At 40.3% G+C, this 271,792-nt stretch overlaps 1 protein-coding gene and 1 non-coding gene across 4 annotated transcripts; both read left to right on the plus strand.

The window, feature by feature from the left end:
* The first annotated feature begins 10,548 nt into the window (after positions 1-10,548).
* Positions 10,549-10,673, plus strand: LOC118552289 (U6atac minor spliceosomal RNA). Its single transcript, XR_004925456.1, has one exon. It is a non-coding gene; the product is annotated as a U6atac minor spliceosomal RNA (small nuclear RNA).
* A 30,502-nt stretch (positions 10,674-41,175) lies between these two features.
* Positions 41,176-237,438, plus strand: GAREM1 (GRB2 associated regulator of MAPK1 subtype 1). Of its 3 annotated transcripts, none has more exons than XM_078060462.1 (6): positions 41,180-41,872; positions 114,171-114,311; positions 194,898-195,028; positions 214,379-215,551; positions 230,314-230,480; positions 232,168-237,438. In XM_078060462.1, the coding sequence occupies exons 1-6, from the start codon at positions 41,752-41,754 to the stop codon at positions 233,063-233,065; spliced, it is 2,631 nt and encodes an 876-aa protein (XP_077916588.1). In that variant the 5' UTR covers positions 41,180-41,751; the 3' UTR covers positions 233,066-237,438. The 3 variants fall into 3 exon arrangements, with proteins under 3 accessions (XP_077916590.1, XP_077916588.1, XP_077916589.1); XM_078060463.1 differs by having other exon boundaries at positions 232,171-237,438; XM_078060464.1 differs by lacking the exon at positions 114,171-114,311 and having other exon boundaries at positions 41,176-41,872.
* The last annotated feature ends 34,354 nt before the right edge of the window (positions 237,439-271,792 follow it).

Consider the following 271,792-nt stretch of genomic DNA (forward strand, 5'->3'; position numbering starts at 1 on the left):
GGGCCGAACACATAGATGGGTGGGTGAGATGGTGCTAGTTCAGCCTACAAGTTGATGTTTAAATAATTGAGTTTAGGGGTGCCTTGGTGGCTCAGATGTTTGAGCGTCTGCCTTTGGTTCTGGTCGTGATCTTCAGTTCCTGGGATCGAGCCCCATGTAGGGCTCCCTGCTCAGTGGGGAGTCTGCTTCTTCCTCTCCCTCTGCCTCTACCCCTGCTCATGCTCTCTCTCTCTGTATCTCTCTATCTCAAATGAAAAAAATAAAAACTAAAAAGATAAAAAAAAAACTAAATAAATAATTGAGTTTATTGGTCATGTCTCTGAAAAAAAGTCATTAGTTCTAGCAGTTGCCAATGACAGTATTTTTACTGTCATAGTTAAGTTTTTAAATACATCAAGATTTTCAAAATCAAGATGGTTTTATGGTTGAACTGTGTCACCCCAAAAAGATATATTGAAGTACTAACCCCTAGTACCTCAGAATGTGACCTTACTTAGAAATAGAGTCATTGCAGATATAATTAGTTAAGATGAGGTCATTAAGGTGAGCACAAATTCAATATGACCAATATCCTTATAAAAATGGGAAATTTAGGGGCACCTATGTGGCTCAGTCAGTTAAGTGGCTAATTCTTGATTTTGGCTCAGGTCATGATCTCAGGATCCTGGGATCAAGCCCTGCATTGGGCTCCTCGTTCAGTGGGGAGTCTGCTTGAGGAGTCTCTCTCCCTCTCCCTCTGTCCCTCTGCCTGCTCCCACATGCTCTCTCTCTCTCTCTAAAGTAAATAAATAAACCTTTAAAAAAGAAAAGGGACGGGGACATTTGGACACACACACACCTAGAATGCCATGTGAAGAGCCAGGAAGAGATCAGAGTGATGTTTCTACAAGTCAAGGAAACCAAAGATTGCCAGTAAACCCCTAGAAGTTAGAGATCCTTCTTCACAGCCCTCAGAAGGAACCACCCTATTTACATATTGATCTTGGACTGCTAGCCTCCAGAACAGTTTCTTGGTTTAAGCCACTCAGTTTGTGGCACTTTGTGATGGTAGGGCTAGCAAACTAATATACCCAGGACATAGTATAGTATCATTAGACAAAGTAACTGAGCAAACAAATGTATACTAGCTTCTTTCAGATATTCTTCCACATTCGTGCAATAAGAAAATCTTCTTCTTCTTCTAAAGTTCACACTTTCCATTTCACTGTTCTCTAACATTTCTTTTATATAACATTTTATTTATATATTTGAGAGAGAGAGCACAAGCAGGGAGAGGGGCTGAGGGAGAGGGAGAAGCAGACTCTCCGCTGAGCAGGGAACCCAATGCTGGACTCAATCCCAGGATCCCGGGATCATGACCTGAGCCAAAGGCAGATGCTTAACTGAGCCACCCAGGCACCCCTCTAACATTTCTTAGCATTCTTACCAGATTATTCTAACAAATCTATTGAGGACTCTGATAATTAGAATTTAGATTTCATCTCCACCCTAGCTCCAACATAGGTGAAATCCATTCAGCATCCTGATGTGATAGAGCTTCTTGACCTTCTCAGCTCTACCACCTTTACTTCTCCTTCACTTCAATCACATAATCACATGTCCACACCATAGACCTTGTCATAGACTATGCAAACAGCAAGACCTCTTTCTGGCTCCCCAAATGAACAAAGACCTGGATAATCCTCCTATGGGTAAAGGAGGGAAAATTTGCTTTGTTCCTTTCAAGAGTGTCTGGAACATAGGGTGGGAAATAAGACCCTGTTATACATTCATTATTACTAAGGAGATCCCAACACTCTCTTATGTGCTGATATTGGCCAAACCATATTGGAGAATCAGTTTGTCCATCTATATTTAGGCCTAGATTAAAAGCAAGTTTTTTTTTTAAGATTTTTATTTTTAGTAATCTACACCCAATGTGGGCCTCAAACTTACAACTCCAAGACAAAGGGTTGCATGCTCCACCAACTGAGCCAGCCAGGGGCCCTTAAAAAGAAGTTTAAACAGATTACAAATTACTTCACCCCTTTTTCCCTAAACCCCACACAAGTTGCTACATTTGGGGGAGATGTTTTACCTGAGTGCTCCTTACTGTACCCAGAAGCATGAGAGAATTACCAGGATGATGGCAGGCAACAGCAGAAAGCAACCATCAGAAGAAGACAATCCAAAAGGAAAGCAGTCCAGAAAAGGAGCTGTCCCCACGTAAGAGGAGCATTGTAGTGGGATCTTTGATCTTGATGTAACTATTCTACATGGGGTAGGGTACATAGCCGCATGCCCCAAGGGGTTCAGGTATATCACTAACACTTCCCTTTGAATACTGTTCCTTTTTCCATGTCCCCAGTGGATTAACAGCAAGCCCTAAGGTCAGCTGCAGGTGTTGAGGTCCCTCTCCAGGGTGAAGAATAGCAGAGAAGAAAGTAAGTCCTGTCTATCCCTTTCTTGTCATTACCCTTACATTTCCATCCTGGACCAATGAAATGGACTTTCAGCCCCCTCAAGGATCCTCACTGGCCCTCTCATCTCTAGGTGGTCCCTCCCCACCTTTTTTTCTTCTTTTTAAGATTTTACTTATTTGACAGAGAGAGACACAGCGAGAGAGGCAGAGAGAGACACAGCGAGAGAGGGAACACAAGCAGGGGGAGTAGGAGAGGGAGAAGCAGGCCTCCTGGCTGAGCAAGGAGCCCGACACAGGGCTCAATCCCAGGACCCCGGGATCATGACCCAAGCCGAAGGCAGACGCCCAATGACTGAGCCACCCAGGCACCCCTAATTCATTTTTGAAGCCATCCTTGACCCCCTGAATTTGGGTTAGATAGCCCCCAATTTTTGTTCCCATGCCACTCTCATTCTTACCATCATAGTATATTGAAAATATCTGCTTAGAAGAAGTGGGTCTCCTCTTCTGGACTCTGGGGTATTTGAAGGCAAACACATCCTACTAATTTTTTAATCCCTTACACTGTTCCTGGCACAAAGAATGTACACAATACACAATACATGTATAATTGAATGAATTGACAATGGTATCATAAGAGAACTTCAATGTATGTTTCCATTCCAATCACTAGACATATATTTATCAAGTCTCTACCAAGTGCTAGGTATATGAAAAGCTACTCAACATACCCTTCATTCTCTGTGGAAGTGCCTTTTCCATGTAAAAATTTTGACCTTTGCAAATATTTAGCACAAGACTATTGTATTGCAGTTAAAATAAAACTTCAAATATTCCCCTGCAATCAGCTGTGCATTAGCATGCACTAGCCTAATTAAAAAGCAAGAACTGTAACAGGAGAAAGGAGATGGGCCATACATGGATTGCAAAGAAATAAAAAGAAGTAAGTCATACAATAAAGAAGAAACATTCTACATTATAGAGGTCAAGTGAAGATTGTCAGACTAGTTTTTCCACATGGGCCCCTAGTTGCAGAATTGGAAACATAGCATTTTAAAAATCATACATAAATGTATTATACTCTTTGTAAAAAAAAATCCTTTTAGGGGTGCCTGGGTGGCTCAGTTGGTTAAGTGCCTGCCTTCAGCTCAGGTCACGATCTCAGGGTCCTGGGATCAAGCCCCACATGGGGCTCCCTACTCAGTGGGGAGTCTGCTTCTTTCTCTCTCCCTCTGTGCTCTCTCTCTCAAATAAATGAATAAAATCTTTATAAAAAATCCTTTTTAATAATGAAAAACAGAGTGCTTTGTCAAATTGTAGCTTTTAAACAGGCCAAGACCACAAATGTCTTACCACTTCATCTATCTTTGGTTAGTATAAACATTATCTCAGTACCTAGAATAAGCTTGTCCAAATGCTCTTATTTAGAATTGTTCTGCCATTTTGTTATTTACAAAAGATTGTTTGAGAGGATAAGAGGACTGGAGCCTACTTTTTAGTCATATTAGGAAAAAAGTGAGTGTCCCGGGGCAAACACCTTCCTTTGAGGGTAGAACCAGAGCATATGAAGGGGCCTAAAGCTACATTTTGGGTTTCAAAAATTAAATCAGTATTAAACTGTGAATCTATTTATGATAAGAATCATGGCTTTCAGGTACCTGGGTGGCTCAGTCATTTAAGTGTCTGCCTTTGGCTCAGGTCATGATCCCGGGGTTCTGGGATGGAGTCCCACATCGGGCTCTGGGATCAGTGGGGAGTCTGCTTCTTCCTCTACCCTTCACCCCTGCTTGTGATCTCTCTCTCTCTCACTCATTCAAATAAATGGGAAAAAAAAAAAAAGAATCATGGCTTTCATCTTCATATTTTTTTAAAAAATACAGTACCTGGTGCAAAATAAGAGCTAAATTACTATATGTTTAATTATGTCTTTCTTCTTTTTAAATTTTAATTCCAGTATAGTTAACTTACAGTGTTATATTAGTTTCAGGTGTACAATATAGTGATTCTAACTGTGTCTTTTCATATTAAAAGGACAATCTTTGGGAATCTTGAGAAGGAAAAGGTTGTTATTTTACCCCTGGAAAGCACAGTGAAAACCTTTAATCTACTATTTTTATGAAAAAAAAAATGGCTTCTTTCTGGTGTATGGTATGTGGTAGGGATAGCTGGGTAGGCAACTATTCAAAGTTACACTATTATTATTCCTCCACAGAGGGTGATATTTTAGCAAATGATAAACCACCTCCATTCTCTCCCACCACCGGAATAAATCTACTTGTGATCCATCTCAGAGGTGGGCCAAGGCCCTCTTTCAAATAGAATCATAAAGTCTCTCCCTGAAAACTACGGATGAAAGTTGTCTCCTGGCTTAAGTAGGCACTTCTTTCTGAAATTATATCTCGTAACTGTGTCCCAGAAAAGCAATATTATTGCATCACATCTCCATTTTTTCATCCATTTATCACCACTTACTGTGTTCCCATATCACTGTCTTAGGCGCTACTGACAGTTATAAAGAATTGTAAAAATATACCTTCTGCCATTGAAGAGCTTATGGTCTAATAAGGTATGCAGAACAACCAGGGATGTTAACACAAACAACGGAAACTAATGAGTCTCAAACCGTTTGGTCTCAGAACAACTTTACACCATTAACATTATTAAGGATCACCAAAAGTTTTTGTTTGTGTAGGTTTTATCTATATCTGTATCATCTATCAATCTAGTAGAAGAACTAGAACAGAAAATTTTAATACACAAGCACACATCCCATTAGTAATAATGTCATCACACATCATGTAGCCTCTGGAAAGAATGAGAATGAAAAGACCAATAACATCTTCAAATTATTATAAAAATTGTTTGATCCCACAGACTCCCTGAAAGGATCGTTGAGACTCTTAAGGGTCCCCAGACTCCACCCTGAGAATGTCTGCACACAAGCATATTCATCATCAGACATAGCTTTGAAAGAGTGATGGAAAACAATGATGTGAATTTCACAAGAAGAAAAAATAAAGAGATCTTATGGGGTAGAACCAAATATCAGAAGCGTACAGAGTAAATGCCATTTGGAGTAATTAGTAGGCTCATGAATATGGCAATTACTCTATTGGTTGCACTGTTACGTGATATAGATTCTCTCCATGCCTTATTTTTGAAATAATATCACATTCCTTGGAAATTATTCCAGAGAAATGAAATTTTATGTCCACACAAAATCCTGTACACTAATGTTCATAGCCATTTTATTTGTAATTTTTCAAAACTGGAAACAACCAAAATGTCCTTCAATCCTGAATGGTTAAACAAATCGTGGCCCATCCACAACATGGAATATTACATAGGAATAAAAAAGGATGAACAACTTGGATGGATCTCCGAGTGAAAAAAATCAAGTTTCAAAAAGTCTAGTAATGTATAATTCCATTCATATAACATTCCCCAAACAACATAATTATAAAGATGGAAAAGCAATTAGTGGTTGCCAGTGATAGGGGATCATGTGAGGAAGGGGGCAGGGTGAGGAGTGTGACTATAAAGGGTAGCAGGAGGGAGAGCTTTGTGTTGTTGGAATGGTTCTGTGTCTTGACTGGGGGGTGGTTACATGAATCAACACATGTGGTAAAATGGTGTCCAGCTACAACACCCATTTTACCAATGTCGATTTTTGAATTTTGATATTATACTATACTATAGTTATCTAAAATATAACCATCAGGAGAAACTGGATGAAATCAGAAACTAGACCTCTCTGTACTATTTCTTCAATTACCTGTGAATTTATAATTATTTTAATATTGAAAGTTTTCTTTAAAAGTTCCTTGAGCTAGAGACATCAGTATGAACTCATGCTTTTTTGTGTTTTTTTTTTTTAACAGTTTAAGATAGAGATGGCTACATAAAAAGTATTTGTAGATATGTGTTTGGTTATGGGCTGATTTATATTCTTCCACAATTCATGTGTTGAAATCCTAATCTACAACACCTCAGAATGTTACTGTATTTGGGGACAGGGTCTTTAAAGAGATAAGGTAAAATGAGGTCATTATGGGTGGGACCTAAACCAAGACTGGTGTCCTTATAAGAAGAGGAGATTAGGACATAGACACACAAAGAGGGACACCATGTGAAGACACAATATTAGAAGGCATTTCCTGAAAAACTTCACATCCTCTAAAACTGTTAGGTAGAAGCTAGGCCTGAGCAGGGGAAGGAATGCCCAGGGACAGAGTCCCAAGTCCCTGAAGGGGAAAAATAGAGACAAGAGCTAGAGGCAAGGATGATGATAAATAAGCTACACATTAAAAGCCCCGGGTGTGTGTGGGGGGCAGGGTGGAGAACAGCATCCTGGCCTTGTGGCTTCCAAGAGCCGGAGTTGACCTATCAAGGGCCACAGGTGCAGGGCATGCATTCTCCTCTTCCACCTGTGCCCCAGGGTAACCCCTAGACTCCTTGTACTACATTTGCATTGCGATATAGCCCCTGCCTCCCCATGCCACTGAGAAAGGCTGACCTGATGGTTCCACTATAAAGCTTGTAGAGTCAAAAACTCCCCCTCCCAACCTGTGGGAGGAGTTTCCCCAAATGATTGGAAGCAGCCTCCATTAGAGACCACCCCACTCTACGTGGTAGCTACGCCCAGCCCAGAGAGACCCAGCAATATCCAATCCCCAAACCACCTAGGGCCCAGTTCCACTTTGTAGAAGCTGCCTGATCTCCCACCTTGAGAGTGTACTTTCTCTTTAATAAACTGCTTTTTGCTTGCTACTTTCCTTCTGCTGTCTTCATTCAAGCATGGGTCCCCCACGTAAATCTTCTCATGGGGACTCCAAGGACTGAGACTTCCATTCACATAATGCAGAGGTGGTAACAAAATAGCATTCCACATGTAACAAGATATATGGGGGAAATGGCATTAGGAGCAGAAAACTTAAAACTGGATAGTCTGGAAACCAAAGGTATCAATAACAATCTTTAAAAAACATTGCACAATTGAAAAGACATGCCAAATCTTTAATAAACAAAATAATGCTACAGAATATATAGGACGTTACCTTAAGAAAAAGTGATAGTAGCTTGATGGACATGGGTATGAGAAAGGGTTGAGGCTGATATAAATCGTAGAGACAAGGTAAATTGCACGAACACTGGAAAGACTCACTCTTATTAAGCACTTGTAAGACAGAGCATACAGTCATATGAGCAAGAGGAAAACTTGGTATGAAATTGCAAAACTGGGCTCACCCATGGCTTGCTGCTTTCAACCCTCTTACTTCATGTTAAACTGCTGTTAATTGGGGGTACAAAGCATTAATATGCTTGGAAAAGCCATAAACCGTGGAGACCTCAGCACTTTGCTGACACCATTCCCCTATTTATGCATCCCATATGAGCTAATTTTGTTATTTCTCATTTCAGAGACACACATTGTAGCAAAACAAACCAGACCTGAAGAGATTTCTCTTTGTTCCCTTATTCATCTCTCTTTGTTCCCTTGTGAATAAATCATCTAGTATAGTAACTATTTATTAAATTTTAATCATTTTCAGGGGCGCCTGGGTGGCTCAGTTGGTTAAGCGACTGCCTTCGGCTCAGGTCATGAACCTGGAGTCCCGGAATCAAGTCCCGCATCGGGCTCCCTGCTCAGCAGGGAGTCTGCTTCTCTCTCTGACCCTCCTCCCTCTCAAGCTCTCTGTCTCTCATTCTTTCTCTCTCAAATAAATAAAATCTTAAAAAAATAATAAATTTTAATAATTTTCAATATCTAACCAAAGTTTCACACCTTATTATATAGGGCCCTAGTTCATTTCAGACACAACATATTTTTTAGGGTTAAGTTTAGAAGAACAAGATGGCCATTAGATTGTCCCATCTTCTCCTTGGGGTTTCTTGGGCTATTGAGGTGTTTTGTTTTGTTTTTAATATTTGAAAAATATTTAGACACACAGATATGCCCCATTCTCACCCATAATTTCAGGTTTATCCAAGTAACTTTCAAGCCCTTACTAAAGTGAGTTTGAAACAAAAGGCTTTAACATTTCATTAGTCTTATTATGTGCTACAAAAGATAACAACTTTTGTTCTACCTAAATTAAAATTTTACATAAAAAATAAAATTGCTATACAGTTATTTTTAACTTGTTAATGTGTTTTTATACCTATTATTTAATCAGAAGTAACTACTCTTTAGAGGGTCTGAAATACGAACCAAATCTGGTTCTGCCACAACTTCCCTAATAATTACTCCTTGGCTCCTCAATGTGAAAATTACTTTTTCAAAGAAAATGATTTCTTATGGCAGCATTTTATTTCAATAAGTCCATTCTCAGCTAACTGTTGTCATCTTCAGTTACTTTGGAAGTCCAAATGTTACCTTTATGAGTTTCCTTTCTAAATTCCTTGGCCTTTTAAAGTTGTTTGTTTTTTAATCCCCAGACAGGTATACTTCTTTTCCAGACTTTAATCTCTCCTTCTCCAGAAATCCACTTCTCTGCTTCATTAAGCCTCTCTGTAATATCCAGAATTAAATCACATACCTCATTTATTGTTGTGCTTGCAGATTGCTTTTTTTCCCCCTTTTTAACGCAGCACTGGAAATGACTTTGAAAGAAATGACCTAAAGTTTTCTTCATTCAATTTATTTTTTTTTTAAGATTATTTATTTATTTATTTATTTGACAGAGAGAGACAGCAAGAGAGAGAACACAAGCAGGGGGAGTGGGAGAGGGAGAAGCAGGCTTCCTGCTGAGCAGGGAGCCCGATGCAGGGCTCGATCCCAGGACCCTGGGATCATGACCCGAGCCGAAGGCAGACGCTTAACGACTGAGCCACCCAGGCACCCCCATCATTCATTTTAATTTTTACTTGTAGATAATTGTGGAATAAGAAGTTGTTTAACCTAAAAAAAGGAGGAAGTTGTCAAAAGCGCTGGGGTTGGGGAAGGGCATGGGCAAATATTGTCACCTGCCAATAATTGAAGGGCTTTGTCACGTGAGGGAGGAATGATATTATTCTATAGAGTTTTCAAGATAGAACGAGGGGGGGCACCCGGGTGGCTCAGTCGTTAAGCATCTGCCTTCGGCTCGGGTCATGATCCCAGGGTTCTGGGATCGAGCCCCGCATGGGGCTCCCTGCTTGGCGGGGAGCCTGCTTCTCCCTCTCCCACTCCCCCTGCTTGTGTTCCCTCTCTTGCTGTGTCTCTCTCTGTCAAATAAATAAAATCTTTAAAAAAAAAAGATCGAACCAGGGCCTGACAAAATAAGCTACCAGAAACATATTTCTACTCAGGCTGTTTTAGAAGCAATAAGTTATTCCCTTCTGAACGTACTTATTTGGGGGATTCCTGAAATGAAGGAGATATTTTACTGAATGAGTTTATAAACCTGTATCCTCATTAAAACTTCTGGGAGGCTTTGGCTGAAGGTCTATCCCAGCAAAACAGAATCATGTGGTGGGTTAGAACAAAGACCAGGAGGATAAAGGACCTGGCTTTAAGTCCCAGCTGCGCTAGAGGCAAAGTTGTTTGATGTTAGCAAGGTTTTTTTTACCCTCTCCCTGCCTCATTTCTTCATCTATAAAATGAGAATGAAAGTCTTGTCATAGAGCTTTTGTGAAGGTTAAATTAGTTAATATGTGTAAAGTATGCTGACAACTCACATGCATTATGTGTCACTTATTTTATATGGATTCCTTCTGTGTTCTTTTAAAATTTTTTAGAAATAAGGAATAATATTTGGGTAGGTTATGATTCTGAAAACTGCACTCTTCAGTTGTCCACATGTACAGAACACATTCCATGAAAATGCACAAGATCCACAAGGGTAAGGACATTTTATTTGTTCATCGATGATTCCCAAGCATTAGAAACAGCTAGCCTATAGTAGATGCTCCATAAATAGGTATTGAATTAAAAAATTAAAATGCCCAATTGTCCCACACTTTGAAGAACAAATAGCTGTATTTAGAATGATTCTTGTTTGTAATTATATCATTAATGATTACTGATTATGGGATCATGATAATTCCATACAGTCTTAAATAAAGGCTTTCTTTGTCATAACCAGGACATTTAAAATTCAAGTCCTGGAAGTCAGGAACTATGCCCAATTTTTCCCTTTCTTGCTTTTAAAAAAATCTGTACTAGAGTGTTGTATGAAAGGAGACAAGGTTAGCACTCCCCTGACAAGGAAGGAAGAAGACCTCAGGCCTGACAACACACATACTGTTAAGGCATGGCCACCTACTTTGTGGCATCTAACTATCGTTTGTTTTTGTTTTTTTTCTATCGTTTTTTTAAGAAACAAAACAAATGAGGGGCCCCTGGATGGCGCAGTAGGTTAAGCATTAAGAGAGAGTGGGAGAGAGTACAAGCAGGGGGAGCAGCAGAGGGAGAGCGAGAAGTAGGCTCCCCCTTGAGCAAGGAGCCCAGTGTGGGTCTTGATCCCAGGACCCGGATCACGACCGGAGCAGAAGGTAAACATCTAACCGACTGAGTCACCCAGGCACCCTGTTCTTGCCATTTTAAACACTGGGCTGATTCATTTGGTAGAGACTGTAAACATTATGGGACACAAACCAGATATAGAGCTGGCTTATAGTAAAAAGGCTTAAGAATTTTTATTTAAATAGTAACAAAAGAAATTAGTATATAATCTCAACACTATAAACCATATATCAGTTATCAAATGGTCAAGGAATAACCTTGCATTGATGTCTTGGTAAATCCTGGCATAGATCTAAAATGTGTGGTTTTCTACTATGATTCCATGACTGAAATCTATCCCAACTGGATTACGACTGTTCCCCCATCCCTCCTACTTCTTGATGGATCCTATTTCATTCCACCCCCGGTGCCAAGGGAATTATGCGTTTCCAAGTAAAATTAAATAATAAGTTTGAAAAATCAGAAGTCAAATGTATAAATTGTATGGAACTTTTTCCATTGAGCCTTTGAAAATTCACATATGATACCACAAATTAACATTTCACAGTTGCCTGAACAATCATTTTAATGTAGTTAACACAGAGATGTTTGTCCCTGAGCAAGGGTCAAGATGCAGATTGGGACATCTTAGAAAATATCAGGAAGCCACTCAAAAATATTTCTAAGGCTTTGGCTAAACTCTGTGGGTTTCTGTAGGAACCCCTCATTATTCAGGCTTTGTAGCATAATGGTTACAAGAACAAGATTTAGAATAAAAAAAAGACCTGGGTTTACTTTTTCATTTACTGTTACTTGAATCAATTATTTATACTCTCTTGGTTCAGTCTACTCATCAGTAAAAGGAAGATGTTAATCCCACTCTGTAGAGTTACTGTAATGGTTAAATGAGATAATGTATGTTCAAAAAACATATTATTAATAATCACACCAACCACTCATAATATTTATCAATTTATTCAAAAAATATTTAAGAAGCACCAAATATGTGCAAGGCACTGAGTTCTACCCTAGTGATGCCGACAGGGATTCCTCTAACTGTAGAAGGAAATAAACTTTTAAGGAAATGGTGCGATCAAGTATGTCAGATTGTATGATATAAGTCTGCCATGGATTCAGTGAGAGCACAAAACTTCAAGTCTATCCCAGGAGGTGGAGTCATAAAGAGGCTAACTGTATTAATGTCCCAGCAAGGGAGAGATGGCATACTCCAAGGTGTCAATGAGAAGAGTTTACCGTAAAGACTATTTACAGAGGTATGGGCAGGGTTAAGAGAACTAACAAGGATGATGAAGGCCCCTAGGATGAACAAGAGTGGGAAGAAGTATTAAACCCATAGACCGGTTTTGTTTCCAGTATCAAGGGAGAGCTGTGGCTGTGGGAGCTACGGCACTGGAGAGAAGAGCAAAGCACTACCAAACCACAGACCAGCAAGGATGAAAGCATGCAGAAACGGAGGGAATACCCAGACCTCTCTCTCCTCCTGCCCTCTAATCTTCCAGTCAATGGGGCCTCCCATTGGCCAACTTCAATTGCAAGCTAGAGCTCAGAGTTGCACAGTGATGGAGGAGATGTCCCACATCAGCCCCTGGGACACAAAGCTGGGTGAGAAGCAGAACTGGAGGGGCAGATAGAAAATAACCAGCACACTCACTGTTGATAGGAGCCTGGAAATGTGAGTAGGTGTGGCTCAGTTAGGAGGGCACTTTAGCAGATAGCACAACAAAAACAAAAACACGGAAGTGTGAGAAAACAAAACATGTCATATTAGTGGAATCAGAGTGTGGGAGGCAAGGCCAGAGATGAAGTAGAAGTCAAATCTTGGAGGGCCTGGTATGTCATGCCAAGGCACTTAGACCATACTCCACATAACGAATAACAGCCTGTGTCTCCCAAATGACAAAAGGAATCTATTGCTAATTAAGTCCATGTATGTGTGTGCATGTATGTTTTTTGTGTATGGCTGAGAACAGATCATATTGAGAAAAGAGATTCTTTGTCTATTTCCCTACTTGAGACTCTTGGGAACCAAGGCTGCTAATACAAACCACATATGTTATGGAGGACACCGTACCATTCCTAATTATTTTAGGGTCATATATTTAGTTACACACTAAATTAACACTAATTGAAGTTGGAAGAGATTCAGGAAGCAATTAAATATTATTTGGAATTGAATGGTAGGGTAGGATATGTTGTTCTCTCAATACAGAACTCTGTTGAATGATTGCACTGAGTTAAATTGACATTTTTCCCCCTGAATTCCAGCAAGCAATTCAGTCTCCTTCACTTTTTCCAAATCACATGGAAAGAAAAGGAAAGATGCTAATGTAAGTATATTTCCTTATTTAGATTTGCCCTTGCATTAGCTATTTAGACTAAAAGCCAAATTAATCTTATGGTGAAGCCTACAAACTCCAAAACACATATAATGAATCATCTGTTTTGCTTCTTTCCTAATCTTGTCCGTGGAAATACAAAAGACCTACTCAGAAGCTTGTTTGAAGAGCAAATTGAAAAAATAATTTTTCAAATGAGCTCTTATACACTGTACATATTGTTTTTTTTTTGATCCTGTTTATGTCTTTTGTGTAAAAAGAGAGATAGAAAAATACGCTAATCCAAATACACGTATTATAATTCGCAGCAGATACTTTTGAAATTTTTGTTTACAGTTGGGACTCACAGTCTGGGGCCACACAGCAACATTTAACCCTTACCTCTAGCTCCACTGTCTACTAAAACCTGAATTAAAATCAAACTATTTCTGGCTGTTTCTGTAAGTATGTTGTATGTTATAATTTAAGAGATTACCAAATTAAAACCAACCACCTGACTTTATTTTGGCCTAAGTCAATTATTATTTTTTAAGGTTTTAGAGGCAGCAGACTAGCTTAATTCCTAGGAAATATGTGACAGTATGCAAAATTCTATTTACCTTATGTAGATGCTGGAATTGAATACAATTAGGTTTTAATTAATTTTTTTGCATATTAAAATAAGTGTGTGGCTTAAAACTCCAACCTGGTAATTTATCTTCTCAAAGATTTCTTGAGGGTTTGGCAGGAATCAGAGAAATAATTAAGTTACTACAGGTCTCTAGTGTACAATGACAATTTCAGAGGAAGATTTGCTCCGTCTCATGAGGGAGATTTTCTGTAGGGAATAGAACTAAGAATTACAACTCAGAGGACATAACTGCGTCAGAGGGGAAAAGGGAAGATTTTACTTCAAAAGGAAGATGATTAAGAAAAAGACCAGCTTCTCTGAAGCCCAAGGAAGAAGGAGACCACAGACATTGAACTCATAGCTCATTTATTTTTTTTAAAGATTTGTTTATTTATTTGAGAGAGAGAGAGAGAGAGCACATGCACAAGTGGGGGAGAGGGAGAAGCAGACTCCCTGCTGAGCAGGGAGCCCCATACCGGGCTCAATCCTAGGACCCAGGATCGTGACCTGGGCCAAAGGCAGCCATTTAACCGCTTAACTGACTGAGCCACCCAGGCGCCCCATATACCTCATTTTTTAAATATTAAAGGATTGAATCCAATAGTTACAAAATACTTAATTACATTTTAGACAGAAGGATATTTCTATCCCTTGAAAACTATTAAGTCTATTGAGAGAAGTCAAATAGTTTTAAAAAGGAGTGTAAAATTTTAAAATAAAATTTTACTCACACTGTGGGAACAAAGAGGAGTGTGCTAGAGTGCTGGAAGGAAGTTTGCAGGGAGAGATGATTCTTGAGCTGAGTCTTGAAAGAGAGGAAATGGCTTGCAAAGCAGAGAGGAGTCAGTTACTTGTGCTGAGAATTTCCAATGGGGGAAATGTGATTTCAGTGTGACTGGAAGGTAGAGTGGGTAGGGGAAAACCATGTCAGGATGGGCTGGAGAAGGGTCCTGATGCAGCCTGCCAAGGAATGTCAACATCATTTCATATGTGAAGGTGGGCCACTAGGGATTTTAGGGAGAGTAGGGATTTGCTACAATTTGCCTTTCAGAAATATCCTCTGGAGCCATATGGTCATTTACTAAGATATTTCCTGGCACTCTCCCTTTAAAGAGGAGAAATATCTTAGTAAATGATGCACAGTAGTCATAAATGATATCAACTTGGAATATTGACAATTAATTGACCATTATTAAGTAATAACTCCAAAGTTTTTGACTTGAGAACACCAGGTTCAGAATAATTTTTAAAAGGAGAGTTAGGGGTGGATTTTATAAATTTGAGCTGCAACACAAAAGAGAAGGCACACACTACTTAGGATAATTCAAGGAAGGTTTAACAGAAAGACTATTTACAAAGTCATGGACAGGGTATTGGAGAATATAACAGGTAGCTCAGAACCCAGGGGCGAGTAACAGTGTAGCTGTTACCCCTGGTATGGCTGAAGGATGAGGGGAGAGAGCAGCCACCGGAAAGCCAAAGGGGAGTGGGAAAGTGACCACCTTGGGAGGAGCCATGACCTTGAGGGGAGCAATGACTTTGGGTCAAGGGTCACCACCAACCTAAGCAAACCTGCAGGAAAAAAGCTGGAAGAATATATACCTTCACCTCACTCTCCTCTCCCCTTATCCCATCTCCTGCCTGGATTCCTCAATGGCCAAACCCAATCAGAAGCCAGAAGGCAAGAGGAATTTTGTTATGTAGACCATATAGAACTGCCTCCAGGAGCAAAGAGTAGGGTAGAAAGATGTGGAAGGTGGATATAGAGGAACAAATGGAAGATAGCCAGCAAAAAAAGATATACCTTTTTTGCCCCTCAGTATTGCCTCTTCCCCCTCATCCCTTTGAAAAATTCCTGTCCTTAAACAACAGGATACACGGGGTACCATCAGCTACTAACTGATAGCAGAATGCAGTCAATTCTCTCAGACTGCCATCTAAACTTAAAATGTTGGCCTCTACTGGTGGTTTTTAAGTAAAGTAGCAGGGAGAAGGCCAATTATAGAGCATGAGTATAATTGCTGCTAGTGTGTGTGTGTGTGTGTGTGTGTGTGTGTGTGTGTACAAGATCTAAGCTGGTAACACTAACTGCCTTCTTCCACTACCCATTCCATGTTCTCCTTACTCTCTGCCAGCACCTCAGTCTGATGGGCATCTTAACCTGGTAGGGTGACCCAGACCTTCATTTCTGTAGGATACAAGCCTTTGGTGGCCTTGCCCTTATTCAATTATCTCAGTTTTCCATTGTAAGGCTATTGGAAAATGGAATATTAAGCAAAAGGGAGTGCACACCCCCTAAAAGTAAATGCTCTGGATTCCAGACATAGTCCTGTTCCATGGTGCAGGAGCAACCAATTTTCTCCAGTAATCAGTTCCCCAGAGAGTACAAGGTCAAAATCCTATGTGTCATCTCTCAGACCGGACAATAGACAATTACCAAGATGTTCTCTGGCAGGCCTGTGGGTGGAGGAACTACTCTAATCCCCCACCAGAGGTGGTGCACAGCCTCTGGAGGGAGCTGCAGTCAGGATTCAGAGCCCCCCCTCCATACCCACCCCTCGGTGGGTCAGCCGTGCTCTTCCACATATCTGTACTCCTAGCCTAGGAGCCTCAGCTGGAAGCCTCTTGTGAGGTCTCAGCTGAGAAATTGTTCAGGTGCCTCTGCCAAGACCTCTTTATTAGGGGGCCCTAAACACTTTTCTCCCCTCTGACCCAGTATTCAACGTGGAAAACGATTTTCCACGATGAGACTTTCCCCCTCTCCTTCCCACCGTAACCCCCCTCCCCACCTGTAAGAGTTTTTGGCTCCAGCTCCCTCAGGAATGACACAGTGTCCTTCCCCCCGCCCCCCAACTTCTGCACTGATACATCTGACCCTTGCCCAGTGCCCATCCATGGGGAACATGGAACACTGGAGAATTGTTACCCATTTCCTGTTTAGATTCTTGCTTATACTATCACAATAAGTGAATAGAGTCTTAATTATTTTCAATTTGGCTCATTGTCTTTCTCGACCACCTTGACATCTGGCAGCCCTCTCTCTCTGCCAATAATAACCTCCTCCCCTATCAATTCTGTGCCATGAGTAGGCTAAAAAGATCAGGGGAAAGTCTCTGTGTCCAGTTTATTTCCTAGCTTCTGCCAACACAGTAACCTAAAAATCATGACACATCCTGGGGAGGATGGAGAGATTAGTCCACCTATTATACTCCCATTTATTTTCCCAGTTTGGCTCTGGGAAAAATGGATAGATCATAGTAAATAATAATGGACTACCACAAACTTAACCAAGGGGGAACTCCAGTGTCAGCTTCTGGTATTGAATACACCAGTGAATGCATCTCTTTTAATATCCATAAGAGGAGAATCAGAAGCGGTTGAAATTTAACTGAGATGGATAACCAGTTATATTCATGGTCTTGTCCTAGAGCTCTCCTGCCCTTTTATCATAATATGATCTAAGGGGACCTGGCCCACTTGAACATTCCAGAGAATGTCACGTTGGTCCCCTACATTGGTGATATCATGTTAATCAGACCTGATGAGCAAGAAGCTATAAGGACTCTGGAAGCTCTTGTGTAATAGGTAATTTTACGTGTCCGCTTAACTGGACCAAAGGATGCCCAGGTAGCCAGTAAAACCTTATTTCTGGGTGTGTCTGTGAGGGAGTTTCTGTAAGAGATTAGCATTTAAATTGGTGAACTAAGTAAAGCAGGTGGCTGTCCCCAATGTTCGTGGGCCATCATACAATCCATTAAGGGCAAAAAGAACAAAAAGGTGGAGGACGGGCAAATTTGCTCTCTCTGCTGAGAGCTGAGATATCCATCTCCTCCTGTCCTGTTCTGTTTGATTACTCAGTATCAAGGGGCACTTTTTGGCAAAGGAGATAGGTCAGTGAGCACACGGCCATGGACTCCATTGCTCTTATCACCTACATCATTATCCAGAGCCTGACAGCCTGATAAAACATTAGAGTGGTCTCTCAAAGGTGAAGCTAAGGTACCAGCTTTGAGATGACATTCTTTCAGGATACAATGTTCTTCAGGATACACTATGTACCTTAAACCAATGCCATTATATTATTCTGTCTCCAGTAAAATATATGGGTCAGAGAATCAGGGAGAAAAAACAGGAGTGGCCCTGTCCACCATCACTCCTAATGATTCATTTGGAGAATGCATGCTTTCCCAAATCTGCAGTGTTAGGCCCTGCTATGGTCTGAATGTCTGTGTCCCCCTCCCTGCCGCAATTCATATGTTCAAATCCTAATACCCTATGTAATAGGCCTTTGGGAGATGATTAAATCACGAGAGAACCCTTATGAATGAGATTAATGCTTTTACAAAAGAGACTCCAGAGAGCTTCCTTGCCTGTTTTCTGCCACGCGAGGATACAAAAAGCCTCCAACCTGGAATGGGTTCTCACCCAAATATGGCACCATGATCTTGGCTTCCAGCTTCTAGAACTGTGAAAAATACTCTGTATTTTTCAAATACAAAAAAACTCTGTTGTTTATAAGTCAGTCTGTGGCATTTTGTTATAGCAGCACATACAGATTAAGAAAGACCTGTGTGTCTACACATCTGATTGTCAAAGGGAGTGTGATTTCACACATTAACAGTCCCATTAAACTTAAAGCTACCACTGGCACGTGGTCACTTTGGGATCTTTGTGCCAGTAGATTAGTAGGCACAAAACCAGTTAACATACTGGAAGAGATACTTGACTCTAATCATTAATAAGGACATAGGGTTGCTACTATATAATTGGGCATGTTAGAATATATTTGTCATTCAAGTGATCCACTGTGGCATCTCCTGCTATTCCCTCGTCCATTTTTAACTATTAATAGACAAATAACCCCGATCTGATAAACTCTGCACTGGTCGGCAAATAGCGCTAGTCAGATCAATGTTAATAAGGGTTAGACCAAGTTGGTGAGCCGGTAGCTACTGTCCCTGCTGCTACTGCCCATTAAGCACACACTGGGCTGTCTGGAGAAAGACACTAACTGACATTGACAGAATGAGTCATCTTGTCTACCTGATTATTATGAGCCTCTTTCACTACAAATGGCCTCTGGTGAACATTTATATGGGACACAAATATTTTCATGCTCTTTCCATTCCAAGAAATTCATCAACATACTTCTCCCCACTTTCACATTAGGATCAATATCCCAATAGGGTTCTTTCCAAGTTCCTGAGTGTAAAAACCTATTTTCAACTGCTCTTGAATTAATATAGAACTACTTCTCAGGCCATTTTTCCTTCTACATGAAGTAGGCAATATAGGTACTGATCAGGGTTGAGCTGATTGGCAGTGGGATTGTGATGCAGGAGCCATCCATGTCTTCCTGTTGCAGGATACCATGCAGACTCATTCATATGCTGAGCCCACATCTTCTTTCCTGGTAATGCATTATAGAAAGGATTAAAGGAGAAAAGGAAAACCAGTAAGCAGGCAGGCACCAAGGGAGCCTGGGCCACTGGCTCTGCTTGGGCAGTTTGTTGTACCTTCTGGACCTACTTGGGTCTAGTTTCATATATACCAGGCGTTGGCAAACCACTGCCCATGGCCCAAATCCAGCCTACCGTTTGTTTTGTAGTGTGCAATTTTGCAAGCTGAGAATGGTTTTTACATTTTTGAATGGTTGGGGAAAAAAAATCACAGTAAGAATAATATATCATGACACTTAAAATGATATGAAATTCAAATTCCAGTGTCAATAAATAAAGTTTTATTGGAACACAGCCATAGCCATGCATTTATGTATTGCTTATGGCCACTTTTGAGCTACAGCAGCAGAATCGAACAGTCGCAACAGAAACCGTATGGCCTGCAAAGCCTAAAATATTTACTATCTGGCCCTTTATAGATAAAATTTGCTGACCCCTGATATATGCTACTTCTATTTTATAATAGAATGCACTGTGCACATCCAATTTTATGGTTCAGTGAATCAGAAAGCACAAGTTTGGCAATTTGGATATCCTATGGTCAAGCATTCAATCTGTTCCAAGACCAGCAGCCAGTCAAGGATCTTCTTTTCTAATGAATAGTTGTTGGCAGAACAGAATACAGCCTTATTCCAAAGCTCTAGGGTATCTGTTGTGATTCTGCTGGTGGGGCTTGCCAGATGCCATATAGCATCTCTATCTGCCACCAGCAGATGGAGCAGACCATCGGTTTTGCTTGGCCACAGGGTCCACACGGAAAGACTGCCTGAACTGCAGCCTGAACCTATTTCAGAGCTCTTTCCTATTTCAGGTCCCACTAAAAACCCAGCTTATGGGGTTACCCAATAAATGGTCTGGTACAGCATGCCTAATTGTAGTTTATGTTGCCTCAAAACCCAAAGAGGACCACAAAGCATGAGTGATACAAGGTACAACAGCCTCTCTGCAAAGCAAATTCATCATTTGAGGACTCCCTGTAATTTTTCTTTTCTTAATACCTATTATTGATAAAACAAATCAGTCTATAATGTTTACTTCAAAAATATTAACACTGGTATGATATATCCTCTGCGGTCCTAATTGTATAATTCTACACCCAAAGTTAAATTATTGGTAGAATGGCAATACCATTGTACTGGGTGACGGGGGGGGGGGGGGGGGGGGATGGTTGACTCTGCTCCAGGAAGAGAACTAAGTGGTCTCTTTGGAATTTACCCCAAACTTCCTCGGTGACTATGATGTCCGAGTGGATGACCAAGAGAAAAGGCAAGAACACTGCCCAAGCAGTTCCTGTCTGACAGGGTACCTGCAAAAGACAGGGTTCCTCTCTACTGAAGGGATTTTTCTTTGACAGTGAACAGGGAGGGTGCTAATTCAGAGTTTACTCTTATTTTTATCCTAAGACTTAGAGGAGTTGTTCCACCATTTTACCAACTGATATCCGGTACGTATAACTTACAAATTTCTATTTCTGTCATTTAAGCAACTAGCCCATTCCATTTCTTTTAGTAGTTTTTTCTACAGGACTAAAGGTTCAGAAGTAATTTATAAAGGAAATTTGCAAAGGAAAATGTTCCCTGCCATGTGACTTAAAGGTTACCTTGAAAATATTTGTCTTCATTTGTCTTCTTGAAAGACCATGTTTCCTTAACTTTCTATCATGCTCTTTCCCCCACTCACTAAATTTGGTCTGAGTCTGTATTAAGGGCTACATTATTGTCTGCTGACTTCCAGAGAAACTGCTAAGCACCAAGAAAGAAAGCACTTAGCTGCTTTTAGTCATGATCAACAGTTTGCTCATAAGAGCCTAAAAGGATCAGAAGGGGGCGGAGGAAGGATATGGAAAACCTCTAATAGATCACCACAGGACTTTTGAGCTTGTTTATAGAGAGAACACCAGTAATAGTGACTGACAAGTAATGCTCATAATTGATGTTGCTGTAATTCTAGATGGGGTGTAATAGTATGTATATTTAATGTACAATATCTTTATAAAATTTATGTCACATCCCACTCCAATGCCCCTATAAACTGCTGTACAGGAATAGAAGGAAATGATACTTGTGTTCCCTTCAATCTCTGTCTGGGGCATTAACCTGTGTCTGGGGAACTTCTCTACTCATTTGTCTCTGCATTGGTTTGGGAGTAGCCCTGAGACCACTAGGTGGTATTAAGTAAATAGTATTAGCTAGACATTTAACCCATATAGACAAATCTAACTTGTTCATTGTTTTTGGATAACATGCTTTTCTGAGGGGGATGGGAGTTAATAATAACAACAATGGCTACCACCATTTATAGGATGGGCATGATCTTATTTAACCCTTGAGGCAGGTATGTTTATTCTTGTTTTACAGTTGAGGAAATTATGGCCTGGATAGCTAAAGTAACTTGCTCAAGAGCATTCAGCTAGGAGGGAATTAGAACAAAGGTTCAAGCACAGGCATATCTGACCACAAAGCCAAAAAATGTGGAGGAAATTCTTTATCATAATCATCAAGTACATTAATGTTCACTATCAGGCTTGGAATTCCCCTCAATTCTCTTAGATTGTAAGCAACTAGAGGACAGATCTGTGGCCCGAGTATCACACCATGGAATGCTCTGGACAACTGACTGGGTGATCATTTAGTATAACAAGGCATAATCCCTCCTTTCCAGGTGTTTGGATCCTAGGAGGAATATTTATTTTTAGAGGTGATCATGTCTCAACTAAAAACAATAGTGTACATTCTGAGGTAAATAGTATGATCCAAAAAAGACTCCAAGGACGAAGTCTCCAGGTGTAGGCTTCATTATGAGCTCAGTTTTGTTCTGGGAGTAAGCTGGGGGTAGCATGGTCAGGTAAAAAGAGCATGTGAGTTAGTCCCACCTTCCTCACTTACTGAATGCCTGGCCTAGGATTAAGGCCTAGGCCTTAATTCAGTGGCTGTCTTAACCACTTTGTCCTTACTTTTCTCATACACTGAAAGGGATTAATAATTCATACTTCATAGGATTATTATGAGAACCAAAGGAAAAATTTCTTTAAATTTTCTTGCCCAGGGTCTAAAATTTAGTAGGTGTTCAACAAATATTTACACTTAATTTTTACTCTTTTAAAATCTAATTCAAGAAAGATTTGCTGACACTTCTATTATATATCGTGCAACAAATATACAGCAGATTTTTAAAGTGATTAAGAAACAATTCTCCATAAACTAGAATGGGGACAGATGTGTAAATAGCTACCTGCAATGTGATTTTAAAAAAAAAAAAGTGCTGTCTCAACGTAACGGACAAAGTGGGAACACAAAGAAGAACAGTTAATTCTTCCTTTGGGATGCCAGAAATCTTGTGCAGAAATGAAAGAATTTCAACCTGCATTCGAAGGTAAAGAAAGAAATGACATGAATTTACAAATTTTTCAGTACAGCTAAGGTTATGTAATGTTGATTTGCATGACCTCCATCCATCTAGTCATTCAAACAATTATTGAAAGCCTACTATGTGCCAGGCACCGTCACAATATACTAGGGTCACAAAAATGAGAAGACATGGTACTTCTTTCGAGGAGCTAACAGTGTGATTGATACAGGGGGATACTTTATATATTCTGAAATTTCCTGTCACTTATTCTTTTGTAAAGTATTAATAATATACTTGGACATATTTGTAAAAATGGTCACTGAGGCCATAACTCAGATCAGTAAAAAAGTACAATAAAAATTCTAGCAATGTTCCCATTCCTTCACAATAATTGATGTCTTAAAGAAAAAAATACCTTGCACATTTCCATTGTTTTTCTTTTTCCTTCTTCCCTCCATAAATTAATAGTTCAGTTCAGGTCGACTCTTAGGCTTCCACTGTATGCACTAGATAGACAAACATGTATAAAATGTGTCTGCCTTTGAAAAGTTTACAATTTAGTGAGGGTATGAAATCATCTATCTGTGTAGGTTATGGCAAAATTCCTTCCCAAGATTTATCGTCTATGAAAACTAAAGGGGAAAATAATAGAAAGCGAAGTAGAATTTATTAAATTGTTCTTTTAGTGTACCTGCAGAATCATTTCTCCCCTAATTTCTGCAGGCACACAAGAAAACCAAATTAAGCGTTGGATTTATTGCCTGCTTTGGGCATCTTGACATATCACTGTATAAACTTAAGTCTCTGTTTCCTTGGAACTGTTAGACAGAGCATCTTGTATTTCTCACTAAGAAATTTTATACCGAAGAGACAATGGAGATTAAGGCTATAAACGAATCGGAATGGCTTAAGTAAACCTAGCACTTTTCCACAATAAGACAGCTCTCTCCTGCTTCTCAGATCAGATTGTATTTTTTGAAAATCCAGCTATACATTCTTTTTAAGATATACCCCTAAAACATGACAGCACAGAAATATATAAAGAAAAATGGTAGAAAAGATATGTTAGCCAAATACTGCCTGAAAGAAATCTGATGAAGGATATATATATCAGAGAAAATAGAATAAGACAGAGGGATAAAGATGCGCAACAGGATAATCAAGCCACCAAAATGATATGACAATTATAAACTTTCATGAGCCTAACAACAAAACAAAAACTGCAAAATGCAAAAAAACAAAAACAAAAACGCAATTGCAAGTAGGAATTGATAAATCCAAAATCATAGTATGCAATTTTAACAAATCTCTATCAGAAAGTCTTATTGAACAGATTCAAGTCTTATTGAACAGAAAAAAAGTGAGTAGGATAGAAAATATTTCAACAATGAATTAATAAGCTTGCACAAATGAATAGTACTCTGCACTGAACAAGCAGAATATACACATTTTCAAGTACATTTTCAAGTATACATGAAACATTCATATGAATTGATCACAAGTAGGTCACAAAAGAAGTCCAATAAATGTTTTTAAGACGCTTTTTTTTTGTTGTTTTTAAGAGAGGGAGAAGGGGTGGAGGTGGAGAGGGTGGGGGTAGCAGTGGATGGGGGAGGGGCAGAGGGAGAGGGAAAGAATCTTAAGCAGGCTCTGCACCCAGCCCGGAACCTGACATGGGGAGATCGTCGGGTTTGATCTCATAACCCTGAGTTCACAACCTGAGCTGAAATCAAGAGTCAGACTCTCCTTGGGGCACCTGACTGGCTTAGTTTGTACAGCATGCAACTCTTGATCTTGAGGTCATCAGTTTGAGCTCCACGTTGGGGATAGAAATTACTTTAACAGACTAAAAAATAATAAAATCTTTAAAAAATAAAAAAAACAAACTCCAGATATTTAGAAAGCTTTAAATATATTCTTAATAAGTCAATGGTTAAAAAGAAAAGCCATCAGTTAGAGACTCACAATAGAATTTACAAAACATTTAGAACTAAATGATAATTAATATGTTAAAATGTGTGGGATGAAGCCAAAGTGGGTCTTCTTGTGAAATTTCGAGGCTATAAACATATTCATTAAAAAAAAAAAGAGGATTGAAAACAAATAGGTTAAGAAATCAACTCAAGAGATTAGAAAAAGAACAGTAAACCTGAGGAGAGTAAAAGGTAAAGCAAATATCAGAAATTTATAAAATAGGAAATTAAAAAAAATTAGTTCAACCAAACCAAAGAAACTGGTTCTCTCAAACAACATCAGCAACTCACAAATTCATAACTCTTTAGCAAGATTTACCAAGAACAAAAGAGAAAAAGATGACTGACCTATGTTTATGTTAGCAAACGAAAAGAGGACAAAAGTCTAGATAGAATATAGATTTAATATAAGGAGACAATAACAGTCACCACAAAATGTGAAACAACCTAAAATGTCTATCAATGGAGAATTCTGGACTCTTCATGCAATGAAATATATAAAAGAAAGAAGATTAGAGATTAATGATCAGCATGGGTAAATATTAAAAATATGGTTAGCCAAAAGAGCAAGCTGCAATATATGTATAAATGTATCATTTATATAAATGTTAAAGATATGCAAGGCAGGGTTATATTATTTATGGGCATAGACACATCTAGTAAAAATACGGAAACATTCATAGGGATAACAGAAACCAAAAACCGGGTAAAGATTACCACAAGGAAAAGAGGGAACAAGGAATAGTAGATGGAAACAGGGAGGGAGTCTTTGTAACAGTAATATTTTTTCTTTAAACACCTCTGAAGTAAATAAAGCAAAAAGTTAATATTTGTTTACACTGGGTTGTGGGTATATGGATAGTCATATTATTCTCCATACCCTTTTATTATTTGAAACATTTCATAATAAAATTTTAAAAATAAAAAATCAGTTTACTTATTTAATCTTTTGTTCCTTTTATATTCCCTCTCCTATCTTTCTCCTCTCCTACTCCATAGCTGTAACACAGAGGTCCCAGGTTCTACCAGCTTATGTACCTATGAAGTTGTATCAATATTAATATATTTCACCTCCACCTGAATATCTGAAAAACTTCAAATCTTCTTCAGGCTTCTCAGGAAATTCCCAGGGATATTTTGCTTCCTTTATTCGAGTCACTTAAGCCTTTTGAGGGAGGCTTAGCCAGAATACCCAGTTCTATAAGGTAACAGAGGTTGACCAGAAAGCCCCAAAGCCACCTTAGGTGGGAAGTAATTTCAGATTATGACGAGTAAATGATGATCACAGGTATCTTTCATTCAATTACCAACACACCGTCCGATGGATAAACTCCTATTTCTCTTAACCCACCCTACTCGAGGCATAACACAAGCAAATTCCCCTGGGATCATTGCCATTGATTCTGTTCCCATTCGGCCTGCTCTCTGACCCACACCAACCCACAGCCTGCAGCTCCCCAACCCAACCCACACCCGACTCAGCCTTGCAGATAAGTGAGAAAGGTGGATGATGCTCTTTCCCCCATAGCCCATGTGAAACAAGTTTCTCTTCTGAAATAAATGTGGATTTGTCTTCAATCCAACTGGAGCAAGTCATCTAAAATATGACAAAATCTAGTATTAAATAATTCTTTGCAAGTACTTCAAATAAAATCCTCAGACCTCTTAAAATTGTCATAAATTGTTCATGGTGAGAATTAAAGTTACTTCACACTGCCTTTATACTAAGGTACTTAACAGCTATATAAATACACTTAATGACAAAAACTTTACTATATTAATCGCTGACTACCTTTCATTCCTTTCTTGAGTCTATGCTAAAACATAAAACAAAGCAAAAGATGAAAGTGAGGGCTCTATCCTTAAGCTATTATAAAAAGCTTGCTTTTTATAACTATTTTAAGGTAATAGCATGATGTCTCTTTAGGGCACCATGGAGATCCAAAGGTACATGTAGATCGATGGGTAGGAATATTACATGGATAGAAAAGGACTATATTCGGCTAAAGAGGACCAAAATGGTGGCTGTTTAGCATGTTACTTTATCAAATCCTAAATAAATTGTATTTCTGAAATTTCACATGTTAAAAAAAAGAGGTAGAAAAACAATTAATTTTAACATGACTTTTATAGCAATCCCGGAAAATCTCAATAATATTTCATAATGAAATACTAACCCAATCTTTCTCAGTCTTGTCAGGTGGTGTATAATATAGCCCATGTTGTTGGACCAGTAAACGTTTCCATTTGATATCAAAGGGAAAATGTGAAATATTTGTATGTGAGTAATTAACATGGAATATTTGTTGGCTTAAATTAGCTTCTCTATATGTTTGAAGCAATATTCCTACTGGTATATATTACGGGTGATTAAAATAAATTTAGCAGGGGGTCTCAGAAACCAATAATAGATTTCTCAGGACATAGGAAAATTTTGCATTCCTGTACCCACTTCCATGCCAGGAAAAGAAAAGAAAACTTATTAGCGCAAATTTGATTTTATCTTATGATTTCTCTTCCCTCTTTCTTCCCCCCCTCGCTCCCTCTCACAAACCCCCCTTCCTCATCATCTCCCTCAAGGGTTTCTACTTATTCTTCACTGTTGCCATAACCCCCAGTGACACAGTTCTTTCCCAGTCATAGCTCAGTCAACTCTAGTCGGCTTTTTCCTCAGGCATCCCACAGTCCTCTATCTCTTTTGTTTCACCTTGACCTTCCCTCTCCATGTTCCCATTTTCAGGTTTTCTCTCAACTCCTACCCTATCTTTTACCTTCTCTATCACTTTTGTCAGAAAAGTAATAGGACATTCTCCTCTTTCCTTCCTGGAGAGCCTGAGATGGATTCATCCCAGAAGATAGTAATCCTATCATTTTCATTTTATACATTGACCACAGAAATGTAAAGAGAGTAGAAAAACCCATATTGCCCAACTGCACTCGTGTTTTCTTTAATCCTGAGAAAGGTGGTGTAGAGGCTCCTGGCTGGCTCAGTTGGTGGAGCATGCGACTCTTGAGCTTGGGGTTGTGAGGTCGATCCTCACGTTGGGTGTAGAGATTACTTAAAAATAAAAATCATATTGAAAAATCCTGAGAAAGGTGGTATAAACTGCTCACTGAGTGTGTGTGTGTAGCGGGGGGGGGGGGTTCCCTGAAAATCAAAGACACCAAATATCATATTTATATCAATGAGACCCAAGAATGCATACTTCAAATAAAAGCAAGTTAAATACACCAATGAATATCTTGGCATCAATGAGATTTACTAATAAAAAGAACTCTACTAACTCTTTTTCTGGATAGAATTATGACTAATATGAAAAGGTCAAATGCTTTATTAAATTACTTCCCTCCAGATGTGGGATTTGCTTTTTGGCATTGCACAAATCTAGTAGCAACACTTAATTTAATGAAATCCTGAAAGTACTAAATAGACTTCATCAGGATTTTATATTTTTACATGAAATAACCCTTATAAGTAAGTATTCTTGTCCTCTGCCTACTGCTTCCTGATTTGATATGAACTGGTGACACTTTTGCGGGCAGAATAATAGGACATAAATTGATAAGATCCCATTTGATTTCCTCAATGTCTGAGTAAATACAAATAATATTGGATGAGTCTATATTTTTTAACTAAAATCTACCCCCCGACATCCGGCTTAAACTCACGACCCCGAGATCAAGTGTTATACTCTCCTGGCTGAGCCCTCCAGGCACCCCAGGATGATTCTATATTACAACAAAGTTTAAAAAGCAACTTTCTAGACTGAAACGATTTTGAAGTCAATACCTTCCCCCACTATTAGAAATGTAAAATGTTTAATATTGAATATGGATCCCCAGAGAGTTCAATTCCTTCCTTCTAGCTGAGTATCACTGTATTAAAAAATCAACCCCCAAATAGAAGGAATTGAAAACCACATTACTTGTCCTTACAGAGAAGTATAGATCATAAAACCCAGACCAAATGAAATGGAAAAGACCTTGGGAAAGACACATGGCACCAATATTTAAATTGTCTAGGAATGGTGATAATTTATTCTTCTTAAAGATCTCCAAGGAGGAAAACTTGGCAGTGTCTTTTCATGGTCTATACAGAGATTCACCACTTCAGGGTAGAACTCCTTCTTAAGCTGAATAAAAATTTCCAAATTTTATGCTATCACAAATAAAGTGTTGGGTTTGATATATTTATACATAAAAGTTCTTTTCTGTAGTTAAGTTAATTTAATTAGGGCAGTTTTCTGAAAATTAAATTGCTGGGTAGGCATTGAAAGCCTCATTGAAAATAGCCAAATATGTAAATAAAGACCAATTTACATTTCCACCAACAAGATACGAGAAAGTCCATTTCATCCTATCCTGGTCATCCAGACTGCTCCTGAGGTTAAAAAAAAAAAAAGCTTTGTGTATAAGTAATCTACCAAGTCACTAGCATTTATCAGGAATTGGTGTTTTCATCTTCCTTTCTTCAGATGGTTTGGAGAGTATAAAAACTGGGAGTGTTGTTACCGAGGAGTAGCAGAAGAGCTAAAGAAGGGCAAACAGCTTACTTTGAATTCTGCATCATTTGCACCTGTGTGATGGTCCACATATTTCAGTTTATTTAACAAATCTTTGTTTCTCTATTACTATGTTCTAAGCTCTGTTTTAGACTCTAGGAAGCAAAAAACAATACGCGTTGTTGTTCTCAAGAAGGTTACAGTTATAAATGAACTGTTTATCTAAATAGTATATGGCAGAAGTTAAAAATAACCTTTGTACTGATCTATGGTAAATAATTCTGGGGAAACATCTTTTAAACTCTTTCTATCGTTGATGTGATTTCAAAATCACTATTTCAACAAATATTTATTAGCACCTGTCATATGCAAGGCTCTAACTTGGAACATGAAAGGGGTATAGGAAAATATACAAGACATTAAGTGTGCCTACAGTAGGGAGACAAATCTCCTTGGGTCTCCAATGCTTCTGCATGTCTTGTGAGCAGAGGCATTGACAGATTTTGTTTTGGATCATCTTTTCAAGGATGTTTATACAGTGAACAGGCTTGGAAGATAAAGATAATGTCTCTTTTTAGAGCAGAAGGCAGTTTCTGTAATGTCTAGTATAATAAAAAAGAACATCTCCCTCTGGAGAAAAGGAAGGCCAGGTTTGCTTGTCAAAGATTTGCTTCCCTCATCTCAGGGGTTTTTTGCTATAACATAAACCTACTGTGTATGTAGCATCCACCTGAGCCACTCTGAGTCCCCGCATGGGACTTAGGACAAAGAGAACTAAAGTTCATGCTACCTGATATACTAAGAATAATTCTTTGTCTCTGACCCAGGAGTCTCCTGTCTACGCCAACATCCATGAAGCTGTGGCAGCCTAACTTGTTAGCCTTCAAGTAGGTAAATTCTTAAACCTTCACGGTTCTTGACAGTGCCATCAAAAAATGTACTATTTAATAAAAATGTAAGAAAAGCACACAGATAACCATACTGTGTTATCATTATAATAACAGTTATCCAAAATACTATAGAAAAGAACAAAATTGATTTTGTCCAAGAGACAGTTTCATGTAGGAAGTTAAGAAAAGGAACTCATATAGTAAAAGGAAAGCATAAATTATCCTTCTATTCCTATTTCTCTGACCATTCTTTCTCAGTATCTTCTACTGGTTCCTCCTTTGTTGGGGTCACCCAAGATTCTGTCACTGTCCCACTTCTCTTTGCAATGTATGTTCTTTCTTGGGAAATTCTATCCATTCATATGAGTTAGCTACCAAATATGCACGTCTGTCTCTAATTTCTTTCCAAGCTCCAGCTCCCTGTTTCCAATTGCCTACTTCACATCTGGATATTTTACAGGTGACTCAAACTTAACGTGTCCAAAATTGAACCCTTTCTCTCTTTCCCTGATGTACTCAATTGTCTCTTCCTCCCCATAACTGTTAATGGAATAATCATTTCCAGCCTCAGGCAAGAAATCCACAAAAAATTCTCATTGGTAGGTAGGCATGTCATCAGAGCAAAGAAAAGCCAATTTAATAGTATCAGCCTGAAATAAACTATGCTACTGAAGCCTGTTATGTGTTGATACTGTCAATAAAGACTTTCGACCTGGGAGTTGTCCTGTCCCTTCAAAGTGACTGCTTTATCTCTATTCCAATCTATTATTGGTTGACTTGATAGTTCAATATTATTATTCTTTTTTTTTTTTAAGATTTTATTTATTTATTTGACAGAGAGATAGAGAGAGCCAGAGAGTACAAATTGGGGGAAGGGCAGAGGGAGAGGGAGAAGCAGGCTCCTCATTGAGCCGGGAGCCGAACGAGGGGCTCGATCCCAGGACCCTAGGATCATGACCTGAGCCGAAGGCAGACGCTTAACTGACTGAGCTACCCAGGCACCCCCAGTATTATTATTCTTATTTCAAAGTTCTTGTTGGCTCTTCATATTTGTCCCTGTGCACTAACTATATGCCTAGTCAAACTGAATTGTACACAGATCACCTTGGTGTCCAATGGAATCATCATCACTTCTGGAGAGTTGCTTCACCCCATGAAGTTAATTAATAAACAAGTTCTGAGAATTTTACCTCCTTAACAAATATCTTCTATCTGTTTCCTTTTTTCTATCTCTGGGAATACTTTATCCTGGTTTAACCCTTTATCACCTACAACCAGCTTCTACTGCCTCCTACTTGTCCTGTCTCTTCAGTCTTAATCTCTTCAAATCTAGCTTGTATACTCTTTCTATTCAAATTTTCTTTTCAAAATTCATACCTGACTACAAATCCTCTGCTTAAGACCCACCCCCCAATATCAGTAGCTCCAATCACTAACACCACAGATCATTTATTATAGGTCCTTCAAGATACAGTTCAAGTTTCTTCATAGGACAGACAAACCTCTCCATGATCTGAATCCTGTCTAACTCTCCAGCCTCATCTTAGCCACTTCCTACTTTAAATCTCAAGATACAGCAAAACCAAAATGATTAAGTTCTTCCCATATAGTATGCTTCTTCTCGCCTCCACACCATTTCTCATACTGTTCCTTTTCCCTAGTATTCACTTCCTAGTCCTCCCCCCATGCTCTGTCTTGACTTGGAGACAGTCTATTGCATGTTTCTCTAGTTGGTCATCTCTTCAAAGAAGTCCATGGTGTTCTCATCCAATTCTTTCCTATGTAAGAGGATCCTGCCTGCACTCTCAAAATACCACTATCTATCTCTAACCCTTAACACACTGGATTGTAATTACATGTATTTATTGTGTTTCTGGCTCCTCCACTAGAGTAAGATACTTGAGAGCAAGAACTCATCTTTCCATTCCTATTGGCTTGAACAGTATCGGGCACATAAATATTCAATAAATATTTATTGAATGAATGGGTAGATGAGTGGATAGATGAATGAAGAGTGGGAGATGAGCTATGAATATTTATATAGAAATTTAATCAAAGTACATTTAAAATTTTAATGAATGGAAAAATGGACAGACTACAGTACGGTGCTCTACTGAAAGGGCGTTAGTGTGATAAACATACCAACAATAGGATAAGATCTGGCTGCTGTTCCAATAAATATTTTCTTTTTCTCCTGCTAATCTCTCTCTTTATTATTTTTTTTTTTTAAGTAAACTCTACCTCCAATGTGGGGCTCGAACTCAGGACCAGGAGATCAAGAGTTGCATGCTCTACCAACTGAGCCAGCCAGAGACTCTAAGCTCCTGATAAATTAGACATATATAATGGATAAAGTAGAACATAGTGATTATTTTCAAATTGGTATCTTTAGCCTCTTTTTAATTGGTAAATGTAAAGCATTTATAACACTGAAGTATATAATGAACAGAGTTTATATTAATATTGTATACTTTGCTCTCCTTCTCCTCTTTCTTCTCTTTCTCCTTAGTGAATTCATTCCCATTTATATCAATTCAAAGAAAATGTCATAAATGATTTGTGTCCTTGGAAAAGACTGATGGTACTAAGTTCAGGTGTGACTATGAAGTATGTGATAGGGAAGGGAAAAGAAAGTACAGAGCATAGATGATACATAGTGATAAAATATTTGGAAAAGAGTATATAGGACTTCCAATTGTTGCTACAGAAGAAGTAGTGAACACAATGAAGATATTTTAATCATCTGAGATAAATAATAGTACAAGATAAATGTATCTCAAAATAGAATGTGAAGGGGAGCTTGGGAAGGAAAGCAGAGATATTTTTCACAAGTACTGAATCAGAACCTTTGATGACACCTACAGTTTCCACAATCTTTCTAAAGGTACCTTCTTCCACCACATTAGCTTGAATAGTTTAGAGCAAAGTGGAACTTGGTTTTTCCCTTCGCTATGACTCCCTAGCACTTATTTAAATATCATGTGATTTTGAGGGTAGATCAACTTAAGCTAGATATGTTTTATCTTTTTATATTGTTAATCTACAAATGTAGATCTGAAACAGAAGCACAGTCTTTATATAGCATTTTAATCAAAGTACATATAAATTTTTAATGGATAGTTAGACACATAAATACTCTCCTCCTGCTTTTCTTTCTTTCTTTTTTTTTTTTAAGATTTTACTTATTTATTTGAGAGAGAGCACGAGAGGGGGGAGGGTCAGAGGGAGAAGCAGACTCCCCGCTGAGCAGGGACTGGATCCTGGGACTCTGGGATCATAACTTGAGCCAAAGGCAGTCACCCAACTGACTGAGCCACTCAGGTGCCCCTCTCCTCCTGTTTCTTATCTTGACATTCAGTGGCCTCCTATGGTACTCCTATACTTTGAGAATTTTCTCTTTAAATTTGGCCTCCCCAAATATTTCCAAAGTTTTTCTTATTCTTCTGTTAATAACCATTCTTACTGAATTTAGGAAGAATATGTTATCCAGGTTCATGCATCTCTTATTAAATATTCTTCTCCATGCATAGACTCGTATGGACTAAACACTCAATTTTTGTCACTTCGTATTACTTCTTTAAGTATTTTTAGTTTTTGCCTAATTATGTAAAAGGACAAGATAACATAGTAGCTTTAGTTTTAAAGCAATGGAAGTGAAAATTTATACATTTCTGGAAAGTAAATTGGAAGTATGTAAAAAAAAAAAACTTTAAAAAAGTTCATACCTTTTAATACAGCAATTCCCCATATGGGAATTATATTAAGAAAGAAAGTCACAGATATGCCCAAAGATTTATTTACAAGGATAGTCATGAAGGCATTATTAATAAATGAAAAAATATAAACAATAAACATGGCAAATCATGAAGAGTTGGATAAATTATGGTATGTCCATATGATGGGAAACTATCCAGTCATTTATTATTTTTTTTTTTTTAAGGTTTTATTTATTTATTTGACAGAGAGAGACACAGCGAGAGAGGGAACACAAGCAGGGGGAGTGGGAGAGGGAGAAGCAGGCCTTCCACTGAGCAGGGAGCCTGATGCGGGGCTCGATCCCAGGACCCTGGGATCATGACCTGAGCCGAAGGCAGACGCTTAATGACTGAGCCACCCAGGTGCCCCACTAACCAGTCATTTAAAAGTCACATTTTGGAATACTTACTGACATGGGAAAACATTCACAATATATTGTTAAGTGAGAAAGGTAGACTACAAAATGATAGGTTGATCCCAGTTAAAAAGACACACACACATACATGTATACTATAAGTAGAAGAATATACACCAAATATGAAGAGTGATAAATAGGTAACTCAGGGTGGTGGGATTATAGGTCATATTTTTTTCTTCATTGGATTTTTCTATATTTAAAACATTTTATAAAAAAGACATTTTTTAAACACCATTTGGGGGAATTTTTAAATTTGTTTCTGAGGTGGGTGAAAGACAAATTCTTTAAGAAGTAGGTTTGAGAGTAAATAGAAAATAGTTAAATGTGATCTTAAGCAATTCTAAATAAATTATGGTGGCACACTCTAGCCTTCACAGACCAGGAACCTGAATAATGGGAACAGTTAGTGGGGAAAAGCACATCCAGCTTGGATCAGGGAAGTCAAGTTATAGGAGAGGTGCAGCATAATCACAATCTTCCTGTCTTTCTTTTTTCACTGCTTACTACAAAAGAGGGGTAAAAACCTATACGATGGTCTTTCTTTAGAAGACTTGTCAGCAGGGATGTAAAATCTCATTGTCTTTCTAGAGAGAGGCTTAAAAACGGAAGCTATCCATAACTGCCTCTGACATTGAAACTCATTTGAAGCTTCAAATCACCAGAATGCCAACCACAAACTTATACATATCCTGCAAAGATTTTGGCACTAGGAAATATTTGATAATATTAATTAATTTTGGCACTAATAAAATGAAAGTTTTTCTACCTGTGCTTTACCACATTAAATAAATTTATTAAGAAAAATCTAAATTATGTCATGAACTATAGACTCTACTAGGTACAAAGAACCTTAGCTTGTCTACTTCATAAGTGATAAGAGCCAATTAAGCTATCTATTTCTTTAACCAATTTTTTAAATGTATCATTAAAAACAATTTATTAATATATGTAAAATGAATAGTGATTAGTTAGTAATTGTGCTTTATTTTAGTAAAGGATTTCTTGAAACTGCAGAGCTGTATAACTAACCTATGAATCACTTAAGCACTCCTTTGGAAAGCCTTGCTCAAAATTTACAAAACCACACTAGACCCAGGACCACTACTCATTATCAGCAGCTCCTCAAAATGAGGTCTTGTGCTTGGTTGGGAGGAAAAACATCACTTACAAAGAGCTAGCTGCTTCCATAAACCCAAACTTATAACCAGTAAAACTATACACATACACACATACCCCCACGATGATTTTGGTAAATTCAATAATTAAATTATCATTTGCCTTTTCATTTCTAATTATCCTAGAATTTTAGAAGTTCCTGCTACTTCAATCATAATGTTCCCTCTTTTGATGAACTGTAAACACCTAAAGCACAAGAAGAACTACTATTTAAAACAGTGGTTTTAACACTATAGGTTGCATATAGACTATAAAATTAGTGGGTCATGACTAATATTAAAAAAATTAAACATAAAAGAATAGATTACAAGATCAGGATGGAGTACACATTAGAAATACCAAAAAAAGTATTATTTCGTAAAACTAATTTCAGTTATATATGAATGTGTGTACTGGCTTACGATGTGATATGTATGCTTTTTAAAGATTTTATTTATTTATTTGTCAGAGAAAGAGAGAGGGAGAGAGAGGGAGAGAGTACGCATGCACAAGCAGGGGAAGTGGCAGGCAGAGGGAGAAGCAGGCTCCCCGTTGAGCAAGGAGCCCATGTGGGACTTGATCCCAGGACCCTGGGATCATGACCTGAGCTGAAAGTAGACTCTTAACCAACTGAACCACCCAGGCATCCTGAGTGTATATTTAAATGGGGATACAATATGTTGTGTATTGTTTTGAAAAGCAAACATGCCCCACGATACCCAATTTGTAACTAGGGATATTTTTGAAAGAGTTTTCCTTAACATTCCTATATTGGCACTGTAATATCTGTTATTATTTGATTATCTATTTAAGAAAGGCATATCCTACATCAAAAGCAAGAAAGGAAGAGATGAAAAGTAAATTTCTGAATATGCTTTCAAATCCTTCCTGAAAGTACCCATGTGGGATATGTTTCTTTATGGGACTTCATTTATCCATTTTCTCAATAAGCTAGATTAGATAGATAGATGAAAGAAAGATCAATTTATCTATCTATCTATCTATCTATCTATCTATCTATCTATCTATCATCTATTGAGAGAGTGTGCCCACTAAATGCCAGGTGCTAGGGATGCAAAGTTAATAAAGCAAGCCCCTCTGAGGGTAAAGTCTTAGTAAGGGAGACTACAAATTAACACACCATAAGCTAACAATATGCTAACAGTTTTAGTAAATGTTGTAACTGATAGTCTAGAGGTACATCTCCAGTTCAGTGGCAAAAGTGCAGATCTTGATCTCAACGAAATTCAAATTTTCAGGTGAATGAACAAAATCGGGAGCCAATTTGAGAGTAAACATTGTTGTTTTCTGGACTTGATGAATGAATAATAATTGTTTATAATCCAAAGATGCAGTGACCTATGGAGTAATCCAGAGCGAGAGGATGACTCAGCTTGTTACTCAGTTTGACAAACATTAGTTGAGTACTTTCCACGTGCCAGCCAGGGTGGTAGGAGCCAGAGAAACAAAGGTGAATAAAATACACTTTCAGTGGCCACGGTTAATTGCTATTTAGCAGCGAAAGGTAACATAAAAACAGATCACAAACCATAATGCAATTAGCACAATTAGAAAGGGGTATTGCCAGGTACAATGGTGATACAGGAAAAGAAGTGGTCAGCGTCTTGGAGGAGGAGACCAGCATTTCCTGAAATGCAAGTACAGTAGTAGTCCCTGCTTCACAGAGGATACTTATAAGACCCCAGTGGGTGGTCTGAAAACCAGGGGCCATGCCGGACCCTCCAGCACTACGAAATAATGTTTTTTCCTATACGTACACACCTATAATAAGGTCTAATTTATAAATTAGGCACCGTAAGAGAGTAACAACAATAACTATAATAAAATAGAACAATTATAAAAACGTACTGTAATAAGCTATGTCAATGCAGTCTCTCTCAAAGTATTGTACTCACCTTGTCCTGTACTCACCTTGCTTCTTGTGAAGATGTGAGACGGTAAAATGCCTGCATAAAGAGATGAAGGGAGGTGAGCGACGCGGGCTTGAGACACAGCGACAGGCTGCGACTGACTTTCCAGCCACGGGTCGGAAGGAGGATCATCTGCTTCCGGACTGCGGTTAACCGGGATACTGAAACCAGGGTAAGCAAAACCGCGGATAAGGGGGAACTACTTGTAGACGGAGTTGGAATAGATGTTTCACAGGAAGAGAAAGGGAGAAAGGCATTCCATGCTGACAGGACGACGTCTTCAAGGGTGTGCATTAGCATGGCACCTTTGGGGAACTACAGGAAGATAGTGCTGCTAGATCCTAGGGTGTCAGAAGGTGGTCAACCGAAATGAGGCTGGGGAGGCAGACTCAGTCACATACGGGAAGAACTTCTTATATCATGCAGAAGGCTTTATATTATATTCCACAGACAAGGAGGATACAGACACCGTACAAGGTTTTAGTCAGGGAGTAACTTTTAAGTCAACTCTGGCAATGGTGTGGAAATTAATTGAAAGGGAAAAGAGTTTAGAGACCTAGAAAACCACTGGGGCTGTGAACTTTGGTATCACACTTGACTGCTAGCCTATTATGTGACCCAGGACGCGCTGATATGAGGAAAACCAACATGTAATATTTTTATCTTTCAAAGCTGATAATACAGGCAGTTAACAAGTTACGTGTGTATAAACAATAGTTTCACAGTTGGGAAGCTGTGAAGCATCCCTCATATGAGTCCTATAGTATCATATGCCTGATTCACCCTTGGGTTTATCAACATCCTTAGATCAGCATCTGAAGAGCCATCAGGGTCACTGTCTGGATCTGCTATGTAGCAGGGCTGGCTCACTGTGGAAGAAGTTAACTCCACAGACTCTAGATCTGGGGAGTGAGGTCTCACAGCTGGGAGCAGGTGCCCGGGTTTCCCATTTGAGGAATGTTCCTCTACTCCTTGTTAATACAAACTGTTCTTCCAAAATCTAATCATTACTTCACAGCTCCATTGGTCTCTTCATCTTTTCTCTAAAATTTGCCCCATTCAAAGCCAATACTTCTTTTATTAATAACAGTAGGTACTTCCATAGCAGTTCCTATGTGTCAGGTACTATTCTAAATGCTCCACATACATTAAATGATTAAATTTTCATATCAACCCGATAAGACAACAACTATTATTATTGTCTTATCCTATTCAAGCTGCTATAACAGAATACCACAGACTGGGTGGCTTAAAAGCAATAAAAATTTATTTCTCGCGGTTCTGGAGGCTGCAAAGTCTTAAGATCAAGGTGCTGGCAGATGCCACGTCTAAAGAGAGCCGCTTCCTGGTTCATGCCCCTAGTCCCCTCCCAAAGGCCCCGCCTCCAAATACCATCACTTTGGGGATTAGGTTTTAACATAAGAATTTGGGGGATGGGGACACAAACATTCAAATCTGTAGCAATTACCCTCATTTTTCAGAGGAGGAAGTAGCAAGTTGCCCAAGATCCCACATAAGAACAGAAGCACTAATCATATTCATGCCATCAGGCTCTGGAGTTGATATTTTTAATCACCATGTGTTGCCTCTCACAAATCTCAATTTTACAAGGTATCTAGTAGGAAACAAGGGACTGATACATGGAATTTTGTTTTATAGAAAACTTTTCTTGGATTCTCCCTTTTTAATAAACTACAGAATCCTAGAAGTTTTGTCCCTGTACCCAGTTGTTATGCCTTTATCTACATGGTTTGCATTGGTCCAACAATCTTAAGAAACATAATTCCTCGTACCATGTTTGGAAGTGCAGTTCAGCTAGACAGAAAAATTACCTTTCTTAAATGATTTTCCTTACAGCTTAACCCAAACTCTCTCCATATCACAAATAAGATCTTTCTGTAAGCATTCTCCTAGGACATGAAGACTCACATAAGAATTTGTAGCTCATTAAAGTGTCTTCCCTTTAATACTCAAGATTAAAATGAAACCTTTTCTGCAAGGTCAGCAATAAGAGCAAATCTAATGTAAGTTCTTTATTGATTAAAAAAAAGTTGACTGCATTAATCTTTTTACTTTTTATCTTGTCCTTAGGTCATAAGTCACCAATCCTTGCATGCGAGGGAATTATAGGAATTTTGTTTCCTGAAGCTTTTAAAGAGGATATCATAACAGCAGAAAATTATTTTTTTTTAAGAAATCATTCTATCATATAAGGTTTCAGGATCTACTTAGTTGAAGGACCTCCACCCTGCCCATTCTTAGATGCTTCCTATGTCATTTTTGGAGTCTGAACTTTATTTCCAAAAATAATTATTTAGATCATGATGAGCACCGGGTGATGTATGGAATTGCTGAATCACTGTATTTTACACCTGAAACTAATATTGCACTGTATGTTAACCAACTGGGATTAAAATAAAAACTTAAAAAATAATTTTTAAAACAATAATTTAGATAGAAAAAAATTAGCTGGCACTTAGCTCCTTAGGTTTTTTTGTTGTTATTATTAAGTAAATTCTCCGCCCAATGTGGGGCTGAACTCATGAACACCTAGATCAAGAATGGCAAGCTCTACCCTCTGAGTCAGCCAGGCACCCCTAGCTACTTACGGTTTTTCAAAATTCTTCTTTATGTGAGCAAAATCTTAGAACTTTAATGGGCCTGTGATTCTGAGTAAAATAATATATTAAAATATTTCTCACTTTTCCCCAAGACTTTTTCAAAAAATTGATGTGCATGATATAGAGGTCAAACCCTTCAGGCAAAAAATTTTGTGAAAATTGTGGCCAATGCTTCAAAGTGAGAAGACAAGGAAGGTGGGTGTAGAAGAATCTCCGTATTTTTCTTCAGTTGCTAATGGAGTGGTTTGTTCATTGGCACAGACCTAAGTCAGCCCACTGAAAGGCAGCAGGGTGCTTTCAAGTCCCCTTGGTTGGGCGAAGCAGGTGCTTGTTCTCCCTTATGCACTAAACACTGAATACGTGTTGAAAAACAAAGAGTTAATACACAACCCTTTCACCTGGCACCCACTCACCTCTACTAGTGTAAAATAATGCTAAAAAAAAAAGATTAGTACACAAAGGTCAGGATCTGCTTAGATAAAGAGGAACTCTACAGCCACCTTTACCTTCTGAGCACTGTCAGCAGTGAGCAGGCTACGCGCAATACTGGGGGAAACAACGATTTATCATGGAAAGTAAACTGTGGATTTGAATCCTAGCACTGCTGTGTACAAGCTGTGTAATCTGGCCAAACTACCTAATGTCTTGGTATGCGTATCTAGAAAAAGGGAATTATCCCAACCTTAAAGACTGGAAGAGAATTGAGAAAAGCATGTGAAAACAGCTGGCCCCAGGAGGCTCCAGGTAACCTAGTCTGCTCTTTCCCTTGGCGTGTTTATGGGGGTTGGTGACCTCACACCCCACGGTCTCCAGCATCTCGTTCGTACAACGAAGGTACTGAACCGAATGGTCACCTTCCCTTCTGTGGGCGCTGATCACTCATCATCACCTCTCTCCATCTCGGTGCTTCGGCATTTTCCGGGCTGCCTAGCAAAGTGTAGACTGGTAGGAAGAACTTCCAGTTCCATTGGTAGAGTTGTGGGGTTGGGGGAGAAACGCTAAGCAGTGCTCCACGCCTGCCTTTTCCCTCCTGGTCTGTCTGTGACACTCTCAAGAGGTGAACACCTTTTGTGGCCCGTATCAGCAACTCCAGCGGCAGGGCGGGGAGTAGCAAGGGACAGTGCCCGACGCCACGACTAGGAGAAAGATTCCCGAGCTCGCTCCGCTCCTGCTGGGCTCCGGGATGGGCCCTGGGCTGGGAAGGAGTCTGGGCGCGCAGTGACGCCCGGGAGGCTGCAGGGCGCCGGAGCGGTCGGACGGGGGAGCGAGAGCTAAAGCTTGCAGAGCACGCCGAGCCACAGGCGTCGGCGGCCGCGGCCGGGCGGCTGACGCCCAGCCGAGGCCGCCGGGCCGCGGGAGGAGGAGGCCGAGCGGGAGGAGGAGCGGGCGGCGCCGGGGAGGCGGAGGCGGAGGCGGTGTCTCCCCGAGCTGCGCAGGCGTTGCTCGCACCTTGTTGGTCAGTGCTGGGAGCGCTGCTATGGCGTTTCTCAGACCCGCGGCTCCTCCTCACACGCTCGAGGCGGAGGGAAGGAGGGGTAAGAGGAGGAGGAGGCGAGCGGGCGGCCGCCGCAGCTGCAGACCCGGGGCCAGAGAAGGAGGCGGAGCGGGAGCCGCTGCAGCCACCCCGGCCGCCGCCGCCCGCAGCCGCGGGGCTGCTGCGAGTCCTCTCCGGGCTTGAGGGCACGCGGGGCTCCCTGGCCATGCCCCGCATTGGTAGCTGAGCCGGGCGCGGGCCCCCTCCTTCCCGGCCGCCTCAGCCGCCGTGCCCCCGGGCTGCCCGCGGCCGGAGTGCCCGGCGCCTCCCGCGCGCCCCAGACCGCGAGCGCGAGCAGTCGCGACCGCCGAGGCGCGGGTGGTGCCGGCGGCGGCGGCGGCGGGAGCGCGGGGCAGGAGGAGGCGGGGAAGATGGACCCGGCGCCCTCGCTGGGCTGCAGCCTCAAGGATGTGAAGTGGAGCTCGGTGGCCGTTCCGCTCGACCTGCTGGTCAGCACTTACCGGCTGCCCCAGATCGCGCGGCTGGACAGCGGTGAGTCCCGGCCCGGCCGCCAGCTCAGGGCAGACCGGCGCGGACCGCAGTCTCGGCGCGGATGTGCGCGCGTGTGCTGGGGAGGGTGGGACCGGGTGGGGAGTGGGCTGCCCGCCCCGGCGCTGGAGTTGGCCGGAGCGGCTGCCGCAGCCCTGCCGCGTTGCTCTCAGCATCAGCTAGAGATGTGAAAATCAGAGCCCTTGCAGTGTAATTAAAAAGGACGCCTTAAAAAAAAAAATCAACATTAGGGAAACCTCTGCAGATAGTAATTTTGGAGGCGAGCTGTCCCTCCCCACCCGCCTGCAAGAATTACTCAACCTGGGAAACCCTGAAGAGTTATCTTAGGCAACTTTCTTACAAAATCATTGTGCTTTGGGTGGCATCTGTATTTTGGATGCTCTCCTTCCCCTCCCCCCCCCCCCAAGAAGCAGCAGATTTAAGAGGAAAAGCTCCTGGGTGACCAATGAAAGGGATCACATTTCTCAGAGACCTTTTATTACAGCTTGTCTGTTTTGTTTAACTGAACTGAAAGTAATTTGGGGCTGAGTGTAGAAAATGTTTTCAGCAGAAGTGATGGTATGCTTAAGGTTAATTATTAGCTTAGCACATTTCGAGCCTGGAAAAAATTTAAGTCTCCAAAACCTATATTGATTGAGAACCTGAGCTCGAAACTAAGAAATGCTTGTATTTTCTGAAACTGACCACCAGAAATCAACCAACATCCCCCAGCTGTTCCCTCTGCAGTGTGACATCTGCAAACAAGTGCATACTGTCAAGCAAGTAGACCCCTTTCAGTTTGCATTGTCACATGTAAGGTGGCAATTTAGGTGTGTCTTGTCTTGTGTTTTCACAATAACTTCAGTTGATTTGGGCTTCATGTAATTTTAGACTGTTTTCAGAAGCATGCTCTGCCGTGGGGCTGCTGGAAAGCACTTGGGCCCAGGTTGGCAGGCGAGCAGATAGAACTGTGGTCACACAGGCCAAGTTAAAAGGAGAGCACTGAGCAGAAAGATGTCATTTCAAGTCACATGGATTTGGGTTACTCCTTTTCTGGAGTACAAGAGTGTGTAACATGAGATGTGTAAATGTCCAAAGGCATTTTTATTCTGTTTCTTATCTGTGGGGTTAGATGAGACATTTGAAGTACTGATGTGAGAAATAAATGCAAGAAAGTTCATGAAAGCAATCTTGGCCATGCTTTCTAGCCTTGTTTGGTTGGACTTGGTAGTGGTGGGAATAAACTAGGAGTTTTCAAACTAGTAATGAAGTGCAGATGAACCCAGGAAGGACAGGTGGTGTGTCGTGGCATTTCTGCTTGCAGTGGGGTGGGAAAGTGTTCCTTGCTTTAACTATGTATATGCAGGTCTGAATCTGTGTGTGTATGTGTATGTGTGTGTGTGTTCATATTCACAGTGTTTCATTTCCTCTTCTGCTGTGCAAAATTGTGTGTGTTGGAAGGTTTTGAATCCTCACCTTTTCCGACCTTCTCTCATCACTGCACATTGCCAAAACTTCTTACCTAGGCAGAGAACATTGATGCATGTGGTATAAAAGTCACCCAAAAGCTTCATTAAGTTGAAAGTTTAAAGAGGCCGAATGTCAGTTGCGGATAGAACTTTTAGCTTTGTTATCTGCTTTCCTATCCCTGTCATTCATAAGAAGGATCTGAATCAGCAGTGTACTCATCCCACACTTCTTTTTAAAATTAGGACGTGGGTTGCAACTCCTAACACTGTATCCTTTCAAGCTGTGGAATGGATTTTGATCACTGTGTAATTCCAATTCTTGATTGTAAATTTTCTCTTCTTACCCCTTGAGAATCAACAGTGGCACATACAAATTTGGAATCATAGCCAAATACTGCTTTATACCTTGTTTCTTTCACTTAACAATCCCATCTTATTTAAATTTTTTGTCTTTAATAGCTGCATACCATTCCAGGGAATGGCTATACTATATAATCTAGTTCCCTATGGTGGACATCAGCTGCTCCGTTTTTTTACTATTACAAGTTGTGATGTATGAAGACCCTTACCCATAAATCTGTTTGTTTGGGCTGGTATATAGTCCTGCCTTTCTAAATAAACATGTGAATCCTTTTTGAGTCCTTCATATACATTGTCAAATTGCTTTTCAGAGTCTAAAGGTGATACTCATTTTGACTACCATGAGAATTATGGGAGTGCCACTCTCCCCACAGCCTTACAATATTAAGTAACCTTAAAAAAACAAACGAACAAACAAACAAAAAAAAACTTTGCTAATCCGATGAGGGGAAAGTGTTAGCTTTCCAATTAAATTTGGATAACCTTTCAAAGAGTCGATCATTGATGCCATGCTTATTTTTAATCACGTTTCACAGCATGCTTAGAACGTATTCAGGACATGTTGCCATATTTATAAAAGCTGTAGGTGAAATCTCAAGTTTTGTGCAGTCCTCATTCTGTGTCCTTTTGCCAGTTTTAGTACTGCAGGTACATTTTACACACACACACACACTCACACACACTCCATACTTGACATGAAAGGTAGTCATTTTCCAAATCACTTATTTTAAAAGAGACTAGAAAGAAACGGAAAAACATGCCACAGCTGACATGATGCCAAGAGAGAACTGTTGGCTAATTTTAAACAGTCATTAAAGAACATTAAACATCTAACTTCATAACTGTTGACTATTGAATGCCTACTACGTGCTGTACGTTTCTAGGTGCTTGTTGCATATTGTCTCAAATTCTCAGCACCCCATTTTAAGGACTTTGGGAACCTGAGATTCAGAGAAATTGAGTGACATACTTGGTAAATGTGTGGAGTGGGATTTTCAGCCAACTTTCTGACTCTAAAGAAAGACCTTTTATCTCAAACTTTACCTCCTCGTACTAAATGGGAGTAGGTTTAAAGTAGGTCTAATGTCTACTCTAAATAGCCCCACTGTCTCTCTGAGAGCTTGAGGACCGGAAAGTCAATATTTTTCAAACAGTGTAGACACCGAATTAAGTGCTGGCCTCATCCATCATATTTAGACTACTTTCTGCTTCCCAAAGGAGCGGCTGACAAGACGTAAGGGGCAGTAGGGAAGAAGAGAGTACGAAATCAGAAAAAGAAGGAAAAACATGGTATCTGAGGGCTTATGTACATAGATGGGCCTGTTGAGATTACTCCTCAGTACATTTGCCATACTTAAAATATTAACTACACAGTAAGGAACTCTCCAATTCTTTGCATAATGCATGTTACGCCTGAAATGCCAGTCAGATAGACGCATTCAATATTGCATCCCCAGTGGTGATATTTGTCATCGAATGATAAGAGAAATACAAAATAGTGAGCCTTTTTGGTATTGCCTCATGAATTTTTCTGGAAAACACAAAGAAAAGTACTCAAGAAGTAGCAATTCTCCTTAGGGAGTAAGAAACAGGCTCATCAGCCAAAGGCTAACCCCATCAGCAATGCAGTTGGGATTAGATATTTAACCTGGTCATCAGTCTGAGAAACTGTTGGCTGTAGAACCAGGTTCAACAGATGTGTTTATGACCAAGAAGAGGGTGGAGCAAATGCTAATCCCCACCCCATCTCCAGCCCATCCTAGCTCACAACTAGGTAGGTGGGAAATTGTTCCTTCTTTGTCTCTTCAGTTATTTTGCCTTGGAAAGGCTCCAGTGGTTGGTCTATAGCAGTGTTCTTCCACGTTTTTTGTTCCTGTAGCTCCTAAAAAATCCTGTAGACGTCTGTACCCTAGGCACATTTTTAAGCTGATTGCTAAAACTTTTCATCTTAAGTTTAAACAGTTGCAAAGGATGTCATTTTTCAGCATATTATAAACGACCTTTTAAATTCTTACATCATTAAAAATACTTTAGTAGGTCTATAGTTGATTCCCAGTATCATTCATTTTTAAGAAATGCATGAATAAGTTCTTAAACAGTTAAAATCTTTACACCTTTTTTTCTCCTTAAATTCATTATTTTCGTTTTCCTTCCCCTACAGAATTCTATCCCAATCCAATATATTTTTATGCTTGAAAGTGTCTTATTGATCACTCTGTCATACTTTCTTTCTGTAACAAAAATATATATGAATTGAAACCCAATATTTTATATTTCTTTTGACCTTAGGGCTCTTCATATTTGAATGTTTCAGGTTGTTTGAAATGAAGAATTGGAAATTACCTGATTTAGAAAAGGCCTTGCAACCCAGATGCTAAAGCCTCACTCCTTTACATGCATTAGCGTTTTTATTTGTTTCTTTGTTGGTCACCCTGAGGTCTTTACACCCTGGGGTCATGCGGTTTAGAAAGATCTAAAGATGCATTGTTTCTGTAAAGTGGGTGAAGGGTCTTTGTGATGGGGAGGTGGTGGAGGACAGCTTCCATTCATCCTGGGGTGGTGTCCGTCCATCATAGCCATGATCCCAGGCAAATCAATTTTTAGATAAGAGAATATTGGGAAGTTGGGGCTCTGGTTAATTGACTCCCCTACAGCTATGATGGTAAGTATTGGCTTTGCATCAAGTATGTACCCTGTTCGAAGAATGCTGGCCTCCATCAGTGAAAGATGAGTTCATGGCCCTGTTTGGTGAAAGGAAAAGGAAGACCAAGCCTGTATGGAGTGACTGGGAGGGAGAAAAAGATGATAGAGTTGGAGGCAGCTGCAGTGATGGATCAGCAGCAACCTCTCCTTTCCAGCCGTGCAGAGGACTCAGAGCCGTTGCTTATCCCCAGGTGTGTTGGCACTGTGGGAGCTTGGTTCTTGCTTTGTGCTGAAGTGCTCCTCTAACTAGCATGTAAGTGCCCGGAAGGCTGAAGGAACGGAGACGTGAACACTCTGAACACGGCGAGGCTCCATTTGGCCGTTTGCAAATGTCAGAGGTGTTTCTAGATCTGTGTTTTATTTTTGAAAATAAGTTCTCAAAATCTCCATGATTGATGTGTGTGTGTGGGTAATTTTTTTCTAAATTAACTTAGTGTCAATCTTGTTCCCAGAAGATGTGCCTCTCCGTGGCTTCATTTCCCCTGACATTCTATATTGTAAGAGGGTACATATGCCCCAGGCAGGAGAGATAGTAGTTGAAAGGATGCTGGATTTGGAGCCTAGAAACCTCTCTGTTCAGGTTCAGGGGCTGCCACTTCATAGTTATGTGCCTTCGTGGCACCCCTTTGATTTGTAGAAATCTCATGCCGAAGAAGATGTACATTATCCTGGTCCATGTATCTCATAGTTACTGGTTAATTTGTTTATTCAGTCAGCTAATATTTAGTAAGCCCCTGCTATGTGTCAAGCCCTGTTATAAGTATGGGGACAATAAAACTGAACAAATCAGGAATCTCTGTCCTTATGCAGCCTGCATTCTTGTGTATCTGCTTACTATAAGAGTTAAATGCAAATATGGGAAATAAATATGTATTGCAAAACAGCACGCATACATAAGATTGGAGTAGTGGGGGTGTAGACCAGTTGAGAGGGAGGCTTCAGAGTGCATCAGAAGTGTACTGAATAATACTTTATTATTTTTGTACAGCTAAAGATACTGAGGGAAGCACTCTGGGTGACTTTAGTGTATTTCCTTCTGAGTATTTGAGATCTGGTAATCCCCAGGTTATAAAAAGGTGGCATTAAGATCTTTATCAGAGAGAAAGTGTTATGAACTAACTAACCCAAGATTGTATTTGGGAGCGACCAGAGCAGGAAGTTAGGAAAGAAACTTTTAACTTAATCCAGCATTACATGTAAGTCTGAACAAATGCTACCAAGACCCTTGAATCTTTTTCTAGTAGATACTCATCGCTACTTTTACTGGGTTGATTATGATTTTCTGAGCACTTACATAACTGTTAGCAGGAAAGGAGTGCCTTGTATAATGTTATGTACAAGGTGGGTGATAAAGAAAGCCTCTTGAATATTCTTTCATATACCATATTCTTTCACTTTCCTCTAGTTACCACCTATTCTAATTTTCCATGCCTACAAATTAATGAAAAAAGAATAGGAAGGGACGTTCTGGGCAGTGATAAGCATTCAGACCCACAAGACAAGATTTGGACATAGCTCCTTCAGTGCTCTTGCTTTTCAAGTAAGATGGCTGTTTTGAAAGCCTTAAGTCACTCGGTCATCTGTAAAAGGAAAACTGGTTTGACCGTTGTGATCGACTGTATCATAGTTTAAAGAGTGTATTTGAGTCTCTTTTGCTCCTTTTGGCTGCCTTATTGAAATAGCAAGTCCTAGTAGGCCAGCTTGTAAACTCGTTTATTTTTGAGATTCCTGAGGTATCTGTCTTTTTACTTACTGAGCTGCAGTTCTAGGAAGACTGATAAACTCCCTCTGGTCTTCAGCAGGACTATCAATCTTAAGAACACCAGCTATTATATGTAACTTGAAAAATAACTTTTATTGCTGCTTTATGTATTATTTTGTCATATTTGACAAAAGAGAAAATACCTGCTAAAATATTTTAAGTCTCATGGGATTTAAACCGTTTAGAAGACATTTCCACGAGAAGATGCTCCCCCACATCTTAGCCCCCGTTCCTACTCCTTAGTGGCACAAAAATGTTTACTTGAATTTCAGGTTAAAGGTATCTACAATTATTTTTGCTATTTCCCAGCTCCTAGCACAATGCCTGGTGTATAAAAGATATTTTATAAGCAGTTAATACATGAATGAGCAAATCTCAGAATTAACAATTTTCAGGTCCAAAATGTCTGCATTACTAAAGCATCTATGACTCTGCACGTTTGAAATAAAATTTCACGTTTGTTTCAACTGTGATAGGCATATTCGTAAATACATAAATTGGAACTAAGATGGTAGGTCTTAAAATTAGCAGTAGGGAAAATAAAGACTTAGTGGACCAACATGATGAAATAATGATTCTTAGGATCATTAGTTATTAATATTTTAAATAAATTACTTCTAGAAATTACAACTCCTTTTTAGATTCTTTGCTCTCTTGCTAGTTCTTTGGTTCCAAAATTAAGATGCCTCCTTTACATATTACATGTAGCTATGTCATTGAATTTTTAATTTTGTATGGACTAGAATACCATCAGTCTTCAGAATTAGTCAACTCTTACAGTATAATAAAGAATAGGACTGATTGGATAGTCAGCTAACCATTTAACTCTCCAATGTATCATCTTCTCAGTGTACCAGGGATTTTACTTCTAAGCAAAGTAAGCCACTTGGTTTAAATAGTGTTACAAAACGACAACCGCTAAGTTGTTGTCTTCCTAGAATAGCCCCAAGATTGTCTTGAAACCTTAGTGTCTTAATCCCATACAATGAGTTTCCTTTTATGCCCTTGTGGGAATATTACATGGTGGTAAAAGAAGGAAAAAACAATGTTCCCAAGCCTTTTTCCAGTTTTGTGGATGAATTACTTTGTAATTAAAGGGCAAGTCATTTTAATTGATTCTGCTAATTCTTAAACCTAGTTTGAAGTATTTAAATACCACTTGGGCTTTGATGGCTTAATGGTTGTTTAATAAATACCAAGTTATTGAATTTAAAATGCAATGTGAAGTCTTATAGTTATGAAGATATTTGTTATTTAGGTTAATATTTAACATCTTCAGTAAGTTGTTATGATTAGGCCTGGTTACAGCTTAGAAGGGAATATGAACAGTGCTTAAAGATATACCCCTGTGAAGATTTGAAGTAAGTTATGTTCTGTTTTTCTCCACTCAGTAGAGGAAAACTTCCTTGGTCAAACATTTTCTTTTTCAAATATGACAGTTTCCTCAATACCAGAGTTTATGATGTTGGAAATGAAGATCTGCTCTTGATAATTATTTTGGATAATTAGTTTACATTGACTGTGTTTTCCTCGTGGCAGGAAACTAGATGCAAATATCTAAAAGTAACCAAAAAGGGGTAAATGTTTACTTTTCTATTTTAATATTCTGTTACCTTGTAGGTAATTAGGAAGCACTGGTTGTAACAGTCTGTCATGCATTCAAAATCAGGTTAATGAAATGCCTCAGGAAACATATCCATGGATTGATACTCACTTTTAATTGCCTCTCTTTTCCTTTATCAGCAACAGATGAGCAAAGGATGGTTGGAATCAAAGAACTAGCATCTATTCCATTGTCATTGCTGGTCCTCAGAAAGGTTATGCTTGAGATCTTCAATTTTAGTCTGTTTCGGTTACAGTTGGAATAATGCAAGATCCATTTTTTACCTTGACCCACAGTGACCCACGAAATCAACCAAGCACCAGACCCAAGTTAAAAACAGTTTAATTTGTTGTGTCTAAAGAGAGAGAGCTCTAGAAGATACAGATTACCTACTTAAACATAAGTAAGTAACATGAGGCTTTATACAGATATTCTGCTGCCCCCCCCCCCTGTTATTTTGGTCCCATCTTTTGGGAGAAACAGAGAGCCACTGAGAATAGACAGGATCAGAAGAAATTTTCACAAGGTCATCATGGCCAGGTACATCAGTTAAAGTTAATTTTAGTAGTGCATAACAGGAAAAAAAAAAGTAATTTATGCAACATGGAGATTTCTTTCTTTTCATATAAAAGGAGTCTGAAGGCATCTATTCCAGGATAGATACGGCAGATCCAGAGTGAAGGACCCAGGCTCTTCGTGTCTTTCTGCTCTTCATCCTTAGGAGATGGTTTTCACTTCATGGTCCTTAATGGCTGCTGGAACTCTAGCCATCATGTCTGCATCTCATACAGCAGGAGGGTAAAAGGGTATGCCTTACCACCAGTCCTAACACAGCACTTCACATATCTCATTGGTCAGGACTTCTCTATAGGCAGGAAAGTAAGGAACTGAAGTCTTAACTGGACACAATACCCATGAGTTCTTACTACAGGAGAGGGGAGCATTGGATATTGGGAGCTGTTTAGCAGTCTCTGCCATTTAGATTTGTGCTTACATGTTTTTTCTTCACCTTTTTTCCTACACAAAACCTTAGCAAAATAACTATGCATTTGGCCTGAATTCCTTAACATATTGTATAGGTTTTTCTTTAGCTCAGATAGTTTGAACCTCTTGCTCCAGCTTTTCTCTTTTCATCCTTGAGGATGAGCTAAAACCTTAAAGCAGTTCCACTGAAATACCCTCTATTAGATGTGAAAGTACTTTATAAGTAAGCCATGAAAAGTTGTGTACTTGTAAAAAATTATTGTTATAGGACACTCCTCACATTCTTACTTGGCTTGCTACTTTTCAGATTTTCTCTCTGATCTGATGCACAAAATGGGAATAGTTGTCCAATTGTTTAAGGGTGCTTTTTTCTCCCTGCTTTATTTCTTTTGCCAGAGAGGCTTGGTGGTTATGTTTTAAAAAAGTATTTACTGTTTTCCTCCAGATATCGTTATTATTGAGAATTTGGAAAATATAGACCAAAAAATGACGAAAATGAGTATCAGTTTTAATTCCAGAAGTTACATAACTTGTTATGTAACCATTATTAACATTTTCCTGTTACGCAGGCATGGCATGTAAATGGAGACTATAAAAGTGGAAAAAGACCAAACCATATAAAATTGCATTTTTGATTTCACGTTAGATCATGAGCATTTTCCTTCATTATTAGTATCCCTTGAAAATAAAATTATTATGACTTAATTGGATTCTGTTATTAGCAATAAACCATTATTTACCTGACTTTTTTAGTTGTTAGACATTTAGTTGTTTTGAGTATTGTGTTTTCGAGGATATCTTTGTAAGTGAATTGGCCAGTTTTATATCATTTCATTATTTGGGTTTCCTGGAAATGGGATTATTATTCAGAATTTATTATTTTTAGATTGTTGATATGTGTTGCTAAATTGTATCCAGGAAAGTTTGTACCATTAGCAGTGAATGGGTAAGCTTATCACTTTATACATCATTGACTATCATAGTTATTTCTTAGTCTTTGCCAATTTAGATAATTTAAAAATTGGCACTTTTTCTAATTTGTGTTTCTTTGATTACTAGTAGAATATCACCAATAATTTTATCATATTTCTTTTGTGAATTTTATGAGCCCTTTGTTCCATTTTTTGGTAGAGTTTTTCAAAGCTGTACTTTTCTTTATCAACCTGGATATTGGTTTTAAGTGTTATGTTCATTGTTGCATTGTGAAGAAGGAATCTTCTTCCATTGTATAAAATAAAATAACCTTATGAAAGTCTTGGTAAAACCGTGCTGTGTATTCATAACATGAATTCAAGTCATGGAGAGGACCCCACAGATACTTTGTTGTTGATAAATTCCTGTGCATTGCATGAAACTAAGCTGAGCAGTAAGGTTCATCACTATCTGGTTTCCAGGGCCAAGAATAAGGTGACAAGTTTACCACATTTGGGGCAGTTGGAGTTTTCTATTCTCTCTTTTACAAAAGGTGGACTCCAGCAATGTGAGAGCCTGTTGAAGCTTGGAACCTGAGTGCTGATGTGAGAGAATAAATAATAGAGATTCACAGACAGCTTCCAGACATCAGGGAAAAAAGCAAACATGATGGCTTGAATGTCATTTCATTTCTTCTGTTGAATATCTGTGTCAATGTCAGCTTCAGTGTAATGTCTAAGAAGAAGGGAACCACAGAGAAGGGGGAAAAGCCCAGTTTAATTCTCTATGTATAGGCAGTGATTGATGGGGAATAAAATGCGTATCCCTTTACCAACTTGGCACAGAGGACTCTGAATAGTTCTATTTATCAGTGGATTGAGGTGACATTTGCTAAAAGTGAAGTACAAGATGACTTTAAGATTATTTTTTTCTGCCAAAGAGGAAGCTTCAAATTAACTTTATAGTAGATCAGGTAGTTTATGAATTGTTTTATCCCTCCCCCTAGTCTTCTCTCTCTCTCTCTCCCCTTCCCTCTTTTTCTCTTTCTCCCTCCTCTCCCCCTTACTCTCACTCACTATTTTTTTTTTTTTAAGATTTATTTATTGGAGAGAGAGAGAGAACGTGGGGCGGGGGGGCAGAGGGAAAGGGAGAGAGGGAATCCCTAGCAGACTGCCCACTGAGTGCGGAGCCCCACAGGGGGCTTGATCCCATGACCCCAAGATCATGACCTGGGTGGAAACCAAGGAGTCAGAGATGCTTAACCTCTAAGCCACCCAGATACCCTGCTCACTCTCCTTTTCTTGAGTCAGTTGGGAAGATACAAGTCTGAGTAGACTCTGCAGTTGACTACTGTGCGATATGGACACCTGGGTGGCTCAGTCGGTTAAGCGTCTGCCTTCAGCTCAGGTCATGATCCCAGCGTCCTGGGATCGAGTCCCACATCGGGCTCCCTGTTCAGCAGGGAGTCCTGCTTCCCCACACCCGCTTCTCCCCTGTTTGTGCTCTCTTTCTCTCAAATAAATAAATAAAATCTTAAAAAAAAAAAAAATACTGTGCAATAGATACTACAGGAGTTTTATGCTAATAAGTGGAGACCAGAGAGAAGGGAAGGAGGAAAATATATGAACTATGTATAAATATCTAGTTTCAAAATTGTCACAATGAAACAAAACTTCATTTCCCTTGATGATTAACATAATACATTCATTATGAAGAATTTGAATACATAGAAATATTTAAAAACTAAAGATAATCTGAGCTCCTACCACCTTGAGATACCCACCATCAACATTTTGGTGACTGTCCTTCTCATATATCCTCTATTCACACACACAGACACACACACACCCTTAAAATTTTACATGAACTAAAAATTTTAGGTTTTTTTTTTTTTTGCTTTCTCCTTTCACGTCAACCCCTATTCCTCCAACCCAACCCTGCCTACCCCCCAACCCACTTTTTTAATCCAGTACATATCCTTCTTTTCTCCATTCTCACATAATCCCACATCGACATTAGATACACATACAAAGGCACATACTGGAAGAGAAATGTGTCATTGCTTTATAAAAATGGGATTATATTCATATTTTTTTGTCTTTTGGTTGTATCACTCATGGGAATTTTTATGAAATATTGGGTGTAAAACATTCATTCTTTTTTCATAGCTGCATAATATTCCACAGAGTGGAAATACTCCTTCTATTGATTGGTGTTCAGTTTGTTTCTAATTATTAGCCTCTGAATTATACTTCACTAAACCTCAATATACCTAAGTCATTAATTTGCTCATTGTTTCTATAGAAGTCTGTGATTTCTATCTCATGTCTTTTACTTCTTCTCCCAAAACATCTTTGATAGCACTGTCTTACTGATTCTCTTAATCACACATGCAAAGATCAAAATTAAATCTTTTTAGGAAAAATATAGGGGAGAGTGTGTCTTCCTTCCCAGTATCGCAGTTCACAGAAGTGGAATTGATTTAATAGATGTTGCCAAAATGCTGTCCAAAAAGTCCATAACAATTCTCATTTCCATCATTGATGCATGAGAATGCTAGTTCTCCAAGTCCATGTCAACATTAGCTATTATAAAGTTTTTAAAAAATATTTGCCAGCCTAATGGATACAAAACGAGATCTTGTTGCTATGTTAATTTGCATTTCCCTGATTATTAGTGATTTTGTGCCCTTTTTTATATGATTGTTTACCACTTAGATTGCTCTTCTGCAAAATGAAATCATACTTTTTGTTGGTTTTTCTGTTGTTGACTCATTCTTGCCAATTTCTAGATGCTATTTGTATATTATAGAGAGATTTTTCCTTATTTACATTTATCTATTGCCTTTATGTTACATTTATCCATTTCAAAATTTTTAAGTTTTATATGGACAGACAAGTCTCTTGTGTTTTCACTTTTGGCTAAGAAATATCTTCCTGACCCCTAGAATATATGTGTAGTCTCTTAGATGTTCTAGTAAGATTTAAAAGTTTTTTATTTAAGTCTTTAATCTGTCTGGAATTCATTTTTACATATGATGTAAGATTTTTATTTTCTTCTGGACTATTGTTATGCCAGCCAATTTACTCAAAAGTTTGCTTAACTACTGAATTGAACTATCTTTGTCAAATTTATTTTGCTCTTTAAAAGTAGAAAAAATACATTTCAACTGCACCTGTCTTTCAGGGAATGCATTGGGCTGTGATCTAAGAATACTTGCAGTTAATGAAATTTGAAAAAAATCCTTTATTCCTCAAAGAAGAGAAGTGGCTAGGGCCACCCCAGTCTTGACTTACTCCTCTTTTCCAGTGGCTGTGGGAGGCCTGAGATTTGTTTTTCTAAAGAAAATTTTAATTCATTTTAAAGCCAGCGCTACCCTGGTGAGTCTGGGAAATGATAGTAACTTGTTAAATGCCTTCTGGAATATAGTCCAGATGCTTTGGCAATAAGTTTTCTCCAGGGAAGAATCTGTTTTAAAATGATACTTTACTAAGCTGCTGTTCGTGTGTGTGTGTGTGTGTGTGTGTGTGTGTGTGTGTGTGTGTGTGAGTGTGAGAGAGAGAGGGGGGGCAGAGAATGTGCCTTTCAGAATTTAAGAAGCATTTGCAAGTTGCCCTCAACTTAGACTACTTAATTGAAACTGTATTTCCTCCATTATTTTTTGGATGAGGGGCACACTTTCACACACCATTCTTCTATTTTTATTTTATTTTATATTTAAGTAATCTCTACACCCAGCATGGGGCTTGAACCCACAACCCTGAGATCAAGAGTGGCATGCTCCATTGACTGAGTCAGCAAGGTGCCCTTTTCACACACCATTCTTTTTTTTTTTTTTTTAAGATTTTATTTATTTACTTGACAGAGAGAGACCACAAGCAGGGGGAGCATGGAGTGGGAGAAGGAGAAGCAGACTCCCCACCGAGCAGGGAGCCCATTAACGGGGCTGGATCCCAGGACCCTGGGATCATGACCTCAGCTAAAGGTAGACACTTAACCAAGTGAGCCATCCAGGCACCCCTCACACACCATTCATAATATATATGTGTGTGTGAAAAAATTTCATAATGGCCTACATCTGTTTGTTTTTAAAGACTTAAAGTAAATTTCTCTTACATATTCCTTACCTCCCACAAAATCTTTGATGGCATTGTCTTCCTGAGTCCTCTTAACTTCACATGCAAGGACCAACATTAAATCTTTTTAGGAAAAACATAGGGCAACATGGGCCTTATATCTCAATGTCAAAACCCAGACTGCATAAATAAAGGAGAAAATAAATAGGGCAAGAAGAGACTCAGAACAGATTATTCTCTGAAACTTTTTCTCTTGCATGACCTCTGCATCAGACTACAACAAAATCTCAATCCTGCATCCCATGAGGAACTTTAATAGGTTGGAGGCAGGTATGTGTAGAAGTTTTATCACGTCTCTTTTTAGATATGTCCTTCTAAGCCATCTGAGAGCAGACGTCCGGGCTTCTCTTCCCCTTGTAGATTTCACAGGGTGTAGCAGGACTCTGGCATAGGGTCTTGGGGATACTCCAGCTTACCCCTAAAGTATTTGCAAGCCCTGCCTGACTACCCACACGGGTACCTGCACTCTGTTCTTCACCTTGTGACCTGTTAGCAAGTTCTGGGCAAGGAAGGAATGATAATTCCAGTAGCCACTCCTTCCTGCTTTTCAGTTCAAGGGTTTTTTTAGAGTTCTTTCCCAATCTCTGACTTCTGAAATTATCTCAAGCTTAGAAGAGACTCAATGTATGAGGGTATGTCTTATTTTAGGACTTACTGAATTATATTTACATATATTAACCTCATGGAAAGAAGGTGAAAAATATTCTGAGTCTGGGTGAAGTCAACTCAGCATTAAAATTTTGCTGGAAGAACCTTGAGATTTGGTAATACTATTTAATCAAAAGCTGTTTAATTTGTTCTGATGCATTGTGAGAATGTATTTGAAAATGGAAATGGACATATTTCACTAATTCCAAAGTGTGCATTTTAATAGTCCTGAAATTGGGATGCATCTTATAATTAATGGCATGTCATAGTTTAATCAGCCATGTTTATTCTTTCTTGATTGTTGTGAAGTAATGACTGTATTACAAGGGATGGCGTCCTTAATTATGCAAACTATGATGGTTCCAGGGAGTATCTTTGAGTCAGATAATTTAAAGTATGAAGCACACATGTGAAACAAGGACTTTTCGTGGATGGTCCAACACAGGGTAGGAGATATTCTAACCTGAAAATCAAGGAATGTTCTCTGAACTATCCACCTCTCACTGAGAAAATATCAGGGTTACATTTAACATTTAACAACAGGTAAGGCGAGGTTCCCTGTTCTATACAACCATGGTATAATTTTCCCTCATACTACATTTCTCAACTTTAAGAAATAACTTGATTTCTTTATTTTATTTTATTTATTTATTTGTGAGAGAGAGAAAACGAGAGAGAAAGCATGAGCAGAGAGAGGGAGAGGGAGAAACCGACTTCCCATGGAGCAAGGTGCCCAACGCAAGGCTTGATCCCAGGACCTGAGATCATGACCTGAGCCAAAGGCAGACGCTTAACTGACTCAGCCACCCAGGCGCCCCAAAATAACTTGATTTCTATATCCCCCACCATACTCTCTCCTCCGTGAGGGCAGGCACTGTCTTTCATGTTCATCATGGTGTTCCCAGCACCCAGCAGTTTCCAAACTGTCACCTGGGCAACGTGTACGTGTTCAGTCGAGCCTGGTTTGAGGACTGTTCTTTGGAGCAGTCTACAACACACACACATACACATTCACAGTGTAGTGGGTTGAATGGTGGCTTCAAAAAAGATGGGTCCACGTCCAAATAGCTGTAAGTTATTTGTTGCCTTATTTGGAAAACGAGTCTTTGCAGATGTAATTAAAGTTAAGAGTCTTGAGATGAGATCATCCCGGATTACCTGAGTGGGCTCTAAATCCAAGGACAAGTGCCATTCCAAGGGGAGAAAGGCAGAGGGAGACTTGAGACAGAAGAGGAGGCGGCAGAGACTGGAGTGATAGAGCCACAAACAAGATTGCCTGAACCCACAAGAAGGTGAAAGAGGCAGGGAACAGAATCTCCCCCAGGGCCTTTCAAGGAAGTGCAGCCCTGCCCACAGCTTGATTTTGTACTTTAGGCGTCCAGAACTGTGAGCGTATGAATTTCTGTTGTTTTAAACCACTCAGTTTGTGAAAATTTATTATGGTAGCCAAAGGAAACTACCACACATACGTAAATACACGCATGCACGGAAGCGCAAACATCCGTAAGTACATCATTTTTGCTAGCCTATAGTTTTAAAAAATGACAGATAAGCTTTTAAAGTTAGAAGTTACAAGTATATAACCTTCTTTTCTAGATTTTCAAAATAATAGTTGACCCTAGCACCCGTCAGTAGGCTGATGCATATGTGGGATTATGGAATGTGGTTTTCATAATGGTATTCATTTAGCAACTGTGGGTCCCATGCCTGCTGTCTTATAAGCGTAGTAAAGTGCTGGGAACACGAAGGTGAATAAATGTAGTCCTGATACTGGAGTTCAGAGGCCCGCTGGGAGCATCTTTATTGACTCTTCTTTGACTTAGCATCTTGTCTATTCTTAGACAACTATTAACATGTAATAAGCATCGAAATGCTTCATTCTGAAGGTCAGCTTAATATTGCCAAGAGCTCTTGAGGAAAGTTTCACAGAAAATGTTAATTGACTACTGAGCCAGTCCCGGAAGAGCGGGTAGAGTTTTGGTGGGTTTGGAAGAAGGGGAATGCTATTTCTAACAGAGGTTAGGAACGTCCTGAACAGAGGCAGCTGATGGAGGGTGATAGGAGACAAGGCCCCAAAGGCAAATTGGAAGCAGAGTTTGAAGAGCTGTAACATGTTGAAGTTTGACCTTTATCTTGTGGCTAAACTGGTGGCTCTTAGCCTTTTGCCCCCCCCCTTCCAGGACACAGATAATAGAGGGTGTTAGAACAGAATACAGGCATGGCTTGGAGATACTGCAGGTTTGGTTCCAGACCACCAAAGTAAAGCGAGTATCACCATCAAGCAAGTCAAATGAATTTTTTGGTTTCCCAGTGTGTGTATATATATGTTGTTCTTTATGCGGTACTGTAGTCTGTTAAGTGTGTAATAGCATTATGTCTAAACAAACAATGTACATACCTTAATTACAAAGTGCTTTATTCCAAAAAAATGCGAACCATCATTGGAGCTTTCTGAGAGTCGTAATCACTGGTCACAGATCACCATAACAAATATAATAATGAAGTTTGACATTGTGAAAATCATCATAAGGTGATACAGAGACATGAAGTGAGCATATGCTGTTGGAAACATGGTGTGTTCAATGCAGACTTGCCACAGACCTTCAATTTGTAAAAAAATGCATCGTCTTCAAAGCACAATAAAGCAAAGCGCAATAAAACCAGCTTTGCCTGTAGACTGCCACAGAATCCACTCGGGTCTGAAATTTTGGTGAACTCCAACATAAAAATTAGTAAATAATGAACTACAATGATCTGTATTCTAGTAGCAGGTAAGCTACTAATGGCAGTAGCAGTCTCCAGAGAGGCCAGTGGAGAATCTTGGACCTTGTGCACCTCCTTGCCTGGCTAAACTCCATCCCCTTTTCTTTCTCGCAAGAAAACTTTTTAGAATTTGAGTGAGTCAGGGCACCTGGGTGGCTCAGGCAGTTGGGTGTCCAACTCCTGATTTCAGCTCAGATCATTATCTCAGGGTTATGAGATCGAGCCCTGCATTGGGCTCCACGCTGGGTATGGAGCCTGCTTGGGATTCTCTCTCCCTCTGCGTGCCCCGCCCCCCACATGCTCTCTTGTCTTTAAAAAAAAAAAAAAAGAATTTGAGTCAAGTTTTCAATTTGAGTGCACTCTAGTTTTTTTTTTTTTTTTTTTAAAGATTTTATTTATTTATTTGACAGAGAGAGAGAGAGCGAGAGCAGGAACACAAGCAGGAGGAGCGGGAGAGGGAGAAGCAGGCCCCCTGCTGAGCAGGGAGCCCGATGTGGGACCCGATCCCAGGACCCTGGGATCATGACCTGAGCCGAAGGCAGACGCTTAACGACTGAGCCACCCAGGCGCCCCCACTCTAGTTTTTATTTTAAGAATAAATTAGGGGCGCCTGGGTGGCTCAGTCAGTTAAGCGTCCAACTCTTGGTTTCAGCTCAGGTCATGATCTCAGGGTCATGGGATTGAACCACCCCTGCCCCACGCACTCAGTTAGCTAAGTCTGCCTTTCTTCTCCCGCCCCCCACTCACGTGCACACACACACTCTCTCTCAAATAAATAAATAAATCTTTTTTAAAAAGAATAAATTATCTAAGAAACTTTAATACTTTACTAAATACTGGTATTGAGCAACACATTCTACAACTAGCTATGTCACCATATCTCAGTGTGAAGATCAGTGTTAAGCAAATGACTCATCGTTGTTCCCAGAGTACCAAGCACAGTGCTTGTTTACAAAAGTGCTCCTCAAGTGTTTGTTAATATGAGCAGTGGGAAAATGTTGAAGGGCTTTCAGTATGGGAAGCACCCCATCATATTTAATTTCTAGAATGGTCGTGGTGGTGTCATTTTGGAAGATCATTTAGAGCAGGAAAATTTGGGATACTGGAATGACAATATTTGGAAGCTGTAGGGTTAGAATCAAGAAGAAAGATGGCCTCTAGCCAGAACTAGTTCAGTGGGAATATAGAGGAGGGGGTGAATTGGAAATATTTCAAAGGTGAGATTTCCAGGACTTATGTTTGGATATTGGGGGCTATGAGGAAGAGGGAAGCATTCAGTAGTCCTGAGTTTACTGGCTTGGGTGCTGATGCCCTTATCGGAGATGAGAAGGGCAGGCTGCAGGTGGCCGCATTGGTCAGGCTGGGCCAGGGTAGGCCATGGTACCAACGCTGAGATAGCAGTAAAACAGCAGAGACTTGTGCCACGTGTTTATGACGATTTGGCTGGGGCTCTGCTCTGTCCTCACCCTCACTGCAGGACCCAGCCCTTGTGTATGCTTCCACGCTTGTTGAGGCACTAGAGAGAATATGGCAGATCATGTGTTGGCCCCTTAGGGCTTCTACCTAGAAGTGATGTCCCTTGTGTCCCTCTCACACTCCGTTGTTAGTGGCAAATCTCACGGCCACACCTAACTTTCAAGAGGGTAGAGATGTGCAGTCTTTCCCTATACTGGGAATTGACTCCAGCGATCATTGTGGGGGCAGGTGTGGAAAGGCAGCATGCTAATTTGTGGAAATGTTAAACTTGAGGTATTTATTTCAGGGAAATTTAGCTCAGAAGGAACTGGAAATCTGGGCTTGCATCTTGAAAGAGTTCAGGGCTAGAGAAAGAGTGTTGGAAGATTTCAATGTAAAGGTTGTAGAACAAGCCACAGGAGTGAATGACATTGATCAGGAGGGAATAGAAGCTGAGCTAATGATGGTAAAAGATCAAGGTTAATAAGCTTGTGGTTACGAATGTTGCAACCCTAAGTGGTATTTTTTTTTAGCAGTTTGTTATAACTTTTAAATAATTTTAAGTAAATGTTGGCATAGGAATTGAATTAATCACTTAAGCGGAATTTAGCTTTCTCAGACTCCAAAATTGCTGACTTGCATTTAGTAATTTAAAAGGTGCCTTTAGATTTTGCAGTAGGATTTCAGCCAATTTTCTGACCCAGCAGGGAAGAAAAAGTATTGCAAAGGATAGTTACTGTAGTTTGATCTGAAGAACAGTTAGTTACAAGTTGATTGATACTAAGATTGCTGAGTACTCAGAAAATGAGAATCCTTATAAAATTTCTGACTGCTCGTGCCTCAGACAGAAAGATACGGGCTTAACCCTTGCTGTAATGATACTCTTTTTATAGCTCCAATTACTGGCAAAGGGAGGTAGTTAAATAGCACTTTCCCTTATTGGCCAATGTATCTACATAAGGAGACATGCTTTTTCTGTCTCCATTCTCTTAAAAGGTTCTTGTGCTTTTGCCTGCCCAACCGCCATTGGGGTCTACACCTAAATACTCATTCTTTAAACTTTTCATGTAGACATATGTGATTACCCCCAATAAACTTCCCTCCTTCAAGATTATGCACTTCTCAGGAAAATGAAAAAAACAAACCTGGTTTAATGCATGTCACCGTTATTTCTTTGAAGGAAATTTTGCAGAATTGTGATAGTAGTGATGGTAAAATGGTAATTCTGGTCTTTACACTCGAGGTGAACAAGTATTCATAGAACTTCTACTTTTTGATAGCACTAAACTGTGAAGGCTTAAAAAGAAAAGAACAACAAAGCTATAGCTTTTACCTTCTTGACAACAGACACATAAAACTATTAAAAGTAACTGTTCTGTATTCCCCAAGCAAGCAACGTCATTGGTATTTACTCCTGGATGATGATTATAATTAACATTTATTGAGGACTAATTATAGTGCTAGCTGTTGTACAACACATTATGTACATTATCTCATTTAATTTTCACAGGTACTCTTTGACATAAGGCGACCTACAAGGAACAGAGGTTGAGAGAAAGGCAATAATTAAGCTCAAGCTGGAAAGTGAAGCCAGCAGCCAGTCCTAACTTTTAACGGTTCTTCTAGCTTGCCTCTCCCAATTCTCAGGCCAACAGGAGTCTTTTCCCACTCATATTGCACATTATAGAATGAGAAACCCTTTTGTCAATCATCTTTATTAGAACTGAACCACTAATAGGCAAGGTACCCAGGATGGGCCTGGTTGCACTGATTGAAGTCACGAGAATCACAACAGCCCCACAGAACTGTTAATAGACGATGGGAACTAAACTGGACACTGGGAATTACTGAGGTGGGTTTTCTATTTTATCTATTTTTTAAAAAACATTTTATTTATTATTTGAGAGAGAGAGATTGAGAGACCAAATGGGAGGAGGGGCAGAGGGAGAAGCAGAATCTCTGGAGCAGGGAGCTGGATGCGGGACCCCATCCCAGGACCCTGGGATCATGACCTGAGCCAAAGGCAGACGCCCAACTGACTGAGCCACCCAGGCGCCCAGGTTTTCAATTTTAAATATTTGTTGTCTTCCTCTCCCACCCTCCCCAACAAGAAAGACTTGGGGTGGAATGTGACAGGTAAAACACATTACTTCCATTTGCACATTCATCTATGTGATACTTCTATACATAAACCCATAAATATAGTAATATCCTTCACTTACCTTGGGGTGAGACTTGGCAAAACTCCAGCCTTCTTCCCTGAGAGGCTCTGCTTTTGATGTGCATCAGTCGCAGAGCCCACACCTATAGTCAAGTCCTTATCCTGAAACTGAAGAGCAGTGTATTTTACAGTTACAGAGTGAAATAAATAGCAAATGCTGTGGGATCCAAGCAAATATTGTGGAAACTAAGATAGGCTGGTGCCGTCAGAAGTAACGAGAACACAAGAAATGTGATCGGGGCGTGTGCTCACACTTAGGCTCCAACCCCAGCAGCCGATCCCCTTCTCCCCCAGTACTCATCTCTACTGGACGGTATTTTTACATTGTGTATTGATTAGCACAACTTGAGCAGTGATTCTTGCATAACTTTTTGGAGATCTGATGAAAGCTGCAAATAGACATGGGTATAAACAGAGTTTTTCACATAACTTCAAAGTGTTTCTTGCTCGCCCCACCTGTTTCCCGAAGCCCAGGACCCAGAACCCCGAGCTCGTGTGCTTCATCGCCGCCCAGTACGTGGTGGCCAGCTCGCCGTGGGGCACATGGGCGTGTAGCACAGTACGGCCACTGATGCCATTAGGAATGGAAAGACACACCTCATCATAGTATTTTATTATTTTATTGTCAAATCTTCAGTTTACTGGATAGCTTTCAGGATGGGATTTTAGCCCGGTGGGAGGGGGGAGGTGCCCCGGAGTGGAAAGTAGTAGGGAAGGCTTCTCAAAAAACGGAAACGTGCACTATGCACACAGTTCTGATTTTGCTCTACTTGAGCCTCCCATCCACTCCGCTGCCACCAAATATCACTTTACCTAAGGCACGGCCAAATCTGGCCTGCTGCCTGTTTAAGTAAATGGAGTTTTACTAGAAGACAGACACACCCTTGTCATCAGATGCTGTCTATGGTTGCTTCTGCAGAGTTGAGTAGTTATGACAGATTGTATAGCTCACAAAGGCTAAAATGTTTACTCTCTGGCAGTTGACAGAAAAAAGTTTGCCAACCCTTATCCTAAGCCATCTGCTCTTACTCAGTTTTCTTTGAGATTAGTATTATTTATTTACATAGGTGAAAGTAGAGATGTATGTACGTTTGGAGAAACTAATGTGGGCATAGGCCCGGTCTCTTGTACGCTCATTTAACAGTGGGTTTAATAAATGGTAGATAGTTCTTTGAAAATGGGGCAAGAGAAAACAGAGAAAGACATGTATCATATGACCTCACTGATATGAGGAATTCTTAATCTCAGGAAACAAACTGAGGGTTGCTGGAGTGGGGGATGGGGTGGGAGGAATGGGGTGACTGGGTGATGGACACTGGGGAGGGTATGTGCTCTGGTAAGCGCTGTAAATTGTGCAAGACTGTTGAATCTCAGATCTGTACCTCTGAAACAAATAATGCAATATATGTTAAGAAAAAAAAAAAAAGAAGAAGATAGCAGGAGGGGAAGAATGAAGGGGGGGAAATCGGAGGGGTAGACGAACCATGAGAGACGATGGACTCTGGGAAACAAACTGAGGGTTCTAGAGGGGAGGGGGGTGGGAGGATGGGTTAGCCTGGTGATGGGTATTGAGGAGGGCACGTTCTGCATGGAGCACTGGGTGTTATGCACAAACAATGAATCATGGAACACTATATCTAAAACTAATGATGTGATGTATGGGGATTAACATAACAATAAAAAAAAGAAAATGGGGCAAGAGAGATCCCAAAATAAACCCCTTTAACAACACAATATACAATTCTTCATTGGTTGTATCCTGACCTGTTTGTGAAACCGCATAATTTTCATCCTAGGCCAGGTTCTCCAGTGCCCTCTCAGAGTCCACTTTGTCAATATAAACTTAATTATTTAGTATAACACTACATAGCATAGAATCAGGAAAGCAAAACCACCTCAGTAATTACACATAATGAATTTCAGCAACATAAATTCTAAATTACATGGTTTCCTGGATTATCCAGAGTACCTCTTTTCATTAATGTCACTAAGAACTGTCTAGAAATAGAAATGGCAGTCTTGGGAACATGCCTGTGATGTGTAATTCAGATGGGAGGCACAACCAAGTCTAAGTTCGTGTCTCCCCCCCCGCCCCCGCCTCAAGAAATTTAAAATTTAGTACTTTATCTTTTAGTGCTAGCATTCTATCACCTTTTTACAACTAGTCCAGTAGATTTGGAAGATTTAAGAAAGAGAACTGAATCTTTACCAATCCTGAGAGGTAATTAAAGCATTCATTGATTCCTGTAAAACAGATAGAGTTACCTGGACTTCACCACTACATTGATAGGATAAAAAAGGAAAAGTTGCATTAGTGTGTGTATATTTCCTTTTTTAAAAAGTTTACTTTTCAGGGCACCTGGGTGGCACAGTTGGTTAAGTGTCTGACTTGGGCTCAGGTTGTGATCTCAGGGTCCTGGGACAGAGCCCCTGGCTGCACCTCGCTCAGTGGGGAGTCTGCTGTCCCTCTCTCCCTCTGTCCCCCGCCCCCGCTTGCGCATGCACACGCACTCTTTTCCTCTCTCCCTCTCTCTCAAATAAATAAAATCTTTAAAATATGTTCTAAAAAGTTTACTTTTCTGTAAAGCCAAGAAACGATTTTTGTAATATAGAGAGGAGTATATGTCATCATAACAGTAGGACTATGACTTAGAAATTTATATGATGAACAGTTTCATTTAATAACCTTTAAATATGCAAAACTAAAATTTGAAAATAGAGAATTTACTTGAATGTTTTGATACAGCTAAATTAACCCAATTTCTTTTTTTTTTTTTTGAGATTTTATTTATTTATTTGACAGAGAGACAGCGAGAGAGGGAACACAAGCAGGGGGAGTGGGAGAGGGAGAAGCAGGCTTCCCGCCTAGCAGGTTGCCCGATGCGGGGCTTGATCCCAGGACCCTGGGATCATGACCTGAGCCGAAGGCAGACGCTTAACGACTGAGCCACCCAGGGGCCCCTAACCTGATTTCTTATTAGAGCTATATGTACCAATTTCCAACCAGAAAAACAGTTGTCTTAAATTTGGTAATACATATTCAGGGGTTCTTTGGCTTAAAACATGGAAGAATAATTTGTGTAGCAGATGTAAATGAATTACAGGAAACCCACTCACAGCTTTCTACTGAATGTAAATGAGATGGTAACAGATACTGTTAATCTGTGTGAACAGTTGTGAGTGCTGTTTGTTCACGCTGGTGGTTGGAACAGCCTATATATAGTTGTAAAGGCAGCAGGGTTGCAAGTACTTAGTGCTGTCTGTGTATACAGTACAATTAGAGCCATTGATGCCTTGGGGTAGTCGAGCCTCCTGGGATGATGTATACAGTAAACGTCCCTTAATAAGATACTGCTGCCCTGTAACTGTTGGAAGATTGTGCTTGGTAACACTCACCAGGGTGAGGTTTTTCTGTTTCCATTCTGCACTTTGTAGTGTTTCTTCCTCCTGGTGTCTTGAAAATTTAACTCCCATGTGTACTTACTTAGCATAATTATAGGAATTGCAAGGGGATTGGAGCGAGTGTGAGTGGAAGCAAGAATAACTCAAGAAGCCTGGGTAAGTCATATTGCAGGGCTCACGATTCTAGCAATACATGGAATGCAGGCGCTGGTACTACGTGAGTTGACTTCCTCCTGGTTTTTGTTTTGTTTTGGAAATGGTTATTGTTTTAGACCCCAGTCAGAACTGGGTTTCAACCTCAATTCCCTCTGGACCCTGTGTGTAAATTTGGGGAATTAAAGAACTTTTCTGAATTTGTTTCCTTGTATGGACGATCTTGGTTGTCTAAGATAGTCCTAGTTTGTACCTCCTGCCCCAGAATAACTTAATTTTTTTTTTTATAAATGTGTTGTTTTTTTAAAGAGATTTTTTATTTATTTATTTGAGACAGAGAGAGAGCGTGCATGAGTGCAGGGAGAGGGACAGAGAGAGAGGGAGAAGCAGACTCCCCAGTGAGCAGGGAGCCCGATGCGGGGCTCAATCCCAGGACCCCGGGATCCTGATCTGAGCCGAAGGCAGATGCTTAACTGACTGAGCCACCCAGGCGCCCCCCAGCATAACTCTTGATAGTGCTTCTTTCACTCTTTGAAATGTCTTGTTTGGACAGTACATTGTATGGACAACCAGTCCATAGGTGAAGTGATGTAATACCTCCCTCCTAGTCTTGTTGTGATGTGTGTTGATTATATGAAATGAAGCGAAAATGAAGAGGATGGTTCTTTTGATTCATAAAAATAAAACTTTTGTTACAGTAGATAACCATGAATTCTGTAATAAAGGTGATTGATTTCATTTTACAAGTCTATGTTTTACATACATCCTATGGGGAAGTTGCTATCTGAGAAATGGAGAGAATATTTGGGTAATCATTTACCGTGTTTGGGTAATCATTCAGTATTTTGAAAGGAATAATTACTACTGTATTTAAAAAAAATAGAAATTTCTACTGCACAGCTCTGTGTATCATTTCAGTACCCATCCCCGTCTGTTATAGAATTAACTTGAAGGCTGTGGTAACTTTGTGACAAAGTGTCATTTAGAACTTAGAGCAATTCTTTCGATGAGCACCATAAACTCTACCTCAACAATACCTTTCCTGGGATAACATGGTTTTGCTACTGAAAGGATAATTTGTGAGAATAATTTCTGTCATGCAACCGTGGTCTTATTTTTTTGCTAGAAAAATGAATCTAGTTCAATCTATATGATTTAACTCTGGGATTATTATATATGCTAATTAAATGTTTGAGATTTACTGTAGAGATTTTGAACTGTTTAGGAGGTGGAAATCATTTGTTATGCTATAGTAAGATGACTGTGCATTAAATCCTACAAAATAAACTAAATTATATTTACACACAGAACTTCAGTGTTTTTAACTAGGAGTCTTTAGCTTCAGCCATTCATCTTGACTTAGTCATATGTCATCGGAAGATCTCTGGTTTATATTCAGAGGCAAGAAATTATTGATTCATGAATTCTAAATATTACCATATGCAATAATTTTGACAGAACTCTTTATTTCTGCCATTCTTTTTTCTTCTCTTTCTTGTTTTTCAAGTAACAATGTGAATGGTGTACTAGGGGAATATATGCCCTGGAACAACATAGGTTTGAACTGCTTGGGCCCACTTATATGTGGATTTTTTTCTTTTTTTTTTTACAAATACAATACAGTACTATAAATGTATTTTGTCTTAAGATTTTCTAGTAACATTTTCTTTTCTGTAGCTTACTTTATTATAAAAATACAGTAAGACATACACAAAGTAAGTGTTAACTGATTATTTATGTTATCAATAAGGCTCTTGGTCAGTAGTAGGCTATTAGTAGTTAAGCGTTTGAGGAGTCAGAAATTATATGCAGATTTTCTATTTATAGGGGGGTCAGTGCCCCTAACCCCTGTGTTGTTCCAGGACCAACTGTAAGTCCTTTTGGGGAGCAGACTGCTGATAAGTATTTCTGATGAACTATTTTACACATAAATAATACACATAATAATAGTACACATGCTACTTTTTAATATATTCTCTTTTGTGCCTGAAAGATGCTCAGGAAAATCTGTAATAGTTCTTTGGCCTTTTCGTGTGTGTGATCCTGAATGAAAGCTATATTACCTTTTCAAAAAACTCTATAATACATGCTTTTTACTAATGTGTGTAGAGTTTTCCACCTGCATCCATTAGTCTGTATAGATGGTGATGCCATTCTCCAAAATGAAAAATAAGAAAACAGGCTTAGGGTAGGTGGTGGAGAGACCAGATGATGAGGTCAGGGGTTGGACATGCTAAGCCTGAGTTGGTGGTGGGAAGTCCAGGTGGAGATGTCCTCCAAACTGTTGCTTGTTCCCATCTGTGGTGTTCTGGGTTGCCATAAAGGTGGGAATTGGGAAAGGGGTTTGGGGTATGCTTCCAGAGGACTTGTTGCCTGTGCTGAGTCTTGAAAGACAGATAGGAATTAGCCAGCTGAAGAGGGCTGGTTTGTGTTCTTCTGTGTCTCGAACACCTTTTACCTGGATGTGATCTTGTACTAACCTTTGAAAGTTACACCCTTTGGAATGCTTGTGCCATAAGAACTTAAACATTCAGTATAGATATTTTTGAACCAGTCCATCTAGGAAAAGGGATACAGAGAATTTTTCCCTTGCCAGTGCTGGGTTAATTTATCAGGGCAGTTTGGAAAGAAGTGGGGTGTTATCTGGCGCTGTGGGGTGGTTGGGCTTTCCAGGGGTGGCTTGGTTCACCTGGTTTTACTGTTTCCTTTTTGATCTTTTTCATTTTTGGAAGTATTAATTCTCTTTACAATTATGCCTCATGTGATGACTATACCTTCGTTAGGGTAGAATGTGAAATCTCTAGTGACTCCCAAATAGGAAGTGGGATTGTTGCTGCATTTTGAGATCTGGCATGATCAGAGAATCACCTCATCGAAGCTGGGGAGGGCCTTCCAACCCAGAGCATGAGTCATGCAGTTGACACATACAGAAACTAAGGCTCAAAGAGCCACTAGCATTTAGCAAGCCTGGGGACATAAACGGAACAGGACTTGAGATCCCTACCTCTGAGCCCCATGCTATTTGCAGAGTAAATGATTTTTTTTAAAAAATTTACTAACAGCTTTATTGAGGAATAATTCACAAACCATAAAACTCATTCCTTTAAAGTGTACAATTCAGTGGTTTTTAGTATGCTCGTGGAGTTACATAATCATCACCACTGTCTAATTCCAGAATATTTTTATTGCTACGAGAAGAAACATTGTACCCATTAGCAGTCACTTCTCACCTTCCTCTCCCTAGCCCTTGGGAACTACCCATCTGTCTGTATGGATTTCTGTCTGTATGGATTTGCCTGTCCTAGACTTTTTGTATAAATGGACTCGTACAATAAGCGGTCTTTTGTGACTGGCTTCTTTTACGTAGCATCATGTTTTCAAGGTTCATTCTTACTGTAGCATGTGTTAGTACTTCGTTCCTTTTTGTGCCTGAATAATCATCCACTGTATGGATCTATCTCATGGTATGTATCCATTCATCAATTGACAGACATTTGTGTTGTTTCTACTTTTGGCTCTTAATGAATACTGCTGGATATGAACATTCGTGTACAACTTTTCATGTTCCTGTTTTCATTTCTCTTAGATATATGCCTAGGAGTAGATTGCTGGGTCATGCGGTAACTCTGTTCAATTACGTAAGGAACTGCTAGACTCTTCCCCAAAATGTCTGTACCATTTTACATCCCTGCCAACAATGTATGAAGGTTCTAATTTCTGCACATTCTTACTGTCTGTCTTTTTGATGATAGCCATAGTCTAGAGTGTGAAATGATATCTCATTGTGGTTTTGATTTGCATTTCCCTCATAACTAATGATGTTGAGCATCTTTTATATGTGCTCATTGGCCATTTGTGTATATTCTTTGGAGAAATGTGTATTCAAATTATTTGCCCATTTTTAATTGGGTTATATTTGCCTTTTTATTGTTCAGTTGTGAAAATTCCTTGTGTATTGTGGATACGTGCCCTTTTCAGGTATGTTTTGAAAGTATTTTCTCCCATATGTGAGTTTTCTTTTCACTTTCTTGATGCATCCTTTGAAACATAAAATTTTAAGTTTTGGTGATTTCTAGTTTATCTGTTTTTTATTTTGTCACTACGCTTTTAGTGTCACACAAAAACAAAAAGAAAAACAAAACCTATTGCTTACTCCAGGGTCACAACACTACTTCTACGTGTTGTTCTAAGAGTTTTATAGTGTTAACTCTTATATTCATGTCTTTCCAATTTGCGTTGATTTTTGTATGGATTACTTTTAAATGATGGCTTACCCATCTTTTTCCGGCTGTTTTATCTTTAAAGTATTTCTGGTGTTTCAGTCCACATGAAATTACATGAGAAGTTTTAAGAAAAACTCCATTTTCCACTCTTCTTTGTCTTCCGTTGGTCATTTGGGGGAATCAACTTACTGACATACAGTGATTAATTTCCATTTTTTTAAGCCTAATGCTATTGTGAGCTGAAGAATACACATGTTCTCTTTTACAGTAGCCAATACAAGACAGTGTAGTACTGAAGACTCTCGCTCTGTTAACCTGAACAGTTGGTCTCTGTTCTAGAACAATATCTTCATTTTCTGGGAACATTTGTTTGGGATCTTTTAATGAAAGCATCTCTCTTCCCATCAGCCTCTTATCTGCACAATGAACAAAGCTACTGAGTAGAGGGCAAAAGCTTAGGACATGCAGGTGACTTGGAAACTGCCACATCCCATATGCTCTGAGTGTGGAAAATTTACATCCATACCAAAGTTGAGTTTGGGAAACTTCACTGTCTGTTCTGCTCCTCAAATAATATGCTACAAAATTTTCTTATAAAGTCCTCTGCTATTTTTATTTTTCATTACATCAGGATGTTTTTTAGTTCTTTGATATACTTAGTTCGGCGTTCAGTGATACTGCTCTTCTTGTAAAGAACGTGTTTTAAATTTCAGGGTGTCAGTATCTCTTAAAATGTACTTTATATTTCAAAGAGCTTCAGCTTTCCTGAAATGCCACACATTGAATAAAAAGCTGAGACAGAATCTTTGCACTGAATTCACATTAATTGGTTTGTATTCTTTCGTTATTATTTTGGTATGCTTAGCTTTTCAGGTTGTTAAAAAAAATTGTGTTGTACATAGCTTAGTTTCACACTTGATGGCCATGAATATAAAAATTGAAAGTTATCTGATACTGTCATACTTGTGATATCAAGGGTAACTGGCACTATACAAAACCATAAAATGGTTTACTTAGCAGTATGACATAGAACAACAGATTTTCAATACTGATTTTTATTTTTAAATGATAGATCAATAATGATTTTCATGTAGCAGTTCAGTAATTCAGTTTACTATTTGGCAGAGCTGCTAGAGCCACTTCAGAGGGATCTCTTCTGGAGAGAGAAATTGCAGTTTGCACCTGCCTAGAAAATGGGTGGAAGCAGCGTTCAGCCGCAGAGGTTGTGCTCCTGGGCTTGTTGTGAGTTGCTTCCAGTGCTATTACAGTGACCTTTCCAAGGAACTTGGTAGGCTGCACCAGGGACAGGAAGTTTGCTGTATTTTGGAATGCAAGCAAAAATATTGGCACATTGTCTCTCCAGATGACTCTAAGAGCACTTTTCTTTCTGTATGGGGTTGGGAGGGTGGGCTGTGCATGGAGAGATTTGCCCTGTGGGTTGGCTTGTGTCCGAAGAAGGAACCCTTTCAGATCTGGATGTGATTACAGAAACAGAGAAATAAAACTGCAGTGGGGGCTGCTTTTGTTCAGGATATAAGGGAAAGCTCTGTCTGTTGAAGAATTGCTTGTGTCTGGGTGAGCAGTCATTAAATAAAGAACATGATCACAGAAGAAGTCGAAGTCATGTGCTTGGGGATAACAGGTAGCAGCTTTCCTTATCTGCTCCTTCCTCTTTTTTTTTTTTTTTTAAAGCTGCATTTTCTTGATTGGTGATGAGTAGGAGTAGCTAACATTGATCAAGTGTTTAATCTGTACCGAGTGGTGTGCTTTCCTTGGGTGGCTTATTTGATCCCCACAGCAGCACCAAGTGAAGGACTGTCATCCCCATCTTCCAGAGGAGAATGGGGAAGGAAGGGTGTCTGTGGAGTTGGGCTGCCAGAGCCCAAATTGTTTGGTGAACTTTGGGGAAAATTTTTCAGTATTCCTAGTTACAATAGATACTGCTTTCCATATGTTGACTCCTGTTACCTGAGAACTTGCACCTGCACCTCTGGGCTTCCTCAGAGGATCTTTTTCCCTCTCAAAGTGTAGGAGCTGGCATCCTGATGTTCCGTACGTCTCTGAGACACATTCTGCTAGTTGTGATTACAGTTTCTGTAGTTTATTAAATCTTACAAAAGTGTCAGTTGTAAGAGGCACTAATATTTTACATATAACTAAGAAAGAAGTTTCTAACAGTGCTTTTTATCACCTAAAATTTTGTTTTATACTTATTAAATAAGCTCTTTGAGGCTTTGCTCAGATGTAGATGAAAACAAGATGAAACAAGAAACAAGAAAACGCATGTGAAATAAATTACAGTGTTCTTTACCTTCCACGTTGATCTCTTCTGCATTATTTTTTCACTTAGCCATAGATGTCCATGTTGTTCCACATAATATGGCCCTATGTGACAGCAAGAGCATTGTTGAGGATTGAGATAGCATTTCTTAGGAATGCTCTACTGTTGTCTCCAGGCCTTTCTTCCAAACTACAAGTTCTAGTAGGTAGGCTGGCCAGCAGTGGTTGTGAGATGTAGCCCAACTTTGGAGATTCATTGTAAAATCAAAATGTAGTATTGCAGTATTAGAGGAAGATGCAAAATCAAAAGCTCAGATTTCTTTTTTTTTTTTTTAAGATTTTATTTATTTATTTGACAGAGAGAGACATAGCGAGAGAGGGAACACAAGCAGGGAGACTGGTAGAGGGAGAAGCAGGCTTCCCACGGAGCAGGGAGCCCGATGCGGGACTCGATCCCAGGACCCTGGGATCATGACCTGAGCCGAAGGCAGACGCTTAACGACTGAGCCACCCAGGCGCCCCCAAAAGCTCAGATTTCTTAACTTCATCACATCTAATGGGGCTCATTTTAGCTCTTGAATGTACTTGTGCTAATTATTAGTGATGATTACAAGAATAGAGGCAATGTACTAACTATTAAGTAAGTATACCTGTTAAGTATTAAGGCAAGTATTAAGCGTGGTGGCTGGGAATTTGAATTGGGATCTGAAACTAAAATACCATGATGCAGAGAGGTGCCAGAAGGCCAATATAGCCAAGCGAAGCTGTGTGATCTTAATGAAGTTACTTAACTTAAAATATTGCTTTATATATTGATAAGTGCTATTTGTGTTAAATAAATTAGTGAACAAACAAATAAATGACTGATATCATCAGGAAGCAGAGACCAGGTATAAACAGAGGCCAGCCAACAGAGAGGAGAATGGAGCAGATGTGCAGAAACTGTAGGAGAGGGCCCGTGGTGGCCATGAGGGCCTCCTTCCCTCCTGGAGGACCCTAACAATGGGAATCCCATGGTGGGCTTGGGGGCTAGGGAGTGGGAGGCAGGGCTTACAGCTTAGTCTACACAGCACTTTCCCTGAGTGTAGATAAAGGTCATGTGTGTGTCAGAAATAGAGGTTGGTGACTGGTGGAGACTGTAGGGAGCAAAGGAAACCCCCAGCGTTGCTCTCTCTCAACTGTCTCAACCACTGACTGGGAATATTCTTACCTAAAATTACCCCACCCAGTAAAGTTCTGTTTTGCTTTTTAATTAGAGATAGCTTGGTCATTCTGTGACTTTGCAACCAAAGCATTTTAACTGCTTCTTCAATATCTTTTGGTCCAGAAATGACCCAGGATAAGGGCCAACCCACAGGTCTGTAAATCTATGGAGTCCTCTTCAGTTGGAGAGGTTTTAGAGGACTGGAGAAACCCGAAGCATCACCTTATCAGAAGTCAGTTTACCTGAGCAGTCATGGAATTTCTCCTTTCACAAACAGTTATCCTACTTTGGGTTCTTGATCTGTGAGCCAATTCCATGTTTATCGGACCTCAGCCTAGGGCAGAACCACGGCTCTTATTTCATATAATTCTACTTTCTTCTGTGTTCTTTTGGGGGAAGTACTCAACTTTCACTTCTCTGCAACTCCTCCTGTTAGTAACAGAGTAAATGGACTTTAGAATTCTACCAACCTGCCTTTCGGTGCCTGGCAATCTTCCAGAGTCTCTCAAGAAGGAATACTGGCATTTACTTCAGAGAGCTATTGGAGGATCCTCTGCAATCTTGTAGCTTAAGCTCTTAGTCTTGCAAATATTAGTGCCTGTTCCATTAAGTTGCTCAAACTAGGTCACGCTTAGATATCCCACCTCTGTCTAAAGCAGAGGTAAGGGTGGGACTAGGGATGAGCTGAGGGCCTTTCCCAAACAATATATATTCACCACCCCCACCCCATCAAGAGTCCTCACTGTAACGAGCCACTGCTACCCATGGGAGTATGGGGGGTGGGGGACAAAAGTCAAATCTGTGCTCCTTCTCTTTTCCATCCTCCAACCCTGAAGCTCCAGATTGGTCACTTTGAGAAACTTAACACTTACTTTAGTGATAATTACTTTAGAATTCTTATTGGTAGCCATATAGATCTTGAAAGCAACCTTGGAAGGTGGTACTGTTAATGTTTTTCATTTTACAGATAAGAAAACTGAGATTCAGCACTTAGGTAATTGCCCAAAGATAAAAGATAAGTTCCATTATAAACTTACAAATCCTTCAAAGTCAGTTCCTTGTTGTCACGTTTCAGTGTCATTTATCAGGGTGAGGATTTGACATGCCTTTGTTCTTGACCCTCTTTTGTTCCAGGGTCAGTGAAGAATGGAGGGCTGTCCTTTTTTCTGACCGTCTTTCTCAGCTAAAGGTCAGGTTGGTTGTGTGATTCACAGCTCCCTGAGGGGAAGAGTCTGTTAAGGGGTTCAGCTGCCCCTAGGGCAAACGGGGCTACATGGTACAGCACTAACCAGGCAGGGGGTCAACGTGCGGGAAGTGTGCGGGCTTAGCTAGACCCGTGGAAGGAAGTTCACGGATTAGGGCTTTAAATCCACAGGGCTGGTGGCCATCCTGAGACTGCTAGCTTGCATGCGAGCCTGGGTTTAGACCAGAGCAAACAGACTTTTCTCTGCCAGATAAAGCGTGTTTATTTTTGTCTCTTATTTAGTTGTGTATTACGGGCCTTCTCCCTTATTTTTTCCGAGAGTAGAGATGGCAGCTGAAGTTCATTCCTTTCCAAGTAAGAAAGAAAGAATATAGAAATGGGGGAGGGGAGGAGTCTGTACATGTTTAGGTCCTCACATTTTTGGTAGGAGCAGTAGTCTGTTCAATAAACGGTTTTTATTCTAGGCTTAAAGAATGCTGGATTTTGGTGGTTTTGATCTCTTGGACCTTAGTTTACTATTTTATTTTATTTATTTTTTTAAAGATTTATTTATTTATTAGAGAGAGAGAGGGAGTACGAGGGAGAGGGGCAGAGGCAGAGGGAGAGAGAATCTGAAGCAGACTCCACGCTGAGGTGCGGAGCCCAACAGGGGGCTCGATCTCATGAGCCTGCGATCACGACCTCAGCCGAAACCAAGAGTTGGATGCTCAACTGACTGCCCACCCAGGCACCCCTAGTTTACTATTTTAAAGAGATCAATCCAGTTGTTTTTAGATGGAATGTGGTGGTAATAAACACTGCATAAAAGTAAGCTCAGTTTGCTTAGTTGAAGTATGTGAAGAGCATTGGAACTGAATAAAACCTTCCAAATTTAAAACTGAAACATTCTTTAAGACGTCTGATTATTTGTATTGAAGTTTTTTTTTTTTTTTTTTTTTTTTAAAGATTTTATTTATTTATTTGAGAGAGAGAATGAGAGACAGAGAGCATGAGAGGGAGGAGGGTCAGGAGGAGAAGCAGACTCCCTGCCGAGCAGGGAGCCCGATGCGGGACTCGATCCCGGGACTCCAGGATCATGACCTGAGCCGAAGGCAGTCGCTTAACCAACTGAGCCACCCAGGCGCCCTTGTATTGAAGTTTTAAGATGGAAGCAGATACAGCAACTAAAGTATCATTCTTTTTCCCTTTTTCCTTATGTAAACCACCCCCTCATAGTTTGAGGTCTGTCTGTAGGTAAATCTGTCCTCAGCAGAGGTGGGATGGCCTTGACTTTTCAGGAACATTCTGCCCGGCAGCCTGTTTCAGGGTGTGATCCACCTCCTTGACGTTCATCATCCTTGATGCTCGCTCTCTCCTTGGCCTCTATGTAACCCCTGGAAACTGTTTCCACCAGCATCTCTGACTGTAGAGTTTGAGACCCAAAGAGCTTGGGATCACCTGTGGGATGCTTGCAGACCGGCAAGGTGCTTCCTCCTTCTTCCTTTCCTTGTAGAACTCCTGTCTGTCAGTTTTTATCCCTTTACAGTTTTTCTCACTCCACACTTTCCCAAGCCCCCAGTACAGTATATAGCATGGTGGGCTGTCAGACTTTGGTTCTGGAGGGAAGCACCAGGACAGGCCCACCCTGTCCCCTTCATATGATGGAGGAGGCAAGTGCAAGAGATGGTGTACTCGTCTCAAGGTCACCGGCTGAGCCGCAGTCGAAATATAACTAAAGCCCATGTCTCCGGGCTCTGTCTGGTGCTATTTTAACCAGAACAGATTGCTTTGGTCGCTTGGACTTGTTTGTTGTCCAGCTGTCACTTTTCTTGTTTGAATGATTCCATATCATTATAATGGTTTAAGGCCCATGTGTGAAGAACCATGTGATATGGTTACTTTGTTTCAACTCCTCTATTAAAGGCTTGCTGCCTGCAGATGCAGGGTTGAGAGAGACACACGGTATTTCTCGGTTAATTCCATGATAACCTTTAAAGTAGGTTTTCACCTCTGGGCTCAAAAGAAGTCTTGCTTAAAGGCCCACAGCTGGGCAGTGAGGGAGCTAAGATTTGAAACTGTTTCCCTGGTCTTCAAAATCTCTGCCCTCTCCGTACCCCTAGTTACATATTCAGAATGGTAAGAACCCCCGCACTTGAGATTTTTATCCATTTTAAATCTGAAAAGGTCTAACCAGAATAATGGGGTTTTCCTTAAACTGTTATATTCCTGCTTTGCTTTAATTTAAAAATAAAATTCAAAGGAGACTGTTGGAATGAGTAAGGTGATGCATTTAAACAGTCCTAAGAATGAAGCTCTTTGAAGTTACAGAAATGACATCTGACTTTAGCTGCTTCATTGGGTTAATTAGTTGGATAAGAAATGACATCAGTATTTGGCTTAAAAAAGAGAGACCTTGTTTTAATTTTGTAAACCTTTACTCAGAATTGATGTTCCAGCTGTTAATTTGAAGTGTTAGGTTAGAAAGATGTAAATAAATATACGTCCTCTTCTAATTGTGATTTAAAACATTTTTAGACACACACACACACACACACACACACACACACACACACACCCAATTGAATAGTCAAGCAGAGCAACAGGCATTGCTAGAGTGTAGCGCTGTACCAGCTCTATGTTCTATGTTGCTCTCCTTCCTTGACCTTCCAGGGTTCTCTAGAGAACAGCTCTCCTGCAGGCTTGTTCTGGGCTGCATCTGTAACATCCCTTCGCATCCCCCCAACCCTGCCGCCTTTGTGTGCCTAACACTAACCTAAAACCTCTTCTACCAGCATGTTTCTTTTACCTTTTAACACTTAATTAGTTCTGTCTTCTTGATTCTCTTATGATCCTCAGCCCCTTCGGTGCCTTTCCTTCTCAGCCTCTGACAATGTGCCCTTTATCTCAGGAGGCTTACGCTCAGTTTTCATTCAATGCAGTACATACAGAGAATGAGGCATTGAAATGAGTCAGACCTGGGACTGAAACTTGGTTCTCCCGTTTCATTAGCCATGAGACCTCAGTGACATTTTTTTTTAATGTGTGAAACAGGGCTAACAATCCCTCCCTCACAAGGTAATAAGAAAGATTAGCTAAGATCATGCATGAAAAGCACCTAAAACTGCTTGGCACACTAGGAATTCAGGCATGAGCACTCCTCACCTTTGTCCTTCACTGCCTTCTGGGTTCCATTGTGAAGTTGGGCACATTAAAATCTTCAGCGATTTCATGAAATTTTACATCTATTAGCAACATCTGTCTCCTTAAATGTACTTTATGTAGCAACATGTTAAACAGTTTTTTATTCTGCGTCACCATTATCTTCAATTACTAGCATTATAACTACATTGATTTCTCCTAGTGTATTAAAAAAATTCCATTATTGGTTAAATAGACTTCGTGGGATATCCTGTAAACTGACCACCAAATATAATGTTTCTTTTTTTTTTAAGATTTTATTTATTTATTTGAGAAAGAGAATGAGTGGTGGGGAGGGGCAGAGGGGGAGAGAGAGAGAGAGAGAGAGAGAAGCGGACTCCCCGCTGAGCAAGGAGCCCGATGCGGGGCTTGATGCGGGGCTCGTTCCCAGGACCCAGAGATCATGACCCGAGCTGAAGGCAGACACTTAACTAACTGAGCCACCCAGGGGCCCCCAAGTATAATGTTTCTACAGACAAAAATGATCCAGTATTCAGACAGCCAGTTTAATAATAAATGTTAGAAAGAGAACTTTTGCTTTGTTTTTTTTAACTTTGTATTTTGAAATAATTTTAGATTTACATGAATTACAAAAATAGTATAGCAGGTTCCCAGATACCCTTAACCTATCTTCCTCTGATAATCATAGTACAATGATCAAAACTGCCAAATTAACATTGGTCTGATACTATTAATTAAACAATAGGCTTCATTTGGATTGTTGTCCTTTTTCTATTCCAAGATTTAATCTAGGATCCCCATTACATTCAGTCGTTCTGTCCCCTTACGCTTCTCTAATTTGTGACAGTTTCTTGGTCTCTCCTTGTCTTTCATGATCTTAACACTTTTTTGATCCTAACACTTTTGAAGACTACTGGTCATTTATTTTGTAGAAACTCCTGAATTTGAGGGACGCCTGGGTGGCTCAGTCGTTAAGCATCTGCCTTTGGCCCAGGTCATGATCTCAGGGTCCTGGGATCGAGCCCCGCATTGGGCTCCCTGCTCTGCGGGAAGCCTGCTTCTCCCTCTCCCACTCCCCCTGCTTGTGTCCCCTCTCTCGCTGTGTCTCTCTCTGTCAAATAAATAAATAAAATCTTTAAAAAAAAAAAAAAGAAACTCCTGAATTTGAGTTTGTCTGATGTTTTCTCTAGATTGAGGTTGTGAGTACTGCAGAGGTGGTGTTCTCTTCTCAACTTGCTATGTCAAGGTACATGATGTCAGTATAGCTTATTAGAAGTGATGCCAACCTTGATCACTTGGGTAGGGTGGTCTCCCCCAGATTTCTCCATTGTAAAGTTACTATTATTCCCTTGATAATGAATAAATATTTGGGGGGAGACACTCTGAGACTGCATATATCTTCTTTCTCTTTTTGCCCATTCATGTTTTTTAATTGAAGTATAGTTCACAGACGGTGTTATTAGTTAGTTTCAGGCATACAACATAGTGATTCAACAATTCTGCATTTCTCAGTGCTCACCATGGTAAGTATACTTACCATCTGTCACCATATAACACTATTAAAATATTATTGATTATATTCCCTATGTTGTACTTTCATCTCTGTGACTTATTTTTTAACTGGAAGTTTGTACCACTTAATCCCCTTCACCTATTTTGCCCATGCCCCCACCCACCTCCCCTTTAGGAACCACAGTTTGGTTCTCTGTATTTAAGAGTCTGTTGGTTCATTTGTTTTGTTTTTTTAGATTCCAAATGTAAGGGAAATCATATAGTATTTCTTTTCTGTCTGACATTTCACTTAGCATAATACCCTTTAGGTCCATCCATGTTGTTGCAAATGGCAAGCTTTCATTCTGTTTTATGGCTGAGTAATAGTCCATGGTGTGTGTGTGTGTGTGTGTGTGTGTGTATACACATACCACACCTTCTTTATCCATTCATCTGTCGATGGATACTTGGATTGCTTCCATATGATGGCTACTGTAAATAATGCTGCAATGAACATAGGGTTGCATATATCTTTCGAATTAGTGTTTTAATTTTGTTTGGGTAAATATCCATTAATGGAATTACTGGGTTATAGGACATTTTTATTTTTAATTTTTTGAGGAATCTCCCTATTGTTTTCCACAGTGGTTGTACCAATTTACATTTCCACCAACGGTGCACATTTTCTGCACATTGCCCACTCATTTTCTTTTCTTTTCTTTTTCTTTTTATAAAGATTTTATTTATTTGAGAGAGAGCAGGGGGAGGGGCAGAGGCGGAGGGAGAATCAAACTCCATGTTGAGCCGGGAGCTCCACATGGGGCTCAGTCTCAAGACCCCGGGATCATGACCTGAGCCAAAGGCAGACGCTTAACCGATTGAGCCACCCAGGCGCCCCTGCCCACTCATTTTGAATATGCAGATCTAGCCTGCAGCAATGTTACAGTGGTGGTTTAATGGTGGTTTCCTTTTCCCATTGTCACTTCTACATTTATGAATTGGAATTCTTTTGTGAGGAAGATTTGTCTTCTCTCATATTTATTAATTTATATGTTATTAATTTATTTCAGCATGGATTCATGGATATGTATTTTGTCCTTTGTGTTATAACCCGGTATTATTGCTCTGTACTTTGTTGCCCAAATTGTTCCAGCTTTGGCTACAGGGAGTTCTCATGTTGGCTTCTGTGTCCTTCAGTGTGCCTCCCATTTTTTTTTTTGTTAAAGCACTTTCTTACTTTCTGATCCTACAAGATGTTCCAGGCTCATTTTCTCTTTTCTCTGCCTCAGCCTTGGAATCAGCCACTTCACCAAGGAGCCTTAGTTCCTTTTAATGAAGGTATGTTCATTGCTACTAGAAGTGTCAGTGCTTCACGCCTCTCAGCAGATAGAGTTAGGAAGTGTTCGTATGGAAGCTAACAAATGTGCACACACATGCATCTCTCCATGTTTCCGTATCTATCTGTATATGACTTGGGGGGTCCGTATGTATAACCTCCGGTTGATATCTAGCACAGGGTCGTTTTAACTGTCTTCTTTTGCTTATTTGTGACTTCTTTTTCCAACAATCAGAAACTGGCTCTCATTATCAAAAACCAATTGACCGTATCTGTTTGGATCTGTTTTTGGATTCTCTGTTCTATACCACTCATCTTTGTATCTGTCCATTCACCAATACCACAGTCTTGCTTTATAGTGAGTCTGTTGTCAGGTAGTATGACTCCTAATGTATTTTTTTAATCAAAATTGTTTTGTCTGTTCTAGTTCCTTTGCCTTTCCCTATAAATATTAGAATCAGTTTGTCTATATTTACCAAAAACAAAATAAAACAAAACCCAAACAAACTCTTGCCAGAACTTTGATTGTAATTTCATTAAATCTATCAATCATTTTGGAGAGAATTGATATTCTTAACTATAATGAGTCTTCCAGTCCATGAACCCTGCTGTGTGTGTCCATTTATTTACATCGTCTTATTTCCTTCAGAGGTTTTGTAGTTTCCAACATAGAGATTCTGTACATGTTTTGTTAGATTTATACTTAAGTGTTTTTTGGGGGGGCAGCTATTGTAAGTGATAGAATTTAAAATTTCTGTTTCTGGTATGTTCATTGCTATAATACAGAAATGTAATTGACCTAATATTCTTACAGAAATGTAAGTTAACTTAATATTCTTCAACATTTCTTATTCTAAGAATTTTATGGATTCTTTGTGTAAAAACTCACTTTCTTTGCAAATAAGAGCAATTTTATTTCTTCCTTTCCAATCATATGCTTCTTTATTTTTTTCCTTGAATTGTGGTGGCTAGGACTTCCAATATTATGTTGAATAAAGTAGGGAGAATGAATGTCCTCACCTTGTTCTCAGTGGATCTTAAGGGGGAAACACTCATTCTTTTACCATGATGTGTGATGTTAGCTCTGGATTTTCTTTATAGATGCCCTTTATCAGGTTAGTTTGCTGTTAAGTTTTTATCATGAATGAGTGTTGAATTTTGTGAAATGCTTTTTCAAAATCAATTGAAATGATCCTGTGTGAGTTGTTTTCTTACAGTCTATCCATGTGCTGAATACTTAGTTGTCTTCAAATATTAATGTAGCCATGAATTCCCAGCATAAACTCCAGTTGGAAGTAGTGTATTTCTATTACTGTTAATATTTTATTGAGGATTTTTAATTGTAGGTTGATGAAGGATATTGGTGTAATTCTTTTTTCCTGTACTGTCTTTGGTTCTGGTATCATGGTAATTTTGGCCCCATAGAATGAGTTAGGAAGTATGCTTTCTCTTAGGTTTTCTTGAAGGGATTATAGAATTGGTGTTATGTCTTCATTAAATGTTTGGTAGAATTTGCCAATGAAACTATCCAGGCTTTGGGATTTATTTTTTGGAAAGGTTTTTCTAAATACAAATTTAATTTCTTTAATAGAATATTAATCAGGTTATCTTTTTTTTTCCCTTCAGTGAGTTTTGGTACTTTGTGATTTTTGAGAAATTAGTCCATTTTATCTTAATTGTTGAATTTACATGTGTAGACTTTTTCTTAAGTGTTACTTTTTCCTTTTTATGCCTGCTATATCTTACTGATATCCCCCTCTTTCTCCTTCTGATAATTTTTGTCTCTTCTAGTCAGTCTGGCTAGAGATTTATCAATTTTATTGACCTTTTCAGAGAACTAGGTTTAAGTTTGATTGATTCCCCCCCACCCGTTTTTCTGTTTTTAATTCCATTGATTTCTGCTTTCATTTCCTTCCTCTCTTGAACATTTAAAAAATTTGTTATTTCCTTCCTTCTGATTGCTTTGGGTTTATCTAACACTGCTTTTTTTTTGTTTGAGGGAGAAAATGAGAGAGAGAAAGAGCATGTGTGCGCATGGGGCGAGGGGCAGAGAGAGAGAGAATCTTACGCATGTTCCACACTCAGTGTGGAGCCCAATGCGGGGCGATCTCACGACCCTGAGATCATGACCTGAGCTGAAATCAAGAGTTATATGCTTAATCAACTGAGCCACGCAGGCACCCCTATCTCACTCTGCTTTTTATTTTTTTAAAAGATTTTGTTTGTTTTATTTGACAGAGAGAGAGAGAGAGCACAAGCAGGGGGAGCGACAGGCAGAGGGAGAGGAAGAAGCTGGCTCCCCGCTGAGCAGAGAGCTAGACATGGGGCTGGATCCCAGGACTCTGGGATCATGACCTGAGCTGAAGGCAGATGCTTAACCAACTGAGCCACCGAGGCTCCCCTCACTCTACTTTTTTTTTTTTTTTTACTCTGCCTTTTAATTACCTTTCCAATCATTGCTATAGTAGCAGCCCATGTACACTGAAAATTTCAAAATATTGTTATAATTTTTGCTTATTTAGCCATCATACATATCTTACAGAAATTAAGAGTAGAACAATAGTATAATTACCCAGATATTTACTATTTTTGTTGCTCTCCTTCATTCCCGATGTTGCATATTTCCTTCTGGTACCATTTCCCTTCTGTTCAAAGGACTTTCTTTACCATTTTTTGTAGAGTAAATCTGCTGGCAACAAATTTTCTCTTAGTTTTTCTTTCTCTGAGAATGGCTTTATTTCATCTTTATTTGTCAAGAGTATTTTCACTGGATATAGAATTCACTGGATGACAATTCTTTTCTTTCAGGACTTGAAAAATGTTGCTCTACTTCTTTCTGGTCTCCATGATTTCTGACGAAAAGTCAGTAATCATTTCAGCCATTGTTTTTTTAGGTAGTGTGTCATTATAAGTGGTCTGCTTTCAGGGTGTCTGCCTTTGTCTTCAGTGATCAGCAGTTTGTGTGTGTTGGGGCATGGATTTCTTTGAGCTCATTCTGTGTTTTGCTGAGATTTTGGAATCTGTAAATTTATATCTTTTTTTTAAAGTTTTCAGCCATTATTGGGACATTTTTTCAGCACCATGCTCTTCTCTCTTCTGAGACTCTGATGACACAAACTATGAGACATTTTGGTATTGTCCCACAAATTATTAGACACTTGGGTATGAGGAAGGTGTTTGCTTTTTTTCTCAGTCTTTTTTTCCTTTTCTGTTGGATAATTTCTATTGATTTATCTACAAACTCACTGGATTTTTCCTTTGTTATCTCCATTCTGCTATAGAATCTATCAGTTAATATTTTATTTTAGTACTGTGTTTTTCAGTTCCAAGGTTTCCATTTGCTCCTTTATATTTTTTTAGGGGAAGGGCAGAGACTTTTTATCTATTTCATGAGCGTTCACAGTTACTTCTTAAACTGTAGTTTTAACAGCTGCTTTAAAGTCTTTCTCTCATAATTCCAATATTTAGGTCACTGTCTCTTCTCCCTTGCAAGTTGAAATTTTCCTGTTTTTTTTGTATGCCAAATAATTTTGGTTTTAATCTAGACATGTTGAATTTCTATTATGAAATTCAGGGTCTTGTTTAAATTTTAAGTAGAAAACTGATTTTTATTTTGCTCTGTGTTAGCAGGCATTCAACAGGTTAGGTTCAGGTTACAGGTTTCAACCTGCTTTTATGGGCTGTGGTTCCAATGTCAGTTCAGTTTTCACTGCCTTTACTGTGATCATTGGACCTGACCTCTTAGGCCCCACCCTTAGCCAGTGTGTAGTTCATTTCTCAAGGCGTTGGTAGTTTGTTGAAACTCAGATCACATGCAGCTTTGAGGTGAGCCCACAAGTTCTTTATGACTTTATGGGATTGCTCCCTTGAGCTCCCTTCTCTCTGTCATGCCACTGCCACGTTCTGGCTCCTTGGCATCCTCTTCCCAGTCCTCCAGCCAAAAAGTCCAAGCTCTCTGGTTTTTCCTGTTTGCCCTGCACTTCTCAGGATTGCATGTGTGTCCAGGGCCATGTTGCAAGAGGATGGAGAAACGAAAAAGCAACAGTGATTATTTGCCCATCATCTTGGGACCACTACTAATTTGGTCAGTGAGGATTCCCCTCCTCCAAGTTTCAGGGAAACTTGGAAACCGGAAACACAGCTGCCCTGCTCTTGCCACCATGGCCTCTACCATTGATCTGCTTTAAGCCTCTGGTGTTTTACTATGCCACATTCTTGTCCCCTTCTCCAATTGGCTTGTTGATCACTTATTTTTCAAAGCCCTCAGAATCCTGATCTATGCATTCTGTCCATAGTTTGTAATTGCATTCAGTGGAGAGACAGAGTGGCAGTTTCTTGCTCTATCTTATCTAGAATCTTGAAAGAATCTAGGAAGGCTGTGGCTCTTCTGAGAGTCCCAGCCAGGCTGTCTGTCCCCCTTGCTTTCAATATATTTCCTTTCTTGTTCAACCCGTGAGTGTGTGTGTGTGTGTGTGTGTGTGTGTGTGTGTGTGTGTGTGTAGAGAGAGAGTGAGAGATAAAGAGGAGTTTCTGAACCCACACTCCTATGAGAAACAAATTTTCCAGTTACAGTATTTGTGTATAGGTTTTTTTAATTTAACATTATAATACCAACTCAAAAACACTGCCTCCAAAGCTACTAGGGTCAGCTCCCTCCATCCCTTCAGTGTATTTATGTACACCATTCATTTGTGATATAGTCAGATTCATTTGGTAACGCATTTTAAAGGTTGGATTTCATGTTTTTAAGACACCCCGAAACACCAGCACTCTCTAACATGAGCTGTTTGCCTGGTGCAAGGGCGTGCAAAGTTGTACTTCTCTCTGAATTGTTTATAACAGTTACCACCCTCCTCTGACTTTTGACCTCCCTCAGCAACAACTGTTGTCCATTCTGATGGCAGTACTATAGTACTGGTATGTAAATAGTATTCTAGAACTTGATTGGTGATTATGCCACGACATTTGACCTATAATGTTTTTGCCAACAGAAGAGGACCGGGCTTTTTAAAAATTCATAGGACATCCATTGTGTTTCTGAGTTCAAATGAAGATATACTGTGACATGGTGTCTGAAACGAAATTCATGCTATATTGTGTTCCTCAGTTTGTTACTGGATTGTCCATGACAGACCGTGAATCTGGGTCTTTTTTGAGTATGTTAACCAATCCTTGTATGCAGAAAGTGGCCCAAGTATTTATGGGTTTTTTTCATGCTTTTTTACATGCATACTCTAGGCCAACAGCAATAAAAATTAAAGAACGTCCTTCTTCCCCTGCACCAGGAAAGGATGAATTGGAAAGGCTGTTCGTTTAGAATTAGAGTTGACCTCTGGTTGGATCAGTGCTTTTCATTAAAGATGTAATGTGTCCTTTATCAGCATAGATTGAAATGTTATCAAGAACCCGCACCGGAAACACAGTTGGAGCACTGGAGCGCTCTCTGGCTTCTCTCAACATCCTATCTTTACAGCTTGAATTCACTTTCAGAATTTGAAAGTACTGTGTTGTGAGGTTCAAATATATCACGGCAGCACCAGAATTCAGAATGGCAAGCCGCGTCTCCCTTTGAGGTCACTATAGCTACCTTGGATGAAAGGATTTGTTTGTTGGGAAGAAAGGCTTAGACCTAGTTATTGAGTGCTGATAACAGTGATTCTGGGGGGTAAACATTATTAACCAGAATGCTGAAGTCCTTATTTATATGATGATTCTCATGATAGAAACAATCCTAGGTGTTAGATCATTGGTGTCAAAGTCACTAAATGATTTAGAATATCACTGGGGAGGTTCAAGAGGAATACATTTCTAATAGCTAGTGTAGAATGATATATAGTTTTAATTAACTTGATTGTTACCAATGTACATAAAGCTTAATGGTGAATACAAATTTGAACTGGGATATTTCTCTTTATTCTTTCATGGAGATCGTAAATGGTAATATGGGCCCTGGATTCAAGATCCCCAAACTTGACCTTGCCCTGTTTTTCCCCACTAATAAAAGGAAGTGATCATTGCAGTCTTCATTTTTTGAGAGTTATTTTTTCAGGGGAGGGGGCAAGGGAAGGGCAGTAGACAAAGAGACCAAATTAATTGTATTAAAAAAAATGCTATTGAATATGGAAACTTTTGCCACGGCTTTGCAAATGATAAAAACAAATTCAAGCTGCTTGATCAGAAAAGAATACAAGAGTCTCATGGGATCCAAGGGCAAGAATGGAGCAAAGGACTGAACTGAAAAGATGGAAAATGGTCTAATCAGCTCATTTTGGGTGATGGGTCTACCCTTGAGCCAATCAGCTATATCTGGGAAGTTGGGCATGGAGTCCAAATGTTGCCATGTGGGCTTCTTCCTCTGTGTAGGAAGAGTGACATTTAATGGTAAAGGGTTAAACTAGACAACCCCCCAACATGATCTCTTACAAAACCATGTTTAAACTTGCCAGCGTATTATAATTAAAGCCTCTAATGGTGTGTGGCTTTTAGGAATGTTACAAAATTTATCAAACTTGCAAATATAATAAGTTTTTCAACCATTTTCATTCATAAACTGTCATACTGTTCAAACAGTTTTCTTCCTGGTGACTGCTCTATATCTCAAAGATCACTGCATTTCTAATGGTATAATACTTTTTATTACTTATTTATTTATTTACTTGAGAGAGAGAGAGCGCGTGCGCATGTGCACAGAGGCTAGGGGCAGAGGGAGAGGGAGAGTCCTAGGCCGACTCTGTGCTGAGCACAAAGCTCAACGTGGTCCTTGATCCCATGAGCCTGAGATCACGACCTGACCCGAAACCAAGAGTCGGGCACTCAACCGCCTGCGCCATCCAGGTGCCCCAAGTGGTAGTATATGTTTTAAAGGGATGATTTCCCTTTCCTCTTACAGAATCCCATCACCATTTTGGAACTCTTTATAATATACTTTCCCTCCATATATAGTCCTATTCTTTCATGTAATTTCACTTAAATTGTACTGGACTCCTTTCCTTCTCTTTCCCCATGATGCTGTGTGTTGGAATTTTTTTTTAAGACCTGAGAAATTTAACTTTCAAATTTAGAAAATATAGCTTTAATATATCAGTAAATGATGTGGCATTTTTGAAAGGTCACATTTTTTATGGTTGGAAGGAAAATCAGAAATATTTGTGAGTCATTATAGTTGTCTGAGTTTAATGCCAGTTTTTCTGTAAGGTTAGATGCTTAATTTAAATGCAGAGTATCACTTGACTCCAAATGCCTGACTTTGATTTTTGCAACATGACAGAAAATAATAATACAGTCCTTTGGAGTAGAAATTTTCATGTGCGGTTATGGGTGGTAAGCATGTTGCTTCTATCAGCTTTTCTGTGTATTCTTCTGATGGTAGTGGTGTTACACCTAGATCACAGCTACCTCACATATAACACCATTGTCACCAATTGATACTGAGCTCTTGATTTCCATATCCAGCTGTGGAAGGCATACACTATTGGTTCTCTCTCCAGCTCTGTCATTTATGAACAAGGTGACCCTCGGCTAATTATTTCACCTGTATATGAGCTGTAGTTTTATCATCTGCATATTCAGAGAAAAGAGCTTATAGAGCTACTGGTCTTTAAAAACAATACTTAACGCAGTTCCTAGAAAATAATCATTGCTCACAACATGGTAATTACTATTCATTTTTAGTAAATGATGGGTTTCTTGCAAAATGTAACTTCACCAATGAAAAGCTCCCATCCTACTTTATTTGATATCTCCTTTGTTGCTTTGCAGAAGCAGTTGTATATGGCTCTCTAAAACTTGGAGCTCCCAAGAGCTGTCATGGGAAATTGGGGCAGTGAGGGTCATACAGACTTAGGAGTGAACTGATGGAGTAAGTGGCAAGATCCATAGCTATTCAGGTAATATGAAGCCAACTGAATTGATTAAACTGTGAAACCTCCAAGAATTAAAAGATAAATGCCTATAAAATAAAGAAAATGGTGGTAATGCATTTAGACTCAAACTCACATACGTGAAGTGGAAGAAGGAAGCTGAGAGAACAAAGTATAGGTTGAAGTGAGAATTGCTGTTGTGTGTGTATTTTACCTTAGATCCTGGGACTCACATTTTAATATCAATAAAAGAATACAATTTTTTTTTTTACAATTTTTAAGAAGAATAAAATAATCCTGCTTTGCCCCTTGTTGGCCAGGCCATTAGTAGAACAATTTATATATTCTCTTTTGGACTCTAGAATTAAAGAAAGCTGGAAAGGATCCAGAGAAGAGCAATGGAAGGAACCAAAGGATTATTAAAAAAAAATAAGGCCCATGAGGAAAGGGTAAAGGAGTTGTGAATCTTTAGTTTGAAGAGAAGTTCAAGAGGCCACTTAATAATGGTCTTCAAATATGTGAAGGGTTGTCATGAGGAGGGTGCTGAGTGGTTGTTTCCTTTCTCACTAAGAACTGAAGGGAAATGGTTCACAGAGACTTCAGTTAGATAAAAAGAAGGACTTCTTGGAAAGGGGAGAGCGAGGCGTGAAATCTGTGGTCATACTACCTGTTCTACACATCTTGGGCGGGACTAGACAGCCCTGGGTCCTTGGCTGGCTGTACTGTGTCCCTGTGAGGTCAGCGACATGCATTCACCCAACATCTATAGAGACTTAAAATCTCAGCCCTAAAAGTAGCACTTTATGTGGTACTCTCTTGTATTTCTTGGTTCTTTCATGGATGTTAGTCTCTTTTGCTTCCTCAGCTCCCTTCTTTCTTCAAATTATAAGGTGGTACAGAACACAAAATGAATTCTTGTCCCCACTGAAAGACACTCTTAGCTCTGAGCAACTAGCAGACAGCAGAGGCAGATTTTCCCCCACAATGTTTAATCAGCATACTTGGAATCACCATCACCTCCAACAGAAGACAATTCGATTTAAAAGTAAAAACTCTTTTCTTAGGGAGATTTTCACCAGTTGTTAATGGGAAAAGTCTCCACATAAAATTTTGTGGCGCAATAGAGTAAATTGGTTAAGTAACTATGTTTCCTATCACGAAACGTGGGAAAGGTTCTTTTTTCAGAAGGTAGGAGCTGCTGAGTTGATAGAGTTTAAAAGCGAAATAATTTGAAATTCCCTAAGCACGTTTATAGTGGAACATATAAGTGAGTGGTAACTAATTAACGTATGCTAACCCAGTGGGGTAAAAATAGTGGAAGGGAGGAGCCAAGTGATCATTTGGTTGACACTTCACTCAATCACAAACACTAAATTGGGACTGGTACAGAATTTTAAGTGCCTTTTTCTTGGGCCTTACTGTTGTGATCTTTCTTTAGAACAGTTCTGATATCCCCTTTGGAAGGCTGGCCTGTGTGGACGTTGTCTGTGCCAGATTACAACACAGAACAAGGGACTGTTCTGTTTCATTTACTGAGAATAGTGCTTAATAAGTACTATTTGACAACATGCTGAATTAAGGGAATGTTATAAGGATGTTTCACAAAGGAAAGTGGGTAAAACATCTGATGTTTACAAGTTCTATTTATATGTAACGAAAGCAGTATAAAGCCATGCTTAAAACTTTATTTTTAAAATTTTATTCCATACATATGAATATGTATGCTGAGAGAAAATGATGTTATCTGGTTCCAAATATATACCACATCTTGATACAGTTGATGCTATTTCAGGATCCAATTTTTTGCCTTGTTGGTTTGAAATTATCAGGCCCTGGATATTTGATTTATATTAACCAAATTCATGCAATACTGATTTGTAACATGGGACCCATTGACGATTATTTCCTTTTCTCAAATTTGACTTTGATCTTATCCTAGTATCTTATCTTAGTTTGTAATCTTCAGTAATTATGGTTTTTTTCCTAAAAATGGAATCCCAAGTGGAAATTACACTGTTGATAGGTTTACATATCTACGCATAGATGAATATAATAAAGGTCAGTGAGATTTAATGTCGGAAGGGAAAAATAACTGTCAAAATTTTTATAGTACTTCTATTTGTATTTCAACGTCACAAGCTAAGTATTTATCTCAAGTTTAATTTATTATAGATTTTAGCATATGAGAGTACTACTGTGGGACATTCAAATGTTGTTCTACTTATTTATAAATAGACATCTATAGTCAGGTACAACCTATGAAATCATTAATGTGTTGAAATGTAAAATAGTATAATTTGTGTTTTTTTTTTTTCCTAGTTAGGCTTTTCACTTAAATATGCTTTAAAGAAAAGATTGGGTTTAGGAGCACCTGGGTGGCTCAGTCGGTTAAGTGTCTGCCTTCGGCTCAGGTCATGATCTTGGGGTTCTGGGATCGAGCCTGGGAGTCTGCTTGTCCCACTCTCCCTTCCCTCTGCTCATGCTCTCTCTCTCTCTCTCTCTGTCTGTCTCAAATAAATAAAGTCTTAAAAAAATTCTGTCAAAAAAAAAAGAGATGGGATTAGATGATTCCTTAATGCCTCTTGCATTGAAGCCTTGAAGATTGTAGTCTTCACTGACGTCAAGCTTGTGTGAGACCTATAGTCTATATGACTATATGGGTGAGTAGCAATTTGTGTTACACAGTTTTGGCTGATTATATACTTGTGACCTTATTTTGTTTTATTTATTATTATTTTTAAAGATTTTATTTATTTATTAGAGAGAGAGAGAGCAAGAGGGCTCGCGCTTAAGCAGGGGGAGGGGCAGAGAGACAAGCGGAATCCCCGCTGAGCATGGAGCCTGTCTCAGGGCTCAATCCCAGGACCCCGAGATCATGACCTGAGCCAAAGTTAGATGCTCAACCTACTGAGCCACCCAAGCGCCCCACTTGTGACCTTGTTTTAAAGAGATATTTATATTTTATCACTGGCAGTAGAGCCTAGGGAAAAACCTGAAGTTTTGCATATTCAAGTAATACCTGCCTTTCCTTTCTTTTCCTTACTTAGGAGCTAGTGCAGTTCTAATGAGCAGAGCAAGTGCCAGAGTAAAAAAAAAAGAGAGAGAGAGAGAGAGAGAGAGGGATCTAAAGCATTAGGATAACTAGGATGAGTTCACAATGCTAAAAAAAAGATGCAGTGTAAACTAATACCTTACCTTTCATTTTATTCATATACGGCAATCATGTGGCATTTATGATTCACATAATGCATTCATCCATGTTCTGATTTCATCCTCACAACAATTTATGAAACAGGCAGCATTCTTTGCATTTCAGTATGAAAACCACCTTCAAGGTTATTGTGAATTGACTAGGATCATGCAGCTAGGGTGCCAGGATTCAGACTCCGTTTTCAGACTTCAAGACCAGTTGTCTGTCTTTCTGTTGTTTCACAGGGTACATCTCAGCTGGATTTGCTTTAAAACTACACTGAGATACACAGTGTAGGTGAACTACATACGTGATTGCGTGAAATCTGAGCATCACATTTGTGAAATAGGCAACGTAGTTTTCCTTTACATCGGGCATACTGGGATAGGGTGGTTGAAGACAAAAGCAGGAAGCGGGCTGCTAGTCTTCTGTTGCCACCAGCTGATTGGGGACCTTGTGTACATTTCCTCAATTAGAAAGTGAAGGCAATTGGCCATTAGGTTCTCCAGACTCCATTCTAGTTCTAAAATTTTCTGATTCCAAATTTAATTATTACTCTTCCATTCAGAATTTTAAAAATTTTAAAAAATTACTTGCCTCACATGATGAGCCCATGTTTTTGCATTAAGTCTCTCCTAACAGTCTATGCCAGGAATTGATAAACTTTGAATTTTGGAGAGTGTAGCAACAGAATCCCTTTGTCGTGACTCGGAGAAGATTTTTCGTATATCAAATTCTGTTCTGTAAGAAATAGTGTCACATGGTGAGAGCACTCATCGTGAATTTGAAGAGTGGAAAATGACAACAAATGCCAGTTACACAGGAGTTCATTCAGCAAATGTAAATCGAGCAGCAGTATTAAGTACTTGGGTTGCCAAGACCTTGAGCTCCCAGCTTAGCAGGAAGGCAGACACACAAATATGAAATGTATGAAATTTGAGTGTAATTAGAAGGACCCTGGGACACCTGGGTGGCTCAGTTGGCTAAGCATCTGCCTTCAGCTCAGGTCAAGATCCCAGGGTCCTGGGATCAAGCCCCACATCAGACTCCCTGCTCAGTGGGGAGCCTGCTTCTTCCTCTCTGTCTCTCCCTCCCCCCTGTTTGTGCTCTCTCTCTCTCTCTCAAAGTAAATTAATAAAATATTTTTTTAAAAAAAGAAGGACCCTGGGAAAGATGTGTACAGAGTGCCAAGAGAGTAAAAGAAACAGTGGCATCTGTGGAGTGGAAAACAGAAGAGATGCACCAGCCAAGACTTCACCTAGAAAGGGGTTTTACCAGAAAGGATCGTAGACCCATTTTAGGTAAAAGGAGGCATGTACTGAGGAGAAGAAGCTGTAAGGAGACGGCTGCAGAGAATTTCTGGTAGTTCTGTTTGTGTCATACGTTAGAGGAGGATGACATGCTGGAGAGGTAATCTTAGCAAGCTTGGGAAAGTCTTGTATGGACTTGAGACTATCCTAGGCATTAAGGAGACATTTTAAGAAAGTAAGGAAAAGTGGATCTCTTACAAAGATGGCAGAAGAGGCAATGTTAGACCCTGAAATTTCTGGTTTGCACGTTGTGGCGGAAGGTTATTCTAGGCAACAAGATAAGCCTGAGGAAAAAAACCATGGAGACCCAAGATAGATAGCACAGGGGATCGTGCTATTCATCTGTAGGCCCTTCTGCGGCCCTTCCAGACCTCAGACTTTCCCAGTGTAATTGCTGTGGAAGCTCAGGAAGGGTTTCATACTATATCCCATGGAGTTTGGGTTTTTTTTCCTCTGAGCAGTGAAGAACCACTGAAGCAGAGTAATAATGACAGCAGATTTGCTTTTGGAAGACTCTAATGGCAGCAAAACAGAAGCTAGATGAGAGGGCTCAGAATCTTGACAGAGACCCTCACAATATTCCAACTGAGGGCCGTGGGAGTGTATGTTAAGCCAAGAGCAGAAGGGTAGTAGATAGAGAAGGGGATGGAGCTGAGAGAGACTGAGTTCCAGTAATGACGACAATAGCATTAGCTGAGATTTACTGAGTATACCAGATGTCTGGTGTAAGTTCTTGATAGTTTACTAACTCATTTAATCCTCACAACAGCCCTATGAAGTAGGCACTAGTACTATTATTACCTGCATTTTACAGATGAAGCACAGAGACATTAAATAACTTGATGGGTTACACAGCCAGTAAGTGGCAGTTTGGGAATGTGAGCTAAGGCTCTCTGTGTCTAGAGTCCACACTTTGAGTAAGTACATTCTGTTGCCTCTGAATCAATAAGCATCTCTAAGATGTGGGGAGGAGTTAGATGTAGGTGACGAGGGGAGAAGAGTCATTGATGATGGATGCTTGGTTGACAAAGAGGGTAGAGATACCACTTACAGAGATAGGAGGAGCAGGGAGATGCTTTTGGAGGAATTATAATAATTTGGGGATAATACTGAGTTTCCAGGTTCTTGTGGGGTATTCAGCTGGTGATATGCAGAAGGCAATTGGATATACCACTAACCCTTAAACAGTGTGGGGCTTAGGGGTACCAATCCCCTGTGCAGTCAAAACACCTCATATAGCATTTGACTCCTCAAAAAATTAACTACTAATAACCCACTATTGACTGGAAGCCTTACCAATAACATAAACAGTTGACTAACACATATTTTGTATGTGTATTATTTACTGTATTTTTATAATAAAGTAACCTAAAGAAAAGCAAATGTTATTAAGAAAATCCTAAGGAAAATACATTCACAGTTCTGTAAGAAATCCCCATACATGTGGACCTGCACAGTTCATACCCATGTTGTTCAGTGGTCAACATCTGGACTTGGAGTTCAGGATGGGTCTGTGCTTGACGGTGATGTGTAACTCTAAGTACAGTTGGTATCAGGACAAACTAGTCATACTTGCCCCCTCTCTGAAGGACTGGGTAGAACTTTATGCCCTTCCTCTGCATAGGTACATGCAGCACACATAGTGGAGAGGGAACTCTTGCGTCAGCATGAGTGGGAAGAGTCTGAGGAGCCCCAGGGCTGCCAGAGTTTCTGTAATGAAGACAGCTCCACAGCACATAACATGCATGTTTATGAAAGCAGGATGATTAAAAAGTAGCAGCTCTCTTGCATCCAGCTTTGGATTCCATCTTTACAATTAAAATAGAAATGTTCTTTACAAGCCTTTTTTCAAGAGTGTGTGGCTTCCTGGTGGTCCTTTGAATGGATGAGCAAGTTGGTGGGTTTAACCCCAGCCGGGGTGACGGGATCAGGAACGTGGAATCCAAAGAGCAGAGGAATCTGCAGGAGCCAGTGCCCACCGGGAGTAGGATGCATCATCCCAGGAGGCAGAGATGCCCAGGAGTTTAAACGGAAGTACATGTTTCCTCTCATGTCAGTGGCAAGCAAAGAAGAACTCCCTCTTTTCTTTTCCCCTCTAATCTAAGGTTTAAAAATACAATCAAAAGAACATAGCAAAGAAGTATGGAGACCTAAGCATCGTATATAGAGTAATAATTTTGAAATGATCTAAAGCTTTGACAGTTATATTCAGTTAACTTTAAAAAACCTAGTGAAATCTTTGGAAATTACTTAAAATTCTCTTAAGTATGGACTAATACGTTTTTGCTACATTCATTTTTCATTGAAATTTATCTGATTGTAAGATTCTACTTACCTCGAGTCTAAGTGAACTATATTCCTTCGGCCTCCTTGAGATGTTAAAAATAAAGCAGAATTGCACTCTCATTTGGCCCTTCCACTCACCTTGGTCAAGGTAACAACTGTTTTCATATCCTAATATCTCGAAGTATAAGTTGATTTTGATTGCTTTTAGCCATAAAATCACTTTGGAAGTTACTGTTTAAACACAAAGTCTACCCGTGATACTCTTGACTCAAATTCTGTATCTGCTCTCAACTGGAGTAAGTAGCTTCTTTTCTGTCTTACCTTCTGTGGTAGACAGGATTCTGAGATGGCCGCTTGATCTCCATGCCCTGGTGTTACACCAGATTATGTCATGTTATATGGCACTGGGCATTTTGCAGACGTATTTAAGGTCCCCAATCAGTTAACTTTAAGATAGAGAGATTACCCTTGGAGAACCCAACCTAATCAGACAAGCCCTTCAAAACTGAGAGTTTTCTCTGGACAGTTATAGGAGCGAGGTCAGAGATACTCAGAGCCGGAGAGGGATTCAAGGTGAGACAAGTTTTCCATTGCTCAGAAAAAGAGGGGGCCACCAGGCAAGGACCTGTGTGCGCCCTTTAGGAACTGAGGTCAGTCTCCAGTCAATAGCCAGCAAGAAAAGGACTTCAGTTTTACAACTGCAGCTGAATTCTACCAACAACACGAGAGCTTTGATGAGGACCCCGAGCTCCAGATGAGAACCTGGACAGCCAACAGCTTGGTTTCAACCTGAACAGAGAACCCAGCCATGCATGCCAGATTTCTGTGCTATTTTTAAGCTGCTAAGTTTGTGGTAATTTGTTATATAGCAAGAGAAAACTAATACACTGTCCCTTGCTCCATTTCTCTCTACTAATGCTGATCATTGGTCTTCAGATTTGGGCAGTGTTAGCATCTCTCAAGCTTGCAGTGGTATGTTTTCCATTTGTTGCCTTAATAGCCACTATTGTGTTGTACTAAGGAGACTCCCAATTTCTTTCCTCCTCTTCTAACACCTTGAGTCCAGGGGCACCTGGGTGGCACAGTTGGTTAAGCATCTGATTCTTGGTTTCGGCTCGGTCATGATCTCAGGGTTGTGGGAAACTCCCCCATCAGGCTCCACATTCAGTGGGGAGTCTACTTCTCTCCCTCTGCCTCCCCCGCCAACCCCTGCTCATGTGAGTGTGCACTCTCTCTCTCTCTCTCTCACTCTCAAATAAGTAAATAAATCTTAAATAAAATAAAACCCTGAGCCCAATCTTACTGGTTCTGTCTTACTATGATTCTCAGTATAGTTTTCATCCTGTGGGGGGGAGGTAGGGAAGGCCTTAATCTCTCCATGTTTATACTGTTAAAGTGTCATGCTTAAAGTTCCCGTTCCTTTTCACTTTTGTGATTTAATTCTTGGTGATGTTATATCATACTGTAGCTGTTTCTCACATTATCCATTGGACTGTGTCTGCTGTTCCCATTTCATGGTTTGAAAACAAGCAAAAGAGTGGTATGTGGTTATCCCATAGCAGAGGTAGGATGGGGACTGAGAACAGACAGAGATGTATGAGATGTGCTGGTGGGTGTTCAGAGTACCCAGTGACAAGAAACAGTTGAGGGATCGTGGACATTGAAGTCCCGCTAGTGAAATCTGTAAGCATGCCAAGAAGAGAGTGTCTCAATATGACTGTCTCACTTCAGGGGAAAAGAACACATTCTGTATGCGTGATTGTTCTATTTTAGTCTCCTTGGTTTATTTGGACCCTCTACCTAGTATTTCTCTTGGATCTAGAAAAAAGTATGTTGAAATGGAAGGAAATAGTCTCTCTTTTTATTAAGTAATGAAATAACATCCTGGACACTGGATGGTCCACTGAATAATTTGTGAAATGATTTCCTTATTTCTTAGATCTTGAAGGGAAAAGGGGATGGCATAGCAAGCTTTTTATATTCGTTTTTAATGTATGCACATTATTCAGGTAAACTTCTTTAATTAGGTTTGCCCTTGTCTGAGAAAAATCTAGTATCTTTATAGATGCTTAAATAGATTCTAATTATCAGTCTATCTGGGCAAGCTTAGAATTCTTTGAGTTCATTTGGTCACATTTACATAGTGACTCACTATCAGACCCTGGTTGGGGACCCACATTTATTGAGTCAGGCTGTGCTATCCCTTATTTGTCAATGTCTGTGAAAACTTCTAAAATGTCATTTAAATTTAACCTAATTTAAACTTTGCAAATACAGAGCTTTTATCTATAATTGCTAATGTAATTTTGGTCCACTAAAATAGATTTTTTACTTTAAAAAGTATATATACACATAATACCCTTGAGAACTCTTGTGACTACATCTTGCCTCTGCTCAAGCCAGTTAATATTCCATGTCTCAGATTTTGCATTTAGGAGATGGCCCTGTATACAGAGGATTCACGTCAAGGTGGTTTTCTTTGTTACATTTTGCCTTGGAAAATTGTATTAATAATTTATCTTTAAGCAGTATAGTTGGTTAGGGGATGTAAGTAACCACAGTACCAATTTAATTAATGATGTCTTCCGGTCGGTAGCTGTAAACTACTGGTGTTTGGGGTTTTGGGTTTTTTTAGATTTTTGGAAAGAACAGATGGTTTTTTATTTTGTTTTCCAGTTCTATTTCAAGAAGTTGCACCTTCCTTTTCACACATGCTTCGCATTTCCTTTAGGCCTAGTATATCTCTATAGACCTTTCTATAAAATTTGGTGATCTGATTTTTCTTAAGTCTTTATTTCTAGTATTTTAGTATGATGTTCCTTCATACTGAAGTTTTTTATTGTATTTATTTTGAAGTTATAGAGGCAAAGTGTTGTCTGGCTTTTTTGCTTTCAGGGCAGCCTACCTGGAAAAATTAAAAACTCAGGTGTTATTTGGTGTTTGCATTTTTCTTGTTAACCCTCTTTTATGTGTACAGAGAATACTAAAACTCACTGTTTTTGTGTGTTGGTAATAGAAACGTGAGATTTTCAACAGTGGCGTATGTGTGAGTCTTTGTTTCTTTTTTTCAAAATCTTGTTTGGTTTTGTTTTTAAGGCTATGCAGGATTTTTAGAAATCTGCTTAATATGAGAAAATTATAAAAATTGTCAAATACGTTAATTCAAATATTTTTCTTAAGGATATATCTTCTGGGTTGTGGTTTCGATGGCAGTGAATCATTTTTAAATTTTTTTTTTAAGATTTTATTTATTTATTTATTTGTCAGAGAGATAGAGAGCACAAGCAGGGGGAGCGGCAGGCAGAGGGAGAAGCAGGCTCCCTGCTGAGCAAGGAGCCCAGTACGGGGCTCGGTCCCAGGACCCTGGGATCATGACCTGAGCCGAAGGCAGATGCTTAACCGACTGACCCACCCAGGCATCCCGAATCATTTTTAAATGTGATTCTTTAGTATTTTATGTTTGTTTTATTTGTCACATAATAAAGTTCAAGGGGATCTAGATCGAATTTGAAACTAAAAATAACAATGAAAACCCCATAAGTTGACCTGTGGCTCAGTTTATCCTCTTGACATAAAATTGTTGGCTTTAACATAACATTTACACCTGGTGAATATCACCCCTTTATTTTATTGAAGTAGACGTGAAGCGTAAAGTGCAAATCATTGCACATTATATTTTCTTATTGGACAAAAAAACCTGTAGTATGTACCTGAGTCAGGCTAATAAGGTAGAGGACACTTATTGAAGAAGAGAATAAAACCGAAGTCCTATTTTTCATGAGCCTTTTATCTACAGGGTACTACTATCCTGAGTTCTTTATATTTATTCTCATTCAATCATTTCAACTTACTTACAGTATTATTACTATCATTGTTAATGTGAGAACACCCCGGCTCAAAGATTAAGTAATTTGCTCGTGGTCATATAGTTAATAAATACTAGAACCACAGTTACCTAAATTTGGCTCCAAACTATAGGTTATTTCTGAGATTTCACACTGCCTCCCACCTAACTTTCGGAGTCATTATATATTCATTTGAAGAAGTGGAAACAGAGAACCTGGGGGCAGGAATGGGAGAGCCTAGAAATGTGCCTGGTGATTTGACCTTTGCCCTCTGTCAGGTAGCTTGATGTCTGGGAAGAGCCTGAAACAAGGCCTGCCTGCTCTCTGGTTCTCTCAGTCCTCCTGGTCTCTGAGGGCCTTATTTGGTGGGCACACCTCCTCCTCACACAGTGTGAGAAGTACATACCTCACACCAACCAAATGCATCATCTTGCGCACTGCCCAATACTGGAGGGCATACTGGAGGGCACGCTGGATGTGTCAGATTCATTGAGAGAGGAATGTCTATTACCATCCTTTATGGATGGCCAAAGAGTAATTTTCTTGTGTCAGCTTTCCGATGTAAATCTGAGTCCCTTTCCTCACCTGCCAGAAATGTGATTCCATGGTATTTGCCAGGCACCGTGCTAGGCTTTGTATATTTTAAATGTTTGTAGAAATACCGATAGTACAATTGCTCACCTGTTTTTCCAGAAACCACTTGGCAAAGAATTCTTATCTTTTAAATATTAGGTTCAGTTCACTATTTCAGAGCATAACATTTCAGATTTGACTTAAGTAGGCATACTTCTGTTTCATACAGCAGGGATCTATTATTATTCCTGGTCAGTCTGCTGACAAAGGAGTCTTTTGTCCAAGGGTTCATTTGAAAAGAGGTAATAATATATCCCTGATCTCTCTCTCTCATTTTAAACATCTTTCTCTTTTGTTCCATGCATTCCTTTTTGCTTAGATTTCACTGTGAAGTTCTTTGATGACATTACCACTTAGTACTGTGTCTAAATTAATCTCTAGTTCCTTTTCTTCTTGTTGGGATTTCACAGTAAACCATAAAATGTAAAAATACAACAATCCTTTCACATGCTTAGAACCCAAGACTACAGTCTTTGGGCCTTTGAATAGAATATTCATCTAAAGGGGGGATCTTAGGCAATGTCGATTTCTGGGTGTTTGTTTAGGGTAGGAAGAGATCAATAGGAGATACTGAAAAAATAGCCTTTTCTAAATACTCTTTCCTTGAAGTGTTTACGTGTTAACTAAGATCTGAGTGCTTGATTTATACTTAGATGTATTTGATGTGAATGCTCACCAATTTCTACCCAAGATTGTTCATTCATAAAGCATTTATTATACACCTGGTCTATGCCCAGCAGTCCTCTGGAATGCAAACATGATCTAGTTGGGGAGACAAGAAGGTTCCTTAGTCGTTCCATGCATAGCATTCAGGTGAAGATAGGTGCTATGGGGATTTATTTATTTTTTAAAAAAAAACAAACTCTGGCCAGTTTTATTAAAGAAAAATTTTGTGTGATTTACTTCTCACCAGTCTGTTCTGGCAGGCTTCTCATGATAACAGAATCACATGCTGTGCCCAATTCAGTATTATTGCCACTGTAGTGATCCCCATCAGTTTTGGCCAACATGGCGTAGTATTCTATTTCAGATGTCCTAAAGGCTGCGCAGTTGTTCGCGAGGATGACCAGTTGCACTTTGCCGCATCTGATCATTTTCACAGTCTGCTTGTATCCCAGCATGTACTTTCCACTGTTCGTGACATGCTGGAGCCTAGAGTTGATCCACTCCAGCGACTTTTTCGTCATCTTTGTGGCCACCACCATCTTCCTGCCTTAGGTTCAGATGGCGCCCACTGAGAGCAGCCACCAAGATGGCCGGGAGCGAGAGAGGAAAGAGCTGCTGTGGGGATTTAAGGACTTCCTTAGCATCTGTTTTATCTTTCTAAACTTTTGATACTTTTAGTCAGTAAAGGAACTGGAAACCACTTTTAGATTAGGCAACCTGCTATGACAGCACATATTTGTTTTAACTTAATCAGAATATTTTCCAAAAATAAAAATATCCCGGAGGCTTCAAAGGGAAGAAAACCTCCCTGATTGAGTTGGCATATTATTATAGATTCTGCTTCAAAGAATTAAGTTGCTTTCTTTTACATTCTTACACATTTTCAGAATACAGGCAGCTACTAAGCATGGATACTAGAGTTGCTGTGCTGCCGGCTCATAGCCAAAGTGAGATACAAGAGGGAGGAATGGAGAGTTAGTTCCTGGATCTTTATTCTTAGTAATGGTCAAATGGATGCATAACTGGAAGGCTGTGGAGTGACTTCCTTTCTTTGGTACCCTGCCCGTGATACCGCTGAGGTGCTTCCTGCTGACATTACTTCTCCTATTGATGGTAAATTCTAGGAAAGTTGTTTCATCTGTATTCCTCATAACGTTTTTTGGCCATTAATCTAAATACATTGTTTTTCTGTCTGCATTAGGGATACTTGATATCACCCCATCTAGAGCCATGAGCCTGATTTGGTTTCATAAATAATTTAGAGCCAAAGCTCATCGTATATGTTAATTTAACCATACAAATGTGAGCTAACATATAACTCCTACCTGTAATTAGATACAAATGAAGAGTTCTATTAAATGCGTGATAATATTTTTAGTGACTTTTTGAGTAATATTCTGGTCTTTATGAAGTAGACTTGGGTTGGTTATATAGCTACATCACAGACTATTTGGGAAGCTTGAAATAAATTACCAGAAGCATAATATTGAGGAATGCTATTCCTCTAAATTTTGTGGCATTATTTTGAAGTAAAAAAAAAAAAAAAAAAATAGATACCAGACATTGCTCAGATTTTAAAACCAGGAGCCAGGCTTAGACAGTACTTCCTTACATAGGCACCTTTAATACTATTGGTTTTTTAAAAAAAATAAAAAATTCTTTTCCTTTTTGAACCTAGTTCATATATTTTGATTGAATAATGCAGGCACCACAATTCTTACTTTATTCTAATATTCCTGTATCATGTTAGCCTTGAGTTTGGTTTGAAGTTACGGAGACCTAAAGGCAAAGACCACAGGTTGGCATGTTCCCCAAGATGGCAAAGACCAGGTTTCTTTTCAGTTGTTGCTATGTCTTGGACTGTTCTGGTCCTAAGTTCCCCTCAAAGTCCAGGATGGTCACTACCATTCCACCTCCAATAATCACATCCACATTCCGTCTATCAGGAAGAATAAAGATGGAAAAGAAGGGCACATCCTCTCCCAAACGTAATCTTGGTTGCCACTTATGTTCAGTGTTGTGCTGGAGACTCTAGCGAGGGGCATTAAGGCAAGAAAAACAAAAAAAAATATGTAATCCAGACTGGAGAGGAAGAAGTAAACTATTTCTATTTGCAGATGACATGAACTTGTATATAGAAAATCCTAAGGAAGCTACAAAAAACAAGCCAAAACTGTTAAACTAATGAACAAATTCAGTAAGATTTCAGGTTATGAAAGATCAATATATAGAAATCAGTTGTGCTTCTCTACACTAGCAATGAACACTCCAAAAATGAAATTTAAAAACAGTTCTATTTGTAATGCCATCAAAAGGAATAAAATGCTTAGGAATAAATTTAACAAAAGAAGTACAAGCCTTGCACACTGAAAACTACAAAACCTCATTGAAATAAAGATCTAAATAAATGCAAAGACATTCCATGTTCATGAATCAGAAGAGTTAATATTGTTAAGATGACAGGCCTCCCCAAATTGATATGTAGGTTGATCACAGTCACTGTCATCGAAATATCCTAGCTTGCTCTTTGTGGGGCAAAAATTGACAAGCTGATCCATAAAACTCATATGGAAATGCAGGAGGCCCAGAAAAACCACAACAATCTTGAAGAACAAAGTTGGAAGACTCACATTCCCAATTTCAAAACTTACTACAAAGCTACAGTAATTAAGACATTGTGGTACTGGCATAAGGATAGAAATAGCCATACACTTAAGGTGAAATAAACCCTTACATTTGAAATAAATCCTTACACTTACTGTCAGTTGGTTTTCAACAAAGAGGCAAGACAATTCACCTGGTGCTCAGAGAATTGGATATCCACATTCAAAGGAATGAATCTGGACCCCTACTCACAGCATGCACAAAAATTAACTGAAAATGGGTCACAAACCGAAATGTAAGAACTGGAAACTATAAAATGTAGACACAAATCTTCGTGATGCTGGGTTAGGCAACGGTTTTTCACATATGACACCAAAAACACAAATGACAAAAGAAAAAATAAATTTGGCTTCAAAATTTAAAAATTTTGTGGTTCAAAGGACACTATCAAGAAAGTGGAAAGACAGTCCCTGTAATGAGAGAAAATGTTTACAAATCATATATCTGATAAGAAACTTGCGTTCAGAATATACAGAAAACTGTTACAACTCAACAATAAAGACAAATAACCAAATTTAACTGGGCAAAGGATCTGAATAAACATTTCTCCAAAAAAGATAATAGGAATGGCCAATAAGCACATGGAAAGAGGCTCAACATCACTCATCATTTGGTAACTACAAATCAGAACCACAGTGAGGCATCACACCCATTACTTTAACTATAACTAAAAAGATGGATATTAACAAGTGGTGGAGAGGATGTGGAAAAATTGGAACCCTCGTTCATTGCTGGTGGGAATGTAAAATGGTGGCAGCCAATTTGAAAACAATCTGGGAGTTCTCAGAAAGTTAAATGTAGAGTTACCATGTGACCTAGCAGTTCCACTCCTAGGTATTTTTCCAAGAGAAATGAAAACAAATGTCCCCAGAAAAACTTGTACACACATGTCCATATCAGCAGCACGCTATAGCTATCAAAACTGTAAACAGTCCAAATGTCCATCCTCTGATGAATGGGTAAATAAAACATGGTATAATATCCATACACTCAAATATTATTTGGCCAAAAGGGAATGAAGTGCTGATCCACACTACAACATAGATGAATCTTGAAAACATTACGCTAAGAAGCTGGACACAAAAGGTCACATATTTTATAATTCCATTTATATGAAATGTCCAGAATGGGCAAATTTATAGACACAGGGATTAGATTAGTGGTTGCCTCAGGCTGGGGTGAGAAGTAGGGTGAGGACTGTTAATGGGTATGAGGTTTCTTTGGGATGATAGAAATGTTCTATAATTAGACTGTAGTGTTTGCACAGGTCTGTGACTATACTAACTATTGAGTTGTAAATTTCAATCAGGAATTTTCCGGTATATGAAAGATATTTTTAAAAAAGTAAATCTTGGAGGTGGCGCATACTACTATACCTGTTGGCTATAACTTAGTTACACTGTTACACCTTCTTGGGGGTAGGAATAGTGAAGTTGGGAACAGTGTTCTGTATTCTGGGCAGCCATGTGCTCAGCTAACATAAGGGGACTATGACTGAGGCCAAGGAGTGAGTGAGATATTGGTGTACATCTAGTAATTTCTGCCACCTTCTAGTTAAAGGTGAATCATAACAAAACTGCTGCAGGTTACTGTCATTAAGTCAACAGTCATTCTTGATGAAGAGCTTCCTATTAGTTTGAAATAATAACCTGGTTTTTAAAAAAGGTTTAAATACAAAGAGAGGTTTGAGAAAATAGAGTAGCCCTCATTCTTTATTGCAAAATAGAAGACAAAAAAAGAGGAACAAAACCTTTAATTTCATCTGATGGCTCAGTGTGTCAATTTGTGGGATCTCAACAGTGAAAAATGACCATGTCAGATAATCATGAGTGACGCTTTATTGATACCAGCTGGGTGTGTGAGCCTGGTCTGGTAAGAAGACGAGAAAAGTCCCTGGCACCCAAGAATGTCACAGTCTGATTGGAGAAATATAATGTATATGCATAAAATGTTAAATAACACAGGATAATTTATAGTTACTACAAAATGTAAAAAAGCAGACAGTAAATGCTATGCAAGTTTATTAGCCTGAGAAAATCCTGTAATCTGAGGTATCCGAGGACAATAAGAGTAATAATACTTTTGGAGAGCTTACTATGTGTCAGATGCTTTGGAAGCACCTGCTAAATGTGATCTTGCACCCTTCTCACACTAAGTGCAGGAACGGAGTCTCCTGGTGGATGGTGTCTCTCCAGGACCCGTGCTCTTAATTGCCTCAGTTGTGCTCCGAACCCAGGCTGCACAATAGGACGCCCGAGGAGATTTCAGGACACTGCAGGTTTCTGGATCCCATTCTCAGAGATTGTGATTTCAGTGGTCTCGTGTGTGCCCTTACCCTCCCCACCACTGGAGGTTTGTTTTCTTTTTTTTTTTTTACAAGTCCCCAGAGGATTACAGTGACTGTTCAGCCCAGGGTCGGAACCACTGTGTTCCTTGCGGCTGTAGGTTCCTCCCCTAACACATGAGGGATGATCCACCCCCTGAAGAAGGTAGGGCAGGACTGGAGACAGTAGATAACAGTCTCATTTTAGAAGTGGTTAGAACTGGACAGCAGCTAAGCTCAGGTAATGCTGTTTTCTACTGTTCCCACGCCCTTCCACCCACCGAGGCTTTTCTCTGTTCCACAAGATATGGCATAGTGATCACAGGATGCCATCACCTAGAAATGGACTGTCCTGTTGAAGTGGGTGAAAGTAGAGATGCAGGTGCGCATATCACTGGAGGATCACGCTAGTGCTCGATATCTGGAGCAGCGGAATGTTATAGGTGACTCTTAGGTTGCTAAAATTATTCATTGTGTCTGCCCAGAAGTAGGACATTCATTTTCCTTTGCATTCATGGTGTCTGTGCCAGAAGCTCTATTTTTTGTTTACTCTACTATACTTTCTGGGAAGCTCTTATCAAATGGTTTTAAGATGCCTTTATTTGATTGAAAGCCTATGTCTGATCCTTCCTCTCCTGTCCTTCCCTTTCTTCTAATACTTCTACCATTAGACTAAAGGCAGTTTATTCTCTTCTTCCTAGAGCTTTCTTTTCCACTGGCAAAATTTTGGTTTGTTTTCAGTTTCCATTGATTTCAAAATTATGACCTGTGCTTTCGTGGTTTCCTATAACCACATCCTCCCTGACCACTTTATAATTTCTGTATCTTAATTAGTTGCTAATTAGTTCATTCTTTTAGGATTGTCCTCACCTTCTATTATTTCCTTTTTAGAACGCCTTACTGCAGACAACATTTTAATTTCATGGTTTCATGATCACTCTTCAACGGCCTTAGAGCAATTTGCTATGACATCATTTCTTGCCCTCTTTTAGCTCCCCACTCCCCATATCCTTTCTTTCTTTACCATGTCATTGGGATTGTAGTTCTTTGGGATAAAGAAATAGTATGGTAGTGCCATGTTCTCTTCTCACAGTAAATACACTGACACTGAGGATGCTAACTAAGTAGCATTTAATTATATCCCTCAGCTTATGGGATAAAATGTAACTAAAAGAATGAGGAAAGGAATTTTAAGTGGAAGCTACCTTGGCAAATACAAGCTTGTATTTATGAAGAGTACTTAGAAGGAATAGCCTCTGTAACAAAACCTTTGTGATCACTATAATCAGGAGGCTTTGCTGGTGTTGAAGATCATGCATATAGATATTTTAGTTAAGGGAGTCTACTGAAGCAAAAAAGGAGAACTACAACACATCACTGGCATAATATCACATCGAAGCCTATTTCTCCCATCCCAGCTCAGTGGGTCGTGAGGGCACCGACAGGCGGTTGGTGCCGCTGTGTATTGATCAAGGGATCCAGACTGTTGACAGCTGTGCTCTCTTCCTGGGAATCAATATTCAGCCCTTGCCTGAGAACAGAGCAGAGAGGATGGTTTGTGGGCATTTTTCATGGGTAAGGGCAGGAAGTGGGAAATGGCATTTCTGCTCACTGAAGGTATTTTTTTAAAAATGGAATGGGGAGAGGGGATTGGAAGAAGGTGGTCAGAAGGTACAAACTTCGAGTTAGAAGATAAATAAGTGCCAGGGATGTAATGTATGACATGATGACTACAGTTAACACTTGCTGTGTGATGTATAGGGAGGTTGTTGAGACAGCAGATCCTAAGAGTTCTCATCACAGGAAGAAATGGTTTTTTTCCTTTTATTGTATCTAAACCCAGTATGTGGTTGTTTCATGATATATGTAAGTCAAACCATCATGCTGGACACCTTAAATTTATACAGTGATATATGTCAGTTATTTTTCAATAAAACTGAAAAAAAAGTCTAAGTTATAAGAGAAATGCAGTGGTTTGCTTATGTAACTGACTCAGTAGGGTTCCTGTGTACATGAAAAGGATTGTAGGATCAAGTAAACACATAATTAAAATTAAACAACTCTATTAACAGTGAGGAAGTAAAATACAGTGTTGTCACTTGACCAGCTTTCCTTTTAACATTGGTAAAATAAAACAATGCACAACTGTTAAATTAGATTTGTAGTAAGTAGTAACAGATACCATAAAACTTATTCATTACTCATTGTTGATAGATTTAGTTACAACATTAGGAGCAGTTTATATCCATAATAGATAAAAACAACGCCAAGGTTAGTAAATCTGATTCTCATTACACATGTATTAACAAATCAGATTATTTCAATTGGGCCTCATTAATCAGTCAACAAATACATGAAACAAATACATGGGTATCCACCATGGACACGGTTCTCCTAGTGGGCTGAGAAGAAACCAAACTAAATGGGGATACTTTAAAAAGAAAGATAATCAGCAATATGAGTTTATATATTTGCTATGCAAATTGGAAGACCAGGTATTCTGGAAGTTGAAGAGATTAAAAGTGCATGCCCTCTGTAGAGATATAGCCCAAATTGTTGACTGAACCCGTTACTCTGGTGTGAAATGCCAACGGGAAAAACAAAGAGACACAAAAGTGGAAAATCAAAAACACTTTAATATTTAATTGCCAAAATCACAACACAACTTGGAGAATCATGCATCTGTTCTTTGTGACATGAGGATAGCAAAAAGAAAAACAAAAACCAACTTGCGTATGTGTCTGTGTTATTTGGATTCAGCCCAACCTTAATAGAAAACTCATCAGCAGTAAGCTTGCAGGTTTAATATCAAAACGTTATAAATTGTCATCCAAGTACATCATACTTTATATTTAAAAATAAAAAAGCATTTAATAGAGATTTGGAGTCTACTGTGACAGACATACAACTATTTGAACTGATTGAGACACATCCTAAGCAACCCATATAAAAGGCAGTACAGTTATGCACTAATTCAGTATATCCAAATGTAATAAATTTAATTACAACTTAAACAAAGCTAAAATAGTTACAAGCAGCATAAAAACATAAGATTCGATGGGGGAAACTATTCTAAATAAATGCAAACATTATTATGTTTGAATATTAACAAAACAAAACCATGAGGCGGTGAGTCTGGGCAACTCCATTGCATTGCTGTGGATGCTAGTAAGACAAGGTAATTTAGAGAGGATCTTTTTTTTTTTTTTCCTCCTAAGAGTTCATTTATTTGAGAGAGAGAGAATACACTCGAGAGAGTGTGTGCATCGGGGGGGGGGGGCAGGCAGAAGGAGAAGCAGGCTCCCCACTCAGCAGAGAGCCCAACATGGGGCTCCATCCCAGGACTCCAGGATCATGACCTGAGCCACCCAGGTGCCCCAGTTTAGAGAGGATCTTATCTAACAGCATTTTTGGTCCTGAAGTATCTTTGTTTCTTAACCCTTATTACCATGATTCTCAAAATTGACGCATGTATAGACCAATTTCAAAAGGAAAAAAAAAATGCCTGTAATCCCCACATTATAAATTAGTTTTATTGTGTCATTTAAATATACATAAACATGGGCGCCTGGGTGGCTCAGTCGTTAAGCGTCTGCCTTCGGCTCAGGTCATGGTCCCAGGGTCCTGGGATCGAGCCCCACATCGGGCTCCCTGCACCGCAAGAGGCCTGCTTCTCCCTCTCCCACTCCCCCTGCTTGTGTTCCCTCTCTCGCTGTGTCTCTCTCTGTCAAATAAATAAAATCTTAAAAAAATATATATATATACATAAACATTAAAATATCAGTCTAAGCTCCTCCTGCTCTGAGCTCTTAAAGAAATTTATAAATTCAGCATAGAATATTAGCAAAACTACAAAATTGCTATAGTTCAAATGAAAACTATTAGGATTCATATGAGGAAGACGTTCATGAAGGTGGCATTTGAGCTGGTCTTTCAAGAATGAGTATAATGAGTAGTGAGTAAATAAGGATTGGGAGATAAGGCTCAGGCAAAGGAAAGAAAGTGAGGAGGCCCAGAGGAGTGACGCCGCTCCGTGTGTGTGGCACCGGAAACAGGTCCTTTGGGCTCTAGCGTATGGTGTGGGGGATATAGGTCTTATATTCTGTGGATAGATCATGAGGGCCTTGAGTATTGAGCCAAAGACTTAAGGCCTCATTCTATATGAATGAGAACCACTGAAGGCAGATGTGAGTAAAAGAATAAGATGAGCCACGTTGTATTCTTGAGTTTTTATCCGCAGCAATATTTAAGTAAGTTGACAGTGAAGAATGGGGGATTGAAAACCCAGCCAAGAAGTCAGCTCCGTGAGAGCAGGGACTATATCGCCAGGTTCTAGAACATAGCTGGTCCTCCTTACATGTTTGTTGGATGAATGTAGGATGCCTGAGTGAATGGTAGGGGGACATCCAGGTCGAAAAGGGTAGAAGATAAAGTCTGGATGAGGAGCTCAGAATACAAGTTGGTAGCTGAGAGAATGGATGTGCAAGTTGTCCATAACTAAGTGAATCCCTGAGGGGTGTGTAAGATGGTAAAGGAGAGAGAAACGGTGAACAGGTTAAGGGCGGAACCTTGATTAACTCCTACAGTTACAGCTAATGTGGGAAAGGGGGAAAACCGTGAAGGTAACAAGGAGAGATCAGAAAGGTGCATCAGGAGATGACAGTAGCCCAGCAGCCAAACCAGCAGGATTTGTGTGTGTCCGGCTTATAAATTTTTATTTTAAATTTCGAATTTGATTTTTTTTTAAGCAGACTTACTTTGAAGGATTCGTGGTTCTAATTTTCCTAGCGTTAAAAATGATTTTAACAAGTGTGTAAGACTTAATATTGAGGGGATCAAGGTCAAACCAGGCAAGGAAAGTATATCCCAGAAGCATGCTGGATCTGGGGAAATTTCAGGATGATATTAACACATTTTGGAATTTAGCACACATTTCTTTTAGACTTCTTGTTACTACATCTTTGAGCTAAATATATAAGTTTTAGCATGTTATATATAGTAGTTAAGCAACAGGATAATTATATCACAAAAATGTTTACTTTAGGGATTCATTTAATGTAGTGTCTCTATTAGTGGCCTACCCTAGGACATTTTAAGTGATTATATTAAGTTTTATTTCTAGACAATTTTTGTGAAACTTCTTTTGCCTAAAGCAGGCACATGGTTCAGTTGTTTAAAAAAAATAAAAAAAAGATAAGCTCAAAAACAGGCACTGATTTCTTACTCCTTTATAGCTTTGAAAATCATTCTGAATCCTCTTGACAAGAGTGTTTACTACATCAGCTAGCAGTAGGACTTAACATTAAATTTTCATTTTGATTAACTTGACTGCAGTTGTTTCTTGGCTGCCTCTTTAGAGCCCACTGCGGAATAAAATTAAAACAGTTTTATGATATAGCAGTTCAGTTGCAGAAAACAACATTTTTCTTTTTCCCTGAATGGTGGTGTGTTTTCTCTCTGAGTTTCCTCACATACACCCCGTGGCTCTGGTTTCTTCCTCTCTAACCCAGCTTTTATAGTATTGACAGATTAATTTTCCTAAAGCAGAGCTTCGGCCAGTCTCTCATCTCAAACCTTTCTCTGGCCTCCATTGCCCAAGAATTAGGACCAGCCCAAAAGCTATATATTCCTCTTGGCATTTTCTTGATCTTCTCTGCCAAAGTCGCCATCTCCAGTCCAGATTCTTTATTCCTCTTGCCTAGCACTAGTCATGTCCTACCTTACATAAAATTACATGTGAACACATCTCACCAAGAGGATGTCAGCTTCTTGAATGCATGGGCCAAGCTCTCTTTTCATTTTCGCCCACTCCTCCATTGCTTGGTGCATGAAAGATCCTCCATAAATGTTTGCCAGTCTTCAGCATGGACACATTAAATATGTGCAGTTCTTCGTAGATCACTTATTCCTCAATAAAGCTGTTTTTAGAAAAAGCTAAACAAATAAGGAGATAAATGTTTGTTGGATAAATGAATGAAATATATCTTAAAATGACAACCTTGCAAATTTCTCTTCTTTCTCATATATGGTCCTCCTGATCTTCTTACCCTTTACTTTTTCTTTTTTCCCATAGCACCTTTCACTTTCTAATGAATTCATATTTTAATTCCTCATTTTTGTTGCTGATACTCTCTCCCTCCTTCCTTGAGTGAGACTTGGAGCTGAGGGTCAGTTTCTCTCTGTTTTTTGGATTATGGTTGGCAGTTTTCAAGGCAAAAGTCAGTGTGGTGTTGAAGAACAGGGGGAGACGTAGAGGGACCCCAAAGTCAGTTTCTGCTATGCAGCTTTAGGCACGTTTCCTAACTGCCCTGAAGTCATTTCCTCACCTGTAAGAGGAAAATATAAACTAAATTACAATGTTTATAGAAGGATGGAATTCTAGGGACACAAAGCGTGCAGTAAATAAAATTAATCGCTGACGTTTCCTGATCCCTCCTAACATCATATGACAGAAACATCCGCACTTCCCATCATTGTCACTGTGTATCTTCACAGCCGCTCTGGGAAGCGAGTACTGTTGTTGCCCCATCTCACGGGGAGAAAGGAAGGTTTCTGCCCAAGACCACACAGTGATGGGGGGCAGAGCTTTGACTAGACCAAATCTCTTGGACTTCATGGCCCGTGCTTGTAACCCCTGCTTGCTTGTCTCTGTGCCCTTCCCACCCTCCTACCTCCTGGTGGGGAGCCTCAGGGGAGGCCAGATGATTTCTCCTTTGGAGCAGCCCTTCCAGATCTTTCTTTCTGCTCCAACATGCTTGAGGGGGGTGCAGAGCACTCGTAAGTACCAGCAGCCTCCTCGGGAGGACTTTATGAACCTGGTCTCCCAAAGCGTGAGGGCAGGGGAGTCTGGTTTTGGAAGTTCCCCCTGGGGAGTTGGACCTCTCATTCCTGCTAGGATACCTCTGCTTCCAGATCTGCTGCTTTTTCTCCCATCCCCCTCATCCCCACTCCCCGTCTGTGTCTCCTGCGACCAAGATGAAGTATTCTTGCATTAAGACTGTTTTCAAGATTGGGGCCTTACTGGATTGGAAATGGATTTGATGGCTTATGAATGTGATAACCAAATTGATCATTACAGCCTCCTCGACTTCTTTTGTATTGTGAAAGTACTGCAACTTTTTTAAGTGAACTGTGAATAAAACACCCAGTTAAATCACTGACTCGTTTGGTTATTGCAGTATAATCAACATCAGAAATAAGAAAGGCTGTTTTCTGTATAAAGAAATTAGCCTTTTCAGGTATTATCTGAGCATTGAAAACGACTAAACCAGGATTAATGAGATGGGTCGTTTCAGCATCTAAAAAAATGTCTTTTTAAGTTTCAGGGGATGGATTTCTTTTTTGAAATAATTTACTTGTCATTGGTTCCGATGTTAAAAATGTACCTCAGAAAATATCAAAATGAAAAAAATAATTTCATTTGCATGCTCTAAAGCTTCATTATTTTTAATTGGGAAATTTGGTAGGGGGCCAGAAAGAACTGGCAAAACATACAAAATTTAAAAGGAGATACTGGCATTCAATTTCAAGTACTGTTTCAACAGAGAGGTTTATCATATATTTTTGGTAGTTGTATTTTAGTGATTAAGAGCGTAAGCCTTGGAATCAGTCTGACTTGGGCCTGAATCCTCACTTTCCTGCTTATTAAATCTGTGAGCTCAGACATACACTTAACATTCTGAACTTTGATTCTTCCCACCTGTAACAAAGGAACAATACCTACCTCGCAATATTATTGCATCATATGAAATAATACATGCAGAGCATCTAGGTAGTACTAACATATTGTTGGCACTTAATAAATGTTTTATTATCCTTGAGTACAATCATTTAGATAAAATGAGGTTTTGAGAATGTCTTCGCAGATAAGTGGGAAACATTTTTAGGGAATGCTGTGTGCAGTTGTCAGCTTATTGTAGAATGCCTTTTTAGTGCTAATTCGGAAGCAAGCTTATGTCATCTTGGGATGAACTATCAATTTCTGCATTAGTGAAGTCTTAACTATTGAAATCTTATTGCAGAGTATGGAGCAAACAGATGTTAATTCTAAGTTTCTTACACTAAATTATCTTTTCCAGGAGAATGCATAGAAGGGCTGCGGGAAAACGAATACCTTCTGATTCATTCATGCCGTCAGTGGACCACCATCACTGCCCACAGCCTGGAGGAGGGACATTACGTCATTGGGCCAAAGATAGAGATTCCAGTACATTATGCAGGTACGACTCCCCTCAAGGGGCAAGAAAGGCAGAGGAAGGGACTTGAATGTGCAAATTTTTTCCTCCTGAATGAGAAAATAAGACTTGTCTATAAACTTGAGTATGATGACTTAGAAAAAAAAGAATCAAACACGTTTTTGTGGTTATTCTATCTGCCAGTGAAAGCTCAGTGTCATTTTGTCATAGGTAATTTCTAATTAATGCATGTAGTTACATGTGGATTCTTATCAGATATTTATAAAATGAACACTTTACAAACACAGAGAGTGTCTCTGTTGTCTTGGGATGGCAATCAGTATCTGAGCTGCAGTGTCTGAATAACCCTGGGCACCACATGGATGTTGCTTTTGGGAATGGCTTTACAAGATGCCATTTTGCATATGAGCATTGTGGTCTGGCTTTAAAAATAACGGATTGGAAGCTCAGATACCTGGCCGTGGCCCTCTTTGCAGCAAGGCACTTGGAATACAGGTAACTGTGATGCCCTCACTGCTTTCGTTATTAAATCAGGGTGAGAGCGGCCATTTCGCCTCACTTTGAACGCCGTTCAGTTCAACAGTGCCACTGAGCCAACTTTTACTGAGTACGTCCTCTGTGTCAGCACTGTCGAGGAGTTCAGGATAACATCTAGTGGCTTGAATACAGTTTCAGTAGTGCTGGCTTATAAATGCAGTATAAAAAAAACCAAACATGTTATCCTATATTTGTATCTGTGGCTTATAGATCATTATGTAAAGGATCTTGATTTTTTTTTTCTCTGTAATTATTCTTATTAAAAAAAATTATAAGAAAGAATTTCTCTAGCCTGAAACTTTGTCCCCTAGAATTATATATGCTGACCATAGGAGTCACGTTCATGGAAAAAGGAGGAACATATAGCTGCAGAAAGTATTAAAACTGACGACTGTTGGATTGGGAATCAGGCCAAAGGGACCAGAGAACAAGACAAACCTTCTGGCCTGCCCAGTCTCTCCTGTCAGGGGGTCCCATGACAGGTGAGATCTATGCTATTTTTACGAGGCCCAAACTCCCAGCGCCTGTCTTTTGTGGAAAACTGTAAAGGAAGGTATAAGATTGTGCTTCATCATATACGCAGTTTTACTGGACGTACCGTGTTCTTCTCGTAGTAGATTGAGTTTTTGGTCTTTCCCCTGACCCCACTATGAATAGCTTATCAATGCGGTCTTTGGTCCTTAGCTTAAATCTCCTTAGAGACTCCAAACTGCCACCAGACTCACTGGCTTATTTCTCAAAACCCCTGGGGCTGGTTCTAGTCTGCTTCTCTACACTTCCCTTTTCTACTCTGGAGAGCGAACCTTCCATCTAGCTAGATGGTTGCCTCGCTGTTGGCTGGACATACTGGCTACTTTTCCGTTTACGCCATTCCCAGGCCGGAGTGGCCTTCCTCAGCCTTGCTCTTATCAGGGCCTGTCCTTGCATCAGGATGGTGCGGGCATCCCTGCTATGCCCGTGGAGTCTCCACGGGTATTTATGGTGTCTCACATTCATTTGGCACAGGCCCCAGTCTTCATTCAGTTACCTTTTCCCAGATAGACACATAACTTCACTTGTTATGTACATTCCTCAACAAGTGAGTCCAATTCTTTTTTATTTTAACTTTAAAAAAAATTTTAATTCTCGCATGGTTAATATACAGTGTTATGTGAGTTTCAGGTGTACAATATAGTGACTCAACAATTCCATGTATTACTCAGTGCTCATCATGATAAGTGTACTCTTCATCCCCTTCACCTGTTTCACCCATCCTCCCACCCACCTCTCCTCTGGTAACTACCCATCTGCTTGTTCTCTATAGTTAAGACAGTGAGACCAATTCTCAAAAACCTTTGTGAATCCTCTGGGTCTATACACAAAAGATAGAATTCTTTATTGCTATAGATTCTTGATCTAGGGAACTCAAACTTGGCTACACATTGGAATGTCCTAGAGAGCTTTAAAAATGACCAGTGCCCAGATTCCATCTCTAGAGGTTCTGCTGTACCTAGTCTTGAGTGTGGGCTGGGCATCAGGATTTTAAATTATATAGTTAAATTATGCAGCCAGGGCTGGGACCCACTGTTCTGGGATGCATATTCACAGTGTCAGAAGAAAATATTTCCTGAAGAATTTGTGTTTTATTGTCTTGAACATTTTTTTTTTTATTAGCAGCCATTCAGCTTCCACTAGGAAGAAAGATACGGTATGTTCAACAGCTTACTCTTTATCTATAACGAAGGTAATGGTACACTTAACTGGGAAACCAGGCCCCAGAGGGGAGGTGGGTGGGGGGATGGGTTAAACAAGTGATGAGGATTAAGGAGTACACTTGTCATGATGAGCACTGGGTGATGTATGGAAGTGTTGAATCACTAGATTGTATATCTGAAACTAATATAATGCTGTATGTTAACTATACTGGAATTAAAATAAAAAAAGGAAAAGAAAGTGATACTTTTTTTAAATGAAAATTTGAGGTGCCAAGACTAAAAGGAAACATGGACTCTAAGATCATACCGCCTCACATGAAAGGAAAGAAAATAAAGGGAAAAAAACCTTGAAATAGGACTGTCTTAGTTTAGGCTGCTATAACAAATACCGTAGATGGGGGAGATTATAAACAGTTCATCTCACAGAGTTCTGGAGGCAGGAAGGATCCAGGGTCTGGTGAGGCTGGCTGCCTGGTTTGCAGGTGGTGGTCTTCTCACTCCATGCTCACTTTGTGGAGCGAGAATTCCACCTTCTCTCTCCTGCCTCTTCTGATAAGGGCACTAATCCCATTCCTGAGGATAACTTTGTGATGACTAGGACATTGAAAGGAGGAGTGGTCCTTCTCTAAACTTCCCCATCCCCATCCTTGTTGCAGCTATTGATTTTTGTCTGATTCAGTGTTTACCATGAAGGTGGCAGAACAGCCCATTTCTAACCAGACTCCGCTGTTAGTTCCTTCCCTTGTCTTTGTACGGCATGGAGAGCTTTTCCTTCTCTCCCATTTATTTATTTACTTACCTATTATGGAATTATGGATTGTTACGTCATTCTATTCCTGTCCTTATTTATTTGGATGTTCAGATTGTCCCAGACTTAGCCATTTGGGTCCGGCTGGCCCATGTATCTCTGTGACATGCCCCCCTTCATTTTTCCAAGCAACTCCTTCTTTTCTGGCAGAGGTAGCAACCATTCTTTCCTTCAGGGCCCCTGCATTGTCCTGCTCCAGGCAACGCTCCTCACTCTGTGTAAATAGTGTCCCTTGGAGTTGTGGAGTACACAGCCTGGGCAGCAGTATGCCGCTCTATTCATGTGTATTCCGGCATATAAGAAAACTCAGCATTTTTAGGAAATTACAATTCAGAGCACCTTTCCCATATTCTTCACCAGAAATTTTCATGAAATTCCTCATGTGAAAAGAAATAATTTCATAAAACTTTGAGAAAAGGTAAATATGACTTGAACTTCTTCTGAGAGCCATGCTCTGATATGGTGGTAATAAGAGTTGCCTTATTCTGAATTCTGAAATTATTATATGTGCTTTGGGAAAAAAAGAAAGATCTTCTCTCATTCTGGCAAAATAAGTTTTTCATTTTGGATAAGAAAGAGTTTTCTTGGTATAACAAACAATTGATTCCGAGAGAGAGAATGTGTTCAGTCAGCATCACATATTTTGCTAACAGTGGAGAAACCGCTCAAGAAAAATTGGCATAGTGTTGAGAAAAGCGATGGCTGCTTTCACACAAGTTTTACTCAGAAGGCATCACAAATAAATTGTATCTAAACTTTCTAACTTTTCACTGCACCAAAAGGGCAAAGATTTCCTAAGGAACATACAATGAAGAACTCAGAATGTTTCTACATTCTGCATACTCAGACCATGTAAATTACTGCTTGGCACTTCATCAGAGACTGTTGCTCATTCACCCGGCATGCATTCCTCCCACTACACCCCCCACCCCCCTCCCCATCTTTCCTGCTGACATACTAAACCAAAAACCAAATCTATTTAAAAAAAAATTTTTTTTAAAGCCGAGTGCTGCGACTTCATTATAGCCAAGATTTTCTAAAGATGAATGATTTTCACTTTACAATTCACGTTTCTGCTCATCAGATTCCTTTGTCTCTGCCCCTCCAAGGGGTCCATCAGGCAGACATAAGGTGGTTACTGTGGAAGCTTCTACCTCGGGATTCCTTATTTATGCTGACCCCTTCTAGGGCATTCAACCAAATTCAGTACTCACAATTTGACTTTTTTTTTTTCCTTTAAAACTAATATAAACTTCAGGCTTCCCAAAAACCTGGATATGCATGCCATTGCCTCTGGAATTTCATTTACCTTCCTACGCTCTGCGTTCCCAATCTATGGAAAGGAGATTTACTTAGGCGATGTCATGAAGATACTTTGTGATCTAACTTACGTCAGTGACTCAACGCCATGCCCAGCACGTAACTGAGCACTAATCAGTGTTACCTCCTCGTTATCACCTCTCATGAGAGCCATCCCCAAATAGCTGTCTATAAAGACAAAGCTTAGAGAAACCAAATGGATCAGAATGGGATGTATCTGTGTGTCTCGGGCCCCCCCCCCATTTGAGATGTAGTGGGATTCTGACTGGGTTTATGAAAATCTAAATCATCTGATGGAACGCTTGCTGTCATCATGGGTGAACAGATTGCTACTGGAACATAAGCATCGAAGAGAAACGTCAGCCACGTTTGGCTTCTATTTTTAAATTCTCATCCTGCAAATCCGGTGAATCTATAACAAGCAAAAATGATCTCAGTACTTCCTTACTAGCTACAGTATGTACGGAAATAAGTTACACTGGAGCACAAGGTTAGTAGAAGATTTGCTTATTAAGTCTGCAGGGCTCTTACTCAGCGAGCACCTGGATTTCTGTTGGCAGTCGCCTGTTTTTAAAAATGTGGGTGTGCAGTCTGTCTCTCAGGCAAAATTATAGTAATGTGGTATCTACATAACCTTGAAGTGTAATTACTGAACAAAAGGAAATGTTGAAACAAGCTAATTTTATTCTCCTGGGTTGCAAGTTTAATTAGCATGAATCATCCGTTTACAAAAGTAACTACTAGCATTGAACAACACTTTGTGTACTTTCTGTATTACATGAGATAAAGCCTATGTGTTAAAATGGAAATAGTCAAACTTTCTTTCAAAAAGGCCTACGGACTAACAGAGTATGCCAAGGAACATTATCCCAGCCAGTTTTGCCAGTGATAAATATTAGATACTTAAGAAATAACCACTTTTCATAATTGAATCTTTAGGTCACAGTTAGCATAAACCACTAAAATTTATTTAGTGCTCACTATTATCTAGACACTTTGTTAACTCAGCATTTTACTTTCATTTCTTCATGTAACTTTCACAACAAACCCAGGAAGTGGGTTCTATTATTACCTGCATTTTTCATAGGTACAAATTGAAGTTCAAAGATGTTAAGGGTCTTGTAATATTACACAGCTAAGAAGTGTGATTTGAACCCAGGGTATATGGTTCCAGAGCCTGCTTCCCTCACTGCTATTGCCTGGAAAGTGCTAGAAGGCACTGTCCACACGTAAGACGTTCTAACCATTGTACAGGAGAGAGCGCTATTAGAATTAGCCAGTAAGGTGAAGAACGCTCTTTCACTTTCCTCTCCTTTCACACAGAGCTCACTGCTTGTATTCTGACTCTAGGGGAAAATTAAGTAAATATATATTTATCTTGACCTTTTCCAGATTTGTAAGTCATCTGCAGACAGGTAACATTCCCATCTCTGAATAAATTACCAGGAAGAAGCAAAGGCAGAAGAGCTTCCCGGGGAGCTCCTTGGACTTGGAGAGGGCAATGCACGGGAGCCTGCTGGGAGCGGGGAGGTTGAGGCCTGGAGAAAGCATGTTGTGTGGAGAAGGAAACTGTCCATCTCTAGAGGGGTGCTGTCAGTGAATAAAAGCAAGGCAATTAGGTAACAAAAGGCGGTAAAAATGAGTGGAAGAGCAAGCAAGGAGCAACTACTCTTATCAAGAGGTATTAACAAGAAGCCAAGAGAGAGGGCATAAGAGCCAAAAGTTTCTAATACTCACTTTTAAGAATAATGAATTCTGAAGAATCTAGGCTAGGAGGAATGATTCAGAAGAGAAGAGAGGGGGAGACTATTTAAGTCATATAATAGCCCAGTGTCTGGGAGATTGTCCTTGTCATTTTTTTCTTCCTTGAAAGGTATTTGTTCTCTCTTTCGCTCCTCTCTTTCCCTCCACTTCTTTACTTCATGAAGTCATTGTTGTAGCTGTTACTAACCTAGATTTATCGTCAGAGCTTAGGTGGATGTTCTCTTTGGGCAATTACCCTGACACTTGAACTCAAAGCAAGGATAAAGAAATCATGTAAGCATCTACCTTTGAGAGAAAGGATGACTCAAGGACTGTCACCAACCTCTGGAGTAGCTTTCTAGTCTCACTTCTCAATGCTTAAGAACAATAACCCCAGGAAATGTGAGTATGAATGATACTCGTGAGGAGATGATTTTAGGGAATTATTTTGATTTTGTTAGGGGTGATACCAGTTTTATAGTTATGAGGAAGATATCATTGTTTTTTAGAGGTACATACTGAATTACTTAGGGGGAAATGTGATTATAATTTACAAAATACTTCAGCTAAAACAAACATAAAAATAAATGAATATAAGACAAGCTGTTAAAATTGTTCAGTTTTGGTGAAGAGTAAATACGGTATTCATTACCCCAATTTTCTATGTTTGAAAATGTTTGTAATAAAAAGCACTGTGACTTGCCAACCATTAGCAAAGTTAATTGTAATATAAAACTCTTAAGTGGTTTTCCCACCAAAACACTCTGCCTCAATCCTTGAGTCTTATTTGTAGTCTTCGGTAATTTCTACAGGGGTGAAAGTTCAGCTTTCACAGGGTGGTTTTGTTCTGGTGTTGAGTGCTTGTGGAAGCAGCCCAGTTAAAGGTGAACTTGGGAAGAAATGATTCCATTTTCACAGTATGGTAGCACCATCCAACTCATGGCTTCCCAAGGAGACTTTATTGCTCTCAGCAGGGACCAGTTTCCAGGGAGTGCCCAAGTTGGTGGTGGTGATTTAAGTAAAAGGGTTAACAGGGTGTGTGTAAGATTTGGGGAAGAAAAGGAAACATTTTTTTATGAGTTTCTTCTTAAAATAAGAGCCTTACAGGAGATAGGGAAAGGGGAAATGTGTGAGCAAATTCAGTGGAGAGCTATTTGGTGTCATACCGTGTGGCTTCTCTTGATCTATAAAGCTAGTAAAAGGACTTTAATAAAACCTTGAGAATCCCTTGATTGCTATTTTCACATTTCAGCCTGTCTACGCTCCTTGTAAATCATACACTGACTCTGCAAGTAGAAAATCTAGGATCAAAAAACAAACAAAAAAAAACCCAGGCAAAAAAATGGGATGGTGTTTGGGGTTTAAAACTCCTGGGCTGCTCTTTTCTGGACCTTTTCTTATTGTATGTTGGTATTGCACGGAAAGTTGGTACTTGAATGGGATACCTCCAGTTCAAGTATAATTTAACCTATGAGATAATGCGATTAACATCAGGTGGAAAGTTTGAACAAGCTGCCCGAAACCACACTGTTAATGGAGTGTTTATAGCATGGGCGGGGATGGGCTTGTCTCACTTCATAATTTGATTTCCATGTTGGATTTGTACCTCTAAATGAGTGCAAATCTTTTTTTAAAAGGTGCCCTTTTGAAAGGTTCCTTTTCAGCTTTGAGGAAATGCTTTTGAGTTTGTTTTTTTTTTTTCTTTGAGGAAAACAGACTACAATCATGATTGTAGTGCTGGGCAGATTTCCTGAAGTCACTCCACTCTGTTGCTTAGAACTGGAATCACTTACCTTTATGACTCATCCTCCGTAAGGTTGTGTGCTGGCCTTCTGTTAAACTGCTTCCCCATTTGGGAAGTTGTCAGGTGTATTCTACACAGAAAAACAACGAACCACATGGACCAGGCCGACTTTTCTGACATTTAGGGCAAGAGGAGAGATGATTCAGACACATCCATGTGTGTTTTTAGTAAAGTATACATTACCGGGTCCTCCAACTTGCTAGGACTGGTTTATAGAACATCCTGGGGTTTGTCCCCAGGAGTGAATCAGGCCAATGAGAGAGCGTGAGACAAGCAAAATAAACACAGAGCTTTCATTTCCTAGACGTTAGAAATCATTGTAGGTAAACGAAATGCTATGAGCACATAGGCTTTTGAAATACTCCATTTCTCCCCTCCTGTCTTGGCATTCTGTGAGTTTAATACTCAGTGGCAATTATGTTCTTCCTTACAGCTCTTCATTCCGTTTCATCATCTTGGCTTTCTTACTTCTAGCAATAAAGCTAGTCACCTTGGGTGGGAATTTTAGCTCTCATCCACCTCTTTACCCCTAAAGTAATTGTGTGCCCTGTCTTGCTGATGCTGTCTCCACAGTCCCTGTCAAAGCTGCTCCCCTTTCCCAGCTACCCTCACTGGGTCTCACCTGCTCCGCAGACCCAAGAGTCTCCTCTTCTCCTCCAGTCAATCTTCGGTGCTGTTGTCAGGTTATTTTTCCCCCATTATGGCTCTGTTACTTGACCACTGGCCAGGACTTTTCAGAGGCATCCCCACATGAGTGCAGACTCTTGTCCAACACAGAGCCTTTCCGAGGCCTGGCGTCCATTGGACTAAGGGCTCCACTGTCCAGTACTCGCCCCCCCGCCCTGACTGGGTGCCAGCTCCCCTGGGCTGTTGGTTGTTCCTCAGGCCCCACCTGCCTGGCCTTACCCCTTGCTATTTCTGGTGGTTGGAGGTCTCATACATCAGAGTCACCGCGCAACTGTGAAATCCTACCTCAAACACCACCTTCCTCAAGAAGCTTTTCCTAATTTTCCACACCATATATAGAGACAAGGGCCTTCCTCTTCCTTCCATTTGGGAATCCCTATAACAGATTGTGCCCAAGAGTGTTTTCATCTTGCTCTTCTCTCTGCTAAAGGCTCCTTGTGGGCAGTCCTGTTATATCACAAGCCTGACAATTTCAAGGGCTCAACTAAATTATTTGTGACCTAGCTGAAATTGATTCATCTTTAAAGGACAGACTTTTTGAGCAGGTTGACAGAAGATGCCTGAGAACTGCCTGGAGAACTGGTCTGGTCTCATACTCCCTTGGAGTAGGCAGACAGAGCTCTTAAGCCCCTCCATGGCTATAAGAAGCCAGGAAGCAATTGCCCTAATAGAGGTGCAAACAAATGGCTTTGAGCTGTTGAATAAGGGGAGATCCCTGCTGTCTGGGAGTGGCAGGTGAGGGCCTTCAAGTGAACATGGGAGGAAAGAGCATTCTAGACAGTACCAGCTTGAATAAAGGTTTGGATTGTAGGCAAAAGTGAAAGTAATATCAATGCTTTGTGGGAAGAGGGGAAGGGAGTATTTAGGAAATAAGGTTAGAACAAGTGGTGAAGGGATATGAGTTCTAGGATAAATATTGGGAGCTGTCATCTCTGTGCCTGGCGAGCACTCGCATAATCTGTGTTTCTAGACAATTACATGAGGCTGCCTCCCCCCACACTCTGTCACCTTCCCCACTGATTCAGAGAGAAGGATGGGAAGAAGGTGAGAGAAACCAGATAAGGAAGTTGTTGAAACAGACCTGATGAAAGATAATACGCCCTGAGCTAGGCTGGGGGAAATGCTGATGAGCAAAAAGTTGATACCTAGATGGAGGGAACAAGATACAAGGAAAAGCATAATTCTGAGATTTTTTTTTGGTCCCATTTCTAAGGAAACAGACTTTTTTTTTTAACCTCCCGGTTTAAAGTGGTCATGCACACTTTTTCCTAATGGTTTTAATTTATTTCCGTCGTTTTCTTTTTTGCTAAAAACACTCCTTTCCCTTAAAATAAATGTTGGCAACAACAACAAAAACATCTTTGAAGTTCCTCCTAAAACTAAATAGAGTAGGAAAGTAAAGATTCAGGGCCTTCTAATAGAAGTTTCTCATTATCTCAGGTGCTGGGCTTCCAGATCGGGAAGAATGCTCTTATCCTTAGAGTTTTCAGTTTAATTCTTTTTTTTTTTTCCTTTTTAAAGATTTTATTTGAGAGAGTGTGCACCAGCTGGGGGGAGGGGCAGAGGGAGAAGGAGAAGAACCCTCCCCACCTAACAGGGAGCCCAGTGTGGGGCTTGATCCCAGGACCCCGAGATCACGACCCAAGCTGAAGGCAGATGCTTACCTGACTGAGCCACCCAGGCGCCCCCAGTTTAATTCTGATGCCAGGTACATCAGAGATAATTCCACAGAAAAGTATGTTCGGAGTAAGAGATCAGATGATGGGGGTGAAAAAAAGGATGTACAAAAACCTCAGCCTCAAAAGATTGATGTGTAAAGATTTAATAGTTTTGCCTATATTTGGCAATTACTTCCTTCCTTCATCCAACCAGAGTTGTCTGTTCTATGCATCAAAATCTAGGAAATATTGATGAATTGAATGAAATAGTCTGTCACATATTTTGAATACTGTAATAAATTCATCTGTGGTGGAGAATATGTGTATTGTAGGTGGACTTGTTAAGATCAAAACATCTGTTGATGGAATTTATCACAATTTTTTTTAAAGATTTATTTTATTCATTTGAGAGAGAGAGAAAGCATGAGCGGGAGGGGCAGTGGGAGAGAGAACCTGAAGCCTACTCCACACTAAGCTTGGAGCCTGACACAGAGCTTGATCTCACAACCCTGAGGTCAGGACCTGAGCGGAAACCAAGAGTCAGGTGCTCCGCCGACTGCACCACCCAGGCGCCTGGGAATTTATCACAGTTCTTAATAACTCTGTTACTTCTTTAAGAAAACAATGATTGTTTTCTTTCTTTAACACAGACCAGTGGTTCTTAACCAAGTTTGAGCAAGCAAGTTGCTCAACCAGGTTGGGAGTTTGCACCTACCTCTCCATCCTGGGACATTCAGCAAGGTCTAGAAACGTGTGTGGTTGTCACAATGAGAGCAGGGGAGCTACTCTGATCTGTGGGCAGAAACTGAGGATGCTGCCGAACCTCCTGCAAGGCACACGACGGCTGCCACAGCAAAGCTCTCCAGCCCGCAGTGGCAGGGGGGTCGAGATGGAGAAACCAGAAATTAGTAGTATTATTGGTCATCAGTTTTATGCTGCATTACCAAAATTTCTCACTTTTTATATAGAGGCTGCCAGACGGACGTCGTCTAGAAAGCCAGTGCCAGAGTTAATCTCTAGAACATAACAAACCGTTGCCCAGGCTTTTAAAAAAAAAAAAACCCACTTAACACAGTTTGTGAAGAGATATGACTTTCTGCACACAGTGCATGAGACCAGCGGCAACCATGGGTGTCATGGCAGAAAAATTCAGGGGGCAGCAAAGGAGCAGCCCCTTGAGTTGCAAAGCTTTGTTTATCCTCCAGGACTACCCTGGCTCTTGCCTTCTTCCTTTATATTAACAAAGGGTATATGTGTAAATGCCTAGCATGCACAGATTCTAGAAGAATTAAAACAACATTGTAAAACCTGGTCTCCCTGCTTTGGATTGCGTTATATACACCCACAGAACATATGGTACTTAAAATGCTGCTGAAATTAAGAATTTAACAAGGTGAGGCTGTGTGGGGTCAAGATCTGGGGGCCCTCCTCCCAGACCCCCTAAATGGAAGTGTATCACCATTTTTCTTTTATTGCTCTATCTCCTCCCTTCCCAACATTTTAACAAAAGCATTTTTTTTTTTAAAGTTCGAGTGACACAGAGGGAGTTCAAATCTAGGGAGGAGACCTGCAAGCAGACCTGCTGGTCTGTGGAGATTTTCAGATATTGACTGAGAAACTGAATGCCTACGAGACGCTGGGCGATGGGGCAGAGAATGGAGAGATAGCTGGAAAGAAGGGAGTCTTACCTCTTGTGGCACTGACGGCCCACCACAGTGAGCTCTCGGGCCAGCGCATCTCGTATTTAATCACAGAAACTGTCCCTTTCTAGATGAGGAGACCAAGGCTGTGGGATCTTAGCCAAGGTCCTACAGGCAATAGATGAAGTCGAGATTCAAACCCAAAGCCATCTAACTGTGAAGCCTGAGCACTCAGCCTGCATCCCGCCAGCCACAGCAGCCGGACCACAAAGTTCTTAGGAACCTTCTGGGTTTGGATTGTGTCTTGTCAGCAGTGAGCTCACTCCCATGATATTACATTTGTGTTTTAGAGATAACTCTTTGGCAGCAAGTGGGGGTGGCCTTTTGTGACTCGCAAATTGCATAAGGAAGGTGGAAATAGCAAATAATACATTGCATTGTTCTTTGGGCCTGCTCTGAAGTCTCTCAGGGCAGGCTGGGTGAATCATGGAGAGGATATAATCTCAGGTATGAGAAAGCATTTTGATTGAGGCCGTAATTGTTCTTTTGGTGTTTTTTATCTTTCCTTTACATTGAACAAAGCTGCTTGTCAGCCGTAAGACCTACATACTGTTCTTCTATTTATCTAGTCTCATTCTTCTGCTTGGCTAGCAGGAAAAGCTCACAAATCCGAGGGCTTTTTGTTCTCCCTCTCTCCCTTTGGAGCACCATGTGGAAGGGTCTGTGTGTTACTAAGGTATAAACTGGTGAGGGAAAGAGCAGTCCTTTTATTTGAGCAAAACCTCACATCTGGATTAGGAGGGCAGACCACTGGAAACTTAAAGAATAAAGACATTTAAACTGAACCACAGAATTCCTAGCATATATAACTTCGCTTCACCTTAGTCCTGCTCTCTCCCTGAATTCACACACATACGCATGTTACATAGTGAGCGAGCAGTTTTTTTGTGAAATGATAGAGGGAAAGTCAGATGATGCATTTTACCTGTTGCTGGAACTATTAAGAAATTACCTTCTCTTTGATACTGTGTTCCCAGTGAGTTTCATCATCCCCACTGAGCGTGGTTCTGTGGCAGAACGATACCCACTATTGCTACTGGTGTCCAGTCATCCCTGGACGACTGTCTTCATGCTTGACCAGCCAGACAGTGCCACACTTTGGCTCAGCAGTAACACTAGACCTTGAATGACATGGGCTCCAAGATGATGAGGTAGCAGGAACCACCCTTGAATCAGCTCCGTGATTCCTGGCAGACTGAAGTTTATCGCGTCCTTCCTTGTGGCAAACAACGACAACTGGAATCAGGAACAAGATGAGGTTCCCACTTTCACTCTTTTGTGGCTTAGTCTTACTGGGCTGCTATAAGAAAATACTACACACTGTGTGACTTACAGACAACAGAAATTTATTTCTTACAGTTCCGGAGGCTGAGAAGTCCAAGATCATTGTGCCATCATGGTGGAAGGGACAAGGGAGCTCTGTGGGCTTCCTTATAAAACCACAAATGACATTCATGAGGGCCCACCCTCATGACCTAAGCACCTCCCAAAGGCCCTGCTTTCTAATACCATCACATTGGGCTTTAGGATTTTGATGTATGAATTTGGCGGGGGCAGGGAGACACATTCAGTTCATACTAGTGGCCTGACAACTTGAACTTGCCCCCCAACTAGAGTGTATACTATACCAAAATGACAGTGTAGAGAGGTGGTTCATTGACCTGGCTCAACTGCTTAGAGGCTTTGTGATCTTTTGTCTTTTAATGATGCCTCAATATCATCATTTATAAAATAGGGATAATAATACCTATTTCATTTAAGTACCATGAGGCTGAAATGAGCACATATGTAACTAACAAGTTTAGAAGAGCATCTGGCCTATTCTGAGTGTTGTCTCTCCATAAGTAGTCTCTGCTGCTGTTGCTGTTACTTTGTAGTTGATATAGACAAAAAAGGAAACAAGATTCCAAATTTTGGAAAGGAAGAGGAAAATACCTTAGAAAGAAAATATCTCCCTAGAAAATCCAAGTAAATCCCAGAGATTATAATTAATATCAGAATTTAGTGGTCAAGTATAAGATTAGGTTATAAAAATCCATAATGTTTCTAATATTCTAGAAATAACCAAGTGGAGAATGTAATTTTTGCAAAGTAGTACGGAGAGCATCCAGAACACATTGTTGTTTCCATTGTACAAGATCTTTGCTTGATCTAAATGAAGATGGTTAAGCCTTGAAATGTCAACACATCCATTATTCAGTAAGACAATGATTCTTTGTTGGCATGTGAAAACATGTGAAATGTTATGTATAGATTCGTTTTAATATTTAAAATGTCCCTCCTACTTTTACATGAAGGATCTTATTTATAGATTTCCTCCAAATACCTGTTTCGAGAGAGCCTGATTATTTTCTACCATACTTTTAATTCAGCCGTTTGTCTGAACATGGTGAGATACAATGAGACAGTTTCTTAAGATCATTTTCCAGATATTTTTTTTTTTTAATTCCTTTAAGTACACATTGACCCCTGTTAGAAGTTAAGGTTCCTGGCAGTCCGTGTATAGGCTACACAGTGGTGGCAGTTTTTACTCTGGGATGGCCCTGTTTGGTCATTTCCTGAACAAAGTACATGAAAATTGGATTGAAGAGCCAGGCATGTACCATTATCTTTTTAAAATCTATTCGATGTTGGAATCAATTCCAAATCGCTGGATCTAACTGTTGTCTTGAATGAAATGATTTCTGGTTTGACTGCCTCTAAGGATAGGCAGGGTATTTAGCACAATGATGCCATACCTACATGAAACCTAATTCAAGGAAAAGCCTACTCCACTTGGCAGCTTTTGAATGGATTGGGTTTCTCAAGTGATTCCTGACTCAGTTTAACTGGTCTGAACGAGTAAGATTAGGGAGGTTCCCCAAGCTCAGACAAACCTGTGAAAAAACCCATATAGTTTAGGATTTGCAGTCCCACCAGCCTTAAGAATTGATCTTTCAAGTATGCAGACTCTTGGGTGCCTGTGTGGGGTGCAATGGGTTTTAGAGTTGGAGTCAGAAGTTATAGATTCTAGTGCTTGCCTCTGCAATTTACATTACTGTTTCTGTAACTTCAAAAGGTATCTTTATCCTTAGGTCCCAAATTTTAAAGAGTGATAGTAATATTTATGATATTAAATATATTATATATAGAAGCTTTGCAAACTATAATGAACTATCCTTTTGCAAAGCATTACTTTTAGTAGATCGAGATTTTCCCAGTTTTTCATATACTTAGCACCTTCTTTAGGAAAGTGGTGTCTTTTGTGCTTAGAATAAATGTTACCTGATCTTAAAGCCATTCTAAATGCCCTTACCTCAAATGCCATTTGTTGGAAGGGCTTTTCCTTCTTGTAAGTCTCATAGCACTTTATTGAAACCATTTCTGGGACTTCAGGACATAGAATGCCTTTTACATGTATCTGCTACTTTATTATAAGCTCTTGGGTATAGTAGTTCATTTATCTTTGCATTCTTCATAGTCCCTTGCCACATGCCAGGTACATAGTAGATGTTTAAATGGTTGAATAAATGAGTGCATGAACAAGTATTAGATTGCTACATGTCTTATTTACCATCTTATTTATTATTTAGGCTCATATTTTACAAACATTTTTATTTTTAGAATCATTCAGGCATTTTCCTTTCGCCTTTCATCCTTTACTTTTCTGTCTTCCCTTATCATCATGATATACAAGTTATATATATATATATATAAATTAGAGGTACTGCTTAAAACTAATGCTTGTTTTGCTTGAATGTAAGAAAGGGTCTAGCATAAGGTATGATTATCAGTTTGGTTTAAGCTGGAGGTAGAACATTATCATAAGGGCATAGGCAAACAAGGAAAATACCACTGGCAGGGGAGGTGGAGAGTTACACCGTTGATCCAAGAACATACACATTTATATTTAGAAAACCAAGCTGCAAATTAAAGGAAGCACTCTAATGATCGTACGGAGCAAGGAGTGGAGAGGTATGTAATAACTGAACACATTGTACAAAATTGGCCAACTGCCTAGAAAAGAAATTGATGACCACGTGACCTCGCTTTACCTTCTAACATCTACTTGAATGTTTCTCACGCCTTTTAAGACCACGTTTGAAACATTTGCTAGGAAATATGTAGTGTGAACGCTGGGTTCATACTCTTCAGCTGAAGCTGAAGCAGTTCACATATGAGAACTCAGCTTGGTCTTACCTCTGTTATCGATGAAAGCGGCGGACATCCCGTGCTCGGTGTAAGCAAATCGGTGTATTGGCAAAAGGGAATCTGTGAGCACGTTCTTCATCAATCAGTCGTGAACACTACGTGTTCATAGTTTATCAGGGTGAATCCTAGTGGTTTCATTTTAGGGTTCATTTTCTAGAAATTCTCATCTGAGGTTTATAAGGCCTTGAAGACTGATTTAGGAAAGTAATTATGAGAGACTTGCCATAAATGGACACCACTGACAGCAAATCTGATCCACTTTAAAGCAGATGATGGAAAATGACCAGGTTCCTCTATGTGTGAAGGTTGAAAACTAGGACAGCACGTCGTGACCAACCTTAGTGATCTGGAAATACTGGAGTCTGTTGTGTGATCGCTGTTCCATGTTGGCGTCGTCTTCTGGAGGTCTTATTCTCAGGTGGTTTACTTGTAGAGGTATATACCCTGAAGACCTGAAAATTCATGTTTTCACAGTTTCTTGTCAGAGTCTTCTTGGGAAAATGGCAGGAAGAGAAAAATACAGGTTTTTTTTTCTTTTCTTTTTATAATTGGACCAAACCAGAAGATGATATCAAGCAGTTGTTCCTCAAGGAGAGAAAGCTTACTTTATGTTTTACACCATTTCCCACTTCGTCTGTGAGTGAAGGTAGGTGAGGGACATGAGCACCTGTAGGTTCTGTTCTGTTCCCTGGAGAGCTCAGCCAGGGAGAACAGGAAGTGATGTGTCCCCCAGGAAGTGTCCGTCATCCATTGTCCCCTTCGGCTCGTCGCCCCCCTACCCCCCGAAGAACACGTTGCTTTGGGCTTTGAGTTCCACCCAGTCTTGTCTCCTGTATCCCCAGGGTGCCATTGACTTTATTTATACCTATGTCTGTTCCATGGCAGTAGAAAGAAAGAAATCCCTGCTCCCCACAAATGGAACCTAGTTTTTACCTAAGTAGATAAAATTTCCTTTTATTAAAACATGTCCAGAAGGAGTTGCGTTTTGACATTATAAATAAGAAACAGTATTATCTTCCAAGTTGGTAACAGCAGTTTTGCGTGTCTCCTCCAGCTAGGCTGTTTGACTGTTTCGTTTTTCATTCTCTAATTAAAAATAAAAATTCGGGGTATTTATCTACTCTTAACGGAGATCTGCGATTAGTGCTTTTAAATCTTTCTGCTGTATACAGACTAGGGAGAGTGGTTAATGCAGAAAGCTTTATCAGACACGGTCCTTCTGGTAAGTGCCAGGAGAACTTCTAGGGGAGGGAAGCTGGCACAGCAACAGGGAGCGGAGGAGTTCGAGGGAGAGCGGAGAGAGCTGGAACCAGAATGAAGCTGCTTTGAGGCTGGGGCTAAAAAAGCCCCCCTGCACTCAGCTTTCTCCAGTAACGACCCTTGTCCTGCTTTCTTCTCTGGAAGTCCTTGGGGTTACCTTTATTATGTTACAATTCTGACCTCTTCCCCCGTTTCCTGGTAGAGGGAACCTACGCCAAATTCGGTGGCTGTTCAGCTGACGCGGCCTGTTTGACCAGTATTCCCAGCTTTGTTGACATTGCAACACCACAGTAGAGAGCTTTGTGTGTTGGGTTCTTTTTTGTCATGGTGAGACAGACAGGTGTGGAGCCTTCACAGGGTGGAACTTGCCCCTCTCTGATGACTCACTGGGTGTCACTCTGGGTGTATATGATCTGTACCCCGTTTGCCCACAGAGGTATCGTTCCTAGGGCTCTACTCCTCAGATTGTATCTTTAAACCGTTGGAAACACTCCAAGTGGGTAATGGCTCTCTATCTCTAAAGAATCAATAGAATTGGGTGTGTCCCGTTTCCTATGTTTCTCAGAAGTGAGAAACATTTGTTTTGTCAAAGGGTACAGTGCGTCACATAGAGGTCTTGGGTTTTGATTTAGAAGAGAGAGAAACTATACTTCCTTTTTGTGTGTATGTTTGTGATTCTTATAACTTAAAAGAGTGGTTTAAGTGTAAAGAAATAATTTGCTTTATTAGTATCTAATGATCTTATCAACAATAAATGTTCTTTGTGTCTGCATTATTGTGTGTTTATCTGTGTATGTATGTATTTTTATAGATATTTTACATACACATATATACACACACATAGAATCACATAGAGGAATGTATGAAAGGATGGCCACCAGGATGTCAACATTGACCATCTCTAGGTGGTGAGATAGCAACTGATGTAAAAAAAACAAACAAACCCAAATCCTGCTTTTAACCCTATTTCTCTATCAACATCTCCACTCCTCACCTCTCATTTACCTCATAACTTGCTCTGACTTTTGTTCTTGTAATTTTACTGAAATGCTTTTACTAAGATCCTTAGTGTATCCTACTTTCTACTTGCTGGACACTTTCTAGTTCTTTCCTTGCCAGACCTTTCTACCACATTCAAGACAAGTGTTTGTTTTGCTCCTTGGAATTCCGGACCTCCAGGCCACCAGGACATCACCACCCGCTCGCGGCTCCTCTCTGAGCTCGCTCTCAGTGCCACCCACACCAGGTCTTGGTGTCGCCCAGAGTGCCATCCCCGGCCCACTCTTCTCCCTCCCTGACATTTGTCCTTAGGAGCATCTTGGTCAACTTGCCCTTCAACTTGCTCTTCTTCCTGTATCCTGTTTGGTGGCATCACCACCCAAGCCAGAAATTTGGTAGTCTGCCCACGACTTCATCCCCCACATCCTGTGATTAAAAGTCTACTGATTCTATCTACTCTGCATATCAAGTGTGTCCTTTTTTAAAAAAACCATATTCCTGCTGCCCTAATTCAAACTCTCTTCCTTTTTCATTTACAGTAGCCTTTGAACTGCATCCAGTTTTGTTCCCCCCAAATTTGCTATCCACACAATAGCCAGAAAGGTCCATGGTATTTAAAACACACAAGGTGCCCCATGATGTGGTTTAGTTAATCAGGAAGAAATTAAGTAAGAAGTCATTATTTTGAATGATACCTGACCCAACTTCCATCCCCCATTTTTTTTTTTTTTTTTTTAGTTTTCAACTGAAAGTTTTGTTTATTAATAACCATACACGTAACCATTCTCTCATTTTAAAAGACTATGTGGGCTTCAACTATATATATACTTTTAAGTATATATTTATTATATATATTATGCTAAATATATATTATTAAGCTTAACATATGTTATATATTAAGGTAAATATATATGTTAAATATATATTTATATGTATTATATATATTAAGGCTATATGTATATATAGCCTGCAACAAGTAACACTGTCAACAAAGTATCTTGCTCTTTCTTAGTGCTGAAAGTAGAAGGAAAGAGTTTGAGATCTGTAAGCTTTAAAAAACTCTCTACAAGGCCAATTGCTATCTTTTCTCTGAAATATAAAAATATTTTAAAAATCTCTCTATATAAAGCATACATATATATATGCTTAACATATGCATACTCCAAGTAATTTGGGTCCAAATTCATGATCTGAAAGCCATTCTACATCTTGTAAAGAAGCATATGGGCCCTGAAATGTGAATATACTTTGGGAATTAGTTATGCCTTTCACTCACTCATTCTCAGGAGGTCTGATAACTTGCAGCTTTGCTGGAATATAGTCATCCTTAAAGCTTGTTTGTTGGAAGGGCAAGACAATAAAATATTATTAGGATGCCTGTGCTGATCTGTCTTCACGGAGAACAGTGGTGTAGGTGTACCATTCAGATCAAATGCAGACTATTTGTCCACCTTCTGTGAGGACAGTTACTACATTTTACATTGAAGGCCCAAGCCTATTTTTCTTGGTTAGCTGTATTTAAATGAAAGTGCTGAGCAATGCCTTTTGTTTGTTTAGTTTCACTGTTATTTATTATTGCCAGGGAACTATGTTGCTCAGATTCCTGATCAAAATGCAGAGCCTATTTTTGAAAAGCCACATTCATATTGTGTGTGCATATGTGGGAGAGAGGGAGGGAAGGGGAAGGAAAGGGAGAGAGAAGGGGAGGAAGAGAGGAGTGTGTGAAAGAATGAGAAAGAGTGGCAAGGAATGAGCTAGAAAAGTAACTGGGGCTGGGTTGGGAAGGATCTTTATGGATCCACTTCCATTCATTAAAATGAATAATCACTCTGTACTTAGCATCAGGGTCTATAGAGACTTTATGGCCTTAATATAAAAAAGATAGAATTCCTGTGATCTAGAGGTTATCAGTGAGGCAGTGGGAACAATGACTCAGAGTGTAAAAGGAGAATGGTGTTTTTACTAACAGAAGAAATATTGAAACCTCTCTTTCAGTTCTACTATGTAGGTTTTTTGCCTGACAGTCCATGAAAATTACTTGGCCAGCTATGACACACTGCCAACAGATACGAAGATCCACAGGTTCACAGAAGTTTGGTCAAGTTTTCAAATAGTAAATAGCTCCGTTTTGATCAGTGGTTCTCATCTGCTGCAGACATTTGTTTTTTTTTTTTTAAAGATGTTATTTATTTATTTTAGAGAGAGAGAGCAAGAGCAGGACCAGGGTAAGGGGCAGAGGGGCAGGGGGAGAATCCCAAGCAGACTCTGCGCTGAGCACAGAGCGCAATGTGGAGCTCAGTCCCACTGTGGAGCTCAGTCCCACTGTGGAGCTCAATCCCACAACCCTGAGACCATGACCTGAGCTGAAATCAAGAGTCTGACACCTAACTGACTGAGCCACCTAGACACCCCGGCTGCAGACATACATGTATTTATTTATTTTCAGTCTTATCTCAGAAATGATTTTCTGTTTTCTTTGCTTTTTTTTTTTAACATTTTTTAACTTTAATTAATTAATATATAATGTATTATTGATTTCAGAGGTACAGGTCTGTGATTCATCTCTCTTATATAACACCCAGTGCTCATCACATTCCCTCCTTAATGTCCATCCCACAGTTATCCCATCCCTCCACCCCCCCCTTCCCACCAGCAACCTTCAGTTTGTTTCTTATGATCAAGAGTCTCTTAATGGTTTGCCTCCCTCTCTGGTTTCGTCTTGTGTTTTTTTTTTTTTTCTTTCTCTCTTCCCCTATGATCCTCTGTTTTGTTTCTTAAATTCCACATATCAGTGAGATCATATGATAATTGTCTTTCTCTGATTGACTTATTTCACTTAGCATAATACCTTCTAGTTCCATCCACATCATTGCAAACTATAAGATTTCATTTTTTGATGGCTGAATAATATTCCCTTGTATGTATATACCACATCTTCTTTATCCATTCGTCTGTCAATGGACATCTGGGCTCTTCCCATAGTTTGACTATTGTGGACATTGCTGCTATAAACATTGGGGAGGCTGTAGACATTTATTAAGCAGTGTTTTCCTGTGGAAGGCCAAGCAGTGGTGATATGAGGAAGAGGATGACAGGCATGAAACTACTCTATATGATAATACAGTGGTACATACATGTCATCCTTCATTTGTCCAAACTCATAGAATGTACAACACCACGAGTGAACCTTAATGTAAACTATGGACTTTGGGTGATGATGATGTGTCATTGTAGGTTCATTGATGATAACAAATGTCCCATTCCGGTGGCGGATGATGATAATGGGGGAGGCTGTGCTTCTGTGGGGGCAGGAGATATATGGGAACTGTCTGTACTTCTCAATTTTGCTATGAACTTAACACTGCTCTAAAAAAATAAAGTCTTAAAAAAAAAAGAAAAAGGTAAGTAGATGCGATTTGCCTGGAATAGAAGATTAGTGTAGAAGTGAACCCCTCAAACATGTCATAGTCTTTGTGACTCTGAGAGGAATGCCCTTCTGGCTGTGCATCCTCAAGCCCCAATTAATGTTACTGCCCATTGCAGAATGTTGTCTGGCTTCCCTAAGCAGTCAGTCATCCCTCCTGTAAGTGAATTCACTCTTCTTACTGCCACATAGCCTTTCACTTCATACGGTTATTACGTTCCGTGTGTGTCTCCCTGGCTGGCTCAGGATTGGACTGGACCCTGTACATCATCCTTGTATGCCTGAAACCTAGGAGAGTGCTGAGCTCGCAAATGCTTGAGAAATAAAACAAAATTTGGACTTCGACAGTGAGGACCTTATTGATAGATTATTCTTCCTGTGTTTTGTCTTGTCAGGGAGGTAATCTCAAAACTAGGTGAAGTATAAGAACTATACAGAGGAGTATATTTTCTGTAAATCAATGGAATTTGGGTTAATTCTAGATATTGTAAAACTGTCAGGAGAAGAAAAAGGCGTAGTCTAAGTCTTAGACACAAAGTTATAGTCTTAGTCTTAGACAACCACTTGATTGCCTCTGAATTTATAGTAAGAAAAAGCATGCTTTTACCCATATCAACTGGTATTAAGTGCATATACATATCTACTAAGCAGTGTTTTTCTACCAGTCAGAAATCAGTATCTGATGTTTAGTTGATCAGTTTTGTTTAAATAGAAACTACCTTCTACTTTCCGCTTTGCAGAAAATGAAGGGATTTACATCGATACATTATAAAAGAAAGTGAAGTGTTTACTGCTTTTTATTTTGTTTCAGCTTTTTTTGTTGTTACTGGTTTTGTTTGACATGAATCCATTTGAAAAATCAGAAATGCAAGTCTATAAATTAAGAACATTAGCACTGATAGGGGCACCTGGGTGGCTCAGTCGGTTAAGCGTCTGCCTTTGGCTCAGGTTGTGATCCCAGGGTCCTGGGATCTACCCTCTTGTCAGGCTCCCTGCTCAGTGAGGAGCCTGCTTCTCCCTCTCCTTCTGCCCCTCTCCAATAAATAAAATCTTTTTTTAAAAAGATTTTATTTATTTATTTATTTATTTGCTAGAGCTAGAGAGAGCGCGTGCACGAGAGAGAGAGTGAGCGAGAGCACAAGCAGGAGGAGCTGCAGGCAGAGGGAGAAGCAGGCTCCCTGCCGAGCAAGGAGCCCGATGCGATGCGGGACTCAATCCCAGGACCCTGGGATCACGACCTGAGCCGAAGGCAGCCGATTAACCGACTGAGCCACCCAGGCGTCCCTAAATATATAAAATCTTTAAAAAAAAAAAAAAAGAGCATTGGCACTGCTGGATGCTTAGGGGAGATTAAGATGTTTTAAGTAGATTCCCAACCTTGCCCTTTCCATGTAGCCTAGATAACATTGGTAACTTCTCCATTTTTCTTTTTTAAAAATTTAAATAGAGCTATTAGCATTCAGTGTTTTTTTTTTTTTAAATTCGGGGTGTTGAGTGTGAAGCACATGACCCTAACATGATGATACTTGCTTTGTCCACTTTGCATTTCACCTGTTGACAGTAAAAGCTGTATTACTGAGGACCTAAATTCCACCCACTGGTTTTTCCAGAATATTTGTAGGACTTTCTCAACAGCGAAAAGCTGCCAACCCAGTTTTGGTATGTAGACCTCCCAGCCAGACGGAAGCAAAATATAATTTAAATCACTCTTCTTTGTTGCATAACTGCCGGTTGACTGTGGTACTTAGTTTTAGTTAATAGTTTAACCAAAATTTATCTCTCATATTTATGATATGGTGTTTAGACTTTCTTGTAAAAACAGATCAGGAAGATGATTAAAAGCTGCAGTGTCACAGCTTTCTAGTCTACCAACCCTTTATGTTTTTGAATGGATGGGTCTCAGTGAACAAGAATGTTTCTCTTTTATATACAGGCCTCTTCCTATAAATATATAAAACTGTGGTCTAAAGACATTTCTCTTTCTTGTCTTCTCCTGGAGTGGCCCTTACCTAACTTTATTTCTAAGTTCATCCATGCAGCCACTATTTGTTGAGGACTTTTTTATGCCAGACACTGTGCTAGTTACTGAAGTACAAGGAAATCCTAAGCCTGCCTGAAATACTATTACAGTGTAAGGTAGTAAGATGCACTAGAGGGGCAAACACAAGGCGCTAGGACGGTCTAGAAAAGGCTCCTAACTAAACTAGAGTAGAATTGATAGAATTACAGGGTGGTACACCTGCTGGGTCACAGGGTGGGGAGACGAGAGGATTGTTACAGACAGGGAGAGAGAGCAGTATATTTCAATGAAATAAAATTATATATTTGAAACTACTGAAGCCAACAATTTGAAGAAGGGAAAATGGGGAGCTGGAGTAGAATTGGTAAACAGGATTCTGGTCTGGAGGACCATATGTGATTTATTAAGACTTTCAGCGACATCTAAGGAATATTATTTGAAGGGGTTCCGAAAATCTTCAGCCACCTCCATAAATCCTCCCCTGCCTTACACTGAAATTTCTCTTTTAATTTCTACTTATTAAATGCATTATATCCATAGGTTTAACTCATCCTGGAAAAAAAATATCCCTTGTCTTTTGCATTATTTTAATGGTGTTGCTTTCCTTCCAAAATGAGCCTGAGGGAGTTAGGATTAGTGTTGAGAGGAAGGCCTCTCAACACTAACAATGAGGGGCTTGTGGCACGGGTGGTACATACTAAAAGGCAATTGGAGTGTGAAGCAGGGGGAGTCCTGAGATGAGACATGGGCCGGTTTTGGTCAACGCTACCTCCTCATTTCCACTTCCCATTTCCCCATCATAATATATAAAGGACATTTACCTATATAGCATTCATGTATGGTGTCTATATTTTTTGAACTAAAAATTGAAACCATGATCTTATAAAAGATTTTTGTGCCACTTCCTGTAAGATATTTGGACTCTTAACTACTGGATTTACAAGAAATCTCCCTGATACATTTGTACAGCAACCAGAATACTTGAAATCAAAATAGGTTCTGTTGCTTTAGTGTAACTATGGGTGTGGAATGACAGTATTTCATGATGATGTGAATGGCTAGTACTTTTTCTCCAGTTGAATAAACCAAATTATCTATCACTGCCAGAATAGTAGAACATCAAAGTTAAAGCCAACTGAAATGATGTTTATTGTTTCCCAATAAAAATAAAATTAATTTTGTATATATAAAGGTTCTGTTTCTATTTGAAATTACTGTGTTGAACCAACATTCTTCCTGAAGGCTGGGACATAAAAACAATTCCATCTCACTGCCCTTTGCCTATTTTTAAAAATTCCTATAAATGACTAAGAACACAGGTTTGAAGTAGTCTTGGGTTTGAGTTTTTGTTTTACCATTCACTATTCTGTGATTTCATTAAGTTAATGCTCTGGAAATCAGTTTCCTCTTTAATTTACTTTAAAAATAATGTATGTAAAGGGCTTGATGTTTTCTTGTGCTCATATGTGTCGCACATGGTATATTCTCTTATTTTCAAATTTTGATCTGATTATCTTCATCTCCTCGTGTACTTTTCTTATGTTTTCCTGCTCCTGTTAATATTTGCTTTATGTTTATAGTTTTCTGTACATCAGTCCCATGAGCTAAATTAGGCAATTTTATAAATTTATTTACTAGCATTAATGTATTCATGAGATAGAATCTTTGGTAACACTAGCATATCACATTTCTTAAAAATCCATAAATATACTTCTTGCTTTTTTAGATTTTTTCTGTCACTTGTACTGTTTCTGTGTTGCATGGTCTGTGTTGGGAAGGGGAGGCCTGGGATAAGTTGTTTATGGAAATGAAACCCTGAAATTACTCTTTTCATGGTACCAGAATGATAACCTTGACCAGAGTACACCTTAAAGTCAGATCTGGCAAGGGCTTCTCCTTTGGTTATTTCAGAAAGTTCCAGGAAGAATACCTGAGCCTCTTCAAAACAACACTCCCTTCTTCATATTGATGACTGGAGATCTGCTAATTGTAAGGCTTTGTCTGTTTTGAAAGTTCAGGAGGGGGGCGCCTCAGTTGGTTGAGCATCTGCCTTCAGCTCAGGTCATGATCTCAGGGTCCTGGGATTGAGCCCTGTGTCAGACTCCATGCTCAGCGGGGAGTCTGCTTCTCCCTCTCCCTCTGCCCCTGACTCTTGCTTATGCTCTCTCTCTCTTCTCTCTCTCTCTCAAATAAACAAATAAAATCTTTCAAAAAAAAAAAAGTTCAGGATGTTTCAGTATTCCTAGAGTGGGTATAGGGGCAGTGAGTTAGCTCATTAAGCTTTTTCTTACACTTACATTTGAAAATCTTATGAATTTTCACATCTTTTATTGAAGCCTGTTGTATTAGGAATGAAGACTGAGACCTAGGTTTTCAGTGGTTGGATCAAAAGGGATCTCCCACCAAGAATTGAAAATCTTATTAAATCAAGGAAATTCTTTAAAAAATTTTATTTATTTCACTTTTACCTGTCACAAGTAATATATAAATGATCATTGATAATTCTCATGAAGATGGATATTAACTATACAATTATGACACCATTTCATTTTATAAAGAAACAATGGCAAGGTAATGTCCAAAAAAAAAAAAAGGGAGTGGAGCCATGGATTAAAGTTAGTGGCGAGGCAGTTGTTTTTAATAACCTTAAAATAATTGCTGTTTTAAAGGTTTACTGTGGGGGCACCTGGGTGGCTCAGTCGTTAAGTGTCTGCCTTCGGCTCAGGTCATGATCCCAGGGTCCTGGGATCGAGCCCCGCATCGGGCTCCCTGCTTGGTGGGAAGCCTGCTTCTCCCTCTCCTACTCCCCCTGCTTGTGTTCCCTCTCTCGCTGTGTCTCTCTCTGTCAAATAAATAAATTAAAAATCTTTTAAAAAAATAAAGGTGCACTGTGTCCTCAAGTAAGATTGTTTTGCCTAGACACAGGAAAATATTTTTTTCCTTAAGAAGCATGGGTATACTTTTGTAATAATCATGAGGGAAATTGTGATATATCCCATTTTTCAGGATTATTTCTATTTTGTTAAGATAGGCCCATCAATTTTGATTCAAAACCAAACCCCTCATATACTTTATTGACAAAGCTGAATACTTACAAGCTACAATTCCAGTTTACCTCCACAATTTAAGCAGATTTGATGTATAAAGCCAGATATAGAGATATTTAAATGAGTGTATAGGGACACCTGGGTGGTTCAGTCGGTTAAGCGTCTGGCTCTTGATTTAGGCTCAGCTCGTGATCTCAGGGTTGTGAGATCGAGCTCTAGTTCCACGCTCAGTGGGGAGTCTGCTTAAGATTTTCTCTCTCTCTCCCTCTGCCCCTCCCCCTCTCTAAAAATTAATTAATTAGTTAATTAATTAAATGATTATATACTTGACATATTTGCCATAGGGTTCTTTGGAAGAGCAACCTTGGCTTGTCAATATAAAAGGGATTCAATATAGATACAAATTTACAGTTTTAAGGAGAGGTGCACAAATGGGCAACTATATAATTAGTGAGATATTACTGTTTTAAAAATGCAATCTGCTGATAAAGATCTCATTAGAATACACTCTTGTTTTGATAGTTAAAATGTCTTGAATTTTGCTCTTTTGAAGTTGAAAGTGGAAGGGCAGGTTGAAGTATAAATAGATGGTTAGGTTGTCTCTTTGATGTCTTGCACCGTGTGTTCTATTCCCGTAAACAGTAGTTTGGTCATCATTTGGTCAAACCATGTAAATTGGTCTCTTTCAGCTGTTTTATATTTGAGTGTTTCATGTTCCCCAGTAATTTTTCTATTCTGTAATTGGCCTTTACAACCAGTGATGAAAAACTGAGAACAACACACATTTAGTTTTTCCATCATCGATTAGCTGCATATATTGATATTACAGATTTGTATTACAACTGAAAGAATATTATAATTTCAAATATTATTTGTAATTTAAAGTACATGACAGTGGATGTTAGATCATTAACCCATTAAAATTATCTAAAAGAGAATTTAATTTCATCATCAGTTGCAAAGGGCATGAAAATGTCTTAACTTAGAAAGTGACAGGTTCCAGGGCGCCTGGGTGGCTCAGTTGGTTAAGCGACTGCCTTCGGCTCAGGTCATGATCCTGGAGTCCCGGGATCGAGTCCCGCATCGGGCTCCCTGCTCGGCAGGGGGTCTGCTTCTCCCTCTGCCCTTCCCCCCTCTCATGTGCTCTCTCTCTCTCATTCTCTCTGTCTCAAATAAATAAATAAAATCTTTAAAAAATAAAAAAAATAAAAAAAAAAAGAAAGTGACAGGTTCCAGAGAGATCTTTTGAGTACCCTAAGGGTAAATGTACCAGAATGGAAAGGAAGTGTGAATAGAGAATACTGATGCCAAGATGAATGAATGAGAGACTGTGTCCTGGGAGAGGAATTCTTGGAACCACAACATCTGGTGTGGGAGATACTGAAGATCACAGCTACTTAGTCCAAATACTGAGGATGTGCATGGTTATTGTACCTCTGTTCCTTTGCCTTTTCCCCCCACCCTTGCCAGACCAACTGTGGTCATTTCTAGTAGCTGTTGAAGGTAGCAGAAATGGCTTATAAACTTTTATTTTTGTACCATTGCTTGAAAGTAGTCACTGTTAAGCAGTGCATATGGATGATCACACTTAAAATGGAGATATTTTGTACTGTACTCAACATCTTAGTTATTAACCTGGCACATATGCCTTCAAAAGACAATTGAATGAATGGATTCAAAAGAGAGATTCCATTCCATTTTCTACCTATAGATTTAACTTCTTGATGTTGATTTTCTATGAGGTAAACATAGTACCTTTTATAAATTCTACTGGAAAATAAAAATAGTTTATGAATTTTTCTAAATTAATTGGCTTAAACAGGGTATTAGAAATGATAAAATATGGATGTAAAGTCTTTCATAGAATGTCTTGATTCCATTTCCCAATTGTTGGGGTTGGGGGAGAGTCCAATTTTCAAACACTTTTGCTTGAAAATAATTTTCTATCTAAAATCAGAACTTAAAAGAGAGTTGGCCTATATACCCAAATGAATTTGTGGTTAATCATACTATTAAAGTTTGTAAGATCCAGTTTGTTCAGAGGTAATATTTTAGTTGATTCTTCTTTCTTAATTTTATTGAAGGGAAGCAAATATCCAGAAATATTTTAATTTAATTTTGGAATAGTATTATATTTTTGATTGATTTTTTATAACAGATTTGCCTCTCTCACCATGATTGGATGGTTCTAACATGAAAAATAGCCGGAGTCAAGAAAAAGTAAATGCGGAAGTGGGCCAGGTGTGGGCGCCTGGGTGGCTCAGTCAGTTAAGCATCTACCTTTGGCTCAGGTCATGATCCCATGGTTCTGGGATGGAGCCCCGTGTTGCACTCCCTGCTCCTTGGGGAGTCTGCTTCTCCCTCTCCCTCTCTCTGCTTATGCTTTCTCTCTCATCCTCTCTCTGTCAAATAAATAAATAAAATGAAAAGAAAAAGAAAAGAGCAAGTAGGCCGGGTGTATGTGGTTATGGAGGGATGTGGGAAGTAAGGAGCCAATCTGAGATTTGGGGATTATCTATAGGTGATCCTCAAAGTAGATCATCTGTGTATGAACACGTTACTGTGTGGGGAAATGAAGCTGGTGGTAGTTGATGACAGGGAGGAAAGAAAGACTCCTCTGCCCAAGAGGACCTCCCAGGGCTGTGCTTATTTTTTTTCTTATGGTTGCATGGCAGGATTGAACAATTGGATTTAAAAAAATCAGAAGCCTGTCATTTGTGAGCGTTGTTGTATTTTAAAAAGACTATTAAGTAGAAATATAGTTCCCCCTAACTAGAAATGCTGCCATAATAACATTATTTCTGAAGCAAACAGTAAAGTCTATTTAAAGGTGCAGAGTCGGCCTGGGTATTTAGCATTTGCTCTCTCCCCAAGCACAGGAAAATGAAGTAAAGGAACACATATAGACCCTTAGGAACAAACAGAAGAGGAGAGGAAGTAACAGAATGAAAGATATTAACAAATCTCTAGAATAAATTATGAAAACTTCACCCATAATATACCAAATTTCCAGCAGAGTGGAGCCATAGTGAAGATAGATACCTGTACTAAAAACAGTTCTGTGGAAGTCAGAACATCCACTGTGACTCCCAGACCCTTCTGCCACTGGGCTTTGGAGTTTGCTGGTCAGGTGTAATTCCTCCAGGCAGGAGGTGTTGTTTTTTTCTTTGTTTGTTTTTGAAAAGTGATCCTCAAAAAAGGGTCTATGGATATTAACATTCAGAGGTCCCTTAATAAAATGTAGGCTCCTCAGCTGATCACCAGTCAGCAAGCCCTTTCCTGCACACAAAACTTCCCATTTGAGTTTCAGTGTTCCCTCTTAAATCGAAACTGGCAAACAGGAGCATCAGGCCTGTGAGGAATGTCTACAACAAGATGGTCACAAGAAAAAAGAATCGTGGAAGAAATCCTTTCTAGGAATAAAGAAAAATTCCTTAACTGCCTGAAAAAGATGGGCATGTAGAGGATGTTTATTAAGCAAAAACAGGAGATGTGTGTGTATATCTATATATATATATAGATATACATATACACACACATATACATATACATATATATATTTATATATAAGATTTTATTTATTTGAGAGAGAGAACACACATGAGCTGGGGGGTGGGGGGCAGAGGGAGAGGGAGAAATAGACTCCCTGCTAAGCAGGGAGCCAACAAAAGACTTAATTCCAGGACCCTGAGATCATGACCTGAGCCGAAGACAGATGCTTAACCGACTGAGCCAGTCAGGTGCCCCCAGAATATATTTTTTTAAGAAGTAGTCCTGGGACTCCTGGGTGGCTCAGTTGGTTAAGAGTCTGCCTTCGGCTCAGGTCATTATCCCAGGGTCCTGGGATCGAGTCTCACATCAGGCTCCTTGCTCAGCCGGGGGCCTGCTTCTCCCTCTGCCTGCCACTCCCCCTGCTTGTGCTCTCTCTTTCTTTCTCTCTCTGCCAACTAAACAAATAAATAAATAAAATCGTTAAAAAAAAAAAAAAGCAGTCAGAATGGGGGTGACTTGGGATCCTGGGATTGAGCCCCACATTGGTTCCCTGCTCAGCAGGGGGTTTGCTTCTCCCTCTCCCTCTGCCCGCCCCCCCCCCCCGCCTGCTCATGTGTTCTTGCACTCTCTTTCTCAAATTAATAAATAAAATCTTAAAAAAAAAAAAAAAGCAGTCATCATAAGCAAGTTCTTTTGGAAATTAAAAATATTCCCAAAATAGTGGCATCTGGCTGGCTCAGTAGGTAGACCATGCAACTCTTGATCTCAGGGTCATGAGTTCAGGCCCCATGTTGGGCATAGAGCTTACTTAAAAAAAAATAAAGTAAAAATATTCCCCAAATAAAGAAATGTAGTGGAATGATTGGATAGCTAAATATGAGGAATTTTCCTAGAAAGTAAAATTTTCTACAGGAGAGAAGAGTAAGATAATGCAGAAAAGAAATTAGAGAATGTCTCCAGGAGGCTCAACCTTTGGACCCTAGGTGTTCCAGGAAGGGAATGGGTGGAAATGATCTTCAGTATTCTTTTTTGTTTTTGAAGAGGGAACCGATTGATTACCTGGTGTGTTTGACCGTATAGAGAGAGTGTTTATTATTTGGCCTTAAAAAACAAAGCAAATGTAGAAATGAGACAGTTATCTCCCTGGGGGGAAAATACGAAATGTGGCACAGGAAAAGATATGTAATGCATTTGGTTCCACCATGAACTGAATCATATAAACATTGGATATTGATGAGAATCCCCACACTGACGTGGAACCGATTGGGGAGGGAGAGTGTAGTATGAGTAGAGGTGGTGTAATAAGCCTCCTACATAACAGGAAATCAGTAAGTGATACATACAAGTCATACATATGCAGAATCATAAAGACAAACGTCAGGAGAAACTGCTCAGTTAAAAATGTACACCTCTGCTGGGGAGCAGGAATCCGGTTGGGAGAGGTGGGGCACAGACTGATGTTTTTCTTTTTCCATTATACGACACTCAGTACCATCTGGTATTACAACTATGGGCATGTCTTACTTTGCTTAAAAAATTAAAGCAAGGGCGCCTGGGTGGCTCAGTCGGTTAAGCGACTGCCTTCGGCTCAGGTCATGATCCCGGAGTCCTGGGATCGAGTCCCGCATCGGGCTCCCTGCTCGGCAGGGAGTCTGCTTCTCCCTCTAACCCTACCCCCTCTTGCGCTCTCTCTCTCACTCTCTCTCTCAAATAAAATAAAATCTTTAAAAAAAAAAAAAAAAAAAAAAATTAAAGCAAGAGGCAAAGGGGTGTTCGTTTGTTTTATTGTTTTTGCAAAGCCTACCACATACAGTTTTGAAACAGCACATGAATGTCTCAGCAGGAGGGATGCTAACTGCACAGCGGGAAGTTTGGGGAGGGTTATCTGGTTCTTCTCAGGTCTGGCTTCATGGGCTTGCGTCCTGTATAGTCACAGAGGCCCCACACTTGGTTTAATGGTCTGCCCTCACTGTCTTGAAAATCTAAGCAATTTAGGGACTAAGGCCCCACATTTTCGTTTTGCACTGTGCCTTGCAAATTGTGTAGCCAGACCTGCTTCTAATAGATACATTGTTTGAATTCTGGCCTGACTGAGGTTGCTACTACTTCCTTTGACCCTGACCTTCTAGTGGCCTGTTGTTTTCACCACCCAGAAATTACTGTGGCCACAGGGAATGGAGTCAATGGACGTTCCTCACAAGGGAATTTGGAAGTCATGTATTATACGACACGCCAGAAAACTGTACTGTCATCTTTTATTAGTCAATAGTTTGTTCTGTTAAAGAAGACATTCGACACACAGGGTTTTTCTTTTTTTAGAATGTTTACAGGTTTATAGCAAAATTGAGAGGAATGTATAGAGATTTCCCATATACTCCCTGCCCCAGCAGATGCATAGCCTCCCCAACTATCCCCATCCCCCCACCAGAGTGGTACATTTGATGAACCTACATTGATGCGTCATTATTACCTGGAGTCCATAGAACAAATAATAGGGCATTCTTTTGGTTTTTGTATTAGTCAGTTCTGGCTGCTGTAACAGAATACCATAGACTGAATGGCTTATAAACAACAGAAATTTATTTCTCATAGTTCTAGTGGATGGGAAGTCCCAAGATCAAGGCATTGGCCTGTGTCCTCACATGTCTGAAGGAGTAAGGGGGCTCTTTTTATATGGGCATTAATCCCATTCATGAGGGATTATGACTTAATCACTTCCCAAAGTTCCCACCTCCAAATACCATCACACTGGAGATTCAGTCTCAACATAGGGGAGCGCCTGGGTGGCTCAGTTGGTTAAGCGTCCAACTCTTACTTTTGGCTCAGGTCATGATCTTGTGGTTGTGGGATCAAGCCCCACATCGCTGAGTGCAGAGGCTGCTTCAGATTCCCTTTCTCTCAAATAAATAAATAAAATCTTTATATAAAAATCTCAACATAGGAATTTGGGGGGAACACAAACATTCAGTCTATAGCTGTTTGTACATTTCATGGGTTTAGACAACTTTATAATGACATATATCCATCATTATAAATCATACAGAGTAGTTTCATTGCCCTAAGAATCCTCTATGCTCCTCCTATTCATCCCTCCCTGCCCCCAGCCCCAGTTGTTTTTAAAATCAGCGTTGCACCACAGAGGAGTGGAAAGCTTTGTTTGCACCACGGTGGGAGAAAGTTTATGGGGACTCCGAGGTGTGAAAGGACCCCCACTGGAATCTGGCCCCTTTTGGCCAACACACAGACCTCACTTGGCTTCCTGGAATGAGCAACGCCCTCTGCAGGCTGTTCTCCTTTCCTGGCTGCTCATTTCATGGCCGTCTGCCTGTCCCACCTGTGTTAACGAGAATGCCATTTTGGGGAAGCACACAAGTCTGGTGCTGTCTCTGAAAGCATCTCCTCTGTCCCCTTCCTCCATGGGCTGACTGAACATCTTTACTACTCTTCTGGCCAAAGGCCCATGCATGGGGGCGGGGGGGGTACTCATTCAAGCTCAGTGGTGGGAACTGAGCTGAGTGTGTCTCCTGTGCATGGAAGGAGGGGGCAGACAGTGCCAACGAAGGAATAATGGCTTGTCACCATACAGTGAGGAGGCAGGTTTTCGTGTTTGTTTAGCAAACTGATTTTAAAGACAGTTACCAAAGAGAAGCTTTAGAAATGTCTAGAACAATAATGGTGTCATGGCGGTCATTGCACCATCCCCAGATGATGCATTTCAAAGACAGCTAATTTGGATATATGTGTTCTGCTGTATTTCTTCAAAGAATTTATTTGTAGTTACGTCTTATTTGTTGTTAAAATTATTTAAAATTGTAATATTCTAGAGATAGCTCTATTTAGTATGAGGAAATGTTTGTGACTTGTGGCTTAGATGAAATGATCTCTCTCTCTCTTTACAAAATATTTTGGATAAAACAGTTTTGTAAGGGGTGACAGCTCCCACGCAAGTTACATTAACTCAGGCATGCCTTAGAATACTAGGTAAAGCTAACAGAACAATCGGAGGCCTTCCATTTTCTCAGTCGACAGTGGCTTTTCTGGGCATCCGTTTAGGTCCCATGCCTGACACTGTGCTAGACGCTGGAGATGCAAATTGGACAGGATAAAGTCAGTCTCTGTCATGGGGGATTTCACAGTGCAAGGAGGGAAAGATGCTAATCATTACACATTGAGATAAAGTCTGTAAATGAAAAGTTGAAGATGTCTTGAGAGCTGAAAAAGAAGGACTAATTTAGGTTGAGTTCAGGAAATGACTTGTAAGCTGATAGCTAAAGGATGAGTTGGGAGAAAGAGTATTGCCAGCACAGGGAACAGAATGTGCAAAGGACTTGAAGCAGGAACAAGCCCTTTGTATGAAAGGAATTCAAAGAAGGTCAGTGTTCCTAGAGCTCAGAAGGAAGGATTAGAGGAGCACAGGATTAAACTGCAAAGTCAGGGAGGGGCCACGCAGCCAGGACCCAAAGCCCATTAAGGTTGTCATTTTAAAATTATAGATAACAACAGAAGCCATTAATACATGGGGAATAGGCAAAACTGGATCGTCACATATCCAAGGGGTAGAGAGGGGGTAGTTTTCACACCTTACTGGAGATTTTAGCGTTTGTCAGATAAACCTGGGTTCAAATCCTGGTTTTGCTCATTGCTAGCTATGTGGCCTCAGTTTCTTGTAAAATTGGTGTGTTAATACCAAGTACCATAGTAGAGATTGAAAGACGTATATAAGGGGCATGTACGGTATGTGACATCTAATAAGCCCTCAGTATGAAGTGCTAATGGGAATAAGAGTAGTCTTCTTTGTTGGTGTTGTTATGTATTTAAGGAACTGAAACAAGTGTAAGTGGGCAGAGGAATAATTAAACTATCCAGCCATTAAGTAGGAAAGAGATAAATAGAAGAGTCTGTACTGAGAATCAAAAGAGAGGTACCCAAAAAATTACACTTAAAGTTAATTGTCTTTGTGTTGGGAAAACTCGGAAAACCTAGTAGTAAAACTGGAATAATTTCACTCCTTTTCCTCCTGGCATCTTTACTTTGAGGAATCACAGTCCAACAGCTTGTATGTGAGAGTTTAGAGAGCAAACACGAGAGATTAGCGTGAATGGTCATGAGACATATTTGAAAATCCCTAATCTATAATTACTAGTGCATTTTGAATTTACTCATTTTCTCAAGGAAAAACTGTTGGAGACTATATCTCTTTTTTTTTAAATAGGAAAAAATTGCTAACCTGACCTGCTTCGTGGTGATTCATTCTTTTCCCATTTTGCTCCTTAAAACAAACCAAGAAGCCAGATGTTTAGTTGCCTCAGATGAAAGCCATTTCCTTAGAAATCCTGAATGAAAGAAAAAGTGCTTCTCAAGAATGGCAGGGTCTGTTTAAAGGTAGTCATGACCTGATTCAGGCAATAGGATGTGGTTGTAAGAAGGTTGCTCCTAGCAACAAAGAGCACTTATAGATATTTTCATTTTCAAAAATAAGCCTCCTCTAATAATAAGTGTGTGTGGAATTTTCCTGTTCACTGTACTGAGTGTTCTTTTTTTCAACAATTGTGTGGACCGAAGTCATACTCAGTTTGGTAGGCTTATCACCTTTCAAATGCTTTGGTTTGCTTCAAAATCCTCCATTTCTTTTCTGGAATAGTTTTTACCTGTTAACACCCTCTTTTTTCTTTCTGTGAATTTAAATTGAACTTAAGGGTGACAAGATACTAGGAAAAAAGTCCTTAGGTCCCCCATATTTATAAATAGCAGGATGAAATCAGAGATTTTTAGTTGGTCATTATTTGAAAAGGTAAAAATGAAATAAGAAATTTCTAATATGTTTGTGTGTTGGTTGAATTTATTCCCTCTATTGTTAGTGACGGAAACATTGAGTGTAAAGCTTTGAAACATGAGGGGAAAGCTAGTAATTTTGACCACTTTTTCTCTCTGTTCTTGAATTCTTAAAGTAAAATTTACGAATAGTTATTATAAACAGAAATTCAGATAAAACAGCCATACCTAAAATTTATCTTTTCCAAAGATGCAAAGTAAGAAATTTTGATTTATTTATTTATCCAAAGATACAATTCTATGTTGCACTGTTTTTTCCTTCATCATGGGCTTCTTGTTTCGAGATTTTTTAAAAAGGAATTAGATGTAGATCTGTAAAATTGTGTAACAGATAAATAGTTTTGGGAAACACTTGGAATACCCTAATTAGATATGAGCCCTTCAATATAGTTAAAGATCCTAAGACTGTCTTCTCTTAAAAATTTTTTCTTCCATCTCTAATTCCAAATTTTCATTCTTTTAAAGGCCTATAAAGACAATTTTGTTTGTGGAGTTTCCTGGAACAGAGTCTGTTGAAACAGTGATCTCTGTGGTAAATTTATCATCAGGCAAATACAGTAGATTCTGTTACTCCCTCTTATCTTGCCTGTGACTTCTGGTTTCTCACAAAACATTTATTTAAATACAGTAAAGAGCAAAAAACTGGAGGGAGGTCATAAGGAATAGAATTCTAATTACTGCTATGCTGTGTGTCCTCAAGCAAATCATTAAACCTCTCTGGGCCAAGTTTGAGCGATGAATTCAGAGAATTAGACTTTGCTGTCTCTGAGATCTCTTCAGAGCCCATTCTGGGGTGATTAGAATGTCAATCCTGATTTTGTGGAGGTTTAGAGAGAATTATAGCTTGTTTCTCTCTTAGCTACAATGTGTTATTAAAGTCTTAAATTTGCCTTGTAAGTAGAAAAAGAAACAAGTTTTCATGTGGAGGTAGTGCTGGTGGCAATTTGAGTTAATTTTGGACTCTCAGATGAAAACTGCAATGTTTCTAGCCATAGTGATCTTGCCTTTGTCTTACCATTCATTGTCATGTAATAAATATTTATTGACCTAATGTGCTACGCACTCTTTTAGGCACTGAAATAGAAAGTATTGTGTAATACAGTGGTTTTAAACTTGGCAGATCTATGTATTTTAATGATTTTTTTTCATACTAAGCTATTCATATTTAGAGGTGCACACAGAGTCTGTGGAAACTCATAATCCTTTGCTAATTTTGTTTTGCTTATATTGTTAAATAATATTTTCATCACTGATAGGAATTTCAATATAGGGAACATAAAATATAAATGTGGAGGGGAAAAGGCACAACCTCTGGCACTAAATGATTCTTTCATTTTTATTGCAACCTTAAAATGCTAATGAATTTGTCAGTTTAGATTGTAAGAGGGTTTACACCTCATGTATGTTATCTGTGGTTCCTTTGGCTTCACCAGTATTCACCAGTTTCTTGACATAGACCCATATAGGACATCTTTTATTTGTAATCCTTCATTTGTGACTAGGCATTTTATTAGTAAAAATTGTATAGGGGCGCCTGGGTGGCTCAGTTGGTGAAGCGTCCGACTCTTGATTTTGGCCCAGGTCATGGTCTCGGGGTTGTGGAGGTAGAACCTGCTTAGGATTCTCTCTCTCCCTCCCCCCGCCCCTCCCCTGCCAAACAAACAAACAAATAAATAAATAAAATTTTAAAAATAAAAATAATTTAAAAAATGAAAATTGTATAATCATTCTAAGGACAAAACTTTGTTTTCTTGACTTCGGAGAGTTTTAGTTCTCCCTTCCCCTCTCCTCGCCTCTCCCCTCCCTTCCCCAAGTTCCATGACTTCCCCTTCATCCCTCTGGTAGGCTCTCCCTAGCCTAAAGTTCTAATCCTAAATTAATATTTAGTTCCAAATCCTAAAGGTCCAGGTTCCACTGGCCAGTATTTTCACACACCCCTAGAACAGCGTAGAAGTGATTCATCAGAAAGCACTTCACAATCCACTTGCCAACCGCGGTGTGATTTCAGCGTACGGTAATCAGATATCTGTTGGTAGACTTTGTGTTCTGTCCAATGTGCTTTTACCTAACGTAACTCAAAAGTTAAAGCCTCGAGTTAAATAAGATCCTGATGTAATCAAAGCAAGAAATTCAATTAACTATACCAGTGACTTGAGAACTTAACAAAGTGTGACAAATTCTTTCAACCCTTATGGTTGGGCCAAGGTCAAAAAAGTTGGCGATACACGAATGAAACAGCTATTGTGTAGAGAAATAGTGGTTCACAAAGACCAGTTACAAGTTGAGATACCTCCTTTCTGGTGGTATCGTCGCTAAGAAATGAAAGGAGCACTTAGAACTTCCCTGACCCAACACTGCGGTATCCCCTACCCTGAGAAAATACGTGGCACACAGTAGGCCCTCAAAAAGTATTTGTTGAAAAAAATGAATCTTCTGACTTGATCAGCATCTGATTAGAACTTTTTTTGTCCATTTCTCTATGTGAGGACATTTAAAAATATTAATTCAGCATAAGTGGGATAAAAGGCCGTGGAGAAAGATATACAGACAGGTTCTCATCCTAAATAGAAAAGGAACGTAACTTTTATTTCCATGTTAACATCTGCCTCTTCTAAGAACTCAGTGCTCTATCAAAAACAACAGCTGATCTAGTTGGCGTGTGGAAATGTATGGTTGAAAGATTTAGTGTGAGTTGGTCTGTTATTAATAAAAAATTCATCGAACTGCTTTGTTTTGTTATTTATATTCTAATTCCCTTTGTGTTCTCAGTTTATACCAGTTTATATTAGTAGCAGCTCCAGAAGGGAGGTAATTGGGAACTCCTCTATCCCACAGCCACTACTGGGCAGTTTTGTCTTCTACAGACCCCAGATCAGCCTGGATTTCTCGCTCATCCCATCCTTCCAAACCCTTCTTCCATGGAGATTCTTGCCTTCTCTTATAATCACAGATGTTCACAGGTCTGGTCTTTTAAATCTGATCCTGGGGAAAGAGAAAGTAGATCCACAGAAAGAAGGAGGGGGGTAACTTTTGGCTCATATCAGTCCTCACTGTCCTACCCCGAGACCCAGTCCCACTCCTCTTTCTATTCCACCTTCCACCCCTCCCCTCCTTACCCCTCTCTACATCCCTCCATGTTCCCATTCAGCTTGTCATCCCATACCCCCAGTTCTGCCCCTCATCCCCTGAAACTGTGGCCCTCTTAAAGGCCACTCCCAGGCCTGCCTTGGGGAGCCTACACCCCTGTTTCCTCCAACAGTGACTGGCAGTGAGGAGGACCGGATTCCCAGTGACAGACCAGTGTGGCCGCGCAAGAAGATGGGTTCCTCCCACCCCTTGTGGGATTGGCCTGGGATGCATTTTCCCAGTCTCCCGTAGCACTCTTGGCCCTGCCTTTAGTACTATCATAGCTCAAATCAGGTTTTGTGTGCTGATCTGGCGACTTAATCCCCAATTGTAATCTTGTTTCCCTGGGAAAATGATAAAGTTTTGAAGAACTGACTAATAAGTGAACTTTTGCGACACCAAAAGTTTGTAAATTGGTGCCTGCCTGTTTTCTGATAAGATGTATCCTGCAGCTGCTGGAAAGGGCTTCGTTTGAGGTGGGGGTTGAGAGGGAAAAGGGTGTTTGTTGTTGGTTTTATTTTAACACTGAGAATCCTTAGCTCTAAAAGCACTTTTGAATCATCTTCATTTATATTATTTCTCTATTTAACTTCGGGCGTTTTAGACAATACTGCATTTGCACCGAAAAACATGTATTTCAGATACAGATAATTCCATAAATCTACACATCAACAGCTGTGTACCTCCACTGAGGAAAAGATGCCTTTTCACAGGCATTTCTTTATGGCATGGAAACTAATATTTTAATCCATCTTTTCAAAGAATGTACTGAGAGTTTTAACATGGGGTAGCTGGTCAGATTTAAACTGTGGGATCTATTAAGTCATGCTGAGCAAAATTTGGGGTTTTTGTGTTAGTGATGTTTTCTGTTTAAGTAAGAGGCCTGATAAGAAAGGGAAGCATAGCATTAGAAATACTCACATTTTCATTTTTCAACTATGAGTTAGAATGTTTATTACCCCAGGTTTCTAGGACAATGAATGGTTAAGGTCATCCTTGAACTACTGATCTCCACACTTTTCTTGGTTAAACTTAGCTAAATGAAGTGTGCCTCATAAACTTGGTTGAGTTACGACTCAGCATGAAACTTGTGTCATATGGGCCCTTTCATCCACACTGTACAGCTTTTCCTGGGAAATATCTGAACCTTTATTATTGTATTATTTATATCTGCGTTAAATTAGGGCCAAGAACTGTAATTGTTGTTCTCCTGCTTGCATCAATAGTTTTACTTAGGTCTTCTCTACTGATAAATTTGAGTCAGATTAATGAGTAATAAATCTAAAGATAACCTTTTAAAACCACTGGAGATCTAAGAAAGTGAATATGTAACAGTGATTAAAAAGAATGTGTGACTAAGGCACTCAAATGGTGCTTGGGTGCTTCTTTCCAGTTTAACGCAATTGAATGAAAATTACTTCCTAGTTACATTAAAATAGCATCGTTGATGATTTTCAACATTTTTTAATGAGGTAAGGAAATAAAACTGCACCATAAAAATTAAAAGTTGAAATGACAGGGGCGTGTGGGTGGCTCAGTCGTTAAGCTTCTGCCTTCAGCTCAGGTCATGACCCTAAGGTCCTGGGATGGAGCCCCGCATCGGGCTCCCTGCTCCGCGGGAAGCCTGCTTCTCCCTCTCCCACTCCCCCTGCTTCTCCCTCTCCCACTCCCCCTGCTTGTGTTCCCTCTCTCGCTGTGTCTCTCTCTGTCAAATAAATAAATAAAATCTTTAAAAAAAAAAGTTGAAATGACAAAAGTGCCAGACATTTAGCCAAAAGACTAAGAACTTAATTTAAGATACAGATACCTAGGTAAATGTTTATGTCAACTTCCTCACACACTGTTTTGCTAATGTTTGCTCTCTTTCCAGTGAAAAATAGGCATACCGTTCGAAAACAGAGTACATTTATTAAAAAATAGGAACTTACCTAATAAGTTGTAATTTTATTAAAACATCATGCTTTACATTCCTGACGTGTGCCATAAAACTTAATGTGGAACAGAAGTGTCAAACCTTGACCAGTTGGATGTCATGTGTATTTTGAAACCAGTAGGCCATTGCTTGGTTTGTTTCTACAGTATAAATTTTGATGTTTTTATAACTCATGTTATCTTTTTATTGCATAAAATAGAAATGAAAACTCTTCCGTTTATGGTTTGCTAAATAATGAAGGACAGACGGCCAAATAAGACCTTTAAAAAGTGATCCACAACCTACAAGAGTTAACATGTAAAGCTATTTTTAAAACTGCATTTAAATGCTGTTTTTAAATTTCCTAGAGCAAAGGGGTTTTGTGTTTAGTTTGAAGCAGTATCAGCTAGGACACATCTTTAGTCAGAAATATTGACATCCACAAGTTTGAGTAGAAATGTTTAGTCTTCCTTAAACCTAATTTAAATGTCTTTGGGTCCATTTTTTAATATCTTTAAAGACCCTGGCTCTATTTTTAAAGGACTTGGGGGCAAGAATGTTCTAATATTAGCCAAAAATCCTCATCAGTATAGTATAATAGTAGTTCTATTGAGGTTGAACTGTTATGGGTTGTTTTATTTCTTACTTTCCAAACTGTAAAGTGGTTATATTACTTTCATAAATAGACTTTTTTATGTCTCCATGTGTATATATATATTTAGGGAGGAGAGAGACTCTGAATGACTCATTCTGAAAAAAGGGGGGGCTGCTTTTTAACTTTTCAGATAGCTTTCTTCTCTTTTCATTTCTTCACTGCGTGTTGCCAGATACCGTACATAAAAAGTGTTCCCTTTCTTTGAACTATCTCTCCTTGTTGCCAAGGTGTAAATCAGAAAGTCCGAGTTTCTTTCTCCCACTTCATAAACAAGACTTGGTCGGTTCTGCTTCAGACGCTTGGAGCCCTGCCAAAGTTGTCATGATGATGTCAGCTTACCAAGAATGTTCACATTTCTCATGCTGTGTTCACATTCCCTGGACTCGAGCAAATGTCCTTTTTGAGCTCATTGAAGTTTTAGGGTTGGATTTAAAAAGCATGCATTGTTTTCAGTACTTTATGCTACCTTTTCAAAATCAAGGATCCATTTTTAACCGCATGACAGTTTGTAGGCCCACACGATAACCAATGTTGCTTAAGGAAATAACAGAGTGACCAAACGTTTATCAGGTAGTAAAACCAGTAAGATTTGCTAATCTAATAAATGGAAATTTGATGAATTTAGTATTCCCTCATTCAGCAAATATTTTAGATCTATATTTATAATATATTTTATAATATTATTTATTGATTTTTAAATTTTTACAAATAACAATGGCTTCTACCTATTTTTGGAAAGAGATCCTTAAATGAAGACGTTTCTCAGTATACACAATTTTCAGGTATCTTGTGATACTTCTTGGTTATTGGTTAGCTGATTGGAAACCATTGTACTATAGATAATTATTTCTAATTGCTTAATAAAAAATTTCAGCCTGTAAGCCAAAACATTAGAAAACCCTGACAGCTTTTGACGATTATTTAGAGAAATGGCTACAGTTGAAGGGAGTAGTTTGACTTTGTATATACTGGTCCTAGTAAACTTAATGGACTTTTCATTTATAGGGAAATTATGAGGACCATGAAGAGTTCAATCCCTCCAACTTTTAAAATGTGTGTAAATTCAAGTTTATGGACTTTCAGAGAACCAAGGTTTAAAATAAAACCTGTTTTATTTTATATCTACTACATTTGATCTAGTTATCTCATATAACCCAAAGCAATGTGTAGAATTTTTGTTCTGAAATGATCCTTGAAGAACATATAGTCTGACTAAAATTTTACAGGTAAGGCCTGGATAACTGAATAATTCTGGACAGTTTAACTACGTGTTAGGACGATTGGAATAAATATGATAAATTCTGTGAAATTTTTTTGTCCTCAGACATGATTCTTTGTAATTACCAAACAGATCATGTCTACATGGCTTTCTTAGAGTGAATGTACGATAATGACTTAATTAACCTAAAAAATAAAATACCAGTTAGTCGTTACTGATATCATAAATATATTTGATTCTCGTATATCCTCTCATTTGAGTTGGTGAATTACATATTTATGAGGTGGGAAAGAGAGGTGTCCTTTAATATTAATGTTTAAAGTTTTTTTTTTTTTTTTGACAGAGAGAGAGAGAGACAGCAAGAGAGGGAACACAAGCAGGGGGAGTGGGAGAGGGAGAAGCAAGCTTCCTGCGGAGCAGGGAGCCTGCCATGGGGCTCGATCCCAGGGCCTGGGATCATGACCTGAGCCGAAGGCAGACTCTTAACGACTGAGCCACCCAGGCGCCCCAATATTAATGTTTAAATTGAATTTTGGTTGACTTTCTAGGCTGATATTGGATATTAACTACTCTTCATTTCTCTTATGGTAATGTGAGGTATAAATAGTTTTCTTGCAAACACCAAAGTTTAATTCATTCAAAATAATGGAACTTCTTGAGACAGATTTACTAGCCAAAACTAGGACAAGTGTTGTTAATCATGGTTACAACCCTGGCTCTCTGCCCTTTGTTCTCATTGAGCAACATAATATATCCTTTTGATAATTTGTACAGCATTCCCTTGTGGCATTTTACAAAAGTTTTAAAGCAGGTTTAAACTAGATAAATTAAAATCTAGTTTGAATTCAGCAATTTTTAAATCTCTATTTTAAGAAATAATTGCAGATTCCAAAAGTAGTTTTCAAATTAGCAAGGAGGCCTCGACCAACATTTCATTCCTGTCTTAGAATCATGGTCTTTGGAATTTCAAGAGTGAATTTGCAGAGCTAGAAAGGGACCTGAAGCCCAGCCACGTCAGACATCCAGATCTTACCTTCCCTGAAATTAACTCATGGCAGTGACAGCTCAAAATTAGTGAGTGCTTAAGGTCTGTTTGTATAATGGAATACCATAGAGGTCTTTAAGCAAATGAGATAGTTACACGGCATGAAATGTTAGGCAAGATAATTCTCTACTAAGCTGCACGGTTTGTTGTTTGTTAGATAGTTGTCTGTGGACAAGAACTGTCTTATAAACCCCTATTATGTTCCTTTTTCCCACTTTGATATATTGTACAACATACATAACATTCTTTTAATTGACCTTGATTTAGTTTGTCTGTGATTTTGAGTTCAAGTTGTTTATTTTTTGCATCTCATGGCCCTTCCTAAAGAAGAGAGATTCCTTTTCTTCCTCAAGACGTCTTCCCAAATTGACACAAACTCATTCTCCATTATCCAGTTAGTGCATTTCCCTCAGTTCACCTTTGGAAAGATTGTTTTTCTGAATTTGGTTCCATTTCATAGTTCTCATTTCCTTATTTCCAGTAGGTGCTCCTTCTTGTCCCTGTTGTGCACAAGCAGCTGATGGGAGGATGGGAGGTTCTCCTTGTTCAGCAAGGAGAGGAGGCTTCCCTTGGTTGCAGAGTGGTACTTCAGCGGACCAGAGCTGTAGCCATGTGTGTTTGTTATAATGTTCTTGTTACTAACCTTGAATCTTACATTCTCTCAACTATCCTAGTCTTCTTATCCTTAACCGTCTGAAAATCACTTCTTTTTTTTTTTTTTAATTGTTGTATGTACCCTGCTAGCAGCTGGGGACACAATGGATGCATAGTTCCTTAAATTAAAGGCTTCAGACCTGGCTCTCTCAGGGTGGGTTTATATTCAGACTTCTCCAAATTCTGTTTCCAAACAGCAATGTAGCGTAAACAAAGTGGAGACTGAGATCCAATTGAACCGAGGTGCTGCCCACACGACGTCTCCTCCCTTCTCTTTAACCCTGGTGTCCGCCTCCTTCCCGGTTGTGGGAAGTTCTTTTCAGATCTGCTGCCTTCCACGAGGCCTTTTCCCCCCTGCAGTTCAACTCTGCTTTATAAATATTCTTCTGATGTTAAGTTTGTGTTTTGGGAACCTTATTAAAAGTTCTTGAATCAGATGCTGTGAAGTTCTCCAAAATCAAGTGATGCCACATCCTTTGACTTTTCAGTGTCTGAAACACAACCAGGAGTAATAAGTTGATCATTTTTCTGATTCCCATAACATTAATGCAACAAAAAACATTAAGCAGAACAATAAACCATTTGTTCTCCTGCCACCAAAGGAGAACTCAAATCCTTTGGTTTTATTGGAATTTTATTTCTATATAGAGTGTGAAACCAAAGGACCATCAACCAGGGCGTGGACACATTCTTCATATGGCAAGTTACCTCTGATAATATCCATCACTTTATAAGAGGATTTGCTTTATATTGATGAAGCATTGTAGAATACTTAAAGGAATTCTCATAAAAGAATGGTATTGTGAGTTTGTATTGATAGATCTAAGCCATTTAAAGCCAATCATTTTATTTTGTGTGAAAGCACCCCTAAATGTTTGCATCTCATGGTTACATTTAAAATTCTATACTTGCTTTACCTTGCTTCTTTTTCAGTTATGTTTATAATTAAGCAATATGTTGATGTTGATATTGTCAACCTTTCATAAACACGGCAATTTATGCAGGGACTCCCAGACTTCAACATCAGAGTTAAAATAAAACCAGCCCAGAGTGTAGTATAATGTAGACCTAATATCATCTTAGTGGGAAGCACATCCAATGTTTAGACCCTTGAGAAGATTAACCGCTGGACCACACGCAATTTGCTTTTGGCTGGCTGGACCCTTCCTCTGACTACCTAAGTTAACAGTGCCATCATCACCTGAATCTGAGACCTAGGTCACATTGCCCCCAATGTCATTTTCATCAACATGGCAAGTAAATCCCAGCCAGAAATTTATCAGTTACTTTCATCTTGAGAACTAAATAAGCCTTTGCTTTTTTGAGCAAATTTAACCAGAAACTATTTCCTGTTCTCATTGCCAATTTAACCAAATTAGCATTGCCTTATCCAGGTTGTAGTGAGAGACTTCTTAAAGGTTTCCCTATTTTTCAGTCTCTTGAACTCAGCATAGATTAAAATGAAATTATTTGTCCTTTATCTTTTTTATATCATGATTTTTTTTTGCTTTACTGGTTTGTCATTAAATGGTATTTCTAATTATCAGTTTAAAAACTTGCCAAATTTTACTGTGGATTCAGATTTTAACAATTTCATTAGATAAAATGTAATTGGTGGAAAAGACTCCAATGCTTTGGTAGTAATACTGGATTCCCAACAGTGGTCTTCTAGAACATAGACATTTCACTGAATTGTTGTCATTTTAACCTTTTCACAAATGCCATGACTTTGTAATTAATTTATCCCTGGATAATGAAGAGTTAACTGTACTCTGTGCATATATTTGATTTGCTTATACACTTTACTTGTCTAGTTTGCTTATAGACTATTATTTTATTTTAGACTATTTACTAGCTCTCTAACCTGTCACTTCATTACTACAAATTTATGCATATGTATATGCATGTGTTTTATCATTTGGTAGTGTTTTATTTTTAAAGATTTATTTGAGAGACAGAGAGAGTGCATGAGTGGGGGGGGAGGGGCAGAGGGAGAGAATCTCCAAGCAGACTCCCCTCTGAGCACAGAGCCCAATGTGGGACTGGATCTCACGACCCATAAGATCATGACCTGAGCTGAAACCAAGAGTCGGACGCTTAATCGACTGAGCCACCCAGGCACCCCAGGTAGTGTTTTATTTTTAAAATGGTTTTGTAATAGAAATCTTTAAGCTTAATTTTTTACCCATATAATTTAATTTCCTCAAAATTATTCAAGTAATTAGGCATTTCTAGATATAGTAAATTGCCGTTTATTCAGCATGGTAAGTGCTTACTTTTTTTTTTTTTTTCCATTTAGCATGATTAGACATAATTATTGATAATTTCTGTGAAGAAGCCAGCAGTGCAAGCCCAGGTTTTAACAAGAATGTAGCCTTTCCAGTCTAAGTCTAGTTGGATATCTGGGTCCAAAAAGAGATCAAATCCAAAAGAAACACTGACAGATGGGGTCTGGAGGTGGGATGGGGGAGGCAGCACGGTCGTGTGAATATAACACAGAGGTGATATTAATACCAGTTACCAAAAGGCATTTCCAAGACTTCCTCCAGGGTAGGATGTGAGAAGACCAGAACAGGATGCACACAGGCCCCTGGAGACCTGAACCTTGCCAGAAACAGAGCAGGAGATGATCCAAAGGCTGCCTTTGTGCCCAGGAAGGAATTGGAGAACCCCCTGGCCCAGTGCTTGGGATGGGAGGGAACTAGGCCGCAGCTCTCCGTATGCAGGCATTGGGCACAAGAGCTGGGTGTGGGAGGCACCGTGAATATCCTGGACTGCTGCCCTCAGCAGGCTGCTGGGGGGTGGGTGGCTTGCTGACACTGGATGTCTTTCTAAGCTGAAATGGATCTAGACAGCACTAAAGTTGGCAACCACTGTTTCCTATGAAGATGATGTAAGTGCATGTTAGGCAAATGGTAATATGTTATACTAAAATATGTAATAATCTGGAACCTAGGAGATGGATTATATGAAGTGCAGGTTGGGTTTGGTTTTCTTTTAACAAGCATGGTTTAGAAGTGCTCTTGTGAAAAATTCTGAAATTCATATGGAACCACAAAGGACAGTGAATAGCCAAATCAGTCTTGGGAAGGAAGAGCAAAGCTGGAGGTGCATTACACTTCCTGATTTCAAAGTATATTAAAAAGCCACAGTAATTAAAGTAGTTTGGTACTGGCATAAGGACAAACATACAGACCAATGGAACAGAGTAGAGAGCCCAGAAATAAAGTCACACACATACAATCAGTTGGTCTTTGACAAGGGTGCCAAGAATCACAACAGGGAAAGGATCATCTTTTCAACAAATAGTGCTGGGAAAACTAGATACACCAGCAAAAAGGATGAAATTGTACCCTTATATGAATCATACACAAAACACGACTGGAAATGGATTAAAGACTTAATTTAAACACAAGACCTGGAACTGTAAAACTCTCGGAAGGAACATAGAGGCAGAGCTTCTGGACATTGATCTTAGCAGTGATTTCATGGATGTGACGCCAAAAGCATAGACAACAGAGGCAAAAATAGACAAGTGGGACTCTATCACATTAAAAACCTCTGCATGGCGAAGGAAGCCAACAGAGTGAAATGGCAATCTACAGAATGGGAGAAAGTATTTGCAAACCATGTATCTGACAAAGGGTTCATTTCCAAAGTATATAAGGAGACATGCACACATCCCATCAGGTGTATGAAAAGATACTCAGTGTTGCTTATCATCAGTGAAATACAAATCAAAACCACAATAAGAAATCACCTCACACCTGTTCGGATGGCTATTATCAAAAAAACAATAGACAACAAGTGTTGGTAAGGATGTAGAGAAACTGGAACATTTTTTTTTTTTAAAAGATTTTATTTATTTATTTGATAGAGAATGAAAGACAGAGAGCATGAGAGGGAGGAGGGTCAGAGGGAGAAGCAGACTCCCTGCCGAGCAGGGAGCCCGATGCGGGACTCGATCCTGGGACTCCAGGATCATGACCTGAGCCGAAGGCAGTTGCTTAACCAACTGAGCCACCCAGGCGCCCGAGAAACTGGAACATTTGTACACTGTTGGTGGGAATGCAAAATGGTAGAGCCCCAGTGGAAAACAATGTGGAGATGCCTCAAAATGTTTAAAAATAGCATCACTTCTGGGTATTTATTCAAAAGAATTTAAGTGAGGATCTTGAAGAGATACTAGCACTCGGTGTTCATTGGAGTACTCTTCACAACAGGCAAGATGTGGAAACAACCTCAATGCCCACTGATGAATGGGTAAAGGGAATCCTGCAATATGCAACAGAATGCCCAGAGGACTGCAGGAAGCTCCTACCACATTGCTTCTCACCTCCACCTCTCCCTGCCCCACCCCACCCATTCTCCATTTGGGAGCCAGAGTGTGAGAATCTTTTTTAAATCTGATGGCCTTCCTGCCATAAAAGAAACAAATTCAGGTGGCTTCCCACTGCTCTTAAGACAAGTTATCAAAATTTCCCTTTTGTAGGGAAAAAATTCAAATATATGTTGATTCTCTTTAATCTATTTGATCTTACGTATTTGAGCACCAAAAAACGTATACAAGCAGATGTAAAACACTTTACATCAGTTCTTTCCGGGAGTAGGGATTGGAGATGGGCCAAGTGGTGGCCTTAGCATAGTGGCTAAGAGCCAGACCCTACGTCTGGACAGCTTGAGTCCCTACCCAGCACTCGCTTGCTAACTGGGGCAGGTTACTTAAACTTAACCTTTTTGTACCTTGTTGCTGATGATAATAAGAGCAGAAAAGCACTTGGAAAGTGCCCAGTAGCTAGTAAGTACTATGTGTTTGTTGCTATTATTTATTTTCCTCTCTGTTGTTGAGTTGTTTGAATAAACATGCTTTGCCTTTATGGTGCATTTAAAAAAATTTTTTTAAGAGAGGGGAGTGCGAGCAGTGGGGAAGGGGCAGAGGGAGAGGGAGACAATCTTTTTTCCAGGTTTTATTTGAGAGTGGGTAGGGGCAGAGGGAGAGGGAGAGAGAGAATCTCAAGCAGACTCTGCTGAGCCTGGAGCCCAGTGCGGGGCTCAGTCTCACGACCCTGAGATCAGGACCTGAGCGGAAATCAAGAGTCAGATGCTCAACCGGCTGAGCCACCCAGGCTCCCTGAAACAAGGTCAGCTGCCCCTGACCTCAGAGCACTTTTTCTTTGTAGCATTTATCCCAGTCATAATTACGTATTTCTTTGGGTTATTGTTTGTTTAATAACTGACACCCTATCCACCCCCATCACTTGACTAGAACCTCTAAAGGGCCAATACTGTCTGTGTGACTCACCATTCTGCCCTCGGTGCCTAGCATGGCCTTTTGCCAAACTGAGAAGGAAAAGGGTGTCCACAGAACCAAGAGTGCAAGTAGGTGTGGAGAGACTCTGGGCTCTACAAAGACTTGGCAGAAGTGATGTTAGAGAGGAGGGAGCGGTTACATTTTGAAGGATAGTGTCATTTCTGCCAAGGATTTTTAATTACATGCAGATGTCTTTGAGGAGCTGGTGAAGGATTTTGGCCAGGGCCATGACTATAGCATTAGATTGCATTTTATTTATTTTTAATTTTTTTAAAGATTTTATTTATTCTTTTGAGAGAGAGAGAGCATATAAGCAGGGGGAACAGCAAAGGGAGAGAGAGGAGCAGGCTCCCCGCTGAGCTGGGAGCCCAACACGGGGCTTGATCCCAGGACCTGGAGATCATGACCTGAGCCAGAGGCAGATGCTCAACCATCTGAGCCACCCAGGCGCCCCTAGATTGCATTTTAGAGTGCTCATTCCAACACCAGTGTGATGGATGGATGGGTGGGTGGGTGGAGTGCAGAATCAGCAGAAATGAAAATTATTGAGAGCCAGAACTTAGGCAGCAGGGATGGAGCAGAGGGAACAGCTTCGAGAAATACTCATATGGAACAACTAATATTACTATGTGATGGGGTAGATGTGGCACCATATGGTGATGGTGAAGGTGACATCTGGGTTCCTGGTTTTGTATTACCTCATGGATTTTGACTTTCATTTGGGAAGTTAAGAAGCAGAGGGGAAAGGTCAGAGAGAGAAATAATTATGAAATGAGATTTGTAAATGTTCACTGTGAGGCATCCTCAAGGAGTTGTCCAGTGGAGGCTCAGGCAGACTGGGCTGGAGAGAAGGATTTAGGAGATACAGGTCTGTACAAGGTAGAGGCTGAAGGTATGGATGGGCTGTTTCAGGCAGCAGCTCTCCCCATAGGCCCAGCCCAAGCCCATCATCTTCTGTAAAGGAAACTGTCTCCAGGGTTTCCAGTTTCTTAAAGGCCTGCAGGAAAGGCATTCTATACAGCGATGTCGTATCTGCCCCCCAGAGATCTCCCTGCAACCCTAGGACAATGCTGTCACAGAATAGATGTACAAGAATCCTAGTAGGTATGCTTCTTGAGCCGTTCATCATGGGCCATAGGACTAGCATTCACATCAACATCTGGAGTGGAAGAAAAGGACAACGTGAAATAAATTTTCATGATTGAGTGTTAAAGAAAACTAAGAAGGGTGAAACTCAATATATTAGGCTTCTCCAGAGAAACAGCAATAGGGTATGTGTGCGTGTAGAAAGAGGAAAGGAGTGCTGGCAAGTCCTTCAGGGTAGGCCATTGGACTGAAGATACAGAGAAGAGTTGCATTTCGAGACCAGAGAGTCTGTTGAGGGAATCACCTCCTCAAGGAACCTCAGTCTTTCTCTTAAGGCCTTCAAATGATTGGATGAGGCCCACCACATTATGGGGAGCAGTGTGCTTTACTTATAGTATGCTGATGTAAATGTTAATTGCATCCCAGAAAATACTTCCACAGAAATACCTGGAATAGTCTTTGACCACATAACTGGAAACCATGTTTGAACCAAACTGACACAAAATTAACCATCATACCTATTAAGCTGTTCTTGCCTGTGCCATTAGCCTGCTGCAGGAAAGCTCTGGAACACTGCAGGTCTATATAAGACAACCTCTGTGGGAGGTTCAGACTTCAGTGTGATCATCTTGAGCTTAAATGTGAAGTACCCAAAACATCCAAAATTTTGAGATCCTTAAAGAATCAGAGGCCTTTGTTACTTACCCGAGTTCAAGAGCTTTGCTTTTGCTTTAGAGCTATTTAAGCATCCTAGTTTCTGTGTTCTGTTTTGCAGTTTGCATTGCCCTTCAGAGGCAGAGCGCAGACACACACTCACGCACCAAAATAAGCAGTTCATGTGTTTTTCCATTTTACAGATTAGAAAACTGAGGCTGGCAGCATTAGGTTCCATGCCAAATTGGTGGCTATTAAGTGGCTAGATTGAACCTAGGTCCTTTCACTTTAAATTGAACCGTTCCTTCCCTCTTCCCTCCCACCCCAAAAACCTTATTTCCATAGGAGAAGAAAGGCGGGGGCAGAGAACATGAATGAATATGAGAATGAATACTTTCAGAACTCCTACCTGAATTCAGAATAGGAGGGGAAAAATTTTTGCCAGATTATATGCCTTACTTGGTCCCTCTGGGGTTGTATTTCAAGTTAGAAGGATTTAGGTTTGCAGTTCATGCCTTTCTAATTCTGCGTTTTCGGTGACTATATTTGTGGACGCATAAGGATTGAAACTTTAGAGAAACCACCTCCTTCACTCTCTGGGTCACCCTCCCTGCTGCCCCAGAGCATTTGAGCATGTTTTCACAGTCCTCAAGTTTGCCAGCTTTGGGTCTTGTGTCCTGCCTCCTTCCAGTTTGTTTGGTTAGTTAGCTAATGTGTTTTGCATTCAACCAAAGAAGTTCAAAATACGGCCTCTGAGGGAGCCAGCTCCGGTAAAAGTGCTGTCCAACTTAAGAGTGGCAGACTGGCTGAGTTCTCTGGGTGATGATGAGCCACCCACTAATTTTAGGCTGGGAAAGCTTGGAGCACAGATGGACTTTTCAATAGAAAATAACATCTTGCTAAGACATTCTGTGACCCTTGGAAATATCTTCTGGCTCTCTAGCTCTTGGCCATTTTGAAGGTTCATATCCCTACCCATTATCATATTAAGTGCGGTAAAGACTTTAGTTTTGAAAATGTGACTTTCTACCTTAGATCATCTGGATCTCAAAGGTTATAAAAGCGAGGTCTTCCTTCTTTCCTATGACTAATGTAGAGGGAAGCAATGAGCCTCAGGCAACCATCTCACCTGTAAGTGGGTAAGCTGAGTAGAACCACACAGGCCTACAAAATTTTCCGGAGTTACCATTTTCAAGCTTGTATACTAGATACTGGGTTGTAGTGCAAAACGTGTATTAATGGCCATACTTACATTCATATTGTAAATTTTCAAAAACTTCCCTTGTGTACATCATCTGCCTTGGTTTGTGTGGATGAAGTTTAAGTTTGTAGCCAAAGCTCCATTTGATCTTGCACAACAAATTGCGTATGGCTTCATCAGTCCCAATTTTGACACCTTTTTGAACTTTTTGGAGCTTAAAAACAGATCATTAAAAATGTTTTCCGGGGAGGGGGGCGCCTGAGTGGCTCAGTCAGTTAAGCATCTCCTTCCGCTCAGGTCATGATCTCAGGGTCCTGGGATCGAGTCCCACATCAGGCTCCCTGCTCAGTGGGGAGTCTGCCTCTCCCTCTCCCTCTGCCTCTCCCCCAGCTTCTGCTTGCTCGCTCGCTCTCTCTCCCTCTCTCTCAAATAAATAAATAAAATCTTTAAAAATATGTTTTCCAGGGATTGATTTTCCCAAAGACAGTACCAAAATGTAGTAATTTTTGCCTTGAATATAGAGTCAATAGCTAATACTTCATAGTTTTGAACTTCCCCCTAGATTGTCTCATTGGATTGTCATGACAGATCTGTGCAGTAGGTAGAACAGCTGGTGTCATTACTGTTTTATAAAATAAGTGGAAACAGAGGAATAGCATTCACATAAAGACTCCCTGGACTGTATATTTTTAGCAGTTGCCATTTTGAGTCACCTGTGTTGAGTTGGGAATGGATTCCAGCTGGCTGTGTTGTATACATCTGCTCTAGTATGATTTAATCCTCATAACTACCTGTGAAGTCACTGGTAGGGTTCTCACTTTGTAGATGAAGAAGGCAAGTTTCAGAAGTTAAATAATCTGTCCAGGGGTCTTGCTGCTGGTAAGTGGAACTCATTTGGTCTGAAGCCCATGCTTTTTCTAGTCTTCAGGCTTCGCCTCATTACAATGTTCAGATTGAGGTCATTAAGTTCTGGGACCATGTATGACCCATATTTGATTTTTAGTTCATCAGAGCATTTGAGTGAGAAATAGATCAGAGCCAATGCACATTTGACCTGTGGGGTCCTATGGTTGCTATATGCTAACTTTAATAATGAAATGCAATAATGCATTTTTATGGCAATCAAGATGTCTCGGCTAAGAAGAAAGTATAACATGAGGAGATTAAGATATTCAAATTCAACAAGTATTTTTAGAGCACCAGTATTTGCTAGGTGCTGTGATTGGTGCTTTCCATCATACTATTTAATATGATTTTTATAACATTCCAGCAGGCCTCAAGTATTGCTTGTTTACAGATAAGGAAACTGAGCCTCAAAAAGAATACAATACTTAGGGAAGAGTACATAGCTAGTAAGTATAGCAGGATATGCCCTGAGATCTTTTAACTTCCTGTCCATTACTGGTTCTCCAGTGTTAATGCTTACTGCTTATAACTCGCCCTGTCACTACCGTGGTCACTCTGCCATCCCTCAACCCACCATCAGCCAAACCCCATCACCATCGCCATTTGCATACCCTCACTTGTGAATTTCAGATAATTTAGGCAGCAACCCAGAGAGCATTTCCTGAGTTGTAACTAGAATTGTCTCTGGGAAATCATGCATCTAAAGAAGGTACTCTATTATGCAGTCATTAGCATCTAGTTTAGGAACCTCTGTTTTTCAGAATTAATTTCACAGAAAGCAATGGAGTTATCTATCAAGCATTTCTGAGAAATAAAGACAAGAGATGGATACATGTAGTTCAAATCAGGACAACTCATTACATCAGCAATGGGTCTTTAAGGAGTCCTGAGGTAATTGAACATGGTAATTGTGTTGCTGTCTCTGACGGGTTTCACTGACACTTGTTTTGTTTGTGTTTTGCCTGAGCCCATAATTGCAGAAATATTCTCCCATGGTGATTAGTTCCCAACTTAAAATGGACTGTTTCATTAAAGGTAACTCCATAATGAGACCAATGAGGACCCAAGCTGTGTGCTTTAATGATAGTAATTCCCTCTCTGCTTGCAGCTTGACCATGTGCACACAGAAGATGGGAGTGAAAGCCTTCATCCTAAGTCCTGCTTGAATTGCAAGAAAAGAGGAGGTAGAATTACATTGCCTTTAAGGTCCCTTCCAGCTCTAGCATTCTGTGATTCTTTGGAATAGTCACCAAATGGAAGTTCAAAAATTGATTCTGCTTTCACGCTGAGAGGGAAGAATGCCCACAATTGAATAAAAGATTAGAAGCTATGGAGAGGAAATAGTTGTCTTGAGTGAGTTCCTTTATTGGAAATCAGCCTTGTACTACTGGACAGGAAATTAAGTTCTTGCCTGGGTCATTAATCATTGTGCCAATTTGAAAATTGGCGGTGAGGGAGGTGGCTATATTTGTGGAGGGAGGAAGGAGTGGGTGAAAAAGGCGTTCCTAAAAGCTCCCCGGTGGGAGTGGGCGTTATTGGCAAAGATAGGGTGCTGTTGGCCACCCCCTCTTCAATAGTTCTGTCATTCTCCTGCTGGTTTCCACACATCTCCTACCCTAACCAGTTTCCCACTTGTACCAAGAGGAGGTAGGTTTTCACTGAGAAAGAGCAGAGAAGTGAGAGTCTAATGGGCATCATATTCCCCTGGTTAGCCCAAGAGAGATGTTCTAAGGGAAGAAGACAAGATTGGGATATTCTTAGTTTTTGTCAAAGTTAACATCAATGAGAGACCAAAATACCAGTAATAGGTTACACCATGTCAGGACAGCCTGCGCCCTTTGAAACAACTCCATTTTTACCATTTTCCTACCTCCTTTGTCTCCCTCTTCCCAAGTGGAAGCTCACTCAGGGGGATACTGCCTTATGCCTCATGAAGTTGGAGCTCCCCTCTACATATGTTAGTTAGGCTGGAAAAATATCAAAACCATCCTTGCTTTCACTTTTCCATTCTCCCGCCAAAATGGGACTGTTTTAGTGTATTTGCAGTTTTCTATTTATTTTCCCTTTAAGGTGAGAAGTTTTGGTAAATAAAAACTTGGCAGCAGATTTTATTTCTATAAAAATAACAATTTTGACATCTCAGGGTGTCATCTGTCTCAAACTGTTCCCAGTGGAGTCTAAATATACCACTGGGCTTTCTCATCACTCCTCAGAACTGCCTCGGAAATTTGCACTCCTTGGGGTCTGATTGAGTAAGCCTTATATAAAGCTTTTTCTTCTCTTATAGATTTTTCTGATGGGAAAGTGGCTAAATTAGATTGGGAATTGAAGTATTTGGCTTGGTTACAGTTTGTGTAGGTTTTTGCTTTTTCTCCCTCTCTCCACATACCTGCTTCTTTCTAACTGTAATTTCACTATGTTCTTAAATACTCAGTACACAATATGGCCCTGAGCATCCCTGATGAATCCTGCCCTGAGTCATCCTCCCCAGCACTGCAGGGGCTGGCCTGTGTGCTCATGGCTTCATGCTCATATGGAATAGAAATAGACTTCAGTCTTCGCTCTGCACATCACACACCAGCATGCACAGAGATCTGAGTCTTTTTTCCAAACCAGTCACCGCTGCTCCCTATGCACTGCCCCCCCCCCGCATAATTTACACTAATGATGAGCACCTAGAGGTAATTTCTAAAATTAAAAAAAAAAAAAATCAACACCAGGTTAAGTGTCATTATCAGCCAGGAAGAATATTTGGAGGAGCTAATGATGCAGAGGATGAGCTCTAATGCTATGATCCAACTGCCTCTTCACAGGAAATCACATAGACTTGCAGTATTTGGGGCTCTTTGGAATGAAAAAAGAGTAGGCTGGGTTTCCACTTTATTGGAGTTTGTATACCTGGCCTGAGAAGTAGTGTGTAGTGTAAGTTATTCAAGAACTCTTGAAGTACTGACTTAGAGAATGGATCACAGCCATTCTGTAGGGGCCTTGGTCTTCTCAGTCGGTAATTCCCCCTTGAAACCTGGCTCTGGACGTCACAATGCCTTCCAGTTGTCAGAGCCATGGTCTTTCCCATTTCTGCTCCTCGATTCTGCAACAGCAGACACTAGTGGGAGCTGTCCTCAAAACTCTTCTTGCCACTCTTTCTGATGGCCCACTTCCCTCCATCTTCTCAATTCCTTCTTTGTCTTTGGTTCATCCCTACTGCGTTGACCTTAAGACTCAGTGCCTGTCTTCTCTCTCGTCATCTCTGCAGAAAACCTAACCCTCACAGCCTCCACTGGCCCCTCCTATAGGTTTGACTTTGTGACTTCTCCCTTTGCAAAGTTCAGCTGCCTACTGAATGCACTTCCACTTTCTTATTATCACCTCAACCTCAGATGCTCTAAAGGAGAAAAAAAAAAAAAATGTTTTTACCCCCTAAAGTGGATCCTCCTTCTGCTGTGTCTATTTTTGTCATGGTCATTTCAGTCCATGTCCTAGACCACCATATTGGTAAATTATACCCTTTCGTTCCAGTATTCTCAGTGAAGGGCCCAAGCAGCCTTCCAGGGCGCACATATGAGGGATCAGCATTAGGAACTTAGAATCGGTCGTTTCCATGTGTGAAGCACTGAGTGCCAAGCACTGAACTCAACTCTACTAGGATCATTCCATTTAGTCCTCACAGCTTCCCGTCAGGTGGCCAAGAGGAAGAACTGGGTTCTATCCTGAGATGGGAACAGGCATCACTCTTTCCCCAACTCCTGTCCAGACATCATGGGACTGACTGCAGACTTCAGAATTGAAGGATGAGTGGATTATCAATCTTGGTTACATAGTGGGGAGCAACTCCCTTGGGGATTTTGTGCCTGGGGACTAAAGTACCTTTCTTCCCTCCCTCTTTTATCCTCCCTTTTTAGAGTGGTAAGACTTGGTCCTGGTGTGCCTTCCCTGCACTGTACACCTTTGGCTCTGCCCAAAGTAGGGTGATAGATACAAGGCTCAGATACTTTGGCACTGAGTTCTAAAGGAGAGCCATAGAGGGAGCCAGGAAGAGCTCACTGTGCTCTGACCAGCTTGGGTTTGAGGTCCTACACGTGTGCTCATTCATTATGTATATACGGTGCAGAGCTGAGTAAGGGAACATGCTGGAAATAACACCCCATCTCTCACATATGACTGGGAGAAATACACTTTATACAACTCCTTTTGTAATTGTTTAATTAGAATTATGATAAGTGCTACAAAAGCACTGTGGGCCGAAATGCTCACCAGTGAGGGCTTTTAGCTGTCCTATCCCCCAGCATCATATCTGAGGGTAGCAGCGAGACAAGGTGCATACCCAGTGGGCAGGAGGGCTGTCCAGGGCAACAGTTTGTGTGAGTCCTCTGCTCACAACATTTCAGTAGATTGAGTTCACCTACCTGCCTTCTTACCTGTCACCAAGCCCATCAGGCTGTGCTTGTCCTCTCCTCCCCCGGCTCTACCTGTGCTCAGGTACTCTCACCTCCTCCATAATCTCTAATTGTCCGAAGCCCAGTCCAGCTTCAGGGTGTCCCTAGTGTCCCAGTTTCTCTTCTGTCCCAGCAATGCCATTGTGATCTCTCTGCTCTCATAGTTACTGCCAGTTCTGTCCCGAGCTGGTACGGAGTCCTCAAAGTGGGCACCAGCAGCGGCAGCAGCATCTGGAAACTTGGTAGAAACAGTCTTACTCCCCACCTCACACCTTCTGAATCAGAGAGTGGGGTGGGGCCCTGCAGTCTGTTTTCACAAGCCCTCCAGGTGACTTTGATGCACACCCGTTTGAGAACCAGGAGTTTATGACTCCTTAAGAATTTAATGATGTGGGGGCGCCTGGGTGGCTCAGTCGTTAAGTGTCTGCCTTCGGCTCAGGTCATGATCCCAGGGTCCTGGGATCGAGTCCCACATCGGGCTCCCTGCTCAGCAGGAAGCCTGCCTCTCCCTCTCCCACTCCCCCTGCTTGTGTTCCCTCTCTCGCTGTCTCTCTCTGTCAAATAAATAAATAAAATCTTTAAAAAAAATAATTTAATGATGTGTTGCTTTATTTTCTTATTTCATACATTAATATGTTGCTTCCAAAATAAAATTATAAGTCCACAATTTTACCCACATTTGTATTTTTACAGCGTTATATGTAACAGTTTAATGTACATTTGGGTACATCCCTGAAAGCTGTTCCGGTTGATTTTCACCTACTTCCATAGGACTGGTCATCTCTCATTTTGGTTAGGAATGGTGTGTGTAGGGTACATGGTATGTGTAGGGCAATGTTAAATTCTTCACAACCTATGAAACCCGTTGAGAAGCTCCTATTGGTATAAAAAGCAGTATAATACCGGAAGGGTTGTAACTCCCAATGTGAGGTTTTTAAATATGAGGAGGAAATGTTCTTGAGATCATTAGATTTTTGCTACCCCCAAAATGAATGGAATAGAATTGGGGGGGGAACCTAAAGTTTTCTATATGACATCAATTTGGTGGAAATGATAAAAGAAAGATTTTTTAACTAAAGTTCTTGGTGAGGTTGGGAGCTATTTCCCATTCTCTTCAAAGGTGAGGGTGTATTGGTATCAGAGTGTATCCCTGTGGGGGCCTGTATGGAATTTTGAAGACCGTGCTGGAAGGCAGCTATTATTTCAAGAAAGAGTATTTTCATTTGTTGGTCAAACCCAATGCTTGGCCTGTAAGAAAACTCAAATCTTTCCCTTCTTCTCTCCTACCTTTTAGGCTCCTTCACTCGTTTTTCTTCCCTTCCTGATATATTAAGTAAATGTTAAAAATACTAATGATAAGAGTTTTCTCTTTAGAAATAAATGTGGGGTGGGGGAGGGAGATTTGATTTTATTGTTTCATCCCGGGTAGTACATTACCCTCCCACCTTCCCATAGACAACCATTGAAATGTGGTTAGTGTACCTTTTAACTTTGGATGTGTTCTTAGAAAAGTGCGAGGGTTTGTGTGCAAATATTTTAAACTAACATAAATCATACTGTGCTTTAAATCTCCTATTTCTTTTTTTTTTTTCCATATAGCACTGTGTTTTAGAGATACACCATGTTTTAAAAATCCATTCTTCCTGCTGTGTATTTGTGTGGTTTCCCAAGAGTGGACAGCCAAAATCATGCTGCAGCGAGCATCCTTATGCATCCCCCGTGGCCTTGGGTGAACATTTCTCTGGGATTACAGACACAGGAATGGGACTGCTGCTGAGTCTTAGAAATAAGTAGAGCTAATTTGACTACATGATGCCAGATCGCTCTCCAGAGTGGCTGCCCCAGCCTCACTCCCACCACAGTCCAGCAGGATTCCTGACCCCCATCAGGAATTTACAATTTTGCAGTCTAATAGGTGAGAAGTAATCGCTCTTGATTTGCATTTATTTGACTATACAGCTTCTCTTCACATGCTTGCTAGTCTTTAGGCTGCCTCCTTAGTAAATTGCCCACTTATATTCGTCCCTGCTTACACTGGCAATGGTGTGTGTGTGTGTGTGTGTGTGGTCTGCAGGATTTCATTGAATAGTTTGGATGTCATCTCTTTTCATTTTTTAGGCTTTGCAGGCGTCATCTGTTCTACCACCCGTCTGTCAACTTTTCCCATAATATCCTTCACTGAACAGAAATCCTTAATTTTAATGTAATTGTTGCTGTCCTTCATTGCCCAGAGATAGCGTCAGGTAGGGATTCATTTTTAGTTTTTATCTCCATAGTGATCCTGTTTTACTAACACCAAAGACTACATAGCCTTTTCCAGTCTTTGTCATATAAAGATTTTTTTCCATTTCTCTAACCCTCTCTAACTTCATTCATTCCACACACGTTTGTATAAATTGAAATGACTCAGAAGGGCTGAGGGCATAAGCTGGCACTCTATGACGAGTAAAAATAACATTCGTGAAAACACTGTCAGCACACTCCATCCCAGCCTTGGAAAGTTTCGGCCGGACCCTACGTGGAAATACAGTGTGATTACCAAACAAAACCTTTATTTGTTGACATTGTCTATTTTACCTACAGGAGGTCAGCCACAGCGGTGGGCGTCAGTTAAGGTCCCAGTTCACTGTATCTTTCAATGACTGAGTTTATGAACTATCCCATTATTTTGGATTTATGAATTAGTGGCAGGGCATGCAAAATAAAACATGCCACCCTAAATCAGTCACATCTTAAAAACTGAATCGGCATTGGAAAATTCAAACTTACATGTAAGTGGAAGAGAGGAAAAAAAAAACAAAAAACAGGTTTCTAAGTATTTTTCTGCCCAGTAAGCTCCGAGGACCTGAAATGTCTGTAGCACTTTGCACACTACGCTGCCTTGAACAGAGTAGTAAGTAAATAAATATGCTTGGAATTGTTAGATTATTTTGACTGATAGTTAAAACAAGGAAGGAAAATAATTCAGCCCTCATTTTTAGTTCTGTTACTGAATCTTGATAATATGAGACGGTATCAGTCATCTTACTGTTCATCAAGTGCATGCTGCTCTTTGAGAGTATTGTAAATACATGGTCTCATTCGGTCTTTGCAATAATCGCAGGAGATAGATATTACCATCCCAGTTTTATAGGTGAGGAAACCGAAGCCCAGAGAGAGGTCCTTTCCTCAAAGTCCCAGATCTCCTAGGGGACAGGGCTGAGATTCAAACCTGGGTCTGCCTGCTTCTGGGCCGGGTTCTTCTCCACTACTCATGTTGCCTACCATTAAGGTAGCAAAGGAAGCCTAAGTAATATCTTGCTGAATGAACATGTTTTTATACTTATGCAAAAAGATTTGACAAGCACGTTGTACATTTCGTAGCAAGCACTGCAGTTCAGACATGAACTATCAGTCACACTGTATGCTTTACAGTAAATTTGTAAACAAAAGCCGTAAACTTTCTAGGCATTCTCTCCTTGCCACACATATTAGCGGGTGTCCAGTTTCAGGTATTACAAGACCTGTTTGTTTTACTGATACCTGTGTTCTCTGTTATGAGCTATCAGCACCTTCCTATAGTGAATTGTTTGCATATACTCCTGTTTGCAAGGCTAAATATCACATTTTCATCACTGTTCCTATGGACCAAGTATTAAGACAGCCAGAAGCCTCTGTAACAACACATCCACATGGATACAAACTATCATTTTCTGATGATTACGTATCTTATTTAATCAGTAGATTATTAGCCATAACTTCCATTCAGCGTCTCTATGGGTCCTTAAATGTTATAAATTCTTACAGTAGCCTTCTCATTTCCCTGACACTTTAAATAGTTTTTGTTTTTATTTTTGGAAAAATAAAATTCTAGAACCAGAAAATGAAAGTCAATCCCCTTAGTACAGTTTCAGAGATCATAGTTGCTGACTCAGTCCTTACTGGGGTTGTTTTTTGTTTTGTTTTGTTTTGTTTTGTTTTGTTTTTAATTTTCCCCAGTAATTTAGGTTTATTAACAGCCAGGTCTTATATTAAGAACAAGAATTCTTTATTTGAAATATGTCTCTGTGCCCTGACAAAGTGACTGCTCGCGGAGTACTTTTTCTCTCCAGCCTTGTTTATCCCATCGGATGTTTCTGCCAGAAGCAGCCTGTTTACATAACTGCCCTTGTGGGATGGAATATTTTACTGAGCACAGTCCTGCACTTGCACCACAGCCTATATAACATGGACTAGGGACAAAATCTGAAAGGCACCAGGGAATGCTCAGTAAGCTAGATCTGTGGGGAATAGAAGTGGAGGCATTTGGACGAAAAGGAAGTATTGGAAGAAGTGAGCTGAGCAGGAGTGGGGCGTTTTGCCCGCAGAGACCAGTGAAAACACAAGAAGAGGTACAGGGGAAATCATTCACTGGTTCTGGAAGTATAGGACAAAGTTATATATTACTGTTGGGAAGCATGCTCATTCATTAAACACTTCAACAAAAATGGCGCCCCCGGTCTCAGAGCACCAGCGTGACTATTGCTTCGTTTTTTAAGTAAAAGAGAAAGATCTGAGAAGAATGAGACTTCTCTCTCATAGGTCCTTTTCATTTTGCTGGAGTTTCCGTTCTACAGTCATGGTGGTCGCAAACATATTAAAGTAATTATATCTTAAGCATGAGACATTTTCATTGGAATTGCTCTTTGTTGAGCAGAGAGTTCAGGAGGCAGCTTGTCATAGAAAAGGTAGCATTTGTTATCCCTGGCTCTCTATCTTTCCCAGAACAGGAGTCTCTTACCAGGCAGCAGCACGCCACCCCAAATCCCAGTCCTCTGTATTTCTTTCTCTCATCTTCCCATCTACCTGACGGCCAGTTGTGCCACTTTAACTATGTTCAGTTTAGAATACTTTTTTTTTTTTTTTTTTTTTTTACATAGGCTTCCACACCCAGCACAGAGCCTAACGCGGGGCTCAAACTCACGATCTGGAGATCAGGATCTGAGCTGAGATCAAGAGTCGAATGCTTTACCGACTGAGCCACCCAGGCGCCCCTAGAATACTTCTTAATGGCTCATCTCTGGCAGAGTTTTTCCAGGCGCTAATACTTTTCTCCTAAACAGAAAGGAATTGAAAATAGTAGCATGAACTCCTTTCCATTCATGACAAGTATATCTTTGTCACATCTGAGATTCATTGAGCCCTTATCATGAGCCACTTACTGTGTTAAGCTCTTTATGTTTTATCCCAATAACTGATACTGGTTTTATTGCCCTTGTATTATAGGACCAGGAGGGAGATGGAGGTGTGAAAGGTTAAAACATAACCAAAGTTGCACAGTAGGGGGGAAAGCCAGGATTTCAACTCCAGAAGTTCTTGCACATAACTGTTGTGCAGAGGACGCTGTGGAGGCAAAAGGACAACCAATGAGTCCATGTCAAATCGGAAGGCACCACCCATGTGCTGAGCCTTGAGAACAGAACGTGCCTGGCTTTAGGGATGTTAGACCTTAGCTCTGCTTTTATATCAAATGCAAGCCTTTCAGGAGTGCCTTGCTATTTTTTTTTTTTTTTTAAATACTGAATTTTTTAGACCAGGTTTAGGTCCACAGCAAAATTGAGAAGAAGGTACAGAGATTTCCCTCATACGTCGTGCCCCCACCCAAGGGGTTACAACTGATGAACCTACATTAACACATCATGATCACCCCCTCTGCTGTTTACATTAGGGTTCACTCTTGATTGTACATTCTGTGTTTGGCAAGCGTATCCATAATTATAACACTATACAGAGGGATCTTTTCACTGCCCTAAAAGTCCTCTCTGCTCTACCTTTTCATCCTTCCCTCTCCACTGATCCCTGGAGGCCACTGATCTTCTTACTGTCTCCATAGTTTTGCCTTTTCCAGGATGTCCTATAGTTGGAATCGTACAACATGTCGTCTTTTCAGATTGGCTTCTTTCCCTTCTCTCATGTGCATTTCAGGTTCCTCTGTATCATTTTATGGCTTGATTACCTTGCTTTTTATAGCTAAAGAATTTGGTGAAAATGTATCCCTGACCTTTACAACAACGAAATTTAGGACCTATGCGATAGGTTTTGATTTTGTGTCTTTGCTAGCTTTCCCATATCCAAGTCCATGCACTAAGCCAAGGTGGGTGTCAGAATTCAGACTGCCCTCCCCCCTTTGCTTTGAGAATGCTGAGTGTGCCCTACATCAGACTTTTAAGAAACCATTTGTGTTTCTGTACATGGAGTTTTAATCACTTCAGTTTGGGCCGTAAGGTTAAAAACTAAATCCCTTATAATAGAGGCACTTTTTTTCCTAATGGAAACCACAGCTTGAGCAGCTGCTTGTGTTATTGTTCCCCTCTGTGGTCCCAATGGTGTGTGGGAGTTTACTGTTAGGCTGTGGAAAAGGGAGCAAATAAGAAGCCAAGAATGGGGTCATGTTTCAGTAGAGAAATAATGGTGGAATGTTAAAATCCTTGAGTGTTTCCCCCCACACACACACACTTTGGACGTGCAGTTTGGCTCTCTTTTTCCTTTTCAAATACTTCCATAAGCATGGGAAAGAAGCATATATCATAGGAACTATAGTATTGAAAACCTTTAGACCTCAGCTTTGATTCTATACAGTGTGCTTCCTGTTTTCCTGTAGGTGTAAACTGACAACATGACTCTGAAGTCTTGTCTTTGTCGTGTGCGGCCGCATTTTGCCTGTCTGCATTGGGGCGCTCTTCCTTTCCCTTGTCTGGGTTGAAATTGTGTTTATCTGTGTATAATGTTTTTTCTTTCTGTCAATTTCTACGTCCCATTTTCTTTGTAAAATCTGTTTCCCTACCTCCCTTTCCCCTCATTTGTCTTCCCTGCTTCCCATTTTCTGTTCACCTTTTCTTCCTCACTTTTTATACTATATGATTTTAAATTCTACAAGTAAAAATTAAAGCCTGGGCAGCTGGCTGGCTCGGTCAGTAGAGCACGCAACTTTTGATCTTGGGGTCATGAGTTCAAGCCCCACATTGGGCATAGAGCATACTAAAAAAATAAAAAATAAAAAAAATTAAAGCTTTATTTTGCTATTCTTAATTTTTTATGTAGATAAATAGATTATATTTCTCCAGAAGGATCCTACCTCAAATAAAGTTACTTTTTACTTACTGGAAGCTTGATTTTTTTTTTTTAAACATAGGTTTTTTTATCCTTAATAGAAGCAGCTGCTTCATCCCGTTGACGAGTACAATGCCAGAGATTAAAAAGAGTGGCTGTGTTCTCATTCCACAAAACGGGGCAAATTATCAGTGACACTGTATACCTTCCATAACCTTAAGTTACACTTAAGTGAAGACCTGTTTTATCATTTAACCAGTTGCCAAGGTCATTTTGGGGATTAAACAAAACAATCTGAATAGCCCTCCAAACTCTATCAAAGAAGAATTCATTGCATATATAAATAGTAAATGATACTTCTTTCTGCTATCTTTAGGATATTTTTTTCAGTAACACACAAGGCATAACCAGCTCCTTACCCTATTGACCTCATCCTGAAGAGGGAGGTATTGGTAGTTTGGAGAAGCAGCAAAATAAAGTTGGGCTTAGGATGACAACACAATGAGGTACCATCCTGGGTTTGCTATTGAGTTGCTGTGACCAAAGGCATAGTCCTTAATCTCTGCCAGCTTCCGTTTCCTCATAGGTCAAGTCTCCAGTAATCCCCACCCCCTCATGGACCGTTGAGTGAGATAACGGGTGTAAGAGAGAGAGAGAGAGAGACTGGCTGGGAAGAGGCGTCCTGAGATGGCTCGGGCCTACTCTGGATTTTTTTCTCTTCTATTTTGTCTTTCCACATTCTGTGTTGAGTCTCTTTCTGAAAAAGCTGGTCATTTAAGAGGCGTCTGGGTGGCTCAGTTGGTTGAGCATCTGGCTCTTGGTTTCAGCTCAGGTCATGATTTCAGGGTCCTGGGATCGAGCCCCACGTTGAGCCCACCTCGGGCTCTCTCTCTCCCTCTCCCTCTGCCCATCCCCCTGATCATGCTCTAAATAAATAAATAAAATCTCAAAAAGGAAGAAGCTGGTCATTTAGTATGTGATTGTCTCTTCTAATCTCTGCCAATGCTGGCATTTAACATACTCTGGCATTCAGAAGCAGGCAGGACCTACCATCCTTTATCACATTTTTGGATTGAATGTATTTGTCAGGGCAGGAGTAGGAACTTGGGATATTTCCTGACAGAAGGCTGTCAACACTCTAGGTCTTATGTGAGCTTGCTCTTAACACTGACGTGAAAGCCTATAAACAAGAGGCCTCCCACTAAAGGTCGTTGTTTCAGCTGAAGGGAGAAATGAAGCATTCCAAGAGCCCAGACCTTCCACCTAAATTTCTTGAACATTTCCTGACCGATACTCACCCACTTACATATGGCATCACCTAGATCAGTGATGTTATAAGCCCTTGCTCAAACCACAGCCATGCCCTCCTCTCAAAAATGTAGAGTAGTCTCTGGGTTAAATGAGATTTTTTTATTTGAGCCAACCATTAAAAACCATTAAAAATCAGACGTGTTTCCATAAAAATCCAGATTTCCTGCCTCTGGAAATCAGCAGGTGCTAGAGCTATCAGATTACCGTCTCCACCTTTTTACCAGTTTTACCAACTTACAAGACTTTCTGGTCATGTAAGTGCTTGATTTTGAGACTCCAAAAAACCTGTATTTCTCCTGCTTCTAAACACCTACTCTTCAGAGCAAGCATTTATTAAGTGTCTAGTATAGACTCAAACTGTGCTGTCAGAGAAGCAGAAGGCATGATTCCTGCTGTCAGGGCGCTTGTGGTCAACTAAGAAAACAATACAAAAACAGGTGAAGTAGGTGGGGAAGCACTGAATGCTAGACTCTGGTAATAAATATGAGTGAAGATCAGCATGGGCTGAGGTCATCAGGGAAAACTTCATGGATGACTGGGTTTGAGCTGGTGCTTAAATTCATTCCCTCATTCAGACATCATTTATTAAGTACCTACTATGTGTCTTGAACAGTATTGAGCACTGGGAATAAAATGGTGTTAGGCACATCCCGTTTCCTTTAGAGAGTTTACTAGTTAGTGTACAAACATAGACGTGTAAGCAAATAAGGACAGTAAAATATTGTACATGCTTGGATAAAAATCTATAGACAGATAATGAGATCACTAAAGAGTATGGTCAATTATATACCTGAAATAAGATTTTTTTTTTTTTATAGAGTAAGTGATGAGTGAACTGATTCTGGATAAATAGAGTAGCTAAGCCGGGGAATAGAGGAGAGGCATTCCATATACCGAATTCGGTATGAGAAGAAGCATAGTTCACCATGGATGGATCTAGATGGGTTTTAGCATGATGAGAATAAAGTGAGGGCCAGATCTCGGACAGCCTGTGTATTCATTAAGAAGTTAAATTTATAGTAGATAGAGAGCCACTAAAGTCAGAGGATGGAGGGGCACACATCCCAATCCATTCTCCATTGCCTCCGTCCCAGAGGCTGACCTGTAGGGCTGAATCACCAGACTCTCCTGCTCTTTGATTTCCAGGTAAGTTCAGCCAGTGGATAGCTAGCCCCAGCAGGAGATGGGCAGGAAGAGAGTGAGGTCAAGGTCTTTAATTTTCTGGCTTCCTCCCTTGAAAGATCACCAGGGAACAGGTGCGTCTCCCCTTCTCAAGGCGACCTTATTTAACATCACTTTCTTCTTCCAGTAACCAGTCCCTCCCGTAGTCCTGGCATGCTATGGTGGTACTTCTCTGCTGCTATTCCTAGGTTATCACTGTGCTTCCCCTGCAGCCCACCCACACCCTTAGCAATAGTCTCATTGTAAATATATCCTCTGCAAATCATCTTCACTTAAAATATGATTAGATTTTAATTTTAAGCAGTGGCATAAGGAATAGTTTCCTAGAATGGAAGTCAGGGGACAAAGCAATCCACTAGGAGATTAGCCAAAGTGAGAGATGATGCAGTTGGGAACTTACAGTAGTAGCGGAAATAGAAAGAAATTGATTGATAACAGGAAGGGAAGGAAGTTGAATTAACACCAGTTAGATGTAAGAGATTAGGGAGAGGGAGGGGTCGAGGATGACCACCCAGGGTTCTCACTGGGGTGGCTGCTTGGTTCAAGAAGTAAAAAGATGAGTTCGGTTTTGCATCTGTCAATTTTTAGAGCTTTGTGGGAGAGCTGTTGGAGATAACACAGCAGGTATGGGGTGGAGTTGATGTGGAATTCGGGTGAGGTCTGGCTAGAGAGAAGGTTGGTGTGTTGTCAGCCTTTAGGTGGTCCTTGGAGCCAGGATGATAGAGGCGTTCCCCCAGGAGAGCTGAGAGGGTAGGAGAAGAAGTAGAATAAGGGAGGAAGATGGTCATGCACAGAACTTAGAATGGCACTAAAAGTACCCATAGTTTTGCAGAGACTAAGAAGAAAGCTTGAACAAAGGCAGAGAGGGAGAGAATGAGTATTGATCGCACAGGTGGTGGGGGAAACGCTTATAGAAGCAGAGTGGAGTGAGTTTATGGAGAGACTTGAAAACTAAGGCAGAAGAGCCTGATTGGGGCTAGAAATTGAAGGGCTATTATAAGTTTATTTATTTTAGAAGGGAGCACTGAACACTTGAGTGAGGTGAAATCCATTCAGGTTGTGTTTTAAGATGATCCTCAAAGGGCCGAAATGAGAATGGGCTTAACTAAACCTGAAGCTATAATACCAGTATGAAGTGATGAGGATCGAAGCCAGAAGAGTGTCAGGGAGTGCTGAGGGCAGAGTGATTGCAAGGGTCCGAAGGGTGAGAGTTAGGGGAAAATGAGTATAGGAGAAGAAAGATGAAGATGACCCCAAGATTTCCACATTAACTTGTCAGCAGCCACGTTCAAATCTAAGACCCTTATAGGTTCCATCATGTTTACGATAATTGTGCCCCAGAAAATTTCTGATAATTCTGAAGAAGCAACTGGCCAATTAGATACATTGGAAAATGCAATTTTCCCATTTTCAAAAAAATAAGGAAACCATTTGCACGGTGTGAAATAGAATGATGCCATTTTGAATCCAGGTCTAGTTAAGTTCAAGGATGGAGTTTCAGAGTTGAAACTAATGGTCTGACTACTTTGTGTTGTATAATCTTAGGAAAAATAAATAAAAATACCCACAGGTAATTTATGGTGAAACTCACCATATTTTGGCTAATGATTTCTTTCTGTTCTTTAATTCCTGTTCTCTGTGGTTATATGTTTTGAGCCTTTGGGTTCATGTTTGTTCTTTACCTACCTTTTCCCACAGTTCTTTTTCTACTCTCACCTCCCCAAAACCTCATAATTTTAGGAACTAACTAGAAACAATGTAGGAATTGGATTTTAGAATGGGAAATGCTGCATTGTAGTATTACAAGTTTGTGTTATTTTTTTTAATTATGCTCAAGATTAAGGGAAATTTCTAAAATTGGTAATAAGAGAAAGAACAGAAAATTCACAGAGTATGAAATATAAATCACTTAATTATCATAAAAATGAGATCCACCTTTATAATAAGAAAAATCAGTTAAAATTACAATAAAATACTATTTTTCACCCATCAAGTTGGCAATGATAAAAAATTTGGCAATAAAGTCTTAGGAAAGGTAGGAGGAACCACACTGTTGGTGGGAATATAAGTGAGCACAATCTCTATGAAGGCTGGTTCCACAGTATCTGTCAAAAATTAAAATGCACTTACCCTTTGGCCCAAAGATTCCACATTTAGGCATTTTCCCACCAATATACTTGGATTAAGCGTGCAATACCTTTGGTACGAGGATGTGAACTTGAGCATCCCTGGCTGCGAAAGATTGAAATCAATCTGAATACCCATCAATAGGGGACTAGTTAAATTAGTGATGGTATTTGCACGGGGTCCAGCTCTTAGAATGAGACAGATTCTCATATGGAATAATGAAATAACTGTACAGAATGCTACCAGTTGTTTTGAAAAGAGTGGCACTGTGTGTGTAGAGAGATTGTATTAGACACTATCTCTGGATGGATGTACAAGAGAATGATAGCCCTGCCTCTGCGAAGAGATCTGAGGATAATATTGGGAAGGAGACTCTGTTGTCACCCTCTACCCTCAGGTACTGTGTGAATTTTTTGGCAGTTGCATATATTAAGTAATCTTTAAATCTCTTCCCCTTACTCCAGAAAAGGGAAGCGAAGTTGTTCACGAACACTGACAGTTTTGGTAGAGGGTTTAGGTAAATGAGTTTTCATACATTGTTGGTGGAAGTAACCATTTGCTTAAAGCTTTTAAAGGGCATTATATTGGTTGGTGCAATTCAAAATAACAAGATGTGTACCTTTTACCTGGCAATCCTACTTCTACATTTCAATCCTCTAGAAACTCCAGCCTGCATGTATAGGTAAAGATAAAAAATACAAGAGTAGGTGTAGAGTTTGAGTGTAAGTGCAGATTCCTGCCCAGATTTATTTGCTTCCTGAAAAATGTCAACTGGTTTATTATTTCTATCACTTGAGAAGTGTTCATTTCTTCATATTTGGAAATGGCCCACTGGTTTTAAAGTCCAGTTATTTGAACCATTTAGATTATATTTCATTTGCACAACAGACCTGAAAGCTTTTAACGTAATGTTGGTGGCCTGTGTCTGAAAGAGGTAAGAGAAGAAAGTGTGCTCTCATTCATCATTTAATAAGCACCTACTACATGCCACGTGTGGGGCGGTGCTGGGCATGCCACACTGAATAACACAGACATGGTCATGGCATTTCAACGTTCCAGGTTTCCTTCTTCTGCTCATTTTAGCTATTCTGAGGTTGCTTTGGTGTTCTGGTGCCATTTTTGTTGCTTTTGCTTTGTTTTCTGTTTTATCATTTTGCACCGATGTATGCAATGTTTTTCTGCTCCCAGAATGAGGGAAATGCCAGTAGAGTGTTATCGTTCTCTTGAGTTATGGGCCCACAGATGGGTACTAGAGAGGCCTCAGCTCTCATTCCGTTTCTTTTTATTTGCACACATAAAGTGGGCCACTGTGCTAAAGGGGTGGTGGACGGTAAAACCTGAGCTGTAAAAGAAGATTTACCACACAGGCCATGCTCGTTACCAGCAATGATGGGGACCCGGGAAGCACGAAACACAGGGAGCCCCATCTTTGCCAGTGGCATGGAACTTATTTCCCACTGATCATTGACCATAACTTCCCAGCCAGTAACAAACACAACAGACCTGAATTTGGCCACCTCTAACTTTCCCTGTTATTTCTAAATGTCTCAGCATTATTGCTGTCTCTTCTTAATTTGTGTGTTTCCATTTTCATTTCTGACAACTGACCTTTTCCCTCCAAGTAAAGGAGAAGGTATATAGCCCCTATAGCATCCTACAGGTGCCTGAAGTGTAGATGCCTGCAGGAGGACTCCGGGCCTCTTAGCTATGCTGCACACCTCATCCATTCTGAGGTCAGTCACTGATTATCGCCCACAGAAATGGATATTTTCTGGGGCGCCTGGGTGGCTCAGTCATTAAACGTCTGCCTTCGGCTCAGGTCATGATCCCAGGGTCCTGGGATCGAGCCCCGCGTCGGGCTCCCTGCTCCGTGGGAAGCCTGCTTTTCCCTCTCCCACTCCCCCCTGCTTGTGTTCCCTCTCTCGCTGTGTCTCTCTCTGTCAAATAAATAAAAATAAAATCTTTAAAAAAAAAAAGAAATGGATATTTTCTAGATGACAGCTATTTCTTGTCAACCTACTAATTGTGCAATATAGTTTTAGAAATGCATCGTGAAAGCGGTGCAGTTAGTACCAATCTTTGCTTTTTAAATGTTATCGTAGGGGCTCCTGGGTGGCTCAGTCAGTTGGGCGTCTGCCTTCGTCTCAGGTCATGATCCCGGGGTCCTGGGATCGAGCCCCACGTCGGGCTCCTGCTCAGCGGGGAGCCTGCTTCTCCCTCTCCCACACCCCCTGCTTGTGTTCCCTCTCTCGCTGTGTCTCTGTCAAATAAATAAATAAAATATTTAAAAATAAATAAATAAATATTATCGTAAATTTAGGTAAGCTGTAATTGATGGGCATGTCATTGATGTTGAGTTACTTCCTGCAAGTTTCTGGGTTCTGCAGACAGAACGGTTCTCAAAATGGAGACGTTTTCTGAAATCATCAAAGCTGTTGAAAAACAATGCAGTTTCCTTCCTCTCCAAGACCCGAGTTTGACAGTAACATCTCAGAACAGATGTTTTGATGATCTCCAAATGTTTTTATTTGGTGGCACAAAGACTGTTATTCATGAAACGTCTGTTAAAAAATTAGTTCCTTCATGTGGGGGTTGTGGGAATATGTGCTATGTAAATCAATTTCACATTTTGGCAGGGAACTGGCTCTTCACTCTTTAGATGGACTCCAGGCTTGGACTCCGATGGGCCACAACAGTCACGGGGAGTATAGTAACGCAAGAGCTCAGCATCTTTCCCAGAGTACTTAAAGTTGACTCATCTGCGAGCGTCATTCTTTTGTAAAAGAACAGAAGCTAAGTAAAAATTCGTAGAAAATTGGTCTTATAAAAGACAGTGAGAGAATGTAGCCACTCATGTTTGCTGGTCATTTGGACTATTCCAATACCCACTTCTGCAGCTTACACTTTTTCATTGTAGACCATCCTAAGATAAACATGGGCCAGCTTAGGATGTGTACCTTACAAGGCACCTTACAAGAGACCTCAGTGTAACTATTTAAGAGTATTGTGATAGAAGGGACTGGTCATTGTCAGTCTGATGTCCCGTCCTCTTGCCACTCCCCTGATCCATACTTTCCACTCCTTCCAGTGGGACGGAGGTCAGCGAAGTGTGCGGCCCAAGGTCCAGATCTGACTGCTGCCTGTTTTTGCACATAAAGTTTGGTTGGGACACAGCTGCTCCAGTTTTGTTTCCGTATTGTCTCTGGCTGCTTTCAGGAGACATCGCCAAAGGGAACTAGTTGCAACTGAGACCATTTAGTGCATTTTGAAACCTAAAATATTTACAGAACAAGTTTGCCAACCCCACTGTAGGAAGTCACATATATACTGTGACCCATTGTTTAGAACATTACATTATGATAGTTGGTATATTTAGGGGGTGCCTGGCAGGCTCAGTTGGTGGAACATGTGACTCGATCTTGGGATTGTAAGTTCGAGCCTCACATTGGGGGTAGAGATAACTTAAAAATAAAATCTTGAAAAAAAAAAAGATCTTTGGTATATTTAGATTTTGAAGGCATTTGTAGGATGTAAGAAACGTAAAATAATAATTTGGTTTTAGATCGTCAAACATAGGACTAGGACAATGTTTAAAATAATAATATATGTACACAAAGAAACATATAAACTAAAATCTTCCAGGACAGTCTGAAGGAATTATATGGAAAAGAGGAAAGGGACGTTAACTGACTGTTGGATGTCCAATGAACAGTTAAAACAATGAATGAAAGGAATCTATTTTTCTGAGGTACAGTATGTTCAAATGTTAAAACATTTGGTCATATTTAGCTGTTACTTTATTTTTATTCTTTTTCTTTCATCTGTGTATGTTAATCAGTCTCAGAATAGTTTCTTGTAAGTACTCCCATGTGTATGTGATTTCAGGTCTTTCTGTTCAACATAGGTGGCAAACACCGGTGAGACTAGAAGTTTAGAATTTATTCAACTGAGGGATGCCTTGGGTGGCTCAGTCCGTTGAGCATCCAACTCTTGGTTTCGGCTCAAGGTAGTGAGGTTGAGCCCCAAGTGGGGCTCTGCGCTCAGCGGGAGTCTGCTTGAGATGTTCTCCCTCTGTCCCTCTCCCTGCTCTCTCTCTCTCTCAGATAAATAAATAAAATCTTAAAAAAAAAAATTATTCAGCTGAATATTGACGCAACAACCATACCAAAGATGATTATTCATTTGGTCCATTAGCCAAAATAAATCTGAGGCTGCTGCTAGTATAAGATCACAAACACAAGAGAAAAAGAACTAAAGAATTGCTTAAAGGTCAAGCCCCCAAATTGGGAGAGTAGAAAAATGGCGTTAAAGGGACAGACAGAGTTGTATCAGGAATCCCAGGCTCTATTTTATGAACTAGATTATCAGCAGTCACGACAAACAGGGCAAGGAAAACAAAGGATGAGAGTTCTAAAGCTCTTATTTCATGAGAGGAAGCATCCTATTTTGTCAGGAGATGCGTTTTTTTCCCCTGAGAGGACTCTGTCACCCGAGAAAGGACTTGAACAGTATCTGTGATCACAGTTTGAAGGGAATGCAGAGATGTTCTGGACCCGCACTATCTACCACAGCAACTCCTAGCCGCATGCGGCTGCTGAGTGCTTGCAGCCAGGCTGGTGTGAACGGAGGAGTGCCGCAGGGGAACACATACACAGGATTTTCAGGACTTAATGCAAGAAATAATAACAATAAAGACTTAATGCAAAAAAAGAAGGTAAAATATCTCATCAACGATTCTCTTATTTTAGATGTATTGGTTTAAGTAAAACATGATTAAAATTAATTTCACCTCTTATTTACTTTTTTTACGTGGCTACTAGAAAATACGTGATCGCATATGTGGTTCATGCTGTATTTCGGTTAGGCAGCACTAATTCTAAGACAAGTGAGGGTGCAGTAGCACACAGTTGTCCTATGAATGCGTTTCTGAAGGGACGGAATAGAATTTAGCAAAGGTGTATGTGCTTTCGGGTAATCTCTTAGCTCAGAGATTGAACATCTGCAGACCACTTAATGACTATTTGGCATACATGCAGATCCCCCGTCCTATTCGGAAAATTTTTCTAAAATACTGATCACAAAATTTAAAACAAAGTATTTCATACTTACAGGAAGATGATATCATTGGTAGGTTTTCATAAACTATACCTGGTTTAATGATTGTTTGAATTATGTTCGGGTTCCAGATCGACCATTTCTTTTCTTATTCTTGTAACAGATTATTACAGAAATTGGAAATGTTGGGCAAAAATTGGTGTCTCTGTCAGATGGTTCTGGACATTCTAACCAAGTGGACCTCTAAACTTGAATTCTTACTGAAAACTACTTTTGTGTTCCTGTGTATCAAATTCCAACGCTCAAACATTGTCTGTTTCATCCTGGAAGATAACTTCAACTGCTTATCTAATCTAATCTGTTTTATTGGTCCCTAAAAAGTATTATTTGAGGTTCTGTGCATGATTCAGATAATGATTTTTAAGTAGACCAATAACATACCATTGCTTTCTTTCTCTGATGAATGAAAACATTCAGCTAATGTTCAGAAACAGGCAAACCTTGTGTATAGTCCTGCAGTTCACCTTTTATTTATAATTTTGAAAACCTGCAGTTACTAATGTGTTGCTTCATTGTTTGCTAGTCCTGGGACAGACCAAAGTCATTTTCTGTCTTTTGTTCAGTGAACATTTATTAAGTACCTATTGCATGTGAGGTTGAGACATGTTGAATTTGGTGCTAATGAGACTCACAAGTATAAATATCCAATAGACTCTTAGACGTATGTCTCTAGAAGTTAAAAGAAATTTAGACATCAGATATGTTTATTTTATATATATATATACAGCCATTTGCACAAGAAAAATCCAACTGTTTAACTTTGCCGATCTTCAAAGAAATGCAGATTACAGGCAAGAGATGCTTTTTTAGTACCCAGTGAATTATCTAACTTAAAGAATACTTACTGCAGGGGCATCTGGGTGGCGCAGTTGGTTAAGTGTCTGACTCTTGCTTTCGGCTCAGGTCATGACCTCAGGGTCATGAGATCAAGCCCCACTTCGGGCTCCAAGCTCAGAGAGGAGACTGCTAAAGTTTCTCTCTCCCTCTCCCTCTGCCCCTCCCTGCACTCACTCGTGTGTGCGTGTGCGCGCTCTCTCTCTCTCTCTCTCTCAAAAAAATAAATAAATCTTTAAGAAAAAAAAAAAAACATTCACTGCTGGCAAGATTGTGGTCCAACTAAGATGCACATGGAAGAAATATAAATTGGCTACTGGTGGAAATATAAATTAGTCTAGGTATTTTGGAAAGCAGGATAGCCAGGCATGTTAGACAAAAAGAATTGTGTGATGCCCTTTGCTTTAGTAATCCTGCACTAGAAAATTTATCCCACAAAAGCAAGCCAAAAAAGAGAAGAGAAAAATCTCTGTGCATCTTGAGAACAGGAAAGGGAGCTGAGGGTTGCTAAATGGTTAGTTGTATTAAGTACTGAAAATCCTCTCATCCAAGCCTTGCTGCAGCCCTTTGAAGTGTCCCCACTTGACGGGTGAGGAAACAAAGCTCAGATGGATTAGTCACGTGTCAGTGGCAGAGTTTGCACTTACTAGCCTAACTCAGATTCATTGTGTAAGAACAGAAAAATAGTTAAATCCAATTATGAAATGTGATGCAAACTTTCTAAGTGTAGTCATGTGGGGGGAACGTCGGAAAATATAGGGAGGAATGGAGATGAAACTGGAGATACTCCATAATTATTAAGAATTTGTACAAGGACTAAGTAGAATAAAGACAATGAAAGCTTGATTTATTATTGTGGCAGAATCTGTTTAAGCAGTACTGATACTGCTATAATTTCTTAAAATTTTTAAAAATTCTGTTGTTTTTTTGTGAAAAGAGTATAATCTAACGTATTTTGACTATATTTGCGAATGTTTTATTCATACCCCTCCATATCTCTAAACGTATATGACCTGTTACATCGTATCTGGCTGCATTCTCTACGTTGTCCTCATCGCCCTCCCCTTAACTCCTGAAAACACTCCCTTCAGGGTCCATCACCAACAAAATCCCTATGTCCTTAAACTCTTCTCTGAAATTACTTTTATCTTGTTAAACCCTAACCTGGGTATGCCCTGAAAACACCACTTCCCTGAAGCCCTCTCAGATGGCCGCTCCATTTGTTGCCCCAAAGTTGAAGAGTTGGGTTCTTCAATGCTCCCTTGACCACTCCACTTCTCCCCTCCCTAGAAACTCTCAGCTTTAATCTCGTGTCCTCAGACTCTCGCCCGCTACCCCATCGTTGCTCCTGATCTAGGATCCCTCCCCCATTTCTCCATAATTTTCACTCCTGGCTCACTGCCTTTCTTTCCAGCATTCCTTCTCTCTTCATTCTTGGGGATTTCAATGCATAGATATGCGATCCTTCTAATACCCCCTGGCCTCTTAGATTCTCTAGCTTCTCGTCACCTCAACCTTTACCTCCCACGGTTGCCCCCTAGACTGCGTCATCACCAACCACTGCATGCTTCCATTATCTCAAAGTGCATGCCTTCCTCACTGACCACTCCTCTGCTTGGCTCTTGAGCTCCCTCGCTTCAGAAATTCGACTCCATCAGGACCCACTATCCATTGATTCCACTACTTTTCACCCTCATTCCTCCCTCCCAAGCTGTTGGGTCCAGCTCAGGCTCCCCGGACAGACATTATATTCGCTCCCTTGCATACATCCTGGCTCCTCTGCCCTCCTTCAAGTCTCATCCTCACTTGGCAGTTTTACAATCCTGGCTGAATCCAGATCTCTGCCCACTTTGTGCCAGCCCCTATGCATCACACTTTGGCTGGAGAAAAATGCAGAACTGTACTGTTCGGTTTCACTTTTAATTCATGACCGTGAAACTCAAGTGGGAACTTAGGGCTGTCCAGGAGTCATGATGTGTCATTCACTCTCAGTGGACTTTTTACGGTCTTCTCCTCTTTCCTTAGCCCTCCCACAGCTCATTTCTCAATCGTACTCTCAGTGGATGCCTTTCTTCCAACTTTTGCTGGAAATATTGAAGCAATAAGAGGGAGCTCCCACGGGCTCCCACTGAGCTGTCACACGGGAGCTCCTGCTGAGGACCAGCCCCTCCACTCCCCTGTCACCTCTGCCTACCCAGGGACATGCTCCAATAATTCCATCCTCCTAGGCTTGTCCCTCCGTTGGTCATTCCCATCAGCATCCACCATATTAAGGAAACCAGAAACACTCCCTCGATCCTATTCCATGTGCTCCCTCAGCTACCACGCCGTGTCTCTTCTCCCCTTCATAGCCAAACTCCCCAAATGTCACCTGCTGTCCATTCCTCTTATTCCCACTCCTCCCTTCTCAGTCTCTCCTAAATCCAGCTCAGTCAGGCTTGACCCCAACTGTTCCACTGCTCCTGTCGAAGTCCCCACTTAAATACAAGTTGCTAAACCCGACAGTTGTCAGCTCTCATTTCAGAGCTCCTTGAAGTGCTCGAATCACTGGCTTCTAGAATGCACCCCTTCTGGATTTGCCTCTCACTACCACCCCCCCCTCCAGCCAGTCCTTCTAAGTCTCCTGGGACTCAAACCTTAGACCTCTTCTCTGTCTACACTGAAGCCCACGCTCCTCATCAGTAAGTGCCGTGGCTTTAAAGATCATCTGTGTGCCGATGACTCCTAGATTTATTATCTCAGCCCAACTTCTCCCTGAGCTCCACACGTATATGTTCATCTAAGAGCTTTTGGGATATCTTTATTGCATGCCTAGTAGACGTCTCAGACTGAACTGATCCAACCCGCACCCCTCCAAACCTGCTTCCTTCAGCTGCTCAGGCTGAATTCGTAACACTTTCTCACCTTTTCCAAACCCCTGCCATCTCACACCTGGCTGACTGCAGGAGCCTCCTCACTGCTCTCTGCCCCTACACCTTGCACCTTCACAGTGTGTTCTCAAAACAACAACCAGAGTGGTCCTTCTATAACATTGGTTAGATCACTTCTTCACGCATACCCCCCTGTGGCTCTCAGATAAAGAGCTACAAGTCTTCAAAGCTGTACGTAGTCTGACCACCTGTTATTTCTCAGACTTTATTTCTCTTCCCTCTTACCTTTTACTTACCCCGCTCCAGCCAACACTGGTAGCATGCCAAGTGGGCAGCTACCCATCCACCTACAGCTCTTTGCCTAGACTATTGCCTATGATTAGAATTCTGAGAACACATCTCCCTGCACTCTCTGTCCCCCTTGCCCGGCCGTATTAACAATATTTCTCACCCCCTGACCTATTATATACCCTAGTCATTTACTGTATTTATCATTGTCTCCTGCTACAATGTAAGATTCAGGAGGATAGAGATTTTTATCTGGCCTATTTATTGACTTCTCCCCAGCATCTAGGATAACGCCTCCACCTAATAGATGCTAAAAAAAAGTCCTGAGAATATGAATGAAAGTTCCCCTATTTCCTCCTGATGCCCCACAGACACATGCTGAGAGATCTGCCTCATTATAGCTTTTAATTCCTTTTCAAGTTTCTCAAGTGTTAGATTGTAAACAGCATTCAGAAAAATGACTACCAAGAAACACTATGTCTTTGCCTTGAGTACATATGGTCTTTTATCCTAAACTGAAAACAACAACACCAGAATGGAGCACAAGTGTCATCAATATTGAAAGTATATAAACAGCAATAGATCCTTGAAATTTTTAGGAATACGTTCAAAGTTCTTTGCAAATCCCCCAAATTGTGGATACCATGATGGTATATTCTTCTCATGAACTTCATACAGAGCAATAAAAAGGAAAGAAGGAAGCCACATGTGGGTCCAGATGCCACCTGGCTTGTCGCCAGGCTCACTGGTTGGATGGAGGCTCACCCCCTGGCCCAGTGCCGCTCTGCTCATGCCTCACACTTGTGCGGCAGCAACACCACAAATTACCGCGGCTCAGGAGCCCTCGGCATCGCCCACATACTGTTGAAACCAAAGATATCAATTCTATGAGAGCCCAAGGTCCACTGTATTATTTTGCCCTACCTGCAAGACTTTTAAACACTAATTTTTTAAAAAATTAGCTCCCCCGGGTCGCTCGGCGTTCGTTTTAGAATATCACGTGTGTGGGTGTTAATTACAACTCAGTGACAAGGTTATTCCTGTGAAACACAAAATGAGCAATCATTTGTAACAGAGTAAATTTTCACTTTGAGACCAAATTACGGATAAGCGTCCATTCGGTTTGATTTTGGTCATCGGGTAACAAACTCTCGATGTGAACAAAAAATGAAAAAGAAAAAATAACGTGTGTTTGTTTTCATCTGTGAGCTGATTTTTCAACATGTATTCTAGTTGAAGGAAACCTTCTGCCGTGGTAACTTTTTCCCCCAATGATAATGATCAGAAGCCTTTGACAAAGAAGAGTGGGCGTAAGGAAAGGGGGATGCTGTCGCCACGGTGACAGCCGGCCAGCATAAACGTCTCACATCTCTTCCGTTTATCGTGTATTTTAGGGCAATTCAAGCTGCTGGAACAAGACCGAGATATAAAGGAGCCAGTGCAATATTTCAACAGTGTGGAGGAGGTGGCCAAAGCATTTCCTGAGCGCGTGTACGTCATGGAGGAAATAACATTCAACGTGAAGGTAGCTCTAGAAGAACCAAATATTTATCCTCACTGAAATAATTTAACTTTCAGGTCATTGTGTACACAGTACGTTCCCCTCTGTGCCTCGTAGGAGAGTTCCGTCCTCCTAGTGGGTTCGTGTCAGTGGCCAAAACTGGTCTTTTTAAGAACCGTATCAGCTGTAGCTGATCTGACTCTCCAACAGGTTACGATGTTAACACTATCTCTTGTTAGAACAACTGTCAAGGCAGATCAAAAGGGTTTTGTTTTTTTTTTTAATTTGGACTTTATTCTCTAATATGTAACAGTTGTTTGGCCAGCTCCTCTGTGGGGCTGGATGCTCCGCTTGTGGGAGCAAAAGCAAAAGGCTTATGACACAACTAATACCGCATACTTAAAGAAAAAGAGAGAAACTTTCAGAGTACGCCCTGACACCGGCTTATATCCATTCCATTCTCTGCAGACTATCTCTGTCGGTACACACAGGGAAAATTGATGTGTAGAATGTTGCCCAGTAGGTATTTATCGATCTTGGTTCATCAGAGAAAAGCTGAATAGTGTTTACTGTGCTGTGTTCTGTGTTCGTTTTGCGTTCTTACAGGGACAGTTCTGTCCCCGGCTACATAGTGAGCGAGCTCCTTTGACTAGATCTGCTGTTAATCAGGGAAGCAATGTCACTGAGGCGCAACCTCTTTGCCTGTGAATCCACTGTGTTTTCTTCAGCAACACCCACAGTTATGCTACGACATTCTCGAAAGTGTTCACATTGAAAGCATTAACCTCATTTCAGCAGGAAGTCCAACTAAGTCACATTCTCTAAACATTTCAATATTTGGGGGGCAAGATGCCTGTTTGTTAGCAATTCACTCTATATGAAAAACAGACTGTGGGGTATCTTAGTCCAAGAATGTAACAGTGTCTTTATGGATGAGTCACTCCACCCACACTCCTCAGGAAAGGGGGAAAATGCCCAAGACAGCCTCTTTACTGGAGCAGTGGTCCTGCCCATTTTATCGGCTAAGCCAAGTCATCCTTCCAGTTCTAAAATACAGCTGCTATCGGGGCGCGTGGGAGGCTCAGATGGTTAAGCGTCTGCCTTCGGCTCAGGTCATGGTCCCAGGGTCCTGGGATCGAGCCCCGCATCGGGCTCCCTGCTCGGCGGGAAGCCTGCTTCTCCCTCTCCCTCTACTGTTGCCCCTGCTTGTGCTCTCTCGCTCTCTCTGTCAAAAAATTAAAAATTAAAAAAAACTAAATACAGCTTTCTTTGGTTTTATTAGTAAAATGGGTAAATTTTGTGTCCTGTTAAATTCTTTACTAGCTAAATTATGCTGGTATTCAAAAATATTTATAACTTTTAAGCCCTTCAGTAACTTAGTCTATGAGTCCTCAAGACAACTTGAACTTACCTTGAAGATTTGTGAAAACATGTTCATTTTTTTTAATTTTTATTGTTATGTTAATCCCCATACATTACATCATTAGTTTTAGATATTAAACATGTTCATTTTTAAACATACCAAGATTCTTTGGTCAGAAGTTCATCAAATCCTATTTGATTCTTGTCTTGATAGGATTTAAATCTTTCCTTAAAGCTTCTATTTAAAATTTCCTAAATGGAAAAAAAAAAAATTGTCTACAAAGAAAGCTCATACTTTTTAAGCTGTTTTCTAAAAACCTTGTATTTGCTGATAAATCATGAGAAATCAAGCATAAAAATTTATGATTTTTTTAAGATTTTGTCAAGTATTAAAATTTAACAGTCTTTTGTGGCATGTAGTACTTGTAAAAGATTTTTTTAAATGCCTCTAACACCTGTTTTGTGTGTGTGTGAATTTGTATGAAATCAGCAATGATTGAAAGAATAATACTGAAATCAATACAGTTTGATGGTTTTGTTTTTGTTTTTTTTACAGAATACCAGGATTGACTTAGTTTACTCAAACATACATAATAGAGATGCCATTTAAAAATTCAGCACAGGAATGTGAATGTATTTAACACTGCTGACCTGTACACTTAAGAATGGTTAAGATGATAAATTTTATGTTATGTATATATTAGCACAATTTTTCTAAAAAAGCCAAAAAACATTTCAAAGGCACAGACAAATAGGTAAGTGTATGGATTATAAGTTTACAGCATCCATAGAGCTGACTGGACTTGGGTTGAGTTCCTGTGCTATGCATACATAAATATTTAATACCTCTCGTCTATTACTTACAAAGTTTTAAGATGCGATCACATCCATCCGGCATTAATCATTAAGACATCGTTCAATTATATTCAAAGAAGAATTGATCAAGGAACCTCAGGAAATTTGCACAAAGAAAAACACAAGTGTCTGTGTGCCTAGTGAATAAATACCCAAGTAAATAAATAAACCAAGGAGGTTTATGGAAAAGATGTCTGGGTACTACCTGGACCACCCTCCACCCCCAAAACACAATGTTGGAAGTCATGGTCTGTAAGAATTGATCATAATGTGCATGTGTGCAGTGCTTAATGGGAGAGCTAAGTGGTATGCTTGGTTACTACTTTGCCTGGAGAGGAAGAAAAAAAATAAAAAATAGTACAACAGGGGCGCCTGGCTGGCTCAGTTGGTAGAGCATGCGACAGTTCAAGGCCCATGTTGGTCATAGGGCTTACTTAAAAAAACACAACAGTACCACATTCTCACAAATACAGTTATTATAAATAGTATTAAATAGATAGTGTTAAATATTATATAAATATAGATATTATCCAGAAAGCAATTTTTTAAGTGATAACAGAATTCAGACCTCCTTGCAAAACTTCACCCTCTACTCCATTTCAAATATAGCATAAATTAGACCAAGAGGATAAACAACAGAAGAAATGACTTGCAGTTAAGAATTGGCAGCTAACAGACATCTTGGGAGTCAAAAGGCACAATTATTAATTGAAATAAAGAAAAAAATACATATATATTAGAGAGAGAGAGTCATATATACTTATAATAACAAATAGAAATGAAGCATAGTAACGCTGTGGAGTAGAACAGAGGTGTTGAAAGATTGGGAACTCTATAATGGTTGTTACTTTCAAGACTGTAGCAGAATTTTATCTAAAATTTAATGGATAGGATTAGTACTGTTCACAAATTTATTTAAAATTAAGCCATTCCTGGGGCACCTGGCTGGCTCAGTTGGTGGAGTGTGCGACTCTTGATCCTGGGGTCATGAGTTCGAACCACACGTTGGGTGAAGAGATTACTTTTAAAAAAATTAAAAATAAGCCATTCCTTTTATCTTGAAGTTAAACGTCTTGAAGATGCCTTGATGTTTTTGAAATTATCTGCCTGATTGCCCCATCATTGATTAACTTGCATTAAGTGAATTAATATATGTTAAATGTTTAATTCTTTAACCAGCAAATATATTTTAAAGCACCTCCTGTATGTCTAGCCAATGGGAATAAATAGTGAATATGCAAACCCTGGAGGTTATCATCAATTGAAGTGGCAGACAATAAATATACAAGTACAAATACTACCTCCAAATAAAGAGATCAAGGAGACAATTGGGTGTACAAGTTTGGAGCTTGGGGCAAAGAATGGGCTTATATGTTTGGGGCTCATCAGCTCCTAGATGGCATTTGAAGCTGTAGAGCTAGTTGAGTTCACACCTACATCTGTGGTTCTCAATCAGGGTGATTTTTTTTCCCTCCCAGGGACACTTGATAATGTCAGGATACAATTTTGATTGCTACAGCTTGGGGAAGGGTGAGTGCTACTGGCTTCTAGTGGATAGAGGACAAGGATGCTGCTAAAAATCCTAGAGTGCACAGGAGAGCCCCACATCAAAGAATAATCTGGCCCAAAATGTCAGTAGTGCCAAAGCTGAGAAACCCTGACCTAGACACTAGATAAAGAAGAGAAGAGACCAAGGAATGAGCCCTGGAACGCCCCAGCATTGGGGTCCAAGAGAGATTGTAGGGAGTAACAATGAGATAGAAAGATGGTGGAGCATGTGGATAGATGTTCGAAGAAGCCAAATGGCTTTAAAAAGTGTTTCAAAGAGGAATGGACAACAGTGTCAAGCGCTACTTACTGAATGAATTAGAGGAGGACTGGGAACCAACCGTTAAATTCAGCAGAATGGAAGTCTTGTTAGCCTTGACAGGAAGAAAATAATAATCAGCTCAGAGGGGCGCCTGGGTGGCTCAGTCGTTAAGCGTCTGCCTTCGGCTCAGGTCATGATCCCAGGGTCCTGGGATCGAGCCCCGCATCGGGCTCCCTGCTCCGCGGGAAGCCTGCTTCTCCCTCTCGCGTTCCCCCCAGCTTGTGTTCCCTCTCTCGCTGTCTCTCTCTGTCAAATAAATAAATATTTAAAAAAAAATAATAATCAGCTCAGAGACCCAGAAAGTAAGTTTACCAGGGAAGTACAGTAGGATGGTCCCAGAGTTTTGTCAAGGTATATGCATTTCAAGTGAGATTACTCAGCACCAACTTTTTTTCTTTGGCTTCCTGGATGCAGATACAGAATAAACAGAGCATTAGGTTTAATCAGAGTTGGGGCTCTACTGGATGAGTATAACAGAAATTAGCAAAGGTGTGGATGAAGTGTGCCCTAGAGTGACAGGTAGTGATGAGCCATAGACTCCTCACTGATTAAAGAAGTATGAATACAAGGAGTGTAACCCCAGTGAAAACTAGAGATCCTAACGGGGTTAAGGAACTTCTGAAGTGGTTAAGAAAGTGATGTGCAAAATTGGTAGAGTATAAAATGCTTGAAATTGGACTTTACGGAATAATATAGGAAATGGCAGGAGTAGCTGAATAATACAGGAAATGGCAGGAGTAGCTATTTTTTCAAATCTAAGTACGTCCAGGGCGCCTGGCTGGCTCAGTTCGGGGAACGCGCGACTCTTGATCTCGGGGTTGTGAGTTTGAGCCCCATGTTGTGTGTGGAGATTACTTAAATAAATAAACTTAAAAAAAATAGACAAAAACAAATCTAAGTATGTCCATTTGAGTGGGCAACTAAGGTGGTAGGAACAGAAAATAGAAGATGAGATGATCAAGGAAATGAAAGAATATGTGGACCAGTAGCCTCTTGCTCATCATTTGTGTTCATTGGCTCCAATCCCTCCAATCCCTCCTAAGCATTCGATATTTCAAAACAGCAAAAAAAACCAAAACAAAACAAAACAGCAGTCACTAGCCTCTTTCATTGTCTCCTTTATCCATCTAGTTCCCATGGTGAGAGTTCTGTTTTTGTTTACCTGCTTTACTGCATTTTTTTAAAAGATTTATTTATTTTTTTGAGAGAGAGAGCACAGGAGCAGGGTTAGGGGAAGGGTAGAGGGAGAAAGAGAGAGAATCTCAAGCGGGAGCCCGACATGGGGCTTGATCCCACGACCCTGAGATCACGACCTGAGCCGAAATCAAAAGTGGGACACCCAACCAACTGAGCCACCCAAGCGCCCCTACGTATTTGTTTTTAACTGTAATGGGGATTTTCTTTCTTAATTGTTTGTTTTAATTTTTCATCAGCCATCTCTATCGTCGTGTTTACTTCCAGAGTCAGCAGATGTCCTATGTCAGTTGGGTACCCCAACTAAAGACTCATTCCTCTACCTTTTAATAAGAAAAATCGCCGCATGAATAATTTTCAGACACGCACCTTTCCTAAAACAAGCTCCCGTGATCTAAAGAGCATATTGGACTGTGTAGTGTAGCTCAGGCTCTGGATTCGGAGCTAAGTTCACACACCAAGTTCAGGCATTGGACTGTGACCACAGAAAGGTCACATGACCCCTTCAGTCTAGGTGTCATCACCTGAAAAACGGGGATGATTCTATCCTCCTCAGAGACTTTTCATGTGAATTAAATGAAGTAATGCACTAAAGTGCTCTGCAAGTGTCTAGTATAGGAGTTGGCAAACTATAGCCTTGGGTAAGGCACCTGTTTTGCAAATAAAGTTTTATTGGGACACAGCCACCCCGTGCATACAGGTGTTCAGTGTCTGTGGCTGCTCCCACATTACAATAGTAGAATTGAGTAGTTGCAGCAGAGATCATATGGCACACAAGCCTAAAATTATTACTGTCTGGCCCTGTAAGAAAAAGTTTGCCAACCCCTGATTCAGAACATAAAATCATACTAAATTAAGTTTCACATTAGAAAAAAAAAAAAAATTCCCACCACAGATTATTTCACTTACTCTTTATTTAGTACTTTGTACCCTGTACTTGATATTAAAAACTCAGTACATAGTAACTGTTGTTGTTGTTTCAAAATACCCCTTCACCTCAAATACTTTTTTGGAAACTTATTATACTGGTACCCAGTGAATTATTTCAAATGTCTCCCAGCCTTTGGACTAAGCCCAATAATGATGAGAAATTTTCCCACACATCTACTTTCTGCCATCAAAATAATGACTAACAAATTACGTCTTAATTTCACTTCCGTCTTTACTGAGACGTAAGCAGAGGGAAGAAAAGATGGCCTTCAGTTTGGCACTGGGTAACTTGCCATCCTCGGTAAGTGCGTAAGAGGTGTTCTGACTTCATGGCTCTCACCCAAAAGCTTTCTACGTTAAAATTAGTGCTCTCAAGTCAGAGGGAGTCCAGATACCCTAATCTGGATGCTATAATGTTGCTATTTTCATTCCAGCTAGTGAGGTCCAAGGTTTCAGCTGTTCCAGCATAGATTTTCCCCACAGGCAAAATAACAAGTTTGCATTGTCTCAACTGGGGGAAATGCCTCACTGGGGAATAGTGAGATTTCAGGCAGACCTGGAGCATAGTCACCACTTCTGCCTACACAGACCTCTTAAGAACCATTACCATGTGGTCTGGGGCAAGAGCTGAGCCGACATTCCTGTCACCTGCATGTCAGCTCGTGATTACTGGGTTTGGCACCTGTTTCTGGCAGGGCGGCAGCGTCTAGTGGCAAAGCTATCCTAATGGGAGAAGGATTGCAGTGTTGTCTTTTTTTAATAGGAAAAAGAAAATCCTGTAAGATTCAGAGAACTTAAATGATAGCTGAGCTTCTCCATACGAGACACATGACCAAGAGTAAAATAAAATATTATAAATAATCCAGCACGACTAAGGAAGTTTACAGACAAGAGTTTTTATAATCATCACATTTTAGATCTGGAAAGGCCCTTAGACACCACTGAGTCCTACTCCTCCTTTTGACAAGTAGGAAAACTAAGAAACAGATGTTAGCTGACTTCATTGATTCACACAAAGCCACAAAACTACTTAGGAGCAAAGCTAGGTTTCCCGATTCAATCCGGTCATCTTTGTGCCCCCCTGAATGCTATTTGTGGATTTGCGATAAGGCTCATGATTGTGATCAGAATATCCTTTCCAATGACACAGTAGCTTGCACAGTTAATTCATTTTCTTATTTAAAAATCTAAATAAATGTGTCCTATAATTATTACCCAGCCAAATCCTTCTGTCTTTTGTACTTTGGAAACAGCTATGGTCTCACACACAGGACTTGGCAGCTTTTATGAATGTTCTACGTGTAGATGTTTAGATCTTTCCTGATGCCAGTATTTAAAAAAGAAAATCCTACAAGTTAACTTACTATCAACATCAGTGCAGCATGTGTCAGAACGAACCCTTTTGAAAATAACAAAAATACCTCTGTAAAGTATTAACCCAGAATTTTTTAAGTATCACCCAGTATTATCATAGAAACCAGGCTACATACAGTTGGGCTTTTGATTGTTGCTTGAAGCGGTGTTAAAGATGGCAACAATGCACCACAGAATAAGTGAGCAAGAGTTCTGAAGTTTAAGGTGAGTGGTTCGTGCAACTTGATGCTAAACTTTGGATTTTTTCCAAGGCTTCCAAGTTACTGAGAATCAGCTGTTCCCCCCCCACCCAAGTCACAAATTTGAGACAATTCATGTGCCTTTTATCTTAACATATTAGTTACCCTGGGCGCCTGGGTGGCTCAGTTGGTTAAGCGACTGCCTTCGGCTCAGGTCATGATCCTGGAGTCCCGGGATCGAGTCCCGCATCGGGCTCCCTGCTTGGCAGGGAGTCTGCTTCTCCCTCTGACCCTCCTCCTTCTCATGCTCTGTGTCTCTCATTCTCTCTCTCTCTCAGATAAATAAATAAAATCTTTAAAAAAAAAAACAAAAACATATTAGTTACCCTTTTTAAAGTTGCCTTCTGAAAAAGGTGAAGAAATAAAGCTCTTCCTCTTCTGCCAACTAGTTAGACTGTATCTTATTTCCACGTAAAAGTAGTTAACAAATTAAACATATGTCCTGTTAACTTTCTTTACTCCTTTTGACAGAACAGCTACACACAAGGCCTTGAGAATGTGTTAATGGAGAGGTTTGGGGCGGCTTGTGATTCTACTCTTGTCATAATTATTTTATTCTCTGATATCGTTCTGATCATTTTGTCTTTTAGGCAAAAATAGCTTGCTATGTTGACTCTGTTCTGCGTCTGTTGGCCATTCTATGGCCATTCTGTAAAGTAATACAAAACAGAGGTGCTGAAACATTAGTGTTCTTTGGGGAAATTGTGTGTGTGTGTTGTTTTAAGAGTGTAGTTCAGGCATAAGCACCATTCCTAGTTTAAAATACCATTCCTAGGGTCTGTCATGACAGCTCAGAAAAAGCATCTCCTCCGCATGTTGTAAGATTATAATAATCAGAGGGGTGGGTTTTTCTTAAGATGTTTCAAAATGAATAGGGATCATTTGCTCTGACATTTTCTACCTCCTCTCTGGCACCTTTAGAGTACGAGTAATTTTAGTTAGCCAGCTTTTGGGGGAGCTGTGAATTTTATCAAAAGTTCTGTCCAAAGAACTATAATTTCATTTCAGTGTCCTGAAATGTATAATACTTTTCTGCCGTCTTAACGAGAAGTACTTGAACAAAAGTTAAACTTCTCTCCATCTCCTGAGATGTGTATGACTTTTGTCTTTATGTGGAGAGACTTTACACACTGAGAATTGGGTGTTTTATGGTCTCATTCAAATTGTTGCCTCTTATATTAGAATACCTGCCTTAATTAACCATCCCTGTTTCCAGTTTTAATTTCCACTTCTGTTATGCTGTGGGCTGGTAACCAGGTTGGATGGAATTTTGATTGTATGGGAGTAAGTGTGCTGAGTTATGGCCCTTAAAGGCTTTTCTATAAGCCCTAACATCAACATCACATCTTTTTGCCTGCCCAGAGGCCTTTAGCTCACTGCCTTGTTCTTGGCTGTATTCCAGAGAGATCAGAAATTATCGATTACTGTGCAACCTGAATTTTGTCAGATGTAAGAACAAATTTTTAAAATGAAGATTAATTGGATTTGGAGGTAGCCAATTTTTATTTTTACTTTCCAGTTGTTTAAAATGGCATGTTTTCTTTACCATGAGTCAGATGTCATTTATTTTCAGGATTCATTCAGAATGATAAATTGGATACAATTGTGAGGTTAATTATTTCAGTGTTTGAAGATAGCCTAGTGGGTTTTGGTTTTGGTGGGCGTTTGTTTGTTTGTTTGGGTTTTGTTTTGTTTTGTTTTTGTTTTGTCATCTGAGGTTTTGAGACCTTGTCTGAAAAGCTACCAGTTGGCAAGCCCTCTCTTGTACCATCACTAATTAAATCACTGCCATTGTACTTGTCATCTTTGCCCTATTTCCTGTTGAAAAAAAGAGAGAGAGAGATACTCAGGATTGACAATTAACTCTTCATGCCCCTTTGTCCCTCATTTTCTGCCATTTTCCCAAAGGAAAGAGTTACAAAAATTGAAGTGTTGGGGGAAATGATCTAATATTAATCAAATATTAGCTATTTAATCTAGCAGTCAGATCAATCCTGATTTTTTTTTCAAGGGTTGCAATTTTAACCTCTGTTACATGTTTGATCTTTAGAACAACTGTTCTTAGGAAACAGATTATCTGTTGCCAGAACCATCTGTGGGTGTGGGTGTGTGTTAAATTTTATATCAGTGTTTTAAAATGTTCCTTGACCATGGGATATTAATTCTGAATGGCATTATGAACAGTAAAACCCTGATAGTTTCCTGGATTAGACCTATTAGAGTTGTTTAGATAACACACTTTGAATTACTTCCTCTCAGGAAACATTGAAACTGGAAATGTTAACCAGGCAGGCATACCGAAGCACTTAGACAGAACGCATTGTTTCTTTTGCTATTAAAAAAATAAAAAAGGGAAGAAATTATGCAAATAAATCACATCTGTGGAAACCAGAGGAGACTGTTTGGCTCAATTGCCAAAGGAAGAGCATTTATTTATGAGTTTCTTCATCTGTCACTGACAGTGACCACAAGATCGGTTGGGATGTTAGTCTCATAATTTATGCAGAGCTAATTGCTAGCATTAATGATGACATCAGGTTTGGGAGCATGGAATTACAGATTGTCCCCACATATGTTATGCATTTTTACGTATGGGAGGAGGAGTAACTTCCTTTAGAAGTATACACATACACAAAAACGTAGACAAAACTGTTGAATGTGCCCAGAGAGTGACATTTAGTAAGGATAATTTTGATCTGTTTAATCTGCACACACAGTGGCTGATTGGTATCCCGAGCAGCATAGACACTCTCAGCTCGTCTGGTGTGTGGTACTCACTAGACCATATGATTTCTTCATTCTACAAGGTATATGTTTATAAAGGTAAATTAGGAAAAATATATTAAGTATTGATTTAAAGAGCTAGGAAGAAACATACACTTTGTTATGCTTCACATTTGAGAAGCACTGTTGGCTCCTTGTGTGTTAACTGGAAATAGTTTGTTGTATGAGTGAGTGTGTGTGTGTGTGTGTGTGTGTGTGTGTGTGTTTCTGAAGTCTCCTGAGAACCCTTTCTCTCAACATCTCTGTCTCCATCCTGATCCAAATGGATGAACTGCCAAGTTTTTTACAAAGTTTCACCAGAAAGGAAGTACAGCAGTGCATCTGAGTGTTTTGGAGGCTGGTCTATCTTAAAACGGTATATTTTTTTGAATCATTTCAGTATGTTTACTTCCTTTGGGATATAACTGTAAGGATATTTCAAGCCCTCTTCTGACAATTAAGTTTTATTCTGGGATAACACATTGAATAAAAACTTGAGCAATTCTTCAGTACAGAAGAAAGGATAATACTTAAAGTAGTGGTTTGGGCTTGAAAACAGTAGTGGGTAGGAATAGAAACCTACATGAAAATACAGAGATGTGAGAGGCATTGTGAAACAGAATTATTAAGAATTTAAATGTTGGGGACCTGAGGGGCTTAGTTGTATCTTACTCTTGATCTCAGCTCAGGTCTTGATTTCAGGGTTGTGAATTTAAGCCCGGCATGGAGCCTACTTAAAAAAAAAAAAAAAGGATTTAAATGTTTTGGGGGCACCTGGCTGGCTCAGTTGGTAGAGCGTATGACTCTTGATCTGAGGGTCATGAGTTCAAGCCCCACGTTGGATGTAGAGCTTACTTAAAAAAAAAGAATTTAAATGTTTTTATTCACAGAAGTAATAATAACAGTAATGGCCTCCATTTATTGAGAGCTTACCACTGTGGGAAGTTGTTTAACTACATTAATTATGCTTGTGAAGTACACAGTGGTGTTCTCATTTTATAGATGAGGACACTGAGGCTCAAAAAAGTAAAATACTTTTTCTGAGGTCACCTAACAGTGAAAGCAGATTCAAACTTAGCTTGTAAGTTAGCTAATAGTATTGGCCCAATTAATTTCCAAAGGCCATAGTTCTTTTCATTCATCTATACCTGGGTTCAGCAAACTTTCTATAAGGGGACAAAGAATAAATATGTTAGTTTGTGGGCCATATAGTTACTGTTGCAGCTACTCAACACTGCCACTGTAGAGTGAAAGCACTCATAACTTACGCATAAATGAATGGACAACAGCAGTGTCCTAATAAAACTTTATTTACAAAGTCAGATGTTGGGTCAGATTTGGACTATGCACAGTAGTTTGCTGATCTCTGATCTGTATTGCTGTAAACATAGCTAGATGCTAGCTAAAAATAAAAGCCTTAGGGATAAACTAAAATTAGAATTAATAGCAAATGAGCCTTTTTAAGGATTCTGGTGACCAAAGTCAACGAAATAATGTAACTGAAACGTTACAGGTCCTGTAGGAAAAGAAATTCAGCCCTCATATGGGCCAAGTACTGTAATTTATAAATGATTTCTTAGCTTAAAAAAAAACCCCTAATCTATATTCTTTAAAACTGTCAAGGTCATAAAAATAAGGAAAGACCAAGAAACTCACAGAATCAAGGACTGGATGTGGTGTGGTATCCTGGTTTGATCCTGGAACAGAAAAAGGACATTAATGGAAAAAAAAAAATGAAATCCAAATAAAGCTTTGTGGTTAAGTTAGTCGTCTTGTATTAGTGTTAATTTCTTAGTTTTGATACTGTGCCGTGGTTGTGTAGAATGTTAACAGGAGAACTTAGACAAAGGTACACAGCTTTGCAACTTTTCTGCAAATCTGGAATTACTGCAAATAAAAAGTTAAATGGTGTTTATTTATTGTTTATTTATTTATTTAGATTCCTAAACTTAACTCTAATATAGAAGCCCAAGTGAATACTGAGTCTGAAAGTAAATACAATTAAGTTGTGGTCTTGTTAAAAATAATATTAATAACACTTAATCTGAATCAACCTAAAATGGAATTTAAACCTTAGGGGCCTGAACTGCCATTAAAATAATATTGTGCTGCTATTTATGTACTGAAAACGCCTGCTACAGAGAAATGCACTTCACTGTAGAGACAACAGAGATGTTTGTTTTTCATAGCACTAATGTGGATTGACAAATTGCTTGTTCCAAAGTTTAAAATTATATAGAGATGACCTAGAATAGTGTGTGAGAAATTATTTACAAAGATTGCCACTGCCAAGTCTTCTAAACACATACTGATGATTACTGCTCAGTAAACAACATGAACGTTGCCAATCACTTTACCCAGATGCTTTTCATTAACATAAAAGGAAAAAATCTATCTTAGCCTTAATATAAGCCTGGTACTAAAACCTGGTAAAGGTAACATAACAGAACTATAGACTAATTTCAGCTGTGACTAAGATACATAAGTCATAGATCAAATAGTATCAAAGAGAATCACGCAGTACACTTTTAAGTGCACCATGATCATACACAGATTATTTCAGGCACGTAGGGTTGTTTTAATATTTGGGAATCTACTATTATAATATAAAACCAGGACCTCAAGGTTAAAAATAAACATATGACTGTTTTATTGGATGCGGAAATGACATTTGATTAAAAACATTTTTTAGGGCGTCTGGGTGGTTCACCTCGTTGAGTGTCTGACTCTTGGTTTCAGCTCAGGTCATGATCTCAGGGTCGTGGGATCAAGCCACGAGTTGGGCTCTATGCTCAGCCATGGGGTCTGCTTGAGATTCTCTCCCCCTTTCTCTCCCTCTCTCTCTGCTCCTCCCCCTTCTCACATGATCTCTCTCTCTCTCTAAAATAAATAAATGAAATCCTAAAAAAATTTTTTTTTAATTTCTTCATAGAAACTTTTAGAAAGCTAGAATTGGACAGACATATTACTAATATGATAAAAAAAAATCCATCTCGGGCGCCTGGGTGGCTCAGTCGTTGGGCGTCTGCCTTCGGCTCAGGTCATGATCCCAGGGTCCTGGGATCGAGTCCCGCATCGGGCTTTCTGCTCGGCAGGAAGCCTGCTTCTCTCTCTCTCCCACTCCCCCTGCTTGTGTTCCTGCTCTCGCTATCTCTCTCTCTCTCTGTCAAATAAATAAATAAATAAATAAAATCTTTAAAAAAAAAAAAATCCATCTCAAACCAATGAATTTCTCATATGATCAGTTTATAATCAAATAATTCACATTAAAATATGGAACAACATTCTCACCACCACGCTGTTGTCCGGGAAAAGGGATGAAAACTAAAAAGATGAAGATGAATTTTGCATTGGTTACATAAGATTTAATCACTTAAGAATCCCAGTGAAGTTACTGGTCATAGAGAATAGCAACAAACCATATGTGCCCTCGGCAAACGAACAGCAATGTTCAGAGATTGATAACGAAGGCAAACTTAATTACTAATAAGGGAGGGGCACCTGGGTGGCTCAGTTGTTAAGCATCTGCCTTCGGCTCAGGTCATGATCCCAGGGTCCTGGGATCGAGCCCCGCATCAGGCTCCCCGCTCGGCGGGAAGCCTGCTTCTCCCTCTCCCACTCCCCCTGCTTGTGTTCCCTCTCTCGCTGTGTCTCTCTCTGTCAAATAAATAAATAAAAATCTTAAAAAAAAAAAGATTTTAAAAAAATCACTAATAAGGGAAATAAAACATCTCAATAAATGATGATAATTACCATGTGCCTATTTAGAAATATTTCTATGATGTCACTCCTTGCCAAAAGAGCAGGTAAAAGCACTTTCAATAAAATTATCAATTCAAACCATAGACCATGATTGTGAAGTTCATCTGGAAAAATAGGCAAAAAAATCTAAGATTTTCCTGTTGTCATGTTTTATTTTTTTATTTTGAAATACTTGCAGTCTTAAAAAATTATTGCAAGAATAATAGAAGATCTCCCTCGACACTGTACCAGATTCACCAACTTTTAACATTTCGCCACATTTGTTTTCTCATCTTCCACCCCCGACATACACATTGGTATGCAGACACACAACTTACATTTTTCTGAATAATATCAGAGTGAATTACATACATTATGCCCTTTACACCTTAATGCATCAGTGTATATTTCCTAAGAATAAGGTTATTTTCTTGTGTAAAAACGGTACATTCAGGAGAGTTAGCAGTGATGTGACACTCTTCTTTATAGTCCACCAGAGTGTATTTGATAGCATTTATTCCCTTCAGTTCAGAATCCATTCCAGGCGTGCACATTGCATTGATGTTGCATTTTGTCTTTCATTCACTTTAATCTGGAGCAGTTCTTCAACCTTTCTTATCTTTCATCACATGGACGTTTTTCACAAATATGTACCAGGTATTTTATACAGTATTTCTCAGTTTGGGTTTGTCTGATATTTCTTGATAATTCGGTCCTAGTAATGCATTTTTAGGTGGAATGTTCTGTAACTGAGGTCCTGACCTTCTCAGGGAATCACATCCAGAGGCACACACATGGGGATGCCTCTCAGGTTATATTAAATTTGATCACCTGGTCAAGGTGTTGTCCAGTTTCTCCACTCTGTAGTTACTTTTCCTCCCTTCGCAATCGAGAGAAGACACTTTAAGACCAGGCACATAACCTACTCCTCAATCAAACTTATCCTATAAATGAGCATCTGTTGATGTTTCTTGTATGTACCAATCTTGGATTCCCACCACTCCTCCACATTTGTCAGTTTTTCCCCCATTCATTTTTTCCACTCATTCATATTTTTGTTAACAGTATGGACTTCGACATTCCTACTTTGTTCAGTAGATTATCATTCATTGCAGTCTTTGTGTATTGTGATGCTCAAATCGTCCCAGATTTGGCCTGTGGAGGCCAGTTCAGGCTGGCTTCAGTGTCCTTTTGACACGTTCCTGTCATCTTAAGAGCACTTCTTTACTTTCCCGCACAACACAGTATTTCAAGCTCATCTTGTACCTTTCCTGCCCTAGCCCTGGAATCAGGCATTTCTCCAAGGAGCCATGATTCCTTTTAGTGGAGAATGGTTTGGAGCGCTAGGTATATTAGGTGATAGTGGGAGTCTTTGCTTCTAGTCCCTTAGAAAGAACAAAGCTAAGAAATAGATGTGTGTTCATGTATACCCAATGGAGTTCCTCTTACCTTTCCTAATTCCATGTTTCTGTCTTCCGTCCACAGTGAAAACTCTGATTCTCAAAAGAACACATTTACTCATTTTTTATTTCTACAATATACAGAAGAAGTTGTTTCAGAATCCCTGTACCCACTCTCATATGCAAAACAAATCTACCAAAAAGAACACAATATTTGTTGGTCTTTTTTCCCTACTGGCAATTTGTAGTCAAAGCATTTTAAAGTTATTTGGATGATTTCTCTGTCTCTGTCCCCTGTGTGGTTAGTTTATTTACTGGAAATAAGACTGGACTCATCTGTTTCCATTTGCATTTAGCTTTCAGTTTCTTTTAACTTTCTGTTGACTTAATTTTATCTTTTGAAGATGTTAGAACATTGGCTTACCTCCTAAACGTCAAAACTCTATAGCTAGGTACACTCACAGAGCTATCACTCCCTTCCACCAGTTTCCTCCCTCCCTCAAGTACCAATTTCATTGTTTTCTGGTTTATTTTTCTTGTATTCCTTTTTTTTTTTTTTTTTACAAAAATAAGCAGAAAAATATATACTGATTTTTCCAAAGGTGTAGTATACCATATAAGCTTTTATGCACTTTGGTTTTGGGGGGTTTTTTTGTTTGTTTTTTTACTTAATATATCCTGAAAGTCGTTTTCCTATTAATTCATTGAACTCATCATTCTTGTTCTTTTTTGCATAATACATTTTGTGTTTGTATCATAGTTTATTCAATCAATCTCCTGTGTTTGGGCATTTAGTTTGATTCTAAGATTTTGCAAATACAAATAATGCTACAATGAATAACCTGGCGCATTTGTATTTTCACACTGTTGGAGGAATGTCTTCGGACAATTTCCTAGAAGTAGGATTGGTGAATGGAGGGATAAACGGTGCATAGTTTGGTTAGGTATTGCCAAATTCCCTGCAATAGGACTTGTATCATTTTGCATTTCTACCAGCTATGAACAAGAGTGCCTGTTTCCCCAGAGCCTCACCCACTGAGTATGATGTCAGGCTTTTGAATATTTATCAGTGTTCTAGATAAAGAAGTGGTATCTAAGTATAATTTTCATTTAATTATAATTATAATATAATTATAAAAGAAGTTGAACGTCTTTTCATAGATTTGAAGTCTGTTGTGTGCCTTTTTTTTAGTGAATTGATTTTTCATGACTTTCACCTGTTTTTGTGGAGGAGTTTTGGTCATTTTTTAAAAGTTGCTTATGTATTAAGGAGGTTCACTCTTGTGGAGATATTGCAGATATTTTCTCTCAGACCGTTACTTGATTTTTTGACTTTGCTTCTCTTGTTTCTTGCCATCCAAAAACTTTTTGAATTGGAATAACCACAAATGAGGGTTTTTGTTTTCAGATCTGAACATGTAAGATAAAGATGTAGGAATTGAATCAGTATAGTTAAAATGAGAAAATAGACAGAAAGGTCATTTGGATAAATGGTCTCACAGTAGATGCAAATATAAGTATACAAATGTGTATGTGTTTTATAATTTTAGTACATGATCAAAGTAGCATTTCAAATCAGTGATGAAAAGAGATAGTTATTTAAGAAGTATACTGGACAGTCAGTTAACTGTTTAAGAAACTAAAGTTGGGGGTGCCTAGGTGGCACGATAGGTTAAGCATCCTACTCTTGCTTCCCCCTCAGGTTGTGATCTCAGGGTCGTGAGATCAAGCCCTGTGTTGGGCTCCGCACTCAGCGCAGAGTCTGCTAAGATTCTGTCTCTCTCTTTCCCTCCCCACCTCAAGTAAATAAACAAATCTTTAAGAAAAAACTAAAGTTAGACCTCTACCTTTAATAGTCCATCAAAGAAATTTTAATTAAATCAGTTAAATAGTTAATAAATGAAACCATCAAAATCCTAGAAGAAAATATTGGCTAATCATCTCAGTTTTTCTCAACCTCAGCACTACTGAAATCTGGACTAGATAATTCTTTGCAGTGAGGGGCTGTTCTGTTCATTGTACCATGTTTAGCAACATACCTAGCCTCTCCCTGCTAGATATAAGTAGCACCTTCCCAGCCATGACAACCAATAAATGTCTCCAGACATGGTCAAATGTCCCCAGGGGCTGGGGAGTGGGGGCAAAATCACCCCTAACTCAGAACCACTGATAATATCATCTCAACTAGTAGAAGCATACCACCCAAGGATAAAATTACAAAGAAAAATTTTTGAAAATGTTTGCTACATAGGAAGAAAAAACTTTAGCACTTAAAGAAGTTATAAAGTTGAAATTCACCCAACAAATTGGAAAATATAGCATAAATGACATTCACATGACATAAAAAGTAATCGATAAGATGACCATCCCAATAAAAAAATGGGTGAAGGGCACAGACATTCACAAAGGAAGAGATCTAAATGGCCAGATAAATGAATACCAAAATATATTCAACTATCCTAATAAATAAATCAAATCAAAATAAAACATGAATAAATAAATGCAGGATGCGTGCTTTACCTTTAATATTGGTAAACCTTAAACTTACTTAGCATGGGTATGGAGAGACAGATAATTTCATAAAGTGGAAGAAGTATAAATAAGTGTAACGTTGATGAAGCACAATAGGAGATACATATTAGACCTTTCAAATACATATCTATAGCTTTGTCCATGCAATTCTACTTCGGGGCCTTTCTCCTAAGGAAATAGTTGAACTGTAAAAAAATTCATTGCAGTACTATTTATAATTGCTAAACAATGGGAAAAGCTATCTGTCTAACAATAAGGAGCTAGTCAGATAAATTAAGGCTTATGCCCAGATAATCAGATACATAAGGTCAGTACTGGCAACCGACCGTTTATACTTAAACACGAGAAAATATAGTGAGAAACAAAGCAACAAAATTGTGTATGTGTATTTATATATCTCCAAGATAGATGACACATCTATTTCTCTTTTTCTCTATTTATATAAAATTGTTAATACAGATTGTCTTTAGTGGCAAGACCATAGAATTTGTTCATTTTTACATTTATATTTTCTAATACTTTTGCCAGTGAACATGAATAGTTTGTATAATAAAATTAAAGAACAGGGAGAAATAAAACATTTTTACATCCTCTGTCCCAATTCCAATTTTAGAAAATTTCATAAAATTTTAATAGTAAAAAAAAAAATAAGGGATTTTCTACAGTGGTGTTCATGGAAGCATTTTTTTTTATAACTGGAAGAGAGAATGATAATAGTAATGTCCCAAAATGATTATCCATATGATAGGCTACTCTGCATAGACAAAGAAACTGGAAGAATGTTTATCAAACCATTAACCGTGCCTATTTCTGAATCAGGCCCGTGGGTGTTATTTTCTTTTTGTGTCTTTTCTCCGTATTTCCCAAATTTTTACTCATGAACAGATTGCTCATTTCTTCAGAACAAAGTGTGTTTTTACAAGTCTAAACGAATATCTTCTTGTTACTGTTAGCCATATAAACATTATAAAAGAAACGGAGTGGCTAAATTTAGTATGGGAACAGCATTTTCCTTTTTGTATGCGTGCTTGTGTGTCTTAATGGCAAGTTCTCCACTTTTCTGTGGGAATGGACTAAAGGCAACTCACCTCAAACTTGATTTATCCTATTGTAGGTTGCTTCAGGTGAATGCAATGAGGACACCGAAGTTTATAACATCACCCTCTGTACTGGGGATGAACTCACTCTCATGGGGCAGGCAGAAATCCTGTACGCAAAGACTTTCAAGGAAAAGTCACGACTCAACACAATTTTCAAAAAGATCGGGAAGCTCAATTCCATCAGCAAGCTGGGAAAAGGCAAAATGCCATGCCTGATCTGCATGAATCATCGGACCAATGAAAGCATTAGCCTGCCATTCCAGTGCAAGGGCAGATTTAGCACCCGGAGCCCCCTGGAACTTCAGATGCAGGAGGGCGAACACACCATCCGCAACATTGTGGAGAAAACCAGGCTCCCCGTGAACGTGACTGTGCCCAGCCCTCCACCCAGGAACCCGTACGACCTCCACTTCATCCGCGAGGGGCATCGCTACAAGTTTGTGAACATCCAGACCAAGACAGTGGTGGTTTGCTGTGTGCTGCGGAACAACAAGATCCTCCCCATGCACTTCCCTTTGCATTTGACGGTCCCCAAGTTTAGCCTTCCAGAACACTTGGTAAAGGGAGACGTGTGGCCCGAGACCCTGGTCCATCACTGGCTGGGTATCTGCCAAGAACAGTTCGACATCGACGAGTATTCCCGGGCTGTCCGGGATGTGAAAACTGACTGGAATGAGGACTGCAAGAGCCCCAAGAAGGGCCGGTGCTCTGGCCACAACCACGTGCCCAATTCTCTTAGCTATGCCCGCGATGAGCTCACCCAGTCCTTCCACCGGCTCTCCGTCTGTGTGTATGGCAACAATCTCCATGGCAACAGTGAGGTGAACCTCCATGGCTGCAGGGACCTGGGGGGCGAGTGGGCCCCCTTTCCTCATGACATCCTGCCCTATCAGGACCTGGGTGACAGTGGGAGCGACTACCTTTTCCCGGAAGCCGGTGAAGAATCGGCAGGCATCCCGGGGAAGTCAGAGCTTCCTTATGAAGAGCTCTGGCTGGAGGACGGCAAGCCCAGCCATCAGCCTCTCACGCGTTCCCTGAGCGAGAAGAGCAGATGCGATCAGTCTAGAGGGTCCGTCCGGTCCAAATGTGCGACCTCTCCTCTTCCTGTGCCCGGAACTCTGGGAGTAGCCATGAAGTCTTCAGAGATTGCCCTACCTCCACCTCCAGTGCCTCCCAAATCTGAAGCCGTAAGTCATTTCTGTTCTCTAGTGATGTGTCAGTCCTTCCGTCTCTCTGCTCGGTCACCTACTAATTTATCTTCTTTCCTAATGAAAGGAAAACTTCCCAGTGGGAAATGATCGGGATGAGCAAATTTGCTTCATTTGGAGTGAAATATAAATGCCGGCTAGATTATTTTTACCAGTTAGGAGTTCAAGTTTTTAAAACCTTGAGAGTTTTGAATAGGAAGAGGTTTAAACATGCCTTTCGCTGCTGCCTGGAGAATGGATAATAGGGAGGAGGGGGCAGACAGTGGGAGACCAGAGAAGAGGCATTACGGTACGGGAGGTATGAAATGACGATGCCCTGAACCACAGCAGCTGGTAGCAGTGGATGGCGGGGAGCAGTGAGCTGCTTCAGAACGACCGACAGTACTTACTGATAAATTGGGTGTGGGTAGTGAAGGAAAGAGGGAAATCAAGGAAAACTCCTAGAATTTTAGCCTGAGCAACAGAGTGGATATTAGTGCCAGTTACAGTGGTGGGGCAGATGAAGGAAGAGTAGATTTATTTGGGGGAGAGGGGCGGGGGTGGGGATCAAGAGACATCAGCATGGTTTCTAACTCTTCCAACTTCCCTGAAGTTACATTGAGATCAAAGCATGGTAGGTGTGCTTGTGTACACGGACACACACCAGAGCAGAACCCGAGCCAGAGTGCTTCTGTTTAACACCTTAAACAGAACTCATTCACGGCTCCAGAGGCTTCTATCAAATCTTACTGTAAAAAGGTCAGTACAGGACAGGAGAAAGGGCCCTCTGTTTTGACCATGTTCTTTCATTGACAGGCACTCTCTGAACCCTTGCTCCTTGTTTTTAACCATTGGATTTCATTATATCTGAATCGAGAAAGCATCAGAGACATTGGGTATAGTTCTGTTCATTTATTTGACGGTGTACTGCAATTTTTTTTTCCTATCTCTGGCAGAATCCTTTAAAAAAAAAAAAAAAAAAGCTTACACAAATCACAATAAATAGAAGAATTCAGAACCCATCTGATTGAAGCACATTTAGGGGGAGGATGTCTCCGCATGCATCTATTCTCTCTGCTCCCCGTGGTGGTCTCAGGACACCTCTGTGGAACCCTGCAGCTGTGCAGAACCCAGTTTCAAAACCATGGAAATACTGAGTGGGATGCAAGAAATAGGACCATAAATAAGACCTGCACTCTGGACTCTGGTATCTTTCAATTTTATAGGGAAGTTAACAAATGAAATGCAATGACTGTCATACAAGTTAAAATGTGATAAACAATAGAAGAGAGATAGACACAATGTGTAGGAATTCAGAGGAGAAAGAAATTTCTAGTTGGGTGATGCATGAGAGAAGTCTTCATGGAGATAATGGCATTTTAAATGAGCTGAGGGAACATGCATGAGTTAAAAGAGCAGAGAGATGAGAAAGAAGGACATTCCAGACAGAATAGCATGAGCAAAGGTATGGAAGGAAGCTGGGACAGACAGGTGAGGGAAAACAGAAAGTGCTGTTGAGTTGGTAGAATAGGGTGATGAGAATGTATGGAAGGGGAGTGATGGCTGAAAAGGCTGGAGCCAGGTCATGGACAGCCCTGAATGTTGGGCAGGCATCCTGCTTAACTGTCCATGCAGGGACCTCATTGCTACAGAGTTTCCTGAGGGGGACTCCTCCCCCACCCCGGCTGTTTGCTCTAAGATGCAGGAACTCCCCAGAGATTGCAGACCTGGATTTTACCTTGCTCCTTGGAGGATCTTCCGTAGACCTCAAGACACAAGCCCAGAGATCCCAGTACCTAGTAGGGGCTGTGGAAAATTTCGGGGAAGTCTTGGTGAAGTTTAGAGTCCTTGGTACTTTTATTCATGTCAGAGGATATTCCCCCACTCCAACCCACCCCCAAAAAAGCAGGTAAAAAGTCAGGGGACAGTCCTCCTGGAAAGTAAGCAGTGGTCAGTGTGTCTCAACTCAACTATATATTTGATGTTACTGGAAGCTTGGAACCCTGATCTTCAATAGGAGTGTGACCAGGTGAGCTGTTCCTATAGAACTTTGGTCCTACTTGGCACATAGTGGGAACTCATGTTTGTCAGATGATTGATTGACTCATCCGTAATGGTCATATGCAAAGTCATTATGTAACTAAGTCTAGAAATAGGAAGCTAGCGCCAGTTGTTTTTTCTGTGGCGTAATAAAAGATGAGTAAGAACATAAATATTAAGAGGCTGTATTCTTGACCTTGGTACTAAAAAATATGAGAGTTAAATTTGAAAGCAAAAGCAAACTTCACAGGAGGAGATTTTGGTCTCTAGTCTCAGATGTAATGTCTTACAAGAGAGTCTTTTCAGAGCATGTCCAGTGTTTATAGAATGCTATAATCTTAAAAAAAATTTTTTTAAACACCTGAAATCACTTAATTTACTTTAAAAAATTAGGCATTTCCAATGAAGTCATATTTTTTCTTGGCTCTGTGACCATGAAATGAGTTTTCCATTTTTAGGAACTATGTGGGATCCAAAGAAACGTCATAATTGTTAGATGTGGCTTCAGCTTGTAATTTTCAAAAGGGAACTTTAATGGGGCATAAATTCAAGCGTTCCCACAGAATTAAATAAAACTTCTCTGGAAAGTTATACTGGAGTGAGTCCTGGGAGAAAGACATACCATGTACCTAACAGCTATCCTGCCTGATAATTAAATACAGTGATAAGCTTTCAAGTGAGACATCATCTGGGAAGGTGACAACTCCCACCAGGTCTTTAGGGCTAGAAGGTGCTGGAGCAATGGAACAGAGTCAAAGAAAGCATGTCTTTCATAGTAAGGGAAGCAAAGCTGGTACTTGGCGAATGCACTCTACTTGCCACAGTGCATGACCCATTCGTGTTAACATCCAGGGATAGAATGGCTCTATTGCATGTCCACCTGTTCCTTTTCTCCTAATTCTTCTCTTCCTCCTTCCCTTCCTATTTCAGTGTCTGAAGTTATAACACATACTTGTGCTCTGTCTCCAGCACATTTTGGTGGTCTTTGTTTCTTTCTGTGACCGTGAGAGTAAATCTTTCCCCTTCGACGATAACACTTACTGTGTTTCCCGCATTGTGCTGCAATTCTGGTGACATCTGGGTCACTTGCCTCCCCATATCTTAAGCAGAAAACTAGGTGGTGGGGCCCAGTAGAAAATCCTCAGTGGAGGAGTAATTGGTGTAGCCCTGCTACACTTGTATTTGATGTGGCTATTTGGAATTATGCGCTAGTCTTCATGTATCTTTGTAAAGATTGTTGAATACAGGGTTTTTTAAAACAAAACTTTGCCACTTAGGGTGCCTGGGTGGCTCAGTTGGTTAAGCGACTGCCTTCGGCTCAGGTCATGATCCTGGAGTCCCGGGATCGAGTCCCACATCGGGCTCCCTGCTCAGCAGGGAGTCTGCTTCTCCCTCTGACTCTCCTCCCTCTCATGCTCTCTGTCTCTCATTCTCTCTCTCGCAAATAAATAAAATCTTTAAAAAAAAAAAAAATTAAAAAAACAAAACAAAACAAAACTTTGCCACTTATTTCTCCAGAATATGAGAGGCTATTCCCTTCCCAATAGGAATATCCCGGGAAAAAGTAAGCAGAGTTCCAAATTTAAGAGGGATGTAGCCACTTGTATCCCTCAGAATTGTTGCAGCTGAGCCCAAACTGAGGGCGCATACCCAGCTCACTGAATGGTGACATTCTCACTTTTTTAAATTGTGCAGTGTGCCCTCAAATCAGAATGACCTGACAGTCCTTCTGAAGTGGATTATCCTTTTGGTTCATACGGTTATTCTAAACATATCCTCTACTTCGTAACATCATGGGTCTCTGTCCATAATCTAAATTTTCTGGGTGCTGGCTAATTGGTCTAAAATATTTACCCAGAAACACTCAATAAGCTGGGTTTTTTCCCCCTTCTTTAGAAGATGCCATTTTGGAGAACAATAATGGAAAGACTTTATATTGCATAAAATTCTATAAATAGAAGGTTTGAGTCCCAGACTGCCCGGGTCTACACACTGAATTACAAGTCATTATCAAAACTGCACGATCACGACTCTTGTAAAACCATTTATGCAGCAGTATCCAACCTGGGGACTCCAGAACCCAGGGATTAGTATCCTCCCACAACTTCAGTAACAGTAAAAAAGTATATTCACTCTTGCTTGGTTATTGACATGACAGCAATTCCTGAGGCTCATGAAAAAATAAAATCATAAAAGGAACTAGGTTGTGAGCACTGGTTTAAACCAGTTATCACTGCCGGACTGGTGAAGGGTTTGTCAACCATGGTGATAGACAGGGATGCCCCATAGCCCCCGAGAAACTAGGTGCGGGGATTTGTTATAAGATGGATTGGTAGCATACTCTATATAAGGCTGAAAGTCCATCATAAATAAAGCTCCTGTGGTGGAGCATGCTGTGTTGTTGGTATTTGGGAAAAATAAGACTCACAGGGTGAATTTAATGCCACATTTGACTGGACCTAGTCCAATAGGTGCTTGGAAAAATGGACTGAGCTATACAGAAGTGAGTCGGAGTATCTGATCTGCCTCAGACAGGCTGAACAGTTGAAGAAATGCCACACATCCCAGGAGTCTTCATTTCCCCTTCTCAGTGGCATTTATAGAAGCAGGGAGAGAAGTGGTCTGCCCCACTATGTAGATAATTAGAGGCATGTAACATCACTTTAAGACCCGTGGATTTGAGGGGTGCCTGGGTGGCTCAGTTGGTTAAGCATCCAACTCTTGATCTCAGCTCAGGTCTTGATCTCAAGGACGTGAGTTCAAGCCCCGCGTTGGGCGCCATGCTGAATGTGAAGCCTACTTAAAAAAAAAAAAAAGGAGCCACGGATTTGAATCCTCCTCACCCTACCACGTAGTAGCTTCATACCTTTGGCAAAATATTTAACCTCCCTGAGTCAGTTCCTGTGGGGAGAATAACAGCTTCTTCATTGCATTGTTGTACTGTACAAAGTACTTGGCACTGTTCCCTGGCACTTGGTAAGCATTCAGTAAATAGTAGCCGTAACTCAATATGGGACAGATTCCAATTTAGGGTCAGATGGAAAATGATTTTTTGGGAGGTTTTTTCCCTCAGTCCTTTCTTAATGAGGGTATAAGGCCTCTTCAAAGAGTCAAGGAGGCTGACGGGAACAGGCGCATCTCCCTCCATAGTCAGCCCAGCACCCAGGCAGGGGCCCTTTGTCCCCACATTCCAAAAGCATGTGTGATAGTTTCATTTTACTGGTCTCTGAGATATTACAAAAACCTAATTGGGTTTAAAAATAACAAAACATTCTTCCCATCTGAGGCGCGATTATTGCTAATTAAAATATCCATTTGATAAGCTAGGTGTTAATGTTATAGTTACCCAGCTGTGGGGCCAGATTTGTACTCGTCGAAGAGGTACAGAAATGCTCAGCATCCTGGACCCCAGTAATGTCGAATCCTTTCATGGGGGCAGTTGGGGTTTTGAAGAGCTTTGGAGCACCTGGGAAAAAGCCACATGTAGCCCTAAGGCTGCAAGCTCACGTCAAGAAACTGAAATTCCCAGACAAACCTGAATAGAAATATTAAGACTAACAAGTTGCTGGGACGCCTGGGTGGCTCAGTCGGTTAAGCGTCTGCCTTCGGCTCAGGTCATAATCCCAGGGTCCTGGGATCGAGCCCCACATCGGGCTCCCTGCTCAGGGGGGAGCCTGCTTCTCCCTCTGCCTGCCGCTCCCCCTGTTCATGCTCTCCCTCCCCCGCCCCCGACAAATAAATAATAAATAAATAAATCTTCAAAAAAAAAAAAAAAAAGACTAACAAGTTGTCTTGGCAAATTCTGTTCCTCAGCATGGCTAGGCTAGGTCACGGTGTAACCCGGTGTCACCACCTGGAGGTGTCCACCCTACAGAATTAGGGACCTCATGTGACTACCAAAGTTAGGAAAAAAGCTATAAAAAGATGTTGTTTATAAACTAAGGGAAGTGGCTGTGAAAACTGATTTGACTGTGAGTTTTTATTTTATTTTGTCTTTGGGCTTTTGCCCGGTATCAAATGTTAACATTAGAAAAGGCATTAAAAGCCCGATTTTCTTAAATAAATCTGACATGGTAATATTCAGGTTTAGATACTAAAAAGATTAATCTGGAAGTGACTATTTATTTTTCAAAGTAATTGCTCTACAAAAAGATTCGCTCAGGATTCCACTAATTAATGAGGTCTCCTAAGGCATTTGACATTTAATTAATTTTAATTACGACTTTTGAGGAGTACTCTGAGAGCAAGCCATACCTACATTCCCATTTGTTAATTGAAATAAGGACTAAATTATTACTGTGTTTTGGTAATTTTGAAACTAATTGCCTCTGGTTTCGTGTAGATTATTTGTTTTTAAATGAAACCTTCTAAACCAAGAAGTGTTCTTCTCCTGTGTCCGTTTGAAAGTCTCAATGATGAGAATGCTAATAATTATAATATTCTGTGGGATAGCTCTTGTTTTCAGATCTGCACTCTTGAGTACCATTTGCACAAAATCACATTAATGTGAAGGTTATATACTGTTTAAATAGATCTATCATGTATTATACTCCTTGCTCAGAAAAGGGCTTTATTCTCTCCCCCAGTGGCATATTCCTTCTTCTGAGTCCATAGAAGCACCCTAGAATTTAAACAAGTATTCTTTTCAGAACCACTTGCCCTTCTTGCCGCCCAGTAAGTGGCCTCCGCCTTGCCTCCCTTGCCTGAGGCTTGGAGATTGGAGGTCATTTCAAACCTAGGTCTGTCTTTAGGTCCTTATCGTCAGTGTATAAAACTGGAAGGAAAAAAAAAGTATTCATCTAAGAATCAGGATTTTGACTGTAAATCACATCTACCCTTGAGTAATTAATCACATAGAGTTTCATTTATTGCTATTTTGTCATTATAAACTTTCATTTCTGTTCGGCTGAAAATATCCTGATGGGTATGTGACAGGGTTATGAACTCTTTGTATAAAAGCCTCTTTATAAATAAGATTTCTTAAGGCTGTAATGATTTTGTTATCTGGGAGAGGGAGTGTGGGAAGCAATATAAAATCCAGGGCAGAGGGCATGCACTGAAGGCAAAGTTGCAAAGTTCAAGGAAGCATGGTTACAAAACTCCTTTCTTTCGACTGCTGACATTATCCTGAAGTTGGCTTTTTAGAGTAGAAAATTCACAGTACAGGTGAGTCCAGTTGTAGATCAAGCTCACTTAAAGTATCTGGGTATTTTCTGAATCATTGTCAACAAAGAAACAAAATGATCCTTACCCCGCCTAAGTGATGCCTAAATCTCTTCGGTGACTGCCCACGATTCTAACCAGCATGATCTTTGAGACAGAAGATTTTCACCCTCAGGCATGTGATGGTACGTTTTAAACCACAGACAAGGGAAGTATATGTCCTTGTCAGCAGGTGTCTCCAGATCCATTGCCATGGATTTAAAAGTTGAGTACACTGCGATAAAATTGATTTTTCCCCCAAAAAGATGGCTACACGAAAGATGTCACAGTAAGTGTTCCATTTACTTTTCTTAAGGAGTCTCTTTGGTCCAGTTAGTGAAAAGGTATAAAAAGTGTTATTTCTTCCAGAGAAGACAAGTAGAGAGTTCCAAGAAATGAAAACTTTCCAAGGAATATTATACCAAAACCCCCCCATCCCTACACTGTGCTGTTCCATAAACACTTGGTGTGTCTTTGGTTTCTTGTATTCTTTTAATCCCTAGAAGTGTGAGAAAAACTTAATGTCACAGGAGAACTAGATCATAGGTAATGTATATAAAATGCTCTAATTATGTGTAACAAACGTTACATATAATAAACATACATTAACAAATACATGTAACCTTGTTTTCAAACCATGCAATAATGAGCTTTGTTACTTTGAATAGATTCTCATGCATTACTTTTAACGTGTGGCTATTTAGGGAGAAGACCTTCTTGTCCATTTTTCACAAATGATTGGTCCTTTACACTGTGCTCAGTTCCCTCCCAGCCACACGGAGTTAGAGCTGAAGGGAGCGGAGAGGGGAAAGGACAGTTAATTGCTATTCCCGGAGTCAGGAAAGCAAGTTAAACTTCGTGGACCGTATTCTGAAAATAAAGAAAATAGTCCCATTCTATGACGCGTTTGATTTCAACCAAAGATTGGGGTTGGGTTTTGACTTTGTTGACCACCTTCACTTAGAAACATAAACTTTCCTAAGTCATTCATTCTGTCGGGTGTGTGTTCCATCTTTGCTCTGGCTATTAGACAATAAGTTACCCTTAATTTCTTTCCTAGCTTTACAGTGGCCAGTGATGGAATGGCTAAGGCAGAAAGCAATGGAAAAATGTCTGTTCTCCTCTCCATCTTCTTAAATGAAGGGAAAGCATGGGTCCTCCTAGGAGTCAGTAAGCACTTCCAGGGGGCTTCCAGGTTATTATGTGTGTGCATGTATATACCCGGGCACATTTTTAAAGTTTCTTCCAAGCTTAGGGAGAAAAAAGCCATGCCTTCTTCAATCCACTGTCCCTTTCTAATAACCGCCTCTTCCCGTCTTTTCTAGTCAGTATTCTTGAAAAGAGTGATGTGCCCTCCTGAGTCCACCCTCACCTCCTGTTCTGCCTTTGACTCACTGGAATCTGTTTTCCAAGCTTTTTACTTTTTCTTTTTCTTTTTTTTTTTCATTCTGATTTCTTTTGCTTAAGAGCCGCAGTGACCTGCTAACTCTCACATATCTTCCAGACCTTTCCTGACTTCCTGACATGCTCTCATCCTTACACCGCCATTCTGCTGTCCTCCCCTCCCTTCACTTCTTTGATGCCATTCGGGCAGGGTTCTGCTCGGGGACTGGTAAAATAGAGTCACTCGTTTCCTCCTTCTTTGTCTCCTCTTCTGCTCATTCCTTAGGGGTTCAGCCTGCTTTGCTTCTCGTCTGAGATCCCAATGCCACCATCACACAGATCCTGTTGGTAGAGCATCAAACTCAAGCTCAGTATTTTCAAAACGGAACTCCTTGGCTTCTCCCAAGCTCTGTTCTTCCTTCTAAGTTTCTTTGTCTGATAAATGGCACCAGTACTTGCCTCATCTTTGAAGCCCCCAGACCCAAGCATCACATTGGTGGGGTTTTTTTTCATGCTTCTGTGGCTTTTGCACACTCATAATTCCTTCTTCCTGAAGACTTTCTCAGTACAACTTCCTATGAATTCATTCTTCTTCTGTCACCTTGAATAAATTAATGGTGCTCCTACTAACCTTTGCTCTTATACTTGTTATTACAGAACAGAATTTGTGTCTTGATTATATGTTTGTCTCCCTTCTTCCCAACTAATTCCATGAGCTTACTCATTTTTGTATACGTAACAGTAGCTCAGTGAGCATGTGATAGGCACTCAACATACATTTGAACAAATCAATAGCAAAATGGAATTAATGTAGTGTGTAGGAAAAGGGAAAGGGATGGCCATGTTCTTCAGACATTTAGGGACAGTGGAAGTGGATGGTGGCTCTGATCTCAGCTCTTAGTCCCCAAACACCTTTTACAGCTTACTTCAAACCCTGACTATTCAATTATGTCAGTGTGTTGGATGGCAGTCACGTGAATAGGCCTTGTACACTAAAGAAAGGTGACTAGAGAGTGTTCTAGAAAGAGCAGAACTCACCATTTCCGCCTTTCAACAAATTACCTTTATATTTAGCCCTGCGTCAGCAGTCTGCTGCATGAATGCTAAGTTTTCTTAATCCTGAGTAGCGGTGTCTTACATTTGATAAGAATGTAATCATTGAGCATTTTACGAAAGGGAAGGCCCTGCAGTGAAGGAGCAAGGATGAGGTAATTGTACTGGAGATGGAACTGCTGGAAAGAGGAAGATTGGTTGATTGATTTTCAGAGAGAAATTGTGTGTGTGCATGCGAGCGGGGGCAGGGTGGGTGGGCAGAGGGAGAGAGAGAGAGAGAGAGAGAGAATCTCAAGCAGACTCCCTGCTGAGTGCAGAGCCCAACTCGGGGCTGATCCCATGACCCTGAGATAATGACCTGAGCTGAAATCAAGAGTCAGACACTCAGCCGACTGAGCCACCCAGGCGCCCCGGAAAGAAGAGCTTAGACCAGAGAATTCATGAAGCAAGGCTCTGGGGACAGCAGGGAGCCAGCTCTCCCTGCTGCCACCTGAGTCCATGCTGTGTTCGTTGACGCTGTCCTAACCAGCAGGAGCCAGGAGCTTCTCTTCAAACACCCAAACTACTCGTAACCAGAAATGATCAACCAGTAGCAAAGGTCATGCATAATCTGCGACAGTAACGCCAGCCCGTCGCTCAGGACTAGTGTTGGAGGTTTACTCCTGATAATCCAGGTAACCCTCCCGTGCTGCCCTACATGTTGTGTTGGACAGGAAGAGAAGGACTCTAGTCCGCCAGCCATGCTGTATTCTGTAATATCCTCATTGAGAATAGTAATTTTTCGGGGGGGTTGACAATTTCCCAATTTAGAAATACCGTCATTATCATTTTCACACTCCTGCTATGCCCAGTGTGGTGGGGGTAGAGTTGAGGGTGGTCATATATGACAGGTCTTCTGGCGCACTTTTTCTCGAGATCGACACTAATATGAGGACACACAAAAAATTAACATCCAGCCCAAATGACTTATCAATAACAATTTCCACATAAAAATATAAAAGGCATTCTTACAGTATACATTTTAAAATAAAAGTGCCTTTTTGTTGTATTTTTTTGTGACATCTGTTAACCTCTACCTAGCATTCTGTGGGACATATTTGTACCTGAGGTGACGAATCCCCAAACTCTGTCATCCACAGGGTACCAGTAACAACAATGACAGTCCCTACCATTTTCACTTGCAGACTAATTGACTATACATGGAAAGTAAGTAAATATAAACAGTGTGAGCTGAGTTCAGAAGCAGTGACACGTACAGGTGGCCACGTGCAGTGGTCCCAGACCAAGTATGTAATGTTTGGGACTGAGCCTTAGGAAGTGGCATTTAGGAAGAGACAGGCAGTAACCACAGCAGAGAGGAACAGTCAAGGACAGGCGTGCCCAAGCGACGCTGCCTCTTTGGATGGACCTGTGCTCATATAGAGGAGTGGTGGGAGAAATAACTAGAAAGATGGAATAAGATGGAATAATTTCTGTGGCTACCAAATATAGCCAGAATGACTGCAGAAGCCTTCAGTGGGAAGCAGGGGAGGCTGAACTTTATCCAGCAATCAGAGGGTGCCACTGGAGATGGGAAGTAACGTGATGAAAGCCACATGCTGAGACTTTTACAAGGAATCCACTGAAAATGTAGCACTTGAAAGTGGAATTGAATATGAGGGAAACTGGAAATAGGGTGATTGGCCATCCAGTCTTGTAAATTGCTTTTTATTGTCAGATAAAATTCATTTCAAAAAGAACTACACTGGTCTTGGATATATATATTCCATGTTGAATCCAGTCAAGAAGCAAAGTAGAACAATTACTGTTATAAGGGCGTAGGAGGTAGGAAGTACGATGGCACAGTAAACCCTCACTATTTGTAACTTCTGGATCCCAAAATGTATATATTTCACCAAAGCGTATAGTTTTTCCCATAAACTGCATATGACTTCATTTGAGAATCTGCAGCAATAAGTTGAAAGTAATAAAGTTGGGGGCTCCTGGCTGGCTCATTGGTAGAGCATGCAACTCTTGGTCTCGGGGCTGTGAGTTCAAGCCCCAGGTTGGGTGTAGGGATGACTTAAAACAAAATCTTTCAAATAGAAAGAAAGGAAGTAACAAGTTAAACGTAACATGTAGAGAGCAGGTAGTCAGCTGTGCTGAGCGCCAAGCGGCCCTAACACACCTGCTTGGAGCAGCACAAGCTGGCCCTTTTGTACCTCTACAAAATTACACCTGAATTCTTGTCATGGGCCAGGTCCTTTTAAAGTCATTTTTGTTTTTGTTTTGTTTTCAACTACCTTTTCTCCAAAATGGATTTCAAATCAGCCTGATTCTTTGCCACTAGACTCACAATGACACCCGAACAGCCCTCTCCTCACAAGGGAAGAGAACCTTTCTCTGGCCTTCTAGTAGCATCTCTTCACTGACTCCACCCCATCTCCTAAGAGCGAGAAACACACACACACACACACACACACACACACACACACACTCTGTTACTCCTTTCAGGAGTCCTGTGGCCACCCCAAACACTTCCTTTATCTATGATATAGTCTGGAGTTTAGCTATAAACACTCCAGTTTGCCATAGCTCACCTCCCCGGGCCCTGGGCCCTACAAATGCTTCTTTCCACTACTTCCTCTCCACACCTCCTCTCATGTGGGAAACCTATTGGAAAGCTCTTCGGGACCGCCCCGTTATAGAAGAGGATGGCAGAACCAGCTCGAAGTGACCTTAGTTAGAAGAACAGGAAGAGGGGACTTCCCATAGGTCACAGGTGGCCGCTTTTCTGTGTTCCAAGACCTAAGTCAGTTACTTTGAATTAAAATGCATATTGTCATGGACATCTCAGCATATCATAATTGACATCTAGGTAAGTGAGCCCTAATGAAACGTCACAGTTAATGACTACTTCCAGAACTTAAAAATTTCTAAATCAAATTCAGCATTAACCATGTTCTCCTGTGCTTTTCTCTAACCCAGTATTGAAAAGGGACTGTTTATTTTAAAAATTAAAAAGCTATAGGATAGGCTCCTTATCTTACATTTTCCATTCCTGTTACCATAAGCATAAACAGAATCAGGCCCAGGTATAATAAAGTAACACCCATCCATCCTAGATTCTATAGATAGTCCCTAAGAAAGAAAAGAAACATAGTTGGCTCCTGTACAAATCACTAACAAGACGGAAGCTGACTCACTATCTTGGTTACTTATTTTGTAACCAATATATACTCCTGAAAGCCAGCCAGTGGGGTAACCCGGCCAGAGCTTTTCAGTGTCCTAGTTGATTCTCAGCTCCTTAAGAAAAGGAGACCCTCCGGGGGCGCCTGGGTGGCTCAGTTGTTAAGTGTCTGCCTTCAGCTCAGGTCATGATCCCAGGGTCCTGGGATCGAGCCCCGCATCAGGTTCCCTGCTCAGCCAGGAGCCTACTTCTCCCTCTCCCGCTCCCCCTGCTTGTATTCCCTCTCTAGCTGTCTCTCTCTCTGTGTCAAATAAATAAATAAATAAAATCTTAAAAAAGAAAAGAAAAGGAGACCCTCCAGTGGTGCAGGAGTTCCTGCACCCCCCCCCCCGCCCCGAGCCAGCTGAATAATCCTCTCTCTCTCTTCCTTATCCAAACCCATGTCCTCCCAGATTTTCTTTCTGTAGTCATCCACTATCTCTTTTTTAAAAACTCAAAAGGGAAAAGCCTACAGCTATTGGAGAAGAGAATCTGCTGCTCAGAATACTTCGTTTCAGCCTAAAGAGCTTTTCCAAATGAAAAACGAGCACCAGTGGGTCCCAATAGCCAGGGCTGTGGGTCCTCCGGGTGGGAGCAATGATCCTCTGTGCTAGGAAGAAATGCAACAGATGAGACTTTTTAAATTGCTTCCATTTCACTTAGAACGGAGGTTTGCGTGGTCATGTGACTTTCCGTAGCGTCTGGTTTTTTCTGGCAAGCGGCTCAGGTCTGGGAAGCCAGTTAGAGGCCCAGTGTGCCGTGTAGGTGTAGCGGATGCAATGGCACGTGAACCTATTTTATTTGGTCTTAAGCAAACCCAATACCAAAGCTAATGGAAGCTTGCTGTTTCATTGTCCTCATTACCCCAGAGCTGCGGGGACAGAAAGAAATTGAAGGCAAAGGTGAAAAAATTGTTGGAAACACGGCCTAAAAGCAGGCAAGGACCTTTCTGACGAAGTCGGAATTGGCTGTTTTTACCTGTGTGGCTTCTGGTAGACTAACAGAACCGGGTATAAACTGCCCCCTGCTGCCTGACACAGAGAAGTACATTTAAAAATGTCCGCTTCATTAAAAAGAACCCTATTCTCGAATGCCTCTGTGAATGGAACAGAAAAGGGGGGTGGGGGGGGTAACAGCCCGCAGATTCATACGAGCCATGGACCTCACAGGTCACCTAATCCTCTCCCAGGTGAAGCTGAAGGAAGTTAGAGGCAGCTCTCATGAAAAGTGCTGTTTGGGGTTTGGAAGTCGGCCTCACTACTCCATCTGCAGCCTTGTTCCAGCAGCATCCGTGACACCCGGGAGCTAGTTAGAAATGCAGGTTCCTGGGCCCCGCCCTAGGTCTACTGAGTCAGAGTCTGCCCGTTGAGAAGATCCTGGGTGATTCACATGCACACTTAGGAGTGAGAAGCCCTGCACATAACTTCAGAAGGAGCCTCCACCCTGGAGAAGAGCCTCCAGTCCCGAAGGTTTGGATCACACTGAATTCAGTTTGAACAGGGGATAAACACAACGCAATAGAAGAGTTTGATCCTCTATTAAGATCATTATTGCCTTACGTCCTTATTTTATTAATACTTCCGTTTTATACAGCTCACACGTCACTGGCCTTTGAACTCACTGTCGTTCACGTTACTGGCCACGGTTCAGTGGCAACTGGCGTTTGCCAAGCAGTCCCCTTGAAAATCGGTCTGTCCCGCCAAGTTCATGGCAGGCGTGGATTTGATCTCGGGCAGCACCTGTGTTTATCATCCTCCTCATGTGCTGCGGTCTTCTCGCTCCACCCCCCTTATGCCCCTGCCGTTACTGTTTTAAGAGTAGCAACTTGACCCGTTGTCAGTCTGTTGCTAACCCAGAGTGTTCTTTTCCGCGCCAGGTCAGGGAAGAGTGCCGGCTCCTGAACGCCCCTCCTGTTCCACCCCGAAGCGCAAAGCCTTTGTCCACAAGCCCCTCGGTCCCTCCTCGTACGGCCAAGCCAGCGCGGCAGCAGACTCGCTCTCCCAGCCCCACCCTGTCCTACTATTCGTCAGGGCTGCACGACATGTAAGTCTTAACGCCAGGGCACGCGTCTTCTTGTCGGCCCGCTCACCGCTTCTTGAGAACAGTGCCGAGGGTAGCTGTAGCCTGGGCAGGAGGTGGGAGAGGAAATGTTCTTTAAACACAAAAGAATTTCACTGGAAAAGCATGGTGGGGCCCCTGTTGGTTTCAAGCGAGGATGGAAGAACCAGTGTCCTAGGAAGAAAAGAAACCACAGTATAGGTGAGAAACTCCGCGATAAAGGCTGACTGGATTCTCTTTAAAGCAAGCCATGGAGTGCCACCAGCTCTCACAAACCAGCCTCTCGTTCTTTCCACTCCCACTTCTGCACAAGCAGACAACAGCACCTTCAACCGGGACCTAGAGTTGAAAGGGTTCTGTTGGCTCTGCTCTGCCTTTCCAACCAGTACGGGAATCCCTTCTTGACCGCTGCGGTCTGGTAGCCATTCGCTTCTGTCTGGATCCTTCCAGTGCTGTGAGCTCCTTCTTTTGCACTGCAGCTCATTCCATCGTTGGCAAACGCCAGTGATTTTTTTTGGTAATCTTTCCCTATATCTAGTTGAAATCTATCTCCACATAAGTTTCAACTGTTTCTTACCTCTGGAAAAAAAAAAAAAATAGATCCTCCCTGCTTCTCTTTGGCAGCCTGTGAACAATTTGAAGTCAGCTAAGATGTAAGTCTTCTCTTCTCCAAAGAGATCGCCTCAGTTCCTCCAGCTATTTCCCCTGGCATCGCTGCCTGGTCCCTCATCAGCCTGGTCACCCCACCTCTGAGCACACCCTGGCTTCCCTGTCACTCTTAAAATATGGCCCCCAAGTTGAAGGCACTGCTCCATGTCTGGTCTTCACCATGTAAAATAGCTCTCTTTTGCAGTTATTTTTTGTTCTCTGGACGTTGAAATCCTTATGCTAGTTTTACTCAGTTGAATAGAAGCCAAGGCAAGCATTGTGTTTGACGCATTTCTTCTCACCTCAGACTTTGGGATGGAAATAGAGTCATAGGTGCTGGTGCTGTAGTCTTGTCACATGGCCCAAGGATGACGGGCACGAGGCCCCATTTGCAGCTCTCACGCCACCCTGACCTGCTGCAGACATTACTCATCATTCACACGACCTATTGGTGATAAGCCTGAACATGGCTTAAGAATTTTTCTCATCGTGGGGCGCCTGGGTGGCTCAGTCGTTAAGCGGCTGTCTTCGGCTCAGGTCATGATCCCAGGGTCCTGGGATCGAGCCCCACATCGGGCTCCCTGCTCCGCGGGAAACCTGCTTCTCCCTCTCCCACTCCCCCTGCTTGTGTTCCCTCTCTCGCTGTCTCTCTCTCTGTCAAATAAATAAATAAAATCTTAAAAAAAAAAAAAAGAATTTTTCTCATCGTAAAGATCCAGACCCACTCACAGTGATTTTCTTGTTAGTTAAATTAAATATATATATATATTTGCCACCTCTACTATAACCTTTTAAATCATTATAATTCATATCTGTGTAATTATCGGTGAATTTTAGTAACTTAAAGACTTTTTTTAAAACCTGGTGAAGTTAGCAGATACTTTATCGGATTCATGATAAGAAATACTGTATTTTTCTTCCTAGCTGTCCTTTTCTACTCAGAAGTGACATCTGGGGGATAAGGGTCGGCTCAATATTTGGCTTCTACTTTTGACTCACCTCCCTTTCTATGTTTGCTCTTAAGCAGCGTTCCTAAAAGCGACACAAGTCCTTCCGAAAGTGCGCCTGTGTCCTGCTATCCCTGCAACCGCGTGAAAACTGATTCTGTGGACCTCAAGTCCCCGATGGGAAGTCCCTCTGCTGACACGCTCTCCTCCAGGCTCTCGTGGCCCAACCATTATTCGGGAGCGTCGGAGAGCCAGACCAGGAGCGACTTCCTGCTGGGTCCCAGCAGGAGCTACAGTTACCCGCGACAGAAGACGCCAGGCACACCAAAGAGAAACTGCCCAGCACCCTTTGATTTGGACGGCCACGAGCTCTCGGCCAGTCCCCCTGGCTCCGTCACTTCAGAATTCAGCGGCAGCATCTCTGCCTGTCCCAAGTCGGCCAGCTACTCTGTGGAGAGCACAGATGAGAAAACTCTGGCTGCTGACACAACCAAGCAGAGTATTTCGTGCCCTGCCTTACCCCCCAGGGCTCCAAAACCAGTGGAAGAGAAAGCCGCCTCGGACACTTCTCCTTTGCCTCTGAAAATTGATGGTGCTGAGGAAGACCCCGAGTCTGGGTCACCGGACCTCTCTGAGGACCAGTACTTTGTTAAAAAGGGCATGCAGGACATCTTCTCCGTCACCTACCCTTTCTCATCTCCGCTCCACCTCCAGCTGGCCCCCAGGTCCTGCGGCGATGGCTCCCCGTGGCAGCCGCCCGCTGACCTGTCGGGACTCTCTATAGAAGAAGTGTCCAAGTCGTTACGGTTTATTGGTTTGTCTGAAGATGTCATATCATTCTTCGTTACTGAAAAGATCGATGGGAATTTGCTCGTTCAGCTGACGGAAGAAATCCTCTCCGAGGATTTCAAATTGAGCAAACTGCAGGTGAAGAAAATAATGCAATTCATTAACGGCTGGAGGCCCAAAATATAGCCAAATAACCCCAGCTAGCATTGAACAAAACGGACAAACGTGTGTGCTAGAAGGGGTGGGCTGGGACACAATTCCATGTTTTTTGCACTAAAAACCTTCTCTGTAAATAGGGATAAGAGAAACTCTTACTATGCAGATTATGTTTTTGAATGGTGAACAGGCTATTTTGTACATCAATAAAAATGCTGTACAGAACACTTAGAGGTGTGCCTTGTACATCACTCAACAGCTGCTCAAAGACAAAAGGCATGTTCAGAGAATTAATTCTCACCCAAGTAGGTTTATGCGAGAAGGTATGATATTTATTACAAAATAGCCAAAGCTGAAAACCGTAAGAATCAAAAAAAACAACAAAACAACAAAAAAAAAGAACTTAAAAAAAAAAACACTTTTTGAACAACAGTTCTCTCCTTTGGGGGAATCGACTTTAGATAATTAACTATTCTGTGCTCTGTCGTTTGGATTGCTCAGTGCTAATTGTTTTACTCTTGTGCCTGAAAATGTTAGTGATATGAAATGACACTTTACTGTGTGTTATATGCTTGGTGGGGATCTTTTCATCAAAAGGCATTTTCCAAAAGTCACATGTTGATAGAGGATGTATGAAATAATATAAATCATGACCATAATAATTTATCTGTAACTGCTGCTAATTTTATTGAGCAGTGGAAAAAAAAAACCCAGAATATATGCATATATGTGTATATATGTATACACAATACAAACATGTTTTAAACATCATTATTAGTCTGATATTTTAGATAACATCTGTTCACTTTCAAAGATCCATTGAGGTTTGGAGCTGTTAACTAAGTTGACGCTCTTAGGAAGAGTGGACAGAATGATTCCAAAGATTCTCAGACCCCTTCCCCTCGAAGCTCAGTCTGACTCGGCTTCATCACTGAAAGCTTGGAAGAAATCAGTAGAGGTCTGTATTAGAGAATTAAATTTGATTGTAAGCCCATGGGCGGTGGTTTGCATGTAATACTTGCATGCCGATGTCTGGGAAAATGGTAGTTTCTTGTCAGAGGGTAATTCATCTCCAGTTTGAGGGTCTTCTTTTTTCCCCGTTGTCTAACAGCGAGAGGTCTGAAGAGCATTTCTCAGAGTGTGTTAGGTGTTCTCCACACGCTTGTGCTTCAGGAGAGCTCAAAAATCAGACTTACGATCTTCATCTTTTGAGTAATTTTTTATAAATATCAGTAAGTACACTTGTTTCGTTCATAAGCCTCTTCTTTCCTCTCGTCCAAAGAAAATACATTATTACCATACTTTTATTCCAAGAATTCCAGGACATTATTCTGACGGTTCTTGACAGATGTGATTAAAAATTCCAAAACATGGCCTCATCATCATTGTTGACTTTTTGAAGGAATGTAAATCTTAGAAAAGTTCTAGTTCTCCAAGCAAGCCACCAGCCCTAGCCCTGCCTCCCCCCCAGTCTGATTCTGGATGTGCAGACATCTGTGACTGAGGTCAGCCCACCAGGCGTCAATATGACTTGCAGGATTGGCTTCTATCTTTTTATCCAGTCTTCCTGCTCACCAAAATACCTAAACAAAGGTAAAGACAAGACCCACGATAACGCAACATGCAATATGCAATATGGCTTTATTTCTTGACATTAAAGATGTTCTTAATCCATCTCCTGGTTTAGAATTGAGGTGAATTGAACCTCTTCTCATTTTCCATCCTAAATCTTTTTTTTTTAAGGCATTTTTTTTTCCTCCCTTCACACATCTCCCAAAATGTAAATACTCCCAGTAAAATGCATCCCATAAGGAAAACTGGAGCGCCCCTTCAGAAGTAATTGAAAAATGTATATGGAAGTTTCCGGTCCTGCACTCACATGACATGAGACCCCTCAGTGACTTTCATGTTTAAAAAAACATCCTTCTGTGTCAGCAACCACTTCCATGGCAACATTAACCTCTCAGCACTTTCTTTTAAAATAAAAACAGAGGATGCAGTTGAAACGCTGCACGTTTTTCTCTAGCAAATCCTTGCTGAGTCTGCTTTTAAGTACCTGACCCTTGGACACAATTCTCAGATTCCGGTGGGAGGAACAGAGCAGGTTTGGGTTTACTATGAAGGCTGCCCCACATAAACAGCTGACTCCTTTTATGTTTCTCTTTTTATGTTTTATTTTGCAAAAACTTGACACAAATAGTTTCTGGTTTTTGTCCTGGCATGTGTCCATCGAGTTTGTATTGGTGGCAATATAGAGACTACTTGGGGGCAGGCGCTATGGCCTTTGGGTCATGTATTCAAATTTGTTGAGCACCTTTTATTGCCAGGCACTATGCTGGTATGACTCGACAATGCTGAAAAAAAAAAGCCCTCTTGGAGCTCATGATGTTTATATTTAAAATCACAGTTGCTGAGACTGCATATGTGTGAGAGAGACGGGAAATCTTCTGGGCAGTTGGATGTATGGAGAGTTAAGTGTGTTCTGTCTTCAAAGAATCACAGATGGAAGAAATGGCAGGCTTTATTAAAGGGGTAAGAAAATCAACGCCACGTGATCGTGAAAAGTTAGAATATGTTAGAGGCTGAAAGTATCTCGGACTCCCACTGGCTAATGTTCTCTTTTACCGATTAGGAATGTTTTTAACTGTGATAACTATCTTCTGGCATCTCTAAAGGCTTGTTGACTTTTTGAAGGAACAAGATACATATAGTTGCCATTCCTGAGCTGAACACTTTGTAGAGGACCTTGGCACCCTGACTAGACGAGGCACGTAGAGGCAGAGAGGATCACAGCAAGAGACACAGTGCAGGGACGGGGAGGAACCGGCCTTTCCCTGCTGAGAGCTGCAGTTTCACAGTGAGAAATGATGTTCTAGAGATCCCCAGAAGCAGAACTTTTGCTAACACAACCAGGTCAAGACTGAGCATATCTGGCAGGTTCCCTGCAGTCAGTGCGGTGACCGTGGGGCTTGGGGGAAAGTGTCTGTCCAAACAGGACCCTCCTTGGAGTTTAAATTCACGGCCCCCATCAGAAAAGAAAATCAGGAATAAACCAAACCAAGCAGCTAAAGTGTAGAATATGGACCTAACTCATGCTGGAAGGGAGAACTCACACAATCCCGGACCGATTCTTTGTCAGAATCTTGTAAACGCCGGCACGTTTCTCCTTGAAGTTGAGCTGCTCAACTTTATGAACTGTGAAATTTACATTTATACTCTTTCAACCCACATATACCGTTCAAGTTTATGAAGTTTCAGCAAGCTGCCCATTCGACTAAATTGCTATGTTTATTCTTGTCTCATGTAGAAATAAAACAATCTTATGGGAAACTGTTATGACAATCCATTCCAACTGTTTTCACACATAGGCATAAACACCCTCTGCTCACATTCCAGAACCACCTGCACACCATCCATACAACTCCTTGAGAAGTTCAGGGGGTAGATGTGGATAGATAGAGGGTCCTTCATTTTCCAAACACTTTGTGTAACAAGTCACTACTCATCATGCCTAAAGAGCATAAAATTAACATTTTGAATAACAAACTGGAAAACAAAACCATTCTCCAAAGTACCTCGTGAACCATTCAAAGGAAATTTCAACGTCAGTCCCCCAGAAAAGTTAAATCTGCTATTGGACACACGAGACTTTCAGAAACTATGACCATTCTATCAATTCCCACTCTTTATCTAGTAATATAAAGGCAATGGGCTGCTAGGGCAAAAAGAGTAAAATGCCTAGAATGCAAATGATGGAAAGTAGGATTTTTTATGCTGTGGGGTTGTAATAATGTGGAATTCTCATGGCCCCTTCTTGTCAAGTCACATTGCAGTTTAGTCTTTAAAACTTTAGTCTTTAAAACTTGTGTTTTAAAATTGATCTCATTGTGAAACCATGAAACAAGGGGTAAACGTGATATCAGTTAAAACTATGTACAAATATCTTCTGTAATTTTGCTGCTCTGTCTAATTTTTAGGCTATGAATTTTGTAATGAGCTTATCAGATTATAAATTTCCTTTGTTTACAATCTCATGTATTCGGGCTCAGATCATTTCTTAGCTATCAACCTCTTCTCCCATTTTCATATTAAGTTCCATTTAAAATAATTGTTTAAGCTAAGCCTAAAAATTGAACTCAATTAATTAAAAATTGGGGGAGTTTTCCTTGATTTAAATGGAAAGGGTATATTCTTTTCAAAGAATTTTGTAACCGTCTTTATAGGTTCTTTGCTTGGAAAACCGGGGGTGTTAACTACCAGTTAACGGTTGTGTTACTTTCCAGAGCATTATCTAATGGGCCCAATGTGTACCTCAAGATAAACATGGTATGTTCTGTCTAAAAAAGTTCATTGTTGATTTAAATGGTTCCGAAATGTCTATAAATAAAGAAAATTTAAAAGTTGATCCTCTTGCAGTTCCTCAGTGAGTTGGACCTAGTGCATAGTTTTCTAGAACTCTCTTCCCCACCCTCATGAAGGAGATGAGAACGTGTCTGAAGGGATTCTTAATGCTGCAAGCCTATTCTGTACTAAGAGACTGAAGACAATGGCTATCATACAAAGAAGCAGCTGGGAGCAAGGTCACCTGATGGCACTCAAAGAAAACCCAGTACCTGTGTGGTCAGGAGTTAGAACAAAAGACAAATACAGATGAACTGCTGAGCTTTAAGAAAAAAGAAAAAGAAGTCCATGTTTGTGTGGGGAAAAGAAACAACACGCATTCCTCTCTTTTTGGCTTATACATGGTTGAATTTATATAATTACAGCCAACATAAGCGGTGAGAGATGGTGGGGGGTACTGGAGAAAGTCATGGGTCTTCAGCTTGCTGCGACATCCACCAGTGAGTTTTACAGAGAAGCTGGCAAATGGCAAGTGGGGGTTGCTTAGGAGAGCTTCTGTTTTACTCGAAATAGCATGAAATAGCTTCAGACCATTTAATGGAGAGGCTTTGGGGTAGGGTTAAGGGGCTGAGAGGATGAAAAGACCCATGTCCTGGGCCCCCAACAGGACCCCCTCCCCCAGCTTCACAATCATGCAGAGTCTTCCTGACTTCTTTCACTAGACAAAGCGTTCTCGATTCATCTTCTATTTAAGCCTTCAACCCTCTGTCCTATTTCACAGGGATAAAGCTTATAACTAAATCCATAGGTGGCTTGTTCCCTGGATTTTGGGGATATGCACTGGAAGAACGTGTAGCATTGAACCTGTAGGATGGGGTTGGCTAAAGCATGCAAGGATCTGTCTCAAGGTCCTAGGAGTACTTATATCAGACGGACACTAGGACATATCACTCCCCCAAACTGAAAATTGCAAAGTAAATTTGAGTTTAGAAATAAGTTGGGTTAGAGTCAAATATCTTGAGGTTAGAAAAAGCCAAATCATTGAAAAGAATGATTAAGTACTGGATAAATTCTCATTTCACTGCAATGAATTTTCCCAGCCCCTCCTTGCTTAGCTGACTCATACACTTCCTTCTGGATTTACCAGTACCAATCCCCAAAGCCAGTTAGCTTGCCCTCTGTGCTGGCCTAGCTTCTTGTCCCTTTGTAAGCTATAAGCTCTTCCTATCAGGGCTTATGTCTCCATTGTTGTGTCTTCAAAAGTAGATGCTATTTGGGGTTCTATTGAATGATAGCATGAATACCATCACATTCCTGCTGGTGGCCAGGCTTTGTGCCATCAAGATCAAGATAAGAATAAAGTTAAAAAAAAAATGACACAAATGAAACTTGTATTTATCACTAAGACTTCTGAGTAGACTTTTTTAAAAGACGGCAAGATATGAACTTGTTCAGAGGTCCCAGATCGTTTGCATCATTTGCCAATGAATTCATTTTCTTCTAACAGTTTAATTAAGCCAATGACTTCAATTCTTCAATGGATATGATTTGCCAATGAATTCATTCTCTTCTAACAGTTTAATTAAGCCAATGACTTCAATTCTTTAATGGATATAAAACGAACTAAAAAAGATCAGTATGTGCCCATCGACTTGAGTGAAATATTGGTTCTAAAAGACACAGGCAATTGAGTAGTAGATATGGTAGAGTGACCAAGCCACAATTGATCTTAGGACTACCGGCAGTGGGTGAAAATAAGGAGTCGGGCGCCTGGCTGGCTCAGTTGGTGGAACGTTTGACTCTTGATCTCAGTGTTGTGGGTTCGAGCCCCACGTTGGGTGTAGGGATTACTTAAAGATGGAATCTTTTTAAAAGAAAGAAGGGAAGGAAGGGAGGGAGAAAGAGAGAGGAAGGAAGGAAGAAAGGAAGGAAGGAAGGAGAGAGAAAGAAAGAAGAAAGAAAGAAAGAGAAAGAAAGAAAGAAAAAGAAAGAAAGAAAGAAAGAAAGAAAGAAAGAAAGAAAGAAAGAAAGAAAGAAAGAAAGAAAAAGAAAGAAAAAGAGAGAAAAAGAGAGAGAAAAAAAGTAGTTTCTGTGTGCTCAGAAGCACAACTGTGCAGGGTATAGAAAAACCATCCATGGACAGATCACAGAAGTTTAGAGCCAGAGGGAACCTTGAAAATGGTCTGGTCCAGTCTCTTAACTTTATTTTAAGTAATCTCTACAGCCAATATGGGGCTAAAACTCACGACCCCAAAATCAAGAGTTACAAGCTTTACTAACTGAACCAGCCAGACACCCCCAACCTCTTAACTTTATAGGAATGAAGCACATGGAGGGTAAATGACTTCCCCCAGACCACATAAGGTTTGTGACAGAATCAGAGCTAGAAATAAAGTCTCCTGATTCCCCATTCTGTATTCTCTCTCTGTATTCCCCTATTACAACACTGTCTCCCAATTTCCTTGACTTTTATCTTTTTAAAATAATATTTAGATTTTTTTCTTAGGGGGGCACCTGGCTGGCTCAGTTGGTAGAGCATACAACTCTTGATTCTCAGGGTCATGAGTTGGAGCCCCATGTTGGGCATAGAGATTACTTTTTTAAAAATTAATTTTTTTAGTGCAAAGAATTTCCTATCATGGTCCTCCAACTTGTCTTCAAGTCAATGTCTTCTAAGATCTTGAACTGATGCTGCCCAGGCGGTGCTCGCTGAAACTCAAGAGAAACCTCTCCTGCTTATAAAATGGAGGCTCTGAGCATGTCTCTTGCTTTTTGATCAAAAGGGATGACTCTGTGGAGATAGTGAGACAGGTATAAAATGAAAAAATGTAAAAAAAAAAAAAAACACAAACAACAACAACAACTTACACAGAGTACACACACCTTTCATCCCATTGTATCCAGCCATGCCAAACCTTAGGAAGAGTTTACAAATTGGGACACCTAGCTGGAGAAGCAACTGTAGTACTAAACATGGCCGCAGGGTGTCGGGCTTTTCCAACCAGCTAATGACTACACAAGGCTTAACTCCAGTCAGCTCAGATGGAGTACAACAGTGAGACAAGGAGCAAAACTTTAAGTCCGGCCTGTATTGGTGGTCTCCATCTTCCCCTCATTCAGTTTTCCACTTTCCTTAGCCAAACACATTGGAATCCTGAAGTCATGGAAACAGAAAGAAGTGGCTCAAAAAAGATAAGTCATTTGAAAGTGGAGCACTGTCATTTTTCCAAGACATATGTAGGGAAGGAAAAATTCTTCCTCTACCTTTCGAAGTCTTCCAGCTGGACTAAGAATTAAATTGAACAGATTAACAGAAGAAAGAACCAAACTTTTATTATGTGCACGCGGAGGCCCGATAATGAAATTGAAACGTAAAGAAATGACCAAGGCTGGAAGTTTTTATACTTTTTAGACAAAGAGACAATAAATCTGTAAGGAATCAATTAACTTTGGGAGTTTCAATTAGTAGGGAATTCTAAACAGAATTTGGACTAGGGTAGTAAATTAGTAAAAAGTAGCAAAGGTTTTTGTTTGTTGGTTTGTTTTGTTTTGTTTTGTTTACAGCCTTCTTGGCTCTAAATTTCCCATATCTGGTGATAAGGATATCTCTTGATCTTCTGGCATAGGGAGCATAACTTTCTCATGGGAGACATATTTCCTGCTTTCAGGGGACAGGGGAGGGTCTGAGTGTCGTTCTTGCACCAACTGCCTCTTAAGTACTTAGGATAATCAGTATGCTAAAGTGGCACATTTTGGGGTGGGTTGCCCTTGGCTCCTATGCATATTTCCATTGCAGAAGAGGTAGAGGAATTTTCAAAGTGCAAAACTGACCTGTCAGATGCCTTGTCCCTTCTTGGTTCTGAGTCTCTGGAATTTTGAAAGTGAATGGTGCTCATCAGTAAAAAAAAAAAAAAAAAAAGCTGTACTTCCTTTTTTTTTTTTAATTCCATTGGTTGGTTTTGAGCAACAAAGCCCTCAACCAGAAACAAAATCTCTCAAGTATCATTACATTAAAGCTGACTTCCAAGATAAGATTGGAAAAGTAAATCTCCTTCAGTCCTCCTTCACCCTAATCAAACCATGAACCTACCTAGTTGGTCCTGGAAGGAAGAACAAAGAAAATATAAACTTTAACAAAGAAAACGTCAAACTTCAGTTCTTGCATCAATATGTTTATGCTTCATTCTCTGTGCTTTTTACTATTTTCAGTAGTGCAGCTTTTGACAAGGTAAGGAAGTCTCAATTCAACTTTTAAGGAGATGAGTTTACAAATCTAGTAAACTACCAGTAATTTCAGTTTTTTTATCTGAAGAAAACAAAAACTCTAATTCAAAAAGATATATGCACCCCTATGTTTATTGCAGCATGATTCACAATAGCCAAGTTATGGAAGCAACCTAAGTGTCCGTTGATAGATGAATGGATAAAGAAGAAATGGTGTGTGTGTGTGTGTACACACACACATATATACACACATGCACATATATAACGGAATATTACTCAGCCATAAAAAAGAATGAGATCGTGCAGTTTGCAACAACATGGATGGACCTTGAGGGTATTATGCTAAGTGAAATAAGACAGAGAAAGACAGGTACCATATAATTTCACTTACCTGTGGAATCTAAAAAACACAAAACAAATGAACAAGCAACAAAAAGTAAAAAGAGACCCATAAATAGAGAACAAAGTGCAGGTTGCCAGAGGGAAGGTGTGTGGAGGGATGGACAACATGGGTAAGGGGAGTGGGAGGTACAGGCTTCCAGTTATGGAATGCATAGGCCCCCGGGATGAAGGGTATAGCGTAAGGAATACAGTCTAAAGCACTGTCACAGTGATGTACCGTGACAGGGCAGCCACGCTTCTCAGGAGCACAGCATAACATACAGACTTAACAAATCAGTATGTTGTGTGCCTGACACTAATGTAACATTGTATGTCAGCTACACTCTAATAAAACTAAAATAAAATTTTAAATAAATAAATAAAATAATTTCAGTTTGAGTTTAGGCTGCCATCTTCAATTAGTATGATTGCCCAAGTTTTCATATAACCACACTTACCTGTTTTTACCACATGTCAGTGATTGGAGATGAAGGGGTCATGGGACAATGGCTTTGTTCTGGGAGTTGGGACACAGAAACACTGTTCTTCACATTGTAAAATGGTCAGCTCTCCTGGTTTGGTGTTTCTTTTTATGTTACCCCTGGCCTACACATAAAAGCTCTCACTATGGTTTCTCATCTATGTGAAGACTATAGAATGATGCCAGTTCTTCATATATGTCCTAGCTGGCCCCTTCTAAAATGGAAAAAGGCTGACTATGTAAGTTATCATTTTACCATTGAAGCAGATGCAATCCGGAGAGGTGATCTGACTGATCTATCCTTGAGCCAGGATTACTCGTGAACCCACTCAAAGTCTGAGTCCTGGACAGGACTTTAAAAACCCTCAAACACTGTCATGATTTATTCATATATGTAGAGATCTCCAGAGAAGTTCTCATTTCTACATTGTACGGTCCCGGCTTCTTCCTTTTCTGCCTCATTTTGCAATTTAAATTGTCCACTTGATTTTATGGTATGTAAGTTAGTTATATCACAGTTTTTTAAAAAGCTTACCTATTCCTCCATGTGATTAACTGTGAGTCGGGCCATTGTCTATTACATTCTTTCTCAGGCCCAAGAATGTTCATGTTCTTCCTAGTTTTCCCGTGATGAGAACAGCTCTTGACTTGTCACCAGGGCCTCAGCGCGGTTGTATGCTAGTTATCTGGGGCACATTTTGAAGAAGTGAGATTTCTCTATACTAATTATCCTGGATGATAGAAAGATGTGGAAATTATTTGTGCTGGAAGAAAGAAAAAGACAACCTGTAGAGATACCACTATTACAGTAACATAAAGTACTGGGATCCATGAATTAGTTAATCATTGATAGTTTGTTATTTGGAAGGTTGAGATAACTCATTTATCTTTCACAGATAACTAACTATAAAAGAACAGTTTGAGATATGGAATGGGAAAATGAAGTACATGTTCTCCTTATTCGGTTAACCATTAGGTATATCTCACCAGCATTAATGCTCGATGAAAAAAAATGCTATTATTTAACCCTTGCCATCTCCTTTGAGAGACGTGTTGTTTCTTCATATTTTTAGTCTTACCATGGTGCCAATATTGGCCATTTTTAGAGCATTCATCTTCCATCCATAGGTTTTTGTCTCCTCCTGCCTCTCACCTGGTGTCAGGGCTGGATTTTGGTATAGGAGGATTATCAAGGGCAAGTGGGCAGTGGTTGCTAGAGACAAGGATTCGATACCCATGTTCAATTCCAGAAGCCATGTTCCAAGCTGTGGATTATCCCCCTACCAGACTTGTTTATCTCCTCACCTAACTCAGCTGCTCTCTTCACTCACCACTGCGGGTCTTACTGTTCACTGAAATAAAGGACCCCATCTACTCCATCTTCCCCCATTCTGGATTTCTTTTCACACCTCTTTTCCTGGACCTTCTTAGATCTTTACCCAGACTTAGCCCGAGTTTCACATTTCCCTGAATTCCTTGTATGCTCTCTCATTCTATCTCCAGTTAGCTCGTGAGGATGCTTTAAAACATTCTCTAACCTGATTTCATAAACGTGTTCTTATCACAGCCAAAGAGGTCCACCAGGCAAACAACACTGGAGAGATTGGATTGATCTCATAGGTAAATGGAAGAAGGAAGGGCGACTGGTGTGGTGTTGGATGGGTTCATTAATTCAAGTAATTTGGGGGAAGTGCCTACCATCATTCCCAAACAGTAAAAATTTGCCTTTTCAATACCAGATGTATGAATGTTAAAATCAGGTTTGAAATTACTTTTAGTTATCAAAAAAAAAATTTATCATCCAGCCCCCCACCCTTTGGCATGCCCCTAAGACACATGCCCAGTGTGTTTAGGGGTAAGTGTGTCTCATTTGCTCCTCGGTTGACCAACACTCAGTCATTCTCGGAGTCTCAGCCCTGGCCACTGCGTGCTGCCCGGCCAACGGCCACAGGATCACTTCCTGCTACGCATCACCGCCTGGGGCTCCCGGGCACCACCTCTGGTCAGACAGCTGCTTCTACCAACAGGTGGCACTTGAGAGGTGCATATGGGCATTTCCTGTCCTCCTCTGGCCCTTCCTCTCCCCAGCAGCACCACAAAGGTTCAGTGCACAGGCTGCTTCATCAGCGTGAGTTACAGGTATGCCTTCTTATAATCCCAGGTGTCCAGCAGGTAAATACATATACACATACACCCACGCATGCTAGAGACAAATGCGCTCTCAAAGACTCACAGTCTAAACCACAGACCTCTTCATAACTGCACCCTTAGCTGCCCAAATGCCCTGCAAAACCTTTGAAATACCACCCACAGAGGCATGATTATATTCCCTCACATGCTTCCATCCTATATCTTGAAGGAGGGCTTATTTTTCTTTCTTTCTTTTTCTTTCTTCCTTTTTTTTTTTTTAAAGTAGGCTCCGTGCCCAGCATGAACCCCAGTGCAGAGTTCAAACTCATAACCCTGAGATCATGGCCTGAGCTGAGAGCAAGAGTTGGACGCTTAACCAACTGAGACGCTCAGGCGCCCCCTCTAGTGAGGATAATTTTACACCTTTGAAGTCACCTAGTCTTGAGTTTGGATCAGAGCTTTGCTCCTTATTATCAGTGTGACTATTGGCCTCATTATCTTACTTACAAAATGGAAATGGGAACAGTTACCTCTCAGAGTGGTTATGGAAATTAAATGAGTTGATATATGCGATATCACTTAGTTCAAAGACTTAATTTGGTTTTGAAATAGAACTAAACCCATTTAGAAATGAGAAAGAAGGTGGGGATGGGGATAACTTACACTTTTCTTCTGGCCATCCATTCATTTAGCAAGTGCTTTTGAGCATATATTAAGTTTTCAGTACAGACCTGAGTGAGGAACCTGCTCTAGTGAATAAGACACATTCTCTGTCTACAAGCTGATGGTTTACAGTTAGCACAGTAATAAAAGCTTTTATTGAGTACTTAATGTGTTCCATTCATTGGAACTTAGGAAATTATATGCATTATCTCATTTAATTTACACAGAAGCAACAAGAAGTAACTACTACTGTTATTCCCATTTTCATCGACAAGGAAACGGAGTCTAAAGGGGTAACTCATCTAAGACATCCATCACGTAGCAAGTAAATGGCCAGTCCTGGGTTTAAACCCACGTCTTTCGAAGAGACGCATAGAAGGCACTCTGGGAGCAAATAGGGAAAAACATCACTGTGTCTTGACTCAGCATCTGAGTCATAGAATAAATAAATGGAATATTAATTTTATGACTAATGACTGTGCTCAGGCTAGAATCTTTGCTGGACCTCCTCCTGCTTGGAGCGACGAAACAGGAGTTCCGTCAGGCAGTGTCCCTCTGTAGACAAGCTGGGTGGGGATACCCCGCTGTCCGTCCACCAGTCACATGGGCCTCCTCAACCCTAGGAGCATGAGATTTCCCAACGTCAGAGGGCCCCTGTGGGCTCTAGAGACCGCACTTCAGCTGGTCCAGGGCAGTGGGACCGAGGTTGTGCCCAGAGCGCCTTGAGCGCCCCAGTGGGACAGGGGAGTGAGGGAGACGTGGGATTGAACGGGCATCCATGCTGTCCACTCGGGCAGATGGGTAGAAAAGGACCCAAGGAGCAGGGAGGGAAGGAGCTGCCGTGTCAGCTTCGGGTGTTTCAGGCGAGGCTGGCCGCACAGAGCTAAAACCCAACTACAGCAGCTTCATTGAGTGAGGATTGTTTTTCTCAAGGAACAAGAAGCCTAAAGAAGGCAGCTTAGTTCTTGCGCAGCTACCTAAGGATCATTCTGGTCCCCTGCTCTACTGCCCTGACCTGTGGTTGTCATCCTCAAGATGATGCCTTGGATCCTGTACCCACAAGGATTCTTCCTGACTTCCAAGCAGAAAGGAGGCTCGGGAGTGTGAAGAGTGAAAGACGCATGCCAACTGACTCTGTCTCTTTTTAACCAGGAATCGTATTTCCCAGAAGCGCCACTCCATAGAGTGGCTAAAACCAGGTCACGTGACCGCCCAAACTGCAAGAGTCACATAGGTGAGTATTTCTAACCCTGAACTAATCAGGGCTGTCAGAGCAAGGGAGAAGAGCTCAGATACTGAATAAGCAGCTGGCAGCATCTGCATAGGCCCTGGAGCAATACATATCCATTGCCCCAGTGCTGGCTGCAGGAATGCAGGCCGTCCTGCTAGAGAGATTTTTGATACATGAGTCAGAAGTAGAGGATGGAACTCAGCTCTAGAACAAGTTAGACCACTAAAGCTCTGGGGTCACGTTCTTATTCCTGCCTATATTTGCAGTTGTCTCAAACCCATCGAAAAAAATTTTTAAGAAATGCTGCATATTGTATTTCACCTCCTGGAAATGCATAATGCATGCTAGTATATTAAAGGCTCTGAGAAATTTTCAATAAAAACTTGTTTGACTATATTTAACTCAACAGTTCTCCAACATTCTGCAGATCATGCTTTGGAAATGCTGATCTAGGTCAGTACCTTGAGATCACCTAGTTTAGCTCTTCATAGCCATGTGATTCACTCATAATTAAGCTGCTGGCAGGATATAAGAAACATGGGATTTCCACCCCACAGGGTTGTAGGTCCAAGGCCAGTTCCTGAGCATGCAACCTGTGCAGTCTCTTGGGGCCTGATGTTGGATATGCCCCACACTCAGGCCAATGCTCTGCCATTGCTGTCTTGAAATTAATTTTTGAACAAGGGGTTTCATGTTTTCATTTTGCACAGAGCCCAGAAAGCTGTGTAGCTGATCTCAGGCAAACAGGATAAAAATCAGATGTCTGTGATTTGTATTTTTTAGCTTTTCTCTAGTTCAGAAGAAGCAGTTGCCTGCTAATATAAGTATGTTTGCCCTTCTTACTGACTTACATAAACATATATGAAAATGCTAAAACATTAGAAGTATTCTCTCATTCTTGCTCACACCCTTCCCTGACTCCTGTCTAGGGCGATATGTCAAGTTTATATCAAACGTAGTAAAAAAAGAAATTAGACTCATTCTTTTATCATAAATGGATATAAAGAGGAATTTAAAGCAAACTCTTTTTAAAGTAAGACAGTTGGGGTACCTGGCTGATAGAGTGGGTGGAGCGTGTGACTCTTGATCTTGGGGTCATGAGTTTAAGCCCCACATTGGGTGTAGAGCCTACTTAAAAAAATAAAAAATAAAAATAAATTTAAAAAAAACAGCAAGACAATTAAAGACTCTTTGAGGGCCTTGGGCAAAGGAATTGTATTTTATTAATTTATGTATGTTCAACATAGAACACAGTAAACGGACTGGTACTAGGCGCCCAGCTGGCTGGTAGGTTCTTTAACCTAGTGGCTGATGAGTGAAAGAATTTGACGAGGTCCAACCAGAGACTAGAGAAACTCTTTAGACAGCCAGAGCCGAGACCCAGGCCTCCAGTGCAGACTCTGGTGAAGCCCAAGATCTATTTTTCTCTTACCAACCAGTCCTTTTGTCAAGTTTGTTTGAGGTTCTAGAACTTAAACTTACGCCATAGTAGGAATCAGCCACGTGACCACAAAGGACCAACACACATGCACACAAGCAGCAGCCACCAATCCAACTGGTCCCTCACATTGAAGGAAATACCTAAGAACAGGAAAGAACTCAAATAATCAGAGCTAAGTTGGAGACCTTCTCCATTAGAAATGTCTTTTGGGGCACTTGGCTGGCTCAGTGGGTAGAGTGTGCAATTCTTGATCTCGGGGTTGTGAGGTTGTAAAAAAAAGAAATTTCTTTTGAAATCTCTGGATTTTGACAAGCTGATATAAACAGACTTACCTGCAAGTCTAAGCAAGAAACAAAAATAATAAAGAAACTGATTTCTTTACCCTTAGCTCCAGGCAAATCTGCAGTTTTTAATTTATTTTGTCCTGTTCTTCCATTTCCAGCCTAAAATGTATTTATCCCAACAACCCCTATCACCACAATCCCCGTGAGTGGAATGCAACAAGGCAAGACAGAGGAGAAAAAGAAGTGGTATCTTCCACAAAACAGGGTTGATGAGTCAGTCTGCCTCTAGGTATAGGATAACTAATGTCTAACTTGATCTGACTTCAAAAAGCCTAAACAGAGTCTCGGGAACAGTATTGAAGAAATAAAACTGCCTTTAAGAAGCAAGAGCCGGACTTTTATTTCCTTGAAAGAAGAAAGTTAAGCCCGAAGGAAAAACAAAAAAGCAACAAGACTTATGTATTAGCAGAAAGAGGAAAGGAGATGCTTTGTCATTATTTGTCATGTAAAATGGCAAGATAATGACCCACCAGGGATTGACCTTTTCACTAGAAGGAAGGGTTGGCATTTAGACTTCTTCTGAGTAAGGAACTGGGTATTCTGTGTCTTTACTCCTCCCGACAGCAACCACCACAGCGAGTTGTAGTTGGTAGTGGGTGTTCGGTAGTGTCTGTTGGTTATTTCGTGGATGAGCAGGGTGGGTAAGGGCATAAGTTGGTTAGTGGTTTTAAATTCAGCAAATTCAAGGGCGCCTGGGTGGCTCAGTTGGTTAGCCTTTGGCTCAGGTCATGATCCCAGGGTCCTGGGATCAAGTCCCGTATCAGGCTCCTTGTTCAGCAGGGAGCCTGTTTCTCCCCATGCTTGTGCCCTCTCTCTCCCTCTGACAAGTAAGTAAATAAAATCTTTTAAAAAATAAAATAAATTCAGCAAATTCCTCTCCTTTCTTCTCCACTGTTATAGCAGTTTCTTTCTCCTGATCTCTACCCCCTGATGCCTTCCCACAACCCTGTCCTCATTACCATTTGAACCAGCATGCATATCCTCATATTAGTACCATAAGGGCCATTCTCCTCTAGAAAGTGAATTGGGGTCTAAACCTTCCCATTTTGTCACTAGATTGTGGGCTCCCATGTCTTATTTATCTTAGTCCTGGTCCCCCAAGACTGGCCCACCTGCCTTCCTCTCAGCCTGCCCCTCTCTGGTCAGATGACCTAACTATTTGTTGTTGGATCAGTGAATGGAAACAAATTAGCCATTTCAATCCGCTTTTGCCAACAAACTCTTAAGCCTTTTTTTTTTTAAAGGAAGATCAATGTTTGCCAAAAATATTAAATGTCTCAAAATACCTGTGTTTACCTAATTATTTAAGACCCCTTTTTTGTTTTTAAAGTTGAAGCCTGCATTTAGTTTTCAGTCCAATGAAATAATCTGCCATAGCTCTATACAAGTACAAGGCACCCAATTTTTTTAAGATTTTTTTCGGGGTTTTTTTGTTGTTGTTCTTGGTAACCTCTACACCCAACATGAGGCTCGAACTTATGACCCCGAGATCAAGAGTTGCATGCTGTACCAACTGAGCCAGCTAGGCACCCAATTTCCCTAGCTTTTTATTTTTTCTTTACCTTTTCTCAATGAAAATGGCAAAAAAAAAAAACAAAATAACAACAAAAAACTGCAACTTAATGAACATATAATTCTCTCTAAATTATAATGTGATTTACTTTTTATGTTATGAAACATTTGCCTCTGTTAGGTTTCCTTCTTCCCCTATGTGAACACGCATAGATTTGTCTCAAAGCAGACAGAGCGTCAGTACTCATTGGAAGCATCTTGATTTTCCCATAGGCCATTTCAGAGAAGCTCTCTTTACTTCTTCCTTCTTTCAAAAGTTTTAAGAGACCACAGTCTACTAAAAAAAAAAAAACACAGTATAGTGTTCTGTCTGAGATTTAGAGAAGACAGGCAAAGGTTAACAAAAATAGAAAGAAATTTAACTCATTCCATTTTATTGAAAGCAATTTCCAAGTAGCTTATCTGTTATGAAGATAACTTCATCCAAGCGTTTATTTAATAGTTAATTAGCAGCATCTCTTAAAGGATCTCTGCAGCCTAGAAAACAAGGCCATAATCCCAGCTAATAATATCAAACTGATGAGCAAAGGCATAGCACCTACTTTTTCAGCTGATGATGTGGCAAAGATCATGAAATTCTGCAAAACTCAATCTAAAGTGAGTTATAAATCGCACAAATACCAGCTAATGGATAATGAGATCCTATTCTAATGTTGATAATGTGCAATGTAAGTGTTTCCTGTTTCTTAAATAGGATATCTTTGACCATTTAAACAAGTCTTTAGCACCAAGCATCCACAGGCATAAGTATATTAGAAAACCCATTTTGTGTATGCCGCTTGGAGGTAATGAGAAAGTGCTTCTCGATGGGACACGCATAAGAGGAGACATCAATGTCTTATTAATAGGTAAGAGCACGCTGAGTTAATAGTGCATTGATAACTGATTTTTATTGTCCCCTCCTCACCACGCTTGTGTGACTCGGTGATGTAATATTAGCAAGAAAACAAAAAGCCAAACTAGCACAATTACGGTGTCATCATTTTCTTGTATAAAAATGTGCTTGCCTTTTATTAGAAACATTTTTTATCCTTGAGAGTATCATTTGAACTTTGTAACAAATATCCTGTGTCCAATATATCAATCCCCTTCCCCAAATTCCCCACTTATCTCCTTACCTCTCCCCCTTTATCTAGCCCTAAGTCGATCTAGTAAAAAATCCAACAAACACCCTTAAAAAGTGGACTATTGTCTAAATCTCCCTCTTGCCTACATTGTTCCCCATCTTTCCACTTTACCCTTTGAGCAAAGATTCAAAAGCCAAGTGGGGTTTAAGCAAGGATTTCAAGTGCTTGCATCTAAGAACCTGCAATCGGCAAATCTTGCCCCACTACTTACGACAAGCCTCCAGCTGCCGGGCACTTGGGGGGGGCAAAAACACATGTGGGGGTGCCTCGCTGGCTTAGTCGGTAGAGCACGCGACTCTTGATCTCGGGGTCGTGAGTTTGAGCCCCACATTGGGTGTAGCTATTACTTAAATAAATAAAACACTATATATATAAAAAAATACATGGGACATGGTCTGCCTTTCTATCTAGCTGTGGAGATGAGAAGAATATAGTGATTGAATATGCAATTATTAAGTACTTACTCCATGCCAGGGATTGGCAGCCACAGATGAAAAGTGGATGACACAAAGCTTGTCCTCAAGAGGTTTACAGGGAAAAATAAGAGGATACACACGTAAAGAAATCAGTGCATCAGCGTGCCCTAGGCTCTATGACAGACGTCTAAGTAGAATGTTGAGAGGGCAGCCCCAGAAGGTAGCAGAAAGGAGATTCAGAGGAGAAAGATACCACACAGGTGAGAATGGTGGTGAAGTTTTCAAGAGCACGACTTTAGCTTTCAACACTTCCCTCAAATGGTCATTTAAGGACTCATTAGAAAGTATTCCTAGGGCACCTGGGGGGCTCAGTGGGTTAAGCGTCTGCCTTCAGCTCAGGTCATGATCTCAGTGTCTTGGGATCAGCCCCGTGTCAGGCTCCCTGCTCAGCAGGGAGTCTGCTTCTCCCTCTCCCTCTGCCACTCCCCCTGCTTGTGCACTCTCTCTCTCTCTCTTTCTCTCTCTAGAATAAATAAATAAAATCTTAAAAAAAAGTTCCTGAAGAATACCTGCTTCCAAGTATTCCTTAGTATCTCCCACATTTGGTGCTGTGACATATTCAGATTTCCACTTAATCATCACCTTCAAGAGACTTAACCAGATGTCCTAAATAGCGTAGCCACCTGGTCAATCACTCACTTTTCTCTAACCTTTGCCTAACATTTGTCAAAATCTGTCTTTCTTGTTGGTTTAGGCATTGCCTATGAGCTCAAAGAAAGCCAGACTTCGTTTTATTGCTTGCGGAAGCCCCCGTGCCCGGAATAATATGCTCAAAAATACTGTTGATGAATGAAGGGTAAATTCACAGAATTTTCTCAAATCAGCTTTGAGACCAGGCCCCTTTTGCTTTCTCGAAACTTCATATTCCACCCGCTTTTCCTGCACCCATATTAGTACCTCAATCCATCAATATCCAGTATTGTGCCACGAGGCAATCAATTTTACAGAATGCTCATTCCATCCTCACCGATCCACCCTCCACATGCTCGGATGCCTCAGATGAGGCAGAACCAGGGCCTAGGACAACCACGAAACCCGAGCTAAGTCTGCACAAATATCAAACTATAAGAATATAATTTTTAAACAATAAAGAATACAATGTAAGAAAATAAAATGCATTCTGGATTATAGACGGGTGTTGTCTTTTTGCTCTAAGTTTATGGTTTTTTCATTCAAATGTCATGAAAAATTAAAATCTGGGATGATGTGTTTTGCTCATTTCCTAACATTTTGTGTCAAACGGAAGGACTGACAATCTGAGAAGAGGAAAAATGGCACAATTAATAGGCAAGTGAAAAAAGTACCCTAAATATTATTTAGGCCTAACAAACTAATAACAATGATCCAAATGAGATATTGTCTCTACTTTAAGGCTTCTATCTAAAAAATAATTCTTTGAAGTGTGTTGTTGTCTTTTACCATGTCTTTGATTGTACTAATCTATTCGATTCAATTCCACAAATATTTCCTGTGTAGTCCTGAGAATTTGGAATGGGGTGGGGGGGGAGGGGAGAGGAGGGAAAGGCTAGGAATGTAAAGCTGAATGGGAACCTCCGGCATCCTAAAACCTAGTATCCTGTCAGGGTTCCAGAATATTTTTATGCAAACGCCCATATTTTAAAAGATCATGCCTCTCTTCACTCGTGTTTTCAGTATCAAAATGGAAACAAGGTCAGAGGAAGGTGCCCTGCTGTCACAGAAACATGCTCTGCCAGTGCGGGCTCCCCCAACCCCCCAAAACGGTCATGCTTCTAGCCTTCCTGGTTGCCTTCTCTATGGGAAAACCAACAGAGCATCTGCTGCACTGAGCTTAGAAACAAAAACGTCGTCTGCTGGGCTAGAAGATAACATCCGCAGAAGGCTGAAAATTAAAATAAAATAAACAGAGGACTGCAGATTGTTCAAATTAGCCTACATTAAAGCCAGAGGAACAGCCTGTCATCTCGCTGTTAAATTAGACTGCGGCTGCCGCTGATTTGGAAGGACAGATGACTGAATGACAAGTGTGAATGAGCCCTGGAAAAGGTGCAAAATGAGCCATGGGGAAGCAAGGAATGCAGAGCAGATGGACAATTGGATTTGAACAGAAGGAGAAACATCGAATTTTTAGGTTGAATTTTTTCAAAGGATAGCAATAACCCATATTTCTACAGATATATGCCTTTTCTTTCTGATTTCAAAGTCCTTCTCTTTCGGTTTGCTGTCAAAAAAAGACAGACAGGGGCTGCTGGTAAAATGATACCGATGAGAACTCCATGGGTAAGAATACTGGATGTTTTCCATAAATCTCAGCAAGCATTGCATCACGTCATAGGGTGAGTTACATAGGCGTTTTGTAAGACTCTAAATTCAGATACAGGCCAATGAAATTAGTCAATCAGTTAACATAGCCTATTTCTAGGACATTGAGGTCCGAGAATACTATCCATTCGCTGCCCTCTGGAAATGAGCTATCTAGGTGACGAAGCTTGCCATTTTAAGAACCAATGCTTTTCAATTTGAAACTGTTTGTTGAATGAATGGATGGATGGAGGAAATGGATTGCGCAGTTGCCTTCAGGAGTAGACATTGAGAACAGGTTCTTGGTGAATGTATAAACGTAAGTTCCAGTGTCCTACCGTCACACATGGACACCCCTGGGAGCTAAAATGTGAGTTGGGACCACCGCTTCACTGACACAGTCCTCATGGGTAGAATCCGATATAACAGACAAGTCTAGAGGACAGGTGGGATGGGCCAACAAAGAGACTGTCACCGATGGCCACCAAGGCACTTGCTGAGAGAGCACCGTTAAGGGGGAAGTGAGCAGGCTCCATGATTGGTTAAAAAAGAAACAATACCAGGTTTCTTGGAGGCGAGGTGGTATTTTGAGTTCTGCACATCATGAGTAAGTCCAATATTTTTTCTCTGGGACACTCTCATGGATTCATAGCAAAACCCTAGGACAACCGAAATGCAAAAGACAGAACCAAAGACTGATCCCTATATAAGATCCCTACACAACACCAGGAACACTGCCTCGCAATCTAGTGTGGTGTCAGAGAACACGGGCCAGCTCCAGCATAGCTTGGCAGCAAGACTCCATGAAAGGACACCCTCCCAACAGCAGTGTCCCGCTCGGCACATGACGGGATAGGACACAGCTGCCCCGCCCCACCAGCGTCTGTGGGCATGAGCAGTACTAGCAGGGACTTAGGCTTTCACTCAGTAAAGAATGACTGTGCACAGTGGGTCAGACTCCAGGCTAAACCTGGGGAGCACAATGACAAACAAGGCACATTTGGTGTCTGCCTTAATAGGGCTTAGATTCCAGAAAGCACTTGTCAAGTGTATCAGTTGCCTAGAACTGATGTAATAAAGTACCTCAAACTGGGTGGCTGAAATAACAGAAATATATTGTCTCACAGGTCTGGAGTCTAGAATTGCCGGAGCAAGGTGCAGGGTTGTTTCCTTCTGAGGGTTTTGAGAGAGAATCTGTCCCATGCCTCTCCCCTGGGGAGTTCACCGCAATCTTTGGTTTTCCTTGGCGTGGAGAAGCATCCCCCGGATCTGGCTTTCATCTTCATGTGACATTCTCCCTGTGTGCCTGTCTGTGTCCATATTTCCTCTTTTTGTAAGGACACCAGTCATATTGGATTCAGGGGCCCACCCTACTCCAGTATGACCTCATCCTAACAAATTACAACTACGAACACTCTGTTTCCAAATACAGTCATATTCTGGGGGACTGGATGTTAGGACATCAACATATGAAGGTTGGGGGACATAATCCAACCCATAACCGCAGAAGAAACACCGGTGGGAGCTGGAGCAGGAAAGGCCGAGTGATGGATACCATACGCAGCTGAGTTCACGTGAGAAAGCCTCTGGAAATTCTCAAAAACTATTGTGGGGGCCTTAGAAGTGGTGGGAGATTCCACAGAAGCAAATGGAGGCAAAAGATGGAAAAATACAATTTATTACTTTTCTCCTTTTACTTTCTTTCCACTTTTATTGAGATATAACTGACATGTCACATTGTGTAAGTTTAAGGTATACGATGTGATGATTTCATGCATGTATATACTGCCAAATGTTTACCACAATAAAGTTAGTTAACACCTCCACCACTTTACATAATTACCATTGTTTTGTGTGTGTGATGAGAACATTTAAGATCTACTCTCTTAGCAACCTTGAAGTATTATGATACGGTATTGTTAACTATAGTCACTGTGCTGTACATTATATTCCCGGGACTTATTCATCTTATCACTGGAGGTTTGTATCCTTTGACCAACATCACGGTATCTTCTTTATCCATTAATTTCCATATTTTGGTGTTTCCAGATGTTAGCATTATGAATAATGCTGCAATAAATATGGGAGTGCAGATATGTTTTTAAGATCCTGATTTCATCTCCTTTGGATATACATCCAGAAGCGGGATTGTTGGATCACATGGTAGTTCTATTTTTAATTTTTTGAGGACCCTCCATACTGTTTTCCAGAGTGGCTGCACTGATTGACATTCCCAGCAACAGTGCACAAGGGCTCCCTTTTTCTCCACATCCTCGCCAACACTTGTTATCTCTTGTCCTTTTGATAACAGCTACTCTTACAGGTGTGAGGCTATATTTCATTTGGTTTTGATTAGCGTTTCTCTGATGATTAGTGATATTGAACATCTTTTTGTGTACCTGTTGGTCATTTGCATATCTTCTTTAGAAAAATGTCTATTCGGGCCCTCTGCCCATTTTTTAACCTAATTTTTTTTGCTATTGGGTTGTATGATTTCCTTATACATTTTGAATATTAAGCCCTTATCAGATAGTTCACAAATATTTTCTCCCATTTCATAGGTTGCCTTGCTTTTCATTGATTGTTTCTCTTACTGTGCAGAAGTTCTTTAGTTTGGTATGATCCCACTCATTTATTTTTGTCTTTGTTGTCTGTGTTTTTGGTATTAGGTCCAAAAACTTGTTGCAACCACTATCAAGAACACTTTTCCCCCTATTTTCTAGTAGGAGTTTTTTATAGTTTCAGGTTTTACTTTTTTTTTTTAAGATTTTATTTATTTATTTGACAGAGAGAGACACAATGAGAAAGGGAACACAAGCAGGGGAAGTGGGAGAGGGAGAAGCAGGCTTCCCGCTGAGTAGGGAGCCCAATGTGGGGCTCGATCCCAGGACTCTGGGATCATGACCTGAGCCAAAGGCAGATACTTAACGACTGAGCCACCCAGGCGCCCCTCAGGTTTTACTTTTAAGTCTTTAATCCATTTTGAGTTAATATTTGTGGTGGTGTAAGATAGGGGGTTAATCTCATCATTTTGCATGTGATTATCTAGTTTTCCCAGCACCATTTACTGATGAGACTATTCTTTCCCCATTGAGTATTCTTGACTACCATGTCAAATATTAGCTGACTGTATACGCAAGGATGTATCTCTGAGCTCTCTATCCCATTTGTCTAAGTATGTGTTTTGATGACAGTATCAGACTGTTTTGATTACTATAGCCTTATCGTGTCATTGGAAAGAGGAAGTGTGATGCTTCCAGTGTTGTTCTTCTTCCTTATGCTTGCCTTGGCAATTTACAGTCTTTTGTGATCCTATATGAATATTAGGATTGTTTTTTTCTATTTCTGTAAAATATGCGACTGGAATTTTGACAGGGATGACGTTGGATCTCTGGATGGCTTTGGGTGCTAGGCACATTTGAACAATTTTAGTTCTTCTGATCCATGGACACTAAATATCTTTCCGTTTATCTGTGTCTTCTTCAATTTTTTTAATCCAAGTCTTAGTGTTTTCAGTATACAAATCTTTTGCCTCTTTGGTTAAATTTATTCCCAAGGACTTTATTGTTTTTGATGCTATTATAAATAGGATTTGTTGTTGTTGTTGTTGTTTTTCAATTTTCTCAGATATTTCGTTGTTAGTGTATAGAAACTCAACTGATTTCTTTTTTTTAAAGATTTTATTTATTTATTTGACAGAGAGAGAGAGAGCACAAGCAGGGGGAGCGGCAGGGAGAGGAAGAAGCAGACTCCCCACTGAGCAGGGAGCCTCATGCGGGTCCTGATCCCAGGACTCCGGGGTCATGACCCGAGCTGAAGGTAGATGCCCAACAGACTGAGCCACCCAGGCGCCCCTCAACTGATTTCTGTATCTTAATTTCGTATCCTGCAACTTTACCAAATTCATTTATTAGTTCTAACAGGTTTTTTTGGTGGAATCTTTAGGATTTTCTATAAATAGGGTCACATCGTCTGCAAACAGAGACAATTATACTTCTTCCTTTCTGATGTGAATGCCTTTTAGTTCTCTCTCTTGCATGACTGCTCAGGCTAGGACTTCCAGTACTAGGTTGAATAGGAGTGGTGAGAGTGGGCACCCTTGTCTTGGTCCTGATCTTACAGGAAAAGCTTTCAGTCTTTCCCCATTGAATATGACGTTAGCTGTGGGTTTGCCATATATGTCTGGCCTTTATTATGTTGAGGTTACTCTTAATTTGACTTCATATTTTATTGCCCAGCCTAGGGCATGGCACGGGTTTCATATGCTAGTCTGTTTTCTTCTAGTTTTTCATGTACTTTTTAATGTGTAGGCCTCTGAACGGTTTCAAATTCATTGCAATATATAGAATAAATATAAATTTAAATTAATTTTTCCCTATCCTGATATCCAGTTGCCACAATAATCTTTCTTCAGCAATGATTTGGGAAGAATTTGCAGAGAGTTTATATTGTATTACAGTCAGATCCACCTTTATCAGCCATATCCATCCAAACCTTCCCTTCTACCACAGTCTCCCAAGGAACTTGGGACAAGAACTTAGGAACTCGGAAAACTGCTCCAAGAAATTGTAGGTCAGGGGGCGCCTGGGTGGCTCAGTCATTAAGCATCTGCCTTCGGCTCAGGTCATGGTCCCAGGGTCCTGGGATCGAGCCCCGCATTGGGCTCCCTGCTCCGCGGGAAGCCTGCTTCTCCCTCTCCCACGCCCCCTGCTTGTGTTCCCTCTCTCGCTGTGTCTCTCTCTGTCAAATAAATAAATAAAATCTTTAAAAAAAATAAAAATAAAAAAGAAATTGTAGGTCAGGAAGCACTGCTTTGATAGAAGTGAGTTCATGTCCAATACTCCCAGTGTCTCCATGGGATGAAGCTGAGGTAGAGCACGCAACTTGGATCTCCCAACTAAAGCCTGACCCCAAAACCTAAGATAATACCACTTTCTGGCCAGACACCAGATACAGCAACACAGTGATGTGCAGATAGAGAAGAGAGAGACCTGGCAGGCCCTGAAGCCACTTAGCCAAGTGAGTGGCAGGAGCTCAGGCATGGAGACAGGGAAGCAGAGAGGCAAGCTGAGAGCAGAATTACCAACCCCCCCACTCCCCAGCCTCTCTCCCCAGTTGTCATATTGCTTCTGTTTCACCATACATTAATTTTATAATATATGAACAATGGAATAGAATCCCCTGGGCAATTTATCTTCTTTTAACCCAGTACTATAATGTTTTGGTTTTTATTACTTTCTAAAATGTTTCAAATATGACAGAACAATTTTATGTAAATATATACATATTTATAAATCCATATTGATTTCTTTGGTCCTCCAGGTGACTATCAAATTGTCAAGTTCTATTTTCTATTCTGTTATAACTTCCATTGATAATGCATCAATGATGCATAAACCTATGTATTACATTCAGTTAGGAATTATTTGTCTTCTGTATTTAAAATTCTCACCTGGGAATATTATATATCTGTCCATTTATTCTTGTCCTTTTATTTTTCTTGTTACAATCTTATGCTTTTATAAATGTTGTGTGCCTTGAGTTAATTATCAATAATTCAGTATTTGCACAAACCAAAAAAAGGCATCAGTGATAATATGATTCATAAGAAATCATCTGAATGACCAAAATATATTTCTCATTATGTTTGGTCTTTGTCTATGGTTCATGACTCAGAGCACCCAAGACTGTTGGAATTTCCTGAGCTGGTAAGAGGAACAGGTGTGGTTTTTGTCATAATATTTGGTCTTTGTCCTCAGTTCTTGAAATTGCTTTAGAGCCATCATGGTGAGATAGATGTCTTATTTATGAGTCCCTTTCCACCACAGCTGGGTTTATGTTACTGAGGTGACTTTTGAAAAGCACCTAAGGATGGGGACTTGTACGGGGAAACAATCGTGTGATTAGAGGGTTGGAACCTTCAGTCCCACCTCTCTCCCCACTTCCAGGGAAGGGCGAGGTGCTGGAATTTTAGTTCAACCACCAATGGCAGTGATTTAATCAATCATGCCTATGTAATGGAGCCTCCAAAGAAACCCAGAATGACATGGTTTGCAGAGCTTCTGGGTTGGTGAACCTGGTACAGAGAGAATAACATGCCCAGAGAAGGCAGGGATGCTCCGCGCCTCTGCCCACATACCTTGCCCTTTGCATTTCTTCTATCTTGCTGTTCCTGAGTTATATTCTTTTATAATAAACCAGTAATCTGGCAAATAAAATATTTCTTTGAGTTCTGTGAACCACTTTAGCAAGTTAATCAAACCCAAGGCTGGAGTGGAGGTATGGGACCCCCCAGTCGATAGCCCCTCAGTGGGAAGCACAAGTATCAACCTGGGCTTGCAACAGGCATCTGACTTGGGGGATGAGGGGCAGTCTTGTAGGACTGAGCCTTTGACCTGTGGAATCTGATGCTGTCTCTGGGGAGACCGTTTGAAACTGAGTTGAATTCTAGGACACCAGCTGATGTCTTGAGAATTGCTTATTTGTGTGTGCAATCCCCCATCCCTATACACACACACACACACACACACGGATTGGAATTGGGTACAGAATCCAAATTATCATTTCATTATCATTGTATATTTTAGCATTATGGCATTCACATGTACAAATAATCTCGCGTACTTATTTAAATATATAATTATAAGAACTTATTACCTCTGATAATTTTTGATAGAGTCCTTTGAATTTTCCAACAATAAACTCATAAAACCTACAAAATTAAAATGTTTATTTCTTTATTTCTTTTATAATTTGTTTTTCCTTCTCAACTATCATCAGAAGTCTGGGGTGCCTGGTCTGGGGCGCCTGGGTGGCTTAGTCGGTTAAGCATCTGCCTTCAGCTCAGGTCATGATCACAGGGTTCCTGGATTGAGCCCCGCATTGAGCTCCCTGCTCAGCAGGGAGTCTGCTTCTCCCTCTGCCCCACCCCTGCTTGTGCTCTCTCTCTCTCTCTCAAATAAATAAATAAAATCTTAAAAAAAAAAACTACCATCAGAATTTTTGAACGGCAACTGAGGCTTGTTTTCTTTTCTTTTAATTTTATTTTTACTATTTTGTAAAGATTTTATTTTTAAGTAATCTCTACACCCAACATGGGGCTTGAACTCCAACCCAGAGATCAAGAATCGCATGCTCCACTGACTGAGCAAGTCAGGTGCCCCTCTTTTTTTTTTTTAAAGGCACATTTTAGCTGTGCCTGGGTGGCTCAGTCGTTAAGGGTCTGCCTTTGGCTCAGGTCATGGTCCCAGGGTCCCAGGGTCCTAGGGTCCTGGGATCGAGCCCCACATCAGGCTCCCTGCTCCGCGGGAAGCCTGCTTCTCCCTCTCCCACTCCCCCTGCTTGTGTTCCCCTCTCTCGCTGTGTCTCTCTCTGTCAAATAAAATCTTAAAAAACAAAAAAAGGCACATTTTGTTCATTTTTTTTAAAGTTTATTTATTTTTTAGTAATCTCTACACCCAATGTGGGGCTCAAACTCCCAACCCCAAAATCAAGAGTCACATGCTCTTCTGACTGAGCCAGCCAGGTGCCCCTTGTTTTCTTTTTAATAAGACTATCTCTGGGGGGCCTTGGCTGGCTCAGTCGTTAGAGCATGTAACTCTTGATCTTGGAGTTGTGAGTTCAAGCCCCACATTGGGTATAGAGTTTACCTAAGAAAAAAAAAACAAAAAAAAATTTTTAAGACTATCTCTACTCTTAAATTTAGCATTTTAATCATTTCTACAATTTTTAAGATCAAATAGAAAGATTTAACTATTAGAAATTCAAATGCTGAACAGAGCAGCAGTTTTTCATTTCTTTTAATAAATTAGAAAAAGATCTCTAAAGAATAACTATTTGGGACATACCTCTAGAATCACCAAATTGGGTGGGGGGAGCATTACCTACTTTCTCTACATGAAGTCTTCAAGAATAATGCAGCCCACGAATGGGGGGAATGGGAGTCCTTTTTGTAGGCTACTTGTAGGTTGGCAGATCACATGGGTGATGAGTCAGTGGGCTCTCAGAGCATTATCTTAGAAAATACTCCCATTCTGTCACTCAGAGCCATCCATTCTTTAGCTTTTCTTTTCCCTGTTCCTTCTTCTATTGTCATTATAAATGGCCCAAGAAGCGGTAACCTGCAGAAGGAGAGACACAGAGAGGCAGCGGCAGGCAAAAGAAGACACAAATTGGACAGAAGATTAAGAGTAGAAAATAAAAAAAAAAGAGTAGAAAATATATAAGTTTCTTGGGACTGTCAGAGCTTCCAAGGAGAGACATGTATTCGGCCCTTTTCTGATATTAACTTCATTTTGTACAGTATCCTATTATTGGCTCGGGAGCTTCCAGAGAGACTGAAAATTAATTCATGAACTACTGCCAAACTCTGGAAGCCGAGAACTGCCTTGTGAGGGGGGTGTGCCTGTGAGTAAGGGTGACAGATAAGAAGACTTGACCGCACATGGCTGACAGTCCCGCGGCCTTATCAGTTCACGCGTTACCAGGGCCGTGAGCTAGCTTTCCAAGGCTCCAGCTAAAAAGAAATGTTTCATAATCCTAGCTGCTTTAGGGTGTAACAGGTCACCGTCATTATGGTTTATGATGACTGAGTCATGGCCCAGAGAAGGGACATCACCCAGGAAAGGTAAGTTCTTGAGGACTTGGGGATGACTTTTGTTTCATTTGTTATGCAATTATCAGATGATGACAAAAAATTAAATCTTTTTATTGTGATCCTTAGAGTAAGAACGCAAGTAAATCCACAAAGATCATGTCATATTTGAAAATACTTAGAAAAGGAGGGCGCCTGGGTGGCTCAGTTGGTTAAGCGACTGCCTTCGGCTCAGGTCATGATCCTGGAGTCCCGGGATCGAGTCCCACATCAGGCTCCCTGCTGAGCAGGGAGTCTGCTTCTCCCTCTGACCCTCCTCCCTCTCATGCTCTCTCTATCTCATTCTCTCTCTCGCAAATAAATAAAATCTTAAAAAAAAAAACAAAAAAAACTTTGCTCTAAAAAAAAAAAAGAAAAAAGAAAATACTTAGAAAAGGAAAATTTTAAAAACCCCACATAGCTAACTCAACACTAGACTATACACACTCGAGGTAGTTTATGAAAGATGCACAAGATTCCTTTTTTTAAAGCTTCTCCTTACAGTTTAGACATCTTAATGTAGTTGCTGGAACACATGTAAAGAACCTCATCACTTAAAAAATTAAGGAGGGGTGCCTGGCTGGCTCAGTCAGTAGAACGTGCGACTCTTAATCTCAGGGTTGTGAGTTCAAGCAGCACACTGCTTTAAGCAGAGCTTACTTAAAAAAAAAAAAAATTAGAAAGGAAATATCGTACCTTCTCCCTCTTTCTGCTTCTCCTGCCCTTGTGTGCTTCTCCTAAGCCTCTGGGAGACCTGTTTGTGCTGTGTACACGGGGGTGGCTGGATAGGAGAAAGATCTCAAGATACTCTTTCAGAAGCTGCTATGGTCATCAGCTCTGGGACAAAAGGGCTTACTGAACTTTAGAACCTGGAACCCAGACCTGAAGTCTTAAGGAGGTCAAGAGCAGTGAGAAGCAGAGATGACAAAGGCCTCAGGTCCGAGGCCTTGACCTTGGATTGGCAAGTCGAATGCATTCCTTGCTAAAGCAAATTCCTCAGTCTGAGGAGCCTCTTTGTAGTCTCAGTCAAATTTCGAGTCAGATTTTTACCTCATATTTCCAAACTAATGATTCTGCTCCTAATTTTGCTATGTAGGGGGTGGGGAGGGTGTCCCCACACCACCAAGCAATTATCTGATACCGTCCTACTGTTCAACTCAATTCCAACACTATCTACCTGGCCATAGGCAAGAGGTTCCAACGACGCCCTCCTGAAGTTTGATTAATTTGCTAGAGCTGCTCACAGAACTCAAACATTTTATTTACTAGATTACCAGTTTATTATGAAAGAACATCAGTCAGGAACAACCAGATGGAAGAGATGCATAGAGCATAGAGCAAGGTGTGGGGAAAGGGCCTGGAGCTTCCATGCTCCCTGAGCCCACCAGTCTCCCCCCACCTCCACATGTTCACCAGCCAGTACGCTCTCCAAACCCCGTCCTTTGGGGTTTGTATGGAGGCTTCATCACATAAGCATGACTGATGAAATCATTGGCCACTGGTGACTGATTCGACCCCCGCCATGCCCAGAAGCCAGATTAGGACTGAAACTTCCACCTAATCTTGGTTGGTTCCCCTGGCAACCAGCGCTTATCCTTATTTTCCAAAATCACCTCATTAACAGAGCAAAAGACATCTTTCCTACTTTCATCATTTAGGAAATTCCAGGGGTTTTAGGAGCTCTGTGGCAGGAACCAGAGGAAGACCAAATATCTATTTCTTATTATCAATCATTACATCACAACACACTTCCCAGTAGAATTTCTTTTCTGTCTGTTCTGAGGGTAGACAGCTGATTTGGTTTGGCTCTGCTTGCTAGTTGACAAGCTTAAAGATTTCCATGAAGTTTCTCTATTAGATACGGAACATAAAAGATAGATTAGATGTACCATCGACCACTCCGAGGTACAGCCAGCCGCCTGAGACACCCCATGTACACAGCAGAATGGAAGAAGCACAAGTCGAAGGCCAGTTGACCTAATTCTAGAAGTGATATTTCTTCTCTGCCAAATAAGGACAATGTGGTGTCTAAATGGGGATATCTCAGGCAACTGGGTGGCTCAGTCGGTTAAGCTCAGGTCAAAGGGCTCAGGTCATGATCCTAGGGCCTGGGATTGAGCCCCACATGGGGCTCCCTGCTCAGCGGGGAATCTGCTTCTCCCTCTCTCTCCCTCCAGCCCCCTGCTTGTGCTCTCTCTCACTCTCTCTCCCTCAAATAAATAAATAATCTTAAAAAAAATAACAAACTCTAAAAAAAAATGGGGGGGTGTCTTGATCAGATGAAGGCTCCAATGTGGGACGATGACAGGTGAAAGCTGGTGGGGGTGGTGACAAGAATTCACCTGAGGCAGAACAAAACAGACAGAAGTTGACTGACTGCACCGCAAGGGGGCTGAGGAGAAGCTGTCTGCCCCAGGCAGTGGGTGGGGCCGAGCCTGTCTGGGTTGGGCGGGCCGGGGCGCGTGGGGGGCGGGGTGTCCCTGTGGGCCCTTTCTACATTCCACTGCTCAAGGCTGTTTGCCAAAAAGTGGCCTTTACAGATAATATCACCTATCACAAAGGACTCTTTTGAGAATTAAATATATAAAACACCTTACACAGAGCCTTGAGTAAGGCCCCCCACAAAATGTTAGTTCCCTTCTTCCGACCAAGAGGAAGGTTCATTCTTCTTCCGATCCTGCTGATCTCCAAGGTCCCAAAAGTTTATGAGCTATCCATCTCCAGCGGGCCTGTTTCTGCCTCCTGGGTTGATCTGAAATGAGCATTTATGTAGCCAGTGATAGATTATATATAATATATGATATGTAATATGTAATTAATATATGTGTGTGTGTGTGTATATATGTAAGTAAAATTTGGACCTAATATAGCTACCCAATATTGTTGGGGAGGAAGACCTCCCAGCTGGACTTAGAATCAAATTGGCTTGAGACAGGTTACCAGGAGAAAATCAAATTTAAGAGGCAGCCGGTGGCGCCTGGGTGGCTCAGATGGTTAAGCGTCTGCCTTCGGCTCAGGTCATGATCCCAGGGTCCTGGGGTCGAGCCCCACATCGGGCTCCCTGCTCTGCAGGAAGCCTGCTTCTCCCTCTCCCACTCCCCCTGCTTGTGTTCTCTCTCTCGCTGTGTATCTCTGTCAAATAAATAAACAAAATCTTTAAAAAAAAAAAAAAAAAAAAATTTAAGAGGCAGCCTACGTTTGTTCAGAGGTCCACATGGACGTTAAATTCCAAAGACAATGAGGCAACATGAAGCTAAGGAAAAAGGTAGGGGCCCAAGGTGAAGGGAGACATTTGGAAAAACAAGATTGTTCTATCATGCAGATGAGTTTCTTCGGCAAAGGGGGGCCTCTGTTAATACTTCTGTCCCTGTGGCAGGCTCTCCTTTCCAGTGTAAATTTAGGCAGTTGGGGGGAGGCAGAGAGCTTTTTCTGCATCTGTTGGGTGTTCATTACTTTTAAGTCAAAATAATCTTTATGCCAAAGTGGCACAGTTTGGAGCAGCCTGCCCTGGGCCCCTACAATATTAATGAACGGCACTTTACCAAAGTGTATATATACCTGTTTATTCCCTTGTTTTTCTGATATATTCATATACTTCCTATGAGTAATATGATTATATTCACATATAAGAAATTGGAAGAATTGCCTCTATTTGTCTTAGAATAAAAAGTACAGGATGCCTGGATGGCTCAGTCTGTTGAGTGTCTGCCTTCGGCTCAGGTCATGATCCCAGGGTCCTGGGATTGAGTCCCCACATTGGGCTCCTTGCTCAGCAGGGAGCCTGCTTCTCCCTCTGCCTGTCGTTCCCCCTGCTTGTGCACTCTCTCTCTCTCTCTAATAAATAAAAAAAATAATTTTTTAAAAAATACAAAATGCTGAAAAATTATCTCCATCTCAATTTGAGAATCCTTGATTATGGAGCAGTCACAGCTGGGAGACCAGTAAAGCTTGCAACACAAATGGTCAAGATCCTGCACAGAAAACCACAACAAGATCAACCTTCAAAGGGCTGAATTTTCTTAAGCAGGATTTTTATTGTAATCTGCCACGAACATGGACTATGAGGAAAGGCACGTACACAACTGCAAAACTGCTAATTAGAGGCTTACCAAAATTTACTCTTAACTAATCCCTTCACTACTCCAGCCAGTTTACTGAAAATAACCAATATCCTCCAAGATAATTCCTCCTGCCGCCTTACCCTCCCTCTTCTTACCCTCCCCTTGCATTTCCTCTTCTAACAATAGCAGCTCTTGCTTACAAAGTGTTCATGATGTACCAGGAACTGTTTAAAGCGCCTCACATATATCATATAGTCTAATTTGTGCAACAACATTCTGAGAAAAGTATTGTTGTTGCTCAGTACAGAGGTGGGGAAATATAGGCAGAGAGAGATGAAGTAGTTTGTGCAAGGTCATACAACCAGTGTGCGGTGGGGTGTGAACCCAGACAGTCTGGCCCCAGAGCCTGCATCCTTACCCAGCAGCACACGGGCAACATTGTCTCTTCCGTTGCTAAAGGGACTGCTTACAACTTCTTTTTATCCCAGGTTTGTCTGAGACAAGGAAAGCCTGGTGTCCATAGTCATTTCTTTTTGTTTTCTTTAATATTTTATTTATTTTAGAGAGAGATAGTGCGAGCTGGGGGAGGAGCAGAGGGAAAGGGAGAGAATCTCAAGCGGACTCCCCGTTGAACGTGAGCCTGTGGTGGGGCTTGATCCCACGACCCTGAGATCATGACCTGAGCCGAAACCAAGAGTCAGACGCTAAACCGACTCTGCCACCCAGGTGCCCTGTCCATAGTCCTTTCTGACAACACTCTTCACCCTCAAAATTGCCCTGTTTAGATAATAAATTTTATCACACTTTTAATACTACCTACTTTGCATAGCTACTCTTTGCTGAGTGCCCACTATGCACCAAACAATTTACACTTGTGTTATTAAACCACATAAAAATTCCCATATGTAGCTATTTTATGGCTGAGGAAATTGAGGCTCAGAGATATTAGGCAAGTGTCCTAAAATTATGTAACTATTTATTGAGCCAGGATTCAAATCCATGTCTATCTGATATAAAAGTTCATGTCTTTAACTACTATCTTAACTTTGCCCCTTCTGAAAGGCAAGCAGCCAAGAAAAATCATCTAAAATGCCACTAACCAGGGTGTCTGGGTGACTCAGTCAGTTAAGTGTCTGCCTTCGGCTCGGGTCATGATCCCAGAGTCCCCAGATTGAGCCCCATGTGGGGCTCCCTGCTCAGCAAGGAGTCTGTTTCTCCCTCTCTGTTTGCCCCTCCCCATGCTCCTTCTTTCTCTGTCTCTCACTCACTCTCTCTCAAATAAATAAATACAATGTTTAAAAAAATAAATAAAATAAAATAAATAAATAAAATCACCAGCTGTGTAAAGAAAAGTCTACCATTACTCCCTGCATTTAACTTGTGCAGCTCTTCTTAAAGGGTGGCTCACAGATCCCTAACAACTTCCCAAATCCTTTCATGGGGTCATGGAGATAAAAATATTGTCATATTAATACTAAAATGTTATTTGCCTCTTCTGTGGTGACATTTAAACTTCTGGGTCAAAAGTATTTGTGAGTCTATAATGAGATACCTCCTTACATCCACTAGAATTGTTATAATTTTTAAAAATGGAAAATAGGGGCACCTGGCTGGCTCAGTCTGTAGAGCATCCGACTCTTGATCTCAGGGGTCATGAGTTCAAGCCCCATGTTGGGTGTCGAGATGACTTTTAAAAAACAACAACAACGATAAAAACGGAAAATAACAAATCTGATGAGGATATAAAGAAATTGGACCCCTCCATGCATTGCTGGTGGGAGTGTAGGATGGTGTAGCTGCCATGCAAAGTATATGACAGTTCCTCAAAAAGTTAAACATAGAATTGCCATATGACTCACCAATGTTACTCCTAGATATATTCCCAAAAGAATTGAAAATAGATGTTCAGAGACACCTGGCTGGCTCAGTTGGTGGAGCGTGCAACTCTTGATCTCAGGGTCATGAGTTCGAGCCCCACAATGGGCAGAGAGATTATTTAATTAAAAAAAATGTTTAAAAAAAGTAGATGTTCAAGGGCACCTGGGTGGCTCAGTCGTTAGGCGTCTGCCTTCAGCTCGGGTCATGATCCTGGGGTTCTGGGATCGAGCCCCGCATTGGGCTTGCTGCTCCGCGGGAAGCCTGCTTCTCCCTCTCCCACTCCCCCTGCTTGTGTTCCCTCTCTCTCTGTGTCTCTCTCTGTCAAATAAATAAATAAATAAATCTTTAAAAAAAAAAAGTAGATGTTCGAACAAAAACTATGGTTCATAGCAGAGAACAAAGGTTCATAGCAGCATTATTCACAATAGGTAAAGGTGGAAACAACCCAAATGCCCATCAACGGATGAATGGATAAAAAGTGTGGTATACTCATACAACGGAATATTATCCAGCTATAAAAAGGAAAGATGGACTGATACCACGGTTGAACCTCAAAAATCTTATGTTAAGTGAAAGAAGCCAGACACAAAAGGTCACATATTGTATGACTCCATTTATACAAAATGTCCAGACTAGGTAAATCTATAAAGACAGAAAGCAGATGAGTGGTTGCCAGGGGCTGAGGGGAGGAGGGAGAATAACTGCTTAGTGGATAATTTTCTTTTGGGGGTAATGAGAATGTCTGGAACTAGAGAGTGGTGGTGGTTGTATAACATTTTAAATGTACTAAATGCCACTTTAAAATGGTTAAATGGTGAATTTTATAGTTTTTTTTAAATTTATATTATTTATTTTTTCAAGATTATTTATTTATTTTAGAGATAGAGAGAGTGAGAGAGAGCATAGGGGGAAAAGGCAGAGGGAAAGAGAATCTCAAACAGACTCCCCACTGAGCACAAAGCGCGACTCGACTCAGGGCTCAATCCCACGACCCAGAGATCACAGCCTGAGCCAAAACCAAGGGTTGGATGCTTAACCGACTGGGCCACCCAGGTGCCACCTGTATTTATTTTTTTTTTAAAGATTTTATTTATTTATTTGACAAGGAGAGAGAGAGAGAGCACAAGCAGGGGGAGTGGCAGGCAGAGGGAAAGGGAGAAGCAGGCTTCCCACTGAGCAAGGAGCCCGATGTGGGACTCGATCCCAGGATCCTGGGATCATGACCTGAGCCAAAGGCAGATGCTTAACCAACTGAGCCACCCAGGGGCCCCTATATTTATTTATTTTTAAAGTAAACTCTACCCCTGACATGGGGGTTGAACTGACAGCCCTGAGATTAAGAGTCATATGTTCTAGGGACTGAGCCAGCCAGGCATCATGAGAATTTTATAGTTTACAAATTTTTACCACAATAAAAAAAATTGGGGTAAAAAAGTAGTCATGGGTAAAACTGCTGGTGTCTTAGCACAAATCAAGGCAGGGGTACCAAACTGTCACTGGAAGTCATTATAATTTTACTGTTGTACACTTGCAGTAAATAAATAAACACATAATTTTAAAGCCAGTTTTGCTTAAGAATGTCCCTAATGAAGCAATAAACATTATTAACTTTATGAAAGCTTAACCATTGAGTATCCATCTTTTTCGTATATAAATATAAATTTTAAAAATATAAATTATATTTATTACATTTATATATACTTGCACATAATTTATATATAACAATATATAATAGAATTTGTATATTACATTTCTGTATAGCTATACATATTTATATATAAATAAGTATATATTATATATATTATATATAATATAATGTATATATTATATATAATATAATGTATATAATATATATAAGTATATATTATATATAATATAACATATGTTATATATAATATATAATTATAACCATATATTTTTGTATACTTCTACATATGAAAATTGTAATAAAGTAAGCACTATAAAAGCTACACAAAGAGATACACTCAAAACACTATAGATAAATGGATAGGTAGATATAGACGTTCAATGTCATTAGTCATTAGGGAACCGCCAATTAAAACCACAACGAGAGATCACTACACACTTCTCAGAATGGCTAAAATAAAAATAGTGACAAGTAAAAGAAACCAATCTGAAAAGGCTGCATGCTATATGATTCCAACTCAATGACATTCTGGAAAAGGCAAAACTCTGGAGGCAGTAAAAAGATGAATGGTTGCCAGGAGTTAAGTGGAGGGAAGGACAAATAAGCAGAACACAGAAGGATTTTTCAGGTGGTGAAACTATTCTGTAGGATATTATAATCAGTGAATCCATGCTACTATCTATCTGTGCAAACCCATATAGGGTACCACACCAACAGTGACTCCTAATGGAAAGTATGGACTAAAGTCCACTAAAGTATGACTGAAGTCCATGCTTTCGACAATGTAAGTTTGTTGACAACAATAAATTTACCACTCTCGTGATGCTGACAGTGGGAGAGGCTGTGGGTATGTGGGGGGAAGGGGTATATGGGAACTCTGAACTTTCTGCTCAATTTTGCTGTGAATCTAAAAGTACTCTAAAAAAAATAGTCTATTTAAAAAAAAAAAGATAGTGAAACACCAAAAGCTGGTAAAAATGCAGAGAAACTGGATTACTCATATGCTGTTGGTGGGCATGTAAAAGGGTACAGCCCCTCTGCAAATCAGTTTGGCAGTGTCTTAAAAAACTAAACATGCAATTACCATGTAACCCAACAATTGCTATCCTGGGCATGTATCCCAGAGAAAGGAAAACTTATGTGTCTACAAAACCTGTACATGAATGTTTATAGCAGCTTTATTTGTAATAGCCCCAAGCTGGAAACAACCCAAATGTCCTTCAACAATGAATGGTTACACTGTGGTGAATCCATACCATGAACACTACTTGGCAATAAAAAGCAAAAACTAGTGTATACACAACCTGGATGAATCTACAGAGAATTATGCTGAGTTAAAAAAAAAAAAAAAAAAAAAGCAATGCCCAAAGGTTCTATACTGCGTGGTTCTGTTAATATAACATTTTTTTAAATGACAAAATTACCGAAATAGAGAACAGATTAATGGTCACTAGGGGTTAAACAGCAGGTAGGAACAATAGGCAAATGGAGTGGCTATTTGAAGGCAACTTGAGGGATCCTTGTGTTAATGAAAACGTTCTGTATTTTGACTGTAACACTGTCGATAACTCGGTTGTGACATTGTACTATAGCATTGTGAGACGTTCCCATTGAGAGAAACTTCGAGAAGGGTACAGGGATCTCTCCCTGTTGTTTTTATTTTTTTTAACAACTACATGTGAATCTGTAATTGTCTTAAAATAAAATTTGAATTAAAAAATTGACTTGAAATGAGCCTGTCACTACAAAGAAAACAGTATTTGTTGCCAATGATGAGATTTAAGCTTTCAAGCAAAAAACCCGAATTTTGGAAAATTTGCTTTTCCCACCTGAGTGTCAACTTCCCA

This window comes from Halichoerus grypus, chromosome 13, assembly GCF_964656455.1.
Source record: "Halichoerus grypus chromosome 13, mHalGry1.hap1.1, whole genome shotgun sequence".
NCBI lineage: Eukaryota > Metazoa > Chordata > Mammalia > Carnivora > Phocidae > Halichoerus > Halichoerus grypus.

Bases quoted from the DNA above. Each gene is read 5' to 3' on its own strand.
- GAREM1 (XM_078060462.1), top strand. From the start codon at position 41,752: ATGGACCCGGCGCCCTCGCTGGGCTGCAGCCTCAAGGATGTGAAGTGG. The intron at 41,873-114,170 runs GTGAGTCCCGGC...TATCTTTTCCAG, and splicing joins GATCGCGCGGCTGGACAGCG to GAGAATGCATAGAAGGGCTG. The intron at 230,481-232,167 runs GTAAGTCTTAAC...TTTGCTCTTAAG, and splicing joins TCGTCAGGGCTGCACGACAT to CAGCGTTCCTAAAAGCGACA.